This window comes from Thalassophryne amazonica, chromosome 4 (assembly GCF_902500255.1).
Source record: "Thalassophryne amazonica chromosome 4, fThaAma1.1, whole genome shotgun sequence".
NCBI lineage: Eukaryota > Metazoa > Chordata > Actinopteri > Batrachoidiformes > Batrachoididae > Thalassophryne > Thalassophryne amazonica.
Window position 1 is genome coordinate 51,144,305 of NC_047106.1, and position 244,447 is coordinate 51,388,751.

At 43.6% G+C, this 244,447-nt stretch overlaps 1 protein-coding gene and 1 long non-coding RNA gene across 3 annotated transcripts; one reads left to right on the plus strand and one right to left on the minus strand.

Annotated features, from left to right (window-relative positions):
* Positions 1 to 88,444: 88,444 nt before the first annotated feature.
* Positions 88,445 to 224,670, plus strand: numbl (NUMB like endocytic adaptor protein). The gene is given in 16 exon segments (XM_034167877.1): positions 88,445 to 88,625; positions 151,274 to 151,424; positions 193,505 to 193,579; positions 201,102 to 201,176; positions 208,673 to 208,813; positions 213,189 to 213,380; positions 213,382 to 213,397; positions 213,869 to 213,928; positions 213,931 to 214,017; positions 214,020 to 214,136; positions 222,221 to 222,397; positions 222,506 to 222,708; positions 222,710 to 222,771; positions 222,773 to 223,065; positions 223,068 to 223,532; positions 223,535 to 224,670. Coding segments are annotated over 16 exon segments (2,364 nt in total). The 5' UTR covers positions 88,445 to 88,485; the 3' UTR covers positions 223,645 to 224,670.
* Positions 224,671 to 226,499: 1,829 nt separating this feature from the next.
* On the minus strand, positions 226,500 to 229,935 carry LOC117508213. 2 transcript variants are annotated; one of them, XR_004560012.1, is made up of 3 exons: positions 229,922 to 229,935; positions 226,665 to 226,724; positions 226,500 to 226,633 (listed from the first exon to the last, which is right to left on the minus strand). It is a non-coding gene; the product is annotated as an uncharacterized LOC117508213 (long non-coding RNA). The 2 variants fall into 2 exon arrangements; XR_004560011.1 differs by lacking the exon at positions 229,922 to 229,935 and having other exon boundaries at positions 226,665 to 227,387.
* Between the last annotated feature and the right edge of the window lie 14,512 nt (positions 229,936 to 244,447).

Below are 244,447 nucleotides of genomic sequence, written 5' to 3' on the forward strand. Positions count from 1 at the left end.
AGGAAAATCAGTTTAAATTCAAAGTCACAAGCCAAAGTCAAAATTCTGGTCTGGTGGTTAGATGGATGTCCAGCTCTAGGAAGAGTCCTGGTGGATGTGAACTTCTTCCATTTACAGATGATGGAGGCCACTGTGCTCATTTGGACCTTCAATGCAGCAGAAATGTTTCTGTATCCTTCCCCAGATTTGTGCCTCAAGACAATCCTGTCTCAGAGGTCTACAGATAATTCCTTTGACTTCATGCTTGGTTTGTTCTGACATGGTAAATAAATGGACTGTATTTATATAGCACTTTTCCATCTGCATCAGATGCTAAAAGCACTTTACAATAATGCTTCACATTCACACCGATGTCAGGCTGCTGCCATGCAAGGCGCCCACTACACACCAGGAGCAACTAGGGGATTAAGGACCTTGCCCAAGGGCCCTTAGTGATTTTCCGGTTAGGCTGGGATTTGAACTGAGGATCCTCTGGTCTCGAGCCCAACGCTTTAACCATGAGACCATCACCTCCCCATCACCACCTCGACATGCACTGTCAACTGTGGGACCTCCTATGTAGCCAGGTGTGTGTCTTTCCAAATCATGTCCAATCAACTGAATTTACTCCAGGTGGACTCCAGTTAAACTGTAGAAACATCTCAAGGATGATCACAATCATCACGATGAATATGTACAGGTGAAGTTTTTTTTTTTATAGATAAAAAAAAAGAAAGAAAAAACTTCATTTACATTGTCATTATGGGGTATTGATGGTAGAAATTTGAGGGGAAAAAAAGAATTTAATCCATTTTAGGCCTGGAACATAACAAAATGTGGAAAAAGTGAAGTACTGTGAATACTTTCGGGATGCAGTGTATAAAATACCCCTGGACTCCAGAGAGTTAATATGTAGTCAGTAATGTTTAATGTAGTACTATAGAGACAAAACCACACTTTATCCTTGGAAAAATACTGGCTGACTGGTGCAGGATTTATATAAATCAACATAGTAGATATTGTTGTATCTCTGCCACTAATCATACAGATGATTACAAAGTGAGCCGCTCATGTAATTTTCTTACTATATTGAGTGTATGGTGGATTTTGTTAAACTCGCAGAACACCTGCACTGTTCCTTCTAATTCACTGATTCCTAAACTAATTAGTCAAAAATGGATTTGTTGACAAAAAAAAATTGTGAAATTTGTGTAGAGCAATCTGAGGATTGATTTGTGAACAGTGTTTTAATATGATGAGTTCATTTAACCTCCAATTAAAGGTTCCCTCTCAGCTCGCACTTGTTTAAGTGTTGCTGTCATTTTCTATTCTGCTCATTATCCTTCTCAATCCTCTCCCTTTTCTCATCCACTCTTTTTCATCTCACTCTCTTTCCCCCTTCTGTCGGCCTCTCTCGGCCAGGGGAAGTGGCAGTCACTGCCTGTTGGCTCCAAGAGGAACAGACCTGCCATTGTCTGTCTTCACTGTCGGAAGATGAGTAACCGTTCCAGACCGTGAGCCCAGTAGGGATTCAGGGTCCATGTCATTGTGAGGTGTGGCCACCCAGAAAACTAGTCAGCCAGCCAGCAACTCTAGAGACATTCACTTATTTTGCTTTATTTACTTATTTCATTTCTCTGGGTCCTGGGCTTTTGAGATCAAGAGGCACCTAGGAAGAGCTCATGGAGTCAGAGGTCAGTGGACAGAGGTGTTGGGTGGCGCTCATACCTTTGCAGGATAAATAAACATCCTTCCGGTCTTCCGGTCTTCCTGTATGGTTGTGAGACTTGTACGCTAACGACTGACCTGAGATGATGACTGAATGTCTTTGGTACTAGGTCTGTTCAGAGGGTCCATGGTTACTCTTGCAATGACTTTGTGTTAAATGAACTGTTACTTGGAGACACTCAGATGAGATGTCCCACTTGCATTGTGGGGGAATTTCAGCAAGCACATTTTGGAGATGTGTGTTTGTATGTGCATGATCCAGCACACAGGTGCCTCAGTGCTGAGGACCCAAGAGAGAAGGCTGAGGGGACGACCACATTAAGGCTGCAGCAGATTGATGGCTACTTTTGAGAAGTGGGGAAGGGCTACTTGTTTGCATGGGTATTTAATTTAATTTAATTTATTTTATTTTCATTTATATAGCACCAAATCACAACAAAGTTGCCTTAAGGCGCTTCACACAAGTAAGGTCTTGTTGTGAAAGTGTCGTGACACGGACCCACAACAGGGGGCGTTAATGAACGGACAATGGATAAGCCAAAAGTAACAATTTAATGTTGTGAATTGTACAACGACGTACAGACAATAACAATATGGTGGACTGTCAATTATACACAAAGTGACGTGTGGGCAGGCTCGACGATAGAAGACGCCTGGCGAGAGAAGAGCCGGGTCCCACACAGCTTCCACTGCCAACGGAGCTGAAGAACACCGGAGCCGCCAAGCCCTGCGCCCCAGGTGGCCGCTGTCTTCAGCAGTCAGACCCGGTACTGCTGGCAGAGAACAGAGACAGTCCTGATGAGTGTGAGGTCGCACACTCAGTAATCCCACAGTCTGTACACAGTTAGGAGGGAGAACCTCCACCTCCAGTCACACACTCGTGCAGCTCCTGTCTAACCATCTGGTTGGGGTGTGAAGCGAAGCCGTCGCTGATCACACCAAACGCCAATCCCACAGATAAGGCAAACACCACAGGAAAACGGCTGCAAAAGAGTTCAGACTATTGTTCAGTATTAAGTCAGCAGAGAAATTACCTGGATGGTAGCTGATTTCTCGGCGGGGAGGTGGAGTTGCAGTCCGGCCTTTATGGTGGTGGTGATGAGTAGTGGATGAGTGACAGCTGGTACGGATGATGAGTGACAGCTGTCACTCCTGGTTGCTCCGACGCCCTCTCGTGCTAGAAGCCCGCACTTCAAGCAGGGCGCCATCTTGTGGTGGTGGGCCAGCAGTACCTCCTCTTCAGCAGCCCACACAACAGGTCTAACCTTACCAACCCCTAGAGCAAGCACACAGGTGACAGTGGTAAGGAAAAACTCCCTCTGATGATTTGAGGAAGAAACCTCAAGCAGACCAGAATCAAAGGGGTGACCCTCTGCTTGGGCCATGCTACCGACACAATTTACAAAACAATTCACAAAACGAATATACAGGACATTTTGCCGATGCACAGGACAGGAGGGTTAAGGTGCGTTTACACATAACCAAGATGCGTTACGAATGTCATTTTTCTGTCATTCGTGACACATTCCTGATATTCTTAACGTGACTTAACGCATCTGAATAGGTTTCTTAATAGTGCGTGTTGGTGCGTGATATTCTTGATATTCGTGGAGCATGTTTTTGCCTGTCAAAAAATCTTCCACGAATGTCACACACCACCCTCATTTCGTCTCACGTCGTGGAGGTCGCAACTGAGCATGTTGATCCGTCTTGATGAGTAGTGATCCTTAATAGAATGTGACAACATTCGTAGTGGTTCCTGTGATGGTTCTTGGAGTCCAAACTGTCACGCGTTATTACGAAGTGACACGGAAACTGTCAAGTTTTGACACGACTTGTAACGCGGCGTCATATTTCACTGCGCGCCACGACGAATCAGTTTTCTGTCACGTGTGCACAATTAAACTCGGCTCCAAATGGCGTTCCACAGTTCCTGCTGAAGCTCCTCAGGACGCTCCTGCAGGTGTTCCACCTGCTGTTGTAACCGATGAGTGGGAGAACGAGTCTGAGCCAGAGAAACCAGAGGAGACTCACGTGCAGCCAGACATCTCTGCACCTCCTCCAGTCCGGCAGAGGAAGAAGCGCGCGCACAATTAAACCCTGCTGCACCGCATTCAGTTTGATTGCTGACACCAAGTCGGCTAAAAGTCTAATTTCAGTGCTCTTCAGCGCGCTCCTGCAGGTGTTCCACCTGCTGCATGTGCCTGATGTTTGGGAAAATGGGCAAGACGAGAGCCGCATGAAGCCACACATCTGGCTCTGTCCGTCTCCTCCTCCTACTCTCTCCGCCACTCCATGGCACAGAGCCCAACTACACATGCAGTCACAAAGTTCTTCTGAAAAACTGGAGCAATCTGAATTCGGTTGGATGAATATGGGTGTGTGTGTGGAGACAATTCACCTTGTTCACAACGTGACAGAACTTAATGATGCGCTGTTACGCACAATAACGCGTAACAACGCGGAACACTGTTCTTGACCGTGCGTAATGGTTCCTGATAATTCTCCAGCAACACGTGAAATTAATCGTAACGTGTTGCAGCAGTTCCTGAGGACACCTGATGCCTCTGTCCCGAATCATCACATTCGTGATCAGCGGCCAAGAATGTGTACTTCGTGGCATTCGTGACTTGTTGTCGTTATGTGTAAACGCAGCATTACAGAAACAGACACCACACCCAGGTGTCAACTACCCTGTTGCTGGGTAGTTACCATCAAGACAGTTCCATAGTCTTGGTGGATGTTGCAATGGCCAGCACCAAATCCTTTTTTTAATGCTGGGAAAAAAGGAACATCTAGTAAGATTGTTTTTCTCCTACATTTCCAAGCTAAGAGTGCTTGACATCATTATGCACAATATGATCCCGCTGATATCATTTTCACCATTTTGACTACCAGTGGTGTCCAAACTATTCCAGAAAGGGCTGAGAGGGTGCAGGTTTTCTTTGCAGTCACTGACTCCAGCAGGTGATTTGACTGATGAATTCATCACACCTGCTCAAAGTGATGTTAATCAGTGAAATCACCTGCTGGAGTCAGTGGCTGCAAAGAAAACCTGCACCCTCTCGGCCCTTTCTGGAATAGTTTGGACACCATTGACTGAAATAATTGTGGAATGTGCCTTTTTCTTTGTTTTTGTCTAATGCATGAGGCTCCAGACACCTCAGGCCTCAGCAACTTTTAACAAGAAGATCAATAGAAAGCATAGTGTCCTCCCACAGTTTGTCTGCTCTCGTGTTTAATCAGAGATGAATATTGTGTTGACAAAGGGTAACTGAGGAAGTGATTTAGTAGAAATACTCTGTGATGATTAATGGAGCTCTGATCTTCACCGCGCGTCCCTGTGAGGCTGATTGGCATGGGGTTGGATGCATTTACCATTCCCTTTTTCCTGTCCATCACCCAGTCTTCAAAGGACAGCGTGATGGGTTGATGGAAGGGTTTTTTGTTGTACAGACAATGTGTGGGTGGTGTACTTATACATTCTAATGGGCGGTACTCCGGTGACCAGCTCTCCACAATTTCTTTTATACTCACTGGGCTGGTAAGCATTGAAAGCCGAGATAGGCATGTCCCAACTTGTCCCCTGGCACTCCGAAACGGAGGTGTTCCTTTGTCTCGCTCGATCAGCGAATTGGTCCTGACGCGCGAAGTTTTCGCGCGGTCTCCATGACAAAATCTCTTGTTAAAAGTGAAATCTGCCAGAAAATGGCTGGTGTCCAGCTCTTGTGATAACCAGAGAAATTGCTCACGACGGTTCCGGCTGCACACAGCCATCCATTTAGAAATGATGTGGTGTTTTCTGCCTCTCGATGGCGGCTTGGAGCACGGCGCGCCGTGCGCCATTGTGGGGCCTCCTTAAAGCTGTAGTAACACTCCTTATTCTCTGTGAAGCCCGTAAAATTTTCACCGAAAGCCAGATAAATTTTTCGAATGGTTTCCAGCTGCTTGTCTCTAACAGTTTCTGAAAAAATTCTGATGGAACAAAAGCCCAAATCATTCCACCATTTCCTGACAATGAAAATCCGACGAGGGGGCGGGACCACTCCTCCCACAAGGCGTGCTCACAGGCGAATGACGCAACCGACAGGCATGGAAAAACTCACGCATACGCACGAAGGTTCAAGCATGGCTGATGTAAAAACATATGAATCAAATCCATATGGTTTTTGAAAAAAATAATAAGGTCGGATACTTTTCTAATAGACCTTGTGTATATATATATATATGTATATATATATAGTGATTAATATCACTTTGAGCAGATGGAATCAGTTAATCAGTGAAATCACCTGGTGGAGTCAGTGGCTACAAAGAAAACCTGCACCCTCTTGGCCCTTTCTGGAACAAGTTGCCCACCCCTGCAATTATAGTATAGATATGCCCAAAGTCTCACATGTCTAAGAAGGCTTTCACAGACATTGTCCTGCTATAAACATAATTTAGACCGTACACAGTTTGTCTGAGACCTCTGTGACATACATATCAGAAATACACTGTAAAATTCTGTTGAGAATGCATTAATACTCTCCCATATCTCCCAACTGAAAATGATACATTCCACATATATTTTTTATTTACATAAAGGGCTCCTCCCAAAAGATGAGGAGAAAAAGTAACACCTTGATGTAATATCATCACCATCCAAAAAAGTGAAAAATACTGTGATATTTTTAGGCCATGTTGCCCTCATTAACCCCATTACAGACCCCATTACTTTAAAAGGAACCGAGGTCCAACATTAAACCTGTACTCTCCTAGTTGGGATTGAAGATGAGGAGAATGGGAGGTTGTAAGGAAAATATATGACTGGAGGAAAGGCCTGCCACATCCTGGATGGTGCACTTCAGCAGACGTGCAATGAGAACAGACTCCGGCTCCGGGTTCTTGTTGTTCTCAGACGTCCACATAGGGAAAGTGTTACAGCTCTGCATTCCTCAGAGTCAGAGGAAAATCTCAACCTCTTTTAACCCCTTTCTCAGCTGTGCACCAGCTTTGAAGTTTTTGCTCCTTGCCGACGCACGCACTCAAACTCGCAGGCCGGCTGGCTGCACTCGGATTGTGTCACATGGATGTTATTTGCATCCTGGCAGCCGTCTCTTAAGTAGACACACAGGATGTGTGGCAGATTTTGTTCCGATGCAGATGTGGTGTTGTATTATTTGTACAGGATGATGTCGATTTTGCGTCTCCCTTTTAAAAACATAAAAAATATAATTATACACTCAACAAAAATATAAACGCAACACTTTTGGTTTTGCTCCCATTTTGTATGAGATGAACTCAAAGATCTAAAACTTTTTCCACATACACAATATCACCATTTCCCTCAAATATTGTTCACAAACCAGTCTAAATCTGTGATAGTGAGCACTTCTCCTTTGCTGAGATAATCCATCCCACCTCACAGGTGTGCCATATCAAGATGCTGATTAGACACCATGATTAGTGCACAGGTGTGCCTTAGACTGCCCACAATAAAAGGCCACTCTGAAAGGTGCAGTTTTATCACACAGCACAATGCCACAGATGTCGCAAGATTTGAGGGAGCGTGCAATTGGCATGCTGACAGCAGGAATGTCAACCAGAGCTGTTGCTCGTGTATTGAATGTTCATTTCTCTACCATAAGCCGTCTCCAAAGGCGTTTCAGAGAATTTGGCAGTACATCCAACCAGCCTCACAACCGCAGACCACGTGTAACCACACCAGCCCAGGACCTCCACATCCAGAATGTTCACCTCCAAGATCGTCTGAGACCAGCCACTTGGACAGCTGCTGAAACAATCGGTTTGCATAACCAAAGAATTTCTGCACAAACTGTCAGAAACCGTCTCAGGGAAGCTCATCTGCATGCTCGTCATCCTCATCGGGGTCTCGACCTGACTCCAGTTCGTCGTCGTAACCAATTTGAGTGGGCAAATGCTCACATTCGTTGGCACGTTGGAGAGGTGTTCTCTTCACGGATGAATCCCGGTTCACACTGTTCAGGGCAGATGGCAGACAGCGTGTGTGGCGTCGTGTGGGTGAGCGGTTTTCTGATGTCAATGTTGTGGATCAAGTGGCCCATGGTGGCGGTGGGGTTATGGTATGGGCAGGCGTCTGTTATGGACGAAGAACACAGGTGCATTTTATTGATGGCATTTTGAATGCACAGAGATACCGTGACGAGATCCTGAGGCCCATTGTTGTGCCATACATCCAAGAACATCACCTCATGTTGCAGCAGGATAATGCATGGCCCCATGTTGCAAGGATCTGTACACAATTCTTGGAAGCTGAAAATGTCCCAGTTCTTGCATGGCCGGCATACTCACCGGACATGTCACCCATTGAGCATGTTTGGGATGCTCTGGACCGGTGTATACGACAGCGTGTACCAGTTCCTGCCAATATCCAGCAACTTCGCACAGCCATTGAAGAGGAGTGGACCAACATTCCACAGGCCACAATTGAGAACCTGATCAACTCTATGCGAACGAGATGTGTTGCACTGCATGAGGCAAATGGTGGTCACACCAGATACTGACTGGTATCCCCCCCAATAAAACAAAACTGCACCTTTCAGAGTGGCCTTTTATTGTGGGCAGTCTAAGGCACACCTGTGCACTAATCATGGTGTCTAATCAGCATCTTGATATGGCACACCTGTGAGGTGGGATGGATTATCTCAGCAAAGAAGAAGTGCTCACTATCACAGATTTAGACTGGTTTGTGAACAATATTTGAGGGAAATGGTGATATTGTGTATGTGGAAAAAATTTTAGATCTTTGAGTTCATCTCATACAAAATGGGAGCAAAACCAAAAGTGTTGCGTTTATATTTTTGTTGAGTGTAACTACAAAGAACATACCATCCCAATTCCATTCAAGTTGGGACGTTGTGTGAAATAATTGAAATAAAAACAGAATACAATGATTCGGGGATGCTCCTTTTATACCCAATCATGACACTCACCTGTTTCCAGTTAACCTGTTCACCTGTGGAATGTTTCAAACAGGTGTTCTTTGAGCATTCATCAACTTTCCCAGTATTTTGTTGCCCCTATCCCAGCTTTTTTGAAACAAGGGCATCCATTTCAAAATGAGCAAATATTTGCACAAAAACAAATATTTTTTCAGTTTGAACATTAAATATCTTGTCTTTGTCGTGTATTCAATTGAATACAGGTTGAAGAGGATTTGCAAATCATTGTATTCTGTTTTTATTTACATTTTACACAACATCCCAACTTCATTGGAATTGGGGATGTAGATGTTTTGAGAAAACCATATGTTTGACACTGTGACTACTGGCTGGTTTCTCTATTCTTTGGTTTCCGTTTTCCAGGAGATTGGCTTTGATTGGTGCATTCCCAGCTTATAGTTGCATGAACCACTTACGACTGCTTAGGCATTGTGTTTGTTTTGTTCTTGCATCAGTAAGGAGAATTTTTGATTGACAATTTCTTTTTACGTCAGTCAGTCATGAATACAAATGGATAGTTTACGGTAAATCTCTCTGCAGTGTGTGGGGTAGGCAGTTCTCACAGACTGTGTTCGTGCAAGAAGGAGACAAGTGAGGGAAGCCATCAAGGTGCCCAGACAACTCAGAAGGACTTTTAGGCTCCTGTGGCTGTAATTGGAGACACTAGAGATAATGCATCTTTTGTCTGTTGCACCATCAGTCAGACCTTCACTGTAGAATGGTCGTTAGCCTCCTAGTCTTATATCAGTGTGTGTTCTGTCTTGCTCCCCTTCATAACTGCAGCAGGGAGGGAGCTAACAGTCACCGTTTTTTCAGTGCTTTCTACTTTCTCATTAGCAGCGCCGCAGTACACATTTTAAAACCATATTTACACTCTGCTTTACTTCAAATATACAGTAGGTCTGTTACTGTTGGATGGCGCATGTGATATGCCTCTTACTGACCAATCATGTAGGGCTTCCACATAAACACAAGTTTTTCTTGTCATCATGGATGCATTTTCCTCCTGCTGACAGGCAATGTTCAGGCCCATAGCCAGAAGGGTGAGCGGTTGCAAGCACCCCACTCCCGGTTAAAGCTCCACTTTTGAATAGACATTTTAAAGACATTTTTGTTAATAATAATCATAAGGATGAATATATTTTTAACTTCTAAAATACAGCCACAGGTCTTTGATCAATGTCATTCAGCCAATATTACTACAACCCCTGGCAGTAATTATGGAATGACCGGCCTCGGAGGATGTTCATTCATTTGTTTAATTTTGTAGAAAAAAAAGCAGATCACAGACATGACACAAAACTAAAGACATTTCAAATGGAAACTTTTTTACTTTTTTAGACCAAGCAGAGGGAAAAAAATATGGAATCACTCAATTCTGAGGAAAAAATTATGGAATCACCCTGTAAATTTTCATCCCCAAAACTAACACCTGCATCAAATCAGATCTGCTCATTAGTCTGCATCTAAAAAGGAGTGATCACACCTTGGAGAGCTGTTGCAAGTGGACTGACATGAATCATGGCTCCAACACGAGAGATGTCAATTGAAACAACAGAGAGGATTATCAAACTCTTAAAAGAGGGTAAACCATCACGCAATGTTGCAAAAGATGTTGGTTGTTCACAGTCAGCTGTGTCTAAAATCTGGACCAAATACAAACAACATGGGAAGGTTGTTAAAGGCAAACATACTGGTAGACCAAGGAAGACATCAAAGCATCAAGACAGAAAACTTAAAGCAATATGTCTCAAAAATCGAAAATGCACAACAAAACAAATGAGGAACGAATGGGAGGAAACTGGAGTCAACGTCTGTGACCGAACTGTAAGAAACCGCCTAAAGGAAATGGGATTTACATACAGAAAAGCTAAACGAAAGCCATCATTAACACCTAAACAGAAAAAAACAAGGTTACAATGGGCTAAGGAAAAGCAATCGTGGACTGTGGATGACTGGATGAAAGTCATTTTCAGTGATGAATCTTGAATCTGCATTGGACAAGGTGATGATGCTGGAACTTTTGTTTGGTGCCGTTCCAATGAGATTTATAAAGATGACTGCCTGAAGAGAACATGTAAATTTGGGGCTGCATGTCAGGTAAAGGCACTGGGGAGATGGCTGTCATTACGTCATCAATAAATGCACAAGTTTACGTTGATATTTTGTACACTTTTCTTATCCCATCAGTTGAAAGGATGTTTGGGGATGATGAAATCATTTTTCAAGATGATAATGCATCTTGCCATAGAGCAAAAACTGTGAAAACATTCCTTGCAAAAAGACACATAGGGTCAATGTCATGGCCTGCAAACAGTCCGGATCTTAATCCAATTGAAAATCTTTGGTGGAAGTTGAAGAAAATGGTCCATGACAAGGCTCCAACCTGCAAAGCTGATCTGGCAACAGCAATCAGAGAAAGTTGGAGCCAGATTGATGAAGAGTACTGTTTGTCACTCATTAAGTCCATGCCTCAGAGACTGCAAGCTGTTATAAAAGCCAGAGGTGGTGCAACAAAATACTAGTGATGTGTTGGAGCGTTCTTTTGTTTTTCATGATTCCATAATTTTTTCCTCAGAATTGAGTGATTCCATATTTTTTTCCCTCTGCTTGGTCTAAAAAAGTAACCATTACTGACTGCCACAATTTTTTTTTCCTGATTTCTTATAGTGTTTCTTAAAGCCAGAAAGTTGCCATTTGAAATGACTTTAGTTTTGTGTCATGTCTGTGATCTGCTTTTTTTCTACAAAATTAAACAACTGAAAGAACATCCTCTGAGGCCGGTAATTCCATAATTTTTGCCAGGGGTTGTATGAGCTTCCTAGTTTTACTACTACAGTGCTGATCGAGTTGGAATTGATTTTAAAAATCATTCATCATTTTAAAAAAATCTTTGTTTAGTTTGTAAAAATAATTAAAAACATTAAGGAGCAGCTTGGATTGAAGGTAATTTTTTTATGCATTGCAGTGCTGTTAAATTGTCAAGCATACACACTGGATTGGCTTTAAGGTACTTACAATGTGCCCTGTGCAAGTGTAATATGTAGGAAATTACAATATATATATATATATATATATATATATATATATAGGCAGCATGGTGGCTTAGTGGTTAGCACTGTTGCCTCACAGGGTTCAATTCCCGTGGCCTTTCTGTGTGGAGTTTGCATGTCCTCCCCGTGTTTGTGTGGGTTTCCTCCGGGTGCTCCGGTTTCCTCCCACATCCAAAGACATGCAGGTTAGGTGGATTGGAATCTTTGAATTGTCCATAGGTGTGTGTGTGGTTGTGTCTGTTTTTGTTTGTCTGCTTGTGGCCCTGCGACAGACTGGCGTCCTGTCCTGGGTGTACCCGCCTCGTGCCCTGTGGCTGCTGGGATAAGCTCCAGCCCCCCGCGACCCTTAATTGGACTAAGTGGTAGAAGTTGAATGAATGAATGAGTGTGTGTGTGTGTGTTTATTCACACACATGCACTCAAGGTTTACATGGTGTACTTTAAAACAAAACAAAACCAAACAAAAGTCAAACAAAATCAGGACTAAATACCAGCAGATACTCAGTATTAAATTACTTGGCTCAGGGCACCCCCCCTTCCCAACAACAAACAAAAACAAAACAAAACAAACAAAAAACAACCTGATCAGGAAATCCCTGTGATTTTGAACATTATTATTTACAGATATAAATCTTAAATATTAAGATGGCATGAGGATTTCTGACATACACTGTGCAGGCTGTCTGTGTGTTTGTAGGTTGTGCATCTTGGTGTGCATGGCTCTTTGTAGGTCTGTGTTATCTAATACAATCTGTCCCTATCTAATATTCACACTGTTAATTCTCCAGGGCAAAAGGAATGAGGAGAGGAGAGAGGAGGCTTTAGGAGAGAGGAGAAAAATGTGCAGGAGGACAGAGATATATGCTAGCTCTGTATAATGGGTAAAAGGGCCAGATAGGCATAGTTTGTACTGACTGGAGGAGGGAAGAGGAGAAGAGAAGAGAAGACAAGACCCTGCTTGCCAATAAACAGAACACTTCCTGGAAGTCTCCTGCCTTTAAAAGGGAATCCTATACACAACAGATTTAATAAAAACACGAATTGTGTCCCTGTTCATATAAATCCAAGTTATTACTCTGTACTGAGCATGTCTGTGTTGTCGGAAGTTATTTCTACATGTAATAGATGGGAACAGTTTTTTTCTATCCAAATCAACACATCCACAGGTTGTAATGAAATCATGTATGCTGAATAATAGATGGCTTTAATAAGGTTATTATCATTGAAGACAGTGTTATACGTAGTCGCACGTTATTTGTGGTGAGCTTTATGAATATGTGCAGATGATTTGTGGAATATCAGAATTAATTCAAGGACAGTGGCGGCTTTTATACACAGATTGCTTACTGAAAGCTACTCTTTTAAACAATAGTATGGCAAAGGCACCCTGTTCACGATAGACAGATAGATAGATAGATAGATAGATAAAATTTGTTAATGTTGAAAAAACAAAATAGTTGTTCCCCTTTGTACTTGACAGATAATTTTTCACATGGATCATCTTGTGTCCTGCATTGCCTGAATGAAAACCTCATGGCCTTTCTTAAAGTGAAAAAGAAGGCAGCAGGCTCCATTTTTTATTTTGTTTTTGCTACTTTCCTTTGGAATCATCTTCCAAGATGATGTTGTTATCATAGACTAAATGGTCGTGCCCCTTCTTATTTGACATTTTGCCACATAATTTATCATCTTGTGCCCTTGACTGCAAGAATGGAAAAACTCATCTCCTTTCCTAAAATGAAAAAGAAGACGGCAGGCTACTAATTTATTTTTATTTCATTTATGTAGTGCCAAATCACAACAAAGTTGCCTCAAGGCGCTTCACACAAATAAGGTCTAACCTTACCAACCCCCAGAGCAAGCACACAGGTGACAGTGGTAAGGAAAAACTCCCTCTGAGGAAGAAACCTCAAGCAGACCAGACTCAACAGGGGACCCTCTGCTTGGGCCATGCTACTGACACATATTACAAAATAATTCACAAAACGAGTATGCAGGAAATGTTGCCAGTGCACAGGACAGGAGGGTTTCAGAAACAGACACAACACCCATCTCTGGATGGAGCAGCACCTCAAACAGAGAGAAAAAAAAAACAGAATCAGGCATCAGAAAGACAACAAATACAGTATAATTTGTCAGCATTAAGCAACAAGAAGAACAAAAGAAATACTCCGGTGATCGCCGGCCACTAGCCCTAAGGTTCATGAAAAGAACCAGAATTTAGATAAAGTTGAGGCCGCGGCATGATCCATTTCCTAATAAAATGAATTTAAAAGAGTAAAAAGCATAGTAACATACTGTGTCAGTATGCTAGCCATACAAAAGGGAAAATAAGTGCGTCTTAAGTCTGGACTTGAAAGTCTCTACAGAATCCTCATGTCAAGCAACCCAGTCCAGTCGAAGATTCAAGCTTCTCTACTATGGAAACCACCTGGACAACTGAGAGCCTACACAGCAACATTGCGACCAACTGTGGGCATGAAGCCCTGGCACTGGTACGTAAGCTGGAAAAGACTGCTAAATAGATAGCTAACTTTAGAAACCACTTCTGCCTCTCGGTAGGATGGGTCTGGTTAGGTTTAAAACTCCAGCTTGTGTGGCTTCTGTTTGTTATTCTCTACAAGGGGCAGACAGAAGTCAGACTACCAGAGCAAGAATTTTAGCTGAGGCAGCTTCTGCAATTTGAAGCAAAACATCCTCGCGTCAAGCAACCCAGTCCAGTTGAAGATTCAAGCATCTCTACTATGGAAACCACCTGGACAACTGAGAGCCTACACAGAAAAAAAGCTGGACATATAATGACGATACCTGAATGGATGGGGTGCCCAAATTTATGCACCTGCTTAATTTTGTTTAAAGAATTATTGCACACTTTCTGTAAATCCTATGAACTTCATTTCACTTCTCAAATATCACTGTGTTTGTCTGCTATATGATATATTTAACTGAAACTGCTGATCCAAACAACCAATGATTTATAAAGGAAAATTGTGGAAATCATCAGAGGTTCCCAAACTTTTAAATACAACTGTATGTTTAACCTAATGTCATCTATTTTCTTCTTGAAGTAATCTGAGAAATCTTGTGCTGTAAAAGGAGAGGGACTTACAGGTGCTTGTCCATGAATAAGTGTTGCCACCGTGCCAAACAAGAACTTTGAGTTATGCTTGTTTTTGTTGATCAAGTTAGAGTAATAGGTCATAGGTCATCAGGTAGAACGCTTACCTCAGAGATCAGGAACTATGGGGAATAAAGACACACAGGGTGAGTGAATGCACTCGTAATGCTTTGGCCTCAGTCACAGTTCATAAAAAGTTTAACACAGGTTGTTTCAGAGGTCAGGAAATAAAGTTCTCTTCTTAAGATATAAAGTTTTGTGTTCAGGAATTGTTCATAGTTCATAAGTTGTATCCAAAGGTCAGAGTGCTGCATGTTGTAACGCAGTTCCAATTAAGCAGGACTTGATACAGCTGGGTTCTCAATTGTTTGATATCAGAATTCATGCAGTTCTTAGGAAGAGTTCTTGGAACAGTTCTTTATCATAGCACAGTCACAAACAGGAAAGAGTGACAACGGGATCTCACTGAGACAAGGAGGAACTTAGCTGGCGTGTAGTTGAAATGCGCTCTGTGCCAAGAGCCGAAGAGTTCTAAAGTGACGTTGCTGTGCGGGTAGTCAGAGCCAGGATCCAGGTCCGCTTGGGAGCCATACCGAAATTGTCTGAAACATTAGGAAAAGACAGTTCGCTCTAGAGGATGACATTTTTCGGGAATTCCCATGGGTCACGTGATTCCCGCGGGATTCCCGTCAAAATTTTATCAATCACGTGATTGGGATGGGACGGGAATAAAAATGAACGGGAGCGGGCGGGAGTGGGAATGCCAAAAATAGATGATGATTTTCATCTATTTAAAACAACCAAAACACATTCACACCGCGATCAGACATTACAAATTCATGGGGGTTGTGTGGTGAAGGACGCGCCTCCTTCACCCGGTGTGTCGCTCTGCTTTTGCTGCGAAAATTCACCCCGGTGCGTCATCAAATAGGAGGAGCTTCGATTCTGCTCACCGGCTCCGGTTGTCAGTTAAGTTAACATGACGGATGTTGATCACACGGAGCGAGTTGTTGTGGAAAGCTCATTATCAGTATCATTATTTGCTTCAGGAGCTGTGTCTGGATGACGACCGTCCTTCCACCTCTGCAGGCGCAGTTTGAGGATCAACTGTTCACTCGCGCGCATGTAAACAATAATAATAATAAAAAAAGAAACTCTGCTGTTTGCTGTGGTATTGTTGCTTGCTCTCCCCCCCAAAACTCTGTCATAATTGTGTTTATAAACCAGTCACCATTTGTTTTATTATACATCTGTGTAGTTAATTAATAAAATATTGTCCATAGACGAGTCGCTCGTGCGCGCACGTAAAAAAGCAAAAAGAAAAAAAAAACAAAACAAAACTCCGCTCCCTCTGTTGCAGGGGCGTCGGACTGAGGGGGGGGGTTAAAGGGTACTATGTACCCAGGGCCCAGAGCATGGGGGGGCCCACAAAAAACTGGCATTAAATACATTTTTGTGTTGCATATTATTAATGTCCATACAATTCATGTTGTAAATGAATATAATTAGAATGAATGTATAAATGTTGCAAAACATAATTCTGCTCTAACAATAATATTGAAAGATCTCTGAGGGCCCTTCCACCCCTGCACAGTTGTACAGTAGTTTAGTCCAGGCTCACAGGCGGCACTCCCCCCCCCCCCCCCCACACACACATCCCAAACAGGATCTCACAGAAAGAGGAGGTGTTTAGCAGTGCTGAAACAACTAATCGATTTAATCGATTATTAAAATAGTTGTCAACTAATTTAGTCATCAATTAGTTGTTAAATAACTTTGTTTTGCCGCAAATGTTTAGTTTCGTCCATATAAATCAATTTCGCAGATCGAAGTACTGCTTCCATCTGGTGCTTTGTTTTATTAAATGGACTGCATTTATATAGCGCTTTTCCATCTGCATCAGACGCTCAAAGCGCTTTACAATTATGCCTCACATTCACATTCCGATGTCAGGGTGCTGCCATACAAGGCGCTCACTACACACCGGGAGCAATAGGGGATAGGGTTAGGGTTAGGGTTAGGGTTAGGGTTAACCCAGCTGGAAGACGCAGTCAAGGTCGCAGGGCGGCATTCAGGTTTGATCCTCTTGGAGACTGCCTGGATCATCGAAGGTGGCTCTGGAAGCTGGCAAGGAAAAACGAGGCAAGCAAGGCAACAGACAAATACGGCTTACAAGTGTCTGGCAATACATGAACAGAAAGTCAGGGTTTAAATAGTCTATTAATAATCAGTCACTCATCTGATCCAGGTGTGAAACAAAACTGAGGGCACCATCTAGTTGAGAAACTAACACATGACACTGGTAAAACAGAGTTAAAACCAGGCTCTGAGGGAAATCCTGAAACATTTTTTTATTTCATATTACTATCTTTTATTTAGACTGTTGTATTAGTTTGCTGTTTGTACGATTTTATTGTCCATTTATACTGTGATCTTGTGCATGTATATTTTGGGTATTTCCTCATATTTATCCCACTGCTGCACATCTAACTACCCCATTGGGGGCAAATAAATGATTGCTTGACCTTTTCAGCAAGCTAATATACATTAACAGGTGGAGTTTCCATTTATTATTTTCTTGATCTCTTGCCTCAATCTGCAGGAAGAATGGTCTAAAATAAACACTGTGGCGTGGAAGGAACAGCAAGTTCCACTGACCGGTTGCACCACACAGCACAATAAACTAATACAGCTGTCGGAGTTTTCATCTTGCAGAATTACAAATTTCATTGTTCAGCCACCTCCTTTTCCGATGCTGAGAGGAGCAGATTATTGTTGGCTGTCTTCGGCAGTTTGTACATTCCTGGAAGCACACTGCGGCCTGAGTCTCTCTCTGTCTCTCTCTGATACATTATGTGGTATAGAAAATATAGAGTATAGAGACCAGATAGTGGGTGTATCTCACTGAAGAAGCAGAAGCTCAAAAATGAATCCATATTAACCTCCATTCTCACGTTCATAGATATGCATCCTGGAAGGCCACGATACGTCATCCAACCTGGGGAAGACTTTAGAAGGTATCGGAAGTTGTCTGTGGTGAACCAGTGTACGAGGTCTGTTAGAAAAGTATCCGACCTTTTTATTTTTTTCAAAAACCTGATGGATTTGAATCGTGTGCTTGCATGAGCCAACCTTGAACCTTCTTGCGCATGCGTGAGTTTTTTCACGCCTGTCGATTGCGTCATTTGCTGGTAAGCAGCCTTTGTGTGAGGATGGGTGTAGTCTCGTCGTTTTTTCTTTACAAGGAAAATGACGGAACAACTGGAGCAGCGCGACTGCATCAAATTTTGCCAGAAACTGGGCGACAGCCAGGTGGAAACCATTTGGATTATTCAGATGGCTTTCGGTGACGATCCTCTGGGCATCACACAGATTAAGGGGCGGTACAACCGATTTAAAGACGTCTGCACAACAGTGGAGAGCGAGCCGCGCTTCGTTCGGCCATCAACATGCTGAATTGACCAGATCATTTCCAAAGTGAATGCTGTGGTGATGTGGGACCATCGTGTGACTATCCAAGAAATTGTGTAAGAGGTGGACATCAGCACTTTTTCGGCACATTCCACTGTGACAGAAGATTTTGCCATGAAAAGAGTTGCAGCAAAATTCATGCCAATGGCTTTGGCACGAAGCTGATGGCGGAGCAAAAGCACCACCATGTTGAAGTCTCACAGGACATGCTGGACTCCGAAAAATGATGCCCACCTCTTCCACCATTCGGAAGATTCAGACGGCTTTTGGTGGCTTTTTAGTCGTGTGACTATCCGAGAAATTGTGGAAGAGGTGGGCATGTCACAACATGTCCTGTTGTGACATGCCCACCTATTGCAAACCCTATTGCATCTGGTGGACTTTGAATAGCACAATGCTATGATCTTGTTTTGACCATGGCAAGATATTCAAGATATTTGAAGAGGAACTTTGACATATTGCCATCCCTTGCATTTTGGTTGAGCCCATAATGTTGTAATCCATACTGTGATATCACCAGAAAGTTTGTCCGGAAGAACCAAGATTGTGGTAAAATTATAGTTTGGGATTGCTAGTGTTGTTTGTGCACATCACGTGGTACAAGTCTGACTTCTTTCAACATTAAACCACGGGGTAGACTTGATTTCATGGGTAAATGTAATATAATCTATATTATAATAGCCAAGTGGCCTCTCTGTGTGTGTGTGTGTGTGTGTGTGTGTGTGTGTGTGTGTGTGTGTGTGTGTGTGTGTGCGTGTGTGTGACTTTGATCACGCAAAAAACTGGGGAGAGCTGACATTTGATGTTTGGCATGTTTATGCATTTTGGGTCAAGGATGAACGCTGCAAAAACAGAAAGCTGATAGGACAAATATCCATCCATCCATCCATCCATCCATCCATCCATCCATTTTCTTCCGCTTTATCTGGAGTCGGGTCGCGGGGGCAGCAGCTCAAGCAAAGCCGTCCAGACTTCCCGATCAACACACACCTCCCCCAGCTCCTCCGGGGGAAAAAAAGATGCCCAAGCCACCTCAGTTAGCTCCTTTCGACGTGGAGGAGCAGTGGCTCGACTCCGAGCTCCATCCGAGTGACCGAGCTCCTCACCCAATCTTTAAGGGAGCGCCCAGCCACCCTGCGGAGGAAACTCATCTCGGCCGCTTGTACTCGTGATCTTGTTCTTTTGGTCATGAGCCAAATCTCATGACCATAGGTGAGGGTCGGAACGTAGCTCGATCAGTAAATCGAGAGCTTTGCCCCCCCGCTCAGCTCTCTCTTCACCACGACGGTCCGGTACAGCAACAGCATTACTGCAGATGCTGCACCGAGCCGTCTGTCGATCTCACGCTCCATCTGTCCCTCTCTCGTGAACAAGACCCCAAGATACTTAAACTCCTCCACTTGAGGCAAGGATACTCCATTGACCTGACGATGGCAAAGCACCTTTTTCCAGTCGAGAACCATGGCCTCAGATTTGGAGGTGCTGATTTTCATCCCGGACGCTTCACACTCGGCTGCAAACCGCCCCAGTGCACGCTGAAGGTCCTGATTTGACGAAGCCAACAGAACCACATCTTCCGCAAACAGCATAGACGAGATTCTGTGGTTCCCAAACCAGACCCCCTCTACACCCTGACTGCACCTAGAAATTCTGTCCATAAAGGTAATGAACAGAACCGGTGACAAAGGGCAGCCCTGGTGGAGGCCAACGTGCACTGGAAACATGCTTGATTTACTACCGACAATGCGAACCAAGCTCCTGCTGCAGTCGTACAGGGACTGGATAGCCCTTAAGAAAGGACCCCAGACCCTGTACTCCCGGAGCACCCCCTACAGGGTGCCTCGAGAGACATGGTTGAACTTTCACTTTTCACTTTCACTTTATTTATTCAATGTCTCCAAAGGAGCAACGAGCTGTACAGCAATGGGTATAAAGAAAAGTACAAAATAAAAAGAAAAGAAAAGAAAAACACACCAGACATTCAGTACACAAGGGGGACACAGTACAGACCTGAATCCATGGAAATGGAACCGAGTCACCTAACGCGATTTACCAACAACCCTAAGTATCTGCTTCTCTCCTGTGGTCAGCATTCAGAACAGAGATAGCCACAGGTACAAAGGAGTGCTTATATCTGTTGCTCCTCACTGTAGGAAACCTAAGCCTCGCACGCCTTCTCCAGATCCACAAAACACATGTGGACTGGTTAGTCAAATTCCCATGAACCCTCGAGCACCCGATGGAGGGTGTAGAGCTGGTCCAGTGTGCTGCAACCAGGATGAAAACCACACTGCTCCTCCTGAATCCGAGGTTCGACAATCGGTCAAATTCTCCTCTCCAGTACTCTGGAATAGATCTTACCAGGGAGGCTGAGGAGTGTGATCCCCCTGTAGTTGGAACACACCCTCCGGTCCCCCTTCTTAAACAGAGGGACCACCACCCCGGTTTGCCAATCCAGAAGCACTGTCCTCGACCGCCACGTGATGTTGCAGAGACGTGTTAACCAAGACAGTCCCACAACATCCATAGACTTAAGGTACTCCAGATGGATTTCATCCACCCCAGGAGCTTTGCCACCAAGGAGCTTTCTGACCACCTCGGTGACTTCGGCCTGGGTGATGGATGAGTCTGCTTCTGAGTCCCCAGTCTCTGCCTCCTCTTCGAAAGACGTGACGATGGGATTGAGGAGATCCTCGAAGTATTCCTTCCACTGTCTGACAACATCCCCAGTCAGGGTCAACAGCTCTCCACCCACACTGTAGACAGTGTGGGTGCAGAGCTGTTTCCACCTCCGGAGGCCTCAGACGGTTTGCCAGAATTTCTTCGAGGCCGACCAGTAGTCCTCCTCCGTGGCCTCCCGAACTCCTCCCAGACCCGAGTTTTTGCCTCGGCGATCGCACAGACTGCAGCATGCTTGGTCTGCCGCTACCTGTCAGTTGCATCCGGAGACCCACCTGCCAACAAAGACAAATAGGACTCCTTCAGCTTGACGGCATCCCTTACTTCCGGCGTCCAACACCGGGTTCGGGGATTGCCGCCGCGACAGGCACCAGAGACCCTGCGATCACAGCTGCGAGCGACCGCATTGACAGTGGAGGTGGAGAACATGGTCCACTCGGACTTTATGTCTCCAACCTACTGCCACTTGGCCCGTAGGCCGAGACAACAGTGAGACACCTATCCCCAACCCGAAGGCGTAGGGACGCAACCCTCTTGTTCCCTGGGGTGAACTCCAACACATGGCGACTGAGCTGGGGAGCAATGAGCAATGCTACCCCTGCCTGCCGCCTCTCCCCATGGGCAACACCAGAAAAGTGGAGCGCCAAGCCCCTCTCCAGGAGTTGGGTACCAGAGCCCAAGCTGTGCGTGGAGGTGAGCCCGACTATCTCTAGTCAGTACCTCTCAACCTCCCTCACAAGCTCAGGCTCCTTCCCCCCCAAGCGAGGTGACATTCCATGTCCCGACAGCCAGAGGCTGTGACCGGGGACCGGGCCGCCGGGCCACCCTCCCTTGACCGCCACCCAGTCCTCTCTGCACCCGACCCCCATGGCCCACTCTGCAGGTGGTGAACCCAAAGGAGGGCGGGCCCACGTCGCTCTTTCAGACTGGGCCCGGCTGGGCCCCGTGGGCTAAAGCCTGACCACCAGATGCTCATGTGCGAGCCCCAACCCCAGGCCTGGCTCCAGGGTGGGGCCCCGGCTCTGCCGTACCCTGCGACATATCAGTCCTTGATATTTTACTGCTCATGGGAGCTACTGAACTGCCCTTAGTCTGACCCATCCCCTAGGACCTGTTTGCCATGGGAGACCCTACCAGGGGCAATGCACCATGGAAGTTTAGGGTTTTGAGGTTTTAAATGTTGTTATTTTGGTTTATGTTAGTTTAACAGTGTTGCTAGTGTTAGTAATTTTTTGTATTTTTGTAGCTCAGTTGGTTTAGTCAGTTTAGATAAGTCTCATGTTGCTATTACCATAAGTGACTTAAGCTTCATGTTGGTACCATGAGTGAAATGGTAGTAGTTTTAATGTCTTCAACCACTGTCTTTGTTTGTCAAATTAACAGCACCTGCTTACAACAGCTGTGTGTGCATATTGCTAATTACTTTCTGGACTCACATGCCATTCCAGCAGGGGGCGGTAAGTCATTTTTTTATTAAAAGCATTAGTGTGATGACTGATTTTAAGTTTATTGATAACAAAGTGAAAACACTATTTCCATTGTGGTCCATTTAAAAATCAAATGGCAAACAAAAAAGAAGTAGAAATCAAATAATAATAATAGTAATAGTGTATATGCTAACAAGAACCTAATCAATTTAAAAATACATTAAGATTGTAAATTAACATTAAAAAATTACATAATTAACTGGTATTAAAAGGGTTGAGTTCTTCTTCTAAAAATTCTTTCAAAAAGCAATGTTTAATGTTTCGCCATTCTGGCAAAACAATTACAAGTTCTTCTTATTCTTAATTTATTACCACACTTGAAAACTGTCAATTATCTATTTTATAAACACTATCCAATCTAGATCCCCACGGGCAATGCTCTAATGTGATAATATAATGTCATAGATGGTGACCTTCCAGAATGCATAGTGAAAGTGAGAATTACTGTTGGGAAAGTGTAAGTACACGGACCCACAACAGGGGGCGCAAATGAACGGACAATAGAATAGGTCAAATAACAACACTTTACTGTTGCGAACGTGCACAACAAACACAACAGATTCCACAATAGATCAAAGGTCAAATTACAAGGTGTCGTGTGGGCAGGCTCGAAGATAGGAGACGCCTGTCCAAAGCAGAACCGGAACCACACGATTTCCTCCGCCACCAGACCCCGGGAATACTGGAGCCGCCAAGTCCCGAACTCCCAGGTAGCCGCTGCCTCCGCGTGTCGGACCTGGTACTGCTGGCGAGGAACAAAAACACAATTAAACGTAGGTGCGTCTGCACCCAGCAATCTGCACGGCAGGGAAGCTACCTCCACCTCTCGTTGGAGAAAAAGTCTGTTATCACTCACAAAAATCACAACAAAAAGGCTTTCTATCAAGCAGTCAGGCTGAGGATATTACCTTTCAGGTAGAACGATATCTCGGCAAAGAGGTGGAGATGACGTCTTGCTGATATACCGATGCAGATCAGATGACTGGTGACAGCTGTCACAGGTGATGAGTGTCAGCTGTCACCCCGGCTGCTCCTGTGAGGCGGCAGCGCCCTCTGGTGGTGGTGGGCCAGCAGTACCTCCTCTTCAGCAGCCCACACAACAGGACCCCCCCCTCAACGGGCGCCTCCTGGCGCCCGACCAGGCTTGTCCGGGTGGCGGCGGTAGAAATCGGCCAGGAGGGCCGGGTCCAGAATGAAGCTCCTCTTCACCCAGGAGCGTTCTTCAGGTCCGTACCCCTCCCAGTCCACCAAATACTGGAAACCCTGGCCCATCCTACGGACATCCAAAAGCCGGCGCACAGTCCAAGCCGGCTCGCCATCGATGATCCGGGCAGGAGGCGGTGCCGGACCCGGAGTACAGAGGGGTGAGGTGTGATGTGGTTTGATTCGGGACACGTGAAATACAGGATGGATCCGCAGTGAGGCCGGCAGCTGAAGCCTCACTGCGGCTGGACTGATGACCTTCTGGATTTTGAAGGGACCGATGTAACGGTCCTGTAACTTGGGGGAGTCCACTTTGAGGGGGATGTCCTTTGTCGACAACCACACCTCCTGCCCTGGCCGATCCGCCGACGGTCTGCATGGGCCTTTGACCTCATCTGGGCCCTCAGCAAGGCAGAACGGGCGGCACGCCACACCCGACGGCACTTCCGTAGGTGGGCCTGGACCGAGGGCACACCGACCTCTCCCTCAACCACTGGAAACAAAGGCGGTTGGTACCCCAGACATACCTCGAAAGGGGAGAGGCCGGTGGCTGACGACACCTGGCTGTTATGGGCATACTCGATCCAGGCCAGATGGGTACTCCAGGCCGCCGGGTGCGCGGCTGTCACGCAACGCAGGGCCTGCTCCATCTCCTGGTTGGCCCGTTCTGCTTGCCCGTTGGTCTGGGGATGGTACCCGGATGAGAGACTCACCGTGGCCCCCAGTTCCCGGCAGAAGCTCCTCCAGACGTGCGAGGAGAACTGGGGACCGCGATCTGAGACAATGTCTGTTGGGATCCCATGCAGCCGGACGACGTGGTGAACCAGGAGGTCCGCTGTCTCCTGGGCCGTCGGGAGCTTCGGGAGGGCCACGAAGTGGGCCGCCTTGGAGAATCGGTCCACTATCGTGAGGATGGTGGTGTTGCCCTGGGACGGCGGGAGACCCGTGACAAAATCCAGGCCGATGTGGGACCAGGGGCGATGGGGCACGGGCAGCGGCTGGAGCAGACCCGAAGCCCTACGATGGTCAGCCTTGCCCCTGGCGCAGGTGGTGCAGGCCTGGATATAATCCCGGACGTCGGCCTCTAGGGACGCCCACCAGAAGCGCTGCCGGACAATTGCCACGGTTCTTCGCACCCCTGGATGACAGGAGAGCTTAGAGCCGTGACAGAAGTCCAGGACTGCAGCCCTAGCTTCTGGTGGGACGTAAAGTCTGTTCTTCGGCCCAGTTCCGGGGTCCGGGCTTCGTGCCAGGGCCTCCCGGACGGTTCTCTCTACGTCCCAGGTGAGGGTGGCCACGATAGTGGACTCCGGGATGATGGGTTCCGGTGGATCCGACAACTCCGTTTTGACTTCATCTTCATGTACCCGGGACAAGGCATCCGATCTCTGGTTCTTGGTCCCGGGACGGTAGGTGATCCGGAAGTCAAAACGGCCGAAGAACAGTGACCAGCGGGCTTGCCTGGGATTCAGCCGCTTGGCGGTCCTGATATACTCCAGGTTCCGGTGGTCAGTGAAAACCGTGAATGGCACGGACGTTCCCTCTAACAGATGTCTCCACTCTTCAAGAGCCTCTTTCACCGCAAGGAGTTCTCGATTGCCGACGTCATAGTTCCGTTCGGCCAGGGTCAACCTGCGGGAAAAATAGGCACACAGGTGAAGGACCTTATCGGTCTTCCCGCTCTGGGAAAGCACAGCTCCTATCCCTGAGTCCGAGGCGTCCACTTCAACCACTAACTGGCGACTAGGATCGGGCTGCACCAGAACGGGTGCAGACGAGAAGCGCCGTTTCAACTCCTTGAACGCGGCATCGCAACGATCCGACCAGGTGAAGGGAACTTTTGGTGAGGTCAGGGCTGTCAGGGGGCTAACTACCTGACTGTAGCCCTTAATGAACCTCCTGTAGAAATTAGCAAAGCCGAGGAACTGTTGCAGCTTCCTACGGCTAGTGGGTTGGGGCCAGTCTCTCACCGCCGCAACCTTGGCCGGATCAGGAGCGACGGAGTTGGGGGAGATGATAAACCCCAGCAAGGACAAAGAGGTGCGGTGGAACTCACACTTCTCGCCCTTCACAAACAGCCGGTTCTCCAACAACCGCTGCAGGACCTGACGTACATGCCGGATATGAGTCTCAGGATCCGGAGAAAAGATGAGTATATCGTCTAGATATACGAAGACGAATCGGTGCAGGAAATCCCGCAAGACATCATTAACTAATGCTTGGAACGTCGCGGGGGCGTTGGTGAGGCCGAACGGCATGACCAGGTACTCAAAGTGACCTAATGGGGTGTTGAATGCCGTCTTCCATTCGTCTCCCTTCCGGATCCGAACCAGGTGATACACATTTCTAAGATCCAGTTTAGTAAAGATTTTGGCTCCATGCAGGGGGGTGAACACGGAATCTAATAATGGCAACGGGTATCGGTTGCGAACCGTAATCTCATTCAGCCCCCTGTAATCAATACATGGACGAAGTCCGCCATCTTTCTTGCCCACAAAAAAGAACCTGCCCCCATCGGGGAGGTGGAGTTCCGGATCAGCCCGGCAGCTAATGAGTCCCGGATGTAGGTCTCCATTGATTCGCGCTCAGGTCGTGAGAGGTTGTACAGCCTGCTGGACGGGAACTCAGCGCCCGGAACCAAATCAATGGCACAATCGTACGGACGGTGCGGGGGAAGGGTGAGTGCCAGGTCCTTGCTGAAGACGTCAGCAAGATCGTGGTACTCAACCGGCACCGCCGTCAGATTGGGCGGGACTTTGACCTCCTCCTTAGCCTGGGAACCGGGAGGAACCGAGGATCCTAAACACACCCGATGGCAGGTTCCGCTCCACTGAACCACCACCCCAGACGGCCAATCGATCCGGGGATTGTGCTTTAACATCCATGGGATGCCCAAAATCACGCGGGAGGTGGCAGGAGTTACAAAAAACTCAATCTCCTCCCGGTGGTTTCCAGACACCACCAGAGTTACTGGTGGTGTCTTGTGTGTGAGTAAAGGGAGGAGGGTGCCATCTAGTGCCCGCACCTGCAATGGCGTAGGAAGCGCCACCAGAGGGAGCCCTACCTCCTTTGCCCATCTGCTGTCTAGCAGATTCCCTTCTGACCCCGTGTCCACCAGTGCTCGGGCTTGAAGGGTTAAATCCCCGCTCAGGATTGTGACTGGGAGTCGTGTGGCAATTTGTGTGTGTCTCACTTGAATGTCTTGACCCCCCCTTAGCCCAGTCTCTAAGGGCGAGTGTTGACGTTTTGGCCGTTTGGGGCAGTCTCTCTGTGTGTGCTCTGTTGAGCTGCAGAGAAAACACTCTCCACGGATCAGCCTCCCCATTTTGGCCCTGTGCGTTTCCCTAACTACGTCAGCAGGGGGAGCTGTTGCCCCACAAAGCGCTGCGGCTGTGGAGCGTGGGGAGGGCGGCCCCTTTTCGAACCCGGAAGGGAGAGGGGCGGCGCGTATCCGGTCACGTCCTTCGCCTCGCTCCCGACGGCGTTCCTCTAACCGATTGTCTAATCGTATAACGAGATTAATAAGCCCGTCTAAATCCTGCGGTTCGTCCTTAGCCACCAGGAGCTCCTTCAGGACCAACGACAGTCCGTTTACGAAGGCGGCGCGGAGGCAGTGTTATTCCAGCCGGACCTCGCAGCCGCGATGCGGAAGTCGACTGCATAAGCAGCTGCGCTCCGGCTCCCCTGTCTCATTGACAGCAGCACGGCTGAAGCGGTCTCTCCTCTATTTGGATGATCGAACACTGTTCTGAACTCCCTCACAAACCCATCATATGTCAGAGGAGCCGTGAATTTTGCTCCCAAAGCGCTGTAGCCCAAGCGCGTGCCTTGCCGCGAAGCAGATTAATTACATAAGCTATCTTACTAGCATCAGTCGCGTACATGACGGGACGTTGTACGAAGACGAGCGAACACTGCATAAGGAAGTCCGCGCACGTCTCCACACAACGTCCGTACGGCTCTGGAGGGCTTATGTATGCTTCAGGGGAAGGTGGGAGGGGTCGTTGAACGACCAGTGGAACGTCACTGTTACGCACAGGGTCGACAGGAGGGAGAGCCGCAGCAGCGCCCTGAGGGCGCGCCTCCACCTGCGCGGCGAGAGCCTCCACCCTGCGGTTAAGGAGGACGTTCTGCTCGGTCATTAAATCCAACCGAGCCGTGAAAACGGTGAGGATCCGCTGCAACTCACCTGATCATTCCTCCTGCGGGCGCCTGTGCGCCCTGTTCTTCCATTGGCCGTTCAACAGCCGGTTGACGCCCCTCGGGATCCATGACGTGGCCGAGATATCCTGTTGGGAAAGTGTAAGTACACGGACCCACAACAGGGGGCGCAAATGAACGGACAATAGAATAGGTCAAATAACAACACTTTACTGTTGCGAACGTGCACAACAAACACAACAGATTCCACAATAGATCAAAGGTCAAATTACAAGGTGTCGTGTGGGCAGGCTCGAAGATAGGAGACGCCTGTCCCAAAGCAGAACCGGAACCACACGATTCCTCGCCACCAGACCCCGGGAATACTGGAGCCGCCAAGTCCCGAACTCCCAGGTGGCCGCTGCCTCCGCGTGTCGGACCTGGTACTGCTGGCGAGGAACAAAAACACAATTAAACGTGGGTGCGTCTGCACCCAGCAATCTGCACGGCAGGGAAGCTACCTCCACCTCTCGTTGGAGAAAAAGTCTGTTATCACTCACAAAAATCACAACAAAAAGGCTTTCTATCAAGCAGTCAGGCTGAGGATATTACCTTTCAGGTAGAACGATATCTCGGCAAAGAGGTGGAGATGACGTCTTGCTGATATACCGATGCAGATCAGATGAGTGGTGACAGCTGTCACAGGTGATGAGTGTCAGCTGTCACCCTGGCTGCTCCTGTGAGGCGGCAGCGCCCTCTGGTGGTGGTGGGCCAGCAGTACCTCCTCTTCAGCAGCCCACACAACAATTACATAAACATCTAAAACATAGACTTTGTCAGAGACCACATTAAATCAGATATAACGAGGACAAACCCTTTTGCATCTGGTGGACTTTGAATACCAGATCGTAAGGTAAATGCAGCCATTAATCCAGATTATTTTGTAAATTTCTTTCCTTATATACACAAATTGCACCATGGTTCTTATGCTTTCAAGGTTTAAATAGGCTATTTTATTTGTTTACCCTGCTTCTACACACTTTGCAAGAATGACAGTTAAAATCGTTTCTTTGGTGCAATTACAGCATTTGGCCACCTGTCTGGGGGGCGCTCTAATTTCTTTGTAAATTTAAGATCATGGTTTTGTGGCTTCTACTTCCTGTTTCGTGTTTGGTTTACATACTGGCGGCAAACTCACATTTTTCTGTCAGCAGCAGGCAGAAGTTTATCATAAAAGCATTGTGTTCTTCAAGACAGTAAGTGAAGCGGTTAAATCACTAAATACAACCCCTGGCAAAAATTATGGAATCACCGGCCTCGGAGGATGTTCATTCAGTTCAGGCTTTCGTTTAGCTTTTCTGTATGTAAATCCCATTTCCTTTAGGCGGTTTCTTACAGTTCGATCACAGACGTTGACTCCAGTTTCCTCCCATTCGTTCCTCATTGTTTTGTGGTACATTTTTGATTTTTGAGACACATTGCTTTAAGTTTTCTGTCTTGACGCTTTGATGTCTTCCTTGGTCTACCAGTATGTTTGCCTTTAACAACCTTCCTGTTGTGGCTGGCGTGCCTGGCTGGCTTTTGTTGGTCTTCTGTTTCTGTCTTTTGGTTTTCCTTCCAGGTGGTGCGCGTTTAGGACTGAGTGGCTGTGTGGCTGAGTTATCAGGACCTCACCCTGATCACCTGAGGCTCGTCAGGACTCACAGTTGTGGTGCATCTACACGGATTGGAACATGGTGGCATTTAAGTCTGGAGTGCACAGTGTGTATTTGCCAGAGACTCGACCTTGTGACCAGACGGGTGAGATTGTCGTCTCGAGAGCCATCTCATCATCAGTGGATGCAGAGAACGTCCAGGTTTGATGCATGGTCTGTGAAAGAGGAGAGGGTGAGGTCTTCCTGAGGTACGTTAGGTTTTGTGACTAACATTTGTACAGTCAGTAAATGTGGTGTCCCTCACACCTTATTATATTGAGCTGTTATGTTAGTCGTTTTAATCAGCTTCCACTGCAGTGAGTTTGTGAACAGGATGTTCCATGCCTGCAGGGTGGGAAGCTGATTAGTAATTAAGCCAAGAAGTGTTTGCTGTTTGTACACCTTTGAGCGGTCTCTCTGTGTGTTGAGTGTGGACTCACATGATGATTTCTTCATTCACAGACTCGGTTTGTCGCGGCCACCTGGGGGGTGTCGGTGGGGTCCTTGGGTCCGAACTGGTTCTGGCTCCGGACCGTTAGCGCTGCTGGGAGCGCACCGCAATCCACCACGCCAGACCGCGCACTTTTATATTTATCACATCACTGTTATGTTTATTAAACTCTGTTATCCTTTGTACCGTGCTCTGCTTATTTCATACTGGGTCCTTCAAATGCTGGTCGGTTCTCCGGGCTGCGTCCGACACATAACACTTCCCATGTTGTTTGTATTTGGTCCAGAGTTTAGACACAGCTGACTGTGAACAACCAACATCTTTTGCAACATTGCGTGATGATTTACCCTCTTTTAAGAGTTTGATAATCCTCTCCTTTGTTTCAATTGACATCTCTCGTGTTGGAGCCATGATTCATGTCAGTCCACTTGGAGCAACAGCTCTCCAAGGTGTGATCACTCCTTTTTAGATGCAGACTAAAGAGCAGATCTGATTTGATGCAGGTGTTAGTTTGGGGATGAAAATTTACAGGGTGATTCCATAATGTTTTCCTCAGAATTGAGTGATTCCATATTTTTTTTCCCTCTGCTTGGTCTAAAAAAGTAACCGTTACTGACTGCCACAATTTTTTTTTCCTGATTTCTTATAGTGTTTCTTAAAGCCAGAAAGTTGCCATTTGAAATGACTTTAGTTTTGTGTCATGTCTGTGATCTGCTTTTTTTCTACAAAATAAACAACTGAATGCACATCCGCTGAGGCCGGGTGATTCCATAATTTTTGCCAGGGGTTGTATATGTTGACACCACAAGATTCTGTACAAGGTAGTGTTAACTCATGAATAGGGATAAGATTTTATGGACCCAATTCCTTATGGATTCTCTTATCGATACCTCTTATCAATACCTCTTGTGAATTTTTTGTGCACTAAAAGTAGGCTTTACAGGTTTTCTATATCTGGGGTCAAAGAGCTTTTCTTATCATGCACCCGCTCTGTGGAACGGTCTTCCTGTGACCGTGAGGCAGTCAGAGTCCGTGGACATTTTTAAGTCAAGACTTCAAGCCTATTTTTAATTCTCTTTCTTATCAATAGTTTTTATTTTTATCTGGTCTATTCTTTTACTAATGTTCTCTTTTACTAATGACTGTCTCGGCAGAGAGCCGCGCAGTGTTTGGAGCTGTGCCAACGGAACGGAGGACGATTCTCGTTTCTTGACTGCAACAAGACAAGAGTCCCAGTTAGTGACTTTAATCCGCACAAAAGTGACTCACGATATTTTAATGGCTGTGAGAGGGGTTAAGAAGCGGACTTGCTGTTTCTGAAGAACAGTGAATCAAAGAACTAATGAGCTAGTGGATCGAAACATTGCTTCAAAGTGGTGTCACGCTGCAGAAACGGTTGATTACAGAGACGCTGCAGGGTCTGTAATCAATAGAGAAATGATCATTTTCCCAACAAACACCCTCAAAAACAACGGCCGCTCTGAAGAACTGATAAGGGAATCGTTAAGCAAAAAGGCTATTGATATAGTCGGATCGAATCAATACTCAATCAACAATACTCGAAAAGAACCGGTTCTTGATACCCAACCCTACTCATGAAAGGTGTGTTTATTGTGTTCAGAAGTCTGAAACATCCCGCTGGTTGCAAGCAGGCAGCATGGTTCATGTATTTACCTTTTGTTTGCATTTTGGTTGCTTAACCTTGGTTTATAATGTGAATGTGTTCTTCAACAAATGTGTTAATCTAAGAATTAATATTTTGTCTGTTTCTCGTTATTTGTCTGTATTTTTAGTTCTATGGTGTTATAAGGTGTTCAAGTCACAAAGTAAACATCAGTAAAAATAACCCGAGTCTCATGAGTGATCAATGGGTGGCATCGAAACTTTTTTTTGGCTATATAATAACCCAGAGATGTACTGTCACCTGCTGGCTGGTTAGTGAAGGTGTGTGCCTTCATCTGCATCAGTTAACAAGTTACAGATGGTGAGTGGATGCTGGATAAATTGTCAAATTATGAACAGCTGTGATTGCATATAGTTTGCCTGTCTCCTGAGCACCCTGCGTGCTCATCGCTGCATTCCACTCAGCTATTAAGGTAGCTTCCACAGGGACAAACAAGATGCCCAGTAAGTGGGCAAAGCCTAGATACAATAAAAAACAGAAAACTAAACCTAAAAAATAGATAGAATGTGTGGCTGGAGAAAGTGTTCAAAGTTTTTCTTAGTATGACAGAATTGTGACACTAACTTGAAGTGCTGCACCGGAAAAATTCAAAAGCTGTTTTGAACATTATAGTGGAGTCTGTGTTAAAAGAGAGCTGTGCTAAAAAAGAGCTGTGCTAAATGAGGCATCAGTATACCTCCAACTGATTCAAAAGAAATGCTGTTTTCGAATTTCGTATTTAAAGGCTACAGTCACTACATGCACTAACACGTACATTCCTTGTGCATATGAAGTCCCTTTAAATTCAACCCAAAACTCACTTTTTCGCTGTTATATAATTATGTACGTACTACATACTACAGTTTTGTTTTTCCAGTAGGCATAGACAGAAAAGTTGGCTGTAATAAACTTGTACTGTGTTGTAATATGGTAAAATATATAATCCTAGTTTAAATTAAGATTACTGACTTTGCCAGTGTTTTGCAAGTCAAGACTCAAAGAAACTCTGTCTGGTTGTAATCTTTCTCTCAAGTGTTTTGGTCAATTTTCTCCCATTTTCTCATTTTATGGGTTGTCCCCCCTTCCATATAACGGCTTCACTCACCAGCAGCCACTGATGACAGGTGAAAAAATGAGAACAGAACTGAATCATTTACAATGTGGATGCCTTTTATTTAGTGGTACTCCCAAATAAGCTCTTGTGAAGTGATGTTGGCTGCTTAGGCACTGTTTTTGTATAAATCAAGCCTGATCTGTGCTGACCTGTTGTCAGCCTGAATGCAGATCATAATGAAGGAAGCAGCAAATGGGGCAGAGAACGCCGTGAATCAGCCAGGTTTCAAAAAATGTGACATAAAACCACTGAGGAAGCCGAGCAGCGATTCTTCTAACTGATGTCTATTTCTCACTTGTAATGATGTGGTGATATTTTATTCAAGCAATTTGTAGAGTATTACCTGTGTCATTACACAAAACACCCACCTGAATAAACAAGCACAGGAAGGGGTGTTTTTCCCCCATTTTCTAGCACTAAATAAGGTGATTTTTTTTTGCTCGTCTGCATCGGTTCACAAATATGCATTAGTGTTCCCAAGAAATCCATCTGTAGGTTTGCAGTGTAGGAGGAGGAGGTTTGTGGAAGATGTCTGGTTGGGAATAGTTCATATCTCCAGGGTTTTTGTTGTTTGGCACAGAATTTGACCAAGTCTGTTTCCATACCGTTATGGAGCAATCAGAGCGACAACCCTCCTCCTGACAGATGGTCGTTTCTGGTGTGTGACTATTTCTGCCTACATTTGGCCATGCTTTCTGGGGTTTTTTTGGGGGGGGGGGGGGGGGGGGAGGTGGTGGACAAGTGTGGGGAGAGGTCAGCAGAGACACAGCTGGTGGAAACCCCCACTCCAACCAGCTGCTGACCTCAGGAAAGAGCCTGTCAGCAGCCTGCCTGTCGGGCTTTGCGCGCCCCGCTCCCCCTTTCTGTCGCCGCGACCCCCCAACTCTCCCTCTGTTGTGTGACATGCAGACTCAGCCCAGCTGTTCCGATCTTTATTGCCCTCCTCCCTGCAAATATGCACATCACCACCCCCACCCCTAAAAAAAAAAAACTCACCGTGCATTACAGTGAGTATGCACATACACATAAGTTACCATGAGAGGTGTCAAGTGCTTTTTTATGCTTCTACTACTCCCTAACTCCGTGGCCACACAATTGCTTCAATGCAGTTGTGACACTTTTTCGAAGTTCTCTGTCGGGGTTGGTGGGTGTCACAATGCAGTTCACCACCAGAAGAGTAGGGGGCGCAGTGTGTTTTGTGAAGAGGCCTACTTATTCCATGACTGTGAAACCGGAAAAAGTGAGAATCCATGAATGATGTAGTTAGTGGACCAATCACAGGCTGGTGGGTCTCTGTGTGTGTCACCGTCATCTCGATGCGTACTTACAATTTTTGGGAGGTGCACGTCAGGCTCCCAGAGAGGGGGTCAGAGGGGCTTCGCAACACCCAGAGTGATCTGTGTGGCTACAGAGTTGCAGATACTGAGTAGCAGAATTGGGCTTAACAGTTAACAATACGAATGACCAGCAATTTTAAAGTAATAGATAAACTATGTCAATACACAGACCCCGGAATCGATTATATTGACTGGACAATGGGTCAGTTTTAACGATACGACTCACTTGACTAACCTTGGTTTGTGTCTATATTCAAACTGTCCTAAAAATTCAAAGATCAGTAGAAGACTCTCGTGAGACTGGTACACAAACATTTAACTGAATCAACATGTCAGACAGTGGTATGCAGTATTACAGGTATAGAGGTCTGTTAGAAAAGTATCGACCTTTTTATTTTTTCAAAAACTGATGGATTTGAATCACGTGTGCTTGCATGAGCCAACCTTGATCCTTTCATGTGCATGTGTGATTTTTTTCATGACTGTCGGTTGCATCATTTGCTTGTAAGCAGCCTTTGTCTGAGGATGGGTGTAGTCTCTCATCGTTTTGTCTTTGAAAGGAAATGGCGGAACGACTGGAGCAGCGCGACTGCATCAAATTTTGCTAGAAACTGGGCGACAGCCAGGTGGAAACCATTCGGATTATTCAGACGGCTTTTGGTGACGATCCTCTGGCCATCACACAAATTAAGGAGCGGTACAACCAGTTAAAGACGGCCGCACAACGGTGGAGAGCGAGACGCACTCCGGTCGGCCATCGACATGCAGAAATGACCAGATCATTTCCAAAGTGAACGCTGTGGTGATGTGGGGACCGTCGTGTGACTATCCGAGAAATTGCAGAAGAGGTGGACATCAGCACTTTTTCGGCACATTCCACTGTGACAGAAGATTTTTTACTTTTATTTGTAAGAGGAATGGGGCATCGTTATGTTGCACGCATTGCAACAGGGACCGTTTGAGACTTGTTGAGGCATTGAAACACTGACATCTAATTTTTCAGGAAATAAAACAAAAGGCAAATAAAGAGAATTATGGTAAAATAATCAAGTGACTAACTTTAAATGCAGCACCACACATAGTGTGGTGTTGAGTGAGAAAGGAAAAAACGTTCCTGATGTACCTGATAATGAATTACTGACCTTCAGGGGAGTTTTTGTCTGCACTGTGGCTGCAAATAATGGTTATTTTTATTACCAAGGTATCGACTGATTATATTTCAGATTGCTTGTTTTATCCCACAAATTACAAAATGTAACACCTAAAACAGAATTTCTCAGCCTACATAATAATTAGGGATGCACTGATCCTGATACCAGTCTCGGGTATCCGCCCGATCCCGTAGTCATTTACTCGTACTTGTAATCATAAAACATCTCTGATACTATGTCACTCAATACCGCTTTCCAGCAGCGTGATGTCAACCTCTCAATGGGAGATTTTCACGCACACACTCCGAAATTTCCGGACTATAGGCCGCTACTTTTTTCATACGTTTTGAACACTGCGGCTTAAACAATGATGTGGCTAATTTATGGAGTTTTACAGGCTTTCATTTAATTTACGCATAAGTCGAAATACGTCCGTCAATGCTGTCCATTGATTGGCTGAAAGCTGCAGTCCATTAATTCACAAGTTCACACATAGAGTAATAATAAAGTCTTACCTGTTTCAGTGGAATTCATCATCACATGATCCTGAAGAAAAATAATCCACATAAAGCCTCCTGAGTTTGGAAAACAACATCTGAAACTACTTTAATTCCATGTCGTGGCTCAAAAAGTTCCTCCGTGACTTCGGCACTTTGCCCCAGTTTCTCTGTCAGAACTCAGATGATGGTTTCAGAGGCGGAGATTGTCCATCAGGTTGGTGAGTTTCAGACCTTGATGTGGGTGTTCAGGCTGATGGGAAACCTGCCTGGTCCGCTACAGGTGTAAACTGTTTGCAGAATGTCTATGGCACAGCATTCGGACTCTCCACTCCTCCTACACAGGCTGCAATTTGCGCCAGAAGTTTAGTCACTGCTCCTCGTTAACGGCTCATTTACCACAGATTTCCGGCTATTCTGTCTGAACACAATGAAATTATCCCATGATCCACAAAAGAAAACTGGGTAGGGTTAAACTGATTGCAAACTCAGTCTACCCCACTAAAACCATTTAGAATCATTTTTATGTAAAAATAAATCCATAAATACGAGGGCTGTCAATAAAGTATAGGTCCTTTTTATTTTTTTCAAAAACTAGATGGATTTCATTCATATGTTTTTACGTCAGACATGCTTGAACCCTCGTGCGCATGCGTGAGTTTTTCCACGCCTGTCGGTGACGTCATTCGCCTGTGAGCACTCCTTGTGGGAGGAGTCGTCCAGCCCCTCGTCGGAATTCCTTTGTCTGAGAAGTTGCTGAGAGACTGGCGCTTGTTTGATCAAAATTTTTTCTAAACCTGTGAGGCACATCGAAGTGGACACGGTTCAAAAAATTAAGCTGGTTTTTGGTGAAAATTTTAATGGCTGATGAGAGATTTTGAGGTGATACTGTCGCTTTAAGGCCTTCCCACGGAGCGAGACGTCGTGCAGCGCTCTCAGGCGCCGTCGTCAGCCTGTTTCAAGCTGAAAACCTCCACATTTCAGGCTCTATTGATCCAGGACGTCGTGAGAGAACAGAGAAGTTTCAGAAGAAGTCGGTTTCAGCATTTTATCCGGATATTCCACTGTTAAAGGAGATTTTTTTAATGAAAGACGTGCGGACGGGTCCGCACGTCGGGACGCAGCCGCCGCGACGCTCCGCCACAGGAAAAACACCTCCGTGTTGATAACCATTTGTAAAATCCAGGCGGCTTTTGATGGCTTTCAGTGGAGTGAGTATATGAGAAATTGTTTAACAGCTGGACATGTTCCAACTTGTCCTTAAGGCTTCCAACAGAGGTGTTTTTCCTGTGGTGGAGCGTCGCAGCGGCGGCGAGCCGACGCTTGCAATCCGTCCGCACGTCTTTCATTAAAAAAATCTCCTTTAACGTGGAATATCTGGATAAAATGCTGAAACCGACTTCTTCTGAAACATCTCTGTTCTCTCACGATGTCCTGGATCAACAGAGCCTGAAATGTGGAGGTTTTCCAGCTTGAAACAGGCTGACGACGGCGCCTGAGAGCACTGCGTGATGTCTCGTACCGTGGGAAGTCCTTAAAGCGACAGTATCACCTCAAAATCTCTCATCAGCTGTTAAAATTTTCACCCGAAAACCAGCTTAATTTTTCGAACCGTGTCCACTTCGACTGTGTCTCACAGGTTTAGAAAAATTTGATCAAACAAAGCGCCAGTCTCTCAGCAACTTCTCAGACAAAGGAATTCCGACGAGGGCTGGACGACTCCTCCCACAAGGAGTGCTCACAGGTGAATGAAGTCACCGACAGGCGTGGAAAAACTCACGCATGCACACGAGGGTTCAAGCATGTCTGACATAAAAACATATGAATGAAATCCATATAGTTTTTGAAAAAAATAAAAAGACCTATACTTTATGGACAGACCTGTAAACCAAATACATAAGGGAAAATTAATAGTAAAGCCATTGTAAAGCCAGAACAGGAAAAATTTGCCTTGTAATTGATAAATTACTAAAAAGATTGATTAACAAAGTTGATTATTGTTTTGTTGATTAAGCAATCAGTTGTTAAATTGTTTTAGTTGTGTATATTGCTTATAAAGGGTGACTGAAATGGTGAATATTTGGCATTCACAAAAACTCACGCTTTATTAAGCATTAAAACTACAGTGTTTAAGATTGTTGAGCACAAATGGAACATAGTATTCATAACTGTTTGTTCATTTGTGTACAATTACCAGCAACAATGAATTAATAGGTTTTCATGAACCCTATATAGCAACATGGGAATGAGCCCCCTAATGGAGGCAGCCATATTGCACTGCCATATTTATGTAGTAGCTTAGAAGGGACACACCTACTCAGTGTTTTGCATTTTGCACTGTGGCAGGAAAGCTGAATAAAAAAGAGGAGGAATCACTAGTTGCTCCCCTTTACACTATGTGCTAGTTGCTAATGCAGGCTAACACATTTAATAACCATCATTTTTTGTGAAACGAAGGCTTATACTTGTACTTGTTGCCTGTCTTAAGAGACGTCAAGTGAGCATAAATCCCCACCGCCAAAGAAGTAAAAACATGAAACAAAATTTGCATAATGCAGTTTGCATCCTCACCACTAGATGCCACTACATCCTACACACTGTAGCTTTAATGTAAAATAGTTGACATCTGGGCTGAACTTCACATAAACTCTGTTTAAGTGTTTTTATAGTATTGCTTACATTTTGAAAAGAATTAAACATTTCAAATTCATCCATAGACTCGTGGGGCCACCCAGGTTGCACCTTACTATATCCAGTTGTGTTGGGTGCGGGGTTACCACACCCTCTCTCTCTCCGTATGCTATTGTTCACTCAATGACAAGGCCCACGTGCCCCCTATTCAGCATCCTGTGGGGGGAGGCGGGCTCTTTGTCTGGCCGGCATTGTCTCAGACACACGCTTCCATTTGACAGACACACGTGCTGACAAAAGAGAAAAGGCGCTGAGTCGGAGGAGGAGGGCCCACCACTGGCCATTATCCTCGGCGGTGGCAGTGAAAAGACGAGACACGCTGGCCATCTGTGGTGCGTGTCTGTAATGTTTAGCCGCTGTGGGGCCTGTGCACACACACTTTTCCCTTTGTTTTAAAAAAGAATCCCTCGCTTTTGTCTCGTACCTCTTCGCTGGGATTATGATGCTCATTGAAGTGGCTTCCTGTTGCTTCTGAAGCGCAAATTGATACAATCGTGTGTTTGGTGAAACACACATTTGTTTTGCTTTCTTTCCCCAATTGTAGTTTCATTTCAGTTCTTTTCATCTATACGTCAAAGTGACTATTGATTGAGTGCAGCCTCGCTGTCTTTTCTTCTACTAACAGGCCTCCACACCAGTTCACTTGTCTTCTCGCTGCCTCTCTGGCCTTCGTTTGTTCTGTCTGTTTGGGAGGCTTCACTGCAGCGGTCTTTACTCTTACTCATCATGATCAGCTACCAGTTCACTTTTCAAACATGCACACATGCTCAATATTGACACACTGGAAGTCAGAAGTCAGTGTTGGATGTTTTCACAGAGCCGAATATAACTCAACCCGTTTTCTGCCCTGACCTTTTATGGCCTTTTATGTTTTCTCCATCATTTGAATTTTTTTTTTTTTTTTTTTAGGTAAAATATTCCATTCTTTCCTCCCAGTCTCAGTTCATGTAATAATTAACTCCTTCCCTTCCCATTTAGTGTTCCTTCCCTTCAGACTTCGATCCTCCACCCTTTCCTTTAACCCTTCAGTTTTTAAGTCAATGGATGTTTTCATCTGTTTTTAATCCATGTGTTTTATATGGCTTCTACTTTGCTTCTTTTTTCTACCTAAATAATCAAACTGTAATTTGAGCAACATTTGTCTGTCAATCGGCTGTGTGCTAACTTTCTCCTCCCAGGTCCTTTGTCCAATTTCCATCAAACTTGGAATGTAGATGTCAACCTTGCAGTTGTCAGGGCGGGTGGCTGCCTGACAACCGTAGCGGCTGGACCCGCAGTGCACACTCCCAGACTGGGCTTAGGTGTATGAGAAAACATGGTCTTTATTCCAGGCTCTGGTTCGGTACACATGTGATCAATCAGCAGAGCAGAAGTACAATTTGGATTAGGCAAAAACGCAGTCATGGTTGAGCAGGGGTCAGAGGCACAAGCAAACACAGACATCCGGGATGAGGCAAGCGGCATGGTTGAGGAAAACAGAGCAAAAATACAATACATAGCAAGGCAAAAATCAGGACTGAAAAAGAGAGCTGGAATGTGTACAAGACAACAATCTGGCTGTGAGACTGTGAAGGCTTAAACAACAGGTGGTATAAATGAGGTGCATGTGCAGACTGATTAGGTAACAAGGTGCAAGTGTGGAGGGAAGATTCTAGAAAGGGGGCGTGGCAAGTGGACAAATATTAAACAGTGTGTAAGATAGGGAGGAGAGAGAGTGCACCAAGTGGAGTGGTGAAGGATACAGAGATACGTAGACAGGTGCAAAGAGCGTGAGTGAAGGCAAACACAAAGCAGACAGCATAAAAGTGGAGAGACATGATGGCAGGTGCAGGGCGTGGAGTGAACATAAAATGGGAGTGAGGGACATAAAAACCAAGAACAGGATCAGACAGACTATAATACAACTATGAACAGGAACTTGAACAGAGCATGAATCATGAGAACTAAAAGAGAACCAAGAGATAATAAGTACAAAAGACAAAACTACATAAGAACTGATCAGAGAAATAATACGAACACAAAGACGAAACTAAACTGGAACGGACTAATGGAAGAATACAATAAAGATAACCAAGCAAAGACTAAATAATAAACAGAAAGCAAAACCCAATATTAAAGTACAATAGAAAATGACAGAAATGAGAAAACAAAAAACAAATGGATGATAACTAAATGAAAACAACCTGGCAGAAGAGAACTGAACAATGGCTAAAGTATAAAAGTAACAAAGTGGCAAAGTAAAATAGAACCCAGGATAATGAAAATAACAACTAATAAATCCATGCAAAAGCCGAAGGTGAGTAAAAGGAAGGGGCAAAATAGGGATCAAAGCCTGGATCAGGGCCAGGCATGACAGAAGTTACCTTTTAAAGGGTTAGGGTTAGCAAAGGTCAAGGTCATTGGGTTCAAACATTTAGTTTTGATTTTGGGCAAAGTGTCTGGAAGTCTACTGAGCTCCAGTTTAAGAAACAAAATAAAACAAAACCTGTTTGCTCGACTTTTGCCGAGTGGTGTGCTTTCTTCCGAAGGACTCATCTCCAAATGCTGCCAGGCAGGAGCTGCTTTGGGACAACCAGAAGATGATGTGGCAAGTTGTAGCTTGGCTCAATATGATCTGCGATCACAGTCTTTAAGGGCCTGGTGCTTCCTGTTGTTTCTGTACGCTTGTGACACTTGGACGCTAATCGGTGACCTGGATGTCTTTGGTGCTAAGTTTCTTCAGATGATCCTTAGATACTGCTGGATTGAGTTTACAGCCCGACCGATATATTGGCCGGCCCATATTATCGGCCGATATAAGCCCTTTTCAAAGTACTCACTATCGGCCGAAATTTTGCCGATAGAACGCCGATAATTTCTCATAAACAGAATAGTTACTGAAATAATGTTTGTGTCAGCAGTGTAAAATGTCTTTGCACCGTTTGTCCAGTAGATGGAGCTCTGACTCCATTTCACTGAGAGGTGCTTACACCCCTGCTTAAATATGTTCATCACCGGCCCCCGTAATTTGCCGTCACACTGCACTGATCGGCTGACAACAGCATACAAGTAAGTATATAAGGATGTTGTTTGTAATAACTTTGTGATTACATTCACCCCACATTTCTCCCGTTTCAGTTCAACTCAGTTTGATTAACTCAGTTTATGTAGTAATGTGTCAAGTGTGCTTCAATGTGTCGGTCATGCTTTTTATTAAGCCCACGTTGTGTAGACCTTATTTCTAGCATGAAAAACTTTCATTTACTGCTAAGCGGTTGAAATCGTCCTGAAGGGTTCTGGGAATTTCTGCCGTTCGCCATTAACCCTCTGGGGCCGACGCTGCCGTTGTATATGATGGCTGGGACCAAGCTTTACTAAATTGTAAATAAGTTTTTAATGATATGAGATAGAAACTTACTTTTTTTTTTGCTGAAAAGTTTACTGCGGACTTTTGAGCCACCATCGGCCATCTTGGTACTCCTCAAAGAAGATGTGTGATGACATGCGCAATGTGACTGTCCAATCGGAATTGGTTCTCCGTCACATGCTTTTCCAGAATCCAATCGTAGGGCAGATTTACCTCACGTGATATGGCAAAGATTGTTTTCAGGAGTGATATCTTACTAGTTGGCCTGTTTGAATAGCCCCCTAACTGCTCCAATTGCATTTTTGCATTTTTTGAACTTGAAAATTCTTCTCTGTTATAAAGTTAATCAATATGAGGACAAAGCTTCAGCTTTTAGCTCATACCTTTTTTGTTAAGGGTCCAAAAAAGAACATTTTATTCATTAAAAAAATAATAATATTGGCTGATTTATCGGCTATTGGCAAATCAGCCGATTTATCGATTATCAGCATTTTTTTTCATCCAAATATCGTTATCGGCATCAGCCTCAAAAAATCCATATCGGTCGGGCTCTAGTTTCTATCAAATCAGTGGTTACTTAGAGAGGCTTGGATGAGGAGTTGAGTGAATGTCAGCTATGATGTTTCAAGCTAAGTGATGCTCTTTTCTGTGCATAATCCAGCACACAGGTGCCTCAGTGTTTAGGATCCAAACAGTTGGAAAATGCCAAGGGGACAAACGCCTTTCAGTTAGCAGTGGCAGGTAGATGGTTACTTGTAATACATGGGGATGGACTGATTGTCTACCTGTGTGGATGACATCCAGAATCTAAGGTAGTTCCATTGTGTGGCACATGAGGCACTAGCACATGCTCCTACAACCTGACACCATTTTGACATAAATTCAGTTCATGTGGCATTTGTGATTGGTCAGTTTACTTTGGTCAAGGCTGAAAACAAATGATAGCTCTTCTGGGTCATCATTGTCTAGTTGACCGCATCTACAAGTTACCATAGTAACCACTGTAAATGGTTGGGAGACCTGTACTACTGACAGCACTGTTGTGGCACCAGCACTGGTAGCGCCACCTGGTGTTGGAATTGTTTCTTGTTTTGGAAAAAAAAACCCATTAGATTCTCTGTTGTTGGCTAGAATGTTATAATGGTGGTTTTACAGGGTAGTAATAGTTTGGGAACAGATTTATTTATTATTTTTACTCTTTTATTGTGCCTTTTTATCTTTTAATTGTGCTTTTTAATCTTTTAATTCATTTATCTTGTTTTTTGTTTTATCTGTTTTTTTATTCATTATCTTGTTGTTTTTGTTTTTTGTATGAAGGGCCTTGAGGTGACACTGTTGTGAGTTGGCACTATAAAATGAAAAATTGAATTGAATTGAAATTGTATTAATTTTTAGAGAAGATGGTAGCATGAATACAGACTAAAAATACCAGCGATTGGGCTTGTCTTTCCAAAAATCAGTAAAGGCCTTCAAAAGCTAATGGATGGTGTGATGCAGAGCCAACAAAGTACAGAGTGGTCTGAATTTTTAAATCTATTTTCTCTGCCTGCGCTTGTGTGGGACCAGTGTGGGCTTTAGTCCCAGTCGATAGGACATGAATACCCTGTCAAGGTCATGTGCATCAACAACTACACAACAGCCCAAAGTCACAAACCACCATGAAGACAGTCACTGGCATTGTTTATCTCAAATATTCACACAGACTGTATTCGCTCACATTCTGCCTCAGAGAGCTTTATTTTCCATTAAGCATGTTTGCGTGGCAGCAGATAGAACATGAACCGATTGAATCTTTGTGGCGAAATGCTGCAAGATTCTGTCTGAGGACGATGATGGACAGATTCAAGGGAAGGCGGACAGATGGTCGCTGTTACAGTCAGATAAACAGATGGAGAAACTGACAGACAATAGGAATGTGCATATTAAGACTTTGACAGACTGCAGCGTGTAGGAGGCGGCTAAGTCCAACATCAACTTCTAAATGTTTCCTGTTGAGATAAGTGTGCAGCAGAGATGGACAGAAGCGTGTCAGACAGATTTAGACAATCGGAGGGTGATGGGGCAGATGTTAAAATCTTTAAAAGCTTTATTGATTGCACAGCTCTGCCTTTGTGTCTCGTTGCTTTACATGCAAAAACATGCATAATGCATGAGTGCATTGTGTTGACACTTCAAATGTGGAAAAATAAAACCAAGATTTTACACAGTGTCCACGTCTAAGACAGACAACACCGGCACGTGTTTTGGATTCAGTGCACGTACCTGTGTACAGTAGTGTTCAGAATAATAGTAGTGCTATGTGACTAAAAAGATTAATCCAGGTTTTGAGTATATTTCTTATTGTTGTTACATGGGAAACAAGGTACCAGTAGATTCAGTAGATTCTCACAAATCCAACAAGACCAAGCATTCATGATATGCACACTCTTACGGCTATGAAATTGGGCTATTAGTAAAAAAAAAAGTAGAAAAGGGGGTGTTAACAGAAAGTCAGGGTTTAAATAGTCTATTAATAATCAGTCACTCATCTGATCCAGGTGTGAAACAAAACTGAGGGCACCATCTAGTTGAGAAACTAACACATGACACTGGTAAAACAGAGTTAAAACCAGGCTCTGAGGGAAATCCTGAAACTTTTTTTATTTCATATTACTATCTTTTATTTAGACTGTTGTATTAGTTTGCTGTTTGTACGATTTTATTGTCCATTTATACTGTGATCTTGTGCATGTATATTTTGGGTATTTCCTCATATTTATCCCACTGCTGCACATCTAACTACCCCATTGGGGGCAAATAAATGATTGCTTGACCTTTTCAGCAAGCTAATATACATTAACAGGTGGAGTTTCCATTTATTATTTTCTTGATCTCTTGCCTCAATCTGCAGGAAGAATGGTCTAAAATAAACACTGTGGCGTGGAAGGAACAGCAAGTTCCACTGACCGGTTGCACCACACAGCACAAAAACTAATACAGCTGTCGGAGTTTTCATCTTGCAGAATTACAAATTTCATTGTTCAGCCACCTCCTTTTCCGATGCTGAGAGGAGCAGATTATTGTTGGCTGTCTTCGGCAGTTTGTACATTCCTGGAAGCACACTGCGGCCTGAGTCTCTCTCTGTCTCTCTCTGATACATTATGTGGTATAAAATATAGAGTATAGAGACCAGATAGTGGGTGTATCTCACTGAAGAAGCAGAAGCTCAAAAATGAATCCATATTAACCTCCATTCTCACGTTCATAGATATGCATCCTGGAAGGCCACGATACGTCATCCAACCTGGGGAAGACTTTAGAAGGTATCGGAAGTTGTCTGTGGTGAACCAGTGTACGAGGTCTGTTAGAAAAGTATCCGACCTTTTTATTTTTTTCAAAAACCTGATGGATTTGAATCGTGTGCTTGCATGAGCCAACCTTGAACCTTCTTGCGCATGCGTGAGTTTTTTCACGCCTGTCGATTGCGTCATTTGCTGGTAAGCAGCCTTTGTGTGAGGATGGGTGTAGTCTCGTCGTTTTTTCTTTACAAGGAAAATGACGGAACAACTGGAGCAGCGCGACTGCATCAAATTTTGCCAGAAACTGGGCGACAGCCAGGTGGAAACCATTTGGATTATTCAGATGGCTTTCGGTGACGATCCTCTGGGCATCACACAGATTAAGGGGCGGTACAACCGATTTAAAGACGTCTGCACAACAGTGGAGAGCGAGCCGCGCTTCGTTCGGCCATCAACATGCTGAATTGACCAGATCATTTCCAAAGTGAATGCTGTGGTGATGTGGGACCATCGTGTGACTATCCAAGAAATTGTGTAAGAGGTGGACATCAGCACTTTTTCGGCACATTCCACTGTGACAGAAGATTTTGCCATGAAAAGAGTTGCAGCAAAATTCATGCCAATGGCTTTGGCACGAAGCTGATGGCGGAGCAAAAGCACCACCATGTTGAAGTCTCACAGGACATGCTGGACTCCGAAAAATGATGCCCACCTCTTCCACCATTCGGAAGATTCAGACGGCTTTTGGTGGCTTTTAGTCGTGTGACTATCCGAGAAATTGTGGAAGAGGTGGGCATGTCACAACATGTCCTGTTGTGACATGCCCACCTATTGCAAACCCTATTGCATCTGGTGGACTTTGAATAGCACAATGCTATGATCTTGTTTTGACCATGGCAAGATATTCAAGATATTTGAAGAGGAACTTTGACATATTGCCATCCCTTGCATTTTGGTTGAGCCCATAATGTTGTAATCCATACTGTGATATCACCAGAAAGTTTGTCCGGAAGAACCAAGATTGTGGTAAAATTATAGTTTGGGATTGCTAGTGTTGTTTGTGCACATCACGTGGTACAAGTCTGACTTCTTTCAACATTAAACCAGGGTAGACTTGATTTCATGGGTAAATGTAATATAATCTATATTATAATAGCCAAGTGGCCTCTCTGTGTGTGTGTGTGTGTGGTGTGTGTGTGTGTGTGTTGTGTGTGTGTGTGTGTGCGTGTGTGTGACTTTGATCACGCAAAAAACTGGGGAGAGCTGACATTTGATGTTTGGCATGTTTATGCATTTTGGGTCAAGGATGAACGCTGCAAAAACAGAAAGCTGATAGGACAAATATCCATCCATCCATCCATCCATCCATCCATCCATTTTCTTCCGCTTTATCTGGAGTCGGGTCGCGGGGGCAGCAGCTCAAGCAAAGCCGTCCAGACTTCCCGATCAACACACCCCCCCCAGCTCCTCCGGGGGAAAAAAAGATGCCCAAGCCACCTCAGTTAGCTCCTTTCGACGTGGAGGAGCAGTGGCTCGACTCCGAGCTCCATCCGAGTGACCGAGCTCCTCACCCAATCTTTAAGGGAGCGCCCAGCCACCCTGCGGAGGAAACTCATCTCGGCCGCTTGTACTCGTGATCTTGTTCTTTTGGTCATGAGCCAAATCTCATGACCATAGGTGAGGGTCGGAACGTAGCTCGATCAGTAAATCGAGAGCTTTGCCCCCCCGCTCAGCTCTCTCTTCACCACGACGGTCCGGTACAGCAACAGCATTACTGCAGATGCTGCACCGAGCCGTCTGTCGATCTCACGCTCCATCTGTCCCTCTCTCGTGAACAAGACCCCAAGATACTTAAACTCCTCCACTTGAGGCAAGGATACTCCATTGACCTGACGATGGCAAAGCACCTTTTTCCAGTCGAGAACCATGGCCTCAGATTTGGAGGTGCTGATTTTCATCCCGGACGCTTCACACTCGGCTGCAAACCGCCCCAGTGCACGCTGAAGGTCCTGATTTGACGAAGCCAACAGAACCACATCTTCCGCAAACAGCATAGACGAGATTCTGTGGTTCCCAAACCAGACCCCCTCTACACCCTGACTGCACCTAGAAATTCTGTCCATAAAGGTAATGAACAGAACCGGTGACAAAGGGCAGCCCTGGTGGAGGCCAACGTGCACTGGAAACATGCTTGATTTACTACCGACAATGCGAACCAAGCTCCTGCTGCAGTCGTACAGGGACTGGATAGCCCTTAAGAAAGGACCCCAGACCCTGTACTCCCGGAGCACCCCCTACAGGGTGCCTCGAGAGACATGGTTGAACTTCACTTTTCACTTTCACTTTATTTATTCAATGTCTCCAAAGGAGCAACGAGCTGCTACAGCAATGGGTATAAAGAAAAGTACAAAATAAAAGAAAAGAAAAGAAAAACACACCAGGACATTCAGTACACAAGGGGGACACAGTACAGACCTGAATCCATGGAAATGGAACCGAGTCACCTAACCGCGATTTACCAACAACCCTAAGTATCTGCTTCTCTCCTGTGGTCAGCATTCAGAACAGAGATAGCCACAGGTACAAAGGACGTGCTTATATCTGTTGCTCCTCACTGTAGGAAACCTAAGCCTCGCACGCCTTCTCCAGATCCACAAAACACATGTGGATCTGGTTAGTCAAATTCCCATGAACCCTCGAGCACCCGATGGAGGGTGTAGAGCTGGTCCAGTGTGCTGCAACCAGGATGAAAACCACACTGCTCCTCCTGAATCCGAGGTTCGACAATCGGTCAAATTCTCCTCTCCAGTACTCTGGAATAGATCTTACCAGGGAGGCTGAGGAGTGTGATCCCCCTGTAGTTGGAAACACACCCTCCGGTCCCCCTTCTTAAACAGAGGGACCACCACCCGGTTGCCAATCCAGAAGCACTGTCCTCGACCGCCACGTGATGTTGCAGAGACGTGTTAACCAAGACAGTCCCACAACATCCATAGACTTAAGGTACTCCAGATGGATTTCATCCACCCCAGGAGCTTTGCCACCAAGGAGCTTTCTGACCACCTCGGTGACTTCGGCCTGGGTGATGGATGAGTCTGCTTCTGAGTCCCCAGTCTCTGCCTCCTCTTCGAAAGACGTGACGATGGGATTGAGGAGATCCTCGAAGTATTCCTTCCACTGTCTGACAACATCCCCAGTCAGGGTCAACAGCTCTCCACCCACACTGTAGACAGTGTGGGTGCAGAGCTGTTTCCACCTCCGGAGGCCTCAGACGGTTTGCCAGAATTTCTTCGAGGCCGACCAGTAGTCCTCCTCCGTGGCCTCCCGAACTCCTCCCAGACCCGAGTTTTTGCCTCGGCGATCGCACAGACTGCAGCATGCTTGGTCTGCCGCTACCTGTCAGTTGCATCCGGAGACCCACCTGCCAACAAAGACAAATAGGACTCCTTCAGCTTGACGGCATCCCTTACTTCCGGCGTCCAACACCGGGTTCGGGGATTGCCGCCGCGACAGGCACCAGAGACCCTGCGATCACAGCTGCGAGCGACCGCATTGACAGTGGAGGTGGAGAACATGGTCCACTCGGACTTTATGTCTCCAACCTACTGCCACTTGGCCCGTAGGCCGAGACAACAGTGAGACACCTATCCCAACCCGAAGGCGTAGGGACGCAACCCTCTGTTCCCTGGGGTGAACTCCAACACCATGGCGACTGAGCTGGGGAGCAATGAGCAATGCTACCCCTGCCTGCCGCCTCTCCCCCTGGGCAACACCAGAAAAGTGGAGCGCCAAGCCCCTCTCCAGGAGTTGGGTACCAGAGCCCAAGCTGTGCGTGGAGGTGAGCCCGACTATCTCTAGTCAGTACCTCTCAACCTCCCTCACAAGCTCAGGCTCCTTCCCCCCCCAGCGAGGTGACATTCCAGTCCCGACAGCCAGAGGCTGTGACCGGGGACCGGGCCGCCGGGCCACCCTCCCTTGACCGCCACCCAGTCCTCTCTGCACCCGACCCCCATGGCCCACTCTGCAGGTGGTGAACCCAAAGGAGGGCGGGCCCACGTCGCTCTTTCAGACTGGGCCCGGCTGGGCCCCGTGGGCTAAAGCCTGACCACCAGATGCTCATGTGCGAGCCCCAACCCCAGGCTGGCTCCAGGGTGGGGCCCCGGCTCTGCCGTACCCTGCGACATATCAGTCCTTGATATTTTACTGCTCATGGGAGCTACTGAACTGCCCTTAGTCTGACCCATCCCTAGGACCTGTTTGCCATGGGAGACCCTACCAGGGGCAATGCACCATGGAAGTTTAGGGTTTTGAGGTTTTAAATGTTGTTATTTTGGTTTATGTTAGTTTAACAGTGTTGCTAGTGTTAGTAATTTTTTGTATTTTTGTAGCTCAGTTGGTTTAGTCAGTTTAGATAAGTCTCATGTTGCTATTACCATAAGTGACTTAAGCTTCATGTTGGTACCATGAGTGAAATGGTAGTAGTTTTAATGTCTTCAACCACTGTCTTTGTTTGTCAAATTAACAGCACCTGCTTACAACAGCTGTGTGTGCATATTGCTAATTACTTTCTGGACTCACATGCCATTCCAGCAGGGGGCGGTAAGTCATTTTTTTATTAAAAGCATTAGTGTGATGACTGATTTTAAGTTTATTGATAACAAAGTGAAAACACTATTTCCATTGTGGTCCATTTAAAAATCAAATGGCAAACAAAAAGAAGTAGAAATCAAATAATAATAATAGTAATAGTGTATATGCTAACAAGAACCTAATCAATTTAAAAATACATTAAGATTGTAAATTAACATTAAAAATTACATAATTAACTGGTATTAAAAGGGTTGAGTTCTTCTTCTAAAAATTCTTTCAAAAAGCAATGTTTAATGTTTCGCCATTCTGGCAAAACAATTACAAGTTCTTCTTATTCTTAATTTATTACCACACTTGAAAACTGTCAATTATCTATTTTATAAACACTATCCAATCTAGATCCCCACGGGCAATGCTCTAATGTGATAATATAATGTCATAGATGGTGACCTTCCAGAATGCATAGTGAAAGTGAGAATTACTGTTGGGAAAGTGTAAGTACACGGACCCACAACAGGGGGCGCAAATGAACGGACAATAGAATAGGTCAAATAACAACACTTTACTGTTGCGAACGTGCACAACAACACAACAGATTCCACAATAGATCAAAGGTCAAATTACAAGGTGTCGTGTGGGCAGGCTCGAAGATAGGAGACGCCTGTCCAAAGCAGAACCGGAACCACACGATTTCCTCCGCCACCAGACCCCGGGAATACTGGAGCCGCCAAGTCCCGAACTCCCAGGTAGCCGCTGCCTCCGCGTGTCGGACCTGGTACTGCTGGCGAGGAACAAAAACACAATTAAACGTAGGTGCGTCTGCACCCAGCAATCTGCACGGCAGGGAAGCTACCTCACCTCTCGTTGGAGAAAAAGTCTGTTATCACTCACAAAAATCACAACAAAAAGGCTTTCTATCAAGCAGTCAGGCTGAGGATATTACCTTTCAGGTAGAACGATATCTCGGCAAAGAGGTGGAGATGACGTCTTGCTGATATACCGATGCAGATCAGATGACTGGTGACAGCTGTCACAGGTGATGAGTGTCAGCTGTCACCCCGGCTGCTCCTGTGAGGCGGCAGCGCCCTCTGGTGGTGGTGGGCCAGCAGTACCTCCTCTTCAGCAGCCCACACAACAGGACCCCCCGCTCAACGGGCGCCTCCTGGCGCCCCGACCAGGCTTGTCCGGGGTGGCGGCGGTAGAAATCGGCCAGGAGGGCCGGGTCCAGAATGAAGCTCCTCTTCACCCAGGAGCGTTCTTCAGGTCCGTACCCCTCCCAGTCCACCAAATACTGGAAACCCTGGCCCATCCTACGGACATCCAAAAGCCGGCGCACAGTCCAAGCCGGCTCGCCATCGATGATCCGGGCAGGAGGCGGTGCCGGACCCGGAGTACAGAGGGGTGAGGTGTGATGTGGTTTGATTCGGGACACGTGAAATACAGGATGGATCCGCAGTGAGGCCGGCAGCTGAAGCCTCACTGCGGCTGGACTGATGACCTTCTGGATTTTGAAGGGACCGATGTAACGGTCCTGTAACTTGGGGGAGTCCACTTTGAGGGGGATGTCCTTTGTCGACAACCACACCTCCTGCCCTGGCCGATCCGCCGACGGTCTGCATGGGCCTTTGACCTCATCCGGGCCCTCAGCAAGGCAGAACGGGCGGCACGCCACACCCGACGGCACTTCCGTAGGTGGGCCTGGACCGAGGGCACACCGACCTCTCCCTCAACCACTGGAAACAAAGGCGGTTGGTACCCCAGACATACCTCGAAAGGGGAGAGGCCGGTGGCTGACGACACCTGGCTGTTATGGGCATACTCGATCCAGGCCAGATGGGTACTCCAGGCCGCCGGTGTGCGCGGCTGTCACGCAACGCAGGGCCTGCTCCATCTCCTGGTTGGCCCGTTCTGCTTGCCCGTTGGTCTGGGGATGGTACCCGGATGAGAGACTCACCGTGGCCCCCAGTTCCCGGCAGAAGCTCCTCCAGACGTGCGAGGAGAACTGGGGACCGCGATCTGAGACAATGTCTGTTGGGATCCCATGCAGCCGGACGACGTGGTGAACCAGGAGGTCCGCTGTCTCCTGGGCCGTCGGGAGCTTCGGGAGGGCCACGAAGTGGGCCGCCTTGGAGAATCGGTCCACTATCGTGAGGATGGTGGTGTTGCCCTGGGACGGCGGGAGACCCGTGACAAAATCCAGGCCGATGTGGGACCAGGGGCGATGGGGCACGGGCAGCGGCTGGAGCAGACCCGAAGCCCTACGATGGTCAGCCTTGCCCTGGCGCAGGTGGTGCAGGCCTGGATATAATCCCGGACGTCGGCCTCTAGGGACGCCCACCAGAAGCGCTGCCGGACAATTGCCACGGTTCTTCGCACCCCTGGATGACAGGAGAGCTTAGAGCCGTGACAGAAGTCCAGGACTGCAGCCCTAGCTTCTGGTGGGACGTAAAGTCTGTTCTTCGGCCCAGTTCCGGGGTCCGGGCTTCGTGCCAGGGCCTCCCGGACGGTTCTCTCTACGTCCCAGGTGAGGGTGGCCACGATAGTGGACTCCGGGATGATGGGTTCCGGTGGATCCGACAACTCCGTTTTGACTTCATCTTCATGTACCCGGGACAAGGCATCCGATCTCTGGTTCTTGGTCCCGGGACGGTAGGTGATCCGGAAGTCAAAACGGCCGAAGAACAGTGACCAGCGGGCTTGCCTGGGATTCAGCCGCTTGGCGGTCCTGATATACTCCAGGTTCCGGTGGTCAGTGAAAACCGTGAATGGCACGGACGTTCCCTCCAACAGATGTCTCCACTCTTCAAGAGCCTCTTTCACCGCAAGGAGTTCTCGATTGCCGACGTCATAGTTCCGTTCGGCCAGGGTCAACCTGCGGGAAAAATAGGCACACAGGTGAAGGACCTTATCGGTCTTCCCGCTCTGGGAAAGCACAGCTCCTATCCCTGAGTCCGAGGCGTCCACTTCAACCACTAACTGGCGACTAGGATCGGGCTGCACCAGAACGGGTGCAGACGAGAAGCGCCGTTTCAACTCCTTGAACGCGGCATCGCAACGATCCGACCAGGTGAAGGGAACTTTTGGTGAGGTCAGGGCTGTCAGGGGGCTAACTACCTGACTGTAGCCCTTAATGAACCTCCTGTAGAAATTAGCAAAGCCGAGGAACTGTTGCAGCTTCCTACGGCTAGTGGGTTGGGGCCAGTCTCTCACCGCCGCAACCTGGCCGGATCAGGAGCGACGGAGTTGGGGGAGATGATAAACCCCAGCAAGGACAAAGAGGTGCGGTGGAACTCACACTTCTCGCCCTTCACAAACAGCCGGTTCTCCAACAACCGCTGCAGGACCTGACGTACATGCCGGATATGAGTCTCAGGATCCGGAGAAAAGATGAGTATATCGTCTAGATATACGAAGACGAATCGGTGCAGGAAATCCCGCAAGACATCATTAACTAATGCTTGGAACGTCGCGGGGGCGTTGGTGAGGCCGAACGGCATGACCAGGTACTCAAAGTGACCTAATGGGGTGTTGAATGCCGTCTTCCATTCGTCTCCCTTCCGGATCCGAACCAGGTGATACACATTTCTAAGATCCAGTTTAGTAAAGATTTTGGCTCCATGCAGGGGGGTGAACACGGAATCTAATAATGGCAACGGGTATCGGTTGCGAACCGTAATCTCATTCAGCCCCTGTAATCAATACATGGACGAAGTCCGCCATCTTTCTTGCCCACAAAAAGAAACCTGCCCCCATCGGGGAGGTGGAGTTCCGGATCAGCCCGGCAGCTAATGAGTCCCGGATGTAGGTCTCCATTGATTCGCGCTCAGGTCGTGAGAGGTTGTACAGCCTGCTGGACGGGAACTCAGCGCCCGGAACCAAATCAATGGCACAATCGTACGGACGGTGCGGGGGAAGGGTGAGTGCCAGGTCCTTGCTGAAGACGTCAGCAAGATCGTGGTACTCAACCGGCACCGCCGTCAGATTGGGCGGGACTTTGACCTCCTCCTTAGCCTGGGAACCGGGAGGAACCGAGGATCCTAAACACACCCGATGGCAGGTTCCGCTCCACTGAACCACCACCCCAGACGGCCAATCGATCCGGGGATTGTGCTTTAACATCCATGGGATGCCCAAAATCACGCGGGAGGTGGCAGGAGTTACAAAAAACTCAATCTCCTCCCGGTGGTTTCCAGACACCACCAGAGTTACTGGTGGTGTCTTGTGTGTGAGTAAAGGGAGGAGGGTGCCATCTAGTGCCCGCACCTGCAATGGCGTAGGAAGCGCCACCAGAGGGAGCCCTACCTCCTTTGCCCATCTGCTGTCTAGCAGATTCCCTTCTGACCCCGTGTCCACCAGTGCTCGGGCTTGAAGGGTTAAATCCCCGCTCAGGATTGTGACTGGGAGTCGTGTGGCAATTTGTGTGTGTCTCACTTGAATGTCTTGACCCCCCCTTAGCCCAGTCTCTAAGGGCGAGTGTTGACGTTTTGGCCGTTTGGGGCAGTCTCTCTGTGTGTGCTCTGTTGAGCTGCAGAGAAAACACTCTCCACGGATCAGCCTCCCCATTTTGGCCCTGTGCGTTTCCCTAACTACGTCAGCAGGGGGAGCTGTTGCCCCACAAAGCGCTGCGGCTGTGGAGCGTGGGGAGGGCGGCCCCTTTTCGAACCCGGAAGGGAGAGGGGCGGCGCGTATCCGGTCACGTCCTTCGCCTCGCTCCCGACGGCGTTCCTCTAACCGATTGTCTAATCGTATAACGAGATTAATAAGCCCGTCTAAATCCTGCGGTTCGTCCTTAGCCACCAGGAGCTCCTTCAGGACCAACGACAGTCCGTTTACGAAGGCGGCGCGGAGGGCAGTGTTATTCCAGCCGGACCTCGCAGCCGCGATGCGGAAGTCGACTGCATAAGCAGCTGCGCTCCGGCTCCCCTGTCTCATTGACAGCAGCACGGCTGAAGCGGTCTCTCCTCTATTTGGATGATCGAACACTGTTCTGAACTCCCTCACAAACCCATCATATGTCAGAAGGAGCCGTGAATTTTGCTCCCAAAGCGCTGTAGCCCAAGCGCGTGCCTTGCCGCGAAGCAGATTAATTACATAAGCTATCTTACTAGCATCAGTCGCGTACATGACGGGACGTTGTACGAAGACGAGCGAACACTGCATAAGGAAGTCCGCGCACGTCTCCACACAACGTCCGTACGGCTCTGGAGGGCTTATGTATGCTTCAGGGGAAGGTGGGAGGGGTCGTTGAACGACCAGTGGAACGTCACTGTTACGCACAGGGTCGACAGGAGGGAGAGCCGCAGCAGCGCCCTGAGGGCGCGCCTCCACCTGCGCGGCGAGAGCCTCCACCCTGCGGTTAAGGAGGACGTTCTGCTCGGTCATTAAATCCAACCGAGCCGTGAAAACGGTGAGGATCCGCTGCAACTCACCGATCATTCCTCCTGCGGGCGCCTGTGCGCCCTGTTCTTCCATTGGCCGTTCAACAGCCGGTTGACGCCCCTCGGGATCCATGACGTTGGCCGAGATATCCTGTTGGGAAAGTGTAAGTACACGGACCCACAACAGGGGGCGCAAATGAACGGACAATAGAATAGGTCAAATAACAACACTTTACTGTTGCGAACGTGCACAACAAACACAACAGATTCCACAATAGATCAAAGGTCAAATTACAAGGTGTCGTGTGGGCAGGCTCGAAGATAGGAGACGCCTGTCCAAAGCAGAACCGGAACCACACGATTTCCTCCGCCACCAGACCCCGGGAATACTGGAGCCGCCAAGTCCCGAACTCCCAGGTGGCCGCTGCCTCCGCGTGTCGGACCTGGTACTGCTGGCGAGGAACAAAAACACAATTAAACGTGGGTGCGTCTGCACCCAGCAATCTGCACGGCAGGGAAGCTACCTCCACCTCTCGTTGGAGAAAAAGTCTGTTATCACTCACAAAATCACAACAAAAAGGCTTTCTATCAAGCAGTCAGGCTGAGGATATTACCTTTCAGGTAGAACGATATCTCGGCAAAGAGGTGGAGATGACGTCTTGCTGATATACCGATGCAGATCAGATGAGTGGTGACAGCTGTCACAGGTGATGAGTGTCAGCTGTCACCCCTGGCTGCTCCTGTGAGGCGGCAGCGCCCTCTGGTGGTGGTGGGCCAGCAGTACCTCCTCTTCAGCAGCCCACACAACAATTACATAAACATCTAAAACATAGACTTTGTCAGAGACCACATTAAATCAGATATAACGAGGACAAACCCTTTTGCATTGGTGACTTTGAATACCAGATCGTAAGGTAAATGCAGCCATTAATCCAGATTATTTTGTAAATTTCTTTCCTTATATACACAAATTGCACCATGGTTCTTATGCTTTCAAGGTTTAAATAGGCTATTTTATTTGTTTACCCTGCTTCTACACACTTTGCAAGAATGACAGTTAAAATCGTTTCTTTGGTGCAATTACAGCATTTGGCCACCTGTCTGGGGGGCGCTCTAATTTCTTTGTAAATTTAAGATCATGGTTTTGTGGCTTCTACTTCCTGTTTCGTGTTTGGTTTACATACTGGCGGCAAACTCACATTTTTCTGTCAGCAGCAGGCAGAAGTTTATCATAAAAGCATTGTGTTCTCAAGACAGTAAGTGAAGCGGTTAAATCACTAAATACAACCCCTGGCAAAAATTATGGAATCACCGGCCTCGGAGGATGTTCATTCAGTTCAGGCTTTCGTTTAGCTTTTCTGTATGTAAATCCCATTTCCTTTAGGCGGTTTCTTACAGTTCGATCACAGACGTTGACTCCAGTTTCCTCCCATTCGTTCCTCATTTGTTTTGTGGTACATTTTTGATTTTTGAGACACATTGCTTTAAGTTTTCTGTCTTGACGCTTTGATGTCTTCCTTGGTCTACCAGTATGTTTGCCTTTAACAACCTTCCTGTTGTGGCTGGCGTGCCTGGCTGGCTTTTGTTGGTCTTCTGTTCTGTCTTTTGGTTTTCCTTCCAGGTGGTGCGCGTTAGGACTGAGTGGCTGTGTGGCTGAGTTATCAGGACCTCACCCTGATCACCTGAGGCTCGTCAGGACTCACAGTTGTGGTGCATCTACACGGATTGGAACATGGTGGCATTTAAGTCTGGAGTGCACAGTGTGTATTTGCCAGAGACTCGACCTTGTGACCAGACGGGTGAGATTGTCGTCTCGAGAGCCATCTCATCATCAGTGGATGCAGAGAACGTCCAGGTTTGATGCATGGTCTGTGAAAGAGGAGAGGGTGAGGTCTTCCTGAGGTACGTTAGGTTTGTGACTAACATTTGTACAGTCAGTAAATGTGGTGTCCCTCACACCTTATTATATTGAGCTGTTATGTTAGTCGTTTTAATCAGCTTCCACTGCAGTGAGTTTGTGAACAGGATGTTCCATGCCTGCAGGGTGGGAAGCTGATTAGTAATTAAGCCAAGAAGTGTTTGCTGTTTGTACACCTTTGAGCGGTCTCTCTGTGTGTTGAGTGTGGACTCACATGATGATTTCTTCATTCACAGACTCGGTTTGTCGCGGCCACCTGGGGGGTGTCGGTGGGGTCCTTGGGTCCCGAACTGGTTCTGGCTCCGGACCGTTAGCGCTGCTGGGAGCGCACCGCAATCCACCACGCCAGACCGCGCACTTTATATTTATCACATCACTGTTATGTTTATTAAACTCTGTTATCCTTTGTACCGTGCTCTGCTTATTTCATACTGGGTCCTTCAAATGCTGGTCGGTTCTCCGGGCTGCGTCCGACACATAACACTTCCCATGTTGTTTGTATTTGGTCCAGAGTTTAGACACAGCTGACTGTGAACAACCAACATCTTTTGCAACATTGCGTGATGATTTACCCTCTTTTAAGAGTTTGATAATCCTCTCCTTTGTTTCAATTGACATCTCTCGTGTTGGAGCCATGATTCATGTCAGTCCACTTGGAGCAACAGCTCTCCAAGGTGTGATCACTCCTTTTTAGATGCAGACTAAAGAGCAGATCTGATTTGATGCAGGTGTTAGTTTTGGGGGATGAAAATTTACAGGGTGATTCCATAATGTTTTCCTCAGAATTGAGTGATTCCATATTTTTTTCCCTCTGCTTGGTCTAAAAAAGTAACCGTTACTGACTGCCACAATTTTTTTTCCTGATTTCTTATAGTGTTTCTTAAAGCCAGAAAGTTGCCATTTGAAATGACTTTAGTTTTGTGTCATGTCTGTGATCTGCTTTTTTTCTACAAAATTAAACAACTGAATGAACATCCGCTGAGGCCGGTGATTCCATAATTTTTGCCAGGGGTTGTATATGTTGACACCACAAGATTCTGTACAAGGTAGTGTTAACTCATGAATAGGGATAAGATTTTATGGACCCAATTCCTTATGGATTCTCTTATCGATACCTCTTATCAATACCTCTTGTGAATTTTTTGTGCACTAAAAGTAGGCTTTACAGGTTTTCTATATCTGCGGGTCAAAGAGCTTTTTCTTATCATGCACCCGCTCTGTGGAACGGTCTTCCTGTGACCGTGAGGCAGTCAGAGTCCGTGGACATTTTTAAGTCAAGACTTCAAGCCTATTTTTAATTCTCTTTCTTATCAATAGTTTTTATTTTTATCTGGTCTATTCTTTTACTAATGTTCTCTTTTACTAATGACTGTCTCGGCAGAGAGCCGCGCAGTGTTTGGAGCTGTGCCAACGGAACGGAGGACGATTCTCGTTTCTTGACTGCAACAAGACAAGAGTCCCAGTTAGTGACTTTAATCCGCACAAAAGTGACTCACGATATTTTAATGGCTGTGAGAGGGGTTAAGAAGCGGACTTGCTGTTTCTGAAGAACAGTGAATCAAAGAACTAATGAGCTAGTGGATCGAAACATTGCTTCAAAGTGGTGTCACGCTGCAGAAACGGTTGATTACAGAGACGCTGCAGGGTCTGTAATCAATAGAGAAATGATCATTTTCCCAACAAACACCCTCAAAAACAACGGCCGCTCTGAAGAACTGATAAGGGAATCGTTAAGCAAAAAGGCTATTGATATAGTCGGATCGAATCAATACTCAATCAACAATACTCGAAAAGAACCGGTTCTTGATACCCAACCCTACTCATGAAAGGTGTGTTTATTGTGTTCAGAAGTCTGAAACATCCCGCTGGTTGCAAGCAGGCAGCATGGTTCATGTATTTACCTTTTGTTTGCATTTTGGTTGCTTAACCTTGGTTTATAATGTGAATGTGTTCTTCAACAAATGTGTTAATCTAAGAATTAATATTTTGTCTGTTTCTCGTTATTTGTCTGTATTTTTAGTTCTATGGTGTTATAAGGTGTTCAAGTCACAAAGTAAACATCAGTAAAAATAACCCGAGTCTCATGAGTGATCAATGGGTGGCATCGAAACTTTTTTTTGGCTATATAATAACCCAGAGATGTACTGTCACCTGCTGGCTGGTTAGTGAAGGTGTGTGCCTTCATCTGCATCAGTTAACAAGTTACAGATGGTGAGTGGATGCTGGATAAATTGTCAAATTATGAACAGCTGTGATTGCATATAGTTTGCCTGTCTCCTGAGCACCCTGCGTGCTCATCGCTGCATTCCACTCAGCTATTAAGGTAGCTTCCACAGGGACAAACAAGATGCCCAGTAAGTGGGCAAAGCCTAGATACAATAAAAAACAGAAAACTAAACCTAAAAAATAGATAGAATGTGTGGCTGGAGAAAGTGTTCAAAGTTTTTCTTAGTATGACAGAATTGTGACACTAACTTGAAGTGCTGCACCGGAAAAATTCAAAAGCTGTTTTGAACATTATAGTGGAGTCTGTGTTAAAAGAGAGCTGTGCTAAAAAAGAGCTGTGCTAAATGAGGCATCAGTATACCTCCAACTGATTCAAAAGAAATGCTGTTTTCGAATTTCGTATTTAAAGGCTACAGTCACTACATGCACTAACACGTACATTCCTTGTGCATATGAAGTCCCCTTTAAATTCAACCCAAAAACTCACTTTTTCGCTGTTATATAATTATGTACGTACTACATACTACAGTTTTGTTTTTCCAGTAGGCATAGACAGAAAAAGTTGGCTGTAAATAAACTTGTACTGTGTTGTAATATGGTAAAATATATAATCCTAGTTTAAATTAAGATTACTGACTTTGCCAGTGTTTTGCAAGTCAAGACTCAAAGAAACTCTGTCTGGTTGTAATCTTTCTCTCAAGTGTTTTGGTCAATTTTCTCCCATTTTCTCATTTTATGGGTTGTCCCCCTTCCATATAACGGCTTCACTCACCAGCAGCCACTGATGACAGGTGAAAAAATGAGAACAGAACTTGAATCATTTACAATGTGGATGCCTTTTATTTAGTGGTACTCCAAATAAGCTCTTGTGAAGTGATGTTGGCTGCTTAGGCACTGTTTTTGTATAAATCAAGCCTGATCTGTGCTGACCTGTTGTCAGCCTGAATGCAGATCATAATGAAGGAAGCAGCAAATGGGGCAGAGAACGCCGTGAATCAGCCAGGTTTCAAAAAATGTGACATAAAACCACTGAGGAAGCCGAGCAGCGATTCTTCTAACTGATGTCTATTTCTCACTTGTAATGATGTGGTGATATTTTATTCAAGCAATTTGTAGAGTATTACCTGTGTCATTACACAAAACACCCACCTGAATAAACAAGCACAGGAAGGGGTGTTTTTCCCCCATTTTCTAGCACTAAATAAGGTGATTTTTTTTTGCTCGTCTGCATCGGTTCACAAATATGCATTAGTGTTCCCAAGAAATCCATCTGTAGGTTTGCAGTGTAGGAGGAGGAGGTTTGTTGGAAGATGTCTGGTTGGGAATAGTTCATATCTCCAGGGTTTTTGTTTGTTTGGCACAGAATTTGACCAAGTCTGTTTCCATACCGTTATGGAGCAATCAGAGCGACAACCCTCCTCCTGACAGATGGTCGTTTCTGGTGTGTGACTATTTCTGCCTACATTTGGCCATGCTTTCTGGGGTTTTTTGGGGGGGGGGGGGGGGGGGAGAGGTGGTGGACAAGTGTGGGGAGAGGTCAGCAGAGACACAGCTGGTGGAAACCCCCACTCCAACCAGCTGCTGCCTCAGAAAGAGCCTGTCAGCAGCCTGCCTGTCGGGCTTTGCGCGCCCCGCTCCCCCTTTCTGTCGCCGCGACCCCCCCAACTCTCCCTCTGTTGTGTGACCATGCAGACTCAGCCCAGCTGTTCCGATCTTTATGCCCTCCTCCCTGCAAATATGCACCATCACCACCCCACCCCTAAAAAAAAAAAACTCACCGTGCATTTACAGTGAGTATGCACATACACATAAGTTACCATGAGAGGTGTCAAGGCTTTTTTATGCTTCTACTACTCCCTAACTCCGTGGCCACACAATTGCTTCAATGCAGTTGTGAACTTTTTCGAAGTTCTCTGTCGGGGTTGGTGGGTGTCACAATGCAGTTCACCACCAGAAGAGTAGGGGGCGCAGTGTGTTTTGTGAAGACTGGCCTACTATTCCATGACTGTGAAACCGGAAAAGTGAGAATCCATGAATGATGTAGTTAGTGGACCAATCACAGGCTGGTGGGTCTCTGTGTGTGTCACCGTCATCTCGATGCGTACTTACAATTTTTGGGAGGTGCACGTCAGGCTCCAGAGAGGGGGTCAGAGGGGCTTCGCAACACCCCAGAGTGATCTGTGTGGCTACAGAGTTGCAGATACTGAGTAGCAGAAATTGGGCTTAACAGTTAACCAATACGAATTGACCAGCAATTTTAAAGTAATAGATAAACTATGTCAATACACAGACCCCGGAATCGATTATATTGACTGGACAATGGGTCAGTTTTAACGATACGACTCACTTGACTTAACCTTGGTTTGTGTCTATATTCAAACTGTCCTAAAAATTCAAAGATCAGTAGAAGACTTTCGTGAGACTGGCTACACAAACATTTAACTGAATCAACATGTCAGACAGTGGTATGCAGTATTACAGGTATACGAGGTCTGTTAGAAAAGTATCCGACCTTTTTATTTTTTCAAAAACCTGATGGATTTGAATCACGTGTGCTTGCATGAGCCAACCTTGATCCTTCATGTGCATGTGTGATTTTTTTCATGCCTGTCGGTTGCATCATTTGCTTGTAAGCAGCCTTTGTCTGAGGATGGGTGTAGTCTCTCATCGTTTTGTCTTTGAAAGGAAATGGCGGAACGACTGGAGCAGCGCGACTGCATCAAATTTTGCTAGAAACTGGGCGACAGCCAGGTGGAAACCATTCGGATTATTCAGACGGCTTTTGGTGACGATCCTCTGGCCATCACACAAATTAAGGAGCGGTACAACCAGTTTAAAGACGGCCGCACAACGGTGGAGAGCGAGACGCACTCCGGTCGGCCATCGACATGCAGAAATGACCAGATCATTTCCAAAGTGAACGCTGTGGTGATGTGGGACCGTCGTGTGACTATCCGAGAAATTGCAGAAGAGGTGGACATCAGCACTTTTTCGGCACATTCCACTGTGACAGAAGATTTTTTACTTTTATTTGTAAGAGGAATGGGGCATCGTTATGTTGCACGCATTGCAAACAGGGACCGTTTGAGACTTGTTGAGGCATTGAAACACTGACATCTAATTTTTCAGGAAATAAAACAAAAGGCAAATAAAGAGAATTATGGTAAAATAATCAAGTGACTAACTTTAAATGCAGCACCACACATAGTGTGGTGTTGAGTGAGAAAGGAAAAAACGTTCCTGATGTACCTGATAATGAATTACTGACCTTCAGGGGAGTTTTTGTCTGCACTGTGGCTGCAAATAATGGTTATTTTTATTACCAAGGTATCGACTGATTATATTTCAGATTGCTTGTTTTATCCCACAAATTACAAAATGTAACACCTAAAACAGAATTTCTCAGCCTACATAATAATTAGGGATGCACTGATCCTGATACCAGTCTCGGGTATCCGCCCGATCCCGTAGTCATTTACTCGTACTTGTAATCATAAAACATCTCTGATACTATGTCACTCAATACCGCTTTCCAGCAGCGTGATGTCAACCTCTCAATGGGAGATTTTCACGCACACACTCCGAAATTTCCGGACTATAAGCCGCTACTTTTTTCATACGTTTTGAACACTGCGGCTTAAACAATGATGTGGCTAATTTATGGAGTTTTACAGGCTTTCATTTAATTTACGCATAAGTCGAAATACGTCCGTCAATGCTGTCCATTGATTGGCTGAAAGCTGCAGTCCATTAATTCACAAGTTCACACATAGAGTAAATAATAAAGTCTTACCTGTTTCAGTGGAATTCATCATCACATGATCCTGAAGAAAAATAATCCACATAAAGCCTCCTGAGTTTGGAAAACAACATCTGAAACTACTTTAATTCCATGTCGTGGCTCAAAAAGTTCCTCCGTGACTTCGGCACTTTGCCCCAGTTTCTCTGTCAGAACTCAGATGATGGTTTCAGAGGCGGAGATTGTCCATCAGGTTGGTGAGTTTCAGACCTTGATGTGGGTGTTCAGGCTGATGGGAAACCTGCCTGGTCCGCTACAGGTGTAAACTGTTTGCAGAATGTCTATGGCACAGCATTCGGACTCTCCACTCCTCCTACACAGGCTGCAATTTGCGCCAGAAGTTTAGTCACTGCTCCTCGTTAACGGCTCATTTACCACAGATTTCCGGCTATTCTGTCTGAACACAATGAAATTATCCCATGATCCACAAAAGAAAACTGGGTAGGGTTAAACTGATTGCAAACTCAGTCTACCCCACTTAAAACCATTTAGAATCATTTTTATGTAAAAATAAATCCATAAATACGAGGGCTGTCAATAAAGTATAGGTCCTTTTTATTTTTTTCAAAAACTAGATGGATTTCATTCATATGTTTTTACGTCAGACATGCTTGAACCCTCGTGCGCATGCGTGAGTTTTTCCACGCCTGTCGGTGACGTCATTCGCCTGTGAGCACTCCTTGTGGGAGGAGTCGTCCAGCCCCTCGTCGGAATTCCTTTGTCTGAGAAGTTGCTGAGAGACTGGCGCTTTGTTTGATCAAAATTTTTTCTAAACCTGTGAGGCACATCGAAGTGGACACGGTTCAAAAAATTAAGCTGGTTTTTGGTGAAAATTTTAATGGCTGATGAGAGATTTTGAGGTGATACTGTCGCTTTAAGGACTTCCCACGGAGCGAGACGTCGTGCAGCGCTCTCAGGCGCCGTCGTCAGCCTGTTTCAAGCTGAAAACCTCCACATTTCAGGCTCTATTGATCCAGGACGTCGTGAGAGAACAGAGAAGTTTCAGAAGAAGTCGGTTTCAGCATTTTATCCGGATATTCCACTGTTAAAGGAGATTTTTTTAATGAAAGACGTGCGGACGGGTCCGCACGTCGGGACGCAGCCGCCGCGACGCTCCGCCACAGGAAAAACACCTCCGTGTTGATAACCATTTGTAAAATCCAGGCGGCTTTTGATGGCTTTCAGTGGAGTGAGTATATGAGAAATTGTTTAACAGCTGGACATGTTCCAACTTGTCCTTAAGGCTTCCAACAGAGGTGTTTTTCCTGTGGTGGAGCGTCGCAGCGGCGGCGAGCCGACGCTGCAATCCGTCCGCACGTCTTTCATTAAAAAAATCTCCTTTAACAGTGGAATATCTGGATAAAATGCTGAAACCGACTTCTTCTGAAACATCTCTGTTCTCTCACGATGTCCTGGATCAACAGAGCCTGAAATGTGGAGGTTTTCAGCTTGAAACAGGCTGACGACGGCGCCTGAGAGCACTGCGTGATGTCTCGTACCGTGGGAAGTCCTTAAAGCGACAGTATCACCTCAAAATCTCTCATCAGCTGTTAAAATTTTCACCGAAAACCAGCTTAATTTTTCGAACCGTGTCCACTTCGATGTGTCTCACAGGTTTAGAAAAAATTTGATCAAACAAAGCGCCAGTCTCTCAGCAACTTCTCAGACAAAGGAATTCCGACGAGGGGCTGGACGACTCCTCCCACAAGGAGTGCTCACAGGTGAATGAAGTCACCGACAGGCGTGGAAAAACTCACGCATGCACACGAGGGTTCAAGCATGTCTGACATAAAAACATATGAATGAAATCCATATAGTTTTTGAAAAAAATAAAAAGGACCTATACTTTATGGACAGACCTCGTAAACCAAATACATAAGGGAAAATTAATAGTAAAGCCATGTAAAGCCAGAACAGGAAAAAATTTGCCTTGTAATTGATAAATTACTAAAAAGATTGATTAACAAAGTTGATTATTGTTTTGTTGATTAAGCAATCAGTTGTTAAATTGTTTTAGTTGTGTATATTGCTTATAAAGGGTGACTGAAATGGTGAATATTTGGCATTCACAAAAACTCACGCTTTATTAAGCATTAAAACTACAGTGTTTAAGATTGTTGAGCACAAATGGAACATAGTATTCATAACTGTTTGTTCATTTGTGTACAATTACCAGCAACAATGAATTAATAGGTTTTCATGAACCCTATATAGCAACATGGGAATGAGCCCCCTAATGGAGGCAGCCATATTGCACTGCCATATTTATGTAGTAGCTTAGAAGGGACACACCTACTCAGTGTTTTGCATTTTGCACTGTGGCAGGAAAGCTGAATAAAAAAGAGGAGGAATCACTAGTTGCTCCCCTTTACACTATGTGCTAGTTGCTAATGCAGGCTAACACATTTAATAACCATCATTTTTGTGAAACGAAGGCTTATACTTGTACTTGTTGCCTGTCTTAAGAGACGTCAAGTGAGCATAAATCCCCACCGCCAAAGAAGTAAAAACATGAAACAAAATTTGCATAATGCAGTTTGCATCCTCACCACTAGATGCCACTACATCCTACACACTGTAGCTTTAATGTAAAATAGTTGACATCTGGGCTGAACTTCACATAAACTCTGTTTAAGTATGTTTTTTATAGTATTGCTTACATTTTGAAAAGAATTAAACATTTCAAATTCATCCATAGACTCGTGGGGCCACCCAGGTTGCACCTTACTATATCCAGTTGTGTTGGGTGCGGGGTTACCACACCCTCTCTCTCTCCGTATGCTATTGTTCACTCAATGACAAGGCCCACGTGCCCCCTATTCAGCATCCTGTGGGGGGGAGGCGGGCTCTTTGTCTGGCCGGCATTGTCTCAGACACACGCTTCCATTTGACAGACACACGTGCTGACAAAAGAGAAAAGGCGCTGAGTCGGAGGAGGAGGGCCCACCACTGGCCATTATCCTCGGCGGTGGCAGTGAAAAGACGAGACACGCTGGCCATCTGTGGTGCGTGTCTGTAATGTTTAGCCGCTGTGGGGCCTGTGCACACACACTTTTCCCTTTGTTTTAAAAAAAAGAATCCCTCGCTTTTGTCTCGTACCTCTTCGCTGGGATTATGATGCTCATTGAAGTGGCTTCCTGTTGCTTCTGAAGCGCAAATTGATACAATCGTGTGTTTGGTGAAACACACATTTGTTTTGCTTTCTTTCCCCAATTGTAGTTTCATTTCAGTTCTTTTCATCTATACGTCAAAGTGACTATTGATTGAGTGCAGCCTCGCTGTCTTTTCTTCTACTAACAGGCCTCCACACCAGTTCACTTGTCTTCTCGCTGCCTCTCTGGCCTTCGTTTGTTCTGTCTGTTTGGGAGGCTTCACTGCAGCGGTCTTTACTCTTACTCATCATGATCAGCTACCAGTTCACTTTTCAAACATGCACACATGCTCAATATTGACACACTGGAAGTCAGAAGTCAGTGTTGGATGTTTTCACAGAGCCGAAATATAACTCAACCCGTTTTCTGCCCTGACCTTTTATGGCCTTTTATGTTTTCTCCATCATTTGAATTTTTTTTTTTTTTTTTTTAGGTAAAATATTCCATTCTTTCCTCCCAGTCTCAGTTCATGTAATAATTAACTCCTTCCCTTCCCATTTAGTGTTCCTTCCCTTCAGACTTCGATCCTCCACCCTTTCCTTTAACCCTTCAGTTTTTAAGTCAATGGATGTTTTCATCTGTTTTTAATCCATGTGTTTTTATATGGCTTCTACTTTGCTTCTTTTTTCTACCTAAATAATCAAACTGTAATTTGAGCAACATTTGTCTGTCAATCTGGCTGTGTGCTAACTTTCTCCTCCCAGGTCCTTTGTCCAATTTCCATCAAACTTGGAATGTAGATGTCAACCTTGCAGTTGTCAGGGCGGGTGGCTGCCTGACAACCGTAGCGGCTGGACCCGCAGTGCACACTCCCAGACTGGGCTTAGGTGTATGAGAAAACATGGTCTTTATTCCAGGCTCTGGTTCGGTACACATGTGATCAATCAGCAGAGCAGAGGTACAATCTGGATTAGGCAAAAACGCAGTCATGGTTGAGCAGGGGTCAGAGGCACAAGCAAACACAGACATCCGGGATGAGGCAAGCGGCATGGTTGAGGAAAACAGAGCAAAAATACAATACATAGCAAGGCAAAAATCAGGACTGAAAAAGAGAGCTGGAATGTGTACAAGACAACAATCTGGCTGTGAGACTGTGAAGGCTTAAACAACAGGTGGTATAAATGAGGTGCATGTGCAGACTGATTAGGTAACAAGGTGCAAGTGTGGAGGGAAGATTCTAGAAAGGGGGCGTGGCAAGTGGACAAATATTAAACAGTGTGTAAGATAGGGAGGAAGAGAGTGCACCAAGTGGAGTGGTGAAGGATACAGAGATACGTAGACAGGTGCAAAGAGCGTGAGTGAAGGCAAACACAAAGCAGACAGCATAAAAGTGAGAGAGACATGATGGCAGGTGCAGGGCGTGGAGTGAACATAAAATGGGAGTGAGGGACATAAAAACCAAGAACAGGGATCAGACAGACTATAATACAACTATGAACAGGAACTTGAACAGAGCATGAATCATGAGAACTAAAAGAGAACCAAGAGATAATAAGTACAAAAGACAAAACTACATAAGAACTGATCAGAGAAATAATACGAACACAAAGACGAAACTAAACTGGAACGGACTAATGATGGAAGAATACAATAAAGATAACCAAGCAAAGACTAAATAATAAACAGAAAGCAAAACCCAATATTAAAGTACAATAGAAAATGACAGAAATGAAAACAGAAAAAACAAATGGATGATAACTAAATGAAAACACAACCTGGCAGAAGAGAACTGAACAATGGCTAAAGTATAAAAGTAACAAAGTGGCAAAGTAAAATAGAACCCAGGATAATGAAAATAACAACTAATAAATCCATGCAAAAGCCGAAGGTGAGTAAAAGGAAGGGGCAAAATAGGGATCAAAGCCTGGATCAGGGCCAGGCATGACAGAAGTTACCTTTTAAAGGGTTAGGGTTAGCAAAGGTCAAGGTCATTGGGTTCAAACATTTAGTTTTGATTTTGGGCAAAGTGTCTGGAAGTCTACTGAGCTCCAGTTTAAGAAACAAAATAAAACAAAACCTGTTTGCTCGACTTTTGCCGAGTGGTGTGCTTTCTTCCGAAGGACTCATCTCCAAATGCTGCCAGGCAGGAGCTGCTTTGGGACAACCAGAAGATGATGTGGCAAGTTGTAGCTTGGCTCAATATGATCTGCGATCACAGTCTTTAAGGGCCTGGTGCTTCCTGTTGTTTCTGTACGCTTGTGACACTTGGACGCTAATCGGTGACCTGGATGTCTTTGGTGCTAAGTTTCTTCAGATGATCCTTAGATACTGCTGGATTGAGTTTACAGCCCGACCGATATATTGGCCGGCCCATATTATCGGCCGATATAAGCCCTTTTCAAAGTACTCACTATCGGCCGAAATTTTGCCGATAGAACGCCGATAATTTCTCATAAACAGAATAGTTACTGAAATAATGTTTGTGTCAGCAGTGTAAAATGTCTTTGCACCGTTTGTCCAGTAGATGGAGCTCTGACTCCATTTCACTGAGAGGTGCTTACACCCCTGCTTAAATATGTTCATCACCGGCCCCCGTAATTTGCCGTCACACTGCACTGATCGGCTGACAACAGCATACAAGTAAGTATATAAGGATGTTGTTTGTAATAACTTTGTGATTACATTCACCCCACATTTCTCCCGTTTCAGTTCAACTCAGTTTGATTAACTCAGTTTATGTAGTAATGTGTCAAGTGTGCTTCAATGTGTCGGTCATGCTTTTTATTAAGCCCACGTTGTGTAGACCTTATTTCTAGCATGAAAAACTTTCATTTACTGCTAAGCGGTTGAAATCGTCCTGAAGGGTTCTGGGAATTTCTGCCGTTCGCCATTAACCCTCTGGGGCCGACGCTGCCGTTGTATATGATGGCTGGGACCAAGCTTTACTAAATTGTAAATAAGTTTTTAATGATATGAGATAGAAACTTACTTTTTTTTTGCTGAAAAGTTTACTGCGGACTTTTGAGCCACCATCGGCCATCTTGGTACTCCTCAAAGAAGATGTGTGATGACATGCGCAATGTGACTGTCCAATCGGAATTGGTTCTCCGTCACATGCTTTTCCAGAATCCAATCGTAGGGCAGATTTACCTCACGTGATATGGCAAAGATTGTTTTCAGGAGTGATATCTTACTAGTTGGCCTGTTTGAATAGCCCCCTAACTGCTCCAATTGCATTTTTGCATTTTTTGAACTTGAAAATTCTTCTCTGTTATAAAGTTAATCAATATGAGGACAAAGCTTCAGCTTTTAGCTCATACCTTTTTTGTTAAGGGTCCAAAAAAGAACATTTTATTCATTAAAAAAATAATAATAATATTGGCTGATTTATCGGCTATTGGCAAATCAGCCGATTTATCGATTATCAGCATTTTTTTTCATCCAAATATCGTTATCGGCATCAGCCTCAAAAAATCCATATCGGTCGGGCTCTAGTTTCTATCAAATCAGTGGTTACTTAGAGAGGCTTGGATGAGGAGTTGAGTGAATGTCAGCTATGATGTTTCAAGCTAAGTGATGCTCTTTTCTGTGCATAATCCAGCACACAGGTGCCTCAGTGTTTAGGATCCAAACAGTTGGAAAATGCCAAGGGGACAAACGCCTTTCAGTTAGCAGTGGCAGGTAGATGGTTACTTGTAATACATGGGGATGGACTGATTGTCTACCTGTGTGGATGACATCCAGAATCTAAGGTAGTTCCATTGTGTGGCACATGAGGCACTAGCACATGCTCCTACAACCTGACACCATTTTGACATAAATTCAGTTCATGTGGCATTTGTGATTGGTCAGTTTACTTTGGTCAAGGCTGAAAACAAATGATAGCTCTTCTGGGTCATCATTGTCTAGTTGACCGCATCTACAAGTTACCATAGTAACCACTGTAAATGGTTGGGAGACCTGTACTACTGACAGCACTGTTGTGGCACCAGCACTGGTAGCGCCACCTGGTGTTGGAATTGTTTCTTGTTTTGGAAAAAAAAACCCATTAGATTCTCTGTTGTTGGCTAGAATGTTATAATGGTGGTTTTACAGGGTAGTAATAGTTTGGGAACAGATTTATTTATTTATTTTTACTCTTTTATTGTGCCTTTTTTATCTTTTAATTGTGCTTTTTAATCTTTTAATTCATTTATCTTGTTTTTTGTTTTATCTTGTTTTTTTATTCATTTATCTTGTTGTTTTTGTTTTTTGTATGAAGGGCCTTGAGGTGACACTGTTGTGAGTTGGCACTATATAAAATGAATAAATTGAATTGAATTGAAATTGTAATATTAATTTTTAGAGAAGATGGTAGCATGAATACAGACTAAAAATACCAGCGATTGGGCTTGTCTTTCCAAAAATCAGTAAAGGCCTTCAAAAGCTAATGGATGGTGTGATGCAGAGCCAACAAAGTACAGAGTGGTCTGAATTTTTAAATCTATTTTCTCTGCCTGCGCTTGTGTGGGACCAGTGTGGGCTTTTAGTCCCAGTCGATAGGACATGAATACCCTGTCAAGGTCATGTGCATCAACAACTACACAACAGCCCAAAGTCACAAACCACCATGAAGACAGTCACTGGCATTGTTTATCTCAAATATTCACACAGACTGTATTCGCTCACATTCTGCCTCAGAGAGCTTTATTTTCCATTAAGCATGTTTGCGTGGCAGCAGATAGAACATGAACCGATTGAATCTTTGTGGCGAAATGCTGCAAGATTCTGTCTGAGGACGATGATGGACAGATTCAAGGGAAGGCGGACAGATGGTCGCTGTTACAGTCAGATAAACAGATGGAGAAACTGACAGACAATAGGAATGTGCATATTAAGACTTTGACAGACTGCAGCGTGTAGGAGGCGGCTAAGTCCAACATCAACTTCTAAATGTTTCCTGTTGAGATAAGTGTGCAGCAGAGATGGACAGAAGCGTGTCAGACAGATTTAGACAATCGGAGGGTGATGGGGCAGATGTTAAAATCTTTAAAAGCTTTATTGATTGCACAGCTCTGCCTTTGTGTCTCGTTGCTTTACATGCAAAAACATGCATAATGCATGAGTGCATTGTGTTGACACTTCAAATGTGGAAAAATAAAACCAAGATTTTACACAGTGTCCACATCTAAGACAGACAACACCGGCACGTGTTTTGGATTCAGTGCACGTACCTGTGTACAGTAGTGTTCAGAATAATAGTAGTGCTATGTGACTAAAAAGATTAATCCAGGTTTTGAGTATATTTCTTATTGTTGTTACATGGGAAACAAGGTACCAGTAGATTCAGTAGATTCTCACAAATCCAACAAGACCAAGCATTCATGATATGCACACTCTTACGGCTATGAAATTGGGCTATTAGTAAAAAAAAAAGTAGAAAAGGGGGTGTTCACAATAATAGTAGTGTGGCATTCAGTCAGTGAGTTCATCAATTTTGTGGAACAAACAGATGTGAATCAGGTGTCCCCTATTTAAGGATGAAGCCAGCACCTGTTGAACATGCTTTTCTCTTTGAAAGCCTGAGGAAAATGGGACGTTCAAGACATTGTTCAGAAGAACAGCGTAGTTTGATTAAAAAGTTGATTGGAGAGGGGAAAACTTATACGCAGGTGCAAAAAATTATAGGCTGTTCATCTACAATGATCTCCAATGCTGTAAAATGGACAAAAAAATAGATGCGTGGAAGAAAACGGAAAACAACCATCTAAATGGATAGAAGAATGGCAAAGGCTCACCCATTGATCAGCTCCAGGATGATCAAAGACAGTCTGGAGTTACCTGTAAGTGCTGTGACAGTTAGAAGATGCCTGTGTGAAGCTAATTTATTTGCAAGAATCCCCCACAAACTCCCTCTGTTAAATAAAAGACATGTGCAGAAGAGGTTACAATTTGCCAAAGAACACATCAACTGGCCTAAAGAGAAATGGAGGAATATTTTGTGGACTGATGAGAGTAAAACTGTTCTTTTTGGGTCCAAGGGTCGCAGACAGTTTGTGAGACGACCCCCAAACTCAAATTCAAGCCACAGTTCACAGTGAAGACAGTGAAGCATGGTGGTGCAAGCATCATGATATGGGCATGTTTCTCCTACTATGGTGTTGGGCCTATATATCGCATACCAGGTATCATGGATCAGTTTGGATATGTCAAAATGCTTGAAGAGGTCATGTTGCCTTATGCTGAAGAGGACATGCCCTTGAAATGGGTGTTTCAACAAGACAATGACCCCAAGCACACTAGTAAACAAGCAAAATCTTGGTTCCAAACCAACAAAATTAATGTTTTGTAGTGTCCTGCCCAATCCCCGGACCTAAATCCAATTGAGAACTTGTGGGGTGACATCAAAAAAGCTGTTTCTGAAGCAAAACCAAGAAATGTGAATGAATTGTGGAATGTTGTTAAAGAATCTTGGAGTGGAATAATAGCTGAAATGTGCCACAAGTTGGTTGACTCCATGCCTTGCAGATGTGAAGAAATCATGAAAAACTGTGGTTATGCAACTAAATACTAGTTTAGTGATTCACAGGATTGCTAAAAAAAAAGCTGTTTGAACATAATAGTTTTGAGTTTGTAGCATCAACAGCAGATGCTACTATTATTGTGAACACCCCAATTTTCTACTTTCTCTTACTAATAGCCCAATTTCATAGCCTTAAGAGTGTGCATATCATGAATGCTTGGTCTTGTTGGATTTGTGAGAATCTACTGAATCTACTGGTATCTTGTTTCCCATGTAACAATAAGAAATATACTCAAAACCTGGATTAATCTTTTTAGTCACATTGCACTACTATTATTCTGAACACTACTGTACGTGTCAGCAAAATGGATTACAAAGCTTCCTGTCTGGACGCATGGAGAGGTGAGAGGTCACAGACCGTAAGGTCGCAAACACATGCACAGTGCAGAGGCAGCTATCGCGGTGACATGGTGTTATACTGATAGTATCCAGCAGGGGCGCCGCTAACCAGGCAACAACTGTACATGCTGTGCCTCCTCTCCTTTTTCTCTTCTCCTCTCTCCTCCTCTCTCCCTTTCTCTCCTCTCCATTCCTTTCTTCTTTCTCTCCGCTCCCCTCCACTTGTCTCCTGTCCACATCCTCTCTCCTCTACCCTCCTTTTTTTCTTTTTCTCCTCTCCTCTCCTCTCCTCTCCGTCGTGGTAAAATGCACCATTCTCATTCTTACTGTGTATTAAAGGATTATTAACTGACTACGAGGTCTGTACGGGAAAATATCAGACCAAGGTGTTGACAGTATGGACCAAGTGTTAGGCAGAGTTCATGTGAGAGGTAGTGGATAAGGAGGAAGGGGATGAGGAAGACCAAGAAGAATCATTACTGATGTTCAGCAGCACTGCATCCTATATGTGTCATAGTTTGGGACAGGGAGTTGGTGGTGTAATAGTTTGCATGTTGGACTGGGATGGCAGCAATCTGGGTTTGCTTCCCGATTGCAGCCACGCACCCAACTGACACTCTCAACAACAACAGTGCGTTACCTGTGCTGCTCCACAGCCTGTCTAGTGGATTTTTATTTTGTTTTAGCACTGTTGTCGTGCGTTGCCTGTGCTGCTCCACAGCCTGTCCAGTGGATTTTTATTTTTATTTTATTTTTTAGCACTGTTGTTGTGCGTTACCTGTGCTGCTCCACAGCCTGTCCAGTGGATTTTTATTTTGTTTTAGCACTGTTGTCGTGCGTTACCTGTGCTGCTCCACAGCCTGTCTAGTGGATTTTTATTTTGTTTTAGCACTGTTGTCGTGCGTTACCTGTGCTGCTCCACAGCCTGTCTAGTGGATTTTTATTTTGTTTTAGCACTGTTGTCGTGCGTTGCCTGTGCTGCTCCACAGCCTGTCCAGTGGATTTTTATTTTATTTTATTTTTTAGCACTGTTGTCGTGCGTTACCTGTGCTGCTCCACAGCCTGTCTAGTGGATTTTTATTTTGTTTTAGCACTGTTGTTGTGCGTTACCTGTGCTGCTCCACAGCCTGTCTAGTGGATTTCTATTTTGTTTTAGCACTGTTGTTGTGCGTTACCTGTGCTGCTCCACAGCCTGTCTAGTGGATTTTTATTTTGTTTTAGCACTGTTGTCGTGCGTTGCCTGTGCTGCTCCACAGCCTGTCTAGTGGATTTCTATTTTGTTTTAGCACTGTTGTTGTGCGTTACCTGTGCTGCTCCACAGCCTGTCTAGTGGATTTTTATTTTGTTTTAGCACTGTTGTTGTGCGTTACCTGTGCTGCTCCACAGCCTGTCTAGTGGATTTCTATTTTGTTTTAGCACTGTTGTTGTGCGTTACCTGTGCTGCTCCACAGCCTGTCTAGTGGATTTTTATTTTGTTTTAGCACTGTTGTCGTGCGTTGCCTGTGCTGCTCCACAGCCTGTCCAGTGGATTTTTATTTTATTTTATTTTTTAGCACTGTTGTTGTGCGTTACCTGTGCTGCTCCACAGCCTGTCCAGTGGATTTTTATTTTTATTTTATTTTATTTTTTAGCACTGTTGTCGTGCGTTACCTGTGCTGCTCCACAGCCTGTCTAGTGGATTTTTATTTTGTTTTAGCACTGTTGTTGTGCGTTACCTGTGCTGCTCCACAGCCTGTCTAGTGGATTTCTATTTTGTTTTAGCACTGTTGTTGTGCGTTACCTGTGCTGCTCCACAGCCTGTCTAGTGGATTTTTATTTTGTTTTAGCACTGTTGTCGTGCGTTGCCTGTGCTGCTCCACAGCCTGTCCAGTGGATTTTTATTTTATTTTATTTTTTAGCACTGTTGTTGTGCGTTACCTGTGCTGCTCCACAGCCTGTCCAGTGGATTTTTATTTTTATTTTATTTTATTTTTTAGCACTGTTGTTGTGTGTTACCTGTGCTGCTCCACAGCCTGTCCAGTGGATTTTTATTTTTATTTTATTTTATTTTTTAGCACTGTTGTTGTGCGTTACCTGTGCTGCTCCACAGCCTGTCTAGTGGATTTTTATTTTATTTTAGCACTGTTGTCGTGCGTTGCCTGTGCTGCTCCACAGCCTGTCCAGTGGATTTTTATTTTATTTTATTTTTTAGCACTGTTGTTGTGCGTTACCTGTGCTGCTCCACAGCCTGTCTAGTGGATTTTTATTTTGTTTTAGCACTGTTGTCGTGCGTTGCCTGTGCTGCTCCACAGCCTGTCCAGTGGATTTTTATTTTTATTTTATTTTATTTTTTAGCACTGTTGTGCGTTACCTGTGCTGCTCCACAGCCTGTCTAGTGTCGGATTCCCTGTTTGGGAATCCGCTAGCTTAGCGTAGCTACTAGCTCTTAGCCGTTTTAGCATGGCGGCTTCTCCTGTCTCTCCCGTACTTTTCTGCTCTGGGTGTGAAATGTTTAGTTATTCCTCGGCCTCTTTTAGCAGTAACGGTACATGTAATAAGTGCAGCTTATTCGTAGCTTTGGAGGCCAGGCTGGGCGAATTGGAGGCTCGGCTCCGCACCGTGGAAAATTCTACAGCTAGCCAGGCCCCTGTAGTCGGTGCGGACCAAGGTAGCTTAGCCGCCGTTAGTTCCCCCCTGGCAGACCCCGTGCAGTCGGGAAGGCAGGCTGACTGGGTGACTGTGAGGAGGAAGCGTAGCCCTAAACAGAAGCCCCGTGTACACCGTCAACCCGTTCACATCTCTAACCGTTTTTCCCCACTCGACGATACACTCGCCGAGGATCAAACTCTGGTTATTGGCGACTCTGTTTTGAGAAATGTGAAGTTAGCGACACCAGCAACCATTGTCAATTGTCTTCCGGGGGCCAGAGCAGGCGACATCGAAGGACATTTGAAATTGCTGGCTAAGGCTAAGCGTAAATTTGGTAAGATTGTAATTCACGTCGGCAGTAATGACACTCGGTTACGCCAATCGGAGGTCACTAAAATTAACATTGAATCGGTGTGTAACTTTGCAAAAACAATGTCGGACTCTGTTGTTTTCTCTGGGCCCCTCCCCAATCAGACCGGGAGTGACATGTTTAGCCGCATGTTCTCCTTGAATTGCTGGCTGTCTGAGTGGTGTCCAAAAAATGAGGTGGGCTTCATTGATAATTGGCAAAGCTTCTGGGGAAAACCTGGTCTTGTTAGGAGAGACGGCATCCATCCCACTTTAGAGGGAGCAGCTCTCATTTCTAGAAATCTGGCCAATTTTTTGGGATCCTCCAAACTGTGACTGTCTAGCGTTGGGACCAGGAGGCAGAGCTGTGGTCTTATACACCTCTCTGCAGCTTCTCTCCCCCTGCCATCCCCCTATTACCCCATCCCCGTAGAGACGGTGCCTGCTCCCAGACCACCAATAACTAGCAAAAATCTATTTAAGCATAAAAATTAAAAAAGAAAAAATAATATAGCACCTTCAATTGCACCACAGACTAAAACAGTTAAATGTGGTCTATTAAACATTAGGTCTCTTTCTTCTAAGTCCCTGTTGGTAAATGATATAATAATTGATCAACGTATTGATTTATTCTGCCTAACAGAAACTTGGTTACAGCAGGATGAATATGTTAGTTTAAATGAGTCAACACCCCCGAGTCACACTAACTGTCAGAATGCTCGTAGCACGGGCCGGGGCGGAGGATTAGCAGCAATCTTCCATTCCAGCTTATTAATTAATCAAAAACCTAGACAGAGCTTTAATTCATTTGAAAGCTTGTCTCTTAGTCTTGTCCATCCAAATTGGAAGTCCCAAAAACCAGTTTTATTTGTTATTATCTATCGTCCACCTGGTCGTTACTGTGAGTTTCTCTGTGAATTTTCAGACCTTTTGTCTGACTTAGTGCTTAGCTCAGATAAGATAATTATAGTGGGCGATTTTAACATCCACACAGATGCTGAAAATGACAGCCTCAACACTGCATTTAATCTATTATTAGACTCTATCGGCTTTGCTCAAAAAGTAAATGAGTCCACCCACCACTTTAATCATATTTTAGATCTTGTTCTGACTTATGGTATGGAAATAGAAGACTTAACAGTATTCCCTGAAAACTCCCTTTTGTCTGATCATTTTTTAATAACATTTACATTTACCCTGATGGACTACCCTGCAGTGGGGAATAAGTTTCATTACACTAGAAGTCTTTCAGAAAGCGCTGTAACTAGGTTTAAGGATATGATTCCTTCTTTATGTTCTCTAATGTCATATACCAACACAGAGCAGAGTAGCTACCTAAACTCTGTAAGGGAGTTAGAGTATCTTGTCAATAGTTTTACATCCTCATTGAAGACAACTTTGGATGCTGTAGCTCCTCTGAAAAAGAGAGCTTTAAATCAGAAGTGTCTGACTCCGTGGTATAACTCACAAATCGTAGCTTAAAGCAGATAACCCGTAAGTTGGAGAGGAAATGGCGTCTCACTAATTTAGAAGATCTTCACTTAGCCTGGAAAAAGAGTTTGTTGCTCTATAAGAAAGCCCTTCGTGAAGCTAGGACATCTTTCTACTCATCACTAATTGAAGAAAATAAGAACAACCCCAGGTTTCTTTTCAGCACTGTAGCCAGGCTGACAAAGAGTCAGAGCTCTATTGAGCTGAGTATTCCATTAACTTTAACTAGTAATGACTTCATGACTTTCTTTGCTAACAAAATTTTGACTATTAGAGAAAAAATTACTCATAACCATCCCAAAGATGTATCGTTATCTTTGGCTGCTTTCAGTGATGCCGGTATTTGGTTAGACTCTTTCTCTCCGATTGTTCTGTCTGAGTTATTTTCATTAGTTACTTCATCCAAACCATCAACATGCTTATTAGACCCCATTCCTGCCAGGCTGCTCAAGGAAGTCCTACCATTATTTAATGCTTCAATCTTAAATATGATCAATCTATCTTTGTTAGTTGGTTATGTACCACAGGCCTTTAAGGTGGCAGTAATTAAACCATTACTTAAAAAGCCATCACTTGACCCAGCTATCTTAGCTAATTATAGGCCAATCTCCAACCTTCCTTTTCTCTCAAAGATTCTTGAGAGGGTAGTTGTAAAACAGCTAACTGATCACCTGCAGAGGAATGGTCTATTTGAAGAGTTTCAGTCAGGTTTTAGAATTCATCATAGTACAGAAACAGCATTAGTGAAGGTTACAAATGATCTTCTTATGGCTTTGGACAGTGGACTTATCTCTGTGCTTGTTCTGTTGGACCTCAGTGCTGCTTTTGATACTGTTGACCATAAAATTTTATTACAGAGATTAGAGCATGTCATAGGTATTAAAGGCATTGCGCTGCGGTGGTTTGAATCATATTTGTCTAATAGATTACAGTTTGTTCATGTAAATGGGGAATCTTCTTCACAGACTAAAGTTAATTATGGAGTTCCACAAGGTTCTGTGCTAGGACCAATTTTATTCACTTTATACATGCTTCCCTTGGGCAGTATTATTAGACGGTATTGCTTAAATTTTCATTGTTACGCAGATGATACCCAGCTTTATCTATCCATGAAGCCAGAGGATACGCACCAATTAGCTAAACTGCAGGATTGTCTTACAGACATAAAGACATGGATGACCTCTAATTTCCTGCTTTTAAACTCAGATAAAACTGAAGTTATTGTACTTGGCCCCACAAATCTTAGAAGCATGGTGTCTAACCAGATCGTTACTCTGGATGGCATTTCCCTGATCTCTAGTAATACTGTGAGAAATCTTGGAGTTATTTTTGATCAGGATATGTCATTCAAAGCGCATATTAAACAAATATGTAGGACTGCCTTTTTGCATTTACGCAATATCTCTAAAATCAGAAAGGTCTTGTCTCAGAGTGATGCTGAAAAACTAATTCATGCATTTGTTTCCTCTAGGCTGGACTATTGTAATTCATTATTATCAGGTTGTCCTAAAAGTTCCCTAAAAAGCCTTCAGTTGGTTCAGAATGCTGCAGCTAGAGTACTGACGGGGACTAGCAGGAGAGAGCATATCTCACCCGTGTTGGCCTCCCTTCATTGGCTTCCTGTTAATGCTAGAATAGAATTTAAAATTCTTCTTCTTACTTATAAGGTTTTGAATAATCAGGTCCCATCTTATCTTAGGGACCTCATAGTACCATATTACCCCATTAGAGCGCTTCGCTCTCAGACTGCGGGCTTACTTGTAGTTCCTAGGGTTTGTAAGAGTAGAATGGGAGGCAGAGCCTTCAGCTTTCAGGCTCCTCTCCTGTGGAACCAGCTCCCAATTCAGATCAGGGAGACAGATACCCTCTCTACTTTTAAGATTAGGCTTAAAACTTTCCTTTTCGCTAAGGCTTATAGTTAGGGCTGGATCGGGTGACCCTGGACCATCCCTTGGTTATGTTGCTTTAGACGTAGACTGTGTTTCATAATTATTGTATGGCCTTGCCTTGCAATGTGGAGCGCCTTGGGGCAACTGTTTGTTGTGATTTGGCGCTATACAAGAAAAAAGTTGATTGATTGATTGAACAGTGCTGTGGAGGAGTGAGAGACACGCGCTGTGGGCCCTTCTGGAAACAAGCTTCATGCTTTCGTTGGCTACCCACGTTAAATATGATCTTCTTCTTCTTCTTCACCATGTCCTGATTGTCGTGGTCAACCTGTCTCTACACTTTTGTGGCTCCAGTATTAACCCTCTGATGTTCGAGGGCATTTTTTGGACAGTTCACTCGCCTGGCATAAATGTTTTATTATTGCTGTTAACAGCTCTCCCTGCATCCCACAATCAAGTTTTATGTCTCTTTTTTTCAGGGCAACCTGTGCTTTCAGAATATATATGTTTTTGTTGTGTTTTATAAGTCTAATAAAGGTTTACAATCAAAAATAGGCAAGGAAAAAATAAAGCGAAAAATAATTTTCCACACACATTTATTCAAAACACACAACAAACTATAATAAACAACTGTTTTGACACTTTATAAAGGTAATTTGAGGTCTTGTGTGAAAGACTGTACAACAAAAAGGTTCAAACAATAAACACAAATGCACATTTTGAACAATATATACAAAGTGGTCTATGCGTTTTGTTGTCCATTGATATGGTAAACAGTGCTTTACACTGAGAAAGCAACAGAGTTATCCAGTAACATTCACATGCAAACTAGTGGCGCAATCCTGATAGTTACACACTCTTTGTTTGAGCATGTGAGATTGTCATCAGAGGCTCTCCGTCTGCTTTCAGTGATCGCTGTGTGTAATGGCGCAGGGCACACTGAGTATGTTCTAATAGTATGTACTCATTGGAGCACCCAGGGTGCTATTCAAACGGCCCAACTAGTAACATATCACTCCTGAAAATGATCTTTGGCTTTTCACATGAGGTAAATCTGCCCTATGATTGGATTTTTGTAAAACCATGTGATGGTGAACCAATTCCGATTGGACACTCACATTGTGCATGTCATCACATGGCTTCTATGAGGAGTACAAAGATGGCCGATGGCTGACTCGAAAGTCCGCGAAGTTAACTTTTCAGCAAAAAAAAAAAAAGTAAGTTTCTATCTCATATCATTCAAAAGTTATTTATAATTTAGTAAAGCTTGGTCTTAGCCGTCATATACGATGGCGTCGGCCCCAGAGGGTTAATGAAAGACAGGTGCACATGTTCATGCACGCTCATGTCGTAGTGCATTCATCCATCTTAATCCTCTGTCTTCCGCTATGTCTATTTTTGTTCTTTTCCAGATCTGCATTCACTTATCACAAATAGCGGCCCCCCCACACACACCCCCAGCCTTGTCTCTCATACCCATGAAACCCATACCAGCGGTTACCATGGATCCGGTTGCCATGCAGCAGTTAAGTCTTCACATGGTCCGTGCATGTTAGTGTGTGTACTGTAGCATGACGCCTTGTTTACAGACACACAGAGTTGCGCCAATGTACAGTTTAAAAAGTAGTCCCTTCTGCCTAAATGTGTGCACGTGTGTGTCCATTTTTCTGCACCGTTCCCCATCATCTCCCCTTGGGTCGTCAGTGAGGCTTTGTCTGTAACTACAGGCTCTGTGTTAGTCTGTGGAGAAAGATAAGTCTGGGATAATGGAGACATATGGTGATAGACTGCCAGTGAGGAGAGGAGTGATGGATGAGGGCAGAAGGAGAAAGAAGACCAAAGACTGGAATCGAACACGGGGAGAAATCGATCAGCAGCCTGTCAGAATCAGACAGTGGACTTGGCTGGCAGAGTTTGTACACCACCACCATCTGGGCACAGTTTGACAAATTGTAATTTCCTAAAAAGAGCGATTTTTGTGAGTGTTTGGCCGAGCTGTCATAGTTGATAATGTGAAGGGGAGTCGGAGCAGCTGAAATCTGTTTCAGAAGAGTAATAGTGCATAGGATAGAATGCAGGATTCCAAACTGTGCAGTTTAAGACCTGTGCTGGTTTTGATAATATTTCACACAATACAGCTTAATCGGAGCAATGTCCGATTGCAGTGGTTGGTATTGGACTCGATCAAGGCATTTTTTTTAGATTAGACAGAATTTTATTAATCCCTTGGGAAGACTCCCTCAAGGAAACTGAAGTTCCAGCAGCATTGTGTAGCAGCACACAGGATAAGAAGCACACAGAGTATGAAAAGTAAAAGTGAAAAAAAAAAACAAAATTGCAAATATAAATGTAAATATGAAAACATAAATAGCAATAATACTGCCCGCTACTGGTTTACTGGCTACTACAGTTCCTCTCCTTCCCCTCCTCTGTCTTCCTGTTACTCCTCCTCCCCTGAGTGAGGAGTCTGATGGCCCGAGGGAAAAGGGATTGATTGATCAGTATTGGATTTGTTCAGCACGTCACACACACACACCAGTCTGCGTCATGTCTCGCTTTGCTTCATAGGCGCAGCGCTTCAAATACACATCAGTTTTATTTCTGAGGGATGGCACACGTGGAAGACTTCCGCCAGTGACGGAGTGCCTTCCGCATGAATGCATACGTTTTTCTTGTCATCCTGTCAGTGTTTTCATCCTACTACCAGCACTCGCCAGAAGCGTGAAGCCCTCCCAAGGCTGAAGATCCACTTTTGAAAACATACGAGGTCTGTTAGAAAAGTATCCGACCTTTTTATTTTTTTCAAAAAGTGTGGTGTCATGTGGTGTCATGGCCACAATTGGATGCAAATGGACAGAGAGGTGAAATTTTATTATCTTAATAAAAAATTGGGGGGGGGGGTGGGGGGGGGGGGGGGGTCAGTACACAGGACTGTGTAGTCAGTCACTTATCTGAATCTTGGAAGCACTCATTACTTTTCTCTTAAAATCTGAGCCTCTTCATGTCAGCATAGTCTTATGTATGTGAATAATAAAAAACACCTTTAAAAATTAATTACTGATATTACTGCTCAGGAATTGCACATAACTTATATTTAACAGCACAAGCTTTTCCAGTGGGGACACTGTATTCTGGTGGTCATTGGTGTGTTAGAGGGATTGCTTGGTTGCAGAAGACACGACTGAAGGTGGCAAGATGTTGCAGTTTACAATACCTTGGAAGTGATGAGGATGGACAGGATGGTTGGAGCATGTATAGAGGAGAGACAAAGGGTATATAGGGAGAAGGATGCTGATGATGGAGCCACCAGGCAGGAAGAGAAGAGGGACGTCAAAGAGGAGGTTTATGGATGCGCTGAGGGAGGACATGCAGGTGGTTGGTGTGACAGAAGAAAATGCAAAGGACAAGGTGAAGTGGAAACAAACGATTTTCTGTGGCGACCCCTAACGGGAGCAACCAAAAGGAGAAGTTCAATCCCACTGATTATTATGCATAACCGTCATTTGTACGTGTGTGTGCGTGTTGTTGCTGTGAAATAATTGTGGCCTCAGATTTTCTAAACACGATCAAACACAAATTCCTGAGTTGTTTTTTTTTTTGTCACACCTGGCTGATGACATCATCATGTTTTGCATATACACCGCAGCTATAATAAGCTCATGTTGGCGTCAACGAATGAAAGTGCACGTGCAAATGCATACTGTTGAATATGCGCAGCAGTGTAGAGAGAATAACTCCGTACTCCTGGTTTTGTTTTAGTTTCTTTTTGTCTTCCTCTCTGCTTATTTTTAGATTACTCTTGTTCATTTTCTCCTCCTCTTTCTGACAGAGGAATGCGGACAAAAAAGACAGCCACGTTACTAAAGAGCAGGATGAAACAAAGCTAATTTCCTGAGGCTCAGACAGGCTCAAACAAAGTATAATCATTTTTCTTTGCTCATAGTCCATAAGTATTTGGACAGTGACAATTATGGTTTAAAGTCACAGTTTAAAAAAATGTTTAGCTGCTTTCCAGCAATTATTGCACATCTTTTTACCATTGCAACTGTTACATTTCATCAAATCATACCAAACGTAGTCATAGTCAACATAGAATATCTTTGCACTGAAGTACAGATGTGCAATACGAGGTCTGTTAGAAAACTATCCAACCTTTTTATTTTTTTTTTTAAAACTATATGGATTTGAATCATGTGCACTTGCATCAACCAAGCTTGAACATTCGTGTGCATGCGTGCGTTTTTTCCCACCTGTCGGTTGCGTCATTGCAAAGCACGTCCGTGTTGGAAGTCTCACAGGACAAGTTGTGACATGCCCAGCTGTTACACAATTTCTCGGATACTCACTCGACTGAAAAGCCACCGAAAGCCGTCTGAATCTTCCGAATGGTTTCCAACACGGACGTGCTTTTTGTTGTGCGCCATTAGCGGCTCCATCCCGACGTGCAAATTCCTACGCACGTCTTTCATTACAAAATCTCCTGTAACAGTGTAATGTGCCGCAAAAGTGCTGATGTCCACCTCTTCCACAATTTCTATGGTAGTCAGATGACGTCCCAGATCAACACAGCTTTCACTTTGGAAATGATCTGGTCGTTTTAGCCTGTCGATGGCCGCTCGGAGAGCGGCACGCCCTGCGCCGCTGTGGGCCGTCTTTAATCCGGTTGTAATGCTCCTTAATCTGTGTGACGCCCAGAGTATCCTCACCGAAAGCCGTCTGAATCTTCTGAATGGTTTCCACCTGGCTGTCTCTCACTGTTTCTGGAAAAATTTGATTCAGCGCTGCTCCAATCGCTCAGCCATTTCCCTGACAATGAAAATCCGATGAGGGGGGTGGACCAGTGCTCACTCAAAGCCTGCCCACAGGCGAATGACGCAACCGACAGGCGTGAAGAAACTCACGCATGTGCACGAAGGTTCAAGCTTTGCTGATGCAAGCGCACATTATTCAAATCCATATAGTTTTAAAAAAAAATAAAAAGGTCGGATAGTTTTCTAACAGACCTCGTATTTACCTAAACGTGCCTAATTTTTTTTTTTGACTGTCTTGAAATGATTAGTCAATTAACTGATTTTAATTAACTTTTAAATGAATCGACATCTACTTAGATAATTCATTTATATATGTATTTTTAATATCCAGTGTATCTAATTTCAGATTCTCAGATGTGAATATTTTCTGTTTTTTTGCTAGTTTGTTTACTCCTCTCTGGTGACAAACTGGATAACTTTGAGCTGAGGACAAAAGATATTTAAAGGTGTCATCTTGGACTCTGGATTACAATTTTCTCACCATTTTCTGATATTAATCAAGAAAATAATTGATCGATTAATCAATTATGAACATAACTGTTAGCTGCAGGCCTACTACCATGACCACTCATATGAGTTTAAACACAATAGACACAAAAGCATTGAGTTTGTGCACTTGATTTTTCACGTAATGCACTTGAGTGTATGTTGTACAGCTGATGAACTGGGTTTCCATAAGTCTGCACCGTGTGCAGAGAACGAGTTTACTCTGATTCACTTGCCAACCAACCTCATGCAAACGTGAGTCTGAAGGTCAGTTCCTCCTTCCTTCCTGATGCTGTATTTGGACATTATTCCCTAAAGCGCCCTCCCTATAATAGACCCTTGCCACTCACTTTAATCTCAGTTACCAGTTGTGCAATCTGCTCTCCCGCCAACACGAACCTCCACCTTAAATCCATGCACCCCCACATTTCAAATCACCAGCTTTTTCACCCATTTTGGCTGCACCTCCTGCTGCTGCAGTACAGTAGCCCTGCTGTCACTTCACTTAAATCCTTCATTCACTTTTGATAGCCGGCCCTAATTTCCACCCTAATCCTTGCTGCAACATCGTCTTTAGTGCTGGATCAATCCCAGCAGCGTTTGTGTGTGACCTACAAGTTGAGGTCTTTCTCAGTTCCTGTGATCTCAGACAGCACCAAAAACATGAATCTGGTCGAGAAATCTGTGGAAAGGATATTTGACAAATGACTCGCTATCAGATGTTGAGCGTTTGGTGGACAACAATCATTTAAAGCAAACACCATCATGGGCTAAACAGCTACACGGTGTAATTCTACTGAGTGAACTAAAACCACTCAAACAGCTTATTGTCACCACTCAAAAGACTAACATGTCATTACAAGTGTCTGGTGTCATCAGAAGGATCTCTATGGAGGTAAATTTGTGAATGTTGACAGCAGTAAATGTAATGAAACTTTTTAAACGACCCATTATGCAGTTAGCTGCTTACCTTAGCCTCATACTCATCTGGTAGTGCTGGTCTCCACTAAGTTAAACAAAATTTGATTGTCTATGTCATTCCTGTTGTAAGCAGAAGATTGAACGCTCAGTGTAGTATTGGATGTGAACCAATGGCGTATGGCCATGACTTTGGGACTAAGATGAGGAGTGTCACGAAGCATCAGCTGTAACATTTTGGCCATGTGGCGCATTTGTCTGAGAATGATCCACCATGCAAGTGTCTCAGTGTTGAGGACCCCAGCAGCTGGAGAAGGCCAAAGGGACACCCACAGTGCTTATGGATGTGGCAGATAGATAGATTACTTTGGAGAGGTAGGGATGGATCTCTTGTGTGAATGGTTGCCATCTAGGATCCAGGGTATTTCTGTAGTGTGGTGGATGTGCCCACATGCATCACCAGCATATACTGCTGAACCTGACCTGATATGACAGTACTACACCTCACTCTTCCAGCCCCACCCTGCAGGAGGCAGCGTGCCACATTGGTTGCTCCTCATCTGATATTTGATACACGAGAATTTCAACAATGAAGTACAACCCTTTTAAGAATCCCAAACCCATATTCTGATTCATTCATTCATTTTCTGCCTTCTTTCCGGGTCTGGGTCATGGTAGCAGCAGACCAAGGAACTTATTCCACACTTCCCTTTCCTCTGCCAAGCCCTGTAACTCTTCCTGGAGGACTCCGAAGCATTCCCAATACAGCTGGAAGATTTTTTTTTTAATTTATTTATTTCAGTCAGCACACTCATGCAATAACAGAAAATAAATGAATGAATAGATAAAATAAAAAAAGAAAATATAATGAATATACTGAAAAAACAAAACATGTAGCTGAATGAAAAGGTCAATGCTGAAGCTATCTAGCTTTTAAATGCCCCTAACCTACTTATACCATGTAATAATAAAAATAAAACATTTCAGTCAGACTACGAACAGTAATACGAAAACAATAACAATTAATCACCGGTACTGGTACACGTCAGTTTCTTTTACCATTTTAAATACTATAGTGAACACTGTAAGCACTTAAGATAGATTTTTGGTACATTCTTTTAAAATGATTTATATTGGTGCACTGTTTGAGCTCCAGCTCCAAATGTTCCACAGATCCACCCCACAGATTGATATTCACATCCTTCTCTTACGAGTTTGACTTCCATTCTTTTGAAGTTCAATTCTCCTCTCAAATTATAGCCACCTTCTCTTTCCATAAATAGATTTTGTATATTTTTTGACAGTAATTGTTTCTGGCTTTGTACATGATTTGTCACATTTTAAATTGACCAAATCCATAAACTTCAAGACGTTTGATTTTAGAAATAGTGGGGTTGGTATGTTCGGCAGCACGGTGGCTTAGTGGTTAGCACTGCTGCCTCACAGCGAGAAGGTGCTCAATTCCCACCTGCGGCCTTTCTGTGTGGAGTTTACATGTTCTTCTCCCCGGTTTGCGTGGGTTTCTCTGGGTGCTCCGGTTTCTTCCCACATCCAAAGACATGTGGGTTAGGTGGTTTGGAATCTTTAAATTGTCCATAGGTGTGCAAGTGGGTGTGAATGTGTTTGTTTGTCTGTTTGTGGCCCTGTGACAGACTGGCGTCCTCTCCTGGGTGTGCCCCGCCTTGCGCTCTATGACTGCTGGGCTAGGCTCCAGCCCCCGCGACCCTTGGTATGTTCTCTGTATCTATGTTTTCTGTATGCCACTTTCTTTATTCTCCTTATTGCTCTTTTCTGTAGTATGTAGCAGTGGCTGCAGTGTGCTTTTGTAGTTGTTCTCCACACTTCCACACATTAGACAGAAAATGGTAAAAATAATGAACAGTAGAGTATGTGTAAGGCTTTATAGTGCAGTATGTATTTTGTCCTCCCCAGAATTACAATGCATTTTGCCAATTTTCATCTGACGTGGCTTACATGATACAATGTCCTCAGCGTGTTCTGGGTCTTCCTAGGTGCCTCTTTCTAGTTGGACATGCCTAGAAGACTTCTTTAAGGAGATGACCAGGGGTGAATTCTCACCAGATGTCCAAACCACCTCAGCTGGCTTCTTTTGAGGAGCAGCTCTACTCAGAGTCCCTCCCAGATATTTGAGCTTCACACCCTGTCTTCGAGTGTAAGCCCAGATATCTGAGGCATGAAGCTCATTTCCTCTGCTTCTTCCGCTATTCGTGACCTTGTTCTTTCAGTCACTTCCATGATTGTAAACGACTGGTCGATCAAGAGCTATCCCTTGTGGCTCAGCTTTCTCCATCATGACGGCCCCATGCAACATCTGCAGGACCTCAGATGCAGCCCCAATCCATCTGTCCATCTCACGTTACATTTTCCCCCACCCAAATAAGACCCCAAGGTACTTAAAGTCCTGCACTTGGAGCAGTAACTCTCCCCTGACACAAAGGGGAAATTCCTCAGTTCTACCTGTAGAGCCCGTCCCCAGGCTCTATCCCAGTTCTCGGCCTTTCCCCCAGTGCACTCTTGACCAGGGTGCCACAGCAGATAGAGACCAAAGAAGACTGGTGTCACCACTAGCCATGACTCACTTAATCACTTCTCGCTTTTCTCTTTCCTCTTCTCCACTCTGGCTCTCGCTCCCTTTTCCTCTCTCTTTCCCACTCGCTTCTTTCCTCGGAATTTGGAGCGTCAAACATTGTTTTGTCTTTATTTTGAGCAGCTGCACGTATGTGAAACCAAGCAAAAAAAAACAGATTCCTCCCCACACACGTTGCGTCACGAGCAGGTCGATTGTGTCTGGGTGTACGTTTGTGCATGTGTGCACATTGGGGTGCCGTTTTTCTGAGTTAATCCCTTAAGAAGAGGTGTGGCTCTGTCGTTCTGCTTTCCCTCCCCTCGCTGTCCCTCACTCCGAGTCTGGTGGTGTCATCACTGTTCTCGCTGCTCTCTCCTCATGCTGCTGCTGCCGCGCAGTTTTTCTTTCCCTCTCGGCAGCTCTGGTTGTCATCATTGCATCTCCGCTCACCTGCTGTGTCAGTTGTTCCTGCGTGACATGAGTTCTTGCGGCGAAATGGAGGAGGCCATCGACCTCAGGTGAGTCATGTAGAGGGGGAGCGAGGCTCTGTTGATGTGTTTGAGTATGTGCAGATGTTTGTTCTGCGTTTGTGTTCTTTGATTGGGGGTATGTTTGGGTGTCAAACTGGGTTGTTACTGTAGTAATCAGTACCTTGTGCTAGTTTTTTCCCAGGCTCACCTCCTAGTCTGTCTGACGAGTAGAACGTGTTTCAACATGGCAAAAATCTATCAAGTTGAAGTCAACATCAAACACAGATAGACACGGTTGGTTGGTGTTGCTGTTGGGTTATTCACTACAATGGTATTTCAGTCGCTGCCAAAATGATAATAGGTCTAGTCTAGCCTGTGTTCACGGGCCTCATGGTGGCTTATAGAGTTAGCCGATGCATTAGTCCTCACACCCTCATCTGCCAAATTCATATAAACACCCAACTTTTTTCAGCCTTCATGCATTTCATGTATGTTTGTATTTGCTGCACACTGTGTTTGTAAGTTTTCAGCAGCAGAAATCCTGCACGTGCTTCTGAATTGGTGGTATTTAAATTTGCTCCCAAACCCAATGCCCAGATTGAGAAGATTTCAAGGGCTAGAGAGTAAAACTAATCAAGTGATGACAAATTTGTGTGATGGGATATGTGTGAAAAGAGTGAGAGGAGGAGTGTGAAAGTGGGACTAGAAGGAGACGGAACAAGAGAGACTCCAACATGCAGCGTGCACGCAGTCGAGAATTGTCAAGGAATAGTGAGGGGGAAGATAAAAATAGAGCTTTTTCCTGTTTCATTGTCTTTTTGAAAATGGAAAATAGTTTTTAACCCTTAAAAAAATGTATAAAGGAAATTGTCCGGCCAAGGGGGAGTCATAGAGTCGCAACGATTTCACACTATAGTATTCATGGATAAGCACCAGCACTGATGGTCCTCAGAGCCTATATAGGAGTCACTCGGTATATCGACTGAGTGAATAACTTTAATAATAGAAAGACAGCAGATGAACCACAAATCCACATTGAGTTGGGTTGCAGGTCTGGGCTTCAGGCTGTGTCCGTGTCCTTGGACAAGACACTTTATCTGTATCCCAGTCCAACCAGTGAATGTGTGTGTTTGTGCGTGTGTGTGTGAAAGAGGATGGGAGAGAGAGATGTCTCATAAAACTTTATCTCAATACTTCCGCTCTTCGCTCCTGATATGGCGTCATACTAATACAATGTTACAAGTGACTGCCAGTGATATGTGCTGGGAAGCAGGATGTGTGTGTGTGTGTGTGTGTGTGTGTGTGTGTGTGTGTGTTGTGGACCTGTTTATGTAAAGCATGCTTTGAATTTTGCACTCTGTGTACAGCTCTAGAATTTAGACCCAAGTTTTTGGTGGTCTGAGGCACATGGATGATACCAGTGCACCAGCTCTGCTCCTGACCGCACCTCATTTTTAGACAAACACACCCATATGACTGCATGTGGGATGGTGCTTTAGAGGACATGGATGCACAGTGTAAAAATAGCAACTTCATTGAGTAGAAATTAGTAATAGCCCTTGTGCTGTGTGACGCTTTGAGCCAAATGCAAAATAAAACCCTGTTACTGCAAGATGCAAACATTTAATGAAGCCAGTAATGACATAATATGCTTACAATTGATCTTAACAGACTCATTTCTGAGCAAGCTACATGCAAAATAGCTGAGCTAGCATGATGAACCATTGTAGCAACTTAGACACGGTAGCTACCTAGCTAGCATGATTACCAGTGAGATAAGTGCATAAGTGAGCTTGTACTAGCCAGAATTGTCTAACAGCTGTCTGCATATTTTATCAGTTTATTTTTATTTTTATTTTAATGAAGCCAGCATTATTGAAAGTTGATGTGAAAGTGCTTTTCTTGGAAAGTCACTAGACGCCTCTTAGTGCCCCTTCACACATAGTATGAATGTGGTCAAATTACGCATGAAGTGCACATGAAGCAGGAATCGTATGCAGTACATGTAAAATTGTAGCTGCCTCCAACACCTCATACACCTGTTACTACAACTATTTGTGCACACCAGGGGCTGAAAGACAGAGTGTGTGCTGTGAGAGCCCATCGAACCCTCTCGCAACAGGTGTCGGCCAAATTCCAGGTGACACGCACGAACATCTAACACTGCTTGTTTGGCACTTAGAAAATTTGTGGCCATTCGTGCTATTAGCACGACAACAGTCAGCAGACGATCACTGTCGAGCTGGATGTGAAATTTGTCTAAGTGCCCCACGGCTGTGGAGTTGCCGGCTTCCCCCACAACACGTGTGCGTGTGGTTCGTGTGCCGCCCCCCCCCCCCCCCCCACAGGCGAGGCGCCTCTAATCTGATCACAGACTGACATTTTGGTCTGTGCGCTGAATGGACGGGGGTGTGGCTGGCTGCCAACAGCCATTGAGACATCTCTGGTCCTGGACGTCACAGCTGCAGAACACATCCCGTGTTTTGATGGACACGCGCATGTGTGTTTGCTGTCATCACGTGGAAATACATAAAAACATATATCGCTTTTGGATGGGCTGGAGAAACGGACCGTCAGTTCATGTGGACACGCAGTAGGCAATCTGAATGTCATGTCTGTCTGACAGGACACGCGTGTCGCGCCTGGAGTGCTGTGAGCGGTGCGCTGCTGGACAAGCCAACAGTGCGACAAATTCGCCACTTTGAGTCATGTATCAGCAGAAATACGCCGTAAGAAATGCCGTTTGGTCAGTTAACACAGCACTTTTTCTTTTTTAAAAATGCATTTATCTGCTTGTTGATTTTAGCCATTTCATGCTCCAATGATTGTGATTGACAGTGATTGTAGCGCAGTGGTAAAGTATCTGTCTGGTAATCAGAGCTTATGGGTTCAAATTCCATGAGTGCCATTTACGTATTTTTTAATTAACCAATGTTATTTAACCGCTGCATTCTCTATTGCCTCCCATTTTATTTATTATTTATATCAACATTTGTTTGTTTGGTACAGTTGGTTTTTATTTTATTTTCCTCCACATCAGCGGCGCGATGGTGTGCAGCTCCTCACACGACACCGTTGCACCGGGATCATGCACGCCTGCCCGTCGGCTCGATGTTTTCGTGGTTCGCTCATACGAGCTGTTCTGCCGTGAGTCGCCCTGATTTGTACTTATTCGTACCATGTGTGAAGGGGTCCAAAATGATGCCATTGAAAAGTAGTACATGATTCTGTTAATTTTAAGTATGTTTTTAAAGTAATACTTGTGTAAATGTCAATGCAGAGCTGGAGTCAAATCAAACTGTAAGCGAGGAAAAAACAGTTAGCAGCCTGATGCAGGTTCAAAGCATGTCGGGGTTGAAACACAGAAAGAATCACTACAAAATATCAGGAACTGAATATATAGTGTACGGCATGCTTTCCCTGTGCTGTCGTGACCCTGCTGACTGAGCCTAGGTGGAGGTGGCGGGGAGTTCGCTGAGGTCTAGAAAAACAAAAAAGACTTTTCCCAAGTGATAGGCAACTGAAAACCAGAATATATTTGTCTTCTCGTTATTTGCTGATGTGAAAAATGATCCGATCTGTGACTAGAACCATGAGTTTGTGATCCGTTCCCCCCGTAATGAAAGTTGGCTTATTGTGGTGGTTTAGACTAAAAACTAGGAATAAAACCTGGGAACAGCATGACATGATGATGTTGGAGCATACTGACCAGTCTGCTCCATTTACATAGTCACTGACAGGCATCACACACAGGCTGGCATGAAAGTGAATATTTCAGCACAGAAGGACGTCATATGGATATGAATGTTGATTTGGGGCTTAAACAGTCGCACATAAAGTCTGTAACTTCTTTGCCTGCTGTTCTCAGGGCAGAGGAGGGATTTAGATATTATCTTAATCTGCTTCTCTTTTGTTCTCAGTCTCTCTCTTGCTCACACACACACACACACACACCACACACACACACACACAACACACACCCACACACACACACACACACACCACACACACACGGCAAATGTGCATACACACACACAACAGCTGAACCAAACACTGAGAGATGCTTTTTCTGACTGAGCGTATCCCAGGCTTCACTCGGTGGGTGAGAATTGAACCAGTGACAGAAGGGACAGAGACATGACACACTGCATGTGGAGAGATTGAAAGATTTCCAATTTGTGTACGCAAATACAAAATACTGTCATTTGAACCGTCTTGGCTGAATCTAATTTGCAAATTTGGTGAAAATCAGATATTAATTGAATATATTGACCTCCTTACCAATAATTGCTTGTTTGCATTTGTTACACTGATTTTTCCGCATTATTTTTCCTCTTTGTTCATGTTAGAGTCTTTTCATGCGTGTCTTATAAGCACTGTATGAACTCCAGTATGAGTGTAAACGGGTTTATGTGTGATATTGTGTTTGAGATATTCTGACCTTCTAATGACAATATTATCATGAATATAGTTCAGAGTCCAATATGAGCCTTTCACTAATGTTATGCATAATTGGGGGCGTGGCCACTTTGAGTGACAGTTCATATGTTGTTGCTGAGCTGAGAGTTCATACTTAAGAGTGTTGGTCACTTAGAGCCGCTAGCTGTGGCTGCTAACTGCTGTGGAGCAATGTGTTTATCCAAATATCTGTAATGACATAGCTTGTTGTGTGGTGCATTCTCCGAGCAAATCATCTAAGATGTGTTGGTGTCAAGTGAAGTTATCATTCTATTTAATGTTTTATGCTAACAAAGTTAGCACTTTCAGCTGTTATCAGTAGCTTCATGACATTAGGTTCAGTTAAAACATGACTGTTAAGGAAAGTGGGTCAAAATTTTTAATGCCATCACAAAAGCAAACCATTATGAGAACCACCACCTAGTCCCTAACAATATGATTTAATAAACACCCAAACCAGTGTTTGCCTGTTAGCTTATCTTGTTCGGGACTTGAAGATGGAGACACAGTTGGGCTCCATTTGTCCTGCCAACACTCCACCTCTATACCCATTTATGGGTTGTTTGTCACGTAGACAGAGTAAGCACTGGCAACATGGCGACACCCGAACAGCAATTTTGGGGTTACAAAACGGGGTCTCTATAGAAAACCCAGGAATAACGTCACACAGGATTAGTATATACTGTCTATGCCTTTCATGCAGTGTAACTTTAACTGGAAAATGGTTAGCAGTAGGACTGCAACAAACTATTATTTGGATCATCGATGAATCTGATGGGGTTTCGACACGATTAATCGATTAATCGGATTAGCTGGGAATTTTTTAAAAATGTGCCAGGGAAACAATTTTTCTCTCCTTCAATCACTTTATTTAACAACAGAACATTATTTGAAAACTTAAAATACTTGAAAATCAACAAATCATCAAATGTCCCTTGGCTGTTGAAATATAAAATAATAAAGAATAAAACAGTTTATAATAAATAACAAAAATAATTATTTCAAATGACATTGCTTTATCAAAGTGCTGAGTTGCCATAAAACAACATTAAAACATATAAAAGTTATAAAATATGTGGTGAAAAAAAGAGGTATTTTTGTTGCTGCAAATGAGCAATTAGCATAACCAGTTAACCATAAAACCTAAATCAAAAACTGTACCCTGACTCATTATATCTGCAACATTCTCTGTATAACTTGTAAACTAAGTGGTCATTTCACAATGACACATGACACATGTGACTCATGTCTCTTTCTCTAAATTGTATTGTAGCATTATTAGTTATTATTACTATTGTTATTGTTGCTATTATTATTAATATATAAATAAAAATAAATTAAAAAATATTATAATTTGTAATACATTTGACTCTTTTACGACAACAAATGCTGAGCCATTAATTATTATACAGAAAGCAAATGCACAAACATGCTGAAATGCCAGCAGCTTGATGCTAACTTTAACATTGAAAACGCCATAGACATGCTAACGCATTAGCATCGGCGTTAGCATAAAATACATCTATCAACTGTTTCAGAAGACCATAACAGGTCAGTTTAACATAAAAAAGGTAAATATTCTTCACAGACATATGCTCTTTAGGGTTTTAGTGGAGAAAAATTAAGATAAAGTGAAATAAAACAAATGAAACCAACAAAGCAGCAGCTCGAAGCACTCCTTCATTGGTTCAAGTTCAAGCAAAGCTAGGTTGATTATATGGAAGAAATTAAATATTTGCAGTAAAACAAAGTTATTTAGCAACTAATCGATGACTAAATTAGTTGACAACTATTTTAATAATCAATTTTAATTGATTAACTCAATTAGTTGTTTCAGCTCATAAATGCTAATAAAGGTTCGATGAGAATCAAAGCTATTTCTAAAATACAATCATATGTCAAGCTCCGGTTTTACACTGTTGTCACAAACTGCAACAAAGGCCTGTGAAGGGAGAGGATAAACGTAGATACTGTGTGTACAAAAGGCAAATAAGGCCAGGAGCATCGAAGGTGGGTTCGAACTGTTGTATGATGGAGTAAATGGGAGGAAGATTGCTGTGGGGGCTTAAAGAAGAGTATTTTAAGAGTGTTCTAGCAGATAGAGGAGCTGCTCACAGATGTCTTGCAGTTAGCCATCTTCTCTCTCCAAAAGAAAACTCCAACGCACACTGTTTTGTGTTTAAACAACAAGAAAGCATTTGATAAATGGGCTTAAACCTACGTGTTTCTGCTACTGTCTTCATCAAGGCTTAAAAACATGTGGTAGTTCTCCAATATATCAAGGCTGGATGGAGCCATCAGGCAGGAGGAGAAGGGAGGACAAAGGGAGGTTTATGGACGTATGGAGGGAGGACATGCAGATGGTTGGTTTGACAGGAAGATGCATTGGACATGGTGAGATGGACACGGGTGATCTGCCATGGCTACCCATAGTGTGAGCAACCAAAAGGAGAAGAAAGATGGATCGCACTTGCCTGAGGCTCTTTGGATCAGGATCTCTTGGTCTTTCTTTTGAGCCAGTCCTTTACCGCCAGGCGTTTACTTTTAAAAAAATCTGTTTTCTTTCAGCATATCAGTAAGCATTAACACAATGATAGGAACTCTTCTTGTTCTCCGGGGCAGCCATCAGTCTGGATCAAAATCTTGGATGAAATCATATGTGAACACTCTGTAATCCTTTTGAATACGTAAGGCCAAGGTCAAATGCTTCGTCACCACCATAACTCATGTACTTATATAAATTTTATGTATATGCTTTCATACCTGTATGTATTAATAACACTTTGCACAGGCGGGGAACAAAGATGTATACCACTTTTTGATTTTCAATTAAAGCTGCTTTCTCTGATGAAATTAAATTTCTACTGAAATACAAGCATTATAATATTATTGTTTTATAGAGCTGAAACAGCTAATCGAGTTATTCAATTAAAATCGATTATTAAAATAGTTGTCAACTAATTTAGTCATCGATTTGTTGCTAAATAACTTTGTTTTACCACAAATGTTTCGTTTCTTCCATATAATCAACCAAGCTTTGCTTTGAATCTTGAACCAATGAAGGAGTGCTTCGAGCTGCTGCTTTGTTGGTTTCATTTGTTTTATTTCGCTTTATCTTAATTTTCCCCACTAAAACCCTAAAGAGCATATTATTGTAACGCCGATACTAACGTGTTAGCATATCTATGGCGTTTTCAATGTTAAAGTTAGCATTAAGCTGCTGGCATTTCAGCATGTTTGTGCATTTGTTTTCTGTATAATAATGAATGGCTCAGCGTTTGTTGTTGTAAAAGAGTCAAATGTATTACAAATTATAATATTTTTTAATTTAAGCTGAAGGTCCTGATTTGACAAAGCCAAATCAGGACCTTCAGCGTGCACTGGGGCGGTTTGCAGCCGAGTGTGACGCGTTCGGGATGAAAATCAGCACCTCCAAATCCGAGGCCATGGTTCTCAACCGGAAAAAGGTGCTTTGCCCTCTTCAGGTCGGTGGAGTGTCCTTGCCTCAAGTGGAGGAGTTTAAGTATCTTGGGGTCTTGTTCACGAGTGAGGGACGGATGGAGCGTGAGATCGAGAGACGGATTGGTGCAGCATCTGCAGTGATGCGGTCGCTGTATCGGACCGTCGTGGTGAAGAGAGAGCTGAGTAGGGGGGCAAAGCTCTCGATTTACTGATCGATCTACGTTCTGATCCTCACCTATGGTCATGAGATTTGGCTCATGACCGAAAGAACGAGATCACGAGTACAAGCGGCCGAGATGAGTTTCCTCCGCAGGGTGGCTGGGCGCTCCCTTAGAGATAGGGTGAGGAGCTCTGTCACTCGGGAGGAGCTTGGAGTCGAGCCGCTGCTCCTCCACGTTGAAAGGAGTCAGTTGAGGTGGCTCGGGCATCTTTTCCGGATGCCCCCTGGACGCCTCGCTGGAGAGGTGTTCCGGGCACGTCCCACTGGGAGGGGGCCCCGGGGAAGACTCAGGACACGCTGGAGGGACTACATCTCTCAGCTGGCTTGGGAACGCCTTGGGGTTCCCCCGGAGGAGCTGGGCGAGGGGTGTGTGGATCAGGAGGTCTGGGCGGCTTTGCTTGAGCTGCTGCCCCCGCAACCCGACTCCGGATAAAGTGGAAGAAAATGGATGGATGGATGGATTAATAATAATAGCAACAATAATAATAGTAATAATAACTAATAATGCTACAATACAATTTAGAGAGACATGAGTTACGTGTGTCATTGTGAAATGACCACTTAGTTTACAAGTTATACAGAGAATGTTGCACGTGTAATGAGTCAGGCTGCAGTTTTTGATTTAGGTTTTATGGTTAACTGGTTATGCTAATTGCTCATTTGCAGCAACAAAAATACCTCTTTTGTCACCACATATTTTATAACATTTATGTTTCAATGTTGTTTTATGGCAACTCAGCACTTTGATAAAGCAATGTCATTTGAAATCATTTTTTTTTCTTTATTATAAACTGTTTTATTCTTTATTATTTTATATTTCAACAGCCAAGGAACATTTGACAATTTGTTGACTTTCAAGTATTTTAAGTTTTCAAATAATGTTCTGTTGTTAAATAAAGTGATGGAAGGAGAGAAAAATTAATCGATTAATTGTGTCGAAACCCCATCAGATTCATCGATGATTCGAATAATCGTTTGTTGCAGCCCTATTGTTTTAGTTTTTCTTGCAAAATTACAGCTCATTTTAATGAAGACAACATATTTACCTGAGGGGAATCCCATAACCAATTTTTATTTTCCTTTTTAACACCATCTTCAGGAGAAACTGCATGTGCACATGCATGAGGTTTTGAAATTGCTGGAACGTACCATTAACCTCACGTGATGTGCGTACATGGGCTGTGGAAGCTTTGGATCAGGAACCCTTGGACTTTCTTTTGTGTAGTCTATCATTCACCCCCAGACAATTTGCAAGAAATCTTATTGATGTAAGATGTCTTGAAAATCACTTCAGAGGTGTTACCTGGTTTCAGAAACAGTGTTTGTAGATTTAGAAGTGTTTATTTGTCATTAACCTTTACAAAATATGTGAGAAACATATTACATTTTTACAGGAAAAAAAGCTGTTTTGGAGCATTTTCTGCCATGCTGGACGTCAGCCAGCAGACGTCACCGTGCATCTCTATTCTAATTGGCTGCTGCTCTGTGCTTCCCAGCATCCTTTGTACAATTTGGAGGAAGCACTCAGGTGATATATGACGTTGCTATAATAGATTTTCCTTTCAGGGGAACTAATTATGAATTTTTTCCTAGGCAACGTGAAATTTTGATGATATTGGTAACGTCATATTATGAATCCCCTATTTAAAGGCTAATAAATAAAATAACAGTGCCAAAGAAAATTCTTTTTATGACTTAAATCTTCAGAATCTGAAATACCATACAGCTTAAATGATTCATGACTTTCACATTTAAAATATGATAATGAAGTAGAACTATATATCAGCTCATTTTATGTTTTCTGAAGATATTTGTGTCTTATAATCAGATTTTAAAACATTGTGGAACATCATTCTGTGTAAAAAATATATTTTTTAATATCTTAAATATGGTCAGGGTTTTATGTAAACTTCTCTCAAGTCAAACAATTATATAAATGTAGAAATTCCCTCGCTATAAGCAACATTTATACCTGAAACAGCTCGTTTTAGACTTCTGTTATGTGTGTATACGAGGTCTCTTAGATATAAACCGACCCTTTTATTTTTTTTTAACTATATGGATTTGAATGACATGCGATTACACCAATCATGCTTGAACCCTCGTGCGCATGCGTGAGTTTTTTCACGCGTGTCGGTCCCGCCCTCTCGGCTGAATTCCTTTGTTTCACACGCTGCTCGAAACGGCGCGCGTTGCTTTATCAAAATTTTTTCTGGACCTGTGAGGAATATCCGAGTGGACACTATTCGAGAAATTAAGCTGGTTTTCTGTGAAAAGTTTAACGGCTGATGAGAGATTATGGGGTGTTTCTGTCGGTGTAAGGACTTCCCACGGAGCGGGACGTCCTGCAGCGCTTCCAGCGCTGTCGTCGGCCTGTTTCGAGCTGAAAACATCCTAATTTAAGGCTTAATTCACCCAGGACATCGTGAGAGAACAGAGAAGATTCAGAAGAGGCCGGCATGAGGAATTTATGCGGACATTCCACTGTTTAAGGACATTTTTTTAATGAAAGACGTACGTGCAAATTCGCCGAGTCGTTTCCGTGACGACTCGGCAAATCTGTGTGCGCCGCGACAGGAAAAACACCTCCGTGTTGAAAACCATTTGTAGAATTCAGGCGGCTTTTAATGGCTTTCAACAAGTGAGTAACTGAGAAATTGTTTAACAGCTTGGGCATGTTCCAACTTGCCCGTTAAGATTTCCAACGGAGGTGTTTTTTCCTGCCGCGACCCCCCGCGGTCGGGTCCAGCCCGACATGCGACTCTGCCCGCACGTTCTTTCATTACAAAATGACCGTTAACAATGGAATGTCCGAATAAACTCCTCATGCCGACTTCTTCTGAAAGTTCCCCCCCCCCCCCCCCCCCCCCCCCCCCCCCCCCCCCCCCCCCCCCCCCCCCCCCCCCCCCCCCCCCCCCCGCTGACGACTTACTGCGTCAACAGAGCCTGAAATGTGGAAGTTTTCAACTTGAAACGGCGAGACGCTGCCGCCTCGAAGCGCAGATCGCCGTCAGGCGCCGTGGACCGTCCTTAAAGCGACACTACCAGACCAAAATCTCTCATCAGCCGTTAAAATTTTTACCGAAAACCAGCTGAATTTATTGAATGGTGTCCACTCAGTTGTGCCTTACAGTTTTGAAAAAATTTTTATCAAACAAAGCAACAGTCTCTGAGCCATTCCTAAACAATGAAAAAAATCGACGAGCGGGTGGACGACTCCTCACTCAAAGACTGCCCACAGGCAAATGACCGACAGGCGTGAAAAAACTCTCGCATGCCCACGAGGGTTCAAGCATGTCTGATGTAATCACACGTGATTCAAATCCATATGGTTTTTGAAAAAAATAATAAGGTCGGATACTTTTCTAATAGACCTCGTATTTATCTTTATGGGCTCTTGCCAGTTGACCTGAACTACATTTTCAAATACGATACACACATTGCATCTGCAAGTTGCTGGTATTCTGACCTAAAAAGTAGGCGCAGCACACAACCGCATTTCGAGGATAACAAGCATTTCACTCCAAATCAGAGGCATGTAAACTTTTGGTAAATTGGAAGCAAACAGACTCAACAAAAGGGCAATGCAGAGGTCAGAACACAGTCAGCAAAACCAGCAATGAGCGGTAAAGAGGGACCATTCAGCTCCAAGCATCAAAGACATCTGGCAGAGACTGAGGGAAAGTATAGATGCAGCTGCCTGAGGGCTCTTTGTGAACTGATTGGACATTTTAGAGACTGGGACTGAAGATCTATTAATAGAAGAGTCTGGTATAATTGTGACATGAACAGTTTTTTCACGTGAAGCTCATGCACTATAAAACTCTCCTTCCTCCATATTTAACTGTCAACCTTTTTCACATGCAGGCATCAATTTGCTATTTGGACTTTTAACTGTGCATCTTCATGGAAAATAGCTTTAAATATGATAATACCTAAGCAACACAGTGGATTTGTGGTTAGCACTGTTGCCTCACAGCAAAAAGTTTGTGGGATTGATTCCCACCTGTGGCCTTTCTGTGTGGAGTTTGTATGTTCTTCCCGTGTTTGCTTGGGTTCCCTGAGGGTTCTCCGGCTTCCTCCCACATTCAAAGGTGTGCACTTTAAATTGTCCGTAGGTGTGGGTGTGAATATGTTTGTCCATCTATTAGGGCTGCAACAAGCGATTATTTGGATCATCGATGAGTCTGATGGGGTTTCGACACGATTAATCGATTAATCGGATTAGCGGGGAATTTTTTAAAAAATGTGCAAGGGAAACAATTTTTCTCTCCTTCCATCACTTTATTTAACAACAGAACATTATTTGAAAACTTAAAATACTTGAAATCAACAAATTGTCAAATGTCCCTTGGCTGTTAAATATAAATAATAAAGAATAAAACTGTTTATAATAAAGAACAAAAATAATTATTTCAAATGACATTGCTTTATCAAAGGGCTGAGTTGCCATAAAACAACATTGAAACATATAAATGTTATAAATATATGGTGAAAAAAGAGGTATTTTTGTTGCTGCAAATGAGCAATTAGCATAACCAGTTAACCATAAAACCTAAATCAAAAACTGTAGCCTGACTCATTATATGTGCAACATTCCTCTGTATAACTTGTAAACTAGTGGTCATTTCACAATGACACATAGTGACTCATGTCCTCTTTCTCTAAAATTGTATTGTAAGCATTATTAGTTATTATTACTATTATTATTGTTGCTAGTATTATTAATATATAATAAAAATAAATTAAAAATATTATAATTTGTAATACAGTTGACTCTTTTACGACAACAAACGCTGAGCCATTAATTATTATACAGAAAACAAATGCACAAATATGCTGAAATGCCAGCAGCTTGATGCTAACTTTAACATTGAAAACGCCATAGACATGCTAACGCATTAGCATCAGCGTTACCATAAAATACATCTATCAACTGTTTCAGAAGACCATAACAGGTCAGTTTAACATAAAAAAGGTAAATATTCCTCACAGACATATGCTCTTTGGGGTTTTAGTGGGGAAAAATTAAGATAAAGTGAAATAAAGCAAATGAAACCAACGAAGCAGCAGCTTGAAGCACTCCTTCATTGGTTCAAGATTCAAAGCAAAGCTCGGTTGATTATATGGAAGAAATGAAACATTTGTGGTAAAACAAAGTTATTTAGCAACTAATTGATGACTAAATTAGTTGACAACTATTTTAGTAATCGATTTTAATCGAATAACTCGATTAGTTTCAGCTCTACCGTCTATATGTGGCCCTGTGACGGACTGGTGTCCTGTCCAGGGTGTAACCTGCCTCACACCTTGTGACTGCTGGAATTGGCTCCAGCTTCCCCGTGACTGGAGTTGAAAATGGAAGGATGAGTCATCACGGAAACGACTCCGCGAATTTGCGCGCACGTCTTTCATTAAAAAATGTCCTTAAACAGTGGAATGTCCGCATAAAGTCCTCATGCCGGCCTCTTCTGAATCTTCTCTGTTCTCTCACGAAGTCCTGGGTGAATTAAGCCTTAAATTAGGATGTTTTCAGGTCGAAACAGGCCGACGACGGCGCCTGGAAGCGCTGCACGATGTCCTGCTCCGTGGGAAGTCCTTACAGCGACAGAAACACCCCATAATCTCTCATCAGCCGTTAAACTTTTCACCAAAAATAAGCTTAATTTCTCGAATAGTGTCCACTCGGATATTCTTCACAGGTCCAGAAAAAGTTTGATAAGCAACACGCGCCGTCTCGAGCAGCGTGTGAAACAAAGGAATTCAGCCGAGAGGGCGGGACCACATCTCACTCAAGGCCTGCCCACAGGGAAATGACGTCACCGACACGCGTGAAAAAACTCACGCATGCAAACGAGGGTTCAAGCATGATTGGTGTAATCGCACGTCATTCAAATCCATATAGTTAAAAAAAATAAAAGGGTCGGTTATTATCTAATAGACCTCGTACACAGCAGTTCAACACGGGTGTTGATGTTGGAGAGACCTTTAATGGCTTTCTTTTACTTTGCAGAGTATGTTCGAGATACATATTCTTGACCTATGTATTATACCTTGAAGGTAGCAAACCTAACCACAGGTGGCCCATAATTTAATCCATGTAATACACCACAGTGGTGTGAGCTCCCACATTAGTGAAGGAGACTACAGAGCATCCAGAAAGTATTCACAGCACTTTACTTTTTTTATGTTACAGCCTTATCCACCAGGACTCGTCTTACAGCTGGCTCCCTGTTTAAACTGAGCTTTTGGAATTTAGAGCCTTAGTGAGCCTTAGTCAGGGAGGTTACTTTCTCAGAGCTCCAGAGCTCCTCTCTGTGGAGAGAGGAGAACCTTCCAGAAGGACAACAATCTCTGCAGCAATCCACCAATCAGACCTGTATGGTAGAGTGTCCAGATGGAAGTCACTCCTTAGTAAAAGGCACATGGCAGCCCGTCTGGAGTTTGTCAAATGGCATCTGAAGGACTGTCATACCATGAGAAACAAAATTCTCTGGTCTGGTGAGACAAAGATTGAACTCTTTGGTGTGAATGCCAGACGTCATGTTTAGAGGAAACCAGGCACCATCCCTACAGTGAAGCATGGTGGTGGCAGCATCATGCTGTGGGGATGTTTATTCAGGAACTGAGAGTCTAGTCATGATTGAGGGACAGATGAATGCAGCAATGTACAGAGACATCCTGGATAAAAACCTTCTCCAGAGCGCTCTTGACCTCAGACTGGGGCGATAGGTCATCTTTCAGCAGGAAAATGCCCCCTGCACACAGCCAAGATATCAAAGGAGTGGTTTCAGGACAACTCTGTGAATGTTCTTGAGTGGCCCAGCCAGAGCCCAGAGCTGAATCCTATTGAACATCTCTGGAGAGATCTGAAAATGGCTGTGCACCGACGCTCCCCATCCAACCTGATGGAGCTTGAGAGGTGCTGCAAAGAGGAATGGACAAAACTGCCAAATGATAGGTGCACCAAGTTTGTAACATCATATTCAAGAAGACTTGAGGCTGTAATTTCTGCCAATAGCTGCTTATGTACATGTGGTTTCTTAGTTTTTTATTTTAAATAAATTTGCAAGAAAACGTTTTCATGTTGTCATTATGTCCATCTGTAGTTTGTATGGTAGCCTACATCCAAGTAGCACCCGGTAATACAATTCCTATGTTCCATAACCCAACACCTGATGCTAATCCGTGGTTACCTCCTGGCTAGACAAGGCACTGGTGCCTGACATTTGTGGAGATGTTATGGACTCACTTGAAACTTGAGAGTTTCTGGTTGTATGCAGCAGGTTTCGCTAATATTACAGGAGCAAGAGGTTAATAGAAGAAAAGGAATAGTGATATAGCATACAAGCAACCACTGCACGAGCTAGTCTAGTGTCATCATGCAGATTAAAATGAGAGTTTCTACTAGTTTCTTCACATAAAAAAAAAAAATCGGAAATCACGTTTAATAAAGCAACAAAACAGCACTTTATAAATATATTTAGGTTACAGAAATAGCACCAGATGCAGGAAACTCTCAGAAAATCACCTTTGATTGTGTGTGTATGCGTGCGTGCGTATGTGCACGCGCGCAAAATGGGAAGTTGTAAAAGTAAACAGGTTTTTGTAGGTCATAGTTAATAATAAATGTCAAGCAGGTTGGTACTTTGAGGTTTCCTGTTTCTGCAGCACAAAACAAACTTGCAGCTACACTGAAGCCCGATGCGTCCAGGATCAGGCTTTAGTCAAATCAAATGTAGTCTGGTTTATCTCTACGACATCGTGACTGATATTTTTTAATCAGATGATCTGCGATCTGGAGAAAAAGACGCAGAGATGGACAGAGCTCTGGACAATAAGTGTCAGTATGCAGGTCACTTTGTGTCAGCCTACAGAGCCCAAAAACTGGGTCAGTATTCTCTCTGTGTGCGTGTGTGTAAATCTGCACCATGTGCTGTGTCGGATCAATTCTTCTAGCTCTGTATTGTTTCATATTGGACCCAAGAGATTAGTCTGCAATGCTCCTAAAAGAGATCAATTATGCAGATAATCACAGAGCGAAGAAGCAAAAATAGGTGAAGCAAAAGTACACTGAGAATGTTGAAGTGAAGGTAAATGATAGTAATATAGATGAACTGATACGCGCCTACACCTTCAGATGCAAAACAAGTCAGAGCCCTGCAAAACTGACTGCTGCTAATTTAAGTTCGATTATAAAATGACTTTGTAGTTTTGAACATTGTGTATTATGTAGAGCAGGTAGCTGAGTGGGTTTAAGGAGCTGGCCTGCTAATATATAGACATGGGCTCAAATCCCAGTCATGCTACAGACCTATGTCCTTGGACAAGATTCTTAATCTGCATTGTTTTTTTTTTGTTTATTTTTGGAAAACACGTTACACGTTAACCCTCTGGGGCCAACGCTGTCGTATACAACGGCTAAGACTAAGCTTTACTAAATTATAAATAACTTTTTAATGACATGAGATACAGACTTACTGTTTTTTTTTTTTTGCTGAAACGTTAACTCCGCGGACTTTCGAGACAGCCATCGGCCATCTTTGTACTCCTCATAGAAGCTGTGTGATGATGTGCGCAATGTGAGTGTCCAATCGGAATTGGTTCACCGTCACATGGTTTTCCAAAATCCAATCGTAGGGCAGATTTACCTCACATGAAAAGCCAAAGATTGTTTTCAGGAGTGATATGTTACTAGTTGGCCTGTTTGAATAGCCCCCTGGGTCTTCCAATGAGTACATACTATTGGGCTCCAAATGCGCCCTGCGCCATTACGCACAGCGATTACTGAAAGCACACAGAGCAGACAGAGAGCCTCTGATGACAATCTCACATGCTCAAACAAAGAGTGTGTAACTATCAGGATTGCTCCACTAGTTTGTATGTGAATGTTACTGGATAACTCTGTTGCTTTTACCATAAAGACAAAAAAACGCATAAACCATTTTGTATATATTGTTAAAAATGTGCATTTGTGTTTATTGTTTGAACCTTTTTGTTGTGCAGTCTTTCACACAAGACTTCAAATTACCTTTATAAAGTGTCAAAACAGTTGTTTATTATAGTTTACTATGTGTTTTGAATAAATGTGTATGGAAAATTATTTTCTGCTTTACTTTTTCCCTTCCTTATTTTTGATTGTAAACCTTTATTACACTTATAAAACACAACAGAAGCATATATATTATGAAAGTACAGGTTGTCTTGAAAAAAAAAAGACATAAAACTTGATTGTGGGATGCAGGGAGAGCTGTTAACAGCCATAATAAAACATTTATGCCAGGCGAGTGAACTGTCCAAAAAATGCCCTCGGACACCAGAGGGTTTGACCTTTGTCTGTTTGGCTTGTTGTGTTGAAGCAAAACTCAGACCTGAACAATAACATACGAGGTCTGTCAATAAAGTATCGTACCTTTTTATTTTACGTCAGACATGCTTGAACTCTCGTGCGCATGCGTGAGTTTTTCCACGCCTGTCGGTGACGTCATTTGCCTGTGAGCACGCCTTGGGAAGGAGTTAATTTAATTTAATTTATTAATTTATATAGCGCCAAATCACGACAAAGTCGCACCAAGGCGCTTCACATAATTCACAACAACACAAATTAATCTAAATTCAAAATTAAAAGCAAGAAAAGCACAGTTAAAAGATAAAACACAGTAGAATAAAAAGAAATTACAAAGCAAACACAAACAGATTAAAAAATTAATGATAAGACAGTCTAAAAAAGTGGGTCTTCAGGCTTGATTTAAAAATCACCACCGTGTCAGACTGCCGAATAACAGCAGGTAGATCATTCCAAAGAGCCGGACCACGGTAGGAGAAGGCTCTATACCCCACAGACATTTTGTTCATCCTCGGAACACACAGAAGCCCTGCGCCCTGCGAACGCAAAGGCCTCGCAGGTACGTAGGGCTTAACCAAGTCCGCCAAGTAGGAAGGTGCCAGTCCATGAACAATTTTATAAACCAACAATAAAACTTTAAAATCCAATTTGGCAGAAACCGGTAGCCAATGAAGGGATGCCAGAATGGGCGTAATGTGGTCAAACCTTCTACTTTGTGTCAAAATTCTGGCAGCAGCATTCTGCACCAACTGAAGTCCTCGAATGCTAGACTGCGGCAGACCAGAAAATAAAGCTTTACAATAATCCAATCTAGAAGAGACAAATGCGTGAATCAGAGTCTCAGCATCAGCCATAGACAGGATGGGGCAAATCTTTGCTCATTCTCAGATGAAAGAAAGCAGTCCTCGTAATGTCCCTAATGTGGAGGTCAAAGGACAACGTAGGATCAAAGATTACTCCAAGGTTCCTCACTTTGTCAGTATGATGTATAACACATGAACCTAGGCTAAGCGCCAGCTGATCAATTGGTGCCGATGTCTTGCTGGGCCAAGAACCATCATTTCAGTCTTATCAGAGTTCAAAAGTAGAAAGTTGCTCGACATCCAACTTCTCACTGCTGCAAGACAGTCCTGTAAAGATTTTATGTGGACAGGATTTCCAGCAGCTATTGGCATATACAACTGAGTATCATCAGCATAACAATGAAAAGCAACCCCGAAATGCCGCAAAATGTTCCCAAGGGGTGCCATATACAGGGAAAAAAGCAAGGGACCCAGAACGGATCCCTGCGGAACCCCGAACTTCATGCCCTTAAAGTCAGAGGTAGTGTCATTACACAAAACACAATGGGAACGACCAGACAGATAAGACGTCAGCCACACAAGAGCAGTTCCAGTAATCCCGAAACAGTTTCCTAGCCTATCAAGTAGAATATGATGATCAACTGTGTCAAACGCAGCACTGGGATCCAACAACACCAATGCTGTAGTAGTATCCGAGTCCATTGCTCGCAGAAGATCATTAACTACTTTAATAAGTGCTGTTTCTGTGGAGTGATGTCTTCTAAAAGCAGACTGCAGTGGCTCAAAAAGGTCATTCTCAGTAAGATAGTCCACAAGCTGCCGTGAAACCACCTTTTCCAGAATTTTAGAGCAGAATGATAGATTTGCTATCGGCCTATAATTTTTCAATTCACCAGGATCAAGATTAGATTTCTTGAGTAGTGGTTTAACCACTGCAGATTTAAAACAATTTGGAACAGATCCAGAGTTTAAAGAAAGGTTAACAATTTCCAGCACAGTCGGCCCAAGAATGGGCCAAAGATCCTTAAACAATTTTGTTGGTATAGGATCAAATAAACAAGTTGTGCTTCTAGTAGACATCACGAGTTTCGTCAGCACACCTTGTGAGATACTGTTAAATTCCGTGAATCTAGGTAGCACCTCAGTAGTAGTCCCCAGCTCAGAAGCTGGATACAATGATTCAATCAAAGTATGCTGAGATGTGCTCAACCTAATATCTTCTATTTTCTTTTCGAAATAGTCCAGAAAGTCCTGTGCTGAAAAAGGAGAACGACCAACAGGTGGCTGTCCATGAATAAGAAATGCCACCGTATCAAACAAGAACTTTGAGTTATGCTTGTTTTTGTTGATCAATTCAGAATAATACGCCTGCTTGGTAGCCAATAAAGCATGCTTATAATCTAAAATAGCTTCACGCCACGCAAGGTGAAACACCTCTAGTTTGGAACTACGCCATTTCCATTCCAACCCTCTAGCCTTCTTCCTAAGGTCACGCAAATAACTATTGAACCAGGGTGTCTGTGCTTTGGGAAGGCGTGGCTTTAATAGAGGAGGTGCAGTCTTATCAAGTGTGGTTTTTAGCACTAAATTCAGGCTATCTGCAAGACTGTCTACTGATTTCATTTCATCAAGCATGAAGTTAGGATTTCAGGTAGTCTTGCTTCGAAGTTCAGTCAAAGTTGAAGGTTTAATTTGTCGCCGCAATGATAGGCAAGGTTGTTGCTCCACTAAACGCGGCAGCGTAATTGTAAACCTAATAAGCGAGTGGTCAGAGACCGCTGATGCAAGAGGCAGGATGTCGATATTTGTGACAGCAAGGCCACGTGCAAGAACCAAATCCAGAGTATTACGACTGATATGCGTTGAACCATGAACGAACTGCTGAAATCCTAATGCATCCATGATTTCCATAAATGATTTACCGAGGGGATCAGAGAGCTTATTTATATGAATGTTAAAGTCACCAATAATCAAAATGTTGTCTACACTAGTTGAAAGACTAGAGATGAACGTGCCAAATTCATCTAAAAAATCAGAATATGGGCCAGGAGGCCTGTAGACAGTGACAATATAACATAGCTGATTTCCAGTTTTATGACCCTGACAGTACTTAGCATCATGGGCATAATGTTATGTGTCGACGCGGGTTGAGGAGCGGACCTGCGTCTGACGGAACCCAGCGCTAAAATAACCAGAAAGCGGTTCCAATAACAAAACAATTTATTTCTTCCACCCTTTGGTGCATAACAGCGTGTACAAACTAAAACAGCGTCAGTCTGGTGGAGTGAAGGCTGGCACGCTCTCCAGCGCCCAAAAGGATCGAGGCCCGGCGCTTCTGGACTCACTTTTACTGCCAAACACCCCCCAGGTGGACACGACAAACCGACTCTCTGCGAAGGATAGAAGAGGTGAGGTAAGTCAGCAGTTACAAGCAATATCCTTCAAAAGGCACACACTATCAGCAACACATTCAGGTCTGTATTTAAGCTTTATGTATATGAGCAGCTTCTCACAACAGGTGGAGGATCAGTTGTCCGCACGCCACGGCAGTGAGAAGCGAGCTGCACAATTCTCATCACAATTCAAATATACTGCGTAACAAAATACCAAGTTACTATCAACAATTAGTCAAACAATTAATCACCTCTGATGTGTGCTGACAGCATGTGTCCCTCACCCTTCTTCCTTCACAGGCACGATGTCAAACCCAGGCGCGGTCCTCAGCGTCTCACAAACGAACACCACAAGGTCGAGTTCCCGGCAATTCTGCTTGAATCACACATGGCTTAAATGCAGAACGCCATCTAATTATCTGCTTCAGCTGAAAGTCTTAAGGTTGCATGTGAGCACCATCCACAGGTGCTGCACATAACGTTGATGAGGGTGAAGGACTCTTCAGCCAGCACCTTCTCCACAGACAAATCAGTTTTCATACCACCTGGAGAGCAAAGAAAAGAAAAGAACACCAAAATGTCCAGCCACACCCCCCCCAACACACAACACATAACGGAGAATCAGATGCTCAAATGAATTATATTTCTGACCCCCAACAGTTACTAAAGTAAACCTGGATTTATAAATAAAAGCAACACCCCCGCCTTTCTTCAAATCACGTGAAACGTTACTAAAAGTGTACTCCGGTGGGCAGGCCTCATTCAGAGGAAGGACAGCTGTGGATTTAATCCAGGTTTCACATAATCCAAGCATATCCAGACGATGATCCACAATTAAGTCATTCACCAGCAATGACTTCAGAGACAATGATCTGATGTTAATGAGACCCAAACTAAGGATCTCGGTGGGATCAGCAGGTTTTAATGAGGTCATGCGGAAGTTCTGCTCCTCAGCAGCCAGTGACGCAGCGTGTTTCAACGGCCGGAGGAGCTCAGGTGAAACGCCGCGTCTGAGAGCCCGCAGACGACAGCACCGCCGTAAAAACTCTGCAGCCCGGCGAGAGGCAGCAGCAGGAAGCTGCAGCACAAACGGGCACAGCTTTAGCGGAGCTGGTCCTGTCATCAGTTCAGGAACAGGACGAATCCAGCAGCCTCTCGTGCGCAGCGCGTGCTCCCACGCCCAAAAATATCGTCCATCACAGAGGCGGTGAGGATCAGACCCTCTAGTGAAGGCTGCCAGGTAAAACTTAAGTTTCACCAACAGACCGCTCCGCTTTCCGCGCCTTCTAAAGCGCCTCCTCCGGAGAGGACCCAGACGACAGCAGCGGCTCATAAAGAGCATTAATGTCCAAGAGAGACTGGCGACCATACACAAGCAAGGCTGAAGTGTCCCGACAGAACACACAGAGCAAAAACACAGCAACAAATAGCAAAAAACGCGACGAGCGACAGGGCTGACGGCATGCCAAACACACAGGCGCCATCTTCCTCCTTCCGGCTAAGTCGTCACGCATCCTTCATGCGTGTCTCAGTGCAGCAGAGTGCAGACTCCCCGGTGCAGGTGGTCCCAACCCCTCGTCGGATTTTCATTGTCTGGAAATGATGGAATGAAAAGGACTTTTTTTCCATCAGAATTTTTTCAGAAGTTGTTAGAGACTGGCACCTGGAAACCATTCGAAAAATTTATCTGGCTTTCGGTGAATCGGTCCTGACGCGCGAAGCCTCCGCGTGGCTTTCCATGACAAAATCTCTTGTTAAAAGTGAAATCTGCCGGAAAATGGCTGATGTCCAGCTCTTGTGATAACCAGAGAAAGAGCACACGATGGTCTCGTATCCACAGAGCCATCTGTTTAGAAATGGTCCAGTGGTTTATGCCGTGTGGTCGCAGCTCGGAGCGCGGCGCGTCCTTAAAGCAGTCCTGAAAGCTGTAGTAAAAGTCCTTATTCTCTGTGAAGCCCGTAAAATTTTCACCGAAAGCCAGATAAATTTTTCAAATGGTTTCCAGGTGCCAGTCTCTAACAGCTTCTGAAAAAATTCTGATGGGAAAAGAAGTCCTTTTCATTCCGCCATTTCCAGACAATGAAAATCCGACGAGGGGGCAGGACCACTCCTTCCCAAGGCGTGCTCACAGGCGAATGACGTCACCGACAGGCGTGGAAAAACTCACGCATGCGCACGAGGGTTCAAGCATGTCTGACGTAAAAACATATGAATGAAATCCATATAGTTTTTGAAAAAAATAAAAAGGTACGATACTTTATTGACAGACCTCATATGTATGTGAGGGATCACATAGCTGGTAATGTTGAGTGAAAACGTTCTATATTTGACATGGGTAGGCAAGCTGAACTTGATTAAACTGTAAAATGAATAATTTCGGAAACCAGTTACGAAAGTTGTTGTCTCTTTAATGTCACCATTGAGTTTTCACTAAAAGTTTTATGCTAGCTAGCTTGTTCTATGTAGTCCTTGAAATAGTGCAGTAGATAAATGCATATATTGTAAGAATCTTTTATTTTGTGATACAAGCATCAAATCTGGTGCAATGGTACTTCTTGGGCTGCCTTCTGCCAAAAAAAAAAAAAAAACGTTAGCCACTTAAGTTTTTAAGATGGTGGCCATATTTTCAAGATGGCTCCCAGAAACATGTATTTTGATCATATATTTGCACAAGCTTGGTTTATTTCAAATTGTACCTGTTAGATATTGTACTGTGGACTAAGGGGGGATTTAAAATTAACTTCAGACAATATTTTCATGGTTTTTAGATGGATTGTCTATGTGTTTAATATGTGTACATGCATGCTGCAGAATGTATGGTAGTGTTTGGGGTGGGGTTTAGTCGTAGAGGTAGTATTTTTGCAGTCATGTCCTTTGGATGAACACTATTCCTCACTGCTTACTAACTCTCTATGTGTCCATGTAGTTGCTGGTGCACATCATGGCCTTGTGGTTTACTGGTCACACCCTAGTAAACCACATGAGCTTGTGGGCTAAACTAGGTAAGGTTAGTACACAGAGAGATTCTCTGTGATGGAGTTCACTTTGCTCTCATTTGAAGACTGGAAACTTCCAGAATGGACTGCTGAACAGATGAAGCAATGACTTCAATATTGTGCCCCCCAATGTGGCTTTTTTTTTTTTTTTCTTTTTTGAAGGAAAGGACTTCTCAGAAGTATTTATACCTCATTTGGTGCTTGTATCATCGACTGAATGATACCTACACTTATCTGCTGCACTAAAAATAGCTAGTACTCCTACTTTACTGGGCTACACTTAATATCTATGATTTGTGTATTCTATACCCTGAAAGGGTACAATACCTGTATTTAAATTTTTGTTCATTCCTAGTTCACACTCAAGACATCCTGAGCCTCAAGATGTCCACATTGCCAATTACCTAGTTGAATTCATCCAAATAAAGAGAGGTTAAAAAAGGGGTACACTGTGTTCACGTAAAACAGTCAGCTCAGCAATACTGATGACTAAACCAACATAATCCTCAGCTGCCTCATGTCTCTGGAGCTCCACAAACATATGGCCTGCTTACCGTAATGCGAGGTGGCGGTGACTCATTGTGCACGTCTGTATGTGTGGAACTGTGCCGCTCCCTCTCCACCCACAGATTCCTCCTCTGGCCCTCATGTATGAAGTGTGTGCTTTATGAGTGTCTGGTTAAGAGGAATTGTGAGGGAGGAGTGTGTCCCGCTTTGCCAAATCCATGCTCAATGCAGAACATCTGGATGAGGGAATGTGTGTGTGTGTGTGTGTGTGTGTGTGTGTGTGTGTGTGTGTGTGTGTGTGTGTGTGTGTGTGTGTGTGTGTGTGTGTGTGTGTGTGTGTGTGTGTGTGTGCGTGCACATATGTGTATATAAGACATTTCCAAAGATATCAAACACATGTGATGAAAACAAAGAGTTGGTCACACGGGTTTTAACCAAGCTGTAATACCCGGTGCTGGAAAATAAAGTTGATGTGGACGTGCCAAATCCTGCAGTTACTCGAATGGCTGCTTGAGGCTGGTTCCAAAAAGCAAGTCACTCCCCTAGACGTCCATTTTAAAATGTCCATCTTTACAGCAGAAATAAACACGTTTACAACCTGGTGGTACTCCTACAGTAAACTTTCACTTTAGGTGTAACATCTGCCTTTTTTGTTCACTGGGGTGGTGGCCAAGTGGTCAATGCGCTTGGTTTCAGTGTAGAAGGTTCCGGGTTCAAATCCCACCCCTGCCACATTTCTCCATGTACAGTGGTCCCTTGTTTATCACGGGAGTTACGTTCTAAAAAAGCCCGCGATAGGTGAAATCCGCGAAGTAGACAGCGTTATTTTTTACAATTATTATAGATGTTTTAAGGCTGTGAAACCCCTCACTACGAGGGCTGTCCATAAAGTATAGGTCCTTTTTATTTTTTCAAAAACTATATGGATTTCATTCATATGTTTTTATGTCAGACATGCTTGAACCGTCGTGCGCATGCGTGAGTTTTTCCACGCCTGTCGGTGACGTCATTCGCCTGTGAGCACTCCTTGTGGGAGGAGTCGTCCAGCCCCTCGTCGGAATTCCTTTGTCTGAGAAGTTGCTGAGAGACTGGCGCTTTGTTTGATCAAAATTTTTTCTTAACCTGTGAGACACATCGAAGTGGACACGGTTCGAAAAATTAAGCTGGTTTTCAGTGAAAATTTTAACAGCTGATGAGAGATTTTGAGGTGATACTGTCGCTTTAAGGACTTCCCACGGTGCGAGACGTCGCGCAGCGCTCTCAGGCGCCGTCGTCAGCCTGTTTCAAGCTAAAAACCTCCACATTTCAGGCTCTATTGATCCAGGCCGTTGTGAGAGAACAGAGAAGTTTCAGAAGAAGTCGGTTTCAGCATTTTATCCGGATATTCCACTGTTAAAGGAGATTTTTTTAATGAAAGACGTGCGGACGGGTCCGCGTCGGCTCGCAGCCGCCACGACGCTCCGCCACAGGAAAAACACCTCTGTTGGAAGCCTTAAGGACAAGTTGGAACATGTCCAGCTGTTAAACAATTTCTCATATACTCACTCCACTGAAAGCCATCAAAAGCCGCCTGGATTTTACAAATGGTTATCAACACGGAGGTGTTTTTCCTGTGCCGCGCTGATGACAGCGCCTGAGAGCGCGACGTCTCGCACTGTGGGAAGTCCTCAAAGCGACCTATGAAGTTGGACACATAAGAAATTATTAATAGTGACTCACCAGTATGTCACTGTTCCTCTGACCATGCCTCTTTGTTGTGGCATCGCTCCGCGGTGCAGGTGTCTTTTTTTGAGTGAAGAACGCAGTTATGGGTAGTTTTTGGTGCTCTTTTTTCTTCTGGGCGAGAAGATTCTAAACAGATACGCAGAACACAATGTGCGTGCTCTTTCTTCGCTCACTGCCTCCAGTGTTACCATTGCGGGACGGATGCGGGACCCGCAAAGAATCCAAGTCACTAAAACGATACAAACTTCTGTCAGTGGCCACGGAGCTCTGCGGCTGCGGTTACCGAGACCATGCAGTGCTGCGGATTTTTCCGCAAGAATTCTATCCTTGCGGGCTGCTGGAGAGCTCTACATCGAAACAGCGAGCATAGTCTCTGGACCTGTTGGCAGATTTTGGCGGCAACTCCGCACAGCAGACAGTGGGGCGGTGTGAGTGGCCCGCTACAGCGCTTACTGAGCCCGCAGACTCGGTAAGCGCATCGGAGGCAGTGAGAGCAATCGCGGTGATGCCGACCGGCCTGCCTGATGAGGACGCAAAACACAATGCGCTGTAAAAAAAAAAAAGAAGAAGCATGCAAAATTGCACTAAAAATTCTGCGAATCTGCGAGGCTCGAAAGGTGAACCGCGATATAGCGAGGGACCACTGTAATGTGGAGTTGCGTCAGGAAGGGTATCTGGCGTAAAACCTATGCCAATTCAACATGCAGATCCACCTTGGATTTGCTGTGGTGACCCCGAGTGCAAACAAGGGAGCAGCCGAAGGAACTTACTATTCAATGAATTTTCAACAAATGCTGTATGTTAGCTGTTTCTGCTAATAGTAAACAAGTGTTACTTCCACCTCCTAGCTTGTTAGACAGCCTAATAACTTGTACCTCTATTCTCTGTGTTTCCTGATTGTTTGTTTTTGTCGACTCGCAAGGTGAGACACAAGTTCAACACTAACGCAAACTTCTGAGGGCGGAGCAGGATTGGCACAAACTACTATATCAAAAAAAAAAAAAATGCAGTCAGTGGCCCCTATTTCTGCAGTCACTGCTATGCTATAAAAGTATCGATGAAAACAAGCTAGGCTGCTAGCGTTACTTTGTTGCATTTTTGAGTATGCGGTGGATCTCAGTGCGTGAACTCATGATCTCCCAGACGGGAAGCGGGCACTCTAACCACAAAGCTAAAACCCATGAGCTCTAGCGTCTGTTGCTAGAACTTCTGTTGGCGTTGGGGAGTGACATTTACTGACTTCAGCTGCACAGTGACTCCTGCAGGTGCCATCACACACATTCATTCATTCATTCATTCATTCATTCACAGCACTCAGAGACCTGATACTTAATGGCGTTTTAAATTGGCGAAGGCCATCTTGTTGGTAAACTGAATGGTTGAACGGGCATGTGTTCATTCATGTGTCTGTCCAAATGCGCTAACAGAAAAGACAGTCAAGCTGGGCCGCCATGTTCTTTTAGTCTGTGTAGGCGAACCTTTCTCACTCGATTCCATCGTCTGAAGGCAATTTCATCAAATTTGCAGAGGTTTACCCCAAGCTCATCTTCGCGTCTGCCATTGCATCTTCGAGTGGACCGATATGACGTAAACAACAGTGAAGGGGAGCAGGGAGGAGTGGAGGACAGGAAGACAAGTGGCGTTAGAGGGGGCGGGGGTTACATGGGGCGAACAGACGTGAAAGACGGCGACATGACATCACAAGAGCACGAGTTGTCTCTTTCACCATCTCAACAATATACTCCAGATGGCTTCTTGCTCAAACTCTGGACAGACGACAACTATGCGGTTTTTGGCCCTGGACCTCTTGTTTGTGTAGTCTACACATGAAGTGCTTATGGGTTTTGATGAGTGTGGGACTTAATTTTGAACAGATTTGAAATTTCATTTTTGCTGTTTGGTATTCCTCGCCTCCTCTGTTTGTTCTTGTGCAGATGGTTCCACTTGTACAGAGTGAGGTCACAGCTATGCTGCTATGTTGCTTTTGTACATTGTGCACTGGGTAGCGTCTCCACCCTAATTCCTCTCCACGGACTCCATCAAAGACTTTTTACTAGCGGACAATCATCACTCACACTGTGCTGCTCGGCAACAGAAGTGCTGTCACCGTGTTCTCCTCACAGCTGTGCTCAGACGTTTACATACACCCATAATGGACATGGTTGTCTTTGCAACAGTGAGCTTTCAATGATTTCTGTGAACTTTCTAGGGAAGAGTGATTCTTCTAAGGTACCCTTCAGATATCTAACCACAATTCTACCAGAAGCTTGTTGATGGCTACCACCTGCATCTGGTCAAGATGAAACTTTAATAGGAAGATTCAACCAAATACCGTACCTCCCCCGAGCACCCACCCTAAATGACCCCAGCACATTCTAAAAAACATGACATCATGAAAACTCATGATGAATGATGAGTTTTCAAGATGTTTTTCTTGTCGCTTCCACGTTGTACCTGTAATGACATCATCATCTGTCTCGGCTTTCTAGTGCTGGACATGTCCCAACTTGTCCTCTAACACTCCGAAACGGAGGTGTTCCTTTGTCTCGCTTCATCAGCGAATCGGTCATGACGCGCGAGCCTCCGTGCGGCTTTCCATGACAAAATCTCTTGTTAAAAGTGAAATCTGCCAGAAATGGCTGATGTCCAGCTCTTGTGATAACCAGAGAAAGAGCACATGACGGTCTCGTATCCACAGAGTCATCAGCTTAGAAATGATCCAGTGGTTTGTGCCGCATCATCGCAGCTCGCAGCGCGGCGCACAGACGTCCTTAAAGGGGTCCTTAAACCTGTAGTTAAAGTCCTTATTCTCTGTGAAGCCCGTAAAATTTTCACTGAAAGCCAGATAAATTTTTCGAATGGATTCTAGGTGCCAGTCTCTAACAGCTTCTGAAAAAATTCTGATAGAAAAAAAGTCCTTTTCATTCCGCTATTTCCAGACAATTGAAAATCCGACGAGGGGGGCGGGACCACTCCCTCCACAAGGCGTGCTCACAGGCGAATGACGTCACCGGACAGGCGTGGAAAAACTCACGCATGCGCACGAGGGTTCAAGCATGTCTGACGTAAAAACATATGAATGAAATCCATATAGTTTTTGAAAAAAATAAAAAGGTACGATACTTTATGGACAGACCTCGTATAGCCATCGGGTATTGCAAGACCTGGCGTCTGTCCATATTGTCTGTCTGTCTGTCTGTGGACAGCATAAGTCCAATTCTATTCCTGCCACAGTCTTCAAATTCACAGGGAACATTCTTGAGACACAGACCTTGGAAAAGTTGAAAGATGGCTAACCTTGACCTAGTTTAAGAGGTATTTTAAGATGTTAAAATGTCACATTCTGTACATATTTTATGGCATGATCTCGCAGATGTTATCGCGTGAGTGTGGTGACGTCGCTTCCTGCTATCACTAGGTGCTAACTTTGCTTCATTTTTTTGGATAGAAATAACACCTTTCTCATATATTATGTAAAAGCTAGCGAGAAATAACACTTCTAAAACTAAAACGTTGTTTGTACCTGATAACACCTCTAGAAGGATTTACGAAACATTTAGCAGCCGTTAGTGTGGTGACGTCACAAGTTGGTAGCAAAACTCTGTTTCGTTTCTGTGTAAATATAACCTCTTTGTCATATATTATGTAAAAACTAGTGAGAAATAAACACTTCTAAACTAAAAATGGCTGTTTGTAACCTGATAACACCTCTGGAAGGATTTACGAAACATTTAGCGGCCGTTAGTGTGGTGACGTCACAAGTTGGTAGCAAACTCTGTTTTGTTTCTGTGTAAATATAACCTCTTTGTCAATATTATGTAAAACTAGTGAGAAATAAACACTTCTAAAACTAAAAATGCTGTTTGTAGCCTGATAACACCTGTGGAAGGATTTACAAAACATTTAGCGGCCGTTAGTGTGTTGACGTCACAAGTTGGTAGCAAAACTCTGTTTCCTGTTGGGAAAGTGTAGTGACACAGACCCACAACAGGGGGCGTAAATGAACGGACAATGAAAGAGTCGAATATGAACACTTTACTGTTGTGAAAGAGCACAACCAAAACACAGAGGATTACAGAATTTATGAAAACAGTCAGTCCACAAAGGTGACGTGTGGGCAGGCTCGAGGATAGAAGACGTCTGTCCTGAGAAGAACCGGAACCACACGATTTCCTTCGCCACCGAACCTGGAGAATACTGGAGCCGCCAAGTCCCAAGTCCCCAGGTGGCCACCGTCTCCGAATGTCGGATCTGATACTGCTGGCGAGGAGCAAAAAACAGTAAGACGTGGGTGCGTGCACACCCAGTAACAACAATGGTGGGATTCCACCTCACCTCTAACCACACTCGTGCAGCTCCTGTCTAACCACTTATCTGGTTGGAGTGTGAAGCGAAGCAGTCGCTGATCACACCAAATGCCAATCCCACAGATAAGGAACACCACAGGAAAGCAGATGCAAAAAGAGTTCAGACTAAGACACAGTTTAGATTACGGCAGAGAATATTACCTTCACAGGTAGATGATATCTCGCAACGAGGTGGAGATGACGTCCGGTTTTTATGGAGTGGAATGATGTACTGAAGATGGATGACAGCTGGCATGAGATAATGAGTGACAGCTGTCACCCCCGGCTGTGTCCGTGGCGGCAGTGCCCTCTCGTGCCTGAAGCCCGCACTTCAGGCAGGGGCGCCCGCTGGTGTGGGCCAGCAGTAACTCCTCTTCTGGCGGCCTACACAACAGGACCCCCCCCCCCCCCTCATCGGGGGCACCTCCTGGAGCCCGTCCAGGCTTGTCCGGGGTGACGGCGGTAGAAATCAGCCAGGAGGGCCGGGTCCAGGATGAAGCTCCTCTTTACCCAGGAGCGTTCTTCGGGTCCATACCCCTCCCAGTCCACCAAATACTGGAATCCCCGGCCCATTCGACGGACGTCCAGGAGCTGGCGCACTGTCCAAGCCGGCTCCCCGTCGATGATCCGGGCAGGAGGCGGCGGCGGACCGGGAGCACAGAGGGGTGAGGTGAGGTGTGGTTTAACCCGGGAGACATGAAAAACAGGGTGGATCCACAGTGAAGCTGGGAGCTGGAGCTTCACTGCAGCAGGACTGAGGATTTTGACGATCTTGAATGGTCCAATGAACCTGTCCATCGGTTTGGGGGACTCCACCTGCAGGGGAATGTCCTTGGTTGATAACCACACCTCCTGCCCAGGCTGGTATGCAGGGGCTGGGGACCTCCGGCGGTCTGCATGAGTCTTAGCCCTCGTCCAGGCCTTCAACAAGGCAGGACGGGCGGTGCGCCACACCCGACGGCACCTCCTCAGGTGGGCCTGGACCGAGGGCACACCGACCTCTCCCTCCACCACGGGAAACAATGGGGGCTGGTACCCCAGACCACCCTCAAACGGGGAGAGGCCGGTGGTAGGAGACACCTGACTGTTATGTACATACTCGATCCAGGCCAGATGGTTACTCCCAGGCCGTCGGGTGCGCGGATGTCACACAGCGGAGGGTCTGTTCCAACTCTTGGTTGGCCGTTCTGCCTGTCCGTTCGTCTGTGGGTGGTACCCGGATGAGAGGCTCACGGTGGCCCCCAGTTCTCTGCAGAAACTCCTCCAGACCTGAGAGGAAAACTGGGGACCACGATCCGAGACTAAGTCAGTTGGTATCCCATGCAGACGGACCGACGTGGTGGACCAGGAGGTCAGCAGTCTCCTAGGCCGTAGGGAGCTTCGGGAGGACCACAAGTGGGCCACCTTGGAGAATCGGTCCACTATCATGAGGATGGTCGTCATGCCCTGGGACGGCGGGAGGCCCATGACGAAATCCAGGCCGATATGGACCAGGGGCCATGAGGCACCGGAAGCGGCTGGAGAAGTCCTTGGGTCCTCCTGTGGTCTCCCTGCCCCTGGCACAGGTGGTGCAGGCCTGGATATTCTCCCGGACATCGGCTTCCATAGACGCCCACCAGAAGCGCTGCCGGACACCTGCCACGGTCCTTCGCACCCCTGGATGACAGGAGAGCTTGGAACCGTGACAGAAATCCAAGACTGCAGCTCTTGCTTCTGGTGGGATGTACAGACGATTCTTCGGCCCAATTCCGGGGTCCGGGCTCCGTGCCAGGGCCTCCCGGACGGTCCTCTCCACGTCCCAGGTGAGGGTAGCCATGATAGTGGACTCCGGAATGATGGGCTCCAGTGGATCCGACAGCACTGTTTTGACTTCGTCTTCGTGTACCCGGGACAAGGCATCTGATCTTTGGTTCTTGGTCCCGGGGCGATAGGTGATCCGGAAGTCAAACGCTCCGAAGAACAGTGACCAGCGGGCTTGCCTGGGGTTCAGCCGCTTGGCGGTCCTGATATACTCCAGGTTCCGATGGTCAGTGAAAACCGTGAACGGCACAGACGCTCCCTCCAACAGGTGTCTCCACTCCTCAAGAGCCTCTTTCACCGCAAGGAGTTCTCGGTTGCCGACGTCATAGTTCCGTTCAGCCGGGGTCAACCTGAGAGAAAAGTAGGCACATGGGTGAAGAACCTTATCGGTCTCTCCGCTCTGGGATAGCACGGCTCCTATCCCTGAGTCAGAGGCGTCCACTTCAACCACGAACTGGCGGCCAGGGTCGGGCTGCACCAGAACTGGTGCAGTCAAGAACCGTCGTTTCAACTCCTGAACGCAGCTTCGCACCGATCCGACCAGGTGAAGGGGACTTTGGAGAGGTCAGGGCTGTCAGGGGGCTAACTACCTGACTGTAGCCCTTAATGAACCTCCTGTAGAAATTTGCAAAGCCGAGGAACTGTTGCAGCTTCCTACGGCTTGTTGGTTGGGGCCAATCTCTCACCGCCGCAACCTTGGCTGGATCAGGGGCGACGGAGTTGGAGGAGATGATAAACCCCAGCAAGGACAAAGAGGTGCGGTGAAACTCACACTTCTCGCCCTTCACAAACAGCCGGTTCTCCAACAACCGCTGCAGGACCTGACGTACATGCTGGACATGAGTCTCAGGGTCCGGAGAAAAGATGAGTATATCGTCCAGATATACGAAGACGAATCGGTGCAGGAAGTCCCGCAAGACGTCATTAACCAAAGCTTGGAACGTCGCGGGGGCGTTAGTGAGGCCGACCGGCATGACCAGGTACTCAAAATTACCTAATGGGGTGTTAAATGCCGTCTTCCACTCATCTCCCCTCCGGACCCGAACCAGGTGGTACGCATTCCTAAGATCCAACTTGGTGAAGATTCTGGCTCCATGCAGGGGGGTGAACACTGAATCTAACAAGGGCAACGGGTATCGGTTGCGAACCGTAATCTCATTCAGCCCCCTGTAATCAATGCATGGACGGAGTCCACCGTCTTTCTTGCCCACAAAAAAGAAACCTGCACCCATCGGGGAGGTGGAATTCTGGATCAGCCCGGCAGCTAATGAGTCCCGGATGTAGATCTCCATTGATTCGCGCTCAGGTCATGAGAGGTTGTTCAGCCTGCTGGACGGGAACTCAACGCCTGGAATCAAATCAATGGCACAATCGTACGGACGGTGCGGGGGAAGGGTAAGTGCCAGATCCTTGCTGAAGACGTCAGCAAGATCATGGTACTCAACCGGCACTGCCGTCAGATTGGGAGGGACTTTGACCTCCTCCTTAGCATGTAAACCGGGAGGAACCGAGGATCCTAAACACACCCGATGGCAGGTTTCGCTCCACTGAACCACCACCCCAGACGGCCAATCAATCCGGGGATTGTGTTTCAACATCCACGGGATGTCGTGTGTTACGTGTGCTGCTCCACAGCCTGTCTAGTGGATTTTTATTTTATTTTTTTACCACTGTTGTCGTGTGTTACCTGTGCTGTTCCACAGCCTGTCCAGTGGATTTTTATTTTATTTTTTACCACTGTTGTCGTGTGTTACCTGTGCTGCTCCACAGCCTGTCCAGTGGATTTTTATTTTATTTTTTAGCACTGTTGTCGTGTGTTATCTGTGCTGCTCCACAGCCTGTCCAGTGGATTTTTATTTTATTTTTACCACTGTTGTCGTGTGTTACCTGTGCTGCTCCACAGCCTGTCCAGTGGATTTTTATTTTTTTTTTTTAGCACTGTTGTCGTGCGTTACCTGTGCTGCTCCACAGCCTGTCCAGTGGATTTTTATTTTATTTTTTACCACTGTTGTCGTGCGTTACCTGTGCTGCTCCACAGCCTGTCTAGTGGTTTTTTGTTTTGTTTTGGCACCGTTGTCGTGCGTTACCTGTGCTGCTCCACAGCCTGTCCAGTGGATTTTGATTTTGATTTTATTTTTTTTTAGCACTGTTGTCGTGCGTTACCTGTGCTGCTCCACAGCCTGTCCAGTGGATTTTTATTTAGCACTGTTGTCGTGCGTTACCTGTGCTGCTCCACAGCCTGTCTAGTGGATTTTTATTTTGTTTTAGCACTGTTGTCGTGCGTTGCCTGTGCTGCTCCACAGCCTGTCCAGTGGATTTTTATTTTTATTTTATTTTATTTTTTAGCACTGTTGTCGTGCATTACCTGTGCTGCTCCACAGCCTGTCTAGTGGATTTTTATTTTATTTTAGCACTGTTGTCGTGCGTTACCTGTGCTGCTCCACAGCCTGTCTAGTGGATTTTTATTTTATTTTAGCACTGTTGTCGTGCGTTACCTGTGCTGCTCCACAGCCTGTCTAGTGGATTTTTATTTTATTTTAGCACTGTTGTCGTGCGTTACCTGTGCTGCTCCACAGCCTGTCCAGTGGATTTTTATTTTTATTTTATTTTATTTTTAGCACTGTTGTTGTGCGTTACCTGTGCTGCTCCACAGCCTGTCTAGTGTCGGATTCCCTGTTTGGGAATCCGCTAGCTTAGCGTAGCTACTAGCTCTTAGCCGTTTTAGCATGGCGGCTTCTCCTGTCTCTCCCGTACTTTTCTGCTCTGGGTGTGAAATGTTTAGTTATTCCTCGGCCTCTTTTAGCAGTAACGGTACTTGTAATAAGTGCAGCTTATTCGTAGCTTTGGAGGCCAGGCTGGGCGATTTGGAGGCTCGGCTCCGCACCGTGGAAAATTCTACAGCTAGCCAGGCCCCTGTAGTCGGTGCGGACCAAGGTAGCTTAGCCGCCGTTAGTTCCCCCCTGGCAGACCCCGTGCAGTCGGGAAGGCAGGCTGACTGGGTGACTGTGAGGAGGAAGCGTAGCCCTAAACAGAAGCCCCGTGTACACTGTCAACCCGTTCACATCTCTAACCGTTTTTCCCCACTCGACGATACACTCGCCGAGGATCAAACTCTGGTTATTGGCGACTCTGTTTTGAGAAATGTGAAGTTAGCGACACCAGCAACCATTGTCAATTGTCTTCCGGGGGCCAGAGCAGGCGACATCGAAGGACATTTGAAATTGCTGGCTAAGGCTAAGCGTAAATTTGGTAAGATTGTAATTCACGTCGGCAGTAATGACACTCGGTTACGCCAATCGGAGGTCACTAAAATTAACATTGAATCGGTGTGTAACTTTGCAAAAACAATGTCGGACTCTGTTGTTTTCTCTGGGCCCCTCCCCAATCAGACCGGGAGTGACATGTTTAGCCGCATGTTCTCCTTGAATTGCTGGCTGTCTGAGTGGTGTCCAAAAAATGAGGTGGGCTTCATAGATAATTGGCAAAGCTTCTGGGGAAAACCTGGTCTTGTTAGGAGAGACGGCATCCATCCCACTTTAGAGGGAGCAGCTCTCATTTCTAGAAATCTGGCCAATTTTTTGGGATCCTCCAAACTGTGACTGTCTAGCGTTGGGACCAGGAGGCAGAGCTGTGGTCTTATACACCTCTCTGCAGCTTCTCTCCCCCTCCCATCCCCTTATTACCCCATCCCCGTAGAGACGGTGCCTGCTCCCAGACCACCAATAACTAGCAAAAATCTATTTAAGCATAAAAATTCAAAAAGAAAAAATAATATAGCACCTTCAATTGCACCACAGACTAAAACAGTTAAATGTGGTCTATTAAACATTAGGTCTCTTTCTTCTAAGTCCCTGTTGGTAAATGATATAATAATTGATCAACGTATTGATTTATTCTGCCTAACAGAAACTTGGTTACAGCAGGATGAATATGTTAGTTTAAATGAGTCAACACCCCCGAGTCACACTAACTGTCAGAATGCTCGTAGCACGGGCCGGGGCGGAGGATTAGCAGCAATCTTCCATTCCAGCTTATTAATTAATCAAAAACCTAGACAGAGCTTTAATTCATTTGAAAGCTTGTCTCTTAGTCTTGTCCATCCAAATTGGAAGTCCCAAAAACCAGTTTATTTGTTATTATCTATCGTCCACCTGGTCGTTACTGTGAGTTTCTCTGTGAATTTTCAGACCTTTTGTCTGACTTAGTGCTTAGCTCAGATAAGATAATTATAGTGGGCGATTTTAACATCCACACAGATGCTGAGAATGACAGCCTCAACACTGCATTTAATCTATTATTAGACTCTATCGGCTTTGCTCAAAAAGTAAATGAGTCCACCCACCACTTTAATCATATTTTAGATCTTGTTCTGACTTATGGTATGGAAATAGAAGACTTAACAGTATTCCCTGAAAACTCCCTTTTGTCTGATCATTTTTTAATAACATTTACATTTACCCTGATGGACTACCCTGCAGTGGGGAATAAGTTTCATTACACTAGAAGTCTTTCAGAAAGCGCTGTAACTAGGTTTAAGGATATGATTCCTTCTTTATGTTCTCTAATGTCATATACCAACATAGAGCAGAGTAGCTACCTAAACTCTGTAAGGGAGTTAGAGTATCTTGTCAATAGTTTTACATCCTCATTGAAGACAACTTTGGATGCTGTAGCTCCTCTGAAAAAGAGAGCTTTAAATCAGAAGTGTCTGACTCCGTGGTATAACTCACAAACTCGTAGCTTAAAGCAGATAACCCGTAAGTTGGAGAGGAAATGGCGTCTCACTAATTTAGAAGATCTTCACTTAGCCTGGAAAAAGAGTTTGTTGCTCTATAAGAAAGCCCTTCGTGAAGCTAGGACATCTTTCTACTCATCACTAATTGAAGAAAATAAGAACAACCCCAGGTTTCTTTTCAGCACTGTAGCCAGGCTGACAAAGAGTCAGAGCTCTATTGAGCTGAGTATTCCATTAACTTTAACTAGTAATGACTTCATGACTTTCTTTGCTAACAAAATTTTGACTATTAGAGAAAAAATTACTCATAACCATCCCAAAGATGTATCGTTATCTTTGGCTGTTTTCAGTGATGCCGGTATTTGGTTAGACTCTTTCTCTCCGATTGTTCTGTCTGAGTTATTTTCATTAGTTACTTCATCCAAACCATCAACATGCTTATTAGACCCCATTCCTGCCAGGCTGCTCAAGGAAGTCCTACCATTATTTAATGCTTCAATCTTAAATATGATCAATCTATCTTTGTTAGTTGGTTATGTACCACAGGCCTTTAAGGTGGCAGTAATTAAACCATTACTTAAAAAGCCATCACTTGACCCAGCTATCTTAGCTAATTATAGGCCAATCTCCAACTTTCCTTTTCTCTCAAAGATTCTTGAGAGGGTAGCTGTAAAACAGCTAACTGATCACCTGCAGAGGAATGGTCTATTTGAAGAGTTTCAGTCAGGTTTTAGAATTCATCATAGTACAGAAACAGCATTAGTGAAGGTTACAAATGATCTTCTTATGGCTTCGGACAGTGGACTTATCTCTGTGCTTGTTCTGTTGGACCTCAGTGCTGCTTTTGATACTGTTGACCATAAAATTTTATTACAGAGATTAGAGCATGTCATAGGTATTAAAGGCATTGCGCTGCGGTGGTTTGAATCATATTTGTCTAATAGATTACAGTTTGTTCATGTAAATGGGGAATCTTCTTCACAGACTAAAGTTAATTATGGAGTTCCACAAGGTTCTGTGCTAGGACCAATTTTATTCACTTTATACATGCTTCCCTTGGGCAGTATTATTAGACGGTATTGCTTAAATTTTCATTGTTACGCAGATGATACCCAGCTTTATCTATCCATGAAGCCAGAGGATACACACCAATTAGCTAAACTGCAGGATTGTCTTACAGACATAAAGACATGGATGACCTCTAATTTCCTGCTTTTAAACTCAGATAAAACTGAAGTTATTGTACTTGGCCCCACAAATCTTAGAAGCATGGTGTCTAACCAGATCGTTACTCTGGATGGCATTTCCCTGATCTCTAGTAATACTGTGAGAAATCTTGGAGTTATTTTTGATCAGGATATGTCATTCAAAGCGCATATTAAACAAATATGTAGGACTGCCTTTTTGCATTTACGCAATATCTCTAAAATCAGAAAGGTCTTGTCTCAGAGTGATGCTGAAAAACTAATTCATGCATTTATTTCCTCTAGGCTGGACTATTGTAATTCATTATTATCAGGTTGTCCTAAAAGTTCCCTAAAAAGCCTTCAGTTGGTTCAGAATGCTGCAGCTAGAGTACTGACGGGGACTAGCAGGAGAGAGCATATCTCACCCGTGTTGGCCTCCCTTCATTGGCTTCCTGTTAATGCTAGAATAGAATTTAAAATTCTTCTTCTTACTTATAAGGTTTTGAATAATCAGGTCCCATCTTATCTTAGGGACCTCGTAGTACCATATTACCCCATTAGAGCGCTTCGCTCTCAGACTGCGGGCTTACTTGTAGTTCCTAGGGTTTGTAAGAGTAGAATGGGAGGCAGAGCCTTCAGCTTTCAGGCTCCTCTCCTGTGGAACCAGCTCCCAATTCAGATCAGGGAGACAGATACCCTCTCTACTTTTAAGATTAGGCTTAAAACTTTCCTTTTCGCTAAGGCTTATAGTTAGGGCTGGATCGGGTGACCCTGGACCATCCCTTGGTTATGTTGCTTTAGACGTAGACTGTGGGGGGGTTCCCATGATGCACTGTTTCTTTCTCTTTTTGCTCCGTATGCATCACTCTGCATTTAATCATTAGTGATCGATCTCTTTTTCCTGGTTCTTTCCCTCAGCCCCAACCAGTCTCAGCAGAAGACTGCCCCTCCCTGAGCCTGGTTCTGCTGGAGGTTTCTTCCTGTTAAAAGGGAGTTTTTCCTTCCCACTGTGGCCAAGTGCTTGCTCATAGGGGGTCGTTTTGACCGTTGGGGTTTTTCATAATTATTGTATGGCCTTGCCTTGCAATGTGGAGCGCCTTGGGGCAACTGTTTGTTGTGATTTGGCGCTATATAAGAAAAAAGTTGATTGACTGATAGTGCCCGCACCTGCAATGGCGAAGGGAGCGCCACCAGAGGGAGCCCTACCTCCCTAGCCCATCTGCTGTCTAACAGATTCCCTTCTGACCCCGTGTCCACCAGTGCTGGGGCTTGAAGGGTTAAATCCCCGCTCAGGATTGTAACTGGGAGTCGTGTGGAAATATGTGTATGTCCCACGTGAATGTCTTGGCCCACCCTAAGCCCAGTTTCTAGGGGCGGGCGTTGGTGTTTAACCGATTGGGGCAGTCTCTTAACTGATGCTCACTCAAGCCGCAGACAAAGCACTCCCCGCGGGCCAGCCTCCTCTGTCTGTTAGGTGGTCTAAATGTGGCCCTGCTCGTGTCCGTAGCTTCATCAGCAGGGGGAGCTGTAGCCACACGGAGCATTGAGGCTGTGGAGCGTGGGGAGGGCGGAACCTTTTCAGACCCGGAAGGGAGAGGGACGGCGTGTGCCCGGCCACGTCCTTCGTCTCGCTCCCGACGGCGTTCCTCCAACCGATTGTCTAACCGTATAACGAGATCAATAAGCCCATCTAAATCCCGCGGTTCTTCCTTGGCTACCAGGTGCTCCTTCAGGACCGACGACAGTCCGTTTATGAAGGTGGCACGGAGCGCATCGTTATTCCAGCCGGACCTCGCAGCCGTGATGCGGAAGTCAACTGCATATTCGGCTGCGCTCCGGCTCCCCTGTCTCATTGACAGCAGCGCTGCTGAAGCAGTCTCTCCTCTGTTAGGGTGATCAAAAACCGTTTTGAACTCCCTCACAAACCCAGTATAATTGGTAAGGAGCCATGAATTTTGCTCCCAAAGCGCCGTAGCCCAAGCGCGTGCCTCACCACGAAGCAAGTTAATTACATAAGCCACCTTACTGGCGTCAGACGCGTACATTACGGGACGTTGTGCAAGGACTAGCGAACACTGCATAAGAAAGTCAGCGCACGTCTCCACACAACCTCCGTATGGCTCTGGGGGACTTATGTATGCTTCAGGGGATGGTGGGGGGGGGGTCGTTGAACGACCAGTGGAACGTCTATATTCTGCATCGGGTCGGCAGGAGGAGGAGCTGCAGCAGCGCCCTGAGTGCGCGCTTCCACCTGCGCAGTGAGAGCCTCCATCCTGTGATTAAGGATGATGTTTTGCTCGGTCATCAGATCCAACCGAGTGGTAAAGGCGGTGAGGATTTGCTGCAACTCACCAATCACGCCTCCTGCAGACGCCTGTGCACCCTGCTCTTCCATTGGTTGTCCAACATATGGTTGACGCCCCTCGGGATCCATGACGCTGGCCGAGATATCCTGTTGGGAAAGTGTAGTGACACAGACCCACAACAGGGGGCGTAAATGAACGGACAATGAAAGAGTCGAATATGAACATTTTACTGTTGTGAAAGAGCACAACCAAAACACAGAGGATTACAGAATTTATGAAAACAGTCAATCCACAAAGGTGACGTGTGGGCAGGCTCGAGGATAACCGAACCTGGAGAATACTGGAGCCGCCAAGTCCCGAGTCCCCAGGTGGCCACCGTCTCCGAATGTCGGATCTGGTACTGCTGGCAAGGAGCAAAAAACAGTAAGACGTGGGTGCGTGCACACCCAGTAACAACAATGGTGGGGATTCCACCTCCACCTCTAACACACACTCGTGCAGCTCCTGTCTAACCACTTATCTGGTTGGAGTGTGAAGCGAAGCAGTCGCTGATCACACCAAACGCCAATCCCACAGATAAGGAACACCACAGGAAAGCGGCTGCAAAAAGAGTTCAGACTAAGACACAGTTTAGATTATGGCAGAGAATATTACCTTCACAGGTAGATGATATCTCGGCAACGAGGTGGAGATGACGTCTGGTTTTTATGGAGTGGAATGATGTAGTGAAGATGGATGACAGCTGGCATGAGATAATGAGTGACAGCTGTCACCCCCGGCTGTGTCCGTGGCGGCAGTGTCCTCTCGTGCCTGAAGCCCGCACTTCAGGCAGGGCGCCCTCTGGTGGTGGGCCAGCAGTACCTCCTCTTCTGGCGGCCCACACAACATTTCGTTTCTGTGTAAATATATCCTCTTTGTCATATATTATGTAAAAACTAGTGAGAAATAAACACTTCTAAAACTAAAAACACTGTTTGTAACCTGATAACACCTCTGGAAGGATTTACGAAACATTTAGCGGCCGTTAGTGTGGTGACATCACAAATTGGTAGCAAAACTCTGTTTTGTTTCTGTGTAAATATAACCTCTTTGTCATATATTATGTAAAACTAGTGAGAAATAAACACTTCTAAAACTAAAAATGCTGTTTGTAACCTGATAACACCTCTGGAAGGATTTACGAAACATTTAGTGGCCGTTAGTGTGGTTACGTCACAAGTTGGTAGCAAAACTGTTTCGTTTCTGTGTAAATATAACCTCTTTGTCATATGTTATGTCAAAACTAGTGAGAAATAAACACTTCTAAAACTAAAAACGCTGTTTGTAACCTGATAACACCTCTGGAAAGATTTACGAAACATTTAGCGGCCGTTAATGGGGTTACGTCACAAGTTGGTAGCAAAACTCTGTTTCGTTTCTGTGTAAATATAACGTCTTTTTCATATATTATGTAAAAACTAGTGAGAAATAAACACTTCTAAAACTAAAAAGGCTGTTTTTTTAACCTAAAAAACCTCTGAAGTGATTTAAAAGACATTTAGCAGATGTTAGCATTGTTTCGTTTTTAAGTGGCGGGCATGACAGCCAATCAGAGTAGAGCTGCACCATGACATCACAGTCTGGTTGCTAGCTGCAAACTCAGTTTTTGGAACCTAACAACTGCAAATTATACAGAACACAATGCTTATACGCCCGAGGGTATTTTAGCATTGCATTATATTTTTAATTCATTAATCATTTAACACATGCACACAAAGATTTTTTTTTTTTTTCAGCTCAGTAGTAGTCGCATAATAATGACATCACTGAGAGTTTGCAGGATGAGGGTTGGCACACAGGGCTCTGGCACCATCTGGCACTAAATAGGTGAGTTATTTGGGTTGAAATCAGACATTTTCTTGAAATATAAGGAGCAGCTGGTATTTTGACGAATGCAATATTGGCTGAACGCTCGTGCATCCCCCCCAGCCCCTCTTCAGGCTAAGTTTTGCACGGGGTGTTCTGACGCCCGGGTGTAGTATTATGTGTTGCACATATAATTTTGACACTAATTATTTCAGAAAAGGCATCAGAGGGCTGTGCTTGTAATTGTTCCAAATCAGACATCTTACGCATTCAACTAAAGGAAGAGCCGAGTGGTACTGATTGTGACAGTGAGGCTATTTTTTTCTGCCTGACATCGCCGGCCTGTCACTCCGTCATCCTTCTATTCTTCCTCTCCTGACATCCTACACCATATGACGTCACTCACAGCACATGTTGTGTGCCCCTCCTGGCCCCCCTTTCCACCCTGCCCTGCTCTGTAATTGCTCCTGTACCTCCTTCCAGAAGTAATCCACACCTGCTAGCATTTACCACTCGCTCACCTGCTGCGGCAGTGCCGGTTGGTGAGCTTTCTACCCAGAAATACTTGGCACAAGCCTCAGCATGTGTGAGTGTAATGTTTTCATGTTTGTGTGTGTGTGTGTGTGTGTGTGTGTGTGTGTGTGTGTGTGTGTGTGTGTGTGTGTGTGTGTGTGTGTGTGTGTGTGTGTGTGTGTGTGTGTGTGTGTTAGTCCGCTCCTGGCAGCCAATCCGTGTCTGACATGCCAGGAATGAGTAAGATCACTCACAACTTAATGCTTGTGTATGTGCGCGTGCATGAGATGTGCAGCAAAGCTTAATTGCACATATTTCCTGCACGCCATCTCCCTGGCACCCGTTACCCAAAACATAGCTGTGATGATAAAAAGTGATGTGTCAGTGTGCGTGTATATAAATGTGTCTTTAAACGTCAGGGTTGTAAAACAGGGAGAAGATTGAACCCGTAGGTCTCTCCGGTGCTTGAATTGGGTACTTTCACACACGGTTACAGTCAAGATGCTGATTCATGGAGCAACTATATGGTAAGAGAAAAATACAAGCATGTCATTGTTCGTGTAGAGACAAGAGGGAAGGAAGTAACATTTCTTTTTGAACATGTCCTTTTATGGGCACTATTTCTGTTTTATTTGATAGCACATTATAAACTAACAGGAATCGTGGAGAGAGAGGTGGATCGTCGAGGGCATGTTGCAGTATGTAGGGTTAACTTTTGAGAAACATGTCTGTCCTCACCTCTTACCTTCGATAACTGTTTTACTAGCATTGGAATGATTTACATTGAGTAATAACTCAAAATATAACGAGCTTCCTTTTTATGTGAAAAGGTTTGGTTTTGGCTCAGAACATTATCTCTGACAAGGAGGTTAAAGGGCATATCACACTAAAACCACACTATCTTTTAAAAACTTACATGCCAGATTGTGAATCATTGCTTCTGACTCTTTAACTTGTGTGAGCCCTGATGTAGCGAATAAAAATAAAATTAGCCACACACTGCATCTGGAAAGTATTCACAGAACTTCACTTTTTCCACATTTTTGTTATGTTACAGCCTTATTACAAAATGGACTAAATAAAATTTTCCCCTCAAAATTCTACTCACAACACCCCATAATGAGGAATTTTCTAAAAATGCATTCAATTTTTTCAGATTTAGAGCCAAAATATTTCTGCATACAGTGTTTTAGACAAATATGTGACACAGATTCAGAAAACTTAGATTGATGGGAACATTTTGAATTGCAGCATATCGTTACTATACTAAAAAAAAAAAAGTATCGTAAAAGGGGAATCACTGAAAGTATGGCAAAATTTACGGTGTATCCGACAAGCATTCACAGCACTTTATGTTTTCTGTCTCGGAGGTCTACAGACAATTGCTTTGACTTCATGCTTGGTTTGTGCTCTGACATGTACTGTCAACTGTGGGACCTCATGTGTGTGTCTTTCAAATCATGCCCAAACAGCTGAATTTACCCAAAGTGGACTCCAAGTAAGCGGTAGAAACATCTCAAGGATGATCAGTGGAAACAGGATGCACCTGAGCTCAATTTTGAGCTTCATGGCAAAGGCTGTGAATACTTAGGTACATGTGATTTCTTAGTTTTTTTAATTATTTTTTAATAAATTTGCAAAAATTTAAAAAACTTTTTTCACATTGTCATTATGGGGTATTGTGTGGAGAATTTTGATGAAAAATAATTCATTTCCTCCATGTTGGAATAAGGCTGTAACATAAACAGGGAAAAGTGAAGTGCTGTGAATACTATCCAGATTCACTGCACATCGTCTGAAAAATGCACACAGATTCAGAGTTATTTTTAGCTATAAAAGTGATGTAACGTCATGTGCTGACTATTAGCTGGCTGAAGGTCACTCCACCTGTGTACACTTCATGATGTACTCCAGTAGACACAGTGAATCTGGGTTGTTTTCTTTTTAATCTCCAAATGTAATATGTTTTTAATATGGTTTAAATTTGACTTTCAAATCAAATTCTTGTATTTTGCCATCAACATATGGCCGTCTCCGCCTCTTTGTAACGTGCAGTGTATTCAGAAAAAACCCCATTACACCTCAATAAGACTGAAACATCATGATTACATACTGTGAAAGTGGTGTCTTTGATTTCACTCCTGCTGTGTTCGCACACAGAACCATGTAGAATTATTGTTTCACTGTGTGACGCTGTCTTTTGTCCACAGAAAAACAGTGTTCCTCTGCCAGCCTTCATCAGAGTTGACTAATTTTCCAGGGATCCCGTTAACTTAGCTTAGCTATCAGTTTAGGTCAGTTACACAAATGCTGAAGCTGGTCCACGTCTGGTTGTCCTGGTAACAGCAGTCACACACCGTCATGTTCTGTCCGACTCCGCGATCACCGAAGCAGCTTCCTCAGCGAGACTGGCCGGTTGTCCCGCATTTAGCATCTTAGCTTAGCGTGGCGCGATGCGACACCATGGCACAAAACACAAACATGGCTGGTTCCATGCTTTCGGGAGCGACAACACGCTTTTCCACATGAAAAGAAAGGATAAAGTCCGTGGTTAGATCCATTTATTGAAGACCATTCACGCTGTGGTCGACTTCACTTCCGCTGTCTGTCTGTCTGAGATGCACAAAAAAAAGAAATAAATACAAACCTCTCACTTTCCTACGCAAAATAGTATCTTTTGAAAATCTGTCCACCTAATAAGCAGCACTAGTTGTTTTTGTGCATCCTTATAAAATATACATTTTAACCATTTTTGATGTTGTTGGCAGTTTCCTCGCTTGCGAGGATAGTGGGAAGGCCTTTTTTTTTTTTTTTTTTTTTTTAGTTTATTTTCTACAAGCCCTCTGGTGGCTGAAAAGTCCTATGCAGGATGCACAAGACCTGTTACACTTGGGGCAAATGAACACTTGAGTAGGCTGGGCTTGTGCTGCTGCCCGCTCTTTCTGTCTTTGATGCTTCTGGCGTGAGGCCTCACTTCTTTCTGCCTCAAACTTCAGGCTTGCGGATTTGATACTGGAATGCCAGCTGAGTCTATCTGTAGCTAGATGCTGCCATGACTGATGCTGAATGCCTGCAAGGGAGAGCTGTTTCTTCAGCTGGTCCTTATAGCGCTTTTTGGGGGCCCCTTGGTTTCGTCTCCCTTCCTTGAGCTCGCCAAAGAGAATTAATTTCGGCATGCGTGTATCATCCATCCTGGCTACGTGACCAGCCCAACAAAGCTGTTGTTTGAGTATAATAGACTCCATGCTTGGCAGTTTGGCTCTGGTAAGGATGTCCTCATTTGAGACGTAGTCCTGCCACTTTATCCCGAAGATGTTTCGGAGACAACGCTGATGAAAGCGTTCCAGTAATCTGATCTGCTGGCGATACAGAACCCAGGTTTCAGCTCCATACAGGATGGTAGGGACCACAGTGGCTCTGTAGACCTGCACTTTTGTGGAAAGGTGCAGTGCATGATTCTGCCAGATTTCTTTGAGAGTCGACCAAAAGAACTGCTGGCCTTGGCAAGGCGACTGTCTAAGTCCTTGGCAACAGATGCGTTATTTGAGATAACACTACCGAGATACGTGAAGTGCTCTACTGCATTCAGGCTGGTACCCTCGATGTTGATTTGTGGTGGGGTATATGCTGTATGGGGGACCGGTTGATATAGCACTTCTGTCTTTCTCAGGCTGATGGTGAGGCCGAAGGCTCTTGTTGCTTCAGCAAAACAGTTGACAATGTGCTGCAAGGCTTGCTCCGTATGGGCGATGAGGGCGCAGTCATCTGCGAAGAGCAGCTCCATGATTAGCTGTTCTGTGATCTTAGTGTGGGACAGAAGGCACCGCAAGTTAAACAGACCTCCGTCGATTCTGAAGCGGATATAGATGCCGTCTGTCAAGTCTTCTTGGCCTCACGAAGCATCATGCTGAAGAAGATGGAGAACAGAGTGGGCACGAGGATGCAACCTTGTTTGACGCCATTTGAGATGGGGAAGCTGCCGGACAGAGTCCCGTTGTACTTCACTTGTCCCATCTGGCCTTCATGCAGCTGGCGGATGATGGTGAGGAGCTTTGGAGGGCAGCCAAGGCGTGCAAGAATCTTCCACAAACCCTCACGACTGACCGTGTCAAAAGCCTTGGTTAGGTCTATGAAGGCTGCATAAAGGGCCATGTTCTGTTCTCTGCACTTCTCCTGGATCTGTCTCAGGACGAAGATCATGTCGGTGGTTCCCCTGTTGGCCCGAAATCCGCACTGACTCTCAGGAGTATTTTCATGCGCTATGGTAGGGGTAAGCCTGTTGAGCAGCACTCGAGCCAAAATCTTACCTGGTATTGAGAGAAGAGTGATGCCCCGGTAATTAGAACAGTCGGACTTGTCGCCCTTGTTCTTGTACAGGGAGACAATAACCGCATCCCGAAGGTCATGTGGAACCATTTCCTTTTCCCAGCAACTGGAGAAGAGAATCTGAAGCTTGTCGAGGACTGCCTCACCTCCATTTTGGTACACCTCTGCTGGGATGCCATCTATGCCAGGAGACTTCCCTGGATTCAGCTGCGTGGTGGCCTTTCGGATCTCTTCAAGTGTTGGGGGGTCATCAAGTCCCCATTTCACCTCCACCTGGGGAATCTTCTCAATTGATGACTCTTGCACAGTGCGCTTGTCACTGAAGAGGTTTTTAAAGTGTTCTGACCAACGCTGCATAATGGTTTCCTTGTCCGTCAGAAGGGTGGAGCCGTCTGAGAAGCGCAGGGGTGCTTGCACTTGATGTGTTGGCCCATGGATGGTCTTAAGGGCTTCATAAAAGGAGCGCATGTCTCCGGCATCGGCATGTTGTTGTGTCTTCTCCGCAAAAGCTAGCCACCAGTCGTTCTGCAGTATGCGGAGCTTGCTTTGCAGTGTGGAGCAGGCATTTCTGTAAGCTGTCTTGGCAGAGTGGTCATCAGGTTTAGCTAAAAGAGTCTTGTGGCATGCCACATTTTTGATGTATTCACCATCTAAGTACACACACACAAAACCCCCACTGATTTCACACTGGAAAACAAAAAAAAAATCTGTTTTCTGCCACTGAGTTCAGTAGAGCATCATCAACATCACGTTTTCTGAGGAACCTGAGCGTTTGTCAGCAGCAGGTGAAATCAGGCTAAATTCCCCATGTTTATGACTTTATTTCTCAGGCCATATGGCACCAAAAATAAAATGTAATACATCAATATTTTCATAATTCTTTATTTAGAATAGTCTATTTATGTATAATAGTCAGTTCATTTGACATTTTCTAAGTTGTACCTGTGTCTGGTTTTGGAACGACAGAAAAATTAATCAGTTTTAATGAAACTTGGTGGATTACACCATGAAAAATGTTCCACATGTCCAAATTGACATAGCTGACATTCACTCACAGTGCAAGTGGTGGTGGTGGTGTTGAAGAACCCGGTGGCTGGAGAATGCCAAGAGAACACCCATGTTTCACTCGGCTGCGGCAGATAGATTACTTTAAAGTGTCAGGTGGTTCAGTAATGTGGGACATGCAGGAAAGCGTGACACCAGCACGTCCTCCCAGACCTGACGTGAATGAAGGTTGGTGGAGGGGTGGTACATAGGCTAGGATAGGGATTTAAATTGGTAAGTTTTTATTGATATTGATACCATTATTGATTCAGTCCATCTGTGTGATACTTTTTTGATCCACATTTCAATTCCTGATCAGTTTTCTGTGGTGAAAATGAAGGCCTACAGAGGTTTTCAGCATCAATCCAGCGATTATCCTGGTTACTAGATGCAGAGTTTGACATCATGACATGGTATCTGAAGTTATGACACATGAGCTTGCATTGTGGAACTCAGAATTATCTTGTATGATTCTGGTGGACTGAAATATTTTGAACTTCTCAAGTGGAACTGTTTTTCAGATCCCATCCCTAGCTAAGGAAGAACCCATAAAGGTCTGCTGTGGATCCAGATTTTATTTATTTTTAAAACTTTCATTAAGACTACACAACAACAGGTCCATCAGGGTCAAATTTTAGCAACCTGTAATTTCAGATCAAAGTTTAGTGATAAGATAAAAGATCATAGACAAGGTTCAAAAGTCAGGGACGTGATTGAAGTTCAGCAGTCGGGATCAAAGCTTGAGTTCCACATCCTGTTGTGATGTTAGGTCACTGGTTCATGTCCAAATTTAACAACAATATATTAGGATACTAGGTGTCTTTGGAGGATCCTTGTGTACTGCTGCAAATAAGTAGGGTTCCTAGGGTTTGTAAGAGTAGAATGGGAGGCAGAGCCTTCAGCTTTCAGGCTCCTCTCCTGTGGAACCAGCTCCCAATTCAGATCAGGGAGACAGATACCCTCTCTACTTTTAAGATTAGGCTTAAAACTTTCCTTTTCGCTAAGGCTTATAGTTAGGGCTGGATCGGGTGACCCTGGACCATCCCTTGGTTATGTTGCTTTAGACGTAGACTGTGGGGGGGTTCCCATGATGCACTGTTTCTTTCTCTTTTTGCTCCGTATGCATCACTCTGCATTTAATCATTAGTGATCGATCTCTTTTTCCTGGTTCTTTCCCTCAGCCCCAACCAGTCTCAGCAGAAGACTGCCCCTCCCTGAGCCTGGTTCTGCTGGAGGTTTCTTCCTGTTAAAAGGGAGTTTTTCCTTCCCACTGTGGCCAAGTGCTTGCTCATAGGGGGTCGTTTTGACCGTTGGGGTTTTTCATAATTATTGTATGGCCTTGCCTTGCAATGTGGAGCGCCTTGGGGCAACTGTTTGTTGTGATTTGGCGCTATATAAGAAAAAAGTTGATTGACTGATAGTGCCCGCACCTGCAATGGCGAAGGGAGCGCCACCAGAGGGAGCCCTACCTCCCTAGCCCATCTGCTGTCTAACAGATTCCCTTCTGACCCCGTGTCCACCAGTGCTGGGGCTTGAAGGGTTAAATCCCCGCTCAGGATTGTAACTGGGAGTCGTGTGGAAATATGTGTATGTCCCACGTGAATGTCTTGGCCCACCCTAAGCCCAGTTTCTAGGGGCGGGCGTTGGTGTTTAACCGATTGGGGCAGTCTCTTAACTGATGCTCACTCAAGCCGCAGACAAAGCACTCCCCGCGGGCCAGCCTCCTCTGTCTGTTAGGTGGTCTAAATGTGGCCCTGCTCGTGTCCGTAGCTTCATCAGCAGGGGGAGCTGTAGCCACACGGAGCATTGAGGCTGTGGAGCGTGGGGAGGGCGGAACCTTTTCAGACCCGGAAGGGAGAGGGACGGCGTGTGCCCGGCCACGTCCTTCGTCTCGCTCCCGACGGCGTTCCTCCAACCGATTGTCTAACCGTATAACGAGATCAATAAGCCCATCTAAATCCCGCGGTTCTTCCTTGGCTACCAGGTGCTCCTTCAGGACCGACGACAGTCCGTTTATGAAGGTGGCACGGAGCGCATCGTTATTCCAGCCGGACCTCGCAGCCGTGATGCGGAAGTCAACTGCATATTCGGCTGCGCTCCGGCTCCCCTGTCTCATTGACAGCAGCGCTGCTGAAGCAGTCTCTCCTCTGTTAGGGTGATCAAAAACCGTTTTGAACTCCCTCACAAACCCAGTATAATTGGTAAGGAGCCATGAATTTTGCTCCCAAAGCGCCGTAGCCCAAGCGCGTGCCTCACCACGAAGCAAGTTAATTACATAAGCCACCTTACTGGCGTCAGACGCGTACATTACGGGACGTTGTGCAAAGACTAGCGAACACTGCATAAGAAAGTCAGCGCACGTCTCCACACAACCTCCGTATGGCTCTGGGGGACTTATGTATGCTTCAGGGGATGGTGGGGGGGGGTCGTTGAACGACCAGTGGAACGTCTATATTCTGCATCGGGTCGGCAGGAGGAGGAGCTGCAGCAGCGCCCTGAGTGCGCGCTTCCACCTGCGCAGTGAGAGCCTCCATCCTGTGATTAAGGATGATGTTTTGCTCGGTCATCAGATCCAACCGAGTGGTAAAGGCGGTGAGGATTTGCTGCAACTCACCAATCACGCCTCCTGCAGACGCCTGTGCACCCTGCTCTTCCATTGGTTGTCCAACATATGGTTGACGCCCCTCGGGATCCATGACGCTGGCCGAGATATCCTGTTGGGAAAGTGTAGTGACACAGACCCACAACAGGGGGCGTAAATGAACGGACAATGAAAGAGTCGAATATGAACATTTTACTGTTGTGAAAGAGCACAACCAAAACACAGAGGATTACAGAATTTATGAAAACAGTCAATCCACAAAGGTGACGTGTGGGCAGGCTCGAGGATAACCGAACCTGGAGAATACTGGAGCCGCCAAGTCCCGAGTCCCCAGGTGGCCACCGTCTCCGAATGTCGGATCTGGTACTGCTGGCAAGGAGCAAAAAACAGTAAGACGTGGGTGCGTGCACACCCAGTAACAACAATGGTGGGGATTCCACCTCCACCTCTAACACACACTCGTGCAGCTCCTGTCTAACCACTTATCTGGTTGGAGTGTGAAGCGAAGCAGTCGCTGATCACACCAAACGCCAATCCCACAGATAAGGAACACCACAGGAAAGCGGCTGCAAAAAGAGTTCAGACTAAGACACAGTTTAGATTATGGCAGAGAATATTACCTTCACAGGTAGATGATATCTCGGCAACGAGGTGGAGATGACGTCTGGTTTTTATGGAGTGGAATGATGTAGTGAAGATGGATGACAGCTGGCATGAGATAATGAGTGACAGCTGTCACCCCCGGCTGTGTCCGTGGCGGCAGTGTCCTCTCGTGCCTGAAGCCCGCACTTCAGGCAGGGCGCCCTCTGGTGGTGGGCCAGCAGTACCTCCTCTTCTGGCGGCCCACACAACATTTCGTTTCTGTGTAAATATATCCTCTTTGTCATATATTATGTAAAAACTAGTGAGAAATAAACACTTCTAAAACTAAAAACACTGTTTGTAACCTGATAACACCTCTGGAAGGATTTACGAAACATTTAGCGGCCGTTAGTGTGGTGACATCACAAATTGGTAGCAAAACTCTGTTTTGTTTCTGTGTAAATATAACCTCTTTGTCATATATTATGTAAAACTAGTGAGAAATAAACACTTCTAAAACTAAAAATGCTGTTTGTAACCTGATAACACCTCTGGAAGGATTTACGAAACATTTAGTGGCCGTTAGTGTGGTTACGTCACAAGTTGGTAGCAAAACTGTTTCGTTTCTGTGTAAATATAACCTCTTTGTCATATGTTATGTCAAAACTAGTGAGAAATAAACACTTCTAAAACTAAAAACGCTGTTTGTAACCTGATAACACCTCTGGAAAGATTTACGAAACATTTAGCGGCCGTTAATGGGGTTACGTCACAAGTTGGTAGCAAAACTCTGTTTCGTTTCTGTGTAAATATAACGTCTTTTTCATATATTATGTAAAAACTAGTGAGAAATAAACACTTCTAAAACTAAAAAGGCTGTTTTTTTAACCTAAAAAACCTCTGAAGTGATTTAAAAGACATTTAGCAGATGTTAGCATTGTTTCGTTTTAAGTGGCGGGCATGACAGCCAATCAGAGTAGAGCTGCACCATGACATCACAGTCTGGTTGCTAGCTGCAAACTCAGTTTTTGGAACCTAACAACTGCAAATTATACAGAACACAATGCTTATACGCCCGAGGGTATTTTAGCATTGCGTTATATTTTTAATTCATTAATCATTTAACACATGCACACAAAGATTTTTTTTTTTTTTTCAGCTCAGTAGTAGTCGCATAATAATGACATCACTGAGAGTTTGCAGGATGAGGGTTGGCACACAGGGCTCTGGCACCATCTGGCACTAAATAGGTGAGTTATTTGGGTTGAAATCAGACATTTTCTTGAAATATAAGGAGCAGCTGGTATTTTGACGAATGCAATATTGGCTGAACGCTCGTGCATCCCCCCAGCCCCTCTTCAGGCTAAGTTTTGCACGGGGTGTTCTGACGCCCGGGTGTAGTATTATGTGTTGCACATATAATTTTGACACTAATTATTTCAGAAAAGGCATCAGAGGGCTGTGCTTGTAATTGTTCCAAATCAGACATCTTACGCATTCAACTAAAGGAAGAGCCGAGTGGTACTGATTGTGACAGTGAGGCTATTTTTTTCTGCCTGACATCGCCGGCCTGTCACTCCGTCATCCTTCTATTCTTCCTCTCCTGACATCCTACACCATATGACGTCACTCACAGCACATGTTGTGTGCCCCTCCTGGCCCCCCTTTCCACCCTGCCCTGCTCTGTAATTGCTCCTGTACCTCCTTCCAGAAGTAATCCACACCTGCTAGCATTTACCACTCGCTCACCTGCTGCGGCAGTGCCGGTTGGTGAGCTTTCTACCCAGAAATACTTGGCACAAGCCTCAGCATGTGTGAGTGTAATGTTTTCATGTTTGTGTGTGTGTGTGTGTGTGTGTGTGTGTGTGTGTGTGTGTGTGTGTGTGTGTGTGTGTGTGTGTGTGTGTGGTGTGTGTGTGTGTGTGTGTGTGTGTGTGTGTTAGTCCGCTCCTGGCAGCCAATCCGTGTCTGACATGCCAGGAATGAGTAAGATCACTCACAACTTAATGCTTGTGTATGTGCGCGTGCATGAGATGTGCAGCAAAGCTTAATTGCACATATTTCCTGCACGCCATCTCCCTGGCACCCGTTACCCAAAACATAGCTGTGATGATAAAAGTGATGTGTCAGTGTGCGTGTATATAAATGTGTCTTTAAACGTCAGGGTTGTAAAACAGGGAGAAGATTGAACCCGTAGGTCTCTCCGGTGCTTGAATTGGGTACTTTCACACACGGTTACAGTCAAGATGCTGATTCATGGAGCAACTATATGGTAAGAGAAAAATACAAGCATGTCATTGTTCGTGTAGAGACAAGAGGGAAGGAAGTAACATTTCTTTTTGAACATGTCCTTTTATGGGCACTATTTCTGTTTTATTTGATAGCACATTATAAACTAACAGGAATCGTGGAGAGAGAGGTGGATCGTCGAGGGCATGTTGCAGTATGTAGGGTTAACTTTTGAGAAACATGTCTGTCCTCACCTCTTACCTTCGATAACTGTTTTACTAGCATTGGAATGATTTACATTGAGTAATAACTCAAAATATAACGAGCTTCCTTTTTATGTGAAAAGGTTTGGTTTTGGCTCAGAACATTATCTCTGACAAGGAGGTTAAAGGGCATATCACACTAAAACCACACTATCTTTTAAAAACTTACATGCCAGATTGTGAATCATTGCTTCTGACTCTTTAACTTGTGTGAGCCCTGATGTAGCGAATAAAAATAAAATTAGCCACACACTGCATCTGGAAAGTATTCACAGAACTTCACTTTTTCCACATTTTTGTTATGTTACAGCCTTATTACAAAATGGACTAAATAAAATTTTCCCCTCAAAATTCTACTCACAACACCCCATAATGAGGAATTTTCTAAAAATGCATTCAATTTTTCAGATTTAGAGCCAAAATATTTCTGCATACAGTGTTTTAGACAAATATGTGACACAGATTCAGAAAACTTAGATTGATGGGAACATTTTGAATTGCAGCATATCGTTACTATACTAAAAAAAAAAAAAGTATCGTAAAAGGGGAATCACTGAAAGTATGGCAAAATTTACGGTGTATCCGACAAGCATTCACAGCACTTTATGTTTTCTGTCTCGGAGGTCTACAGACAATTGCTTTGACTTCATGCTTGGTTTGTGCTCTGACATGTACTGTCAACTGTGGGACCTCATGTGTGTGTCTTTCAAATCATGCCCAAACAGCTGAATTTACCCAAAGTGGACTCCAAGTAAGCGGTAGAAACATCTCAAGGATGATCAGTGGAAACAGGATGCACCTGAGCTCAATTTTGAGCTTCATGGCAAAGGCTGTGAATACTTAGGTACATGTGATTTCTTAGTTTTTTTAATTATTTTTTAATAAATTTGCAAAAATTTAAAAAACTTTTTTCACATTGTCATTATGGGGTATTGTGTGGAGAATTTTGATGAAAAATAATTCATTTCCTCCATGTTGGAATAAGGCTGTAACATAAACAGGGAAAAGTGAAGTGCTGTGAATACTATCCAGATTCACTGCACATCGTCTGAAAAATGCACACAGATTCAGAGTTATTTTAGCTATAAAAGTGATGTAACGTCATGTGCTGACTATTAGCTGGCTGAAGGTCACTCCACCTGTGTACACTTCATGATGTACTCCAGTAGACACAGTGAATCTGGGTTGTTTTCTTTTTAATCTCCAAATGTAATATGTTTTTAATATGGTTTAAATTTGACTTTCAAATCAAATTCTTGTATTTTGCCATCAACATATGGCCGTCTCCGCCTCTTTGTAACGTGCAGTGTATTCAGAAAAAACCCCATTACACCTCAATAAGACTGAAACATCATGATTACATACTGTGAAAGTGGTGTCTTTGATTTCACTCCTGCTGTGTTCGCACACAGAACCATGTAGAATTATTGTTTCACTGTGTGACGCTGTCTTTTGTCCACAGAAAAACAGTGTTCCTCTGCCAGCCTTCATCAGAGTTGACTAATTTTCCAGGGATCCCGTTAACTTAGCTTAGCTATCAGTTTAGGTCAGTTACACAAATGCTGAAGCTGGTCCACGTCTGGTTGTCCTGGTAACAGCAGTCACACACCGTCATGTTCTGTCCGACTCCGCGATCACCGAAGCAGCTTCCTCAGCGAGACTGGCCGGTTGTCCCGCATTTAGCATCTTAGCTTAGCGTGGCGCGATGCGACACCATGGCACAAAACACAAACATGGCTGGTTCCATGCTTTCGGGAGCGACAACACGCTTTTCCACATGAAAAGAAAGGATAAAGTCCGTGGTTAGATCCATTTATTGAAGACCATTCACGCTGTGGTCGACTTCACTTCCGCTGTCTGTCTGTCTGAGATGCACAAAAAAAAGAAAATAAATACAAACCTCTCACTTTCCTACGCAAAATAGTATCTTTTGAAAATCTGTCCACCTAATAAGCAGCACTAGTTGTTTTTGTGCATCCTTATAAAATATACATTTTAACCATTTTTGATGTTGTTGGCAGTTTCCCTCGCTTGCGAGGATAGTGGGAAGGCCTTTTTTTTTTTTTTTTTTTTTTAGTTTATTTTCTACAAGCCCTCTGGTGGCTGAAAAGTCCTATGCAGGATGCACAAGACCTGTTACACTTGGGGCAAATGAACACTTGAGTAGGCTGGGCTTGTGCTGCTGCCCGCTCTTTCTGTCTTTGATGCTTCTGGCGTGAGGCCTCACTTCTTTCTGCCTCAAACTTCAGGCTTGCGGATTTGATACTGGAATGCCAGCTGAGTCTATCTGTAGCTAGATGCTGCCATGACTGATGCTGAATGCCTGCAAGGGAGAGCTGTTTCTTCAGCTGGTCCTTATAGCGCTTTTTGGGGGCCCCTTGGTTTCGTCTCCCTTCCTTGAGCTCGCCAAAGAGAATTAATTTCGGCATGCGTGTATCATCCATCCTGGCTACGTGACCAGCCCAACAAAGCTGTTGTTTGAGTATAATAGACTCCATGCTTGGCAGTTTGGCTCTGGTAAGGATGTCCTCATTTGAGACGTAGTCCTGCCACTTTATCCCGAAGATGTTTCGGAGACAACGCTGATGAAAGCGTTCCAGTAATCTGATCTGCTGGCGATACAGAACCCAGGTTTCAGCTCCATACAGGATGGTAGGGACCACAGTGGCTCTGTAGACCTGCACTTTTGTGGAAAGGTGCAGTGCATGATTCTGCCAGATTTCTTTGAGAGTCGACCAAAAGAACTGCTGGCCTTGGCAAGGCGACTGTCTAAGTCCTTGGCAACAGATGCGTTATTTGAGATAACACTACCGAGATACGTGAAGTGCTCTACTGCATTCAGGCTGGTACCCTCGATGTTGATTTGTGGTGGGGTATATGCTGTATGGGGGACCGGTTGATATAGCACTTCTGTCTTTCTCAGGCTGATGGTGAGGCCGAAGGCTCTTGCTGCTTCAGCAAAACAGTTGACAATGTGCTGCAAGGCTTGCTCCGTATGGGCGATGAGGGCGCAGTCATCTGCGAAGAGCAGCTCCATGATTAGCTGTTCTGTGATCTTAGTGTGGGACAGAAGGCACCGCAAGTTAAACAGACCTCCGTCGATTCTGAAGCGGATATAGATGCCGTCTGTCAAGTCTTCTTGGCCTCACGAAGCATCATGCTGAAGAAGATGGAGAACAGAGTGGGCACGAGGATGCAACCTTGTTTGACGCCATTTGAGATGGGGAAGCTGCCGGACAGAGTCCCGTTGTACTTCACTTGTCCCATCTGGCCTTCATGCAGCTGGCGGATGATGGTGAGGAGCTTTGGAGGGCAGCCAAGGCGTGCAAGAATCTTCCACAAACCCTCACGACTGACCGTGTCAAAAGCCTTGGTTAGGTCTATGAAGGCTGCATAAAGGGCCATGTTCTGTTCTCTGCACTTCTCCTGGATCTGTCTCAGGACGAAGATCATGTCGGTGGTTCCCCTGTTGGCCCGAAATCCGCACTGACTCTCAGGAGTATTTTCATGCGCTATGGTAGGGGTAAGCCTGTTGAGCAGCACTCGAGCCAAAATCTTACCTGGTATTGAGAGAAGAGTGATGCCCCGGTAATTAGAACAGTCGGACTTGTCGCCCTTGTTCTTGTACAGGGAGACAATAACCGCATCCCGAAGGTCATGTGGAACCATTTCCTTTTCCCAGCAACTGGAGAAGAGAATCTGAAGCTTGTCGAGGACTGCCTCACCTCCATTTTGGTACACCTCTGCTGGGATGCCATCTATGCCAGGAGACTTCCCTGGATTCAGCTGCGTGGTGGCCTTTCGGATCTCTTCAAGTGTTGGGGGGTCATCAAGTCCCCATTTCACCTCCACCTGGGGAATCTTCTCAATTGATGACTCTTGCACAGTGCGCTTGTCACTGAAGAGGTTTTCAAAGTGTTCTGACCAACGCTGCATAATGGTTTCCTTGTCCGTCAGAAGGGTGGAGCCGTCTGAGAAGCGCAGGGGTGCTTGCACTTGATGTGTTGGCCCATGGATGGTCTTAAGGGCTTCATAAAAGGAGCGCATGTCTCCGGCATCGGCATGTTGTTGTGTCTTCTCCGCAAAAGCTAGCCACCAGTCGTTCTGCAGTATGCGGAGCTTGCTTTGCAGTGTGGAGCAGGCATTTCTGTAAGCTGTCTTGGCAGAGTGGTCATCAGGTTTAGCTAAAAGAGTCTTGTGGCATGCCACATTTTTGATGTATTCACCATCTAAGTACACACACACAAAAACCCCCACTGATTTCACACTGGAAAACAAAAAAAAAATCTGTTTTCTGCCACTGAGTTCAGTAGAGCATCATCAACATCACGTTTTCTGAGGAACCTGAGCGTTTGTCAGCAGCAGGTGAAATCAGGCTAAATTCCCCATGTTTATGACTTTATTTCTCAGGCCATATGGCACCAAAAATAAAATGTAATACATCAATATTTTCATAATTCTTTATTTAGAATAGTCTATTTATGTATAATAGTCAGTTCATTTGACATTTTCTAAGTTGTACCTGTGTCTGGTTTTGGAACGACAGAAAAATTAATCAGTTTTAATGAAACTTGGTGGATTACACCATGAAAAATGTTCCACATGTCCAAATTGACATAGCTGACATTCACTCACAGTGCAAGTGGTGGTGGTGGTGTTGAAGAACCCGGTGGCTGGAGAATGCCAAGAGAACACCCATGTTTCACTCGGCTGCGGCAGATAGATTACTTTAAAGTGTCAGGTGGTTCAGTAATGTGGGACATGCAGGAAAGCGTGACACCAGCACGTCCTCCCAGACCTGACGTGAATGAAGGTTGGTGGAGGGGTGGTACATAGGCTAGGATAGGGATTTAAATTGGTAAGTTTTTATTGATATTGATACCATTATTGATTCAGTCCATCTGTGTGATACTTTTTTGATCCACATTTCAATTCCTGATCAGTTTTCTGTGGTGAAAATGAAGGCCTACAGAGGTTTTCAGCATCAATCCAGCGATTATCCTGGTTACTAGATGCAGAGTTTGACATCATGACATGGTATCTGAAGTTATGACACATGAGCTTGCATTGTGGAACTCAGAATTATCTTGTATGATTCTGGTGGACTGAAATATTTTGAACTTCTCAAGTGGAACTGTTTTTCAGATCCCATCCCTAGCTAAGGAAGAACCCATAAAGGTCTGCTGTGGATCCAGATTTTATTTATTTTTAAAACTTTCATTAAGACTACACAACAACAGGTCCATCAGGGTCAAATTTTAGCAACCTGTAATTTCAGATCAAAGTTTAGTGATAAGATAAAAGATCATAGACAAGGTTCAAAAGTCAGGGACGTGATTGAAGTTCAGCAGTCGGGATCAAAGCTTGAGTTCCACATCCTGTTGTGATGTTAGGTCACTGGTTCATGTCCAAATTTAACAACAATATATTAGGATACTAGGTGTCTTTGGAGGATCCTTGTGTACTGCTGCAAATAAGTATTTGAACACCTACCAACCAGCAAGAATTCTGACTCTCACAGACCTGTTAATTTTTCTTTAAGAAGCCCTCTTATTCTGCACTCTTTACCTGTATTAATTGCACCTGTTTGAACTTGTTACCTGTATAAAAGACACCTGTTCACACACTCAATCAATCACACTCCAACCTGTCCACCATAGCCAAGACCAAAGAGCTGTCTGAGGACACCAGGGACAAAACTGTAGACCTGCACAAGGCTGGGATGGACTACAGGACAACAGGCAAGCAGCTTGGTAGAAGACAACAACAACTGTTATGATTATTTATTAGAAAGTGGAAGAAACACAAGATGACTGTCAATCTGCCTCAGTCTGGGATTCCATGCAAGATCTCACTTTGTGGAGTAAGGATGATTCTGAGAAAGCTCAGAACTCCACAGGAGGACCTGGTCAATGACCTGAAGAGAGCAGGGACCACAGTCACAAAGATTACATTAGTAACACATGATGCTGTCATGGTTTAAAATCCTGCAGGGTAGCAAGGTCCCCCTGCTCAAGCCAACACATGTCCAGGCCCATTTGAAGTTCACCAGTGACCATCTGGATGATCCAGAGGAGTCATGGGAGAAGGTCATGTGGTCAGATGAGACCAGAATGGAGCTTTTTGGAATCAACTCCACTTACCATGTTTAGAGGATGAGAACAACCCCAAGAAAACCATCCCAACCATGAAGCATGGGGGTGGAAACATCATACTCTGGGGGTGCTCTTCTGCAAAGGGGACAGGACGACTGCACCGTATTGAAGGGAGGATGGATGGGCTCATGTATTGCGAGATTTTGGCAAACAACCTCCTTCCCTCAGTAAGAGCATTGAAGATGGGTCATGGCTGGGTCTTCCAGCATGACAATGACCCCAAACACACAGCCAGGGCAACTAAGGAGGGGCTCCGTAAGAAGCATTTCAGAATGCTTCTGTAAGAAGCATTTCAAGGTCCTGGAGTGGCCTGGCCAGTCTCCAGACCTGAACTCAATAGAAAATCTTTGGAGGGAGCTGAAACTCCAAACCTGAAAGATCTAGAGAAGATCTGTATGGAGGAGTGGACCAAAATCCCTGCTGCAGTGTGTGAAAACCTGGTGAAAAACTACAGGAAACATTTGACCTCTGTAATTGCAAACAAAGGCTACTGTACCAAATATTAACATTGATTTTCACAGGTGTTCAAATACTTATTTGCAGCAGTAACATACAAATAAATTATTAAAAAATCATACACTGTGATTTCCATTTTTTTTTCTCAATTATGTCTCTCACAGTGGACATGCACCTAAGATGAAAATTTCAGACCCCTCCATGATTTCTAAGTGGGAGAACTTGTAAAATCGCAGGGTGTTCAAATACTTATTTTCCTCACTGTATATGTCACATGACATTCATTATTTGTCCCATTGCGTAATTCACTAGTGTGCATTTCTTTGTACTACTTGCTGTGCATTTTCTCCATTTCATTTTACACTATTGCACGACTCCATCAGCTTCTCATAAAAATGCTTCCATGACATGAGAAAGCTAAATGTAGCAGCCACAGAGTTCGCAGGGACATCTTTAGCAGCTGTTGAAGTGCTGTCAGGTGAAGAATTTGACAAGTTGTTGTCACAGTTTTTCACTGGATTTAAGAAAGCAGACACGTTTCCAAACACACATACAGACACACACACACAGGGTGAAGCTCCTCATGTTCTCGCTCTGCTCAGCGGTGTGTCAGCCAAGCTGACTGCTTGCTGGTGCTGGGTCCCACTGCTCTTCAATTCTAACACCACAGAAAAAGCACCTTTCACCAAGTGAAATATTAATAAAATAAATAAAATGACTTGGATTGCTTTGCTGTCATCCCCCGATGAGCTGACTCATCAGGAGAGCTGGCTCTGTCCTGGGGGTTAAGCTAGAGTCTGTGGTGGAGGTGTCAGAGAGGAGGATGTTGAGGAAAGTGCTCAGCATCTGGGACAGCACCTCACCCCCTGCATACCACACTGACATCCTGCCAGAGCACCTTCAGCCATAGACTGAGACCACCAAGGTGCACCACAGAAGGCCACGGGAGGTTTTTCCTACCTGCGGCAATCAGGCTGTATAACTCCTCCCCCTTTTGCAGGATGAATGCATAATGAACAGGGTTATTCAGAGTGCTTCAGAGTTATTCAGTTACCCAGAGTTATGTGCAGTGTTATCAAAGAGCTTGTCCAAATGTCTTGAAAAAAAACATTGATTACTGTTGTATAACGGCTGAGTGGATCCTTGTCATTTGATTGGTACTTTGTATGTCACATGACATAGATTATTTGTCCCATTTGTGTTGCATTGCATTTAGAGTGCAGTTTTGTTCCATTTAGAGTGCAAATTTGGTTCCATGCGTTTGGTACCACTGTACTCTGCACACACGCGCGTGCACACACACACGTTCATGCACGTGCACACGCACGCGCATACCACTCAATCCGACATACTGTTGCTTTACGTCTGCCAGTAAAATGGTAAATGGACTGCATTTATATAGCGCTCTTCCATCTGCATCAGACGCTCAACACGCTTTACACTTATGCCTCACATTCACCCATTCATACAAACACACTCACACACATGTCAGGGTGCTGCCATGCAAGGCACACACTACACACCAGGAGCAACTAGGGGATTAAGGGCCCTTAGTGATTTTCCGGTCAGGCTGGGGCTTGAACTGAGGATCCTCTGGTGTCAAGCCCAATGTTTTAACCACAAGACCATCACCTCCCCAGTATTATTAGTGTATCAACAAAATGCCTTCACTTTAAAGTTTATGTGGTTAGACAAACAGACTTCTTTAATACACAAGGGACAAAAGCCAAACTTTTTACATACGCTGTGACTAAAAAGGGAGAAAAATAAACTGAGATGCTTTTATTTTACTCCAGATTTTCTGTTGAGAGAGAATGTGACTGTGGCGGAATGAAACTAGTAATTACCATTTATAAGCAGGTCATGTTTTGATGGTGCTGTATTTCATTATGCCGGCAAATTAGCGTTGCTAAACAGGCCGACGGGCTGAATGGTCTAATTAAGCAACAGAGACTGGAAAGTGGATATGCAGCATGTACGTGTTTGTGAGTGTGCATGTGTGCTGATCAGCATTTGCTTGCCTTTTTCAATGTTTCTTGACGAGATGAAAGAATTCCCCGTGCTTTGCATTTGTTTGGAAACGCACATATATAGTCTGTCTCCGAATAGAAAATCAATAGAGCTCCGTAGCAGTATGTGTTTATGACACTGACACATTGACTGCCTTGTTGGAGATGATTACAGTATAATGAGCTGAGCTAATCAATGAAATCCAGCACACGTCACGCTTCCGTGTGTATTCTTCGTTTCTTCATTCAGAAGATGACAGTAATGAGTGTGACGGTTGTAATGTTTTAACATTTAACATTTGTGATCAAATGGCAAAGGTCAAAACTAACCTCAGGCCTTCTGTGCTACGGTGGACTCATAACCAAGTGTGTCCTTCTGTGTTCACAGTACCAGGGAGCACGTGACCCCGGAGATGAACAAGCTTCGTCAGAGCCTGAGGAGGAAAAAGCCCACCTATGTGCCAGAGGCCAGCAGACCGCATCAGTGGCAGGCTGACGAAGAGGCTGTACGCAAAGGCAAATGTAACTTCGCTGTCCGAGTAAGTGCAGTAGTTACTGATCTACAAACCTAAAGCCTCTTTCTCACTTATGCATCCAAAAAACCCACTGTCTGAAACCTTGTTCATTCTTTGGAAAACCCGAGAGGGTCCAGGTGAGTGTCTGTTGCAAACCGAGATGTTCCATCATTGTCCTGTGGTCTAGTTTTAACCGTGGTAATATTTTCAACATTTGTTATATTCCTTCACAACATTTCTGGTGCTTGTAGCATTGTCATACATGTTGTAGCGTCACAGGGAGCGCCATTGTTATGCTGATGTTACACTACATGCGTGCTATGGTGTTTACGATTTTCACACATTGCATGGTACAAACCTAGTACATTACCTCACAACATGCACTAGACTGAAGCATTATGTTGTCAACTTATGCCCTAGATCACAATCCCAGGCAAGGCTGTTTGTCCCAGTAGTAGACTTTGAAATACCAGGATTTATATCCGTGACAGTGAGAATGGAGCTAAACAACAAGAAAGACAAGTATGTTATCAGTAATGTTCTGTCACTTATGTAACTTTCAAAACCTGATCTGTGTTTATGTAGCGGCTGGGGCTATAGGTCCACACGTGCATAGGCCTTAATAATTGCATAATACATCATTACATTTCTTCAAAGCTAATACCCCTGTCACAATTTGACGATTTAGCCAGTGTATGCCAACTGTATTAAAAAACGCTGGCATACGCTGGCGTACATCTAATATGTTATGGGTAACTTTTGTATAAGTTAAGTGCACGTTGACGCGTGCTGATATACATCGTAATACGCCGAGCACCTCAAAACATTTTGGGCATGCACAATATTTTCAATGTATGCCAGCGTATGTCTCATACGTCCCGCACATGTGGGGTATAAGTGGTAGGTAAATTATGCGATTTTTGACACACATTTCTTATAATTTATTCATAAGTTGAAATACGTCTATTAATGGGTGACTGTGAGGAGGAAGCGTAGCCCTAAACAGAAGCCCCGTGTACGTCTCAGCGTTTATCACAGACATCAGTCGATTCTGTCTGCATGTGATGAGAATAAATCCCATGATCCACAAAGACAAAAATAAAATAATGTTAAATTACTCTGTTTTGCCTCTGTGTGGAGTGCAGATGTTGTGCAACACTGTACGCTTGCTGGATGACATGTTCTTCAATATTTAAGTGTTCCACCTACCAAACAAAGGGTTCTTCCTGCGGTGGAAATGCAAACCAAGCCAGACTTAACTGTTCCAAGGCATATAATACTGCACAGTACTGACTCAAACCGCTCGCTGGAAACGGGGCTGTCAGTATACGCTGGATAAATCGTCAAGGTGTGACAGCTGCTTTAATTTGTTAGATGTACGCCCATGTATGTCTACCTTTTTAATATAGTCAGCATACATAGGCTAAATCGTCAAGGTGTAACAGGGGCTTAAGACAGTCTTCAGACTAACTCAAGCCAATGAGTTAGTTCTTTACACCATGTATATAAATGGCGTTTATGATAATGCAATGGACAGCATGGTGGTGAAAGTGGGCAGTGCACCTGCTCCCAAAACAGAAGGTTCACTGTTCAAGACCACTTGTGTCCATTCTCCATATAATGTGGAGTTGTGTTCGGAAGAGCATTTGGTGTGAAACTTTTTCAGTATTAACCAAGAGCAAAAAGGTAGATGCCAAAATAAACTACATTAAAATAATCCAAATAAGACTACTAATCTTCCCACAATCAAACTACACATTGCAACACAGTTTCTTTTGGCTGCTCTCATTTTTGCTCGGGGTCACAACAGCAGTTCTGGTACAGATCTGCCTATTAATTTAGCACTAGTTTTATGGGGGATGCCCTTCCTGACTCAACTCCAGGTGTGCATGGAGAATCAGACATGGGCAATTATGAACTGGGGGTGTTCTGTTTGGGAGACAAGCGTGCTTGTGTTACCATGCTGCTCAAACAACACTTTTTGCAATTAAAGTATCTAAATCACTTTGTACGTATTGCGAAGATAATAGTCAATTCAAGTCAAGTCTTGAAGCATGCATTGGCGCAACGTGTTGCTGCACGTTGTAACATTCCTCATACAACTGAGGACCCTGACGCAGAGAACCACACATATGGAAAATCTAAACAGCCTTTATTAGCAGCCAGTAGAACTGTAGTAGTCAAAATACACAGGAAGATTAGGCCATTCAAAAACAGAGTCTATGTGGAAACAAGCTGGTCAATTAGCCATAAAAACAGGTGGTAGTTCAGTACATTGATAGGCATCAGTATCTGTGAGGGAATCAGCAATCAGGTGAACCAGATGAACAGGAACAGGGTTAAAACCTAGGTAACAAACCTACCAGGGAAATGGTAAAATGGTAAATGGACTGCATTTTATATAGCGCTTTTCCATCTGCATCAGACGCTCAAAGCGCTTTACAATTATGCCTCACATTCACCCCGATGTCAGGGTGCTGCCATACAAGGCGCTCGCTACACACCGGGAGCAATAGGGGATTAAAGGCCTTGCCCAAGGGCCCTTAGTGATTTGCCAATCAGGCGGGGATTTGAACCCATGATCTTCTGGACTCAAGCCCAACACCTTAACCACTAGACGATCACCTCCCCCAACAGAAACATTCCATAAATCAGGAGACAAGGCCCGAGGAACACAAGGAGGCACTGTGATTCAGCAAGAAGAAGCCAAACGTAAGAATTATGTGAGAATGCAGACATGGAAGTTAGACAATCTGGCTCTGGAGTGATGGACGTTTTTCACTTTGCAGGCTTGTACCAGCGCAGGGAAAAATGGAAAGTCCATTTTTATATAGTGCATGACTCAATAAACAGAAATGAGTGTACATGTGAAAGCGGAAGCCGGAGTGCTCGTGAACAGGAAGTAATCCTAATCGAAGTACACATGGAGCAGAGATATCAGAATAAGAGCACAAGGAGAAAAGCAGCAAGTAGGAGAATTCACTCAGAAACAATCATAAAGCAACACCAAATGCAGATTATTGTTAAAGAATAATCCACTGGGAAACAGTAACCAAGAGAACAGAATACAGACACCAGAGATATGAATAAAACATGAAACATGGCACATCAACACACCTTGCATCCATTCCAGGTTCCAGATGGAAACCACCCATGCAGACAACAGATAACAGATGATATTCTAAAAAAAAAAAAAAAAAAAAACCTACTGGAAACCTGCCTACTTCTTCACAATGTATTTTTTCCTTTTTCCTCAAAAGTCACCACTAATTTTGACAGTTAATCCACAAAATGGGATGTTGGCAGCTGACTCATCTCAAAACCCAGGCAATGATGTAATAACTCCATTTGTAAATTGTGTCAGTGTGACAGAGAATGCTGTGGTTTACAGTAACTTTGGAAACTTCTGTCATTCCACTGATTAAAAATTGATTTATTGATGATGAATTCATGTGTTGGGATAATAACACATCTGGCCACTGAGAGAAGATTGTCAAAGCTTTTCTTCAGGAAAGGCAAATCAACTTCATGACATGGCCAGAAAACAAGTGGGATCTTAATCCAATTGAATATTTGTGGTGGTAATTTAATAAATTGCTCCCTGACGAGGCTCCGTCCTGCACATTTGATCTGTCAACTACTAATGAAGAGATGTGGAACCAGTTAGATTCAGAATATTGTTGTTCATTTGTGAAGTCCAAGCCTTAAAGGATACTGGTCATCATAAAAACATGAGGATGAACTTCTGAATTTCTTCCTCTACTTGATCTGGGAAACATGAAATTACAAGGTCTGTTAGAAAAGTATCCAACCTTTTAATTTTTTTCAAAAACCATATGGATTTGAATCACGTGATTGCATCAGCCAAGCTTGAACCTTCGTGCGCATGCGTGAGTTTTTTCACGCCTGTCGGTTGCGTCATTCGCCTGTGAGCAGGCTTGGAGTGAGGTGTGGTCTACCCCTCTCGTCTATTTTTTATTGCGAATAAATGTCTGAACGATTTGGAGCTTTGCTGCATCAATTTTTTTCCAGAAACTGTGAGAGACCTCCAGGTGGACACCATTCGGAAAATTAATATGGCTTTCAGGGACGATTTTATGGGGATTACACAGATTAAGGAGTGATCCAGACGGTTTAAAGACCGCCCACAACTGCTGAGAGCGCGGCGTGCTCCCAGCCCCCATCGACAGGCTGACACCCCACTGGAACAACCAGATCATTTCCAACGTGAAGGCTTTGTTGATCCGGGACCTCGTCTGACTTTCACAAAAAGGCTGAAGATGTGGACATCAGCACTTTTTCGGTACATTCCACCGTTACAGGAGTTTTTTCATGGAAAGAAAAGCGGAGGGACGCGCCATGGAGCCGTTCATTACGCGGGAAAAAAACACCTCGGTGTTGGTCTCACAGGACGGCTTAAAGGTGGATTTCAGATTGAGTCCGGTTGCTTTTCAGTCGTGTGATTATCCGATTGTTACTGTGCATGAGCTGGACATGCCCCAACATGTCCTGGAAGGCTTCATCATGGCGTTGCTTTGCGCCATGCAGCTCCACCGCGACGCGCGGAATTCCTCCGCACGTCTGTCTCAATGTGCCGAAAAAATGCTGATATCCACTCTTTTCACAATTCCTGTGCTAGTCAGATGACAGACCGGATAAAGACAGCGTCCAGTTTAGAAATGAACGGCACATTCCGCTGTTACAGGAGTTTTTGTCATGGAAAGAGGAGCGGAGGGACACGCCACGCAACCGTTCATTACGCGGGACAAAACCACCTCGGTGTTGGTCTCACAGGATGGCTTAAAGGTGGATTTCAGACGGCTGTCGGTTGCTTTTCAGTCGTGTGATTATGTGATTGTGATTGTGCATGAGCTGAACCTGCCCCAACATGTCCTGGAAGGCTTCATCACGGCGTTGCTTTGCGCCATGCGGCTCCACCGCGACGTGCGGAATTCCGCTCTTCTTTCCATGACAAAAACTCCTGTAACAGTGGAATGTGCCGTTCATTTCTAAAGTGGATGCTGTCTTGATCCTGTATGTCGTCTGACTAGCACAGGAATTGTGAAAAGACGTGGACATCAGCACTTTTTCGGCACATTGAGACAGACGTGCGGAGGAATTCCACGCGTTGCGGTGGAGCTGCATGGTGCAAAGCAACGCCGTGATGAAGCCTTCCAGGACATGTTGGGGGAGGTCCAGCTCATGCACAATCAGATAATCACATGACTGAAAAGCAACCAGAATCCGTCTGAAATCCACCTTTAAGCCGTCCACCTGGAGGTCTCTCACAGTTTCTGGAAAAAAATTGATGCAGCAAAGCTCCAAATCGTTCAGACATTTATTCGCAATAAAAAATTGACGAGAGGGGTGGACCACACCTCACTCAAAGCCTGCTCACAGGCGAATGACGCAACCGACAGGCGTGAAAAAACTCACGCATTCGCACGAAGGTTCAAGCTTGGCTGATGCAATCACACGTGATTCAAATCCATATGGTTTTTGAAAAAAAAAGTCGGATACTTTTCTAACAGACCTCGTAATTACAGAAACTTTATTTTGCTTGTTTGAGATATGTTTGAAGGCAGCACAGTGGATTAGTGGTTAGTAATGTTGCATCACAAGAAGGTCATGGGATCGATTCCCACCTGTAGCCTTTCTTTGTGGCGTTTGCATGTTCTTCCCGTGTTTGCATGGGTTCCTTCCGGGTGCTCTGGCTTCCTCCCACATCCAAATACATGCAGTTTAGGTGGATTAGAAACTTTAAATTGTCCGTAGGTGTGCGTGCGGGTGTGAATGTGTTTGTGTCTATATATGACCCTGCGACAGACTGGCGTCCTGTCCTGGCCTCATGCTCTATGACTGCTGGGACAGGCTCGGGACCCTAATTAGAGTAAGCGGTTGAAGGTGAGTGAATGAGTGTTTGACAGAGCCAGGATGTTTAGCAAATGAACAGAAAATTTTTGTCTTATCTGTCATTTATTTAATTGCTATGATGCAAGAAAGATAGGTGAATATCTTCTGTGTGGGGTGATTCCATAATTTTTGCCAGGGGTTGCATACAGACATTTGGCGCAACAGACTGAAACATCAGTAAGAATAATGGAATAGCCTGAACTGTCATGGTTAGGGGGACCGGACTGGTACTGAACCCAAATGCAGGGAGAAAGGAAGAGAGTTGGAACTAGAAAAATGAGGAGTTTATTACAATACATGTGCAACAGAATTTGTATAAAGAGTCAGGAAGCCTGGAGAGTGGAGACAGGGCCCGCTCAAGGCGGTGGAGGTTGGGAGCCGCAACGCAGTTAGAACTAGGCAGGAGTGAAAGGTGCTGATAGGAATCCAGCTCAGGAACCGGTGCCAGGTGGCCACAAATGGAGCCAAGGACAGAGGTGTGTTGTGAGAAGACGAAGGAGACAAAGATGAGTAAATGCACTCATAGATGCACTCGTAACACAGGAGGCTCAATAGAGGAATGATCAGAGTTCGGCACAGTTGCTCAATTCAGGAATGTTCAGAGATCACCAATGCAATGCAGCAGCAGCACGACAAAGAAGCAGTTCAGTTTTAGCTGTCACCTGCACAGAAATGTTCAGTGTCAGAAATGACTTGATTAGTTCTTATGAGGTCAGAACAACTGACAGTTCAGTTCAGGAATATCAGAGAAGGAATATACAGAATCTCAGGAGAGCAGACAAACAGCAAACTTAGCTGGCAGAAGCAGAGCGAGGAGCTCTGGAGGCAGGCTGCAGGTGAACAGCAGACACAGCTGAGCTTCCCTAAATTGACGTAGCTGAATGCAGGAATGAACAAGTGTTGAGGCGTGGAAGCCAGCAGAAAGAAGGCGTTCGGAAACACCAAAAACATCAAACTCTATTGCAGCAAATAGAGCAGCCAGGCTACCTCGTGAGAATGTTGTGGGAAGCTCAGGATTCACGCTGAGGAGTTCTCTGTGAAATCTCGCTGAAGGTTCTGGCAGTGGAATCACACTGTAGAATCTGGCTGTGGGATTCTGGCCAGGATATGGAAGTACAATCTGGCTAAGATGAACTGCTGACCGGGGTTTAAATACACAGCTGATCATCAGGTGCAGATGACCTGCAGGTGTGGTTCAGGTCCCTCAGCTCCGCCTGTGCACCACCTGGAGGGAAAAATGGACAGAGAGGGCCAGAACAAGGCAGACGAGCAGACCAAGACATGAACGTTTTTTAATCCTATTGCTACGTGCCACGAAATTCCAACCTCTACTTCACTGTTCGTCCCTCACTATTCACATTTCTCAGATGAAGGGAGCATAAAATGACTGACTTCTTATCAGAGGTTGGGGCAGCACTTCTCTATCTATGGATGACCAGCTTCTTCCAGAGGATCCTCAGTTTGATTCCCTCAGACAGCCAACACATTACAGTGCCCTTGAAGGAAGGTCCTTAATCCCCAAGTTACTTCTGGTGTACAGTTGAGCATGTTGCATGGCAGTACACTGACATCAGTGTGTGTGTGAATGGGTGAATGTGAGGCATCATTACAAAGCACACTGAACATCTGATTCAGATGGAAATTGCAGTAGAATCACATTACAGTTACCAGTTGGCAGCAGTATTGTAATTTAAAATCAAAACAATGGAACATTACTATCTGCCACACACCAACAACAGGTACTGGGAACTTTTTAGGCATCGTCTGCCATATTTGCAGATAATGGAACTACATGTTGCTAAGCAGAGGCTGAGCATATTACTTGGGGTGTAAGTATAGTGAATTTAAAATTTTCTTGATTTATTTTTGTAATTTCATCCTTATAAACCACCACTATGGAGTTGGCATTAAACAGTCCAGATGTGCTTATAATGTGGACTTTCAACTTTCATTGCAGGGGTTTAACAAAAAATTTCACATTGACCATTTCAGAACTACCGTAATTTCCGGACTATAAGATGCTACCTTTTTTTATACACACTGCGGTTTAAACATGATGCGCTTAATTTATGGATTTTTACGGTCTTTCTTGTAATTTACTCATAAGTTGAAATGCATCCATTAACGCTGTCCATTGGTTGGCTGAAAGCCGCAGTCCTCATGTGGAGTAAATTCACACACAGATTAAACATAAATTCTTACCTGTTTGTTTCAGTGGGATTCATCATATCCTGAAGAAAAATGATCCACCTAAAGCCTCCTGATTTTGGAAAACAATGTCTAAAAATACTTGAATTCCTTCTCGTGGCTGAAGAATGGTCCTGTGACACTTGCCCTTTGCGCCACAGTTGCTCCATCAAGATCACGGTTTCTGTGCAGAAGGTCGTCCATCAGGTGGCTGAGTTGCAGCGCTTGGGGTGCCTGTCCAGGCCGATGCGAGACCAGCTCGGTCTGCTGCAGGTGTAATCCTTTGTTTGGGTGTCTGTGGTGCTGTCAGCAGAGCCTGGATCCTCTCCCCCCATGGGCCGCTGTTTGCGCCAATTTGAAAGAGTCACAGCGCGGCAGCACCTCATTCATTAAAATCTCAGTTACCACAGGCATCAGGTGATTCTGTCTGCATGCAATGAAATTATCCCATGACCCACAAAGAGAACAAAATAAAATAGAATAATGTTAAAATTTCTCAGTTTTGCCTCCGCTTGGAGCAGAGACACTGTGCATCATCGTGATGCCGTGCTCGTTGATAATTACGTGTTCCACCTTCGGAAAAAAGCATTTATGATACATGTTTGTGTATGTTACCGGTATGTATTTAATTAGAAGTTTTAAAAAAAATCTTTCTGTGTAACATTTTTCTGTGTAAATATCCCATGTGTCAATATGTACAATTTTTTTTCTTTTTAAAACTGGTGGGTGCGGCTTATACTCAGGCACGCTCAATAGTCTGGAAATTACAGTATATCTATTTTTATACACAGTCCCTCATTACTAGAGCCATAAATAATCACACAAAGGAATATAAAGATTATTTGAATATAAATCATCACTTTTACAGTCAGTTTTCTTTAGACAAGTCAAGTGATTGATACATAAACTTATCCAAGTCACTGATTATGTCTTTGACACTATTTACATCAATCTTTATTAAATACAATCAGTATGGTACTGTGTGGAAAATCTGTCTGGAGTGGGCAGTTTTCAAAAACTGTGACTGTGTAGACTGGTGAGGGGAGTCTTCAAGTCACCCAGAAAACCCTGAAGGAGTGACTGTGAATGGAAGAACTGTGCATGGTGGCTTTGTTGTGACTCTCGTCTGTCATTTTCTCTTTTCTGGTTAATCTGTATCTACAGTGTATTGTCACTTCTCTGTCTGCGTCCTCCACGTCTCACCGTCACTATTCAACGCTGGGCATCCTCAGAGTGGATGTACTCGCGCGAGTTGGGGTCCACAAAATGGGACTGCAGGTTATCTGATACTGTGAGTTAATGAAGTTGATGTAAAAAGTATATATAGTATATTACAATAGTCTAAATTTTCGGGGTCCACAAATCATTTGTAAGTAAAGCCGAATCGCGACGTACCTGTACTGGTACCTGTACCGTCCCTGGTTCTCAAGACCAGGCACCTAAGTGGCTCTACTCTACTCTTTTCTACTCTCCTATTTTACTCTTCCTTTTTAGATATTTAGATATACCTTTGTATACTGGCATAGTTCCACCTTAGAATGGGAATATAATATATAAGATATACCTTACTGAATTTTCATGTGTGAGTTAACGGGGTTCACCTTTATATCTAAAAGTGCTCCGGATTAAAGTAAAATGTTGGGAAAGTGTAGTGACACGGACCCACAACAGGGGGCGTAAATGAACGGACAATAGAGGAAGTTAAATTTGAACACTTTACTGTTGTGAATGTCACAACCACACACAGCAGATTATAGAATAAATACAAGTCAGTGAATGAAGGTGTCGTGTGGGCAGGCTCGACGATAGGAGACGTCCGTCTGGAGATGAACCGGAACCACACGATTTCCACCGCCACCGAACCCGAAGGATACTGGAGCTGCCAGGTCCCGAAGTCCCCAGGTGGCCACCGTCTCAGCGTGTCGGATCTGGTACTGCTGGCGGAGAACAAAGACAGTCAAGTGTGGGTGTGTGTACACCCCGTAACAATAACGGTGGGAATTCCACCTCCACCTCTAACACACACTCGTGCAGCGTCTGAGTACCACTTATCTGGTGGGAAGTAGGACGAAACAGTCGCGACCCACGCCGGTCCTCTGGGTAGACAGCTGCAACACAGTAGCTCTTGGAATCAATCAATATAGTACGCAGGCAGAGAAAGTTACCTCTCAAAGAAGTACGATATCTCGGCGACGTGGTGGAGGTGTCATCCTGCTTTTATCCGGGGAGAAGTGCAGATGATCGGTGACAGCTGTCATAGTTGATGAGTGACAGCTGTCACCTCGGCTGTTCCTGTAAGGCGGCAGCGCCCCCTCGTGCCTGAAGCCCGCACTTCAGGCAGGGCGCCCTCTGGTGGTGGGCCAGCAGTACCTCCTCTTCTGGCGGCCCACACAACAGGACCCCCCCCTCAACGGGCACCTCCTGGCGCCCGACCAGGCTTGTCCGGTTGGCGACGGTAAAAATCGGCCAGGAGGGCCGGGTCCAGGATGAAGCTCCTCTTCACCCAGGAGCGTTCTTCGGGTCCATACCCCTCCCAGTCCACCAAATATTGGAAGCCCCGGCCCATTCGACGGACATCCAAGAGTCGATGATACGGGCAGGAGGCGGCGCCGGACCGGGAGTACAGAGGGGTGAGGTGTGATGCGGTTTCAACCGAGACACATGAAAGACTGGATGGATCCGCAGTGAGGCCGGGAGTTGGAGCCTCACTGCGGTGGGACTGAGGACCTTGAGGATCCGGAAGGGCCCTATGTAGCGGTCCTTTAGTTTGGGGGAAGCCACCTGGAGAGGTATGTCCCGTGTGGATAGCCATACCTCCTGCCTGGGCTGATATGCAGGAGCCGGGGACCGTCGACGGTCTGCATGGGCCTTTGCCCTCGTCCGGGCCCTCAACAAGGCCGAACGGGCGGTGCGCCACACCCGACGGCATCTCCGCAGGTGGGCCTGGACCGAGGGCACACCGACCTCTCCCTCCACCACAGGAAACAAAGGGGGCTGGTACCCCAGACACACCTCGAACGGGGAGAGGCCGGTGGCAGAGGACACTTGGCTGTTATGCGCGTACTCGATCCAGGCCAGGTGTTCACTCCAAGCCGTCGGGTGTGCGAATGTAGTACATCGCAGGGCCTGCTCCAGCTCTTGATTAGCCCATTCAACCTGTCCGTTGGTCTGAGGGTGATACCCAGAAGAGAGGCTCACGGTGGCCCCCAGTTCCCGGCAGAAACTTCTCCAAACCTGCGAGGAAAACTGGGGACCGCGATCCGAGACGATGTCTGTTGGTATCCCATGCAGACGGACGACATGGTGGACCAGGAGATCCGCTGTCTCCTGGGCCGACGGGAGCTTCGGGAGGGCCACGAAGTGGGCCGCCTTGGAGAACCGGTCCACTGTCGTGAGGATGGTGGTGTGTCCCCGGGACGGCGGGAGGCCCGTGACGAAATCCAGACCAATGTGAGACCAGGGGCGATGAGGCACAGGAAGCGGCTGAAGGAGTCCCTGTGCCTTTTGGTGGTCCGCCTTGCCCCTGGCGCAGGTGGTGCAGGCCTGGATGTAAGCCCGGACGTCAGCCTCCAGAGACGCCCACCAGAAGCGCTGCCAGACCACTGCCACGGTCCTACGCACCCCTGGGTGGCAGGAGAGCTTGGACCTGTGACAGAAGTCCAGGACGGCAGCCCTGGCTTCTGGTGGGACGTATAGTCTATTCTTCGGCCCTGTTCCGGGATCCGGGCTCCGTGCTAGGGCCTCCCGGACGGTCTCCTCCACGTCCCAGGTAAGGGTAGCCACGATAGTGGACTCCGGTACGATGGGTTCCAGTGGATCCGACGGCTCGGTCTTGACTTCATGTTCATGCACCCGGGACAAGGCATCCAACCTCTGGTTTTTGGTCCCGGGGCGGTAGGTGATCCGGAAGTCAAAACGGCCGAAGAACAGTGACCAGCGGGCTTGCCTGGGTTCAGTCGCTTGGCGGTCCTGATATACTCCAGGTTCCAGAGGTCAGTAAAAACCGTGAAAGGCACTGACGCCCCCTCCAGCAGGTGTCTCCACTCCTCAAGAGCCTCTTTCACCGCAAGGAGCTCTCGATTGCCCACGTCATAGTTCCGCTCTGCTGGGGTCAACCTGCGGGAGAAATAGGCACACGGGTGAAGAACCTTATCGGTCTCTCCGCTCTGGGATAGCACGGCTCCTATCAATGAGTCAGAGGCGTCCACTTCGACCACAAACTGGCGACTATGATCGGGCTGCACCAAGACGGGTGCAGTCGAGAAGCGCTGTTTCAACTCCCTGAACGCGGCATCGCACCGATCCGACCAGGTGAAGGGAACTTTTGGTGAGGTCAGGGCTGTCAGGGGGCTAACTACCTGACTATACCCCTTAATGAACCTCCTGTAAAAATTTGCGAAGCCGAGGAACTGTTGCAGCTTCCTACGGCTCGTAGGTTGGAGGAGATGACAAACCCCAGGAAGGACAAAGAGGTGCGGTGAAACTCACACTTCTCGCCCTTCACAAACAGCCGGTTCTCTAACAACCGCTGCAGGACCTGACGTACATGCCTTACATGGGTCTCAGGGTCCGGAGAAAAAATGAGTATATCGTCCAGATACACGAAGACGAATCGGTGCAGGAAGTCCCGCAAGACGTCATTTACCAAAGCTTGGAACGTCGCGGGGGCGTTAGTGAGGCCGAACGGCATGACCAGGTACTCAAAATGACCTAACAGGGTGTTGAATGCCGTCTTCCATTCGTCTCCCTTCCGGACCCGAACTAGGTGATATGCGTTCCTAAGATCCAGCTTTGTGAATATTTTGGCTCCATGCAGGGGGGTGAACACCGAATCCAACAAAGGCAACGGGTATCGGTTGCGAACCGTGATCTCGTTCAGCCCCCGGTAATCAATGCATGGACGAAGACCGCCATCTTTCTTGCCCACAAAAAAGAAACCTGCTCCCATCGGGGAGGTGGAGTTACGGATCAGCCCGGCAGCCAAGGAGTCCCGGATGTAGGTCTCCATCGATTCGCGCTCAGGTCGGGAGAGTTTGTACAGCCTGCTGGACGGGAACTCCACGCCTGGCATCAAATCGATGGCACAATTGTACAGACGGTGCGGGGGAAGGGTGAGTGCCCGATCCTTGCTAAAAACGTCAGCAAGATCGTGGTACTCAGCCGGCACCGCCGACAGATTGGGGGGAACTTTGACCTGCTCCTTAGCCTGGGAACCGGGAGGGACCGAGGATCCCAAACACACCCGATGGCAGGTCTCGCTCCACTGTACCACCACCCCGGACGGCCAATCAATCCAGGGATTGTGTTTTAGCATCCAGGGGAACCCCAGAATCACACGGGAGGTAGAGGGGGTCACAAAAAACTCTATCTCCTCCCGATGATTCCCTGACACCACCAGAGTTACTGGTAGTGTCCTGTGTGTGATTAAAGGGAGTAGGGTGCCATCTAGTGCTCGCACCTGCAATGGCGAAGGAAGCGCCACCAGAGGGAGCCCTACCTCCCTGGCCCATCTGCTGTCTAGCAGATTCCCTTCTGACCCTGTGTCTACCAGTGCTGGGGCCTGAAGGGTTAAATCCCCGCTAAGGATTGTAACTGGGAGCTGTGTGGAAATATGTGTGTGTCCCACGTGAATTTCTTGGCCCACCCTAAGCCCAGTTTCTAGGGGTGGGCGTTGGTGTTTAACCGTTCGGGGCAGTCTCTCAATTGGTGCTCAATTGAGCCGCAAACAAAACACGCCCCGCGGGGAAGCCTCCTCTGTCTATTCGGTGGTCTGAATGTGGCCCTGCTCGTGTCCATAGCTTCGTCAACAGGGGGAGCTGTAGCCACACGGGGCGTAGAGGCCATGGAGCGTGGGAAGGGCGGACCTTTTTCGGACCCGGAAGGAAGAGGGGCGGCGCGTGCCCGGCCACGCCCCTCGTCTCGTTCCCGACAGTGTTCTTCCAACCGATTGTCTAACCGTATAACAAGATCGATAAGCCCATCTAATTCCCGCAGTTCATCCTTGGCCACCAGGTGCTCCTTCAGGACCGACGACAGTCTGTTTACGAAGGCGGCGCGGAGCGCAGCGTTATTCCAGCCGGACCTCGCAGCCGCGATGCGGAAGTCGACTGCATAAGCGGCTGCGCTCCGGCGTCCCTGTCTCATTGACAGCAGCACAGTTGAAGCGGTCTCTCCCCTGTTAGGGTGATCAAACACGGTTTTGAACTCCCTCACAAACCCAGTGTACGTGTGAAGGAGCTGTGAATTTTGCTCCCAAAGCGCCGTAGCCCAAGCGCGTGCCTCTCCTCGAAGCAGATTAATTACATAAGCTACTTTACTAGCATCAGACGCGTACATGACGGGACGTTGTGCAAAGACGAGCGAACACTGCATGAGAAAGTCCGCGCACGTCTCCACACAACCTCCGTACGGCTCTGGGGGGCTTATGTATGCTTCAGGGGATGGTGGGAGGGGTTGTTGAACAACCACTGGAACATTCATATCCTGCACAGGGTCAGCAGGAGGAGGAGCTGCAGCAGCGCCCTGAGCGCTCGCCGCCACCTGTGCGGAGAGAGCCTCCACCCTGCGGTTCAGGAGGATGTTTTGCTCGGTCATCTGATCCAACCGAGCCGTAAAGGCGGTGAGGATGTGCTGCAGCTCACCAATCACGCCTCCTGCAGACGCCTGCGCTCCCTGCTCTCCCATTGGTCGTTCAACAGCTGGGTGACGCCCCTCGGAGTCCATGACGCTGGCCGAGATATCCTGTTGGGAAAGTGTAGTGACACGGACCCACAACAGGGGCCGTAAATGAACGGACAATAGAGGAAGTTAAATTTGAACACTTTACTGTTGTGAATGTCACAACCACACACAGCAGATTATAGAATAAATACAAGTCAACGAATGAAGGTGTCGTGTGGGCAGGCTCGACGATAGGAGACGTCCATCTGGAGATGAACCGGAACCACACGATTTCCACCGCCACCGAACCCGAAGGATACTGGAGCCGCCAGGTCCCGAAGTCCCCAGGTGGCCACCGTCTCAGCGTGTCGGATCTGGTACTGCTGGCGAAGAACAAAGACAGTCAAGTGTGGGTGTGTGTACACCCCGTAACAATAACGGTGGGAATTCCACCTCCACCTCTAACACACACTCGTGCAGCGTCTGAGTACCACTTATCTGGTGGGAAGTAGGACGAAACAGTCGCGACCCATGCCGGTCCTCTGGGTAGACAGCTGCAACACAGTAGCTCTTGGAATCAATCAATATAGTACGCAGGCAGAGAAAGTTACCTCTCAAAGAAGTACGATATCTCGGCGACGTGGTGGAGGTGTCATACTGCTTTTATCCGGGGAGAAGTGCAGATGATCGGTGACAGCTGTCATAGTTGATGAGTGACAGCTGTCACCTCGGCTGTTCCTGTAAGGCGGCAGCGCCCCCTCGTGCCTGAAGCCCGCACTTCAGGCAGGGCGCCCTCTGGTGGTGGGCCAGCAGTACCTCCTCTTCTGGCGGCCCACACAACATAAAAGTGATTTAAAACAGCTGTAATAAATGTTAAAAACATGCAGCACTATCAGCATTCACACTATTATTGTTGTGTGGGCCGCTGAAGAGGAGGTACTGCTGGCCCACCACCACCAGAGGGCGCCCTGCCTGGAGTGCGGGCTCCAGGCACCAGAGGGCGCTGCCGCCTTATGGGAGTAGCCTGGGTGACAGCTGTCACCCATCACCAGACACAGCTGTTCCACTCAGCACAGAGGTATATCTGGAGGACGGCGTCTCCACCTCAGTGCCGAGATATCGCCTAAGACTGAGGTAATATTCTCTGCATTTATATTCTGAACAACCAGCTAAACTTGTTAAACCTTTCAGGACTGTTGACTACTGATAGCTTCATTGCTTGGATAAGTACTCACCTTCCTGCTGTACTTTGACAAGAGGTGGAGGCGGCTTCTCCCCTCTCCGTTACTGGGTGCGGTCGCATCCACACCTGTGTGTTGTTGCTCTCTCCCGCCAGCAGTACCGGATCCGACGAGCGGAGGCAGTGGCCACCTGGGAATTCGGGACTTGGCGGTTCCAGTATTTCCAGGGTTCGGTGGCAGAGGAGATCTGGGTGGTTCCGGTTCGACTGAGACGGACGTCTCCTACCTTCGAGCCTGCCCACACGACACCAGCGGATTCGACCCCAAATTGTGATTGTTGTATTTATTGTGCTCGTTTCACAATAGTAAACCTTGTTATTTACCTTCTCCATTGTCCGTTCATTGCGCCCCCTGTTGTGGGTCCGTGTTCCTACACTTTCACAACAATTATACACTCTTGTGTTTTTAATTTTTACGTATTTGTATATCTATAAAATATCATCCCAGCATCAGTACTAGCATCCATAAATTTGTGTTAAAATATTGAATTATCACCTGTAAACATTAAAATATAAAGTACAAAAATACTTTTACAATTGTATGCAAACAATGTTTTGATTGAATGATTATTGGAGTTAATTACATCCCAACAATCATCTTTAAAGCTGACACCAAGCTGCATATTATTCCAAAGCATTTTATATAACACCAATTTAATTTAATAAGAATTACATACAATTCCACAGATTATTTTAGTGTTTGAGTATTTAGGGAAGGAGCTTAGTTTAGGGAAAGTCATGGGTTGTCAGGTCAACCGAAATGTTGTGTATTGATGCCCGACTACGTCTACCTGAGAATGAAAGTGTCCTTAACACTGAATCTCAACTTGCGCCCAGATTAAAACTCACCAACCAGACTCCTCCGAACATGGATATTTCTGAGCACATAATTAGTCTAAACCTGAGTGGTTCTGACTTATTTAGTTTTTAAATAAATAGCTGGGTAAAATCAGCTTCTACAGTAACAAATCAGGTGGACCCATATGTAGAAAATAATAATAAAAGAATTAGTAACATTCATTAAATTTGTGGCAGCACACAGCTAAATTATTATGGTCAGGCCAGATCTGGGATCTGGTGCTGTGCTTCACCTCATCCACCTCACTACAGAAACATCTTGGGTTCTGCATGGCAACCACCCAGGCAGACAACCAGGTCATGCCACCTCTTGAAAGTAACAGTTTATCTGCCACAGCCGGGTGTAATGTGGCATCCCCTTGACCTTCTCCAGTTACTGTGGTCCTCAGCACTGAGGCACCTACTTGTCGCCCAGAGAAACGCGCCACATGGCATAGACATGTCATAGCCGATGTTCCCTCAGAGTCTAAGTCTCCCATCGTATTGGTTCATTCTGGTGGTACCCAGGGATCCTGTGAAGAGACCTTATATGGCAACACCCTAACATTGGGGTGAATGTGAGGCATAATTGTAAAGCACTTTGAGCATCTGATGCAGATGGAAAAGCGCTATATAAATGCAGTCCATTTACCATTTACCATTGGTACATCGTCCTAACACACGCTGATGTGCGTTCTCTGAAAAGCAGGTTCATACCCATAACGTGGGACAGCTGTTTGGTGTGGATTTCTCTGTTTGCTTGCTAAAATACTGGAAATGAAGCGCTTTGACAGGAAAACGAACTGAAGCCAAAAGTCTGGCTGTATGAATAATGTCAATGGCTATTCAAACGGTTCTAAAATACAAGCACTCAGTACTATACTGTTGGCTATACTGTTGTCTCTAGGGTCATCATTAACAGGAAAACTAGATATTTGCCTGTGAGGAGCATAATTTTACAAATAAAATCCAGAGGGAGCTCTGATTATACAAAGCTGCTTTTCTTTCTTTTTGAAAATATTTTTATTAACATCTGTCTATAAAGTAAGATGTGTCTGTGTGTGTATGTGGCTCGTATATCTCTCTGTCAGATCAGCCTCAGTTTTTGGATATGGCTTGAGCATGGCACGATGATGTGCATCCTTTCATATGAAAATTTTTGGGATTAATTTTCAAAAGCTTTATTTTCATTTCATTTATTTATTTATTTCATTCATTTAAAAGAAAAAAAAAACAGAAAAGCAGAAACAAAGCATCTCCATTACCAGAATGAAAAGGAGCAGAGAGAAGAACAAGTCTTATATTTTCTGCCCCTTTTACAATACAATCTTTCAATATCCAGCGTCATTTTTCAACATTATTTAACAGATTGTATTTCTTTAACTTGTCACATACCACTGACTTATTTCATAATTATGACCATTATTAAATAGATTACATCTCTGACAGGTTACATTTTTAAACTTAAAACATTTTATACATTATTAACAAATTACATTTTTTTTTTTTACTTCCTTACAGCCCACTAACTTATTTTATAGTTTCATACTTACTTAATACATCTAGTTTAATACGTTTTTTAAATAATTTAAGCGACCTTAATTCTTTAATTTCTTTGTTGAGATTGTTCCATAATTTTACACCATTTACTGCAGTACTCCGTCCTTTTACTTTGGTTCTGTATCTTGGTTTTCTAAAGACTTCTATTCCTTTCAGTTTATAACTACTTACTCTTTTCTCAAACATATTTTGAATGTTTGTTGGTAAAGCATTTTTATTAGCTTGGTACATTGTTTGTAATATTTTCAAATCGACCAAATCACGAAATTTAAGTACCCTGTACTTAATGAACAATGGATTAGATGGATCTCTAAAACCACTGTTGCTAATCACCCTTAAAGCCCTTTTCTGCAGAATAAACAAAGGTTGTATATAAGTTGTATATGTTGATCCCCAGATTTCTACACAATAAGTTAAATATGGGAAAATCAATGAATTGTACAATGTTAATAAACCATAACTATTTAATGAATATTTTACTTTATGCAAAACAGCAATGGCTTTCGCTATTTTTCCTTTTATGTAATTTATGTGTGACTTCCATGTAAGATCTTCATCAATTATGACTCCTAAAAATTTCATTTCTTTTACCCTTTGTATATCCATTCCATCTATTTGTAATGACACGTTGTTATTTTTTTGCTCTGTCATTAAACAATATGAAATTTGTCTTATTAATATTTAGTGACAGTCTGTTTATATCAAACCAATGCTTAACCTTTTCCAATTCTGTTTTTATCACTTGTGCTACTTCCTGTATATCTGATCCAGAGTAAAACAGCGTTGTATCATCAGCAAATAAAATGCTACCAAGCACATTAGATACATTCACAAAATCATTGATATACAAAATAAACAGTTTGGGTCCAAGTACTGATCCTTGTGGTACTCCATAAGCAATATTACACAATTCTGATTTGATATTATTTATCTGAACAAACTGTTTTCTGTTTTCTAAGTAGCTTTTACCCACTGATGTGCAATACCTCTTATTCCATATTGTTGTAACTTGTGAAGCAATCTTGAGTGGTCAATAACATCAAAAGCTTTTTTCAAGTCAATAAAAATACTTACAAAATAATCCTTATTTTCTATTGTTGTTGATATTTTCTCTATTAATTCCATAATTGCCATAGCTGTCGAATGTTTGTTCTGAATCCATACTGAGCATTATTTAAAATATGATGTTTCTCAGTGAATTTATCCAACCTTGTCACAAAAACGTTTTCCATAATTTTAGAAAACTGTGGAAGCAATGATACTGGCCTGTAATTAGAGAATTTATGTTTGTCTCCATTTTTATATAATGGGACTACCTTGGCAATTTTCATTTCATCTGGAAAAATCCCTGTTGACAGAGACAGATTGCAAATATAAGTAAATGGTTCAATAACAGTTTCTATTATACTTTTTACAGTCATCATGTCTAAATCTTCATGGTCAGCTGATCTTTTGCTTACACAGTTTTTTACAATATTTCTTATTTCATCTTTTTCCACATTGTCCAGGAAAATACTGTTGACCGTATTTACAAGTGTATGTAATGTATCTTCTACTATTGGTTTATTTCCCACCAGACTTGATCCTACATTTGAAAAATAATCATTAAACCCATTTGCCACTTCTTTTATGTCATATATCTCTTTATTTTCTTTGACAAAGTAATTTGGAAAAGTTGCTTTCGCTCCATCACTTTCAATCACACTTTTTATAATTCCCCATGTTGCCCTCATATTATCTTTACTCTTATTTAATTGTTCACTATAATAACCTTTTTTTGTTTCCTAATTATTGTCAATAGTTTATTTTTATATTTTTTGTATCTGTGTTCTGTTTCCTTTGTTTGCATTTTTAAAAAGCACTTATATAAATAGTTTTTCTTTGCACAAGCATTTTTTATTCCCTTTGTCAGCCATGGTTTATTTCCTCTTTTCTTACTAATTTCTATTTACAGTTTTTATTATATGATTTCATCAATATTTTCATAAATGAGTTATATGCTACATTGACATCACTGACATAAACTTCTTCCCAATTTTGATTTTTAAGATCATATTTTAATGCCTCTAAGGCTTTTACTGACTTGTCTCTTTTAAAGTTTATAACAGTTTTTTTCTTGTACCTATTTTTATATTTAAATATTGAAAAGACTGGTAGATGATCACTAACATCTGTCATCAAGATCCCATTCCTGATCATTTCATCTGTTCTATTTGTAAATATATTGTCGATTACCGTTGCACTTTGCGATGTGATTCTGGTTGGTTTTGTTATCAAGTGGAATAACCCCAAACTATACATTGAATTCACAAAATCACTTATTCTTTGGCAACTGGAGCTCTCTGTTAATGTTAAAGTCTCCACATATAAAAAGCGTTTAGTTTTTAATTTGATGGAATAACTCTATTATTCTATCTGTAAATTTCACAACACAAGTGTCTGGTGCTCTGTATACACAACTGATTAAAATATTTTTAGATGTTTCATGTACAAGTTCCACTGTTACAATTTCTATGATGTCATCCACAGTTGTCATTTCTTCTACAATTGTACATATCAGATCTGCCTTTATGTATTTTGAAGTCATCATCATTATTATCACAAAGTGGAACGTTCTCTCGCGCCAGCTTTGACAAAGATCATCAACAAAGTGTTGTGTGGGCCGCCAGAAGAGGAGGTACTGCTGGCCCACCACCAGAGGGCGCCCTGCCTGAAGTGCGGGCTTCAGGCACGAGAGCGCGCTGCCGCCACGGACACAGCCGGGGGTGACAGCTGTCACTCATTATCTCATGACAGCTGTCACCCATCTACTGTTGGGAAAGTGTAGGTACACGGACCCACAATAGGGGGCGCAAATGAACGGACAATGGAATAGGTCAAATAACAACACTTTACTGTTGTGAATGTGCACAACAAATACAACAGATTACAACAATAGACAAGAGTCAATTCACAAAGGTGTCGTGTGGGCAGGCTCGAAGATAGGAGACGCCTGTCCAAAGCAGAACCGGAACCACACGATTTCCTCCGCCACCAGACCCCGGGAATACTGGAGCCGCCAAGTCCCGAACTCCCAGGTGGCCACTGCCTCCACGTGTCGGACCTGGTACTGCTGGCGAGGAACAAAAAGCAATTAAATGAGGGCGCGTTTGCACCCAGGAATCCGTACGGCAGGAAAGCTACCTCCACCTCTCGTTGGAAAAGTAGTCCACAAACGAATACTGTCAAACAGTCAGCTGAGGTACGTTACCTTCCAGGTAGAACGATATCTCGGCAAAGAGGTGGAGATGACGTCTTGCTGATATACCGATGCTGATCCGATGAGTGGTGACAGCTGTCATGGGTGATGAGTGTCAGCTGTCACCCCGGCTGCTCCTGTGAGGCGGCAGCGCCCTCTGGTGCCTGGAGCCCGCACTCCAGGCAGGGTGCCCTCTGGTGGTGGTGAGCCAGCAGTACCTCCTCTTCAGCGGCCCACACAACATCTACGCTTCATCATACTACTCCATAAAACCCGGACGTCATCTCCACCTCATTGCCGAGATATCATCTACCTGTGAAGGTAATTCTCTGCTAAACTGAAAACACTGACTAATAGTCTGAACTTCTTTGCAGCTGTTTTCCTGTGGGTGTTTCCTTATCTGTGGGATTGGAGTTTGGTGTGATCAGCGACGGCTTCGCTTCACACTCCAACCAGATAAGTGGTTAACAGGAGCTGCACGAGTGTGTGATTAGAGGTGGAGGTGACTTTCCACCTTCTGACTGTTTTTGTTACTGGGTGTGCACACACCCACATCTCACTGTTTGTGCCCCTCACCAGCAGTACCAGATCCGACAGTCGGGGACGGTGATCACCTGGGAATTTGGGACTTGGCGGCTCCAGTATTCACCAGGTTCGGTGGCGGCGGAAATCGTGTGGTTCTGGCTCTTCTCAGGACAGATGTCTTCTATCCTCGAGCCTGCCCACACGTCACCTTTGTGTATTGACTGCTATCATATTCTGAGATTGTCTGTATAGTCGTTGTGCACATTCACAACATTAAATTGTTACCTTTTGGCTCATCTATTGACCGTTCATTTGCGCCCCCTGTTGTGGGTCCGTGTCACTACACTTTCCCCAACAGGATATCTCGGCCAATGTCATGGATCCCGAGGGGCGTCAACCATCTGTTGGACAGCCAATGGAAGAGCAGGGTGCACAGGCATCGGCTGGAGGCGTGATTGGTGAGTTGCAGCATATCCTCACCGCCTTTACCGCTCGGATGGACCTGATGACCGAGCAAAACGTCATCCCTAATCGCAGGATGGAGGCTCTCACCGCGCAGGTGGAAGCGCGCGCTCAGGGCGCTGCTGCAGCTCCTCCTCCTGCCGACCCGGTGCCGAATACAGACATTCCACTTGTCATTCAACGACCCCCCCCACCATCCCCTGAAGCATACATAAGCCCCCCAGAGCCGTACGGAGGTTGTGTGGAGATGTGCGCGGACTTTCTTATGCAGTGTTCGCTCGTCTTTGCACAACGTCCCGTGATGTACGCGTCTGACTCCAGCAAGGTGGCTTACGTGATTAATTTGCTTCGGGGTGAGGCACGCGCTTGGGCTACAGCGCTTTGGGAGCAAGGTTCACGGCTCCTTACCACTTATACTGGGTTTGTGAGGGAGCTCAGGACCGTTTTTGATCACCCTAACAGAGGCGAAACCGCGGCTACCGTGCTGCTGTCAATGAGACAGGGGCGTTGGAGCGCAGCCGAATATGCAGTCGACTTCCGCATCACGGCTGCGAGGTCCGGCTGGAATATGACTGCGCTCCGCGCCGCCTTCATAAACGGACTGTCGTCGGTCCTAAAGGAGCACCTGGTGGCTAAGGAGGAACCGCAGGATTTGGCTGAGCTTATCGATTTGGTTATACGGTTGGACAACCGGTTAGAAGAACGCCGACGGGAGCGAGGCGAAGGGCGTGGTCAGGCACAAGCCGTCCCTCTTCCTCCCGGGTCCGAAAGGGAGCCGTCTTCCCCACGCTCCACAGCCACAGCGCTCCGTGTGGCAACAGCTCCCCCTGCTGACGGTGCTAGGGACACGAGCAGGGCCGGATTCAGACAGAGGAGGCTGGTCCGTGGGGAATGCTTTGTCTGCGGCTCGAGTGAGCATCAGCAGAGAGACTGCCCCAAACGGTCAAAACACAAACGCCCGCCCTTAGAGACTGGGCTGAGGTGGGGTCAAAACATTCACGTGGGTCATACACATCTGTCTACACGACTCTCAGTTAAAATCCTGAGCGGGGATTTAACCCTTCAAGCCCCAGCACTGGTGGACACGGGGTCAGAAGGGAATCTGCTGGATAGCAGATGGGCAAGGGAGGTAGGGCTCCCTCTGGTGGCGCTTTCTTCGCCAGTGAAGGTGCGAGCACTAGATGGCACTCTTCTCCCTTTTATCACACACAAGACACTACCTGTACCCCTGGTAGTGTCTGGGAATCACCGGGAGGAGATTGAGTTTTTTGTAACTCCTTCTACCTCCCGCGTGATTTTGGGCTTCCCATGGATGATTAAACACAATCCCCGGATTGATTGGCCGTCTGGGGTTTCCCGTGGTGGAGGGAGAGGTCGGTGTGCCCTCGGTCCAGGCCCACCTGCGGAGGTGCCATGGGGTTTGGCGCACCACCCGTTCTGCCTTGTTAAAGGCCCAGAAGAGGGCTAAGGCCCATGCAGACCGCCGGCGGTCCCCGGTCCCTGCATACCAGCCCGGGCAGGAGGTGTGGTTATCAACCAAGGACATTCCCCTGCAGGTGGACTCCCCCAAACTGATGGACAGGTTCATTGGACCATTCAAGATCGTCAAAATCCTCAGTCCTGCTGCAGTGAAGCTCCAGCTCCCGGCTTCACTGCGGATCCACCCTGTTTTTCATGTCTCCCGGATTAAACCACACCTCACCTCACCCCTCTGTGCTCCCGGTCCGTCGCCACCTCCTGCCCGGATCATTGACGGGGAGCTCCTGGACGTCCGTCGAATGGGCCGGGGGTTCCAGTATTTGGTGGACTGGGCCGATTTCTACCGCCGACACCCGGATAAACCTGGTCGGGCGCCAGGAGGCGCCCGTTGAGGGGGGGGTCCTGTTGTGTGGGCCGCCAGAAGAGGAGGTACTGCTGGCCCACCACCAGAGGGCGCCCTGCCTGAAGTGCGGGCTTCAGGCACGAGAGGGCGCTGCCGCCACGGACACAGCCGGGGGTGACAGCTGTCACTCATTATCTCATGACAGCTGTCACCCATCTACGCTTCATCATACTACTCCATAAAACCCGGACGTCATTTCCACCTCATTGCCGAGATATCATCTACCTGTGAAGGTAATTCTCTGCTAAACTGAAAACACTGACTAATAGTCTGAACTTCTTTGCAGCTGTTTTCCTGTAAGTGTTTCCTTATCTGTGGGATTGGCATTTGGTGTGATCAGCGACGGCTTCGCTTCACACTCCAACCAGATAAGTGGTTAACAGGAGCTGCATGAGTGTGTGATTAGAGGTGGAGGTGACTTTCCACCTTCTGACTGTTTTTGTTACTGGGTGTGCACACACCCACATCTCACTGTTTGTGCTCCTCACCAGCAGTACCAGATCCGACAGTCGGGGACGGTGATCACCTGGGAATTCGGGACTTGGCGGCTCCAGTATTCACCAGGTTCGGTGGCGGTGGAAATAGTGTGGTTCCGGCTCTTCTCAGGACAGACGTCTTCTATCCTCGAGCCTGCCCACATGTCACCTTTGTGTATTGACTGCTATCATATTCTGAGATTGTCTGTATAGTCGTTGTGCACATTCACAACATTAAATTGTTACCTTTTGGCTCATCTATTGACCGTTCATTTGCGCCCCCTGTTGTGGGTCCGTGTCACTACACTTTCCCCAACACAAAGCTCCCACTTTTCTCTCAGAATACATATTTCCTACGGGCACTGCACTAGTCAAATGAAATTGCAATTTACAATTACTTTTTTATAGAAAAAAGAAAACAGCACACACTCAACTATATATATAGTAAAAACAAATGAACTGAGTACAAACACTGAGTAGAAAGAGGGGAAAAAAATAATTTGTTCTTTACAATAAATAATAAAAGGGGGAGAAGGAAAAAAAAATAAGAACCCATCCATTCCAAAATATTGAGTGTGCTTATACACAGCACTGTCTCGTAGAGGTCAGTCAATCTGTGTGCAAATACTCAGTTACTCACAGTCTGGCAAGGTTGTAAGGTGGCCGCATAGGTCAAAAATGTTTCCCATATGTGTGGATCCTCTCAGTGTTTATTTAATTTTCTCCAGTTTGAGAAAGAATACAATGTTCCTAACCCAGAGTGAAATAGTTGGGTGAGGAGATTTTCATAGTATAAGCAATTGATGTATAATCACTCTAATTAATCTCCAGCTGCACAGTTTAAATGCATGGTCTCATATGGACCACCAAAGATTGCTACCAATGGACAAGGATGAAAAGGAATGCCCAATATACAAGATAATATAGTGAAGTAGCTAGACCAAAATGTGTGTAGTTTTGGACAAGAAAAAAAAAAACATACAGCTCAAATGACAGTGACTGTTAGAGCCTCTGTGACATTTGTCTTCTGTCTCTGGAAAAAATATGAGATAATCTTGATTTTGAGAAGTGGACTTCTCATTACAGTGGAGGACCTTAATGAAACAGACAATGGCTCCATAGCCAAAGCAAACAGAGATGGTGATAAATGGCAGCCCTGCAGAGTACCACATTCTAAGAAGAAATATTCGGACTTCATACCATTTGTTTGTACAGTAGCTTGTGGCGATGTGTATAGCAGTAGAAGGCAATTGATCATTTATCTCCACTCTGTCAAACACCTTTTTGGGATCTAATTAAATTACAGCCTTGGTACTTGTTCGGCTTGGATTAATTAAATATATTGAAAAGAGTGCAATTATTAAAAGATAAATGACGGCCTTTTGATAAACCCATTTTGTTCTTCAGATATAATACTTGGCATTACTCTTTCCAAATAGAGCTCGATGCATTTGGCCAAAATTTTGACATCAGCATTTAACAATGAGAGGGGTCTATAAGAGCTACAGGAAGTAGGATCCTTCCCATCCTTTAAGAGAAGAGCTGTGGAGGCTTGAGTTAATGTTGGAGGCAAGAAACCGTTTCTCAGGGATTCATTAAACATTGATAAAAGTACAGGTGATAATTTGTCAATAAATTTCTTAAAGAACTCTGTTGGGAATCCATTTGGACCTGGGGCTTTATTTGACTGCATCACTTTGAATCCAATTAATTTAATTCATCAAGGGAGAGTGGGGCTCCAACTTCTCAGCACAACTGGAGGTAATTATTGGATTTTCCAAAGTAGCTAGAAATTGGTCCATTTTGGTTTCATCCAATGGGAAATCTGACTTATACAAACTGGAATAAAATGATTTAAAAGTACTATCAATTTTATCACGTTCTGTGACAATAATCATTGACTCATTTTTAATTTGAGGTATGAGTCGAGAGGCTGCCCTATGTTTTAACTGATGTGCCAACAGTCGACTGGGTTGTCCCCATGTTCATAGTATGTACCCTGAGACTGTAATAACATTTGGTCAGTACTTTTTGTGGACAAGAGATCAAACTCCACATGAAGGTCAAGAATTTTTTTAAATAGTATTGGAGAGAGGTCTGAACCACATTCCTGATCCAGGTGACTAATGACTGAGATCAGTCCCTCAAGTCTGGAATTGAACTTTTTATGAACGTGGGAGGCATATGAAATAATCTGACCCCTGAGGAACGCTTTCATAGTTTCCCAAAAACTAGTGGTGGGATGTAGAATCATTCAAAGTCATTGATGGATTTTGAGATGAATTCACAAAATTGTCTGTCTGCCAATAATAATGAAATAAATATCTCCCAGGATGGGGGGTGGGGGCTATATGTGGATAGCTCAATATCCAAAGACAGTGGTACATGATCAGATATAAAAATACTTGAGTAGTCAGATGAAACAACATGTGAGTTGAGACTATGAAAAATAATCAGTCCTTGAATGTGATTGGTGCACAGGATAGAAAAATCCTTTTTAACCAAAGAATTGTGAAGTCTCCAAGGATCCACCAAGCTGTTGTTGGCCATAAAGTCAGTAAAAGATTTAGACATAGCTGATAAAGATCCAGGATTAGAACAATGTAACTTTGGGTCAAAAACACAGTTCAGGTCACCTTCTAAAGTTAACATATGAGTATTTAAATTGGGTGTTACTAAGCAATCTATTGGCAAATGCAGGATCATCAAAATTAGGCACATAAACATTTACAAATAGCATCTTCTTTTGCATCAAAGTACCCGTAACCATGAATAGCGACCAATGTGTGATCATTGGTTGCTATTCGTTGTGCTGAATGATCACACTTCACACACAGAATTTTTAGTTTTGCAAATGCCTTTTTTTTTTTACAAATAAACTAGAAGCACTCAGAGAGTGCAAACCTCCACCAAGGCCATGGGGTCACTGACACCATAACATCTACACGCTGTGGAATTGAACCTAAAAAGGTCTAACAATGATGTTTGCTCAGTAGTAAAAAAAAGTTTCATCTGCTGTGACTGGATAGCATGTATCCTTAGCGCTTGGCATCACAGTTTATTGCAACTTGCACCTTTCCCAGAAGCTACTGTCATCTGAGCACTGATATTGATATATTGCATGTGCTTATAGACAAAAACAAATAAGAGACAAAATTCAATTTATTATTCAACTAAACTGCAAATATATGAATTTTTTTTAACATTTATGAAACCCTTCTCTAAACAAGGCCATAGGGTCACTGACCCTAAAGAGATTCCCTCCTTGGCACAGTGATCTATTTCTTTTTGTCTCTTTCTCTAAAATTGTATATAATAATCATTAGATTATTAAAATATAAACAAAAATAAATGTAAGAAATATTACAATTTGAAAACAAATGCACCTGAATGTGATGACAGCTGCAACTACTTAATGCTAACTTTTAACATTGAAAATGCCATAGACATGCTAACGTGTTAGCATCGGGATCTGGATCGTGATCCGGATCACCACTAAAATTTAATCACTTGTTCCTCTTGTCATTTCCAACCACTCCACAAAATTTCATCAAAATCCATTCAAAACCTTTTGAGTTATCCTGCTGACAAACAGACAGACAAACAAACAAACAAACGCGACCGAAAACATAACCTCCTTGGCGGAGGTAAAAAATTACATATTTAAATACACATTTATTTGTAAAAAACCAACACACACATTACAGTAACTTGTGTGTTGGTTTTTACAAATAAATAAACCTGTCAGGCATGGTGATGCCGTGGCTCAAACAGATGGATACAAATGCAAGTTCTCACCAGGGATGGAGTAAGTAAAAGGTTTAATTATCAAAGCAAGCAGGGAGTCGGTACACAGGTGATCCATCAGTGAGGCAATGGTAACAGACAGGCACAGGTCAAAATACGAGGGTAGGCTGAAAAGTTCTAAGGCTCCCCATGAAGGAGTAATGCATTAACTGCATTATAGTGAGCCTTAGAACTTTTCAGCCTACCCTCATACACAGCAAGGAGGCAGTCAGAGACAAAGGCAAACTCAAGGTTGAGGACAAAGCAAGGTCAAAAATCCAGCAGGCAAAAAACAAGGCAAAGGTGAACTTGGAACTAAGGCTGGAGAGTGACATGAAATCAACAATCTGGCAGTGAGTAGTGAGACTGTGAGGGCTTAAATAACTGGTGGTGTAATTAGTGGAGAAATGAGGAGCAGGTGTGCAGAAGGTGCTGGAAGGGGAAGTGACAGGGGAAGACAAAGGTAAGTGCAAGAGAGTGCAGTGAGGCAAAAGCAAAGTGAACTGGGGCAAGATAACTAAGTGGCTGAAAAACCAGCAGTGCAAAGCAATTAAAGTAAGTGACAGAAAAACTAAGTGAATAATGTGATGTGTTCCAGACAGGCAATAACGCGTGAGCAAAACAAAAGGGGAAACAAAACTAGGAAATAACGTGACTATTCCATTATCAGTAAAAGTTAACTTTTCAGTTAGTGGATTAGCGGTTATTGAAGCTAACTTTTTGGTTAGCTGTGCCCACCACTGCATTTATTTTCCAGTTTAGCAAACTCAGCTGCTAAATGCTCAAACTTATTCTTCACGTGGATAACGGCGTCCGTGCAGGAGGGCATCGATTCCTCTACCGCTCCAACACTACCTTTAAGAGCAGCCACCTCTGCTTCGTAAACAGCTTTATTATTAGCAGGTTGTGTTTTCACTGATTGTACATCAGATTTAATTGTACTTAGATCCTTGCATAGTGCTGCTCAAAGTGCCGTCTTAAAAATAGCTGCAATGTCCAGTCTTAGAGAGGCTAAGAGCTGTAGCTTCACAGTCTCAGTATCGATGGCTTGCATACCTGGCAGCGATCCAGAGTTGTTTCACTTCTCACCGGGTTCTCAACCTGTTTAGTAGGCCTTTGTTGCTGGGCCAAAAGACAAGTCTTAGCACCCTTACTGGCCATAATAACGAATTAAGCCGGACCAATAATGACTTAAATAAAGCTGGAGTGTCTTTTAATAATAAAACCCCTCATAGAAAAATATCTAAGAATAACTACTTTTAGCGGAACCTGTGGGAGACACTGAACCACACGTCATACTCCATACATTGCTCAACAGCCCCCCCTGCTGCTACTTTTCTTTTGGGGTTTCCTCACCACTTGGCTTCTGATCCTGAGTAGAGCTGCGGGAGCTTTAATTGCATTCCTGTGGGCTCGACTTACACCAAAGAGCACACACCGGAGAGACAACAAAGCTGGATGTGAGGCTATGAATTACTCCAGCCCTCGTCTCTCCCGTGTCCTCATTATCAGCTGTAACACATGGCTGGAAATTCAGCATGAGTGCTTCTTACCCACTTACCTGTCAATTTCATAGTACTTACAGCAATACTGAAATGGACCTAATGAAACTTTGGTTATTTCTTATGCCATTTTGTATTTTATATATGAATGAATGAATGAATGAATGAATGAATGAAAACTGTTTATTTCGAACATTTGATACAACAACAATTACAAGATAGATCAGTAAAGACAACAACAAAAAAGTTCCTACTGTGTACCCAACATGTCCGAAAAGGGGTAGGGTGAAGCATCAGCTTATTTATCCCTACCCCTTCTTCCCCACAACCAGTAATACCCTTTGCCACATATACACATAAATTCCTACACACCTAAACCGATATCAATATATATATATATACATATATATACACATACACATACATATACACATCAACATACATACACATATACATATATACACATATATATACACAAACATAAATATACACCTACACATACCTACTTACATACAAATACTATATATTTACAAGCCGAAGCAAAAAACAAAAACACCCTAACCCTCATTACCCTTCCTCCTCCCTATACCCAGAAAAAACCATATTTTTGTACCGCTGTTTGAACTGGTTCATGCTTGGACATTGCTTGAGCCCCACTCCCAATCTGTTCCACATCCTCACCCCACAGACAGAAATACAGAAACCTTTAATGTTGTTCGTGCCCACTGATGCTTTAAATTAAATTTCCCCCTCAGACTGTAATCCCCTGATCTGTTAAAAAACATATTTTTAATATTTGCTGGAAGTAAATTGTTTATTGCTTTTCTACACAATTTGTACTGTTTTGAAAATGAACCAAGTCTGTGAATTTTAAGAATTTGGATTGTAAAAATAGTGGATTTGTATGATCTCTATAGCCAGTATTATGAATAATTCTTTAGCTCTTTTCTGCATTACTGATAGTGATTGTGTTGTACCTTTATAAGTATTACCCCATACCTCTGCACAGTACTGTAAATATGGTAAAACCAGTGAGCAGTAAGAATGCGGAGTGAGTTTGGTCCAGAATATGTTTCGCTTTGTTTAGAACTGAAATGCTTCTTGACAGTTTACTTTGTATATGTTTTATATGAGTCTTCCAGTTATCTTATCATCTATTATCACCCCCAGAAACTTATTTTCATGTACCCTTTCAATATCTACCCCCTCGACTTGTAACTGAACCTGTATGTCTGTATTACAATAGCCAAATAACATGGTATTTTGTTTTACATAAGTTTAATGATAATTTATTTCTGTCAAACCATATTTTCAATTTTCCCATTTCTATACTGATCCTCCTCAGTAACTCCTGCAAATCCCCCCCCTGAACAAAAATAATGCTTGTGTCATCTGCAAATAATACTAATTTTAATATTTTGGAAACATTGACAATATCATTATATAAATTAGAAACAGTTTTGGACCCAATACTGACCCCTGTGGGACGCCACAAGCATTGTCCAAGCATGATGATGTATATTCCCCCAACTTCACAAACTGTTTCTGTTACTTAAGTAGCTTCTCACCCAGTGCAACACCAACCCCCTAATCCCATACTGTTCAAGTTTATTGATTAATATGTCATGATTAATTGTATCAAAAGCCTTTTTAAGGTCTATAAATATTCCAACTGAATGTAATTTGTGGTCTATGGCGTTTGTAATCTCCTCAACTGATTCTATTAATGCAAGTGATGTTGAACTATGTGCTCTGAATCCATATTGACTATCAGTAAGTAATCATGTTTATTTATGAATTTGTCTAATCTATTATTGAATAACTTTTCTAATAATTTGAAAAATTGTGGAAGCAAAGAAACAGGTCTATAATTTGTGAAGGTGGTGTTCTATCCCCAGTCTTATACAGCGGCACAACCTTAGCTATTTTCATTTGATGGGAATTTACGGTTTGAAATGAATAAGTTACAGATGTATGTTAATGGTTCTACAATCCAGTCAATGACCTGTTTTTACCACCACCATATCAATTTCATTTAAATCGGTAGATGTTTTATATTTACAATTATTCACAATGTCTATAATTTCATTTACATCCACTGCTGTGAGGAACATTGAACAGGGATTTCTTTCTATGAGATTATTATCCCAATCCTCAGGTTGGGAATCGGGAATTTTTTTCTGCCAAGCTTGGTCCAATATTTACAAAAAAATTATTAAAACCGTTGACTACCTCATCCTTATTTTCCTTCTTGACATTATTATCAATGAAATATGAGGGTAACTCTGTTTTTTATTACCATTTTGATAATGCTATTTAATATATCCCATATTCCTTTAATATTGTTTTTGTTATTATATAATATGTTACTATAATATTCCTTCCTACATACCTGTATAATATTAGTTAATCTATTTTGTATTTCTTATATCTATTTTCTGCCTCTTAGTCTTTAGTTTTATGAATTCTCTATACAGTGTATTTTTCTTATTACATGCATTTCGTAACCCTTTCGTCATCCATGGTCGAGCTTGGATTTTTTGTTTTCTGTAGTCTTGTTTAATTGGACAATTTTTATCATATAATGATGTAAATATTTGTAAAAAAGTTTCATATGCACTATCAACATCACTTTCACTGTATACCTTTTCCCAGTTTTGCTCCTGTAATCCTTCTTTAGTGTGTTCATGTTTTCCTCTGTCCGCACTCGCCTGTATTTTATTTTCTCCTCTGGCTGATTCCGCTGATGGTTTCTATTATAAACGATGAAAACTGGTAGATGATCACTAATGTCATTGATTAATAATCCACTCACAGTGTTATTCTCAATATCATTGCTGAATATATTATCAATTAAGGTGGCACTATGGGATGTAATTCTGCTTGGCCTGGTGGATTTTTGGATATAAACTCATACTGTACATTATACTGATAAATTCATCTGTTATTTTATGCTTATTTTGGATTGAGCAGATCAATATTTAAGTCACCACAAATGAACACAGTTTTTTGATTAGTTTTTGAGAACATTTTTCCCATACAGTCAGTGAATGTTTCAATACAAGATCCTGGTGCTCTATATATACAGCTGACTAATACATTTTTGCTTTTTTCTTCACATATTTCAATAGTTATACATTCTAATAAGTTATCAATCACAGTTGTCATATTGTCTACTATTTTATAATCCATGTTCTTATCCACATACACAGCCACTCCTCCTCCACTCTTATTTTTTCCTGTTTACACAATTAAATTCATATCCATCCAGTTCAAAATCCATTCCTTTATCTTCATTGATCCATGTTTCTGATATAGCAATTATGTTAAATATTTTTTTAAACTGACTTAAATATTCTTTAATGTTGTTAAAGTTTGCATATAGACTTCTGCTGTTGAAATGGATTATTGATAATTTGTTATCCGTTTTAATGATCCGATTAAACTGTTCATCTGTATAATAGCAACAACTGTCATTGATATTTGAGAAGAAATTATTGTCCGGGTCTATATCGTGCTCCATATCGTGCTATATATATATAGATATATAGATAGATAGATTTCTACTTTTTTTTACTACAACCCCTGGCAAAAATTATGGAATCACCGGCCTCGGAGGATGTTCACTCAGTTGTTTAATTTTGTAGAAAAAAAGCAGATCACAGACATGACACAAAACTAAAGTCATTTCAAATGGCAACTTTCTGGCTTTAAGAAACACTATAAGAAATCAAGAAAAAAAGATTGTGGCAGTCAGTAACGGTTACTTTTTTAGACCAAGCAGAGGAAAAAAATATGGACTCACTCAATTCTGAGGAATAAATTATGGAATCACCCTGTAAATTTACATCCCCAAAACTAACACCTGCATCAAATCACATCTGCTTGTTAGTCTGCATCTAAAAAGGAGTGATCACACCTTGGAGAGCTGTTGCACCAAGTGGACTGACATGAATCATGGCTCCAACACGAGAGATGTCAGTTGAAACAAAGGAGAGGATTATCAAACTCTTAAAAGAGGGTAAATCATCATGCAATGTTGCAAAAGATGTGGTTGTTCACAGTCAAGCTGTGTCTAAACTCGACCAAATACAAACAACATGGGAAGGTGGTTAAAGGCAAACATACTGGTAGACCAAGGAAGACATCAAAGCGTCAAGACAGAAAACTTAAAGCAATATGTCTCAAAAATCGAAAATGCACAACAAAACAAATGAGGAACGAATGGGAGGAAACTGGAGTCAACGTCTGTGACTGAACTGTAAGAAACCGCCTAAAGGAAATGGGATTTACATACAGAAAAGCTAAATGAAAGCCATCATTAACACCTAAACAGAAAAAAACAAGGTTACATGGGCTAAGGAAAAGCAATTGTGGACTGTGGATGACTGGATGAAAGTCATTCAGTGATGAATCTCGAATCTGCATTGGGCAAGGTGATGATGCTGGAACCTTTGTTTGGTGCCGTTCCAATGAGATTTATAAGATGACTGCCTGAAGAGAACATGTAAATTTCCACAGTCATTGATGATATGGGGCTGCATGTCAGGTAAAGGCACTGGGGAGATGGCTGTTATTACATCATCAATAAATGCACAAGTTTACGTTGATATTTTGGACACTTTTCTGATGTTTAAGGATGATGAAATCATTTTTCAAGATGATAATGCATCTTGCCATAGAGCAAAAACTGTGAAAACATTCCTTGCAAAAAGACACATAGGGTCAATTTCATGACATAGGGTCAATGTCAACGAGCAGATGTGATTTGATGCAGGTGTTAGTTTTGGGGATGGAAATTTACAGGGTGATTCCTTAATTTATTCCTCAGAATTGAGTGAGTCCATATTTTTTCCTCTGCTTGGTCTAAAAAAGTAACCGTTACTGACTGCCACAATCTTTTTTTCTTGATTTCTTATAGTGTTTCTTAAAGCCAGAAAGTTGCCATTTGAAATGACTTTAGTTTTGTGTCATGTCTGTGATCTGCGTTTTTCTACAAAATTAAACAACTGAATGAACATCCTCCGAGGCCGGTGATTCCATAATTTTTGCCAGGGGTTGTAATAGCTTAATTTCATAGCCTTAAGAGTGTGCATATCATGAATGCTTGGTCTTGTTGGATTTGTGAGAATCTACTCAGTAGATTCTACTGAATTTTTTAGAAAATTTGGCCTTGTGCAGATCTGGAAACCCACCTCCATGTGGGTGCCAGGTTGGTGAAAATTGCAGTGAAATAGTTCAGTCTTAATCTATGACCCCAATGAACCACTTCTGGTAAATTTGATCTAGGGTGGGCAATTCCAGAACCCATGTTTGGTGCAAATGGGTGTCCATCTATTCATTTTCTGTACCCACTTACTCCAGTTAAGGGTCACAGGGGGAGGGGGAGCTGGAGCCTATCCCAGCAGTAATAGGGCATGAGGCGTAATCTGTACACCCTGGATAGATCATGGAAATTGGTGTGAAAAATGTAAATTTTGACCCTTGACCCCAGTGATGATCCTTTGGCAAATTTGACCTTGATGGCCAATTCTGGAACCCACTTGCGTGTGTGTGTGTGTGTGTGTGTGTATGTGTGTGTGTGTGTTTGCGCTAACTTTGGTGGACATCAGAGTGAAAAATATACATTTTGACTTTTGACTCCAATGACCTTGACCATCGCCAAAACAAGCTCTTTAGGGGCAATTGTGAAGCAAACAGACAGACACTGCTCAAAGTATAGTGTGTTATATAAAAGGGGCAGTAAAAAGAAATTTTAAAATGTTATCTTGAACATTATAAAATGAAGAATTTTGGGTAGTGTGCATCCTGAGTGCCCTTCTACTATGTTAACTTTAATTTCACTTTCTGTTGTCTGCTATATTTTCTACCTTTCCGTGACAGTATGCGCCTGGTTTACTAAAGGTCTGCATGTGTAAAAATTTTTGCAAAGGACCATTGCAAAAAACAAACAAACAAACAAAAAACAACCCTGCATGTTGATTTACTAACAGAGCACAGTGAGGGTTGCAGCTTTCAAATGTGCTAAATAGCACACGTCCATTTAGCATGCTTACCTTCATGAATATGCAGTTTGGAGTTTGTCCACCCAAGTGCGCAAAATTATGGAAGGGAACATGCATATTGGTGATGCTTACACATCCAACATGATTTGTCAAGATCAAAAGGAAATTTAGCCCACGCTAATATTGCCTGTATTTTACGCACTTGAAACCTGAGCATTAACTTATTGTGTCTGACAGAATTATATATATAAAAAAACACACACACATTCATTGTAAATATTGGGCATATTTTAAATGAAATCATAGTTTACTTTCTGCTAGTTTCTTTATGAATGAATGTCTCCATGTGTAACAAATGTTCTATACTGAGCACAAAGTACATTTTGGTGCGACTCATGATCACTGCTGTTTGATGTATAATCTTGTCATATACAAATACAGTATTTTCCAAAGTATAAGTCAGTTTTTTTAAATAGTTTGGGAGGTCCTGTGACTTATACTCCAGTGTGACTTATATACAGACAAATCACATTCCTTATTAATAATAATTATGACTATTTTTTTGGACTTTCCCAGGAATCAAAGCACTAAACTAAATAAACTAATAAAAGAATGAATGCCATTAATAAGAGCTAAACTATAACAATTCACAAAAATACCAAATTGAAAAGCTTATAATACAGTAATAAAGGTGTGATTTATATTTTGGTGTGACTTACACACGGTGACCCCCCCAAAAATACCCAGAACCCATAAAACTTACAAAGGTAGTTAAACTTCAGTCTGTGTACGATCATTTCCACAAGTTTCAGTTATCTTGGTCTCTTTGCATAAACCTCAATTTCAATTTATTTTAATTTATATAGCGCCAAATCACAACAGAGTTGCCTCAAAGCACTTCACACAGGTAAGGTCTAACGTTACCAATCCCCAGAGCAACAGTGGTAAGAAAAAACCTCCTCTGAGGAAGAAACCTCAAGCAGACCAGACTCAAAGGGGTGACCCTCTGCTTGGGCCATGATACAGACATAAATTACAGAACAATTCACAGAACAATTTACGGACGAATATACAAGAAATGCTATTGGCGCACAGGACAGGAGGATCGCCAATACGAATACAACTCCCATCTCTGGATGGAGCTGCACCTTAAACAGAGAGAAAAAACAGAATCAGGCATCAGAAAGACAAAAAAAATACTGTATAATTTGCCAGCATTAAACAACAAAAACAGAGAAATACTAAGGTGATCGCCAGCCACTAGCCCTAAACTTCACCTAAAAGACCCAGAATTTAGGTAAAGTTGAGGCCGCAGCCCGCTCCAATTACTATAAATGAATTAAAAGAGTAAAAATAGAGGTGCACCGATCGATCGGGCACCGATCATTATCGGCTGATCACGTCTTGATCAGTTTGATCGGTGATCGGCAAAATGCACTGATCACAACAGTGCAGGCAGTAGCGCAGAGAGCGCTTGGTCCTGTCATGATACGCTTTCCTCTGTGACGTAAACTCATTTTGACTTCTGATATGAGCTGGACGGACAAGGAGCAGTCGCCATCATCTAATGTAGTCCATGTCCGTCCAGCTCATATCCAGGGATGAGATTTTTCCGCGTATCCGCGGATTTCCGCAGATTTGACAGTCCTGGGGGTCGATTTTGTGAAACATCCAAATCCGTTGAGAAATTTTAGGGGGGTGGTGCCATGCTGCACCAGTTTCAGTGCTATTTTCTGCCTCTGTGGAAGTGCGCTCTGTTCTCTACTGCATGGTGTGGTGCGGCTCAAAAACATCATTTACCATTATTATTATTTTTTTTTTATGCAGCGAGTGCGCGTTTATTTTAAAGAGTCGCAGCTCTGATTAGACACACACACAGAGAGAGAGAGAGAGAGAGAGAGAGAGAGAGAGGGTTTATTTTATTTTATTTTAAGGAGTCTGATAGAGGAGAGAGAGCGGTTTATATTTAAGAGACTCCAGACTCCTCAAAATAAAAAAATCTCTCTGAGAGAGAGAGAGACAGAGAGAGCAAGCGTGCAGAGAGCGCTGTTTTACACGAAATGATGGGACACAGGAACAGTCCTCATATATAGTAGTCCAGTATGATAAAGTGAAGCAATGATCTTGTGATACAGTGTTTATGGTGGAGATCACATCGACTAAATATAACCGTATATGTCTGACAGTTCAATGGACGTAGAACTTAGATATACATGTACATGTATGTTGTTTGACAAGTGTGCCATGCTGAAGTGGAGAATGCTGAAAATCAAAGTAAGTCTAGTTATGAAAACAATATTTTGGCCACAGAAATCACATGTACAGTAGACGGTCTTAGTAAGGGTTTACAGTTTGAATTAAAAATATGAACACCTGGCATTTATAGTAGTTTTTAATATATTTATAGGTTAGTAGCAGAACCTTAAAATCTGATCTCACTGGACAGGAGAGCCAGTGAAGGGATGCCAAAATGGGTGTAATGTGGTCGAACCTTCTGCTTCGTGTCAAAAGTCTGGCTGCAGCATTTTGAACCAATTTGAGACCCATAATGCTAGACTGCGGTAAACCAGAAAATAGAACATTGCAGTAGTCCAATCTAGAAGAGATAAATGCATGGATCAGGGTCTCAGCATCAGCCATAGACAGGATGGGACGAATCTTCGCTATATTTCACAGGTGGAAGAAAGCAGTCCTAGTAATATTTCTAATATGGAGGCCAAAGGACAACGAAGGATCAAAAATTTCCCCAAGGTTCCTCACTTTGTAACTTGTATGACACACAAGCCGAAGCTAAGTGTTAACTGGTCAAATTGATGCAGATGTCTCACTGGACCAAGAACCATCATTTCAGTCTTATCAGAGTTTAAAGTAGGAAGTTTCTAGACATCCAACTTCTCACTGCTGCAAGGCAATCTTCTAAGGATTTTATGTGAACGAGATTACCAGCAGTTATCAGCATGTATAACTGAGTATCATCTGCATAGCATTGAAAGGTAATCCCAAAACACTGCAATATGTGCCCAAGGGGTGCTATATAAAGGGAGAAAAGCAGGGGGCCTAAGACATACCCCTGTGGAACCCCAAATTTCATGTCACTAAGGTTAGAGGTAGTGTTACTGTACAAAACACAGTGAGAACGACTGGTCAAGTATTACGTCAGCCATGCAAGGGCACTCCCAGTAATCCCAAAATGATTTTCCAGCCTATCAAGTAGAATATGATGATCCACTGTATCAAATGCAGCACTGAGATCTAACAGCAACAGAACCATAGTGGTGTCCGAATCCATTGTAAGCAGAAGATCATTCACCACTTTAGTGAGAGCCGTCTCTGTGGAATGATATTTTCTAAAAGCAGACTGCAGTGGCTCAAAGAGATTATCCTCAGTAAGATAGTCTACGAGCTGCCGTGACAGAAAAATTATAGATTTGATATCGGCCGATAGTTTGTCAATACACTAGGGTCAAGATTAGGTTTCTTAAGTAATGGTTTAATCACTGCAGATTTGAAACATTTAGGAACAGATCCAGAAGTTAAAGAAAGATTAATCATTTCCAGCACAGTCGGCCCAAGAGTGGGCCACAGGTCCTTAAACAGTTTGGTTGGTATAGGATCAAATAAACAGGTTGTGCTTTTTGTTGACATTACAAGTTTTGTCAGCATGCCTAGTGAGATACTATCAAATTCTGTAAATCTAGGTAATACCTCAGTAGTGGCGCCCACCTCAATAGCAGGGTGTAGTGGCTGGGTTAAGGCTTGCCTGGATAGGTTTAACCTGATGTCTTCTATTTTCTTCCCAAAGTAATCCAGGAAATCTTGTGCTGTAAAAGGAGAGCGAACTACAGGTGGTTGTCCATGCATAAGTGTTGCCACCGTGTCGAACAAGAACTTTGAGTTATGCTTGTTTTTGTTGATCAAATCAGAGTAGTACGTCTGCTTTGTAGCCAATAATGCATGCTTATAGTCTAAGATAGCATCACGCCACGCAAGGTGAAATACTTCTAATTTTGAATGACGGCATTTCCGTTCTAGACCTCTTGCTTTATACTTGAGGTCACGCAGATAATCATTGAACCAAGGTGACTGTGATTTGGGGGAGCGTGGTTTTAACACAGGTGGTGCAATCATGTTGAATGTAGTTTTGAGTACTGAGTTTAAACTATCCACAAGTCTGTCTACTGACTGGGTATTTGTCAGATGTGAAGCTAAGACATCAGGTAGTCTAGCTTTGAGTTCAGTCTTAGTTGAGGAGTTGATGCATCGCCGTAATGATATATAAGGTTGTTGTTCCACTAAACACAGCAGCGAAACTGTAAACTTAATAAGTGAGTGATCAGACACCACTGATGTATGAGACATGATGTCAATATTCGTGACAGCAATACCACATACGAGAACCAGATCCAGGGTATTTCCACTAATGTGCGTCGAATCCCGAATGCATTGCCGAAATCCTAATGCATCCACAATTTCATAAATGATTTGCAAAGGGGATCAGAAGGCTTATTTATATGAATGTTAAAGACACCAATGATCAGAATGTTATCTACACTAGTTGACAAGTTAGAGATGAACGCACCAAATTCATCTAAGAATTCAGAATATGGGCGAGGAGGCCTATATACAGTGACAAAGTATTCGACTGATTTTATTCTTCTGACCTTGGCAATATGTAATATCCTGAGCAGAGCGTTGAATCAGATGCTCAAACGAGTGATATTTGTAACCCCCAACAGCTAATAAGCTAAACCTAGATTTATAAATAAGAGCAACACACCCGCCTTGCTTCGAATCATGAGGGACGTGACTAAATGTATATGCTGGTGGGCAGGCCTCATTTAAGGGGAGGACCGCTGTAGGTTTAAGCCAGGTTTCACATAGCCCAATCATATCTAAGTGATGATCAATAATTAGATCATTGATCAACAATGATTTTGAGGACAGTGATCTTATGTTAATGAGACCCAGTCTAAGGACCTCAGTGGGGTTGACAGTTGAACTGTTTGGGTTTAGGGGTGGTTCCAGAGTAGCATATATAAGATGCCTAGAAGTAGGTTTAGGTTTAAGACATTCCACGCGCGTTGTAGGTAGCAGACATGAAATCTTTGCTATTGCTGGAACAACCATTGGGCCATCTTCAATTTCAACATCATCCATATAGTAATGGGTATTAAGTTTGGAAAGCATCCCTCTATGATTTTATGGACACGACTACGGAACTCATGTTCTTTTATGCTCCAATTGGTCTGATTTGTTGGCGAAATAGGCCTCAAGGCAAAATGTCCTTTCTTTGGTTGACCAAGACATGTTGGGGAAGGCGATTGGAACAATAGTCTTCTTCCCCAACACGTCTTGTCTCTGGAAAATACCGTTGACACATGCGTCTCGGAGTCAGTACACATTCCATTGGCAGAATACAGAATAATTATTAATCAGTTTGCTTTAATACCTTGGACTGTTCAATAACTAAATGTCTGAAAGAAAAGATTTTTATTTTATTGCCAGCATGTGAACACACTCAGTTATATGTCAGACTTCGTTTGTAAGGGAACACAGGGCACGTTCCTGCAAAACTGTCTCCACCCCAATGCGCAAAAGTTTTGATTGCCCACACAATTTAGTACTCGTTATCTCAGATCTGTGTAAATCAGGCCTATTTATATTTTTAGAGCTCTGCCACAACCTTTTTTTCTGCAACCACTTGTTCAAAACTCAAATAATTTCGATCTATAATGAGGATATAAAACAGAAGAAGATACAAAGAGTCATCGTAGTTGTGAAGCTGCAAGAAGAAAATGTCCATTTATTAAAAAGCCTCTCTTTCTGTGCAGTACCTGGGGCTGGTCGAGGTGGAGGAGTCGAGAGGAATGCACGTCTGTGAAGAGGCAGTGAAGAAGTTAAAAGTTGTGAGTATTTCTCTCTCTCTCTCTCTGTCTCACACACACACACACACACATACGTGTGTGTGTGTTTTCATGTGTATGTGTGTGTGTGTAGACGCTTCACCAGAACTCCTTATCAGGGGTCGAATTAGTACGTGTATGTGCTAGTATGTGCACGTATTATTCGAGCGGTGCACGTAATTTTATACTTCACTAGCACTGGTGCAAGTAACTTTATCCAAGTTTTATCAACTATAAGCACCAGTAGAATGAACCAGTAAAGGAATAAATAAAGAAAAAAACATTTCCAGTGTGTTGTCTTCATCTTCCCTGTGTTTATGACTCTCATACATGGAGCGAGTTGCTGTGCTGTATTTGTTGTGGAAAGCTGACAAACGTCGCCAGCGGCACTGTCCCTGGGTTCACAGCATCCTCATGAGACGTTCCCAATTCGGGAAGTTTCATTATTTGCTGCAGGAGCTGCAGGAGCTCCAGTTTGTGGACCTCCTGTACCGTTTGCACGCGCACATGTAAAAAAAAGAAAAGAAAAAAAAATATTGGCTGCCACTGTGGTTCCTCGCTTTCTCTCCCCTCAAACTCTGTCATAATTGTGTTATAAACCAGTCACCATTTGTTTTATTATACATCTGTGTAGTTACTAAAATTATCTTCATGGACGATTAGTTTGCGCGCACGTGAAAAAAAAAACTGGCTGCCGCTGCGGTTCCTCGCTCTCTCTCCCCTCAAACTCTGTCATAATTGTGTTATAAACCAGTGACCATTTGTTTTATTATACATCTGTGTAGTTAATAAATAAAATAATCTTCACGGACGATTCGTTCACGCATGCGCCTGAAAAAAAAAACTGTGTGCCGCTGCTGCTCTCCCCTCAATCTCTCCCCAAAGACTGACTTTTGGTTGTGCAAGTAATTTTTTTGTTACTAGCACCAGTGCAAGTAGGTTAAAAAATGTATTTCGACCCCTGCTTATAGATTCAGTTACACGATATACATGCACCAGAGTATTAACCAAAGAAGCACACATGCTCCCAAACTCATCACTCTCTGCCTCTTCTTCTCTTGCCATCACTTCTTTTTCACCAGTTTCATCTCCCACGTCGCCCTCCCTGGTGCTTCTCTCTCACCAGCTCCCCCGTCTGTCTATCAAATTTCAGTTTCAATTTATTTTCCTTTATATAGCGCCAAATCACAACAGAGTTGCCTCAAGGCGCTTCACACAGGTAAGGTCTAACCTTACCAACCCCCAGAGCAACAGTGGTAAGGAAAAACTCCCTCTGAGGAAGAAACCTCAAGCAGACCAGACTCAAAGGGGTGACCCTCTGCTTGGGCCATGTTACAAACATAAATTACAGAAATAATTCACAGAGCAATTCACGGACGAATATACAAGAATTGCTGTTGGTGCACAGGACAGGAGGGTCGCCAACACAAACACAACTCCCATCTCTGGATGGAGCTGCACCTTAAACAGAGAAAAAACAGAATCAGGCATCAGAAAGACAAAAAATACTGTATAATTTGCCAGCATTAATCAACAAGAAAAACAGAAGAAATACTAAGGTGATTGCCGGCCGCTAGCCCTAAGCTTCACTAAAAGACCCAGAATTTAGGTAAAATTGAGGCCGCGGCCTGCTCCAATTACTAATAACATGAATTAAAAGAGTAAAAAGCGTAAAACTGTACCAGTATGCTAGCCATATGAAAGGGAAAATAAGTGCGTCTTAAGTCTGGACTTGAAAGTCTCCACAGAATCTGATTGTTTTATTGACGCAGGGAGATCATTCCACAGAACAGGGGCACGATAAGAGAAAGCTCTGTGACCCGCAGACTTCTTATTCACCCTAGGGACACAAAGTAGTCCTGCACCCTTTGAACGTAAAGCCCGGGCCGGTACGTAAGGTTTAATTAGGTCAGCTAGGTAAGGAGGTGCCAGTCCATGAATAATTTTATAGGTTAGTAGCAGAACCTTAAAATCTGATCTCACTGGACAAGAAGCCAGTGAAGAGACTCAAATGGGTGTAATGTGGTCGAACTTTCTGCTTCGTGTCAAAAGTCTGGCTGCAGCATTTGAACCAATTGGAGAGCCCTAATGCTAGACTGCAGTAAACCAGAAAATAGAACATTGCAGTAGTCCAATCTAGAAGAGATGAACGCATGGATCAGGGTCCAGTGGTGGGCACAGTTCTGATAATCCGATAACAGATAATTATCGAAGATAAGGTTTCATTATCGGATTATATTGTTAGATAACTTTAAAATTTTTTAGATAACTTTAAAAACCATTATCAGACTAATTACTTCCAATACATTTTGTCCGATAACTTTTAGACTGATTACATAGTAAACAAAGATGAACAGTGACAAACATTTTTAAAATTTAAAATCAGTTGAGCACCTACCTGTTAAAAGTTTCCTAAAAGATGTATAGTTCTACCCAAGCCAAATAGAAGAGAGCTGTTTTTGAAGAAACCACTCTATCCTCTACAGGCAAAAAAGAAGTGGTTTCACAAAAGAAAAATCATTTCCTTTCTTACATTTCTTTCTTCTAGGTTTCTTAAGTAATGGTTTAATCACTGCAGATTTGGAAACGTTTAGGAACAGATACAGAAGTTAAAGAAAGATTAATAATTTCCAGCACAATCGGCCCAAGAGTGGGCCACAGGTCCTTAAACAGTTTTGTTGGTATAGGATCAAATAAACAGGTTGTGCTTTTTGTTGACATTACGAGTTTCTTCAGCATGTCTAGATAGATACTATCAAAATTGTAAATCTAGGTAATACCTCAGTAGTGGCGCCCACCTCAATAGTAGGGTGTAGTGGCTCGGTTAAGGCATGCCGGGATATGTTCAACCTAATGTCATCTATTTTCTTCTCAAAGTAATCTAAGAAATCTTGTGCTGTAAAAGGAGAGCGAGCTACAGATGGTTGTCCATGAATAAGTGTTGTCACAGTGTCGAACAAGAACTTTGAGTTATGCTTGTTTTTGTTGATCAAATCAGAGTAGTACGTCTGCTTTGTCGCCAATAATGCATGCTTATAGTCTAAGATAGCATCACGCCACGCAAGGTGGAATACTTCTAATTTTGAACGATGCCATTTCCGTTCTAGACCTCTTGCTTTATGCTTGAGGTCACGCAGGTAATCATTGAACCAAGGTGACTGCGATTTGGGGGAACGCGGTTTCAGCACAGGTGGTGCAATCATGTTGAGTGTCGTTTTGAGCGCTGAGTTTAAACTATCCACAAGTCTGTCTACTGACTGGGTATTTGTCAATATTGAGGCTAAGACATCAGGCAGTCTAGCTTCTAGTTCAGTCTTAGTTAAGGAGTTGATGCATCACTGCAGTGATAAATAAGGTTGTTGTTCCACTATACACGGCAGCGAAACTGTAAACTTAATAAGTGAGTGATCAGAGACCACTGATGTAAGAGGCATGATGTCAGTATTTGAGACAGCAATACCATGTGCAAGAACCAGATCCAGGGTATTTCCACTAATGTGCGTCGAATCCCGAATGCATTGCTGAAATCCTAATGCATCCACAATTTCCATAAATGATTGCAGAGGGGATCAGAAGGCTTATTTATATGAACGCTAAAGTCACCAATGATCAGAATGTTATCTGCACTAGTTGACAAGTTAGAGATGAACGCACCAAATTCATCTAAGAATTCAGAATATGGGCCAGGAGGCCTATATACAGTGACAAAGTAATACGGCTGATTTTCATTCTTCTGACCTTGGCAATGCGTATATCCTGAGCAGAGCGGGGATTCAGTTGCTCAGACGAGTTATATTGTGACCCCCAACAGCTAATAAGCTAAACCTAGATTTATAAATAAGAGCAACACACCCGCCTTGGTTCGCATCATGAGGGACGTGACCAAATGTATATGCTGGTGGGCAGGCTTCATTTAAGGGGAAGACAGCTGTAGGTTTAAGCCAGGTTTCACATAACCCAATCATATCTAAGTGATGATTATTAAATCATTAATTAACAATGATTTTGAGGACAGTGATCTTATGTTAATGAGACCCAGTCTAAGGTCCTCAGTGGGGCTGACAGTTGAACTGTTTGGGTTTAGGGATGGTTCCAGAGTAGCATATATAAGATGCCTAGAAGAAGGTTTAGGTTTGAGACATTCCACGCGCGTTGTAGGTAGCAGACACGAAGTCTTTGCTATTACTGGAACAACCACTGGGCCATCCTCAATTTCAACATGATCCAATATAGTAATGGGTATTAAGTTTGCAAAGCATATCCCTCTATGATTTTTATGGACACGTCTACGGTAGCAGGCCACAGTCTCAATAGTGGATTTTCTGAACTAATTCCTCCACTAAGCTAATGGATTCCACACCCACATTTGTCATAAGCCTAGCAGGGTCTCTAATCTCCTGCTCCGTGGCCTGCTGTAGATTCCTAATGTTACCCTCCCTGTAGAGCTTTATCTATGTTCGCAGACAAGATGGCGGTGCCTTCCCCAGTAGGGTGGAGGCGGTCCGGCATCAGCAGGCCACGGCAGCCCCAGAACGAAGGTCAGTTATCAATAAAGCTAAAGCCTTGCTGTTGACAAAACTGCGCCAGTCACCTATTTAATGATCAAATGATCATACATAACGACAGTGAAATACGCGGCTGCTGCTTTTCTTCACATATCTGGGATTATTACTGTGGAATCAAACAATGTTAAACCTGATTCACTGAGGGGAAAAAAGTTTTTTTCTTAGAGATCTGTGAGCAAACTCAAAAACTGATTCCCCGTCCGCCTGCTGGTCAGTCAAACTAATTCTTTGCACGTGGTGAAGTACCTGAATTAACAATCTGTTCATCAGCTTCTGTCCTGTGGAGTCCAACGGGTCTCTTTTACATCTAAGGTTGTGCTCAAAAGTTTACACACCCTGGCAGAATTTTTGATTTTTTTCTTTTGGCCATTTTTCAGAGAATATGAATGACACAAAAAGTTTTTTCACTCATGGTTTCTGGTTGGGTGAAGCTATTTATTGTCGATCAACTGTGTTTACTCTTTTTAAATCATAATAACAACAAAAACTACCCAAATGACCGTGATCAAAAATTTACCGTACATAACCAAGTCGCAGCCCGCGACCACCAGACGCACTCTAGTGGCGACAGCGCTTAGCTTACTTAAAACAAACATGGCTGAGTTTTTTTTCAACGAGCTTATTATTATTATTATCAGTGCGCCGTAAGCCATCAGAAGGCATTTGCAGTATTCGCTGGGATGTTAGCAGCTTAAGTACAAGTGCTGTCGGATGAAAAGCTCAACAAATTTTTGTTGCGATTATTCGCTGGACTGAGGAAAGCAGGCGGCAGTCTGTACATGAAGAACGGATTACATTGTCTGGATTGTTTTTGAACTATCTGACTGTTTTTGTTGTGGCTGGCGTGCCTGGCTGGCTTTTGTTTGTCTTTTGTTTCTGTCTTTGGTTTTCCTTCCAGGTGGTGCGCATTTGGGACTGAGTGGCTGTGTAGCAGAGTTTATCAGGACCTCACCCTGATCACCTGAGGCTGATCACGTGCAGCTCATCAGGACTCACAGCTGTGGTGCATCTACATGGATTGGAACATGGTAGCATTTAAGTCTGGAGTACACAGTGTGTATTTGCCAGAGACTCGACCTTGTGACCAGACGGGTGAGATCGTCGTCTCAAGAGCCATCTCATCATCAGTGGATGCAGAGAACGTCCAGGTTTGATGCATGGTCTGTGAAAGAGGAGGGGGTGAGGTCTCACGCTCGTCAGCACACTTCCTGAGGTACGTTTGGTTTTGTGACTAACATTTATACAGTCAGTAAATGTGGTGTCCCTCACACCTTATTATATTGAGCTGTATGTTAGTCGTTTAAATCAGCTTCCACTGCAGTGGAGTTTTGTGAACAGGGTGTTCTATGCCTGCAGGGTGGGAAGCTGATTTGCAATTAAGCCAGGAAGTGTTTGCTGTTTGTACACCTTTGAGTGGTCTCTCTGTGTGTTGAGTGTGGACTCACACAATGATTTCTTCTTTCACAGACTCGGTTTGTCGCGGCCACCTGGGGGGTGTCGGCGGGGTCCTTGGGTCCGAACAGTTTTCTGGCTCCGGACCGTTAGCGCTGCTGGGAGCGCACCGCAATCCACCACGCCAGACCGCGCACTCTTTTGTTGTTTTCGTATCACTTCACTGTTATGTTTATTAAACTCAGTTATCCTTTGTACCGTGCTCTGCTTATTTCATACTGGGTCCTTCAAACGCTGGTCGGTTCTCCGGGCTGCGTCCGACACATAACAGTTTTTGCAAGTTGACTGAGAACAACTTTGGATTGGATTGCTATTTAAAGGTCGTGTGGACTATTTGGAATCTCTTGACCTCAAAGGACGAGTCACGCACACCAAAATGCAAGTCCCTTTTCTCTTGTTTATAAATTAATACAATATCAAAATCACAAGGATCTATTTTAGGTGGTATATAAGACAAATAATGAATGTTTTTTCATTTATGTAATGGAAAGAATATTTCATGATATTCTTACCATTGCACTCGAAAACATTCATTATTTGTATAATATCATATGATGCATCAGTTAAACACAAAAGTCCAGTTAGCTTCATGAACATCTTCACATGGTGTGCTACCAGTGTGTGAAGTTTTATTAAAATCCACCAACCAATTTATGATAAGCACTTCTTAGACACACCCCCCCCCCCCAACATTTGTTTGCATGGGGTATAAAATAAAATCATAGGTAGACACCATTGAATTAGACACCATCATTTTATTCAGATGTCCCAAACCTCCTGTGGAGATTTTCTTGCCACATTTCCTTTTACTTCTGTTCATCCTTTGGCACTGCATGCGCCATCACCACATCCTCGCTGTCCTTTCTCCACATCAGCATCTCTTTCTTCTTTCATTGCTCTCACATCTCACTTGTGCTGAAATCTTTCCCGTTTTGCTTTCTCCTATTTTTTCCTTCCATCACTCACTCCTCCTCCCATCTTTCTTCTTTATGTTCTTCAGGATTATGCAAAAATTGAGGCTCCTTATTGATTCACGCCGGCTTTCAGAGCCACTTCCTGCAGGGTGCTCACTCGCTTTTGTTGCTTTGTTTTTTCCCCCCTCACTCACACACTCTTATGCAGACTCATGGACGCACGCACACGTGTTCGCGATCACATGCACGCACATGGAGTCAGTGCTTTTTTTAGCCTGTGTATTTTTAGCATGGCCCTACTGAGTGCAGTTATTAGCTCTGCTCGGTGCCCCCCATTGGAGAAATGTTTTTTTTTTGCTCCAGCTGGCACAGTTTTTACTTCTCCACTCCTAAAAATGGAATGAAGCTTCTTTTTTTTTCTTTTTTTTTTTTGGAGCATCACTTCTTGTGGCTGCAGCTTTGTCGAGCCTGCTGCGGCATGTACAGACATCACGTAGCAACATCTGCTGAAACGAGCTACATTCAGCCTGCATTTCGGTCATTTGCCTCATAATCTCTGAATTATTTACAGTGTCGTCCCTTCTCTCTTTGCAGAGTGGCAAGAAGACAGTGAAGGCGGTGCTGTGGGTGTCAGCTGATGGACTCAGGGTGGTGGATGACAAAACTAAGGTAAGCAAACATATTTTTTTGTGTTCTGGTTCTTGTATTTCTCCAATTTTTTTCTTGCAAAATCATGGTCACATGGCAACAAGGCAGAGCAGGATGAACAAAAACACTCAGGAAGTTCCTACTTATTTTTTTGAATCCCATGCCTGATGATACATATTTGTGACATTTGATCAGCGTTAGCTTCCTTCCCAACACTGTTGCCCCTTGAACCCTCTCCTTGGACACAATTATATTTTCATCAGTCATGTGGGCATTCCCTTCCTCACACCGGATGTCAAACTGACATTCTGATGAAGTATGAGGACGCCACCTTAAGGCTGACAACAGAAGGGCCCACATGCAGCTGCTGCACTGATGCATCCAGTCTGTGTGCACTGTGCATGTCTGTGCGCACTATGCATGCATGTACAGTAGTGTTCAGAATAATAGTAGTGCTATGTGACTAAAAAGATTAATCCAGGTTTTGAGTATATTTCTTATTGTTACATGGGAAACAAGGTACCAGTAGATTCAGTAGATTCTCACAAATCCAACAAGACCAAGCATTCATGATATGCACACTCTTAAGACTATGAAATTGGGCTATTAGTAAAAAAAAAAGTAGAAAAGGGGGTGTTTACAGTAACATTAGCATCTGCTGTTGATGCTACAAACTCAAAACTATTATGTTCAAACTGCTTTTTTAGCAATCCTGTGAATCACTAAACTAGTATTTAGTTGTATAACCACAGTTTTTCATGATTTCTTCACATCTGCAAGGCATGGAGTCAACCAACTTGTGTCACCTTTCAGCTGTTATTCCACTCCAAGATTCTTTAACAACATTCCACAATTCATTCACATTTCTTGGTTTTGCTTCAGAAACAGCTTTTTTGGTGTCACCGTACAAATTCTCAATTGGATTTAGGTCCGGGGATTGGGCAGGCCACTCCAAAACATTAATTTTGTTGGTTTGGAACCAAGATTTTGATCGTTTACTAGTGTGCTTGGGGTCATTGTCTTGTTGAAACATCCATTCCAAGGGCATGTCCTCTTCAGCATAAGGCAACATGACCTCTTCAAGTATTTTGACATATCCAAACTGATCCATGATACCTGGTATGCGATATATAGGCCCAACACCATAGTAGGAGAAACATGCCCATATCAGCGCCTTGGGGCAACTGTTTGTTGTGATTTGACGCTATATAAATAAAATTGATTTGATTTGATTTGATCACGATGCATGCACCACCATGCTTCACTGTCTTCACTGTGAACTGTGGCTTGAATTCATTGTTTGGGGGTCGTCTCACAAACTGTCTGCGGCCCTTGGACCCAAAAAGAACAATTTTACTTTCATCAGTCCACAAAATATTCCTCCATTTCTCTTTAGGCCAGTTGATGTGTTCTTTGGCAAATTGTAACCTCTTCTGCACATGTCTTTTATTTAACAGAGGGACTTTGTGGGGGATTCTTGCAAATAAATTAGCTTCACACAGGTGTCTTCTAACTGTCACAGCACTTACAGGTAACTCCAGACTGTCTTTGATCATCCTGGAGCTGATCAATGGGAGAGCCTTTGCCATTCTGGTTATTCTTCTATCCATTTTGATGGTTGTTTCCATTTTCTTCCACGCATGTTTTTTTTTTTTTTTTGTCCATTTTAAAGCATTGGAGATCATTGTAGATGAACAGCCTATAATTTTTTGCACCTGCGTATAAGTTTTCCCCTCTCCAATGAACTTTTTAATCAAACTACGCTGTTCTTCTGAACATTGTCTTGAATGTCCCATTTTCCTCAGGCTTTCAAAGAGAAAAGCATGTTCAACAGGTGCTGGCTTCATCCTTAAATAGGGGACACCTGATTCACACCTGTTTGTTCCACAAAATTGACAAACTCACTGACTGAATGCCACACTACTATTATTGTGAACATCCCCTTTTATACTTTTTTTTATTAATAGCCCAATTTCATAGCCTTAAGAGTGTGCATATCATGAATGCTTGGTCTTGTTGGATTTGTGAGAATCTATTTAATCTACTGGTACCTTGTTTCCCATGTAACAATAAGAAATACAAGGTCCGTCCATAAAGTATAGGTCCTTTTAATTTTTTTCAAAAACTATATGGATTTCATTCATATGTTTTAACGTCAGACATGCCTGAACCCTCGTGCGCATGCGTGAGTTTTTCCACGCCTGTCGGTGACGTCATTCGCCTGTGAGCACTCCTTGTGGGAGGAGTTGTCCAGCCCCTCGTCGGAATTCCTTTGTCTGAGAAGTTGCTGAGAGACTGGCGCTTTGTTTGATCAAAATTTTTTCTAAACCTGTGAGACACATCGAAGTGGACACGGTTCGAAAAATTAAGCTGGTTTTCAGTGAAAATTTTAACGTCTGATGAGAGATTTTGAGGTGATACTGTCGCTTTAAGGACTTCCCATGGTGCGAGACGTCGCACAGCGCTCTCAGGCGCCATCATCAGCCTGTTTCAAGCTGAAAACCTCCACATTTCAGGCTCTATTGATCCAGGACGTCGAGAGAGAAGAGAAGTTTCAGAAGAAGTCGGTTTCAGCATTTTATCCGGATATTCCACTGTTAAAGAAGATTTTTTTAATGAAAGACGTGCGGGCGGATTGCAGCGTCGGCTCGCAGCCGCCGCGACGCTCCGCCACAGGAAAAACACCTCTGTTGGAAGCCTTAAGGACAAGTTGGAACATGTCCTGCCTGTTAAACAATTTCTCATATACTCACTCCACTGAAAACCATCAAAAGCCGCCTGGATTTTAACAAATGGTTATCAACACGGAGGTGTTTTTCCTGTGCTGCCACACCGCGCCGGCTGCGTCCCGACACGCGGACCCGTCCGCACGTCTTTCATTAAAAAAAATCTCCTTTAACAGTGGAATATCCGGATAAAATGCTGAAACCGACTTCTTCTGAAACGTCTCTGTTCTCTCATGACGTCCTGGATCAATAGAGCCTGAAATGTGGAGGTTTTCAGCTTCAAACAGACTGATTATGGCGCCTGAGAGTGCTGCGCGACGTCTCGCACCGTGGGAAATTCTTAAATCGACAGTATCACCTCAAAATCTCTCATCAGCCGTTAAAATTTTCACTGAAAACCAGCTTAATTTTTCGAACCGTGTCCACATCGATGTGTCTCACAGGTTTACAAAAATTTTTGATCAAACAAAGCGCCAGTCTCTCAGCAACTTCTCAGACAAAGGAATTCCGACGAGGGGCTGGAAGACTCCTCCCACAAGCAGTGCTCACAGGCGAATGACGTCACCGACAGGCGTGGAAAAACTCACGCATGCGCGCGAGGGTTCAAGCATGTCTGACGTAAAAACATATGAATGAAATCCATATAGTTTTTGAAAAAAATAAAAAGGACCTATACTTTATGGACAGACCTCGTATACTCAAAACCTGGATGAATCATTTTAGTCACATAGCACTACTATTATTCTGAACACTACTGTATATGCAGTGTGCGTACTATGCATGTACGTGCACGCTATGCATGTACGTGCACACTATCCATGTATATGCGGTATGCACACTATCCATGTATGTGTGGTATGCACACTATGCATGTATGTGTGGTATGCACACTATGCATGTATGTGCACTGTGCACACACATGCACAGTGCACTGCTGCCCTGATGCATTCCACCTGTGCACACTGTGCATGTGTGTGCAGCTGACACACAATTGTCGTCTGTTTGCACGTGAGGGAAAATCAGAGTAAAGGCACCTTGACACTTGCATGAATTTGATCCCTGCACTGGCATGCTATCTTGCATGCCAGTGAGTAAACTCATCATAAACTGTGGGTGAACTGTGCGCAGCTGCGTGCCAGTGCACACAGAAAATTTGGAAATTTTCAAAATTTCTGACACACACAAATTGCGTGCCACTTGCGAACATTGCGCAACCTATTTGAAAACACTGAAACTGAAATTAGATTATGAAGAGATGTTACATCTATAATAATCATAACTTTACAGATCCTTTATCTAAGAAGGAATGAAAATGCAACTGTTTTCCCAATCCATTACAATATATATTATAAATAGTTACCTTTGAAACAATATTCCAGATGTGTTCTCCATCGCACGATGCACACGAGACAACTTGCAGCTGTAGATCATTTCTCTGATTCTGTGTGAGCACGGTTTTCATCAGCCAAGTTCTGAGAGCAAATGCATCATAGGCCACGAATTGATTATTTTATATAGTGTGGCGTCAAGCAGGACAAAGCGGGATGCTTTGGCACAACGAATTGCGTGGTAATGCGGGGATCAAATTTGTGCAAGTGTCAAGGTGCCTTAAATGTCAAACAATCATATGCATGACAGACACCTCCAATCACATAGTACAGCTAGATCAGTATGGCTGCACTCATAGGACGGCTGAATGAATACTCCTACAATCCTCTGTCCCGTCGCATCAATCTTCATGTCACCACTGAGTAGGTGAAACTGTCATTAGAAGTGTTTGGTAGCGTGGAGAGACTCAAGAAACTTTAAAAGACACTCTAGGAAGTCCATAAACGTAAAATGTTTTGAGGCACTCAGTCTTCTTGTTGCAACAGAAGTAAACCCCACACTTACAAAGACATTTTGACCAATTCACTAGCAACAAGAAGTAGTATTGTATAGGTGTTTAGCCTGTGATGATGTTAGTAATTGCTGGCTTAGGTCTACACAGTACTAGACTGATTATCATAATTTTTGACCCAAGTCAAACTTTTATCCCAAAAACATCTAAAAATAGGGTCAAGGTTAGGAAATATTGGCGGTCCCTTTTAAATGGAAAGGAGCTGGTAGTGAAAGAGGAGGAAACATCTGTATCTTGCAGACACCAGGCGTGTCACAAAGTACAGACTGGTCCAACTGGCATGTCTCACAGGGAAAACAGTGATTCTGTGACATACGTCACAGATGTGTTAACTGTGTCATTTGAGGACTTCGTTTTCCTTTCATGGGGGAGCTTCTGTAGGAGAAGTGTTGGAGTTTGAGGACGTTTAATTTAGAATCCTAAACATTTCTATTAACGATAAAGCATTTAGCATCATGTAATCCCTTTAACTAGTTCCCTGAATGTGGAGGATGACGGAGGTTTTCATGGGTCACTGGTGTGCCGTTTTATGTTGGGTAATGCAGGGTGATGTTCGGGGGTTTGCAGCCCTGTGATATGTTCTTCTTTTACTTTATTGTTTCATAATTAATAATAGATTGTTAAAAGATCCACTTCGGTGCCTCATCACCTTTAGTCTGCCACGAGCTCCTCCGCCTACCATTCGGTAATCGCTTCCTCAATAACACCCACACAGCCATTATCCCGCCGCTTCCTCACAGTGTGAATCTACAGAGTGTGAAAGAGCATAGCCTGATTCTTGTGTGTGTGCGGATGACCCGGTTTGAGCCACACGTAGCTGTGAAGTCATGATGTGACTCACCTTCCCGTGCACACTCGGTGATCCCTCCGAGTCACCTTTCACCTCGGTACCAGTGCCGCGCTTCCGTCACCGACGAGCTCACAATGAGTGGACTATTCCTCTTCCACCACTTCATCCTGGCAGCCCGCTTTCTTTTCCCCTCCCCTGCTTTTGTTTAACAGTGGGGGAGAGGAAGGAAGTCTGCGGATGAGTATGTGAATACGCTGTCTCTTTCTTCTTGTTCTCAGCTCTTGTTTTCCTTCTTTCTTTCCTGGTGAGTCAAAGAGGGGCTGCAGAGGCGCCTTAATGTGGACAGACAGAGAAGAGGCCTTCTGAGTGTCCTCCATAATTACTGTTGACACTGAGAAAAAGTCTGTACGTCTTTCAGAGAGGACAGGCTGGTGTGTGTGTGTGTGTGTGGGGGGGGGGGGTCCCAGAACAGAAAAGAGGTTCTGCTGTCCGTCTGTGGTCACGTTTCTGTCACTGAGAGACATGGAGTTACTGAAATGTGTTGTGGTTCATGTTCCCGGTGTTTTTTGATATTTAGCGGTGCAGTCTCAGTTTAGTTTTTACCCTACTTCCTGTTTTACTTTGACACTATATTCTGTGTTCTTGTCTGGTTTGCTTTCTTCCTGTTTGTCACACCTGAACTCATTCAGTGATCAATGCACCTGTGATCAACAGGAATCACCTCCCAGTCTATTTAAACTCTGTTTTTGTTAGCTGTTCCTGCTAGCTGTCCTGTTTTATATCTGTGTGTGTGTGTGTGTGTGTGTGTGTGTGTGTGTGTGTGTGTGTGTGTGTGTGTGTGTGTGTGTGTGTGTGTGTGTGTGTGTGTGTGTGTGTGTGTGTGTGTGTGTGTGACCTTTGATCGTACAGTTTGATTTTCAGACTCTGTGCTTTGAGCGGTTAGCACCTGTATGTGACCTTTAACTAAAATTGGCATTGATTAAAGAACTCTGAACATATCCAGCTGTTTTGTTTTTGCATTTGGGGGGGCGGGGGGGTCACATCAGAGCCCAGCTGTAACAGAAACCACTTTCATGGGTGGAATGAAGTTGAAAGCAGTGTGTGAAATATTGGATGAATGAAAAGTTTCCAAATGTATGAGTTTAAATAAAATTTGTGACCACTTCACCATTAAAATACCTAGAACATGTAATTTATTTAATGCACAAAATCATAAAATGACAATGAGTCAATATTCCACTTGTAATTTTTGACATACACACACACACCACCTGTTGTGAAAACCACCAACCAGTCTATATATCTATATCTATATAGATATATATATATATCTATATATATCTATATATATATATATGGGGCATATTTGGCAATGCAAATCTGAGCTATTGTGTGCAGTGAGGCAAAACAACATGGACGTCTGTTACCTATGTCACAGAATTTATTTATTTAATTTTTTATTGTGGGTATATATGTAAAAGGTGGAGAAACAACAATTGTGTACAATATGACTTCTACACTAACACAATAAAAATAAACTTTGATACCAACTTGGAGGGTTAGGAGCATTTCTTGAGATTCAACAACTTCACAATACAATTTATTGTCAAGTGTGATAACAGTTTGTCTTTGTCAACATGTCACATAAAACAATGGAACATAAAAAGACAAAACAAAATGTTGCTATGGTTGCAGCAATTTAGTAATAGAAAATAGAAAATTCCCTCTTCTGAAAACCTTTGGGTCTGTGGCAGTGTTTCTCAACTTTTTTCAGACAAAGGACCACTTAACCAAGAAAACAAATTCAGCAAACTTACTTCCCAAATATTGAAAACAAGAGTTGTGCTGATCACTCCAGTGGTCTATTCAAACAGCATTTTGTGATCTACTAGACTTTTGAGTCTTTTTAAACAGTTTGAGAAACACTTAAGTTAGAATATGTGATTTTTAAAATGTGATATTTACTAATGTACTCACAGACCATCAGTGGTCACTGGAGCACTGTTTGAGAACAGCTGATCTATTGTATTTTGTCTTCAGTATTGTGGGCCACATATTGTATGCCTCTGTGTTAAATCAAATTCTCCTTTACATCTTTTAGGACCTCATTGTGGACCAGACCATAGAGAAGGTTTCATTCTGCGCTCCTGACCGTAACTATGACAAGGCGTTCTCCTACATTTGCCGAGATGGTACCACCAGACGGTGGATGTGCCACTGCTTCATGGCTCTGAAAGACTCGGTGAGGAGATGTTAACAATACATATATGTCCTCACTCGAGTGCATTCGGCAATACTTTTACACCCATATATAAATGGATTTAAAATAGAAGGTAATATGAATTGTGCCAAAAAAAATTGAAGCCAAAACAAAAAAAAAAAAAATGGGAGACTGCCTTCAGAGTAAAGAAATAGATTAGTGGAGGTTATGTGTATAGCTTCTCCCCCCCCCCAAAAAAAAAAAAATTTGCAAGATGGTTGTATAAGCTGTGGAGTAGTGTGCCTTGATAGAGACAGTGGCGACATGACGAGTCGAAAAAAGTTGGTCACGTGACTCCTGGTGCCATCTTGGGTTCAAAATAGCGTTCGCTGTTAATCTATCTGTATGTAAATCCAGCTATTTTATTTATTAATTTGCTGAAAATGCCAGGTTGTTGTGCATTCAGAGGCACAAATAGACACAACAAGGACTTCAAGATGTACAGATTCCCTTCAGATCCGAACAGAAGAAAAATTTGGGAAATAAAGTCAGCTGTGCTGGATGGAAGCTGACATCATTGTCAAAGCTTTGAGAGGTAAATTTATTGTTCAGTCCCGTGGACATTAAAACTCACCTATACTGTCGTCGTATAAACCACATATTCACAGTCACCGGATAAAAAAGTCCCAAAGTTTTTGTATTGTTTTCCATGTAATAAACACCGTATATAACAGATTTTGTACAACGGATTTTTCGCTCGCATCAGATAAAAGGTCCCATCCAATCGCAATGTTTTTCCATTAAACCTCTCGCATGTGGGACCAGAGTCATTTCCGTGATTAAAAGATCAACCGTTTATTTTTTTGCACCGTGCTCAGACTCGGACCTGCAGCCTGAGGCGGACATCAGGCTGTGGCAGGCTGCGTACCTTTCACTGCACGCCGTTTACATTTTGATAATGGATCAAATACATTTGGCAGAAAAAAATTTCAGAGGAAATTTTGACCCGGTCATTAAATGAGGCGCAGGTCCCGATTCAGGATTCCCCGTAGATGTTCGGCACCTCCTGACTGTAACTAATCCGTTACATACATATCACTCACATTGGATAAAATGTCCCAGCCGATGGCAATGTATTTCCATTAAAAACCCCGAGCAGTCTGGATGTGCAGAGGTACAACTTAAAGTTCAGCTCTGACACTCGCCGATTTGAGGAAAGTGGGAGAGGAGTCATTTCTGTGACTAAAAGCCCGACCGTTTATTTTTTCAAACCGTGTTCAGACTGGGACCTGAAGCCTGATGTGCACCTGTTAAATCAGACACACATTTCTGCTTTCAGTCCTTCATCTGCCATTAAAAATGGATCAGAAAAGTCTGCAAATTTACAGCATAAAGTCGTAAAAGAGGAAATTTTACAGCTTACCTTTTGATTTGGAGGTGATGATTGTAGAAAGAAAAGCTTGTTGAGGGTCAAATTAGTCCAGAATAAAACATAATCCAGAGACGGAGAACTTTAAAACTGTCACGCACATCATTGCATGACACAGAGTTACAGAGCAGCAGCTGCTTAAATTAGGCTTTAATTAATTAAATAAATCATCATAAATTGTAAATTTATGTAAATTTGATCGCTTAACTATTTTTATATTTATTTTGATAGTTGAAAACATAAAAGGTTCATTCAGTAGTTCGGCACAGTTGGAACCAAAATGGCGCCATGTTCTGTGTTGACGCCACTCTCTCTAATCAAGGCACGCTACTCCATTTTTATGATGCATTGACATTGACGTAAAGTTCAGACTAAGAATTGCCACTTTCTAGTTTCAGTTTCAACATAGTACTATTCTCAAGGTCGGTCATTCGGGCATTTAACCTCGAGGGGTGGTTTTTCTCTGTGAAAACATCGCCGAGCTCAGTACAAATACATGTAATTTGGTCACTTTTCAAACGGGTCAGACTCGTCAAAAAAGTCCATTTAATGTACAGTGGTTCATTTCAGGTCATCTTAGTGTATAAATCTCACCGTTCGAGGCAATGAGAGCTGTCAGCTGACTGTTAGAAGCAAGTTAGAGACTAAAGCAAACTGTCTGATTTCAATCAATGCAGCCCGAGTGAGTTATCACCAAGCGGCCAGTCGCGGAAGTACAAATTCTCGCCTTCAGATTGGCCTCTTCGTTGAAGTAAGTAGGCATCAACCTCAAGAATATTGCACTAGAACAATAAAAGTTATACTTTTCTACTCCTCAGTGAATGTTTTGTGTAAAACAACTAATCTGACTTCACATGCAGCTATTTTTACTGTAAGAGGGGTAAAATGTAACAGTAAGATGAGCTAGCTAACCTACAAGCTAGTTATTGACACAGAGGTTATTCAAGCGTATTCTTAAGAAATGGTGAATGAATTTTGTATAACATTTCATTTACAAATTCTGTGGACTTGGTCAACAAATAATCAACTTCTGGATGTTGCAGAAATGCTGAGGTCACAAATGATGCATTTCCCAATTCTGAGGTAAAGTGAGCATAGCACTAGACAGCTTTGTTAGGTGATCAGCCAGTCTGGATCTGAGAGAAAGCAAAGACAGCTCATCAGCTGTGGGTAGAGACTATGCAGTTCTGGAGGAAGGACCAGGGTTTGAGAACATTGTGCAATTTATTTTTCCTGAGTTACTAACAGGGTTGGGAGGGTTACTTTAAAAATGTATTCCGATACAGTTACTAGTTACCTGTTGAAAAATGTAATCAGTAATGTCCAAGTACCATAATATTAAAGTAATGTAATTTGATTACTTTCAATTACTTCTGGATTACCCCAATATCAAATATGCTAATACAGACAAAAGAAACTAAATATAAATAGTCTTGACCACATAGTACAGTTTATTAAGCAAAAATAATAATAATTTCTTTTACATGGCATGCTCTGTTTTACTTCACATTATGAATTAAGAGCACCCACAATATTGTTTTAAACACACCCAGTGTTCACCTGCTAAATTTTCAACAAAAAATGCCAAACAAATGAAGGATAATGAAAACTCAGGCCGTGTGCAGATGAATTTGTAATTAAAAGTGGCTTGCAGAACAATATACAAAACAAACAAAAGTCTACTACTTGTTCAGTAAATTCGCACCATGTTTAGCATATCAGTCCACTTATTGAACTTTCGAAATAAGAACAAAAGCATAATGAAAACCATTAAGTAAATACTGTCAGTAAGGAGGCGTGGTCACCATTTTAATTCCGGGCAAGTTAGTGATTTGCGTGCATAGAAGTTAAAGAAACAGGTGGAATATGCCGGAAAGCTGCGCATGTTGACAAAACCACAAACGGAGGAACAAGGCAGACAATATTTCCTTCCATATGTAAGTGGTTTTGGTTATTCTTGTTACTTTGTCCGTGATATTTGGATGATAAAGAGCTGTATGTCTCCTGTCGTACCTGTGTCGCCCGATGACACGGACCATTAACTCTTCACTTATGTCTAGTTGATATTTTCCACTGCTAGATCAATGTCTAGTTAAAATACTTGTCATTAGTGATTAAAATTGTTCAAGACTGGGGATTTTTTTTTTATTTGCACCTTAAAATAATGAGATTATAATGACCCGCGCTGTGCCGCTCAGTCACACCCACACATAGAGATGTGTACCCACACCACTGACTTCATGAATGAAACTCGGTCAATAAAGGATAATTGTATAAAAATATAATATGTGTATAAATGTATTGTAATGGTTTTAGGAGCCGCGCTGCGCTGAACAGCAGCTGCTGCAGGAGGACGCCTCAGCTCAGCAGCTTGAACAGCGCAGATCCGTGTAACTTTCAACACTAATATTTGGGAATGTGTGTGTGTGTCCGAGTAAGTTTAATACTTTCCTGACATAATTTAATGGAATTTAATTTTACTGGCTCGATATCTAGGTCAAAGTGGCATTTTAACACGTATTTTGCGAGCATTTTTCTGCGTGTGTCCAGTCGCGGATCTCCATTGAAAATGCATTAACATCCAGGTACTTCATCAATATTTTGCCCGATGAGGAGACGTCATGTCGCTGTCCATGAAGGGAGAAAAAAAAATATTATATACAGATAATATCATAAAATGCATTAAAATTGTAATCCTGCGAAGTAATCCCCATTTTTACTAAATATACCTGTAATCTGAATACGTCTTTTTTTCTGTAACTGTAGCGGAATAGTTACCTTTTTTTTTTTTGTATCCTAATTACATAACGCCGTTACATGTATTCTGTTACTCCCCAAGCCTGGTTATTAATCAAAAAGAATGTTTCAAGCCCTACCTCAAAGACAGTAAAACAGAGACAGTAGTAGTTGTATATCTCATTGATTAATCAGCTTTAAAATGATGCATACTTTTAAACAATAGTACGTTTATATTCTTTTCTCCAACAGGGGGAGCGACTGAGCCATGCTGTTGGCTGTGCGTTTGCCGCCTGTCTAGAGAGGAAGCAGCGCAGGGAGAAGGAGTGTGGCGTGACAGCATCATTCGATGCCAGTCGCACTTCATTCGTGCGTGAAGGCTCTTTTCGCGGCACGTCAGGCTGCAGCCAGCAGGGCGGCAACAATGAGCGAGATGACAAGCTGGCAGGATAAGAAGAAAGGTAGGATAATTTCACACCATCCGATGAAAGAGTGTGTAAAGAAGTAAACATGAACATGGGCAGAAGAATTTGCAGTGTCTGTTTGTGTAACCCTCTTGTCCTGTGCACTGGCAACATTTCCTGTATATTTGTTTTGTAAATTGTTTGTATATTGTGTTGTAGCATGGCCCAAGCAGAGGGTCGCCCCTTTGAGTTTGGTCTGCTTGAGGTTCTTCCTCAAATCATTAGAGGGAGTGTTTCCTTACCACTGTCACCTGTGTGTTTGCTCTGGGGGTTGGTAAGGTAGACCTTACTTGTGTGAAGCACCTTGAGGCAACTTTGTTGTGATTTGGTGCTATATAAATGAAAATAAATTGAATTGAAATTGCAGTAGGTTTTGCTGGCAGTCCCCTACTTGTTCTTTGGGTGGGTGAGTGGAGGGTGGTGTATATCTTGAACAGTACTGACCATTGCATCTGTATCCAACTCTAGAGCAACCTCCTGTTATGCCATCTCTGCCACCTGGCACTGCCTCGCCACCCGAGGGCGCAGCATCCCCATGGACCGTTCGGAGACTGGTGGGCCTCATGCCATTCCTCGTCGCCACGCGCCCATTGAGCAACTGGTGCGTCAAGGGTCATTCGAGGATTCCCGGCTCTGAGTCAGAAAAACTCTCCCTTCAAAAGGCAGCTGTCGCTCCGCCTGAATGACTTGCCATCCACACTGCAACGCAAGACTGACTTCCAAGACAAGAACCCTGGTGAGTTGAGTACTTGTGAAATCATGCGCAAAGCTAGACTTGGATCACTGACACCAGCAAGGAGGTGATGTTTATGTCAGTGGTGTTCTTACCAAAGGACATGAACAGATTTTGGTGGAGAGGTAGTCCTCGAGTCAGAAAGTGTTAATTCAATTTAGGGGCAGATTTTAATTTAGCATTTTTTACAGCTGAGGGTGCAGCAGATAGTGCCAGTCTTAGTGGATCAGTTGAGGCCCGGGTTAGCAAAGGCTGCCATGGGTACTGTTGCCCAGCAAGGTATTATCAGAAATTGTGCTGTTGCTGGGTGAATGAGAAGATGTATCCCACAGGCGGTGGGACAGGAGGAACTGTAGAAGTGTGGAAGTGAGCCAGAACATTGAATATTGCATGAGACCTGGCTGATATCATGGAGAGAAGAAAGACGATCTGTGTGTACAAGAGACTGTATTACCATGGTGTACGTGTAGTCCTGAAAGAACAGTGTATTATTGCAGTTGGAGCGAGTGTCAGACAGAGTGACAGTTGCGCAGCTGAAAATTTGAAGGGGTGATGATGAATGTTATTGGTGATTCTGTCCCACAAATAGGGTGTGAGATATTGGAATGTGAATTTATTAGGCACCACTGCTTAACAAAAAAATTATTTTTGGGCCACAAATAGAGACACAGAAACATTTCCTGGTCATCCTAGCTCCAGCAATTTTAAAATGATACAAACCACTTAAATTATATATTCCTTCTCTTTGCGTAAATATTCTTGAATTATAAATGGTAATTGCTTATTTTTCACTTTATAGATAGATAGCTTTTATTGTCATTGTCATTACAACAACGAGATTTCAAACAGCAATTGATCTACAATTATTACTTGTTTACCGTAATAATGGCACACATCAGAATTAGACAACACATATACCTTTAACATTGTTTATGTGCACTAAACTTGAAACAGTCCGTTTTCCAATTGAGGCGATGTGAGTGTGTTGGTAGCCGCTGCAACTGTCAAGTCGCACCGCCTGCCAGCTTGGGGAAGAACAGGGGCCCTGCTGCAGGGGGGGAGGGGCAGGAAAAAGAGGTAAGAGGAGAAAGCTGGAGCATGCTTCAGTCCATGTGTAAGTCTGTCAGTTTTTTGTCCTTGTGGTTGAGATAAGGAATGGAGCCGAATAATCTCACCAGAGCCTGAATAAATTCCTCTGGAGGTAAACGTGGGCAATTAACCTTGAGGCTAGATCAATCAATCAATCAATCAATTTTTTTTTTATATAGGCGCCAAAGTCACAAACAAACAGTTGCCCCAAGGCGCCTTATATTGTAAGGCAAGGCCATACAATAATTATGTAAAACCCCAACGGTCAAAAAGACCCCCTGTGAGCAAGCACTTGGCTACAGTGGGAAGGAAAAACTCCCTTTTAACAGGAAGAAACCTCCAGCAGAACCAGGCTCAGGGAGGGGCAGTCTTCTGCTGGGACTGGTTGGGGCTGAGGGAGAGAACCAGGAAAAAGACATGCTGTGGAGGGGAGCAGAGATCGATCACTAATGATTAAATGCAGAGTGGTACATACAGTGCATCATGGGAACCCCCCAGCAGTCTACGTCTATAGCAGCATAACTAAGGGATGGTTCAGGGTCACCTGATCCAGCCCTAACTATAAGCTTTAGCAAAAAGGAAAGTTTTAAGCCTAATCTTAAAAGTAGAGAGGGTGTCTGTCTCCCTGATCTGAATTGGGAGCTGGTTCCACAGGAGAGGAGCCTGAAAGCTGAAGGCTCTGCCTCCCATTCTACTCTTACAAACCCTAGGAACTACAAGTAAGCCTGCAGTCTGAGAGCGAAGCACTCTATTGGGGTGATATGGTACTACGAGGTCCCTAAGATAAGATGGGACCTGATTATTCAAAACCTTATAGTAAGAAGAAGAATTTTAAATTCTATTCTAGAATTAACAGGAAGCCAATGAAGAGAGGCCAATATGGGTGAGATATGCTCTCTCCTTCTAGTCCCCGTTAGTACTCTAGCTGCAGCATTTGAATTAACTGAAGGCTTTTTAGGGAACTTTTAGGACAACCTGATAATAATGAATTACAATAGTCCAGCCTAGAGGAAATAAATGCATGAATTAGTTTTTTCAGCATCACTCTGAGACAAGACCTTTCTAATTTTAGAGATATTGCGTAAATGCAAAAAAGCAGTCCTACATATTTGTTTAATATGCGCTTTGATGACATATCCTGATCAAAAATGACTCCAAGATTTCTCACAGTATTACTAGAGCTCAGGGTAATGCCATCCAGAGTAAGGATCTGGTTAGACACTGTGTTTCTAAGATTTGTGGGGCCAAGTACAATAACTTCAGTTTTATCTGAGTTTAAAAGCAGGAAATTAGAGGTCATCCATGTCTTTATGTCTGTAAGACAATCCTGCAGTTTAGCTAATTGGTGTGTGTCCTCTGGCTTCATGGATAGATAAAGCTGGGTATCATCTGCGTAACAATGAAAATTTAAGCAATACCGTCTAATAATACTGCCTAAGGGAAGCATGTATAAAGTGAATAAAATTGGTCCTAGCACAGAACCCTTGTGGAACTCCATAATTAACTTTAGTCTGTGAAGACGATTCCCCTTTACATGAAACAAATTGTAATCTATTAGATAAATATGATTCAAACCACCGCAGCGCAGTGCCTTTGATACCTACGGCATGCTCTAATCTCTGTAATAAAATTTTATGGTCAACAGTATCAAAAGCAGCACTGAGGTCTAACAGAACAAGCACAGAGATGAGTCCACTGTCCGAGGCCATAAGAAGATCATTTGTAACCTTCACTAATGCTGTTTCTGTACTATGATGATTCTAAAAACCTGACTGAAACTCTTCAAATAGACCATTCCTCTGCAGATGATCAGTTAGCTGTTTTTACAACTACCCTTTCAAGAATTTTTGAGAGAAAAGGAAGGTTGGAGATTGGCCTATAATTAGCTAAGATAGCTGGGTCAAGTGATGGCGTTTTGAAGTAATGGTTTAATTACTGCCACCTTAAAAGCCTGTGGTACATAGCCACTAACAAAGATAGATTGATCATATTTAAGATCGAAGCATTAAATAATGGTAGGGCTTCCTTGAGCAGCCTGGTAGGAATGGGGTCTAATAAACATGTTGATGGTTTTGGATGAAGTAACTAATGAAAATAACTCAGACAGAACAATCGGAGAGAAAGAGTCCTACCCAAATACCGACACTCACTGAAAGCAGCCAAAGAGAACGTACGTCTTTGGGATGGTTATGAGTAATTTTTTTCTCTAATAGTTAAAATTTTGTTAGCAAAGAAAGTCCGATCTCATTACTAGTTAAAGTTAATGGAATACTCAGCTCAATAGAGCTCTGACTCTTTGTCAGCCTGGCTACAGTGCTGAAAAGAAACCTGGGGTTGTTCTTATTTTCTTCAATTAGTGATGAGTAGAAAGATGTCCTAGCTTTACGGAGGGCTTTTTTATAGAGCAACAGACTCTTTTTCCAGGCTAAGTGAAGATCTTCTAAATTAGTGAGACGCCATTTCCTCTCCACCTTACGGGTTATCTGCTTTAAGCTACGAGTTTGAGAGTTATACCATGGAGTCAGACACTTCTGATTTAAAGCTCTCTTTTTCAGAGGAGCTACAGCATCCAAAGTTGTCTTCAATGAGGATGTAAAACTATTGACGAGATACTCTATCTCCCTTACAGAGTTTAGGTAGCTACTCTGCACTGTGTTGTTTATATGGCATTAGAGAACATAAAGAAGGAATCATATCCTTAAACCTAGTTTACAGCGCTTTCTGAAAGACTTCTAGTGTAATGAAACTTATTCCCTACTGCTGGGTAGTCCATCAGAGTAAATGTAAATGTTATTAAAAAATGATCAGACAGAAGGGAGTTTTCAGGGAATACTGTTAAGTCTTCTATTTCCATACCATAAGTCAGAACAAGATCTAAGATATGATTAAAGTGGTGGGTGGACTCATTTACTTTTTGAGGCAAAGCCATAGAGTCTAATAATAGATTAAATGCAGTGTTGAGGCTGTCATTCTCAGCATCTGTGTGGATGTTAAAATCGCCCACTATAATTATCTTATCTGAGCTAAGCACTAAGTCAGACAAAAGGGTCCTGAAAATTCACAGAGGAAACTCACAGTAACGACCAGGTGGACGATAGATAATAACAAATAAAACTGTTTTTTGGGACTTCCAATTTGGATGGACAAGACTAAGAGACAAGCTTTCAAATGAATTAAAGCTCTGTCTGGGTTTTTGATTAATTAATAAGCTGGAATGGAAGATTGCTGCTAATCCACCGCCCCGGCCCGTGCTACGAGCATTCTGACAGTTAGTGTGACTCGGGGGTGTTGATCATTTAAACTAACATATTCATCCTGCTGTAACCAGGTTTCTGTAAGGCAGAATAAATCATATGTTGATCAATTATTATATCATTTACCAACAGGGACTTAGAAGAGAGAGACCTAATGTTAATAGGACCACATTTAACTGTTTTAGTCTGTGGTGCAGTTGAAAGTGCTATATTATTTTTTCTTTTTGAATTTTTATGCTTAAATAGATTTTTGCTGGTTATTGGTGGTCTGGGAGCAGACACCGTCTCTACGGGGATGGGGTAATGAGGGGATGGCAGGGGGAGAGAAGCTGCAGAGAGGTGTGTAAGACTACAACTCTTAGATAGCCTGTAGTGTTGCAGCCGAGCAGTGAAAAACACTTTTAACAGTTCCACTCGCACAGCCAAATCCCAATTATGAATTAAGAATATTCACCGGCCTCCGAAACCTTCAGCTTCAACTACAAGGCATGCATCAGCTCCAAGGTGTCATCCAATTTGCGTCTGAGTTCAGAGTCAACGCAGTCTGGGAATGCACTGCCCTTGCCGACCTTGTTAATCATGACGGACAAGCGAGGGCCTGTGGTTCTTGATGCTGCCGTCTTGCCAATTTTCTGGTAGATCAGGGCAGCACATAAGCCAAGAAGTACCAGCCCTGCTACCATGAGACCAAAAATGAATAAATCCTCGATATCCTCAACAGAGAAAGGTGCCAAGCATGCCACACGCCAGGAACTCCAGGAGTCAGGGACATAGCCTCATCGGAGTCCCAAGCTGTTTACATCAATTGAACAGTCTTAAAAATCATGTCATAGAGATTTAAAATCTTCGCTATTCGAGATGGAGGAGAAAGAAGTTTTCTGGAATGAGTTAGATCAGTGGTGTCCAAAGTATTCCAGAAAGGCCAAGAAGGGATGAGTTCATCAGTGAAATCACCTGCTGGGGTCAGTGGCTGCAAAGAAACCTGCACCCTCTTGGCCCTTCTGGAATAGTTTGGACACATTGAGTTAGATGACATGCTGGAGAGTGTATCGAAGGTAGAAACAGTGGTGTTGGAACAGACTTCAGTGGGCATGTTGGTGAAGAGAACAAGGTGACGGCTAGGTAAGGGATAGGTATGTAGGTGAGCTATATGGAAGGGCAGACCACTGTTGGATTTTGCAGCAAGTCTGGAATGGCTGTGGTAAATATATTAAGAACGAGGATGAGCACAGGGTGACATAAGAGTGGAGGAAGGTGCACCAGGTGGACTACATCCTATGTAGGAGATACAACCTAAAAGAAATTGGAGACTAAGCTGGTGGCAGTGGAGAGTGTAGACACTGAGCATTGGATGTGGTTTGTAGGATGAATTTGGAGGTGAAGAATAGGAAGAGTGAGAGCTCAACAAAGGATCAGATGATGGAAGCTGAATGCAGAAGACTGTTGTGTGAAATTCAGGGAGAAGGTGAGACACGCACTGGATGGAGGTTCAAAATGAAGGATGACTGGAAACTACTGCAGAAGCGATGAGGAACATAGCTAGGAAGGTATTTGTTGACATCTGGGCAGACGAATGAAGATAAGGAGCCTTTGTGTGGAATGAGGAAGTATTAGTGAAGTATAAGAAGGTACAGGGAAGTGGATACGTTCTTCTCATTAAGTACAAAACACCACAATAACCTACATCACCACTCACCCCACTCATTGCTAATATGCCAACATAATACAAACACGATAAACTGACGTATCCAACAGAAATCGGGCCACCATTGAGTCACTTTGCACATCTTTCTGGTCCACGGATCCAGGACGTGACAAGGCCGGGGTTTAAGGGCACTGTAGAAATGGCTGGAGCGGGTCAAAGGGCACCGCCACAGAGGAAATATGTGACCACCGTTGCAAAGCAATGTGTTTTCTCAAACTATTTTTCTTTTGTGACTAACAGTTATTGCTGATACTTTCTCCACCATCACACAGCACTCTCTTTCACTAAACGTAACCTTTTCTGTCTTTTTTTTCCCTTCTTCTTCTGTTTTGTTTATTGGCGGTTGGCAACTGGGTGGAGCATAACTGCCACCTACTCCAGACAGGAAAATCCTCAGATCTTTGGCAGAGCTATGACACAGACTCTAATCACACATGATGAGTACATAAAATTCTCTGGTACGCGGAAGGAAAGAAGAGAGTTTGACAGACGGTCCAACGGGCCGATGATTGGCTGAGCTTTTTACAGCCTCGAGGCTTCCACGTGTGGTTATTTTTTCACTTTGATGTCAAAGCACTAAATTAATTGGTTGCTGCCAGGCTGTAAAGAGGATTTCAAGCAAAATAGCAAAAAATGCTTCAGGAAAAAAAAAATACTCTGCCGTTAAGTGAGAATCCAGACAGAGAGGAATATGAAGTGCCGTTATTATTGCACTTGGTGGCAGTGCTGATCATGACACTGTGTGACCTCTTCGCTTTTTGCTAATTACCATTAATTAAGGTGACTTTCCCCTTACAGGTTAAGCACACACACACATGCGTGTGCCCACACACACACAGGATCGCAGCTCTTTATATCAAGGGTGATTATAGTAATTAGGAGAGATGAGAGCAGGAACACGAACCCACAACGTTCATCCCCCACTGTATGTAACCCACAGTGGGAGATTTGAAACCTTGCACAGTGCTTCCATGTGCACAGTGTTCTCACGCTCTGACCATCAGACAATTGCACCGACAGCGGATACTACTGTTTGTTATCATGGAACGTTCTGTCCGTCGGTTTCTTGACATAGCAAGAAAACCACTCTGTTGACACAAGATTCATTTTGTGTCTCTTTATTGTGCCATTTGAGGCATTTTTCATTCATTAAAATATGTTAAATTCACAGCAGTGGGACATGGAAGGTTTTTTAAAACAAGAAATGGATTGAATGTGGACTTGAGTCTCCTGTGTGATTTTCTGGAAAACTACAGCGAAAAGTGCACTTCTTTTTTTTTAAAGAAAATCTTTCATTGCCACTTCACCATGAAGTTGTGACTGGTGGTTAAACAGACCAAAGTTAGTTTTTCCCATCACAGAAGCCTATAATACCTCCATCCGTGTTGTCATGGGTGACTTGGTGGCTCCTCCACCCACTTGTCTTCTTTCACACTCTGTTTTTGAGAACTGATTACTTCAGGGCAGGTTTACCGTGCAGTACCATACTGTTAGTATTTCTGACTGACGTAGACTCAGTGACTTGGAAATGTTCATGACTTGCCTGGAGAAAAAAAAAAGGATTTGTATTAACGATAATCCTTACACTTAAATATATAAATGGCTGTAATTCTGAAATGGTTAGTTCTTTTAAACACCCTTAGTTGGAGTCTACACTTTGAGCAGATGCTGATTGCTTCTTCTCTGCTGTTTTTTGGTGGTGGTACGGAGGGTAGATAAAAAATTGTCTCACTGTCTAAATACTTATGGACTAGAAAACATACAATACATGCATAATTACACAAAGGACTAAGGAGATGACCAGTGTACGCCTCCGGGGGTGGTGTTAAAAATCATTAAATTGTTCTTTGACAGGTCTTTTGGTTGAAGACAAGAATGGCATGTTTGTCTTGGAGAAACATGTTTTGTACTCTGGGCTTTTGACAAGTACCCAATGACACAACTTGATATTCCCCCCCCCTCTGATTTTCACCTCCCATCTTATATCCTACTCTCCATTTCTCCTCGCCCCATCCCCTTATGTGTGCCTCTTTCTTCAGAGATGGATATGGGGTTGCCAGGTGAGGGAGACAGTAGCATCAATGCTCTGTGTAGCCAGATCAACACATCTTTCACCAAACCGTCTGAAGAGCATTTCTCAAACCCTCCTACTCCACCAATGGCCCACCAGTCTGCACTGTGCCCCCGATCTTGCTCCACCTCCTGCATGCTACAGGGTAAGAAAAGTGTGCTCCTCATTCAGATGCATACAATTTTTTATAAGAGAATTCAAAAGAGGATTAACTACCTTTGCCATAAGTCTCATTTTTAAATTGTTCCTCCAGCCACTTCTTCCTGGGTGCAGCCAGATCCTCCACTACACTCTCCTCCTCCAGTTTCAGTGGCAATGCAGATTGGACACAAACGCACACCTTCTGAAGCTGAGAGATGGCTGGAGGAGGTATCCCAAGCTGTTAAGGCTCAACAGACCCCACCTCCTGGACCAACCCTTCCCACCATCCCTGGCCCACCTACCATTTCAACTCAGCCAAGTATCTGCTCAGGCAACTATTCCACCTGCCCCAGTGTCCACTGTGACCATGTCCCTTGGAATATGCCCAACCCCTCATGTCTGGTCCCTCCACTCTCTCAGGTCAGACCCCACTGCCACTTCCACCCATGTCAGTATCAGCAGTTCCTCTAATACCAGGCCCTCCAGTAACAGGGCCCCCCATGTCTCTGCCTTCCATGTCTATTCCCACTATGTCTGGTCCTAGCATGTCTGGAGCTCCCATGATTCATCCCTCTCTACCTGGGCCACCAGGGTCTCTTCCAAGCTCTATGCAGCCTTTTCCGTTGGCCTTTGATGTCACACCAACGCCTGTGGGCATGTTTGCCAATCAGCCAGTCAGCCTGCTTTCATGCAGATGCAGACCTACATGCCGGGCCTGGCTAGCAGTATGACTTACCCTAATGTCAGCGTGCCTGTGGTAGGCATTACACCATCGCAAATGGTAGCCAATGTCTTCTGTACCGCTACAGGTTCTTCTGGTGGCAGTGGAGCTATGAGCTCAGTTGCCCCTAAAGTGGGACCACTTGGAACTGTTGGCCACCATTATTCGTATCCAGCACCTGGTACAACTGGACACACGGGAAGCTTTTCACCATCACTATTCTCCTCCACTCCACCAATATCTACAACCATTAATGGCCTCCTACCCCAGAGCAACACCACTACAATGACCATCCATAACGGGACCTCCAGCAGTGGTGGGAATGGTGGCAGCAGTAGCAGCTGGCCACCAGAGGGTAGTCAGCTAACAGCACCAGTGGCTACAGATTCCCATGATGACGATCATTTTGAGGCCAAGTGGCAGCACTGGAAACCAAGCAAGCGCCTCAGCAGTCTGGGAGTAAGACACCACCTGCACCAGCCAACCCATTTTCCAACAATCTGCAAAAGACATTTGAGATTGAGCTCTAAACCACAGGTGGCTTGTGAAAGATGAGCACTATCGTACCATCTTTGCTTAGAAATGGATGCAGGTCCTTGAAGTCAGTCTAGCGTCAGACTAGTGAAAGCCTAGCAAACTGGTTGAACCTCTCATCGGAGTCAGTGATGTTTATTGCTTTCTTTACACTCCCATGAGAGCTTGGGAGAAACTTGGACCAATTGCTGGGCTAATGTAAGAAGATCAGGTCTCCAGATCTTTAGACTTGAAGGTTTGATCCCTTCATCTTGTTTTCCCTGCTTTCACTTCTCCACTCTGGCTTTACTTCACATGCTGCAAGACCCCCGTATATTCTTGACATGCTCCCACAAAACCAATGAAGGGGTGTTGGCAGGGACTCATGGATTCTTTCTTTAAAAGGGGACTACACTCAGCTGCATTTCAATTTAATGTGATGTTTCTGGCCATTTTGTTTCACCCGGAGAACTTGGTGAATTAACTGCAGCAACAGAAGACGTGCAGAGCAGCAGGGAATAATTCAACTGACACAATCGATGCTGCTCTTACCCAAGTGCAGCAGAGGTTTGGATGCCTGAAAGAACTAGCCAGTGACGTGAAACTTGACTCTATCAACCCAAATGGACATATTGACCAAGAGCAGAGATTTATGGCCAAAATTATTTTATTTATTGTATTTTATTTAACGAGTTATATATACTTATACATCAGATTTTTAAAGCAGTGTTCTCAGAGCTTTGTATTACTTATCCCATATATTTATTTTGTTGTTTTAACCATAAAGAGGGACACTAAAGTGACATGTGAGTGCATAACATTAGCAAAGGCAGAAACACTGTAGAAAACGAGTGTAAGAGGATGCAAATAACGAGGGCCGACGGTACAGTAGTGTATATAGAGGCACATTTTCTTATGCCTATTAGTGTCACATATACACATTTCACTGTGGCTTAGCCCCCAGCATATTTGTTAATAAAGCCCATACTCAGACATTAAAACCAACTTCAGGACATTTAGTGCACAGTCTGGGTAATGGGGAATAAAAGACAAACACTCCTTTCAACTCTAGGGGTGTAGCAAGGTGTCATGGAATAACGTCATGGTGCAAAATATAGTAAACGGAAGATGAGATATGGATTACAGTGAAAACTGGTGGTGGCTGCAGCTAACCTAACCGTTAGCGTTGTTAAGCGCTAATCCGCTAATCAAAAGTGATAACTATAAAACAATAAACCACTAAAACATTTAGCTGAAGCTAACGAGAACTAGTCACGTTTTTAATAGGAATTTGGCTTCTTTTGGAGGGGGCTCTGAAACCCTGAACAGCTGACCTAAGCGCTAAATTTTAATATACATAGCGTGAACACGGAGGTTCCCAAAAAGGTTTAGCATACAAACAATCCGATGATAAAGGTGTACATAAATAATTAAATGATAAAATAAATTAATAAATAAATGGCAGCTTCAGTTCAACGCAGTTTGTTCACAGTACAGAAACTACTAAATGAATAAGAATATTAAGGAATAAAAATGCACGGAAAATAAGGGCGGGCGCTAAAGGGGTAAAATATGATGCAATTTCTCTACTTCCGGGAACAGAAACACAGCACTTTTCTCTGACAAACAAGTGAAAATATGAAGAAAAAGTGACGATTGCGGTGGATAGTGGACATATGTTGGGGTTTGTTTATGACCCGGAGCTCAACCGTGTCGAGGTGATTGTGCAGGTGAGAGAGCGCAGCTACTCCAGTTAGCTGTGTAGGCTAACAATTACCGACACGACCTCTCCAATTTTGCCTTGTTGTCCCTTCTCCACTGGGAACTGAAAAAAAAATGGCACTTTTCGCGACTACTTCAGTGATTTAAAGCCAAAAACAAAACAGTACACCATTTCCCGTGTGAAGTTATGCTGTGTATATATTGCGCAACGGGAGCAGCTGTCCCCATAGGTAGTCAAATCTTCACGCAGGGGTTGCCCTGTTGATTGCATTTACGCTGGCTTGGCCTCAATCTCCTCGTAGCGATGCTTGTTGCCTTCATGAAATGTGTATGATTATATGGTGTACAAGCTTTTTTGACTGTGAAACTTATTTTAAAAGTAAATAAAAACTTTTTTTTTACTGACTTACAAGTTAGATGAACTAAATTTATTGGACGCTAACTTGTCTGCTAATGGTTTTCAAAGTTAGTTGAAAGCTAACCCGCTAATGAAAAATTTAGCTTCTAGCTTTAGCTGTTAGCTGAACTGTACCCACCACTGTACAACAGAAATTTTGCTTATAAATTACAAAATTCTATACACTCTATGGATCATGTATTGGAACCGTGTCATGACATGAGTGTATTGTTGCACCTCTAGTCTCCAGACTAACCCAAGAAACAGTCCATGGAAGAAGGTTGTGGGGGGGGGGGGGGGGGGGGGGGGGGTACTGTGCGACTAACAGGGAAGTGATGCACTACATTCCACCATATATCCATGTAAAAGTTCGAACACAGGGTAATGACTCATCACATCCCGTGTGCCTCTACAACACCTCAGCAGCAAGATTTGAGTCATGCTACAAGCCACAAGTATCGAAAGATTTTTGAGAAAATACGGCAACAACATGGTGCTCAAGAAAGAACAGATAAACTTGTCAGTAGCTGAAGAAGAGAATGCTGTCATACTTCTAAAGAGTAAGATGAATCTATGAAGAGTGGAAAAATAGATTTGATATATAGGACATGGGAGAATTGGAGGCTGATTAAGTATGAAAGGTTAAAGTGCAAAGGACAGTTGTCAGTCACACGGACCATAAACCAATGCAGAGCCGTTCCAATTTAGCAACATATTTCTTAACTTTTAATACCTGCATCACAAACTATTTTGACTGTATTCTGAAAAAATGTGCTTAGACTATTTGGCGTATGCTCCCTTTCTGTACATACACTGAACAAAACTTCCAATGCAACGCTCTGATCAGGGACTTCACGTGCTTATGTTGAATAGACTGGTACAGGTCACTGCACAGCTACCGTGTTCTGAAGAAAAAACATGGTTAAAGTTAAACATTCTGGCTGTAGAGAAAAAAAAATTGGAAAAACAAGAATGTCACTTATCACAAAAGAGTTCCAGTGGTTGTGACTTGTTGGCAGCTGGGATAGAACCAACAGTCTTTCAGGGTTGCCCCAGCATGCATTGCATGTGGTGCAATTCCGCTAAGAGTTAACATTGTTTTCACATTAAATTTAAGTGTTGTTCGGGGGGGCCAGTACTTACAAAATTAGGATTTTTAAAAAAAAATAACAAATTTAAAAAGATAACAAAATCGTAAAATAGACATTAAAAGTACTTGGAAAAACTAGGATGTAAAATTTTTTTTACATTTTAGATGTCAATATACTCTAGTGTTTCCCAATCCTTGGAAGGGAAACACTTGGAAAATGTGCAGTCAGACCAGGATTGGGAAACACTGAAACCAAATTTGCAAATTGTACTGTACAGAAAACATTTTATTACAGGCTAAGAACTGTTTTGGGTACATTTTATTTCATATTTACGATAACTCTAATAGGTTGTGTGGGCGTTTAAAAATGATGTACTATGATAAATGCAGTATAACATACATAATTCAGTTTTTAAACATTTCTGCTCTTATTACTGCACACAGCAAAAAAATTCAAACATCTGCATTGCTTTTGAAAGCTTTAGATGGCCACTTTTTGTGCATCTGTTCACAGCTAAGTGAATGCACGTCGAGACTGGAACCACACCACATGTGCAGTTCGCCATATTGAGGTTTCAAATCCCGCAAAAATCTTGCAAAACTTCAAAGAGGTCGCCGCGCTTCAGTGTCATTAACATTGAGAAATGCATCGAGACGCTCTGATCAGGCTGCACTTTAACTGCTGCACACGGACAACAACGCAACATAAAACTCTCGTGAATACATATCTGGGTTTTTAGATGTTATTATGTTTGTTTTTATGTAAACATGCCAGAAGCTCAGGTTGTTTCTCCGTTATTTTCAATGGGAGTTGCTAAGAGCCGCGATCACTTCCTGTTCATGTCATTCTGGAGGAAAGTGAAGTTTGCGCTTTAATGTCCTGATTATTGTCCTTTACAACACTGTTTATCCAAGTTTGTTCCAGATTTAATACATATAAAATATCTGAAATTCAGTTTGCGTTTATTACATTCCACCCAGGTTAACGTAGCAGGCACGGATTACTTGGAATATTAATTTAAGCAAGTTTTAAGGGTCTCATGCATGCAGGTTTCTTATTACCTTGATGAAAAGCATAAAAAAATACATTTTAGTAGTATAATGTTCATTTGCAATTGTCGTCATGTGGTTTCCCAATGTTGTTTTGACTACAGTGACTTCTGGCATGCAAGGGATTATGGGATATCTCAATGGGGCGAATGCATGATGGAACCATGATGTTGTCTATACTGTCTATAAAAGATTCTTCCAGTCATGAATATGGGAAATATATTGTAATATTAAAAATTGCAGGTAAGAAACACATAAATATTTCTACCTCAGCCACCCAAAGTTGTTTTTAAATTCTTCTTGTGGGGTTCCATGTTTTAATCAGAGGGATCAGACCCCACCCTTCCCACCAGTACCCCACATATTTCAAATCATGTGATTGCTATAACATGCAGTGACTTTGAACAGTTTATTCAGATACATCATACTTTTCACTTCCATCTTGATATATTTGCAAAAGTTGCAATTTGCATTCCTTTTGTATTTTTTTAAATATGTCTGAAATGCTGACTTTTCTGTTCCACCTTCCCACCTTCCACTGTGAGGTAAATTACAGTAAATGAAGCCAGTAAAACTGTATGAGTCACTATCAGAATCGAATACCCTTTATCGACACGAGCATTGGTGTATACCTACCACTGAGCACGACAATTGTAACCTCAGGAGAACTTGTCAACATGAAGCAAACTGTATTAAGTGTGGAGCCTAGGCTAACAAGTTTTATGTAAGATTTCAAAGTATTGACCAACAAGGACAAAATGAAACACACATTGTTAATACTTATTGAAGAAAAGAAAACATTGTAAGCCATATCCCTTTCCAAAAGAAGTATACTTTGTTTGTTGTATTATATAAACTTAAGTAAACATTGTTTACTTCCTAAGTATACTGTATACTATACTTGTAAGTGTACCATTTAAGTATTTCTTTGGACTAAATTGGCCCAAATTTTAGTTTATAAAAGTAACTTGTAAGTGTGAGTAAAATCTGAGTAAACAACTAGTTTTAGTTACAGTGTAAGTGAGCCTATTGGTAGTTATATACTTGGGAGTCCACTTTTTACTCTATGAAACTTTACTTACACAAAAAACTGTTGTGATTTTCCAGTCTGATCAGGATCTGGTTTTCGCAAGCCCACCTCCCTAATCGTAGACCATGAAGTTCAGTTTTGCAGCCACTGATTTATGTGTTACCTGAAGACCTGGCTTGCAGCTCCAAGTATAAGCCACGACAAGTATAGGTGTCAGTATATGGCAAGTAAAGTTAGACTCTTTTGTATATTTGTCAGTATAGGCACAGCATGGTGAGATTTTTTTTTTTTTTTTTTTTTTGCAGATTTGTCAGTATAAACAATATAGTTTAAGTATAGTCTTACATATATCTGATAAGTACATATGTAAACTGAAAGTATACTCACTTTCTTTTAGTTTAAAAGTGGTATATAGCTTGTAAACTTGGAAAAAAAAAACCTCTTTTTGGTAATTAAGAGCCAATATATTGCAATACGAGGTCTCTTAGATAATAAACCGACCCTTTTATTTTTTTTTTTAACTATATGGATTTGAATGACATGCGATTACACCAATCATGCTTGAACCCTCGTGCGCATGCGTGAGTTTTTTCACGCGTGTCGGTGACGTCATTTCCCTGTGGGCAGGCCTTCAGTGAGATGTGGTCCCGCCCTCTCGGCTGAATTCCTTTGTTTCACACGCTGCTCGAGACGGCGCGCGTTGCTTTATCAAAATTTTTTCTGGACCTGTGAGGAATATCCGAGTGGACACTATTCGAGAAATTAAGCTGGTTTTCTGTGAAAAGTTTAACGGCTGATGAGAGATTATGGGGTGTTTCTGTCGGTGTAAGGACTTCCCACGGAGCGGGACGTCCTGCAGCGCTTCCAGGCGCTGTCGTCGGCCTGTTTCGAGCTGAAAACATCCTAATTTAAGGCTTAATTCACCCAGGACATCGTGAGAGAACAGAGAAGATTCAGAAGAGGCCGGCATGAGGAATGTATGCGGACATTCCACTGTTTAAGGACATTTTTTTAATGAAAGACGTACGCGCAAATTCGCCGAGTCGTTTCCGTGACGACTCGGCAAATCTGTGTGCGCCGCGACAGGAAAAACACCTCCGTGTTGAAAACCATTTGTAGAATTCAGGCGGCTTTTAATGGCTTTCAACAAGTGAGTAACTGAGAAATTGTTTAACAGCTTGGGCATGTTCCAACTTGCCCGTTAAGATTTCCAACGGAGGTGTTTTTCCTACCGCGACCCCCCGCGGTCGGGTCCAGCCCGACATGCGACTCTGCCCGCACGTTCTTTCATTACAAAATGACCGTTAATGGAATGTCCGAATAAACTCCTCATGCCGACCTCTTCTGAAAGTTCTCTGTTCTCTGATGACTTACTGCGTCAACAGAGCCTGAAATGTGGAAGTTTTCAACTTGAAACGGCGAGACGCTGCCGCCTCAAAGCGCAGATCGCCATCAGGCGCCGTGGACCGTCCTTAAAGCGACACTACCAGACCAAAATCTCTCATCAGCCGTTAAAATTTTACCGAAAACCAGCTGAATTTATTGAATGGTGTCCACTCAGTTGTGCCTTACAGTTTTGAAAAAATTTTTTATCAAACAAAGCAACAGTCTCTGAGCCATTCCTAAACAATGAAAAAAAATCGACGAGCGGGTGGACGACTCCTCACTCAAAGACTGCACACAGGCGAATGACGTAACCGACAGGCGTGAAAAAACTCTCGCATGCCCACGAGGGTTCAAGCATGTCTGATGTAATCACACGTGATTCAAATCCATATGGTTTTTGAAAAAAATAATAAGGTCGGATACTTTTCTAATAGACCTCGTACTTCGCTGTTGCATTGGAGGTTTTGCCATGTGTACTCATCTGAAACAAAATTGACTAGTGTCTGCTAGAGTGTGTAAGAGTGAAAATACTGGCCATTTGAAAGATTCAGCACTGAAAAAAGAAACAACTTAAAAAGTTGTTTCAGTTGATAACATCTATGAATTAAGTTGTTTGTTGTTTAAACTCTAACTTACAAACCTATTTTCAAACAACAATTAATTTAGATGCTTCCATTTGAAACAATTTAACTTGGCTCAACTATTCTCTTTTATTCAGTGAAGTACGGGTGGATGATTAGTCCGTATAAGCAGCCCCAATGAACATTTCGCTTTTTTAACTATCCAAGATAACTGCAACACAAGCTAAAAAAAAAGAGAGTAATTTCTAAGCTACCCAAGAAAACGTACACATACCTGCAGAAAACACAAAAATGTTGAAGAACAAATCATTTACAGGTAGTTTCAAAGCAGCCTTTTCAGGAACGGAAATGAAAACAAATTACTTTATAGATGTGTTAATTAAGACATTCACTAAAAATAGAATAGTCAGGTTGAAAGCTGTTAATTGTAGTTATTGTTGGCCTGACACCAAGTTAAGGTGTCCATCCCGTCTGAATGGCCGCTTATAACTTTAAAAAAAAAAAAAACATACTTTCCTGAAGACGAGCGTTATGACTTGATTCAAACAGGTTGAAAACAGTGCATCTTTGTGAACCAGCCACTATGGTCTGACACGTACCGTCCACCTTTATTTACACTCGTTGTGGTTTGTAACATAACTCACAAAAGTTGCAAAATGCTCCTTTTTGCCCCATAACAAAGTTTTATAGTAGATGTGTTCTTAACAAAAGGGCTTTTTCGTGTCAGGTGAACAGGTTGAATTGTTAGTTTTTACTCTTTTATATAAAGTAAAATATGACTGGAGACGCTCCTGCATCCAGAGCCATAGTTTTTCTTGGGAATTTAATTGTATGGACATGGGCCACCACTGATGAGGTTTCCTGCTAAACAGTTTAATGAGTTTATTGGTTCTTTTTTCCCCGGCATCAATCCCTGTGACAGTCCACCTATTCAGAGGACATAAATTTTTGTATTACTGGTCTGTTTTCTACATCTTACTCTTGCCAGGGTTTGTCCTTTTGTTTTTAGATCAGTATTTCTTCTAACCTAATTGCCCTCTCTGCCCTCCTACTTTCAACAAAAGACCAAGTCATGAAAATGATGCGTTTACTTCATTGAAAATATAGTTTACTTTTTTTTTTTTTTTTTTTACATGCCCTCCAAAATATAAATGTGGGTTAATTGTGTTCTGCGTTAAAGCAAACTAAATGACCTCATGAACTTGATTGTAAAACCATAGTTTAGTGATGTAACAAAGCAAACCAGTGAAGTTTATTTTTAATTTTTATTTACAGAATTTTTGTATCTAAACCTACATATTTGTATTGTAATTACATTGTACAAAAGATAAATAAAGTAATATAATATTACACCTGTTTTGTACATGTTTTTGCATTGGTATGTACCAATGAAAACAAGGATCTAAATGCAAACCACAAATGTAGAATAAAAAAAAAATAATTAAGAATTTATGGAATAAATTTTATTTTTTTAGCATTTAAGGTAAGTAAGTGAACTGGGTGTATAGTTAGGTTAGTACAACGCTCCACACAACAGATGGGACAAGTGACTAGAAAGCGAGGGTATGAACGGTTGCTGTGCATCGCTGCATCCACCAGTCTACAAAAGCACCTTCAGTCCTGAATGGCAATCACCCAAGCAGTCAACCAGTCAACCCCAACCTCCGTAAAGTAACCACTTATCTACTGCTGCCAGGTAACAGTTTTCCAGTTCCCGAGGTCCTCGGCATGGAGGCAGCTGTGTGCTGGATGATAACGTGCAGAGAAACGTGGCACATGGCCAAAATTTTGCAGAGATTCTTTGCCAGGACAATCTGCAAATAATTGGCTTGTAGCAGCTGTATAAGCAGAAGGCTATGAGCTGATTGGGAGAATGTGTGACAGGTGACTGAAGAATAGAGGGTGTGGCCATGACCATTACTGACAACTGTAAAAGCTCAAACAGATGTTAGTGGAGTGTTTCACAGTGAATGCATGGCATTTAGGGAATAACTGTGATATGTCTGATGATCTGGTTATACGGTCATAAATGGAGCTTTACCGGCGACGTGTTAGCGGAGCCGGTAAAACAGCTATTTGCGATCGTATAACAGCATGATTTTATGTTTTGATTTAACCTTTATTTAACCAGGTAAGTTATTAAAAAAAAAAAAAAAATCTTATTTACAATAACCACCTGGTGGATAGGGAGAAACACAGAGGTAAATCACAAAAGTGGATCAAACAACACACTTTTACAGTATATACAACAGAACAGGTTTACAACTGTAGAATTAGTAGGAAACAATATTTTCAGTCATATACACAGAAAAACAATACTAATCACTACATTTTACCGAACATCCGCAAATCATCAGACACAACACGGTTATTCCCATTCTAACCCAATTCCATCATTTGCACGGTTTATTTTTCTGTAGGTAATTCGGTCGGCGAGGCTTACCGGCAAGGCTTACCGTCGAGGCAGCGTCGCTCCAACAGTGGTCAGGGCAGGGAGTAATCCATCAAACGTGAAAATCCAGCAAATTTGAACCGGTAATTCTGTATCAGAATCCACATCAGTACTTTTGTATGGTATCTTAAATTCACCCATTTCGGCACCATCGGTACGCGACTTTCTCTCACTCTCAGCTAACAGCCCTAAGAGTTAGCAGTGCACGCAGCCGGTGTTCCGTTGAATTGTCTGTCTCGTCTCATAAATCAGCAGTTCCACGTCCCGACAATACTGCGCATGCATGTGCAGTTGTGCAGAGGACAGGAATGACATGTCATCAGAACACCAGTCAGGGCACGGAGTGATACATCCAAATGTGAAATGGTTGAATATTTTGCCACCATTACCACAGTATTATATGGTCTGAAATCTCACACGATTAACCAATCAGATTTGCGGAAAAAATGTAACTGGATTAGAATTAGTATTCCAAATTCTCCGCACCCGTTCTTTCTACACTGGACATGTCACCTTTTCTCTTATACTTTCAATTTATGGCTCTTTTCTTCTTGGAAATGTAATCCTTGCCTTATCTGTGCCCCGTCCCACCATGCCCCCATGCTGCCCTGCTCCTGGAGGTAACTTGTCTGACCGGCACTGATCTCCATTCAGCTCACTAACAGGACCAGACAAGGACTCTTTTCTTCTTAAGGGCTGTGAGAAAGAGACCAAGCATGCCCGCGTGCGCGCACACACACACACACACACACACACACACACACACAGAACTCGATGTGGAAACTGTAAGTCTCACCACTCCATTGTCCTCTGATGTGAGGACAGAGTGACTGTGTGTTTCTCTGAGCAGTCATAAAAGGAATATATCACCCTAACTGTATGCTGTAAAACTAGTGGGCAGATTCTTCTCATCTAGAAATTCTGAAAGGTTTGCTAGAAATTTGTTGTAATGCTGCCATTGATGATGTCAAGATTAAAGAAATGGTATGGACTGGGTGCCCATGGGTGCATGTATGTGGGTTAAAAGTGTCATACTGTTAAATCTCATTGAATCTAGTGTGTGTATTGGTGTATGCAAGGGTATTTGTGTATACAGGTAGTGTATTTATGTAAATACATGTTATGTATAATGCAAGGTCTGTGTTTATATAAGTATATATGATCTCAAAATTTATTTTTTTTTTTTTTGTCCGCGTAGTCGAAAATAAACATGTGAAAGGGGGTAGAAAATATAAGTTTTACTTCATTCTACTCCCTTTGAGTAATGTACGGATTTTCAAAGATGAATGTGCGCAATGTATAAATGTTTTTAACTTGCTCAATAAAGTATATATATATATATATAAAGGTTTACATGAAATCCCTCGAGTTTAAATCTGATCACTGAATACTCTGTCAAGGAGGTCATGTCACCAGTTTGTTGGTTTGTTTGTTTGTTAGCAGGATGACACAAAGTTATTATGAACTTTAATGTACTAAATTGACCGAGGCATGTAGCACTGGCCAATGAAAACCCATTAAATTTAGGCAGAATTCCAGATTAAAGAGCAGATCCCGACTTTCATGCTTAATGCTGATCACTGATCCTCATTTTTTTTGTTTAGAGGTTAAAAGCAGTCAGGATCAAAGTATAGTAACTGGGATCAAAGATTAGGATCAAAGTTAAGTGAATTTAATCAAAGAAAAGTGATTAGTTTCAAATATCAGATCACAGGTTCAATAGTGAATGTTCAGGATGGTCTGTCCATCGGTGTAATGATCTGGAATTGGTGGACAATAACAGATTTTATGCGGAGTTGGTCCAATAGAGTGAGACATTGAGTGGCATAAAAATAACTTGTAGTACTTAAAAATAAATCAGAACTCTATGGCTGTGGCAGAGGTATGCGCTCACTTTTCTAGTTCATGTGAAAATAAGAGAGTGCATCCGGTAAGTATTCAGTGTTTCACTTTTTCCACATTTTATGTTACAGCCTTATTCCAAAATGAAGTAAATTAATTTTTCCCTCAAAATTCTACTCACAACACCCCATAATGACAACATGGAGAAAGTTTTTTTTTTAATAATTTTTGCAAATTTATTAAACATAATAATAATAAATGGAATCATATGTACATAGTATTCACAGCCTTTGCTCAATACTTTGTTGATGCATCTTTGGCAGCAATTACAGCCTCAAGTCTTGTTGAATATGATGCCACAAGCTTGGTGCATCTACCTATGGGCGGTTTTGTCCATTCCTCTTTGAAGCACCTCTCAAGCTCCATCAGGTTGGATGGGGAGCGTCGGTGCACAGCCATTTTCAGATCTCTCCAGAGATGCTCAATCAGATTCAGGTCTGGGCTCTGACTGGGCCACTTAAGGACATTCATAGAGTTGTCCTGAAGCCACTCCTTTGATATCTCGGCTGTGTGCTTACAAAGTAAGATCACCAATGTAAAACTAACACTGCCAGTGTACATGTGGTCCCAGTAGGACCATATGTACACTGTACCCCGGTCTGAGGTCAAGAGAGCTCTGGAGCAGGTTTTCATCCAGGATGTCTCTGTACATTGCTGCATTCATCTTTCCCTCATTCCTGACTAGTCTCCCGGTTCCTGCTGCTGAAAAACATCTCCACAGCATGATGCTGCCACCACCATGCTTCACTGTAGGGATGGTGTCTGGTTTCCTCCAAACATGATGCCTGGCATTCACACCAAAGAGTTCAATCTTTGTCTCATCAGACCAGAGAATTTTGTTTCTCATGGCAAACTCCAGGTGGGCTGCCATGTGCCTTTTACTAAGGAGTGGCTTCCGTCTGGCCACTCTGCCATACAGACCTGATTGTTGGATTGCTGCAGGGATGGTTGTCCTTCTGGAAGGTTCTCCTCTCTCCAACAGAAGAATGCTGAAGCTCTGACAAAGGTGACCATCTGGTTCTTGGTCACCTTCCTGACTAAGGCCCTTCTTTGCTGATCGCTCAGTTTAGACCGGCGGCCAGTCTAAACTGAGCGGCCACTTGGTGGATCTGAACTTCCATTTATGGGTGATGGAGGCCACTGTGCTCATTGGGACCTTCAAAGCAGCAGAAATGTTTCTGTACCGTTCCCCAGATTTGTGCCTCCAGACAATCCTGTCTCTGAAGTCTACAGACAATTCCTTTGACCTAATGCTTGGTTTGTGCTCTGACATGGACTGTCAACTGTGGGACCTCACCTTATATGTAGACAGGTATGTGTCTTTCCAAATTATGCCCAAGAAACTGAATTTAAACCAGGTGGACTCCAATTACGCTGTAGAAACATCTCAAGGATGATCAGTGGAAACAGGTGGACTCAATTTGAGCTTCATGGTAAAGGCTGTGAATACTTATGTACGTATGATTTCTTAGTTTTTTTTTATTTTAAATTGCAAAAATCTCATGAGTTTTTTCCACATCGTCATTATAGGGTACTGTGTGTAGAATTTTCAGTAAAAACATTCATTTCATCCATTTTGGAATAAAGCTGTAACATAACAAAATGTGGAAAAAGTGCAGTGCTGTGAATACTTTCTGGATGCCCGGTACCTCACCAACTATACCAGATATTTGATATCTTGTCAGCACTGCAATAGTATACAAATAATGAATGTTTATGAGTTCAATGGTACAAATATTTCATGGTGAAAGCTGGAACATACCAGTGTTTCACATACTCAGTGCAGTGGAAAAAAAAAAAAAAATCACGTCAGAAATGAGTCCAGCTTTTCATTCTTTCTTCCTGCTAACAGCCTCCAGACAGCACAGTGGATTTGTTTTTTGTGTGCGTGTTGTGTGTGTGTGCAAGTACGTGTGCATGTGCAAGCACATGTGGCGCAAGAATCAGGACGTGCGCGCGTGCATGAGGCCGTGTGTACATGCATGTGTGTGCAGAGTGCAATGGTACCAAACGTATGGAACCAAATTTGCACTCTAAATGAAACCAAGCTGCACTCTAAATGCAGTGCAACACAAATGGGATGAATTAATCGATGTCATGTGACATACAAAGCACCAATCAAATGACAAGAATCCACTCAGCCGTTATATAAAGTGCGGTGTTTAATCTGCATTAATTTTGATAATAAAAGTGTAAGAAGTTATCAATTATTCAACATATCTCCAAATCATTTGATTTAGTACCCAAAAGGTTTTGAAAAACAAAAGTACCAAATCGGTTTATTTTTTAAAACATAAATGTATGATCACCTTTGACCTTTTAAAAATACAGAAGTGATTTATCAGGTGTTTAACATACATTGTCACTGAGTGATAATCGGTAGGCTTCCTTGTGATGTCACATACAAAGCAGAACACCTGATAAGAAATTACTTTTGTTGGAAAATCTTTGATGTTTCAAATTTTTTGTTGATCTGCAGATAAAGAACTAAAACACAAACAATGGTACACTGTTACACTATCTGGTAAATCTTAGTCGAACTATTTTGTTGCTGCACTTCTGGAACAAATACCTCACTGCTGATCTCAGCCTTGAAGAACTGCAGTGTGTGCACCTGCCTCTGCATTTTCTAGGGATTATTTGTGGTGCAAACCCTTATAGAGAATACAAATATCTCATGGTTGTCATGGCTACTACACAGTACAAGACTAATTTATAACATGGAAAATGCTGGAGGCTGTAAAACAATCTCTTGTATGCATAAATTACAAACTGACAGTATATCATGCCAGTGGCATATTTAAGGCCAATGAAATTTTATGAAATAAAAATAATAAATGCAGAAAAATCTGAGGACAATTGGGTATTTTCCAGTTATGTACTAAAACATTATCTGTGCCAGATGATATCACACAAAGTATTCTGAACCGCCACAGAACACCGCCCTGTAGGAGGCAGTAATGAGCTTGGGCAGTTCTCTATGTCAATGAGGGTACTTCAAAAAGTTCTCCTTTTCACCTAGAAAACATCACAGAACATAGTTAACTTTAACGTCAATGCACTCAGTCCATCAAAGTTAAGCTTCGCTATCCTTTCATGGAAGGGGCTTCCATTTTGAGTCTTTTTGTTTACAGTTGAGACAAAGGACTTTTAGGAATACCCTTGAATATTTACAAAGTGTAGTGATTAATGGGATTATTAACCATCCTCTTAAATCATTCTAAAGTTAGTTTGAAGCAGAAACAAGAAACTTGGTATGCCTTGAAATGACCAATGCGTATGAACGCATCAGCTAGCAGCTGGTGTAGCTGCTGCGCTCTGATTGCTTCCTCTTGTCGTTTATGATGAAATAATGCTGAATTTATGTTGAAATGATTGTTGTACAAAAGCTTCAGATATCTGTCACTGAGATAGATGATGACTGGAGTGCAGTTTTAAGCAGAAACAAGGTGATAAGCGGTGAACAGCGGCTAATCACACATGCGCAGTAAAGGCAGGCCAGACCGGTTTTTAGGGGAGGCCGTTTGGTCGGCGACACTGGCATGGGAGGCGGACACTCTGAGCAGCTGGCTAAAATCTGGGCGTATTTGGCTGTTGGGGGAGTGAAGCCTATTGACTATCACACGCACAGCGACTCCTGCTGGCTTCCATCACAAAACCAAAACAGACAAACGCTTCATGTGGAAAAAAATCAACAGGTTTTACGCTAACAATGCTATTAGGAGTCAGGTTAGCCAGATTCAAACTACTAAAAGATCACAAAGTCAAATCCCATTGGACAAATCCAGCTGTCCAATCACAAAGGGGAATATTTTGAGATTATATGATGGAGATAATGGAACTTGGACTTATAAAATGGGAGGATGCTGACACTTTGAACCTGATATAACAACTGGTTCAGAAAATGATTCAGTCTTTCAAAATTCTCACAATGTTTAGTGACCCAACTGAAACAAAACACTGTCCTGAATCATTTAAAATTAATATATGAACATAATCGCTGATGAATGATTCACTGTTTCTAAATATGAAAAAAAATGCTATAGGAAATTATTCCTGTTTTGAAAGACTCAAAAATCCTAAATGAACCATTTACTTCTGAAAATGACTCACTGTTTTGAAATACTAAATGAGCCAGTAGCATCAAAAAGGTTGTGAAACACTTGAAACATTCAATAAAGATACAAAACAACACAATTTTGCATAAACTGATCATGTTTTGAAATACAAAACCACATTCAACACTACGTTATCTACAGGAGTTTGTTTCAACAGCCGACAACAGTCGACTGTTTTGAAACATTTAAAACGCACTGATCAAAGCAATTGCTTTAGAAAAATATTATATAATATATATATATATATATATATATATATATATATATGAACAAATATACATTTCAAACCTGCAGATGCTGCCATCTAGTGGAATGTGAGACAGGCTGCAGCTGTCCTGCTCAGGAAAAGCAACAAGTGAATAAAAATCAGTTTTGCATCAGAAATAAAAATTTTCTTTGCATACTCTCTTTGAAAACAAACAAGCACATGGTCCTGTGCTGGAACTTAGAGGAGGCAGTTAAACGGACGACTTGCATGTTTTCCTTTGATGAGAGCAGCAGCTCGTCTGTAGTTTGACACATGGACGGTTCCACAGGCTGTAATGTCACCTTAAATAGGAGGTTTGAAAGAAGTGGGTTAGTGATCCACATCAATGTTTGTTTACTGAGCAAACAGGCCGTGACAGGCTTCTGTGTGTGTGTGTGTATGTGTGTGTAAATATGCACACAACAACAAATGCTGCCTGTGGCCCTCACGTAACCTCAAATACCAAAGCAATGACACAAATATAAAAACACAGCTGTGGCACGCTGACAGTTACACGTTTGACTCGTTATTGTACTGCAACCTCTTTCAAAAGTACACATCTCACCAGGTTAATGGACAGAAGTGCTGCGAGAAGACCAACAATGGTGTATTGTACAAATACAGCACAGAACAATGGTTTCTTTTTGATACATACATACATACAGATATGTTTATTATGGACTATTAATGCTGCAGACACACATGCAGATATCAGAAATTCTGAAAAACAAAATATTCCAGACATCTAGGAGTATGATCTTGAGTTCCAGCAGCATCCTTCCTTATCCAAAGTCAATTAAACATAAAGGATTTCAACAGTACAGCCTGATCTATTCTTCCAAAAGATGTGAGAATTAATCTTCTCTTTAACTTCCTCAAGTGGAGAATATCTGGAGGTCTTGTTCACGAGTGGGGTAAGTTGGAGCGTGAGATCAACAGAAGGACCGGGGCAATGTTTGTTGTTTTACAGATGCTGTACTGGACCGTCATGGTGAAGAAGGAGCTGAGCCAGAAGGCAAGACTCTCAATTTTCCAGTTGATTTACACTCCTGTCCTCACCTATAGTCATTAAATTTGGGTAATGACCGAAAGAATCAATCAATCAATCAATCAATTTTTTTATATAGCGCCAAATCACAACAAACAGTTGCCCCAAGGCGCTTTATATTGTAAGGTAAGGCCATACAATAATTATGTAAAACCCCAACGGTCAAAACGACCCCCTGTGAGCAAGCACTTGGCTACAGTGGAAGGAAAAACTCCCTTTTAACAGGAAGAAACCTCCAGCAGAACCAGGCTCAGGGAGGGGCAGTCTTCTGCTGGGACTGGTTGGGGCTGAGGGAGAGAACCAGGAAAAAGACATGCTGTGGAGGGGAGCAGAGATCGATCACTAATGATTAAATGCAGAGTGGTGCATACAGAGCAAAAAGAGAAAGAAACAATGCATCATGGGAACCCCCCAGCAGTCTACGTCTATAGCAGCATAACTAAGGGATGGTTCAGGGTCACCTGATCCAGCCCTAACTATAAGCTTTAGCAAAAAGGAAAGTTTTAAGCCTAATCTTAAAAGTAGAGAGGGTGTCTGTCTCCCTGATCTGAATTGGGAGCTGGTTCCACAGCAGAGGAGCCTGAAAGCTGAAGGCTCTGCCTCCCATTCTACTCTTACAAACCCTAGGAACTACAAGTAAGCCTGCAGTCTGAGAGCGAAGCGCTCTATTGGGGTGATATGGTACTACAGGTCCCTAAGATAAGATGGGACCTGATTATTCAAAACCTTATAAGTAAGAAGAAGAATTTTAAATTCTATTCTAGAATTAACAGGAAGCCAATGAAGAGAGGCCAATATGGGTGAGATATGCTCTCTCCTTCTAGTCCCCGTCCGTACTCTAGCTGCAGCATTTTGAATTAACTGAAGGCTTTTTAGGGAACTTTTAGGACAACCTGATAATAATGAATTACAATAGTCCAGCCTAGAGGAAATAAATGCATGAATTAGTTTTTCAGCATCACTCTGAGACAAGACCTTTCTGATTTTAGAGATATTGCGTAAATGCAAAAAAGCAGTCCTACATATTTGTTTAATATGCGCTTTGAATGACATATCCTGATCAAAAATGACTCCAAGATTTCTCACAGTATTACTAGAGCTCAGGGTAATGCCATCCAGAGTAAGGATCTGGTTAGACACCATGTTTCTAAGATTTGTGGGGCCAAGTACAATAACTTCAGTTTATCTGAGTTTAAAAGCAGAAATTAGAGGTCATCCATGTCTTTATGTCTGTAAGACAATCCTGCAGTTTAGCTAATTGGTGTGTGTCCTCTGGCTTCATGGATAGATAAAGCTGGGTATCATCTGCGTAACAATGAAAATTTAAGCAATACCGTCTAATATACTGCCTAAGGGAAGCATGTATAAAGTGAATAAAATTGGTCCTAGCACAGAACCTTGTGGAACTCCATAATTAACTTTAGTCTGTGAAGAGATTCCCCATTTACATGACCAAATTGTAATCTATTAGACAAATAGATTACAAACCACCGCAACGCAGTGCCTTTAATACCTATGGCATGCTCTAATCTCTGTAATAAAATTTTATGGTCAACAGTATCAAAAGCAGCACTGAGGTCTAACAGAACAAGCACAGAGATGAGTCCACTGTCCGAGGCCATAAGAAGATCATTTGTAACCTTCACTAATGCTGTTTCTGTACTATGATGAATTCTAAAACCTGACTGAAACTCTTCAAATAGACCATTCCTCTGCAGATGATCAGTTAGCTGTTTTACAACTACCCTTTCAAGAATTTTTGAGAGAAAAGGAAGGTTGGAGATTGGCCTATAATTAGCTAAGATAGCTGGGTCAAGTGATGGCTTTTTAAGTAATGGTTTAATTACTGCCACCTTAAAAGCCTGTGGTACATAGCCAACTAACAAAGATAGATTGATCATATTTAAGATCGAAGCATTAAACAATGGTAGGGCTTCCCTGAGCAGCCCGTAGGAATGGGGTCTAATAAACATGTTGATGGTTTGGATGAAGTAACTAATGAAAATACTCAGACAGAACAATCGGAGAGAAAGAGTCTAACCAAAAACCGGCATCACTGAAAGCAGCCAAAGATAACGATACGTCTTTGGGATGGTTATGAGTAATTTTTTTCGCTAATAGTTAAAATTTTGTTAGCAAAGAAAGTCATGAAGTCATTACTAGTTAAAGTTAATGGAATACTCAGCTCAATAGAGCTCTGACTCTTTGTCAGCCTGGCTACAGTGCTGAAAAGAAACCTGGGGTTGTTCTTATTTTCTTCAATTAGTGATGAGTAGAAAGATGTCCTAGCTTACGGAGGGCTTTTTATAGAGCAACAGACTCTTTTTCCAGGCTAAGTGAAGATCTTCTAAATTAGTGAGACGCCATTTCCTCTCCAACTTACGGGTTATCTGCTTTAAGCTACGAGTTTGTGAGTTATACCACGGAGTCGGCACTTCTGATTTAAAGCTCTCTTTTTCAGAGGAGCTACAGCATCCAAAGTTGTCTTCAATGAGGATGTAAAACTATTGACGAGATACTCTATCTCACTTACAGAGTTTAGGTAGCTACTCTGCACTGTGTTGGTATATGGCATTAGAGAACATAAAGAAGGAATCATATCCTTAAACCTAGTTACAGCGCTTTCTGAAAGACTTCTAGTGTAATGAAACTTATTCCCCACTGCTGGGTAGTCCATCAGAGTAAATGTAAATGTTATTAAGAAATGATCAGACAGAAGGGAGTTTTCAGGGAATACTGTTAAGTCTTCTATTTCCATACCATAAGTCAGAACAGATCTAAGATATGATTAAAGTGGTGGGTGGACTCATTTACTTTTTGAGCAAAGCCAATAGAGTCTAATAATAGATTAAATGCAGTGTTGAGGCTGTCATTCTCAGCATCTGTGTGGATGTTAAAATCGCCCACTATAATTATCTTATCTGAGCTAAGCACTAAGTCAGACAAAAGGTCTGAAAATTCACAGAGAAACTCACAGTAACGACCAGGTGGACGATAGATAATAACAAATAAAACTGGTTTTTGGGACTTCCAATTTGGATGGACAAGACTAGAGTCAAGCTTTCAAATGAATTAAAGCTCTGTCTGGGTTTTTGATTAATTAATAAGCTGGAATGGAAGATTGCTGCTAATCCTCCGCCCCGGCCCGTGCTACGAGCATTCTGACAGTTAGTGTGACTCGGGGGTGTTGACTCATTTAAACTAACATATTCATCCTGCTGTAACCAGGTTTCTGTAAGGCAGAATAAATCAATATGTTGATCAATTATTATATCATTTACCACAGGGACTTAGAAGAGAGAGACCTAATGTTTAATAGACCACATTTAACTGTTTTAGTCTGTGGTGCAGTTGAAGGTGCTATACTTACTGAGCAAACAGAATAAGATCACGGATACAAGTGGCGAAAATGAAATTCCTCCAGCGGGTATCTGGGCTTACATTCCTGGACAGGGTGAGAAGCTCGACTCTCCGAAAGGGACTCGGAGTACAGCCGCTGCTGCAGCGATCACCTAGTATTTCTTCTGTTTTTCTTGTTGTTTAATGCTGGCAAATTATACAGTATTTTTTTGTCTTTCTGATGCCTGATTCTGTTTTTCTGTTAAGGTGCAGTTCCATCCAGAAATGGGAGTTGTGTTTGTGTTGGCGACCCTCCTGTCCTGTGCACCAACAACAATTCTTGTATATTCGTCCGTGAATTGTTCTGTGAATTATTTCTGTAATTTATGTTTGTAGCATGGCCCAAGCAGAGGGTCACCCCTTTGAGTCTGGTGTGCTTGAGGTTTCTTCCTCAGAGG